General features: G+C 48.1%; 7 protein-coding genes, 1 long non-coding RNA gene and 1 other non-coding gene across 26 annotated transcripts; 5 read left to right on the top strand and 4 right to left on the bottom strand.

Moving 5' to 3' along the window:
* Positions 1-7,233: 7,233 nt before the first annotated feature.
* Positions 7,234-46,010, bottom strand: MORC2 (MORC family CW-type zinc finger 2). Of its 6 annotated transcripts, XM_005612429.4 has the most exons (28): positions 44,445-46,010; positions 37,301-37,354; positions 35,406-35,440; positions 30,148-30,216; positions 29,544-29,634; positions 26,127-26,235; positions 22,438-22,597; positions 22,213-22,324; positions 21,556-21,681; positions 20,862-20,941; positions 20,070-20,152; positions 19,414-19,499; positions 18,118-18,258; positions 17,869-18,023; positions 17,625-17,753; positions 16,996-17,101; positions 16,549-16,681; positions 15,307-15,381; positions 14,842-15,222; positions 14,119-14,250; positions 13,582-13,636; positions 13,027-13,168; positions 12,671-12,898; positions 12,488-12,581; positions 8,771-8,959; positions 8,585-8,678; positions 7,953-8,018; positions 7,234-7,486 (listed from the first exon to the last, which is right to left on the bottom strand). In XM_005612429.4, exons 1-27 carry the CDS (start codon positions 44,510-44,512, stop codon positions 7,993-7,995), a joined length of 3,153 nt encoding a protein of 1,050 aa, XP_005612486.2. In that variant the 5' UTR covers positions 44,513-46,010; the 3' UTR covers positions 7,234-7,486; positions 7,953-7,992. The 6 variants fall into 6 exon arrangements, with proteins under 6 accessions (XP_005612486.2, XP_023502607.1, XP_005612484.2 ...); XM_023646839.2 differs by lacking the exon at positions 7,953-8,018; XM_005612427.4 differs by lacking the exon at positions 8,585-8,678.
* TUG1 (taurine up-regulated 1) lies at positions 46,009-55,833 on the top strand (the record flags this gene model as incomplete). The annotated part of the gene is made up of 3 exons (XM_070275940.1): positions 46,009-48,374; positions 49,737-50,465; positions 52,143-55,833. A coding segment is annotated over one exon (474 nt), but the record flags the coding sequence as incomplete, so codon positions are not given.
* An 18,079-nt stretch (positions 55,834-73,912) lies between these two features.
* Positions 73,913-129,965, bottom strand: LOC111774600 (uncharacterized). Its single transcript, XR_002809625.2, has 3 exons — positions 129,860-129,965; positions 106,086-106,318; positions 73,913-74,830 (listed from the first exon to the last, which is right to left on the bottom strand). It is a non-coding gene; the product is annotated as an uncharacterized lncRNA (long non-coding RNA).
* SMTN (smoothelin) lies at positions 129,798-152,303 on the top strand. 9 transcript variants are annotated; one of them, XM_014742055.3, is made up of 21 exons: positions 129,798-130,263; positions 132,003-132,133; positions 136,771-136,919; positions 137,309-137,402; positions 137,495-137,573; positions 137,654-137,751; positions 138,632-138,952; positions 139,041-139,113; positions 139,709-139,780; positions 139,861-140,379; positions 140,573-140,745; positions 143,809-143,961; positions 144,049-144,124; positions 145,244-145,408; positions 145,502-145,564; positions 145,780-145,846; positions 146,751-146,924; positions 147,123-147,240; positions 147,838-147,989; positions 148,947-149,111; positions 152,001-152,303. In XM_014742055.3, the coding sequence occupies exons 2-20, from the start codon at positions 132,083-132,085 to the stop codon at positions 149,089-149,091; spliced, it is 2,742 nt and encodes a 913-aa protein (XP_014597541.2). In that variant the 5' UTR covers positions 129,798-130,263; positions 132,003-132,082; the 3' UTR covers positions 149,092-149,111; positions 152,001-152,303. The 9 variants fall into 9 exon arrangements, with proteins under 9 accessions (XP_014597541.2, XP_070132300.1, XP_014597539.2 ...); XM_070276199.1 differs by having other exon boundaries at positions 129,849-130,263; positions 147,126-147,240; XM_014742053.3 differs by lacking the exon at positions 148,947-149,111 and having other exon boundaries at positions 129,849-130,263; positions 147,126-147,240.
* Positions 152,304-152,472: 169 nt separating this feature from the next.
* Positions 152,473-155,047, bottom strand: SELENOM (selenoprotein M). The gene is made up of 5 exons (NM_001168402.1): positions 154,820-155,047; positions 153,561-153,596; positions 153,323-153,357; positions 152,889-152,967; positions 152,473-152,809 (listed from the first exon to the last, which is right to left on the bottom strand). The coding sequence occupies exons 1-5, from the start codon at positions 154,937-154,939 to the stop codon at positions 152,651-152,653; spliced, it is 429 nt and encodes a 142-aa protein (NP_001161874.1). The 5' UTR covers positions 154,940-155,047; the 3' UTR covers positions 152,473-152,650.
* Positions 155,048-162,052: 7,005 nt separating this feature from the next.
* On the top strand, positions 162,053-172,202 carry INPP5J (inositol polyphosphate-5-phosphatase J). Of its 4 annotated transcripts, XM_005612425.4 has the most exons (14): positions 162,053-162,085; positions 162,600-162,798; positions 164,416-165,566; positions 165,935-166,051; positions 166,170-166,278; positions 166,482-166,598; positions 166,883-167,058; positions 167,496-167,607; positions 167,747-167,856; positions 167,998-168,181; positions 170,634-170,771; positions 170,932-171,009; positions 171,137-171,241; positions 171,438-172,202. In XM_005612425.4, the coding sequence occupies exons 2-14, from the start codon at positions 162,616-162,618 to the stop codon at positions 171,942-171,944; spliced, it is 3,087 nt and encodes a 1,028-aa protein (XP_005612482.2). In that variant the 5' UTR covers positions 162,053-162,085; positions 162,600-162,615; the 3' UTR covers positions 171,945-172,202. The 4 variants fall into 4 exon arrangements, with proteins under 4 accessions (XP_005612482.2, XP_070132297.1, XP_070132298.1 ...); XM_070276196.1 differs by lacking the exons at positions 162,053-162,085; positions 166,482-166,598 and adding an exon at positions 166,366-166,481 and having other exon boundaries at positions 162,546-162,798; positions 166,780-167,058; XM_070276197.1 differs by lacking the exons at positions 162,053-162,085; positions 166,482-166,598 and adding an exon at positions 166,366-166,481 and having other exon boundaries at positions 162,618-162,798.
* A 110-nt stretch (positions 172,203-172,312) lies between these two features.
* PLA2G3 (phospholipase A2 group III) lies at positions 172,313-178,199 on the bottom strand. The gene is made up of 7 exons (XM_001497343.4): positions 177,178-178,199; positions 176,066-176,198; positions 175,673-175,807; positions 175,085-175,383; positions 174,281-174,410; positions 174,056-174,172; positions 172,313-173,455 (listed from the first exon to the last, which is right to left on the bottom strand). Exons 1-7 carry the CDS (start codon positions 177,689-177,691, stop codon positions 173,242-173,244), a joined length of 1,542 nt encoding a protein of 513 aa, XP_001497393.2. The 5' UTR covers positions 177,692-178,199; the 3' UTR covers positions 172,313-173,241.
* Positions 178,200-186,964: 8,765 nt separating this feature from the next.
* Positions 186,965-187,103, top strand: MIR9014-1 (microRNA mir-9014-1). The gene has a single exon (NR_128026.1). It is a non-coding gene; the product is annotated as a microRNA mir-9014-1 (primary transcript).
* A 17,312-nt stretch (positions 187,104-204,415) lies between these two features.
* Positions 204,416-234,555, top strand: RNF185 (ring finger protein 185). Of its 2 annotated transcripts, none has more exons than XM_001497319.7 (7): positions 204,416-204,586; positions 219,090-219,313; positions 221,925-221,943; positions 223,906-224,018; positions 225,466-225,520; positions 230,038-230,155; positions 232,076-234,555. In XM_001497319.7, exons 2-7 carry the CDS (start codon positions 219,138-219,140, stop codon positions 232,171-232,173), a joined length of 579 nt encoding a protein of 192 aa, XP_001497369.1. In that variant the 5' UTR covers positions 204,416-204,586; positions 219,090-219,137; the 3' UTR covers positions 232,174-234,555. The 2 variants fall into 2 exon arrangements, with proteins under 2 accessions (XP_001497369.1, XP_005612481.1); XM_005612424.4 differs by having other exon boundaries at positions 204,420-204,582.
* The last annotated feature ends 1,284 nt before the right edge of the window (positions 234,556-235,839 follow it).

Here is a 235,839-nt window from a genome sequence, read left to right as displayed (position 1 = left end):
CACTCATATGAGGAATTTAAAATTATGGACTAAGAACAGTTTAGTGGATACCAGGGGAAAGGTGGGGTGGGGGGTGGGCACAAAGGGTGAAGTGGTGCACCTAAAACATGACTGACAAACATTAATGTACAATTGAAATTTCACAAGATTGTAACCTATCAATAACTCAATTAAAAAAAAAATGTCCACAGATATGCTGTAATAGCAAAAAACTAGAAACAAGCCAAACGCCAGTCACAGAGACATCAACAAAAAATTGCGATATGTTCCATTGTAGGTGTACTTCTATGCTGAATACTATTCAGGAATGAAGATGGATAAATTACAGCTACATCCAACAACATGGATAAATTTCTGGAACATAATATTGAAAAAGCAAACTGGCTGACATTAAATCAATTAAAAATTAAATAATTTAATTAACATTACACACAATGTTCTGCTTACATAAGTTCAAAAACACACAAAACAAAACAATTATTTAGGAATACAAACCAAGGTGGTAAAGTACAAAAAGAACATGAGGCCGAACCTGTGGCTGAGTGGTTAAAGTTCCAACTGTGCTTTGAGCAGCCCCAGGTGTGTGGATTCAGATCCCTGGCAAGGACCTGCTCCACTCATCAGCCGTGCTGGGGAGGCACCCCACATACGAAGTGGAGGAAGACTGGCACAGATGTTAGCTCAGAGCTAATCTTCCTCAAGCAAAGAAAAAAAGAGGAAGGTTGGCAATGGATGTCAGCTCAAGGCGAATCTTCCTCACCAAACAAACAAAAAGTATGAAAAGATGAACACAGAATTCAGGATGATGCTACCACTGAGCAAAGAGGAAAGGGGAGAGGACCCAGGAGGTGCACACAGGGATTCATGAAATAATCATGCTTTTTCTTAAACCAGGTGATAGACGTACATGGCATATTCTTACCTTATAAATATTTTATCAATGCCGTATTCTTTTGCAGCTACCCAATGTCTAATAAAAATAATTGTTAAACACCAGGAGAAAACCCCTATATGGTTTTATCAATAGATGCTGAAAAGGCATTTGACAGTGGGAGTCCCGGCTCAGAACACACATTTCATTCTGAGCAGCTGGCGCCCCCCGGTGCTCAACTTAGACAAGACCGGCAGCCACAGGTCCGTCTCAGGAGCCCCAAGTTTAAAAAAAAACAAAAACAAAAACAGAAGGAAACGCCACACTGTAAAGGACACTCACCAAAACCAAAGTCAATACCCCACTCCACTCTAACCTGTGGGTTTCCATCAGAAACAAGACCCAAATAATTATTCAACATTGTTTCAGAGGTTTTGGCGAAAGCAAAAGGACAAATTAAATTGGAATAACTGGCAAATTTACACATTATATCTATAAAAGGTTTATTTTTAAAACTACCAAAGTTCACATATAGAAAATTAATTTTATTAAATAATTTGCTTTTCTCTATATTAATAATCAGGAATATAGATGGGAAAAAATCCCATTCACAATAGTGACAAAACCCATAAAACACTTAGGAATAAATTAAACGAGAAAGTTATAGAACCCGTATGAAGAAACTGTAAAATCTTGAGGATCTGAAAGAAGTCGAGCAAATGGAAAACCATTTCGCGTCGTCTGGGGAGATTTAAGATTATAAAAATGTCAACCCTCTCATAGCTTACATCTAAATTTAATGAAATTACAATTTAAATCCCAATGGAAGTGGGTTTTTTTGGCAGGAATGGGAGAGAACTGGATAACATGATTTTAAATTTCACGGGAGAGAATAAATTCTAATAGCCTGAAAAAATATTTTAAAAAGAAAACAGGGAGACTGATATACCTAGATGCAGATGAGGCCCAAAATTCGGAGAGGAATCGCCCGCCCAACCTGTAACAGGATGCCTCCGTGTCTAAACGGCATCTCAAACCGAGCAGGTCCAAAACCAAACAGACGGGAATATAAATGACGGGTGGTTCATTTAATAAACGGGGCCGCATCAGAGAATTTCCATCTGGAAAAAAACCCAAAGCTTGACTCCTGCCTTACCGCTTATACTAAAATATATTTCACAGGGAGTGGAGCTTGACACAAAAAATTAAAAAACATTTTAACAAAATGGGGGGGGGGGCTCCTAAGCATGATAGGAAACCCAAAAACCTAAAAATGTTTACATTTCAAGAAACACCATAAACCAAGCCAAGGACAAACCGGAAGACAATGGGCTAAGGTTGTGAAACTCAAGAGGCCCCAGGTCCCGAGAGAGACCGACAGGCTGGACCTTCAAGGAAAACGACCTGGACATGGCTGTTTTAAAACGTAAAATACGCAGCTTCCTTTCCAGGTCCGCTAATCTTGCAGATATAAATCATCAGACCACAAAATCATCTATACAAAAAGTTTTCTGTAGCAACCCAAAAAAGCTGGAAAACAACTGGGGGAAAAGCCTTTATCCTCGTTCAGGCTGTTAACACGCAGCCGCCAAGAAAAAAAAAATTCCCTACTTTTCCGCTTGGGGCGTGGGCAGGCCGGCGGAGCCCCAGGGCCTCTCGCTGGCCCTAGGATGCCAGACCTCCGAGCCCGCTGCCCCCGCCGGCCCTCGCTGGCCGTCTGCACTGGAGCCGCTGGGACCCGACACGCGACCCCCCAGCCCGCCTCGCACACGCACGGCGGCTCCCCGCGCTGCCCCCACCCCGGCGCGGGGCGCGGAGCCCGCAGCCGGGGCACGTCGGCCGGCTCAGGGTGCTCCCAGGGCGCATGTGCAGGGCGCAGCACGTGCCGGGCCCCGCACAGCGCAGGCGCAGTTGGGCGCTCGCCTCCAGGGTCTGGAGAAGCGAGGCTGAGAGAGGAGGGAGATGGCCGAGTGCGGGCTCCTGGCCGCGTCCTCTGGGCCGGGTGAGAATTCGCAGCGGCCCTGGGACTCGTGTTGTACTGTGGTAGCTGATTTAGCGTGACGAGCTCAAAACTCGGTCCCCTCTGACAAGTAGGGGTACTCCTCCCACCGCAGCGCCCCACACCCTGCTGCTGAGAGATTGGTGTAAACGGTGGGGCGCTGGGGAGGGGAGAGCCCAGAGCTTCAAGAGAGGAAAAGAAGTGGGGAAGGAAGGATCGTGAGTTCAAAATGGTGGGTTCCAGGAAACCTGCAGTTGCTTGGGCAGGAAGTGGCCCTGGAGAATCCCCTGCACCTCGGCAGAGTCCGGAGGAGACAAGGAAGGAGGGGGGATGTGTCTGCCAGATCCTCCCCTCACTGGTCCAGGTCGGCCTCAGTGGTCCAGGTCGGCCTCAGTGGTGCGAGCTCCCCTGCCTTCCAGGCCTTGGCTGGCAGCTGCTGAGAACGCCAGAGTCCCAGGAAGCACCGTAGGCAGCGTGCGCTGCGGGCCCAGGAGGCTGGAGGAAGCCCCTCCTGACCCTGAGGGGATCCTGAAACTGGCCAAAGGGTTAGAGGGCCTTGAGGGAGGCGTAAGTAGCACCCCACGAGGGCCACTGAGGAAGCAGCCGAAGGCCTACAGGCAGCAGGTGGGGACCAGTGAGTCTTGGAAGCAAGGATGGGGGCCAGGGCAGCAAGGGCTCTCGGCCCCCATTCCAACTGCAGTCAGACCAGCGCCAGGTTACTGGCTGGCTGTATGGGCCTCCGGATAAATTTCAGGTGAACTAATCCTGAGGCTAACTAAGCCAGAGAACCTCTACCGTCATCCAACTCCTTTATTTTAGAGGAGGAATGGGCCCCCAGGACGGTCAGTGATTGGTCTGAGGCCTTGTCAACGGGGAGGAGGAAGGAAATTTCTGCGGGACCCCCCAGGAGCCCTAGTTGGGCCTGGCACATTCCAAGTTACCACATGGAAACTGCCAGACTGAAAAACAGGCCTGGCAACATTCGGGCTCCTTGCTGAGTGGCGTGTCTTGCTCACTATGGAGAGGGTGCCCCCAGCAGTGCTAAGGGCAGTCTGAGGCCTCAGACGTGGCAGCAGAGAAAGTTCGGTCCTTGGGAGCACTGCCTCCCCCGGCCAAGCGGGCTGTTCACCTGCTCAGGGAACTGAGCAGGGCTCCAAAGGAAGCCTCAGAGGGTCCGTCTCCAAGAGGTTAAAGCCTCCAGTGGAATTCTGAAGGTGTTTCAGGCACCTTGGAGACTGCCAGCGGGTCCCTTACTTCTTGGCCCAGCTGCAGAATGACCTGCCAACAGAGACAGGCAGCCCACTCAAGCCCTGTGTGCTATTTAAATGAAGTTGGAGCTTTATCAGTCTTCACATTTACTGGTCCTTAGAGCTGTGAACTCTCAGCCAACACTGCTTGAACTACACGTCTGAACGACAGTCGCGTCTCTCAGGGAACTGGAGCCAAAAAGCAGTGTAACTAAGACAGATATAAAGGAGGAATCAGAAAAGTTTTTCTCGGCCTGTTATTACCCCATGCCTTCCTTTGGTAAACAAAAATGTCAAACCCTTGTCCTGATCTGGTAATAAAGACAGTATTGACCCTAAAGTGGGGCTTTTAATCCTAAATCCATGAAACACTTAGGAGCTGAGGGGGTTGTATAAGGTGGACATTTTTCTGAGGACTTTGCCCCATGTTTTTCATCTGATTTACAAGAGTTCCTAACCCTAGAATCAGAACTGTAGCCTTGTACCAGAAGAGAAACTGGCCCATGAAGATGCTCAATCTCACTTAAATTAGTTCAAACCAACTGAAAAATCCATCACTTTCACCTTTCAGATTGGTAAACAGGTAAGAAGGAAGAGACCGTATACTGGCCAAGTGTGCAGGGGAAATCCACTGTTGATAGGAGGTGAAATTGGAAGTCTTTTCTGGAATGTATCTTAGGATTTTTAAGACATCTACCATCTGACACAGCCATTTCTCTCTTTGGAATTTATCCCATATACATACGGATCTGAGCTAATGAATAAGGACACACACACACACAGAGATACTTATCACAGCATTTTTCATAAAATGTTAAAAACAACCCGTGTTTATAAATAGGAGACTGTTAAATGACAGTACATCCAAGACAAGGAAATGCTATGTGGTTGTTCAGAAGAATAAAGTAGACCCATATGGGCTATTCTGAAACAGGTGCCAAAATACACTAAGTGGGAAACAGGCAGGAACAGAACAGAGTGGATGTGTATTTGTGCGCTCAGGATGGAGAATCTCTCCAGGGAGAAAACGAGGATCAGGGGTGGGAGGAGGGAGCTTTGCTTTTCGTGGTCCAAACTTTCATACTGCTTGAATTTTTTCCGCGTGCACGTCACCAAACAAAACCTAAAGAAAGTCCCCCTCCCTCTGAGTCCTTAAAAGCAAGGGTTGCTGCCTTCATTCACCTTCTTCCTGCCTTGAACTAAGGACCTCCCTGCCACAGAGCAGCCAGACCATCTCCTTCCTCCCCGGCCGCTGGACAGTTCTAAGCAGGTCAGCTATCCAGTGACTGCCAAAGGGGAGAGACCCCTGCATTTTACCTTCCCACCCAGGATGGCAGCTCTACCTGGCAAACGCTGCATTCAGCACAACTGTGGTTGGATTTAAACAGCATAGTGGGCACATCCAGAAGCCGAAGCTAAAACTGAAATTCAGTGTTTCGGTTTCTGTGGATGTCAAGGAGGGTGAAGACAGGAAACAGTGAAGAGGGTGGAGAATTTGAAGACAGTTTAAGCTAAAGTGGTGGAAAGAATGAAGAGGAGAAAGGGGCTGGATTTTACTAAGAGAAGAAAACAGACTGAGTTCAGGAGTCTCACCAGTAAGTTTATGGTATTGCATTTTGATTACAAGTGTGTAAATAAAAAGCTTGAGTATTACCCTCTGGTAAAAATACAGAACCAACTTCCGTTGAGATTAAAACAGTAGGTTTAGGGACAAAAATGGACCACGTGCTGCCTGGAATGAAGAGAGCGAGCTGAACAGGAGAGTAATCACCAGCTCAAGAAACCCCAAGACTCCTAGAGAATCTTCCGGAGGAAGAGGTCAGGGTCTCTCTGAGTGGTAGTTCCCCAAACAGCCCTCAGAGGGATGTGGTTTGAGGAAGCCCCAAACCCACAAGTCACGGGCACTTCTGGCCACGTGCACTGGTGGGTGGCGGCCTCCCTCACCAGTGCTTCCCAGTCTCCTGCAGACTCACAGGGCGGCGTGGAGGCCACTGCTGACCTGGGGTAGGCAGATGCCAGAAACACACTGAGGTCTGAATCGAAGCCCAATGGTACAAGGTCATAGTTGTTGTGCCTTCAGAAAACCCAAAGTCCCCAAATAAAGAGAGAGAAGAGAGTTGGGGGAACTCAAACCAGAATTTTTTCCAATGGTCGTTAAAGAGAAAACTCAGCAACTCTTGCCTTTGTCTTTGACCCTGAGAAGTTGCCTGACGGACACAGCCATGGGAGGCTGTGACCGGACAAGAGGGAAGGCCTGGTGTGCTTCCCGCAGAGCTGTTTCTAGAGTCCCTGCTGCCCACATCCCACACCTGTGGGCCAGGGAGGCTCAGTGACCCCCTCCTGTCTGCCCCAGAGCAGGGACCTTGACTGGGCACAGGGGGCCAGACAGGGGAAGCAGTAAAGGAAAAAGCAGCAGCAGCGGTAGCAGGTTCTCCAAGTCAGCCAGCAGCATCCAAGGCAGCCGCGCTCCCTCAGGACTCTGCCACATGCACAGGTGGAAGCTGCCACCATAGCAGCACCAGGGGCTCTTTCACACACAAGGTCCTCTCCTCAAAGGAATCCTTTGGAATTCAAACATTCAGTGTGCTAACCAGGTCAGCAGTCTGACCAGAGTCGGATCTGTCTACTCCTCAAGCTGGACTCAAGTTTCTGAGGCGGGAAGCCTCACTGTCCATGCTTAACGGAGGAAATCGCTCCAGCGGGGAGAACTTGGGTGGTGGGCAGGGAGGGTGAACAGGAGGATCCCTCCTTCCCCAAGCCATGAAGACTGACAGCTGCTCAGGCTGCCACTCACATCCCTGACCTGAGATGGGAGCCACAAGAGGGAGAGCAGCTCAGCACTGAGCCGCTTCCGGACCCCATGGCCCCACTTGGGGGTCCCCTGGATCGGAGCACTCTCTCCCTCCCCCATCCCTCAGATCCCCACACACTTCCTCCTCCGGGAGAGAAACCAGCCCCACCCCTGGATCCTCTCCAACTTCCAGATGGCAATGGATTCACCACAGCTTGAGGAGCCAGGAGCCAAGAGAAGCGCTCAGGCTTGGCATCCTGCTTCTCTGTCCTCTGCCCAAGAGTCACAAAAAAATGCATGGTCTCACAGCAGGCACAGCATCTTGTTTCTTTTAAAAAATAAATATTTATAAACTTAGGGAGGAAGATTCAAAGAATCAGAGTATCTTTCCCTCCAAAAGCACAAATGTCCCACGTGCATCGAACCAAGGTAAGTCCACGACCGCATAAATGAAACCCCAGGATCTCTGCCTTGAGGGGCAGGGGAACCGATCTCTGGCTCCAAGCCCCTTAGTCCCCCTTGGTGATGAGGTCCTCGATGTAGGCATCCAGCTCATCATCTGTGTTGATGTCAATGTCCTGGAATAAAGCAGGGCAGGGTCAGCCAGGGGTAAGGCAGCGGGGGCCCACCTCTCCGCCCTTCTCACAGCCCACGGGGCCTGAGCCCAGAATCCCCTCCCCTCTCCTCCCCCCTCCCCCCCTGGCTGTCACGCCTGTCCTGTCTTGGTCATTCCCCCCTCCCACACTGTGCACAGGTGATGCCTGGATTTCTTGCTCCTGCCCAGCCTCTCCCTCAAGTTCCCGGTTGCCTTAGATGTGTTGCAGGCTTCTCAGGCTCAATACATCCAAAACAGCTCAACTGCACCACCCCACCCACAATGCTCCCATCTCCACAGAGGCCACCACCTTCCCTCCACCCAGGGGCTCAAGACAAACCAGAAGAGTCACCCTTGCTTCCTCCCTTTCCCTCAGATAGTACACATCTGCCCACTTCTCTCCCTCCTCACTGTCACCATCCAAGGTTCAGGCCACCAGAATCTCTCACCCAGACAACTGTGGGAACCTCCTCACTGGAGTCCCGGATTCTAACCTTCGCCCCCTCCAGGCCCTCCTACAACCAACCAGAGTAAATGTCTTAGATTGCAAACTGGATAGTGCCACACCCCTCCAGTGACTTCCCACCTCGTACAGGCCCCACCTCTCCTGTTGCCCACAGCTCCCTGCCTTGGGCCTTGGGTCCGCTCTTCCCTCTGTCCAAAGCTCTCGCATCCCACTCTGGTATGACAGGTGCCACTCTCAGCTCAAACACCTCCTCAGAGAGGCCACCCTAATCAAGTGGCCGCCCCATTTTCCATCTCCCTTGTTATATTTACTTCATAACACTTCCTGCCATCAATAATTCTGTCTCCTCCAGTGGACTGTCAGGCTGTGACAGCAGAGACCTTATCTCGCCTGTCTGGTTCACCCGGTATCCACAGGACGGGCACAGTGCAGGCCCTCAGGGTCTACTGCCTGGATGAAGGACTGAGACTCTAGAGGGCACTCCCCGCTTCTGGGCCACCCAATCCCATCTGGGCGCCATCTGGAAAAGCGAAAACTTCTTTCTGTGTTACGGCTGGAGGGTTCTCAAACTAGGTTGTACGTGAGAATGTCTAAACAAGGGCAACAGTCTGGTACCATGGGTCCGGCTGGGAAGAGGCCCAGGCAGCCTGCACCACCTGCAGCCCTCCTGGTCAGGATGCTGTGCCGCCAGGGATGGAACCACAGATTCCTGTGAGTGGGAGAAGGGAGCAGGAGATACCCAGGCCCCCCTCCCTGAGGCACCAGGTAGACCAGCTGCAACGAGAGGGCTGCCTGGCTCACCTCCTGCACCTTTTGCAGGAGTGCCACGATGTTGGTCCTCAGCTTCTGCAGCTTCTCCTCTGTCTCGCGGAGCTTTCTCTCGGAGGTGCGCAGGCTCTCCTCGGAGGCCTTGGCCCGTGAGTCTGCACGGCTCTGGTAGGAATGGCACAGATTCTGGAGCCCCACTTCATACTGCTTGAAGTACTCTTTCTGTCAGGAGGGAAGCCAGAGGGTGAAGGTATGAGCCCACGGGCGTCCCCAGGGTCCTTCTAGATGGGCACTGGTGTCCCCAACTGGCTCAGCACAAAGATGGTCACCCTGAAGGGCTGTCAGGCACAAGGGTTAAGTGGTCTCTCTAGCTCCAGAGCAGAAAGTGCTCAGAGCCCACCTCGTGGCACTGCCCAGAGGACGAAGACGGGATCACACGTGTGAAGCACGAAGCAAAGTGCTTCGGCAGACAGAGAGCCCCGAGTAAATGTGAGGGCTGGTTCTTAGCATTCCAGGTGGCACGAAAAGGACAACAGACTCAGTCTCCCAGCCCAATCATACCTTCCTAACTTCACAATAGCCCTTTCGGCATTTCCAAGTCACACTCAATAATGTCAGACCAAAAGTTCTCTTCTACAAATATTTATCAAACATCTACCAACAGGAGAAACCTCCAGGTTTGTGTAGTATATTTATACAGCATCAGAACTTTTTACTATCTCCCCTGAGTATCTGAAACTTCCAAGGGATGGGGTAGTAATATTAACTAGCGGTTTTTCTAGACAGGAGGCTTTTCAAACTTTCAGAAGCTGGCACAACACTTGTTTCAAATGAAATGTCACATGGAATCTCAGTGTAAAAAACAATTTAGGAAGTATCTCTTTATGTTTAATTTATTTTCAAAGTTCACATTTATAACATTATTGATTTACTCATAAATCACTGGTGAGACTGATGAGGCCATTCTGATGAACACAAACCCACAACCAGCAGGCCCTGGCTGACCACTGCAGTCTGACCAACTCCAGCATTTCTTTACTTCTCTAGACATGTGTGAACTACCTAGCACTGAGCGGCTCCTGACTACTGTTTCTAAAAAGCTTTGCAAGTATTTAACTGTGTCATTCACCTTACAACTAGAATATCATCCTATGAAACCAAGATGGCAAGAAAAACTTCAAGTGCTCACAAAAAATAATTCACAAAAAATAATTACCTTGGCAGCACAAAATAAATGTTTGAGCAGGCTCCAAAAGTATTAAAATTCAGTATACATCATCTTCAGCTGACTGTGATTTGTATTAGTTTTTTTTAACTTTTTATTTTGAGGTAATTATAAATTCACATGCAGTTCTGATATTACTTTAAAAATATATATGTATCTGAATCTAATATCTGCAGGACCCCTGAGGGCTTTATGGAACTCCTAGGCCAGCACCATGGGAAAAAGGACGGTTGTTTACAGAACGACAAGGACATAATGCACATTAAACATTAGACTCGGTGCTGTGTCCCTGATGTTAAAAAAATTAAAGTTTGCACTCTTTTGACATCACAACTGGGAGGCTATAAAGTTGATGCATTGAGTACACGTCCTTTTACAAGCACAAACTAACAGACTATTTTAGGCTCAGATGCTCCTGCTGACTGTTTTGGTCTAAGCAGTCAACCCTGCTGCAGGGATCCCACTGTACCCAGGCTCTGCTCTGAATCTGGCAACAAGTGTAAGCCAAAAGCAACAAATCTGACTGACAAGAGGATGCCATGCCGACCTGGCCGGCTCATCAGCCCTTTGTTCCTGGGATCTGCAGAGAGCACCTGCAGCCTGAACAAGGGCAAGAGTTGAGGCATGGAGCTTTCTGTGAGGCCACCACGACTCTGCCATCTTTTAGCTTCATTAGCGTGCAGTGACCTCCCGCCCCCAATCTGGCAGGTATACTGTGCGAGGAGGAACCATGCTAAAAGCAAGCCCTTGTCAGAAAAAGAAGTAGCTGGTTCAAATCTGGGCTCCATCACAACAGACTCTTCGCCTCTCTGAGCCTTAGTTTCTTCAACTCCTAGCCTCACTTCCTTTTTTTAAAGTAGAATGGAGATAAACGCCATGTTTTTCTCTCTGGCAAACTCTATCAAGCACACAGCTGCTGCACAGGGGCCCGACACCTTGAACATACCAGTCTTGCAGTTTCAACTCCAGCTCTCTTCTCAAGAAATGCCTCCCTGGAAAACTTAACTATTCCTGCCGTAGAAACATCCCACTTAATGGGGATGCAGCTCCAGCCCTGGCCTTCCCATCCCCCCAAGTGCCAGTCCCCAACTGGATGTCCCCAGAAATGTCCTGCCAGCACTTCCAGCCCAACATGATCAAATCACAACTCGCCCTCCTAACCCTCACCCTCTCTTCTCTCTCCCAGTTAACTGCTTTGTCATCAACCTCCAATTCCCACAGGTCTGAGACACAGGGAAGCATGTGGCCTCTGCCTCCTCCCCCATCACTTGTCTTCAATCACCTCTGACACGGCCCTTTCACCCACGAGTCCCCTCCCACCACTCTGGCGCTCATTCCCGTTCCCTCAACCTCTGACCTTCTACAACCAGAGCAGCCGCCTTGCCCCTGTATCGTCCATCCACTCTCCCTACCTAAACACGCTGCCTGCCAGGAGAGTTACCCGCGTAGGGGCAGGGTCAGCAGGCTACAGCCCATGGGCCAAATCAGCCTGCTGCCTATTTTTGTAAATAAAGCTTTACTAGAGCACAGCCACATCCACTCCTTTACATACGTCTACGGGGGCTTTCACGCTATAATGGCAGAGTTGAACAGTTACCACAGGGACCGTACAGCCCATAAACCTGAAAATATTTGCTAACTGGCCCTCTACAGAAGAAGTTTGTTGACCCCTGCCCTAGACATAGTTCAGACTGACAATTCCATCAGCGCAAACCTTTCCCTGGCCCTCCATTTCATACAGAGGTTAAGCCACTGTGCCTAAGATGGGGCATTCAAGACACATCATGCCCTGGCTCTCAGGCCCCTTCTTCCCTAAATGCTCACCACGCAGTCTGCTGCCTTGACCCCCAACTGCCCTTTGATCCCTCTGAGCCTTTGCTCACAAAAGTCCCCCTGCCTCAAACACTCTGTCACTTACATAGGCACTTGCTAAAACCCATGTTTTCTTCAGACTGAATCACTCTCTCCCCTTCCCCCAGGCTGCCACGGCCCTCCTGCCCACTTCCACAGCACCTGCTGCTCTCGGCCTCATGTCTAGCTTCCTGCTAAAAATCCAGTCTCTACTGAATTCTTAAGCCACTTGGAGGCAGGACTCTCTTTTGCTGCTCCAGCACTGAGGCGCCACATCAGCATTTGCCAGGTGCTTATCTCCACACGTCACGAGCTCCTCTATACCTCCCTCCGAGAGTGACATTTTAGGCACTTTGAGCCTAAGGTCTTCACAGTTTCCTGGGACAGGTTTACTCCCTCTGCCAGTGCAGAGTTAAAGGGATGTAGGTACTCATTGTAAAATGTCAAACCAGGCCTGCTGTCCCTAGGACTCCGTCCCCGCATGTCACCAGCTGCACACCAGAGTCATGTCCAGCTAAGCCACTTCTTTCTCACAACGTAAAGTCTCCCTTTCCCTTCCCTCAGCAGAAGAAAAGGAAGCTGGCTGAGGGGGAAGGGGCACAGAGCTGAGAGGTCGCAATCACAAGCACAAAGGGGCACACAGAGTACAGAACCAAAGGTCAGGCCAGACTCACCAGAGGAAAGGAGATTAGCTCATCTGAATTCATAGCACTCAGCTCCTTCTTGGAGATGGGGAAACTTGGAGGCAGGAAGTACCGCAAACAATTCCTAAACAAGAAAGAAGGGGAACAGGAGTTCAGAATGGCATGGAGGGGGTGGAGAGCCACTGATGGCCCTGGAAGGGATGACACACGCACCGAAGGATCTGGACGAGCAGGTCAATGGTCTCGTGGTTGGTGCTCGGGGCGGTGGTGTCAGGCTCAATGCGAATGCAGTCTGAAGTGGAGGGCTCTGCCAGAGCTACAGCCTGCTGGGCCACTGCCGCCGCCTCCTCCTCCTCCCCGCCCTCCTGCTGCGTGTCGGGGCTCTGATACTCCGGGGAAGGGGGCTTCATCAACCGCACGTCCTCGCTACCTTTCTCCACCCTAGGAAGGACACAGTGCTTGTGTCACGTGTCCCAGGCTCCCAGGATAGCCTACCTGCAGTGGGTCAGGATACCACCTCCCTCTGCCCTGCCCAGCTCTGTCAACCCAGCCCCTCTTAAGCACGTTACCAGCGGTCTCTTGGTGTCGTGTCTGTGGGCACGTAGTCAAACTTCACCTTCCACCGCACCACATTCTTGCCCACTTCTACAGCTGTGACACGGCCTGTGTACCACTCCCTGTTCACACGCACCTCCACATGCAGCCCTTTATCTGAGAATGGGGACAGGGTGCGACTCAGAAAAGTAGAGTCCCCCACTCAGCCAGCGTACCTCGAGAAAAGTCATCCCAGGGTTCACAGGGACAAGAACCCCAAGGTGCTTGACCCCACTATGACAGGGACATGGATCCCAGCCACCTTGGTCTCCTTCCCCATCTGTCACGAGGGTGTCAAAGAGCAGCAAGATGAGTGACTTTCAGAGGTGAATGCCAAGGAATTAATGCTAAAAATAAACACGAGGGCATGCTATCTTCAGAATTCTTCTTAGAATTAGATTTGGAACCACTGTTGCATGAGAGCCCAGAGCCAGGAAAGCCTCCCTAAGCCTTCCGGATAAGCTGCTGCTGGCCGAGAGGCCCCACTTCCCACTTCCCCCACAGGCTGCCAGCTACCTCCCTGAACTCACCTTTCTGAGCCCTCTTGAGCTCAGCTGAGTCCTCCTCTCCAGCACTGTCTGAGAGCTGCAAGGAGAACAGAGTCTGTCAGGGGCATCGCCAGTGCCCATGAAGAGCAGACTTTTGCATGACTGGCCACCCAGGGTCATCAGCCATCACCTCACATCATCATATGTGGCCATTTAAACACCATGCCTCACCGAGAGCCACTCTCTAAACCATTATCTTAGGTATCTACACTTCTGCCCCCTTTACAAATGAGATAACAGGCAAGGGGCAGGATGTCACAGAGAAGGGAAAGCAAAGGGTTTTCAAGCCTCCCTGATCTCCAGCAGCGTGACCTCAGGCCTGTGATTAGAGCCAGAAGCCAGTCTTGCTCAGGATCCTACCTGACACCACGTTTCTAGTCATCTGTGTGACTGAGAGTCCTTCAGAGATGAACTGGGCTTCTGGAAGGCTCAGGTCACAGAAGATAAACAGAGCAGACTGTAGGTGGTGGGTGGAGACCCTGGCAGGGAGGCTGTGACCACCTCACCTTGCCCACCTACCTCGTTCAAGTCCTTCTTTTCCTCCTTCACTGCAAACTTGCCCCGCTTGGACCTCTCCTTCCTCCTTTCAGCCTCTTCCTCAGCTTCTTCCTCGTCAGAGACCCCAAGAGTCCGCTTCCGAGCAGGAGTGGCCTACAGTAAGAGGAGCGGGAACATGATGGACCCTGTCAGCCCTTGAGCTACAGGAAGATTCCAACTGGCCTTAAAGGAGCTGTTCAGAGAGGGGCTTGTACATCTCTCAGTCCCCACCAGGGCTGAGCAGCCCTGACATTACTCAGCACACAGCAACCTCCTAGGCCCTGGGTCCATGCGGACATTTGCTCAAAGCTTTTGTCATTTGTCATAAGGGAAGCCTCTCAGTTCACTCCCTGCTTAGCCTGCCTGGCTTCCCTAAGACACACCGACCACCGCTGCAGCCCACCAAGGCTGTCTGTCACCAGGCCGCCAAACTATGCCCACAGTGTGAGAAGCTGATAGAGGGGACTCCAAGTTCGTGGCAGACCAAAACTCAGAGGGAGCAGTGAGGAGCTCCCTGGACAAGGAACCAACCAGCTCTGTGCCTCTGACCAAGTGCCTTCAGCCACCTAGACGCCTCCTCAGGGGCAGCGGGGCAGCTTTAGTCACTCATCTCCACCGAGGCTCCCCCAAGACAGCCCTGACACTCACAGATTCCGTTCCTAGACCACGAACGGGGGCTGGGGTGGAGAAGGAAAAGCATCTCACCGGGGAGAGTTTACTGGGTGGCTCTGGCTTCTTGACCACTGGAGTCTTGACGACTCTGGGGGCAGGGACCTCCTGAGGGCTCTTGGAGTTGGGCAGCAGAGATGGTGACGGCGGCTGCACGAGAGGGGCAGGCCGGGGCGCAGTCTTAACTGGAGTGTTAGCGGGCTTTCGGGGTGCCTCGGGTGGCTGGAGCAGCCTGGATGTACTGGCCTCCTCGCGGGCTGTCAGGGCAGGAGGCTTTGGGGCGCTGCTGAGGACAGGAGCCTTTCGGGGCTGGCTAGCTGGCCTGGGAGCTTGCAGGGAAGGAGGTCTGCTCGGGGCATTCTTGATCACTGCAGGTAAAGGAGGTGACCGAGGACGCTGAGGTCTACGCGCAGGTTCCTAAGAGAGGCCGAGAGAGAGTGAGAACACTGATCCTAGCATGAGACACCTGAGGAAAAGCCCCTCCCCTGGCCCTGGGTCTACCTCACTGGAAGGTCTGGTGGTCACTTCTAAGGGCAATTTCTTCAGGTCAGCTTGGGAGCGGATGGGTGTGGTTTTCTGCAGGACAAACATGCTGATGAGGTTGTTTGCATAACTTGGTACATTTAAGCAAACTTTCTGGATCTCCACTATGTCTGGGACAGTGGGCAAATTTAAAAAAGAAAACCTGGGCCAAAGTCCTACTATAACAAGCCTCCCATTCTCATGGGGACAACAAAAAATACACAGACACTAAACCATCAGCAAATTACAGGATTCTATGTGATTAATCCAGCAACTGAGACCAGGAGAAAGTATCAATGGATGAAATTCCTATTAAAGAAGCCAAAAAAGGTGGGAAAGGCCTGTGGACAGGGCCAGAAAAGACAGGTGGGATTCAGCAGAGAGGGAGGCACAAAGAAGACGTCCAGGTTAGTGAGAGCCTCTGTGCAGACACAGAAGCCAGAAAGGGAAAAACTTTTACAATAAATATGATAAAGGGTTGACACCCATAAATATACCCCCAAAAACCCGATAAATCAATTAAGAAAAAGAAGAGAAGAATAAGCAATTCTAAAAGAAACGTAAATAGACACATAAAAAAATTGTCCAATTTTAGAAATATGAAAGAAATTCAAATTATAAAACACATATCTTTGCCTATCAAATATGCAAAAACATTTAAAAATAAATGTACTGCTGGTAAACAAAAATTAACAGATCTTCTGGAGGGTAATTAGGAAATAGATATAAAAAGCCATAGAATATTACAAACCCCTTCACCATTTCAAATTTACCTCTAAAAAATTATCCCAAGAAAATAATTATACACTAAAAAAAAAATGTGTGTCACGTGACATCCGTCATGATCTCATTTCTATTTAAAAATATATATATGTATTTATATGTATGTAAGCAGTCATAAAAAGTTTGAAGGATATGTGGTTAATGGTGGGTGCCTCTAAGGTAGCATGTTCATTTCGTGGAGTTTTAAAATATTCTAAATGAATTGGGCCACTTTGTAATATATGAACAAAATAGTTTGTTTTTTTAAAGGAATAATCAAGATGTATTTGAGAACGAGCACGCCTGGAGGTTGGGCTTGGAAAGCTTTGGCAGCACTTGTGGATGAGTGAAGGGTGAAACTGAGCCTGAGGGAAGAAGGGAGCTACTGAGGGTTCCTGTTCCATCCAGGACAGACCCCTGACGTAAGCTGGCTCTGCCCACTGCCCATGACCCACGCACCTGCAGGGCCTCCAGCTTCTCCTGCTGCTGGCGAATTTTCTCTGTCAGCTGCTTCTGCTTCTCTTCCTGTGTCTTCAGGTCCTTTCTCAATGTCCCCAGGGGAACCTTCTGCTTCTGTTCAGAAGCCTCACACCTGTAGAGAGAAGGTGCTAGGGAGACTGTGCCAAACAGGGCTCCAGCTAGGGCAGGGTCCTTCCTCCTTAGCCAACCCATGCTGTCTCTCGCCAGAGCAACCACCTCAGACTTCCCAAGTGCACAGAATTAATACTCACTGCAGGACACACGTCTATTCTTATTTCTGGGGCACTTATTGCACGCAGCAAGACAGAGATGTAAGGATATAAGCACTGACCTCAAGAAGCATAGTGAGTTATTTACCCAAAGAGTAGAAAGAACACAGGGGAGCGGGGAGATACCCACAATCTCGCTGTTAGAGAAAGTGCTCACCGGTCCTGCTCAGGATCAGGGTTCATGGAGCAAACCCAGGTATCAGGGTAATCTTTTTCCACAGAACTCAGCTGGAAGGGGAGGGTCCGCCACTTCAGACACAAATCTGTGACACAAAACACACCCCCCCAAACGTCAGCCATGCCCACCAACAATATTTGTGATCAGGTTCTTACCAGCCGGGCCCAAAGCAAAGATGCCCCTGACTTTCCATGCAAAGATCTTCACTCTGGCTCCAACTCTGCCTTCCTTACAGAATAGTAATTCTTCTCAGGAACAATGATTCCCGCAAGGATGGAAACTTTACATCATGGACTCTCAGTGCCCCCAGCCCCTCTCCCTCCTCCAGCAGAATCCTGGCTCAGTCATCACTCACACTATTAACAATCTGGCACCATACCAAGTGAGGCCTGGCGGGTTAGATGACCTTCTGCCTCATTCGAGAGGAACAGGTGGAACTCAGCACAACCCCAAGACTGAGCTCCCAGGGCCATCGTCAGACAGACTCACATCCCTAGTGGGACCATAAGTCCATGAATGTCAGTCCAGTCAGGAGGCCAGCACAGAGAGAAGAGGGCCACGGACTGTGACGGAAAGGAGCCAGGAGGAGGTCAGGACCACGGACTCACCACACTGAATGGTGGTTGGGATTTCCATAGCTCTCCGGCGTTTGTAACGCAGCTCACTGGATGGGGGCTGGTTCCAGTTGGCAGAGAGGTAGCCAAATTCATCCCAGAACTTGATAATTCCCCTCTGAGCTGGAAGGCAAACACCCACACACCACATTAGAAGCCAGCCTCTCACACTTCCTAAAGTCACCCCCTCAGGCAGTGAGAGTATCCTAAGGCTGCAGGTGAAGAGAATGGGCATTACCAATGGCAATGTCCTTCCAGTACTGTGCCAGGTGCTCCCCCATGGCCCGCAGCAAGTGCCGGTATTCTTTGGCATCGGCAAAGTCCTGCTTGTTGTGCGTAGGCTCCAGGACCAGGTAGGGCACATCAACGACCCCAACAACCCCACCACATGCCCTGTAGGAAAGAAGACACAGCTCTGTCACCCCACTGGCCCAAATCCTCCCACCATTAGCCTTGGGCTGGAAAGCCTTCCTTGGGCAGTACTCACATGCCGCCTTCCAGCTGTGGACCCACTTTCTCATACATCTTGATCAGGCGGCTACAGTTATAGATGAACATGCCATCTAGGTCACGGTGTTCAATGTTGACCCCAAAAACAAAATTCAGTTCCTTAGGTTCTTTAAGTGCTCTGAGAAGATAAAAGATAAACTCAAGCAGATCAACCCACTAACACACAAACAAGCATAGTGTTCAAGATGTGTTAATCTTAAGCTTAAACTTGAGATGTATTAAGCAAAAAGTTTTGCATTTCTGTTCAGCATGTAACCTGTTAGACTTGGTAGCGATATGCACTGTGTAGGGACTCTAAGCATCCCTAATTAAAAGCATGTAACTTTGGCTTTTGGTAACAAAACAGAGACGGATTTAGGTATGAATGGGATACTGGGAAGCTGCTGCAAATCTCTGCAAAGATAGTTACATGGTGGAATAAACACAAGGTTATCTGCATACTTACTCCACTAATGTGACTGTAATTCATTTTAAAAAGGCAAAAATTGACAAAAAACAATGGACACACATGTGAGGGAAGAGACCATCATGTGATAATTGTCAACAAAATCGTGGAAGCTGAAAAGCAGATGGATGAGCAGTGGACTGACTCTGACGAAAGAAACCTGAAACCTACGCCTGTGGCAAGGAGGCCAACAAGAAGCAAGCCAGGAATTCAAGGCCCAGAGCCTGGAGAGGCTCCAGACATGGAGGTGGGACACAGAGAAAATTTAATAAGCCAGGACAAATGCCCATTCAAGATGAAAGAGGTACAAAACTCAATCTATAGCATTATTTCACATTTGTAACCATAAATAAAAAATTAAGAGTGGGTATCACCAGGTGGCAGAAGTATAAGGAGTTTTAAAATTATATTTCCTAAATGTTCTATATTTTACAAGTTTTATACAATGAACACTTTATATATCCTTTAAATAAAAAGAAATAAGGAAAGGAAGAGGGAAAGGAAAGGGGCAGGGAGAGAAAAGGGGAAGGGAAGAAAGAAAAGATGAGAGTTGCCAGTGAGGAAGGTCTGGTGTTCAATTCAAGCTGCTGGGCCTGCCCTGCCTTTTCCCAGCTCAAGAAAAAAGTGAGCTAGGAAGAAAGCTCTCTCCTGCAGTGGGCATTTGACAAGCATTTTCGTTCACAACAGTAATGGCTTTCTCAAAGGGATCTTTGTGACAGACCGGCAACCTCATGGGGTGGACAGGGATTCCTCAAGCACTTTAATTGTCAATAATCAGTACAAAAGCTACATAATTTTAACAGACCAAAGGCCAGCCCTGGCACTCACCGCTGCTTGGCCTCCTTGATCCGCTTCTTGACATCGGCTTCTCTGCGCAGGGTAATGGCTGTGTTCTGGACCTGCCGCAACATCACCTGGAAACGTACATTGGCAACAAGTGACGGGAGGAGGTGCTTTGGGCCACAGCAAGTAATATGATAACAACTATCTAACACTTCTCAATTTAAATCACACAGATGCAAAAACAAACCTGGAGATTTACTTCTTTTCTCCAGAAAATCATCCTTGCTGGGGACAAAGTCATAAGCTGTGTTTCAAATGGCCAGGCCTACTGACTAGGAAGGAGGAAACATCTCCAACTGAAACAATAGTCTATGGAGGTGTGTGTCAGACCTGGAGGGGTAGAGAACCGCTCTACCCTCACTACTGAGTATCACCTAGGGCAAGCGACCCTCTTCACTTCAATTTCTCTTTCTATAGATTGAGGATACTAATAGTGTCCACCTCATAAGATAGTTGGGAATGCTGAAATGATTAGCCAAGATTTTGCCATACAATGTGTTCAACAGTGACTATAAAAACATCATAACATCCCATTTTCAGCTTTACGGTGAGCAATCTACGGCCTAGGCCTGAGCCAGGCCAGCTCTGGGATCCTAATGCCAGAAATACTGGAGAACAGCTGCACGGGCCTGGGGCCTTACCCTGGAGTCTCGCGTGAGGTCTCCACCTAGGCGTAGCTCCAATGTCCGAGCTTTGCTCTCCGCTTCCCGTGCCTTCTCTTCAGCTGAAACCCGGAAGAAACCATGATAAGGAATTCAAAGATTCAAAACTCTTAGTCATGCCTTCTGGATCCCACAGTGCAGTCCCCGCTGGACAAGACATGTGTACTGTCAAGGAACAGAGAGCTCTGAGAGCAACCTCCCTGCCTGGACCGCAGAATTGACTCGAAAAGGACAATCAAGGAGGCCCCAAGGAAAACAGGCACTATTTATACCAGAGTCCTGCTTTTAAACTTTACAAACGAATCAGAACAGGTCAAAAAGTGCCCAAGGCAACCAGAGTTAAACTCTCAGCAGGGGGTGGAAGTTATCAAAATCCTCAGCAAAACACTTTCCATCAAGCAGCCAAGAAGCCCTTTCAGCATGAGAGACTGAGATTTTTGCCCTGGAGTCAGGAAAACCAATTTCACAAGTATTCAGGCCAGAGAACAGCATTCGGGATTCTTTACTCTGGGCAAACCAAGGAGGAGTTGACACTGTTTTAGTCAAGTCCCTATAAATGGCTGAAGAAGAGAACGTAGAGCCTGGGGAGAAAAACTCCTGAGGAGACTGGCACGTTGAGGGGAGAGGCACAAAAAGAATTGGACCGGTGGTTCAGGAGGACAGCCTGTCCCCGGGTGTTGGACAGAGCTTTTTCCTGGATCCTGCTTTGGCCATAAGCAGTGTCCCCCAGATGACCCCCACCCAACCCCTCCTGCACAGGGGGAGGATTACCAATCCGCGCTACGTGCTCAGCTTTCTTCACCTCCTGCTCCGCACGTGTCTTGAAACGGCTTGACGTGTACTTGTACATCCTTAACAGGGGAGAAAGTAACCTGAAGGCCAGAGCAGCAGCGGGCAGGGCAGCAACCTAGCAGCTGAGAAAGTACCCTGCCTTCCTGCCTCCTACCAAGCTGCAGTGTCCTGGCCCCTTGCAATGAGTCAAAGCCAAGTTTATTTTAGCAAAAAGACTCAATTCCTTATTCCACTTGCCCCTTGTGTCCCGCTCCATCTTTGATAAGCACCCCGACTACTCACCAGGTCTGTCATTAATCCCACAGCAGAAACAAACCTCAGTAATCGGCCAGGGCCTTTGCTTTCCTCTACAGTGTGTAAAGGCCCCTCGGCCCTGAAGTGAGAGGCTCAGACAGCTCACTATGCCAGGCAGGGCATCATCCCCATCACAGAAGGCACTCACACTCAATGAGCTTCACCAGCCAACCTCCACAGCCCGTCGGCCACCTCTGTGCCCCCCTCAGGACCCAGTTGTTTTTCCACGGTAAATTACAGGCAGCTTAAAGGCCCAAACGCAGTCAACACTGTCAGAGTCTCTCATCTGGCATCACTCCAACAATGCTCCCAGAGAAATTCGGCCAGGCCCTGTCCCTGGCCCAAGAGAAACAGCAGGCCAGGGTGGGCAGGCCCCTACCTGGGCTTGTACAGGCAGCAGGAGAGCCTCTTGGTCTGCACTTTGTGCCCGTGGATGAAGATCCTCATCCGGGGATCGATATAGAGCACGGCAGCGTAGGCGCGGAAGGAGCGCCGCTCTGGCTTCCTGGAGGCAGCAGGAAGGAGGAATGCTGTCACCTCCCCCACAACCAGCCTGAACAAGAGTACAGCAGGAGAGCCTCTCTGCAGGCCCTCCGCCTTCTCACCTCACATCTCAGCTTCTCTTGCTGCCCTGGAGGGGTGCTCCCTCAGTGTGGGCACCACATCCTGCCTCCTCTCACATCCCCAGCACAGGCACCAGACAGACACCTGCCCTGGCCCTACCAGTGCCCCACCATGGACACAGCAAGTCCTCTCCCCTCCCTAGGCCTCAGTTTCTTCTTCTGTCAAATCAAAGAGCTGGAGCAAGGGAGCAATAATCTTTTCTTTTGGCTTGGCTTAAGATCTGCTGTCCTTCTATTCATCCCTCCTGCCTTGTGGCAAGACGACGTGGCGTTCTCAGCTCCATCAACTTTAATACTGGGAAATCCAGGGAATGAGCTCTGCCCTCTCTCCCTGAAGTTACCTTCTGAGCTCTTCCTCCCTGAGAGAATGAACACCAGTTCCAGGACTGCTCTCCCTTCCCAGCCACACTCACGTGCCCTCTGGGGAAGTCTCTGCCATCTGGATGTCTCTTGGATTTGACATTATATCTAGCTCAGGCTCTCCGTTATCCATGAGTTTGAGATTGAAGATGATCACCAGTGTTCCTGGGAACAGAAATCCTCCTTTCATTCTGCCAGGTGCCCCTGGCCCGTCCCCAAACCACTCGTGGCTCTGGAGCTCCCGGATTCTAAGGGCTGCAGGCTCAAAGCCTACTTACCGCTGTCCCCAGGGATCTTCATGAACTGAGTCATTACATCTTCCTCATTGCGGAAGGGAGAATACTTATAGATGAGTTCTGTCTCGATGGCAAACTTCTCCACATTGTCTGTGACAGGTTCCCGGGTCCGAGCATTCCAGGTGGGCAATGGGACTATCACCTTTGAAGTAAGCACAGGCAGACTCTTTGAGAGAGGCCCCAGAACAGCATTCTCCCAAAATGGGCATCCTTCTTCTCCCTCCCCACAGTGGCTCCACACTGCCCTGAAGCTTCACAGCCTGGCGCCACAGGCTCTGTGGCTTCTGACCCTTCCCAAGACTCAGCTTCACATCCTTAGGTTCTCTGGGTTATGCTGGTTTATGCCCTGGGGGTCTCTGCATGGGCAGTTCCCTGCTTGGGATGCCCCTGGCCATTTTCCTAATTTGGTAATAACTCTACTGTTTCCACTAGGGAAAATATATTTGCAATTATCTAGTGAATCTGAAGATATACATAAACATAACCTATAACTCAGCAATTCCACTCCCAGATACGTATCCTAGGAGAAACTTTGCACATGTGTACCAGCAAACATATAAGAATAACACAAATATCCACTACAGAGTAGATAAACTGTAGTATATTTATACAATGGAACACTGAGCAGTAATGAAAATGAACCAACCAATAGCTACTAGCATCAACATGGATGAATCTCACTGTTTACATGAGAGAAACAAAACACAAAGAAAACTCTCTACAGTATGAGTCTGTTTATATAAAACTCATAAATAGGCAAAACTAAACTATTATTCAAGAATGCATGTGCAGGTGACAAAACTGTAAAAGAAAAACAGGGGAATGATCATCACAAAAGTCACCTGAAAGCAATTCCTTCAGATGTGCGACAAGGAGTACGATTGGTGAGGGGCACACTGGGGACTTCTAGCATCAGTCTCCGATGGTGGCTACATGAGTGTTCACTTGATGATTATTCTCTCAACTGTACATATATTTTAATACACTCTTCCATATGTATGGAATTTAATCTTATGCCTAACTAATGTTTTAAAAAATCCTACTTTTGTCAATTATACTTCAATAAGGCTGGAAAAAAAAATCTTACTCTTTCTTCAAAAATTCTTCTTCAAACGCCACTTCCCCAGAAGCCTCAACGTGCTCCTTCCCCTCCCCCAGCCAGCTGCCCCAGGAGCCCTGCGGACTACTGACTGCTGGGATTCCCTATCACAGCAAACCAGTCCAGGCACCTCAGAGGTTCAAATCAGATGGCCCAGCCTGAGGCAAAAGAAACTCTGTATTTTAAAAAGTGCCAAACTGATACACTATTAAGAGTTCTGAGACATTTTACTGGTTTCTAAGAAGATTCGTGCCTGTAGTATTCAACCCTAGGGCTGGTTTGGACACATTCCTACCCAGCCGAAAATGATCTTATTTTGAAATCTTGGCTGAGTTCGCACTGGAGTACAATCCAAAACAGTGACCTTCTAGCACCAAGTAAGGAAAAAAGTTTCAACCTAGCTTTTTCACCAGGGGAATTGAGTTCCATTTGTGTTCTGTAAATTTGTACCTCACTCTGTACCTCCCACTCTTCACAGCAGTCCCAGGTGACAATGGCATTACTTTAAACCATGGGCATTCACTTCCACTGGCACCCAGCCCTGCCACTGAAATCCTTATCCTTTAGTTTCAATATCAACACTCTCTTGGTTTTCCTTCTACCCTCTGGCCACTACTGTCTCCTCTGCTCTCTCCTCTCCGTGGCTTTTAAATGTCGGCATGTGCGAGATCCGAAGTCCTCTTCCCACTCTACACACTCCATTAGGTGAACTCATTTGCTACCAAGAATCTTGAAGCCCAGGCCTCCCCCGAGCTCCAGAACCAGACTTAACTTCGTATGTCCAGGACAAAACTTACACTCTTCCCCTCCAAACTGCCCCTCTTCCATTCTTCCCCAGCTCCTGTCAGCTCACCACACCCCAAATGCCACATCAGCGCCTGAGTCATCTATGACCCCTCACTCCCCTTTCCCCTCTCCACTGATCAAACACCAACCTGTGGGTCCCACATGCTAAAGAGATGACTCCTCCTTTCTCTTACTTCCCTGCTGCGAGTCCTGCCAGGCTATACACCAGCCAGGGCTCCTCAACTGGTCCATTCCAACGCCCCAATCTTTCCAATCCAGTCACCACACAATAACCAAACTAATCTTTTAAAAAAAGGAACTGATACGGCCACACTCTCGCTTAAATTCCCTTTAACGGTTGCTTTTAATGAAGTCCCAAATGCTCACCATGGCCCTGAGGTCAAGCCTGACCTGGGCCTCCCTGCCTTCTAAAAGCACCCGTTTCTTCAGGTGGCCCCTCTGCCAAGTCCCTTCCCACAGCCCTCACCAGCTCTCAGGGCCTTGAACAGACTGCTTCTATCGACTTGAACACCCTCCTCCCGCCACCCTCAGTCCATCAGGAAACACTCCTGAAAACTCTAGCCAAGACTAAGCTCTCCCGTCCTACCTCCTCCCAGCAGCTCACTCTTTTCAGCTGCAGCCCTTTCTCACTCCAAGTATGCCGAGAACTGACACACTGCACCAAAAAGGCCAACAAATCCACTAGCTTGCCAAGCAAAGATGGTAGAAAAAGATAGCCTTTCATTCCCAACATGAACTAATTTGCTATGATTTAGCAAATTAAACAGGGCCATTACAAATTTAGTCACAGCTAACTAACACAGCTGACTTAGACAGAAGTTTTGTCCGAATTCACCTATCTGTTTACGTGACAGCCGTGGATCTCTCTGCAGACCCTCTCGGCCCCTCTCTCAAGCTCTGGCCTCCATTTCTCAAACACAAAGGGAGCTAAGAGTCCAGCCTGAGGCTGGGCAGACCAAGGCCTTCCCTGATCCCCCCATGACAGGCACACACCTCACCAGACCACCTCTGCAGATATCTGAGCCACCAGGCCACAAAGAGAATCAGATGAGCATGTGTTTAGCTTATATAATTAACTAATTACCAAAATGTTTTAAAATCATAATATTCTAGATTCATTAGGCCTTCCTTCCAGCATAGCAATAATCAGCTGGGGCTGAGTGTCAGCTATCATTTATCGAAGAATTTAGGTTCATGTTTTCCATATGCTTACCTGCTTCACTACCTGCCTAGGCCCTGCAGGTCTCTGACTTGTAGCCTCTGACACAGATGGTTAGAGCAACACATCTCCTCAAAAGGAAAATGCGCTCATAGTACATTCCACAAAATCACCATTATATGGGATAGACAGTGCTGTTCCTATTATTACTGCCAGCTGTGCTCTCCACCCAGTCACGGAAGCCCAGAATACACCCCTGATAAAACAACTCTCCACAGTGATCCCCGCCCCCTGCCCCGTCAAACTGAATCCAAGCTGCACATCTAGCAGAGTCTCAAATCTAAGTCTTGGTTCCTGCCACCTGATGGCCTCATTCTCAGAAACAGGACAACTGTTCCTCTGAAGCTTTGAGACTACTTCCTCTCACATTAAGACTTCTACCTTAACCCCTCAACCAATTCATCCAACCAGCTAATCTCATAACAGGGGCCATGGCTGCAATCCTGTAACCCCAATGAGCCCAGCATTGCAAACGACCTACAAAAACAGCCTGGGAAGACCCAGAAAATGTGGAATGGTGACTGGGACCATAAGGATGGGACCTACTTCATCAATGCCTTCCTCCTCGTGAAAGGTACGAGACAGGAAGAGGCAGGTCATGGTGTCTTCCTTCTTGGTGAAGAGAATAAAATCCTTCCCAATGCGCATTGAGCCCCTGAAAGGGAAGCAGAAATGGGTTATTCTCCTAGGGATTCAAAAGCTCATCTGAAAAAGGAACAAACCCCCGCTTTGGATGTGACTGAAACTGCCTCTGGAGGGCTCTCCTAAAGGCCCCCTTAGGTCCCAGGACCCTGAGCTGAGTTCCACAGCCCTCATTCCCTCTCCTCCCATCTGACACTCCTCCCTCGGCTCTTTCCATTGGTCTTAGTCTTTCCCTATAACCTTCTTGACCACATTTACCCACTGCACAGGGGTTTCTCACCACCCTGCTAGGGCACGTTCACTGCCGATCACCAGCCCCAGGTTAGTCTCACCCCTAACCTGTTGCCACAATGGTAACAAGTAACCCTACCACCCATGCTCTGGGTTCATCCCAGCTACACAAGGGCTGCTGTACCCTTTGACTGTGCCACCATCAGCTTTCACTCCAGTAGCTGATACCTTCAACACATCTTCCATGCTGACCACATCCAGTTCCCATACTGTCCTTCCTTTGCTGACACAAACTCCCCTCCTGTCCACTCATCAAATGGCAGCACCATCAAGGGAACAGCCTACTGTCTATGCTCACAAGTCCTCAAAAAAAAACCAGTACAACCCCAAGACTCAGCCAAATGCAGGGGCTAACCATACAAAATGTAGTTCTTGACCACAGTTTCTGAAGAGGCCTATAATTAACTCATGTTCTATAATTACAGTCATCTTCTCAGAGTTGTTTTGTCACCTCAAGTTCATTATGATACACGCAGGTCCCTGCTTTTGGATGCAACAGGTTTCTGGGAAATGTGCCTTGAGGCTGACTTCCACAAGGCAAAAGTCTGAATGGAATCAATTGCTTCCTTCCTCTGTTTGGCCACATTAAACCCTCCTTGCGGAGCAGGCAAGGACAGGCCTTTCCAGGCAGCATGGAACAGGGCAGAAGCATGAAGCACCAGTGGGAGGACTGCTCACCAAACAATTGGGCTGTTTAGCTCCTTCCTTCTAAGCAGCTTCTGGGACTTTATGGCTATTATCTCATTTAGTCCTCATAATACCCCAGGGAGATGATGGCAATGGGAAGTCTTATTACTCTCTTCTATATACAAATACAAACCAGGCTGACATGCCAAGCACACAAATGAATGCCATGTCCCAGTTCTCCAAATGCTTAGGAAAACTCCCAGGACACTATCCAGAGACACCCTGGGGGCTGCCAAGTTCTGTTTCTCCTCCAGTTCCCAAGGCGCTGGCAGTGCTCCTTCCCCGGACAATTTCACAGTCCTCTTCCTTCCTTCCTGAAGCTTACCGGTGGCAAAATGAGGCACATTATCTTGCCTTCTGTCAAAGCTTACTCTTGCCCTAATTCGGCAAAAACTCTCTTTGTGTCTTTTTCTTCCCTCTCTCTTTGATTCTGACCTGGAAGGCTGAATAGCAACAACCGCAAAATGCCACCTGTCTGCTGGCTTCCCTGCTTCTCAGCCCTATTCTCATCACAAATCACTTCCTCCTGAAACTTTTTCAATTTCTGAATAGGTTTCCAAATTAATACACTCTGAACACTAGATGGCTCCATCTCAATGGGTCCTTTACAAAAGCCCGTCTACTAAAATATGCTAACAACACTCTCAATTTCGGCACACTCTCCTTCCTGACCTTCTAAGCACTTTCAGAGTCACATTTCATTTGCTCCTGCAACTTGACCTGTGAGGGAGATGGTCAAAGATTAGAACCCCATTTTCTAGATCAGGAAAGATATTCAGAAAGGTTCAAACGGCTTGCCTGAGGCCACAGAATTGGTAAGATTAGGCAGGAAGAGGCTGTCCGACATTCCAGATAGAAAGTCAGGGTTTCTCACATCACACTGACACTAGGCGACCTCAGTTACTGGGGACTTAGATCACCCACACCAGAATCACCTGGGGAACCTATGAAAAACACAGATTCCTAGGCCCTACCTCAGACCCACAGAATCAGGCCAGGAGTCTGCCACGGAAAGACCAAAGGAGAAGAAATAAAATAAGAAGCCAGAAAGCAGGCTGGGGCTCTCAGAGCAATGATAGCATTTAACCTTATCCTGCTTGGTATATATTATAATCCCAATTTATAAAGGAGGAAGCTGAGGTTCAGAGAAGTAATTAAGGGTCTGAGATGAGATTCAAACTTTGTCTAATTGAAGTGAGATGGACAGCAGCTCCGATTTTGAAGTCAGAAAGACCTGGTTCACATCTCAGCTCCACACTTGGGCATTTTTACACCTTTGGGCAAGTCACTTCACCCCCATAAACCTCAATTTCCTCAGCTGAAAATGAGAATAATGGTAACTACACCACATGGGGCTATAGTTGAGGATTAAACGAGATCTTCCAACTAAAGTTTTTAGCACAGTGCCTGGCACATGGTAAGTGCTTCTTATTATCATTTGGTTCCTACCTTGAGAGACAAATGGCAAAGTCGAGGTACCAGGTCCCTGATGTCTTTGAAAGCACTTTCTTTCTTCCCCACACACCCAAAGCACACTGCACATGAGGGACAACTGATGCTGCTGACTGAGCAAACCAATGCCCTATTTCCAACAAAACAACACATTTCCACAGCAAGACTAGAAACGTGACTCAGAATTCCATTTGTATAAACTCCAGTTCCACTAAATCTTATTTCTTCCAAAGGTATGTACAGCTGGAAGTGAGCATTTCAGAAATAGAAACCTTTCTCTTGGGGCTTCACTCAAAAACAGAACAACACATTCCAATCATCCAACAAGTGGGAACCAAGGACTGAGAAAGAAGTCCTAAGGGATTTGAAGACATTAGGTAGGCCCCTGCTACAGGGCCTAGCAGGACATGTCAGTCGAGACCATGTCCTCTGGGTGGGAGGATTCAGGGGTCTCTCTTACTCACCCTGGATCCCCAGTGCTTGGCACAAAGCGTGACATGTGGCATGTGCTCAGGGAACACTGCTGTGCTGTGAAGTGATCCCCTCACCATCTCAAATACATCTCAACCCCACATAACAACCACTCGCGTCCTCAACCATAGGTGAAAATAAGAATTTTCAACAGGAGAGGTACAATTCCAGAGCACAGTGCCAAGAGAAACCTACCGCTTCTCTCACTCCGACGGGTTTTGGATGTTCATACTTTTCAATCTGTAAAGTAAACTAGGCTGGACAACAGTTGGTAAGTCCTCAAACCACCACTCCTTTCTGACTTTCCTTCTGTTTCAGAGTTACAACGATGGAAGCAGAAGAAAGTTTTCACAGGACAGAAGCATGAGAGCAATGCTTGATTTTGTTTTGAGTCCTGTGACAAGTTTCTAGTATACTTACGATTTTAACCCATTCCCATACTGCCCAATCTGGGTGGACTCAGGTGTTCGCTTGGCTGACTTCCCAAACTGGATAACACTGGCAGCATCACCTGAAGCGGCAGGCAAAAGAGAAAGTGAGAAGTTTGCATTTCCTTCCCAGGGTCCTAAAAATTCAAAGGTCTGAGCCTTAATAAATCTAAGCAGTGTTGTGTGTCTACTGAAAACCTCTGTCCAAGGAAATTCACAACCATGAGGCAAATGGAGGCAACCTCTGACTGGCCTGTCAGTACCACCACCTCTATGACCTTGTTCTGTTACCAGAACATGGTAATAAGGCTAGGGGAGGCCGCTGTAGTACCAGCTCCAGGATGTTGACAAATACATCATCAAGAGACAGGTAATCTGATTGACTACAGGTTGCCATTTAGATCCTATCTCCCATGCCAGGACAAGACCCAGCAAATCCATTAGTGGAATTAAGCCTGAGATGGTGCAACAGACTTCTCTCCCCAGGTGGATCTTCTGATCACAATAGTGAGGCAACAGAAAAACAAGTTAACACAGTAAGTATCTGTAAAAATGGTCACATCCTCCTCAAAAGCAGCAATCATCTCATCGCTTACTTGGATCCATTCCTGCTCCATCATCCAAAAAGCAAAGCATAAATCCTCCCCGAAGGTCCTCTCGCCTTTCTGTGAAAAAAAGCAGATGCCATTACTGGGTGGTAACTCATAGTGGGAAACAACATGGATATGATCAGCAGGTGAATCAATGTGAAGCTTGGTCCAAAAAGGTCAAGTCAAACCCAGTTTCTCCTTCTAACAGTCCTAGCAAGGGCAAGTTAAACATCAGGGCCCTGGGGGTGGGAATTCCCATCAAAGGTTCTCTAATGCTTTCTAGTTCCTGACAAAGTTTGAGAGAATCTATAAGAAGGGCAGGAATAACTGGTTCAGCATCTAACCACACCCAGGACCACTGAATACGCACGTTTTCACACATATCTCAATCATCCTTCTGCCTCTCTCCACCTGGATTATTCTACCTCTGCCCTCTGCTGTGGACCCCAAGCCACTAAAGCCACTCCAAGTACTACAAGCTCTACCTTATCAACATTGCTCAAATTCAACAGAACACCTCGTTTGTGGTTAAGTCTGGGGTAGCTTCCACACAAACTGATCAAGCTAGACATGCTATGGGCACAGTGGTGGCAGCTGCTATCTAGAAAATGAAGTATTACATCTCTACGTGACTATCCCCAGGCAAACTGCAGTTTCTGAGCTATCTGTATTCATCATCATATCGCCTGCTTGCTATGGGTCCTTGAAATGGCTCCCCAACCCAGGAGTGAGAAGGCATAGGGTGCAGTGAGAGCTGCCGGGTTCCCAGCTGGCCCTGCTAGGAACTGGAAGGAGGAACAGTCCTTTGACAATAAGACACAGAGAAGCCACGACAGCCCTTCCTGGCCAATAGGAAGAGAACACAACAGGCTGTGGCTGCCATTCCAGTGGAAGAACCTCTGAGTCCAAGCATGTCACAGGTACTGGAGAAGATTCACAAATAGGGAAGGGGCCCAGAGTAGTTTCCAAGGTGCCTTTTGACCCAATGATCAGGATTAGGTGGACAAAAGAGCAATAGCATGGGCCTAGGAATTAGGAAACCACTTCTACTAAAAGGAGGAAGGTCTGTGTAAGGTACTACAAGGACAAGCCCAAGGCTGCTTTGGAACCCAGCTCCTAATTGAGGACTTTTTTGGTCTCCCCCAAGATGCAATTCACCAACTTTATACAACTATCTAAGCTGGGGAATCTCAGTTTAAAAAGCTCTCTGTCCTCCCCTCAGGCTAAAGATTCAAGTGAGTCATGACCGCCTTCTGTTAAATGGACTAGTTAATATAATTTAAAATGCTATTTCAGAAGTACTATAAACCACAGAGATTTTCAAGTATCACTCAGTGTTCAGGAAGCTGAACTTTGTGAAACATTGGTAACAAATGCTTTTTGAAAGTTCAAGGGCAAGGTCCTTCTTGGAAGTACTACTGGTAGATAGGAAAATTTCTCCCTGTGGCAGTGCCTCTTATCTGAGTCTAAAGAATCCAAAGGAGATCCAGCAAGCAAGAGCAAGTGCACGAAAAGTGCAAAAAAGCACTTTCTTCAAAGTTTCCTCCTAGGGGAAGCGACGTGTCATAAGGAGACTCCAACTGGGTCAGGTATAGAGCATGGTAAAAGAAGTGTTCTAAATCTAGCCCAGAGCCATTTGCTGTACAATGTACACTTCAGCCATAAACTGTACATGAAGACTCTGCTTTGGAATCTAGAAACTAGTTCAAGCCAATTACATTTGTAAAGTCCCCAAGGATTACTGGCATTTCTTGAACACTACCTAGGAAGTTACTTCTAGGCCCTTGTGTTTGTTAGAACAGAATTCAGCAGGCTGTTTTAACACACAATCATCACTTAACAGTGGATCTGAGATTCCTTTCTTGCTTAAGGCCTTCACTTCAAAGCTTTTTCCTGTGGTTTATGAGGGTAAGAGACCCACCTGTGGAGGATGTGAAACTGACCTCAGGGGCAAGAAAGACTAGCTAACACAGCAGAAACTTCAACTTCGTAACAGGCAGTGCTGAGTCTTCACCTGACACAATGTTGATCCCAATCACTCATGTAATCAATGAATATTTACTAAGCACTTCCTGTGTGCCTGGCTCTGTGATGAGGATAACAGCAGTGAACAATGCAGATGTGCACTGCCTTCGTGGAGCTTACAGTCCAATGGATGCTACTCTCTCTAACAGATTAGGTAAGCATGTGGGTTTAAGCAGAAGAGACTAAGAAGAGTACCAGCTAGAGCAAAATGTAGCGTGCCTAAGAATCACCTAAAGAGCTTGTTAAAATACAGATTCTGGGCTCTACCCTGGAGAGACCCCTGGAGAGTGGGTCTGAGGTAGTACCTGAGAATTTGCGTCTCTAACACACTTCTGAGTGATTCCAATACTGTCCATCAGTAGACCACTCTTTGAGAAGCACTGAGCTAGAGAGAGCAAGACCTAGAAGGTTTCCCTGCTCAAAAGTATCTCCCCAAACAGTCTACCTGTTAGAGAGGCTTTCCTCATACCTGATATTTACTTTAATCAGTCAACTGAGTGAGATCTGAAACCTCCAAGGACAGGATTTTGATGAAGGAGAGGGAGTTCTGGACAGAGGAGAGTCTAAGCAGCTGGGGGTTGTCTGCTCCCCCTCCCATCAGATATCTTGGAAGCAAGACGGAGGGCAAAGCCAAACTACCTTCTTTGCAGTTGGGCTTCAGATCCTGGTAGCAACTATGTAAGATTATCAGAACCAGTTTGCAAGGCTGCACATCTAAGCTTCCCCCAACATAGCTAAGTCTCACTTCTTCAAATGAGCCGGACATCCCTCCATCCAACTCCCAGTGAGGATAAGACAGGAAAAAAAAGGAGTGGGAGAAGAGATGTAAAAATGGAGCTCTATGTCAAAAGTCAGAGGTGATAAAATACTGCCCTTAGCAGAAGCTGTAATAAAATTACATCCAAGTTCTTCATGGTACTTTGCAACCTGTCTGAGCAGTATTCACTTCAGTTACATTTGCTCTAATTTTCCATTTACTAACCACTGAATCGGCAACACAAAAGTCATCTTTCTTTGAGGATTGGCACTCCCTATCTAAGCAAGTCTACAAGTCAATAAAAAAACAGTCTACTTCTGATAGGCAAGTTACGGTCTCGCCCCGTCTAAGAATGCTTTGGGTGAGTGAACACCTCGGTTTTTTGAGAGTCTGATTCCTTTCTTACCCTTCTCAGGTTTAAATACAATCTTTTAAAATGTGACACTGTGGTGAATTCAAGCTACATCTGATATTTGGGGAGATTTCCAAGTTCAGTATCAATTTAGTTTCAGAAGGGGAGACAGGAAAATACTTTCCCCCCACGTACTAACAACAAGAACTTTACAGTATTAACATATTACTAATTCTATTATTTCACTTGTAAGATGAGGTTGCTTTTTTCCCTCCTGTTGAATATGTTAATAAGGCACTGAGGTAGAAAGGTGCGAAATTAAGGACATCTCAGCCAAGACTCCCAATCTTGAGAGTAAATCAAGTCTTTTCCAAAATGCTATAGTGCTTAGAGCTTCTACTGCACCATTTAATCCTTAACAGCCTTGATAGTTCCCTCAGGATCAAGCTATTGTTCTCTTGTCATCTGTAGAATGTTAACTGTCTCTCCAATTAGAGACTAAGCTCTCTAATGAGAACTTAGCAAAGGCCCCACCCTCATCCTCTCTTAGCTCCTCCCAAAGCACAGGAGGAGTAACACTGAGCACAGAATAAATGCATACGGGGCCTTTGTCATTTACATTGAAATCCGACTGTTCTGAGGCATTCTCAGTGTAAAGGACTAAATTTCCTTACTGAACTTCACCCACCAAAGGTGGCAGGAGGCAGAGATGATGTTTTTCAGAAAGCTTCTTCCAAATAGACTCAGCCATGATGATTTGTCCCTTCGACGTAACTTGGAGGCCCCCACTCTCTACTTTGCCATTGGTACAACGATTAAAACAGGTGCCATTTCTTTCAGAGGTAACGGTTACTATTACTCACTAAAGAACAATGAGATGTAAGATACGCACTGTAGCTTGGGAATGGCCCCTCCACCTGGCCTGAGAGTTTAGTAACCATCTTTTAACATTCTTCTGCTATGCCCCTTTTTCCTGTTACTTTCTTCTAAAAATAAAAGGAGTCTTATTTTCACCACTTTGGCAGAACCTTTTGAACAAAAGGCTTTGAGAATTTAAGCAGTATAGCTGACTTTAAGCTCTTCAGCATATTTTCTCTGCTCCAAAGTATATCAGGCAGGAGAAATTCATCAAATCTTGAAGATTTTTCATAATTATAACATTGGAGGTTCTGAGAATTACTTCTTAGTTGTGTGCTTGTTCTCATTTATCAAATGGATCCATTAAGAAGAGGGGTTATTTGATAAGTGTATATTCCTATAAAACATTCAAGTCTTCTCAGAAGCTAAGACAACGTTATTCAAAATATTACCTCAAATCTTTCAGAAGACTTCAGAAAAGTCTGTCAGAAAAATAGATCATGCTAGCCAAACTGGATTTAAAAACCATCTTCCTCTATTCCACTTTCAAATTTTTAGCATTCAAATGACCAAAAAACATGCTGGTACATACATTGAACAGGTAGAAAGCAAACTATTTAAATTTTTTTTAAAAAGGCCAGTGATAATGACTAAGAATTCTTCCACTGTTGTACCCACTCTAGGAAAAAAAGAAAGGATCTTACTGCCCAACAGCAGAGCCAATTAAATAAGCAAAACAGGAGACGCCGACAATATCTTTAAATCTCAAGCAAAGCAGTGCTCCTTCCTACCTGACACCTCTGTCTGAGAACATCGCCTCTGCAAACCTGATTATCAACCCAGGAACTCAGCTGTTTTATGCAACTGACACCAGCAACTCTCCAGGCTGGGTCTGGTCCTGACCAAGGTTGCAAAGAGAGAAAAAGTCCTCCAACAAGATCTCTCTTTGGTTGTAGGTACTACAAACCTGGTCACCTGCTAACTCCAACCAGTAAAATCACTGGTACTTAATCATTTCACTCCCTATGACTCTACTCCATCATCCCCATAAATCTCCTGGTGGCACCCCATGGTAGTTTCTTTACACCAACATTCTTGGTTTCTATTACACACCTGACCGGGGCTGCCCTGTTTCTACCGAAGACCTGGAGTAATCCTGCCATCTCCCCGGGCACCAAAAACCAGTTGTTTCCCACTCATTTCTTCTTAGGCACACAACAAATGCATTAAAAGGAACCAGACATTAAAAGAAAGGACTGACATCTGTCTTACCTGCATAAATATCTATTCTGGTGGCATCAGCATCTCTGCAAAATTAAAAGAAAAAAATCAAGATCCAAATGAGAACATGAAATACCAATCATCAAAATACATAGTATTTTAAGTGGGATGCTTACTATTTTGACTCTATTTTCAGGAAATCATACAGAAACTTGGTATACATTAAAGCTATACTTTCAAACTTGCCAACACAATTTTCCTTATATGTCTATGAGACACTTCTAGAGCTCCGAATTATTCAAAATAATCACATGACACGTAGGACCTGGATACATTTTTTAAATACAAATTACATAGTTGAAACATCTAGAGGATAAGAACATTTCCCTTTACACACTAAGAAATGACTAAAATATGTTTCACTCATTTGATGGCAATCACAAAAAATGTTCCAATAACTTGTCCATTTTTCCTTCTCACCAAAATATTGAGAAAAAAGGAAAACAACAGTCTGCCACAAAGCCTATGAAAAATCAGGTCTCATGGTATATGTACTACAGTCAGCAGACTGATTCATGAGCCTATCTTATCCTCTCTAACCTTGAAAGAAAGTAGGGGCACTCCATTAGACTGCAGCCATCAGCTAAAATACAAATTCAGCCATCAGTGAAGGCTTCCATAAAGGCTTGGACGCAATCTAGTCCAATTCTGCCAACTGCAGGCAAGAAAAATGAGGCACAGAGAGTTTCACTGGTTTTAAATGCAAAAAAATCCACTGAAACGCATAGAGCTTGACATGTACCTATTCTGAAACATGTAAAAATATTTGCAAATATGAGAGAGATTGGTAAAATGTGTGCATGAGCAGGAACACATACTCCCAGAAAATCTCCAGTTCACCATATACTACAAAGCAGTCTGCCACAGCACACCATGGTCTCACTAAGTTAACAAGTGGCAAATTCAAACATAGTTCCATTAACCGACAACATTTTTAAGTTAAATAAAAAAATTATGAGCCAATCAAGATTGAAACAAAATGGGAATTTTCTGGTTAAACAACTTGTTAAACAACACACTTCCATGAGCAGTCCAGTAAATAAGAACAATAAAAGTAATAATAGTGCAGGTTTACGGTCTAGACACAGGCAGACAAAGAAAACTATCAGTAAGCTCATTAACTGGAGATCTGTTTAGAAAATAATTCTACTGTTAACGCATCCTTTTCTTCCTTCATTAGTCATCAATACCTGGTCAATAAACAATGTGTCCGAATTATGTTTGCATTCAGAAACAAGACTGAGACACTATTTTCATAATATAATTATAAACAGAATCTTGATTTGGGCTTTGCTATTTGTTTATTTCTGAACTAACCCAAACTTCTTTTCAGTCTTGTGCAACATTTCTAGGCTTCCATCACTCAAAACTCACAATAAGACAGTGCTAAAGAATGATTTCTTCCAAGCACAGCTGCTAACAATGGAAGATGCTTTGATCAACTAGAGTTATCTAACAATCAAACATACATTTTGGGAAGACACAATATCTTTGGTATAATTTCAAAGACATTAGATGCTGTACTATCCTGGTAGCACAAATTAAATCAGAGCTTGTCTTGCTCATTAATTTGATTCCTAAGTTTCTATCTTAATTCCCTGAGTGTCACTACAATTATCTTGCTCTAATACACAAGGGAAGGTAGCTTTGGAGGTCATAAGTTCATTATTTTTAGGCTAGAACATAGAGTAATGCATAAATTAAAGTTAATCAAGTAAAGTGCAAGTATCAACTAATGTGCTATTAAAAATACTTTTTGGATAAGAAGCCTCTTAGGAGTGAGTTGCAGCTGCTACAGAATTGCCTTTCTCCCAAGTCTTCAGAGAGCAAAGGTCAGAATGACCCAAAAACTTTTCAAGCCAAGAATGTGCCTGAAGACTACATACCTGGCATTATCAACCAGTTCAGCAAGAGCACCAAACAAGAATTCATGAGTGGTTCTGAAATGATAAATACTAACAGTTAGCAAAAGAATTACGAAATTGAACTATGACTCCTAATACAAAGTCAAGGTTATAAAATATTTTTAAGTTTTTAGACAATCTAAAATCGCCATTTGTATTGTCGAATTACACTACTGAAATTTAAACTTCCCCACAATTTAAGTGTTTCCAGAGCTTGCTAATCCCCCTCAAGTGTTAATCAAGTTCTGCTATCTACTCAGAAATGTTTATTCTTACTATATTGAGTAGAGACATCCATTCTGAAGCATTAAACGATTCCTATGTGTACTAGTGCTGAAAGCAGTTTTTTTCACTATTCATATTCTGCCTAGAAAAATGCCTGTATTTTATTTTTCAATGTCTTAACTAAGCTGCCAGTTTCTGCATATCTCTAAGCATGCTCAATGGATAACTTGTTAGCATTTTGCTTTATCAATACTAGCGTGTGATCTACTGGTGAAAAAAGAAAACCCATCCACTTTTGCGCAGTTTATAAGCAAAAATATTCCACTTGAAAGTGAGAAGACTTTCTCTAATTCTGGTTCAAAACAGAACATTCTCCACATTAAAGAAAGGAACCCAAGACCCTCTTGAACAACTCCTTCGAGGACAATAGATGTGTGTGGTCTCCTAGGACCCATTAAAGTTAACCTCTTCAAGGAAGGTAGCCAATGGTCATCTCCTCCTCGAGGAGGCTGCTCAAAGTTTCGGTTGGGTAAACACACAATTACCATGTTATTCAGAACTCAATAAAGATGATATTTATGCGTAAGATGTATCCTTACAATTCTTCCTCCATTTACACTCTCTTTAATTTGTGCTATTTCCTATAAGTCTTATTAGATATAAAAGTAGGACGTGTCCACTAAAAACCTCGACTTTATTTTTATTTTCTGGGTGAGGAATATTGGCCCTGAGCTAACATCTGTTGCCAATCTTCCTCTTTTTCGCTTGAGGAAGATTGTCACTGGGCTAACATCTGTGTCAATCTTCCTCTACTTTATGTGGGATGTCACCACAATGTGGCTTGACAAGTGGTGTTAGGTCCATGCCCGGGATCCAAACCTGCAAACCCCAAGCTGCCAAAGCAGAATGTGTGAATTTTACCACTACGCCAACGGGCCAGCCCCCATAGAAACCCTGACTGTGGATTAAAGAAATATAAGATCATTAATCCACATAATATATTACCATCAGCAATTTTTCAAAAGTAACCAAATTATTCCAGCTGATTTTTTTGAATACAAAGTTTCAGCCAGCAGATAAAGTGAAAATTCCTCAAAATTTAGAATGAAATATACCAATATTAAAAAGCCAGTATCTAGAATCTGATCACTCACTATATTAAAATAAATTGTAAACATATTTTTATAAAATAAATACCCAAAACTGAACTGTCCAGGAACACTGGTTTTTCCTCAAGTAAGTTTTGAAATTTTTACAAATGCAAATTTTGAATTAAAACTACCAGTTCTTGGAATTTTAGGAGGAACTTTGACCCATGAGATCAGTGAATATATCTGTTGCTAATCCAAAAGCAGCATCAACAAATATTTTTTAACCAAAAGCAGCAATTTTATACCTAATTCACCTAGAAAATAAAGTTCAAATTCTTCTGACCAAAATTCAATTCTTAATTATTTTACATGAAAAAACACAATTTTTTTTCTTTTTCTTTTTTTTGGGGGGGAGGGGGTGAGGAAGATTGGCCCTGAACACCTGTGCCAATCTTCCTCTATTTTGCATGTGGGACACCACCACAACATGGCTTGATGATCCACGTGTAGGTCCACACCCGGGATCTGAATCTGCGAACACCAGGCTGCCAAAGCAGAGGGCATGAACTTAACTAGTACACATCTCCACACCAGCCCTGAAAAAAACAATTGCTAAGAGAAAAACCTGCATAACACATCCATATATTTAATTATTAAAAATATCTAAGTCTCTAGAATCATCATCTTAAATTCCCCAATTATCAATTGAAGGAACCAAAAAGTACTCTGTAGATTACTCCACTAAAGAAATACGGAGAAACAAACTGGAAAATTAAGGTAATTTGCTGACAGTAACATAAGGTAAAAGTAAATGTGACATTTGCTCTCAAGATTTCAACCAGTCATATTCATCTGACTTAGAAGTGACTGAGAAACTTACAAAGTAAATTAGTTTTCTATACTCTGAATTTTTTTAATTTTGAAGGTTGTTATATAAAAACATAAAATAAATTCTATTGCAATACTTCTCATTTCAATAAGAATCAGTACTTTTACTTAAGGAATCTCAGAAACACAGCTCCTGGGGAAAAAACAAGAACACAATCATAATAAGAATGAGACTACAACTTGTATGCAGAAATATTTGGAATAAATAAGTTAAATAATGAAGTATCTGACCTTTAGTAGTGAGAATGGTGAATATGAATAATCTGGAAAATCAATTCTGATACCCTCTGCCATCAGGGCAAAGAAATCAAAACAGAAACAGCAACTGCTTCTCAGCAATACATATTTCTGATTGCTTCACACGAAAATGAGAAACATTTAGAATTCAGTAAGAAGTTCTCAAAAAGGCAAGCACAAAGAAACTCTGGCCAAGTTTCCACTACTTTCCACATAATGTTTAGAAATGTGCCTTGTATGTTTAGAATCTAAAGAAAACATTCCAAATGGTCTTTGTTGTTCCATACAGTATTGATGCTGTTCCGCACATACATATTTCAGATAAGTTAAATATTTTTTTTTTGACAGACATCCTTGAAATGTAGCTAAGGGGTACTTTTGTGATGTATACTAACACATCATAAAAGGGGCCTTTTGTGACAAGTGTTGGTAATGTCAGTGACAACAGTCAATCTTCTCTAGACCGCCAACTGATTAATTGATCCTACTAACGAATGCTAACACCAGGGTTCTAGTATCTCTTAAACTCATAAAAACCAAAACATACCAACTCATAAGTTCTCCCTTTCTTTCAAATAATGTTGAAAGAGGTGTATCATTGCTAGCTAGCATTTGAGATAGAGATATTTGAATATCAAAAGAAATTTTTTTCTTCACAGACCTAAAAACTCTTTGCATGTGATTCAAGAAGGATTAACCATCTCGAAAAAGGCAAAAATTTTCAAACTCTTTCAACTTTTCCTGGCTTTTATACAATTTGTACCATGAACGAAACAGTTTTGCAGCTCAGCATTTCCAGTAATAGATTCACATGTAAATCTACTCATTATGTAAAGAAAATGGTCTCCCTATTTATATTCAGCCTGAATTTAAACCAAGAGACTTAAACCAATAAGCCCACTCACAGTGATAGCTTGGCTGAGTTCGTCGATATGCTGACAATAGTTAACTGCCCTAATTGCTAGAAAATAAAGCAGAAAAATTCTAGAGCAACCAGTTTACATTTGAGTGGCTTTAATACATTTAGAGTGTGAACCTACATTTCAATAGGATTATAAGTGATAAGAAACACTGCCTCTAGAATTGACAAGTTCCTCCACCTTAACTTCACATACGGATAAAACAACCCAAAAATATCACATGGCCAAGATGATAAGTTAGTAAATGTGCCAACAGGAATAGACATAGAAAGCAGGCATCCTGGCTGAAGCATCCTGCTGTATCAGAACACTTAGCAGGTCTGTGGAGTGCCTTAAGATATACATCTTAAGCCAAAGGAACATTACTACCACCACTACATCTGGAATCTAGCACCTAGATTTCTCATCAACTTCTTACTCGCAGTCACTGAAGCCACCACCAAAGAGCAGTAACAGCGTAAAGCTCCTTTTATTAAAAAACACTAATTTTTATCATCTCCTACTAGCAACATCCAGTATTAAAAGAAATTAGCCTAAGACTCATGTTACAATGAGAATTTCCCAGGTTTCCTTTAAACCTTAACTTTGTTGTAACCAAGAGAATAACCATCAATAGTTATCGTAGTTAATAGCCAAAAAAACTCAAGACAGATGTTTATCATCTCCAACAAATGTTCCAGAATTCACTAAGAATTTATCTAATGACTAGCACCAAACAGCAGGTTTGGTACACACACTGATCAACTTTTGGTTTCTTTAAGCTAATATTACGAACAGAACAAATAATACTCGCCATCTAGTAAATGTTTACTACGTACCAGGTATGAGCTAATTATTTTATAAACACTATTTTACAAAATCCTCATAATCACTCTCAGATTAGCCCCATCTTATAGATAAAGAAACTGAGGCTCAGAGAAGTTGACCTGCCCAAGGACACAACCAGGAAGCAGTCAAATCCAAGCCTGGCTGGCTCTCAAGCCCATGCTCCTTCCACTGCACCACACTGATTTCCACCCTTGTAGCCTGGCTCTGTTTGCAAGTCTACATGAAATGGCAGGTAGGCAAAGTGTCATTTCTTTCATAATTCACAATGTGGCAATACTGTAAATGTCAGACACCCTAACATGGTCTTGTTTTTAAAATTAGAACAAAGGAGAAGGTACTGTAAGACAAATCTTCCCTTCTCTGAAGGTGACATTGTACCACTTGACAAGATGAGATACATCTACCATCGTTAGGAGTAACAAGTCATATCTAACGAAAATTTAAAAATTTGTTTCCTCTAGAAATGAACTTCCCGTCAGGTTACCACAATAAAAAAAAAATCTCTTGAGACTGGCTACAAACCAAAAACTTTTCTTGGTGTTCTAGGGTGTGCATTTTCTTCTGGCAGGACCGTACACATTCAAAAGTAGACAACTTCAAAGGTGTGATCCAGCTAAAAAATTCCAGAGCTTCCAAAATGATACATCCAACCCTCAAATGTTCGTACAAGGAGGTGATTCCAGTTCAACATGGTAAGTCAAATTCACAGAAAATTCTCCACTTTCACTTTAAACAAGTGACTTCACTGAGGTTCGATTCTTTGCCTTGGCTCTGTCCACCTACTCCTAATAAAGTAGCAGAAGAAATAAGCAAAGAAATATCTGAAAATCCTCAAATTACAGGCTCAACAAGATAAACTAAAATTGAAGACTTTTAATGTTGGAAGTAAACGCTTGCTTTACAGACAAGGAGACAAGCTTTTAAAGGTAAAACTAACTAGAGTCAGTACTGCCTAATCGTTAAAAGTACTAACCATTGTGACCAGATCTTATTGCCTTAAATCTGCCACTTAACAGCTGTGTAACCTTTGGCATATAACTTAATCTCTCCGAGCCTCAGTTTCCTCAAATGCAAAATAGAAGTAAGCCTTCTTGCAGCAGGATTACTATAAAGAATACTTTCAACCATGTTTAAAACAGTGACTAACATGAAGCAGTTAACTGCTGTTACTATTACAAGCCTACCTCAGGGATATTGCAGGTTTGGTTCCAGACCACTGCAATGAAGCAAATATCGCAATAAAGCGAGTCACACAAACTTTTTGGTTTCCCAGTGTACATAAAAGTTATGTTTAAAATATACTGTAGTCTATTAAGTGTGCAACAGCATTACGTCCACAAAAATAACGTACGTACTTTAACTAAAAAATATTTTATTGCTCACAAGTGCTAACCATCATGAGCCTTCGGTGAGTCATATCTTTTTATTCGTGGAGGTTCTTGTAAAAAACATAGTTATCTGTGAAGTGCAATAAAGCAAAGCACAGTAAAACGAGGTATGCTTGTATTTCACCATCAAAGACAGTCTTTGGGGAAGCTGGAACAAGAACCCAGTTTCTGAAGTCTCGGTTCACGGTCTTCCAAAATTATCATATAGTCTGTCTTTCCAAATTTGGCCCTTCATTCCAAAATTCAGAACTGAGATAACCATTTATCAAACACAATCATCTGTGAACATCTAAGTGGACTTCAACTGCTTGTTCTTAATGTAGCGGTCCAAACATAAAAAAGGATACTGAAGGCTCTGCCTAAGACTATGTGATCAACTAGATGAGTAACCTTTGACCAGCGACCTTATCTAACTGAATTTCAGATTCACCATCCATAGCATGAGAATTCACCTAGGTGACCTCTACAGTAAAACGCTCTTGTTCAGTTAAGAAGTGTCCTAAACAAAACAAAATAAAACCAGGTTCCGATTCTTTGGCAATTCACTTCACTACTCAGAAATTCTTTATTTCCTTCATAGGAAAAATAGCAAACAAAAAATTACAGACTATCACAAGTAACATGTTGGCCTTTCCCATAAAAGGCTAAAACTTACTGCACTATTACTGGCTAACTAAAATCTATAGTCTAAACCCTGAAGGTGGTTCTTCAGATCTCTGGGCCATTCATTAAGTTGCTCATCACTTCTAAAGGTACTAAAACGGTAGAAAACTTACTCTCATCTCAAAAGCAACAAAGGAATGTATAAAAACACTAAGTAGTTGTGACCCCACTGGATTACTTCCAAGAGAGTGGAACTAGGGATTAACCCTGAAACATTCCAGATCAAGGCGGAGAGATGGTCATTCTCTCCATGAACTGAAAAACCATGAACACAGCATACGTTCTATAACTTGCACACATTTTGGGAAAAAGCTATTTAAGTCATGGGTTAAACAAGTTGCCATTTCCTGTTTAGCATATACAAACTATATAGGACGTTAGGGACTAATTTCCCAGGAAGATAAAGCCAACTGTTGCTGAAATTAAAAAAAAAAAAAAATCACTAATTTCTTCTCACAAGTTGTCAATTAAATGTCTTCATTCTTTTTTTTTTCTTGTTATAAAGAAAAGACTTGCTATAACCCAACCGTTTGGGCTGTTGTCACTAAAAATGAGAAAGAGTTGATGCTAGAACTGTCCAACTCTGGCAATCCAAAGAACAGTACGTGTTGGATTCCTATCAAACACCTGAATGAAACTCAATATATTGACTTCGAATACCTAGTTTGTGTTTGATCAAATAAATTTTGAGCCAGTAAGTGAAGATCATATTCTTCAGGATTAGCAACAAATATTTCACTGATCTCAGTTCTTCAACACAAGAGCTCGAGACTCATGCAGGGATATATCCCAAAAAGTAAAAAAAGCAAAATTTTCTGGGGAAAGGATTTCCATATTCATCGAAATCCATTATCAGTGACCTCAGTAGCACCTATCAGATACTTACGAATTTGTGTGCAGATATTCAAAGGTTAGCTGAGCTCGATTCAGACTGCTGTAATTTGTGAAAGCCATGAGTGCAGGGAGGTCTCCAAGTCCTTTACCCACTAACTGGGAAATGAAACCTTACAATGGAATAGATTTTCCAGGATTCCTTCCAGTAAAGGTTTGGTAAGTCTGTGCTCCCTAGAGTTAAACAAGGTTACCTAGCACCTATCCAAAATATATTCAAAGAGCTGTCTAAACCTACAACTGATTTCTCCTTTGAATATTTTATCTTCTCAATGACTATGATGTAGTATTTCGGAAAGAACTACGTCCTAAGCCTGTAGTCTTACGGAGCTTTAGCGTTTAAATTGCGATAGTTCAAGGAGTCGAATGTGGATGGTCTTGGAGTAGATGGTTCTGGAGTTGGCCGTTTTATTACTGCTCCATCTTCAAGATCTTCGCGTCTTTTCCTGTTGTTGTTCCTTTAAATTTCCGTGAGGAAATTTACCAATCTGGAAATTTATCAACTTCTGTCACAAAACTGGACAATCACCCATTTCTTCGCCACCAATGATCGCAGGATCCTTAAAAGGGCCCCAGACTGGTGACAACGATGTCGACGCAGCGCATATGGCGTTTAGTTCCGGATTCACCACCTCCCAACCGAGAGATCTCCTAAACACTGAGGCCGATTTCTGTGTTCAAAACGCAGGCAAAACCTAGCTTGCCGTCCCGCCCCAGCCTCCTCACAGGAGGGGGTCAAATTACCTCACAATGACCCGCTAAAATGCCTCAGAACCGACCCGCCCAAATCGCCTCGGGCGGGCCGCGCCCCTCCCCCACCTCCCTCAGACGGCGGACTCAGCCTCTCAGGCCCTTCCCCGGCCTCGGTCCGTGGCCGCCACCTCACACACAGGAGAAAGTCCCAGCTTTCAAGGCCAGGATCCAAGGCAGTGGCGAGCTCACCACCCGACCGGGCGTTGCCCGGCGCTCGCAACTGCCTTTGTCCCTCCCCACGGAATTGGAACCCAACAACCGCAGCGCGCTCTTGGAACCATGTGCTGCCGCCGCCGCTGCCGCCGCCGCAGACGCCGCCGCCGCGAAACCAGCCGCCCGCGCGCCGCGCTGGATCAGAGGATGACGGGACTCTGCACCACGAAATTCGGCGTTTAGGACTGCTCCGCCGCCGCTGCCGCTGCCGCAGCCGCTGCCGCCACCTCAGCCACCGCTTTGTCTCCGCTGGTGCACACAACCCGGGCCGCCTCGCGCACTCCCCGACGCCCCAAGCCCCCGAGGCCTCCGCGGCGCCTTCGACCAATCACAGAGCCGCAGCTCCTCCCGCCCCCGCCCTAATGCGACGCCTCTTGATTGGTGAGTAGCGTGTCTCCACGTGACCGGATCTTGTTAGCCGGGCCCGCCCCTGTCACGTGAGCGCGCGCGCGCCTCTCTTCCTGCTTTCCTGACCCTCTCCGCCATTTAAAGAAACAGTACCGGGGGCGGGCCGAGCGACGCAGCCGGGACGGTAGCTGCGGCGCAGACCGGAGGAGCCATCTTGTCTCGTCGCCGGGGAGTCAGGCCCCTAACTCGAAGAAGCCCTGGCGCGCCCTCCCCCCCTTCCCGGTCTGGTAGGGCGAAGGAGCGGGCGCGCGGTCGATCGAGCGATCGGTTGGCGGCTCTTTCTCCTGCTCTGGCATCCAGCTCTTGGGGCGCAGGCCCGGCCGCCGCGGCGCGCGCCCGGTGGCCGTTGGCGCTCGCGCCGCGTCTTTCTTCTCGTACGCAGAACTCGGGCGGCGGCCTATGCGTTTGCGATTCGACGAGGAGTCGTCCGGGTGGTCGGCGGCGGCGGGCAGCTGCTCCGCCCCGCTCCCGGGGAGGCGGCGGCGGCGGCGGCGGCGGGATTTGGCGCGGCCGGGGAGGCGGGGGTGGCCGGGGCCGGCCTGGAGGCCTGGCGCCACCCTTCGGGGCCTGCAAGGACCCAGTTGGGGGGGCAAGAGGGGGCTGGGGGATGGTTGGTGGTGGGCTTTCTACTTTGCCTTTTTCTCCTCATGCCGCCTTAGTGAGGGGCAGGAGCTTTGGCGGCAGCTCCGGGGTAGGGAGACAAGCCCCGGAGTCGGAAGAGCTGGGTTTGCTTCCGGGCCTAGCCACCAGCTGGCCGAGTGACCTTAGGCAAGTCACTCTAATTTTCTGCGCCTCAGTTTCCTCCTATGCCTGTCCATGTTTGTGGGATTGAAAGCGCTTTGTAAACTATAAAGCATCCGTGTTCGTAAGGGATGATTATTGTTTGTAATGGTTGTTGTTAGTTACGAGAAAACTTAGCAATTGCCCAGTCCTTGGATTTTGAACCTGGGAACCTTGGATTGGAGTTGGGATCCCCAAACTCCCCGAAATTGTATGCAGAAATTAGTGGGAATGTGTGTTTTAGGGGAATAAGGATCCATCGCTTCTGTGACCCAGAAGAGTTAAGAACCACAATTCCTTTATGCTACAGGGAGGAAACTGAGGCCTAGATGTCATTTGGGACCCTTCACAACCAATTTGAAGCCCCTGTTTGAATCCCTGGGATATGTGAGCTGTTTCTATGCATAATGGATATTCGGGGTAATGACACTCCGCTGTTTGGCTTCTATTCTGAGTCTTGTCTTTTCACCATGGGGTGCCTGAAGGGTGGCTGATACATGTGGTACAATGGCACCCAATATAAAGCAGCTAAAACCAGGAGTGGATGTGTTTTCGGGTATCAAGAAGCCTATTTAATCTGGCCCGACAACTCTGTGTTTTCTGCTGCTTTTACTGGTGCCTGACTACCTTTCTGACTTTCATTGACCATTTTCCACGAGTATAGTTGCTATCCGTTACTTGCTCCTATTTTCTATCCCTAATCTGTGGTTGGTAGTGAGCAGGCTTATTTTTAAATGGTGCTGCCCAGTCCACGTAATTAATGGTGCAGGTGGATTTTTAGCAGGCTGGCTCCCTGGAACAGACTGAACCAGGCGTGGAATTACTGAAGATGTTTGGGGGTTTTTCTTTATTAAGTGAAAGTTAACATTCTCTGAAAAGTTTTGTTAGAACCTCTGAACCTCAAAATCAGTAGATTTGGGAATATTTCAAAGCTTAACTTTTTCCTGGCCTGCTTTCTCTTCTATTTGCTTGCAAGTGTGTTACTAAGATGGCCAAAATGCCAGTTTTTGCTTCTTTGTTAATTATCAGCTGCTTTTATCAAATTCCAGGCCATTATCCAGCAAACACTATAGAAATGTTTGAACAGTTGGATTTCAAACATTTTCGTGTTGTGGAGTGGTGCTTACCAGTGGTACAGCTCTAAGCAAGTGAACACAAACACATTTCAGTGTATTTTGTCTGGTTAGGTGTTACCAGTTCTGCTGTTTCATACAGATGTCTGAAAAAATCGATTGACTATTCCCTTTGTCTAAAGGGCAGAGACAGATGATCTCACTTCCAGAGAAATGACTGTTTTGGAGAAAAATGTGTTGTTCTTTTAGTTCTTTTGTAATTCTGGAGGTACCTCAAAAGAATCTTAAAGACTGTGGTGATAAGATGCTTTCCTCAGGAGAGAGAGAGGAGGAAAAAAACAACTGGAACTTAAGCTTGAAATTCTGTGACAGAACGTGAGATGTCCAGGATAGGAGGTTGAAAGGATTTCACTACAGTGTTCTGCACTAGCTGGAGCAGATGTCTTTCAGTGTAGCCACGGCGTGGATTCTGGATTTTCAAGAACTGGACCTGAGACCTGGAAGAGCTTATCAGGATGTGGCAGGAACTCTGGAACTGGATAGTTTTATTTTTGAATTTTGAGACTGTTGACCTTGCTTTGAGAAGAGATGACTGAGCAAGCACTGCCACCAGCGCTGTTTCTGGGAATTCGAACACCTGAGTTGCTGCCAGACCCTTGGTGCAAACTCTGGCAGCACTCCATCCAAAGTGAGCTACGGTATTTGCCATTTTCCAAAATGCCGCCTTCTTTACCATCTCTGCCCTTTTGTTCTTGCTCTCTTCTCTACCCTGAAATACTGTCCTCTGGTTGTTCTCCTGTCAAAACTCTGCCATTTCCTTAATATCCAACTCAGATGCTGTCTTCTCCGTGATTCTCTTAGCTTTAGTTAGAAATAATCTTTTTTAAATTTTATAACACGTTATATATCTTTTTATCTGTCTTCGCGATATCTTGTAAAGTACAGTCATGCTTTGCTTAACAACAGGGATACATTCTCAGAAAGGCATTGTGGGACGATTTGGTTGTTGTGTGAACATCATAGAGTGTACTCTCACAAACCTAGATGGTATAGCCTGCTGTATACCTGTGCTACGTGATAGTAATCTTAGGGACCACCATTGTATATATGGTTCATCATTGATGGAAAGGTCATGCAGCGCATGACTGGAGTTATTTGCATGCATTTCCTCTCTTTCCAGATAGCGAGCCCCATGAAAGCAAGGGCCTTGTCTTGCAAATCTTTGCCCACATGTACTGCCACATACAATGGAGCATTTAATAGAAAAGAGGAATTTAGAGAACAGACCAACTCAGAATAAGTACTCAGTAATTGTGTAATTGCTGTGTGATAACCTAATTAACTCGATTAGGAGAAAAGTCACTAGTTAGCGGCCATGTTTCTTCCTTTAGTTCATGTTTTTATTATTTTTTAATTCTAAATTTTAAAAGATGAAGGGTGCTCTCAAACATAAAGAGAAGCTGAAATGTTGCATATGGTACTACAGAAGAGTGCAAGGACCAGGGCCTTATTCCCTGTGTACCTTGTTCTCCCCCACTCAAGATGGAATCTTGTTAAAATGAAAGTTCAGGGCAGCTTTTTTAAAAGTACAAGGTCATACGACAGTTTGACGAAGGCATTGGAAAAGGAAGAAGGGAAATAGCTGCTTTGCTTTTGTGTTGATATATACACTTAAATTCAGTTCTTCTTGTGGCCACATGTGGAGCCACTTCTTTCTCCCCCACCAGCCACTGTCCTGCAGCCTGAATGCAATCAAATTACTCCCCCAAAGTATGAGACCCAGGACCGTTCCTTTTTGCTGCTTGCCTGAGACAGTTTGTTCTCAAGAGTCAGGAAACAGTCTTTGCCAGTGAACTCTTTCTGTTCTTATCACTAATTGTTAATCATAAGGCGCTTTTTTCCCCCCCATTTATCATCTGTCAGCTTCTAAGCCAGGCTTGTAAAGAATTAGTATCCATCAGGTAGCTGATGTGCTAACAGCAGATGGACCCCAGTGTTAGTCTTGTGTTTGTAATTCCATGCATTTGTTATCTTATCTGTTTTGTCCCTGTCCCTTTCAGTCCTGTGCCTCCTGATTGCTGAGTGTTCACCTGGATCTTCTGACCACCTTCCTTGTGCTCTTCCGTCAGCCTACAGATGTGGTACCTGGATTTTTGCCCATGGTGATTGCTACCACCTTACTACTGAAGAAGACATCATTCCAGTGGACACTGTGACCCAAGAGGCATTCAGCCATCATGATGTGGCCTTTACCTCCACTCCTGTCCTGTTCTACCCAGATTCAGCACAGCCCTTTATAGTAAAGTCAAACTCTTCAAGCCAAATAGCTGAAGTTGTTTTATCACGACAAAGGCCCAGTTTGTTCCATGAGTGTGCATTTCGTTTCTTCGGTTCGAGCCTTCAGAGACACATGATAAATTTGGACCAGGGGACTTTTAGTTATCAACACTGTCTGAAGCATGGCAACATCTTTTTGAGAACAACATTGGACCACACCCCATAATCTCAAATGATTGAAGTTCATGAAGTGTCTAGGATCCCATTGAGATCACTGGACTCTGTCCCTTTTGCTTCAAATCTGTAGTAGCCTACTGAATGAGAAAGCAGATATTATGACCCATTGGGATTAAAACGGGCACAATGAACTCCTCATAGCATCTTCTTTGGGATTACTCAGGAACCAGAACTTTTCACACAAATGTAAGAAATTCTACCAAGGAATCCCTTTGCCTAACAGCATCTCACACAGCTCCAATCAGATGCCAGAAAAGGCCTCTTGATACATCCAGGTAGAACCTATGTGGCAATCCCTTATGTTTATTGAGCACTTTACAGTTTCAAAGCACTTTTACATGCATTAATCTTAATTATCAAAATAACATAAATTATAATCCCTTTTTGCAAATGAGGAAACGGAAATTTAAAAGGTTATCAGAGGTGACACAGCTACAGAGTGATAGAGGCCAGGCCTTCTGACTCCTAGTCCAGTTCTCTCCTTGGAATTAACTTAGCCTCTACTTTACCTGCAGTGTTGAAATGACTGGAGGTTGGGAACCTGAGAAGAGTTTCTAACTTCCTGGTCTGGTGCCCTCACTCAGTCAGGATGTCATAAATGTAATGCGATAGCTGCTCCTAGACCAGAATCCCATGACAATACCCCTGTTTAGAAGCAGACTGTCTCCTTGGTGGTAGACGGTCCAGTCAACGAGGCACATGATCATCTGACAAAAGACTACCCAGCATGAAACACAAAGCTGCTTTTAGACCTTTCATCCATCTTCATGGTCTTCCCAAAGATGGCCTAACTGATTGGGGATCCCCGTTCGTATGTTGTCCCTTTTTGTTTTCTTTTTAGTCTTATTAATATTCTTGAACACCAAGATCTTATCTGTGATCCTCTGTGCCCAAACTAGTATTTACAAAAAATGAGCCATCGATTTTTTAGAGCAGTACTGTTCATATATATGTGTGTGTGTGCATATGACACATATATATCATAGAGAGAGAGCTTTTTTAGTCAGTTAAGGTGGTAAAATACTGTAAAACATATCCTGTTCCCTGATTCATAGTGCAGTGTAGTATATTAAAGGATCCCAGAAGGCTTGCAGCAAAGAGCCTCATTTTCGCTGTTTAGCCCAGTGTGTCCTAAGTTTAGTCAAGCACAGAATGTTATCTTTACAGCATTCCTTTGAATGGAATGGGGAAACTGCTCTAGAGCATATGGCTAGTTCTTTGACTGCCGACAGATTGCCCTGGAGACCCAGGAATAAACAGGATCTTTGAAACCCCCTTTTTCTTACTTTGTCAATAACTATTTGAATTGGTGTATCTCCATCATCTGAGAGTCCTGCTTCTTGACCATTACATTTATTTTCTGACAGAGGAACCTGTAGAAGATTTGTGGGGATACATGGGAGGGAAATGGGGGAGAGTTCATTCTGTCCCCAAATTGAATTCCATGACATTTAGTGATATATTTCTCTGTCACTAGAATTGTGCTGTAAGCCTAGTTCAAGGGCATTGCATCTCAGGTGGGTGAGGAGATTGGGAAGGGAAGGGAGGAGGAAAAGGATGGAGAAAAGGGGGAGGAGGGGTGAGAAGCAGATACTTTTTCTTAGAATTTGAGTTGTGGCCCATTGAGATCTTATCAGTGCTTGAAGAGAAGTCATCCAGCTATGCTATGGACTTCTTGGAATAATATTTACAAAGAAATGAAGGCATTTTGCAGCTGTATGCTGACTAAAAACCCCAGTGCTATTGTCACTTAAGACCAATAGTCTTGTTCTATGATAGTCACTTACAAGCTCAATTTCAGGCAATCAGAATTTATAGCAGACCTGAATGTTAACTTCATCATTCTGTAATGTGGCCCACATAAGGGAAAGAATGAATAGGAAAACACCTTGGCTTACCACGGCTTTGCTCACACAGTTTCTGGTTTCTGTGACCTATTTTTTGTATTTCAGCATTTTGTGAACACCTTATTCTTAGATCATTGGTTTTCCAAAGGCTTTGTGGCCGTGAAGCCCTTTGAATGAAAACTGTGTGGAAGCCCAGAGTAAGAGTGAAGCTGCTCTGGATGAAGCAGGAGTAGGGGGCCTGAAACCTGCCACAAGCATCTTCTTTTACCACCATGGTGACACCTAAGGAGACTTCTTTACAACAGCTAGAATTCTGCAGAACACAGTTTGAAAACCACTGCCCTAGACAGCAATATGTTCGACCTGAATGACATTTTCATCTATACCTCTGCCGAAACAGTCCAAGTTCAGTTGTTGCCGAACATTCTAAGGGATACTAACTATGAGCCAACTCAGAAAAGGCCAAGAAGATGGGCGTGTCTTTGCCCCCCAGAGTCATATGGGCTGAAAGTGGTATCAGATGGACCTAGATTAACAGCCCTCTGCCCTAGATGGACTTCCACTCATTCCTGGAATTGGATAGAACCAGAGAACAATTCATATGTACTCTACACTGACAAACCCCTTTACCCAACTTCTTTCACACACACCAGATGTTCTAGTGGTACTTGAAATACATGACTTGGAAGTCTTGATCCTCCTTAGATACCTGAATTGCCAGGTATTGAAGCTGATATTGAAGTTGATGCCTCATTGAGGCCATATTAGACCAACTTGTACGTTGAACCTCCCGTCATCGGCCATGGTACTGTACTTCGTGTGCAAGGGATAACCATTAACTATGAAAGCAAAATTCAGATACTGGCAACGTTACCTAAAAGGGTACCTGGTTATCATTCATCTTAAACTACAAGTCACTGTGACTCAACCAGTGGCAGTTACACTGCTCCTTGGTTTTTATTCAGTTTAACTGCTGTTTCCAAGATAAATGAGCTAATAACCTTAAAAAAAAAAGTTAAAACAATTTCTCCATCACTGGCATTTCTGCCTGTTCTGTTCCAAAAATTATGAATACTCAGCTCTAACTGCATGTAACCCCGATCCACAAGAGACAATCTTTGAATATCCTTACTTGGGTGTAATTTAAAATGTGGCTGTTTGGAAAATTTTCTTCTAGCCCACAAGGGATGTTCTTTTAAGATAGATCTTTTGATGTCTGGTACTATCAAGTATAGATGTTAGGGATATTTGGAGGTAGGCCTGTTGGCCAGGCCATGATGACTGACTTGCTTGGCATCTCAAATTGCATATCATCTACCTTTTTGGTGGAAATGTAGAATGACTTGAAAAAAAGTCTACAAAGCTTGCAGCTAAGTATTATCAGTAGACTCAAGAGCTTCCTGCTGCTGCTGCTTAATGTCACAAGACCACAGTCCCTCGTCCTTGTGGATGTTTTAATGGAATTTCATCTGTCTCAGTGCTGTTGTTTCACACTTATTCACAGTGGCTGACTTCATTCCTTGCCGTGAGATATTCTCAGGCTTTAAGACAATTTATCTGTTTCTGCAGGAAGGATTCCATTTATGAACTCCCAGACCAAATCACATCAAACAAGTAGACTTCGATTTGTGTCATGAAAGAAATCTCATTCCTTTACTACACAGTCAACGTAAGGGCCAGCTGTCCTCAACTACTTTAACAAATGCACTGGTTAAATGTTGGGAAAGGTTTCTTTATGTCTTTGTCTCTTATCCTTATGGTGGTTACATGACTGGGTCTACAAATCATCAAACAAGGCCTAAGTCTGTTTACTCTAGACTGTTCACCCTCAACAAATAAAAAATCTGATGACTAGCCTGCTTGTATATACAACTATTATTTGTAAAGAAGAAATCATCTACAAACTAAGTTTTTCTACTACCTTCAAAACGTCAGCTCAATTTTCTCTTTCTCTGTACTTTACAGAAAAAGATATTCATCTACACTGCCAGTCATTCCCTTTAATCCTGTCAAAATGAGGGGCTTAAGAATGAGGATGATCGTCTGTTCTAGAGTCTAATGAACACTGTATAAGAGTTGATGGTTGAAAAACCAAAACGCCTGAAACTCAAACCTAGTATCTTGCCTACTATCTCCATGCCTCAGATCTCATCAGTCAACCAATCTGAGGCCTTGACTTATATATAAGGTGATTCTCACAGATAGGCTGAGTTACAGAGGATGGAGACTTGATTACCAAAGAAAGTAGGGCCAATCTTGATAAACCTGGCTCTCCCAACCTTATCAATCCCAGATGTAGCATAGGTTCCTAAACAGAACCTCAAGTCTGAATTGAGGATAAAGCCGTCTCCTGAGCTGAAAGCTCTGGGGAAATGAACAGGAAAATGAAAGCTGCTGTGCCTGACTGGCCCTTTAAGATCAGAAAAATGTATCCAGAGTAAAGCCTGTGGATTAACCCTGGAGTACTCAGGATAAGAACTGATTTACAGAGCTTCAATAGTCATCATCCTGTTCTTCCAGATCACGTCTGGCTAATAGTATGGCTGGCCCTGCTGATGGTACCCTACTTGCCTGGTTACCTGATTCAGCCCTTGCCTGCCTTTTTGGACATGTTGCTGCAAACAGACTGACTGTGCTTGAGAAGACTACCAGTGATCTTGGCCTAACTTATACCCAGGCCCACCAAGGAATTTTGAACAGAAGCAACCTGCACCTCAGCCTACCAGGACTTAATGTTCACAACAGGAAGGACCATTCTGTGTAATCCTTGACCAACAGCTTTTTCTTGTTGTTAAGTGCAGAGTAAGCCTCTACACCTGTATTTGATTGTTTTCAGCACCTGGGACCCCTTTGATCAGATCTGCAGGAGTACAGCAGATTGAAATCATTGTCCATTCCTCTCTCGTGCACTAATACAGAGATGAGTCTGATTCATCAGCACTCACAGAAATGTACCAGTTCAACTTGGCAAAAGACTTAACACAAGAAAACTCTTCCACTGAACTTAAAATTTACCACTGACTTGAATAGCCTCACAGAACTGTTCACTGGTGGGAGGCTAGTTATCCTGCTTTATGTCAGCAAGACAGTTGGGCCTTCAGACTCATGACCACTGAGTTTACTTATATTGAAACTCTGTTGTATCATCCAGAGTATGCTATTGAACATGATTGTTTCATTCAAATGGATTACAAACTTCCTGTGAACAGGACAAACTTACTCCTCATGATGTTCTTCCAGAGTATTATCGAGGAAGTAACAATGTTAGCATCAACTTTATGACCAGAGATTAAACTTTTGCGTTATCTGGTCTTATCATTGGCAGGAGTTGTTTTTGATTGACCAGCATCCATTCCATCTCTTTGTAACAACTCCCTGATGTTTCTTGGAACCATATTTACCTGTTTTCAGTCCACATGGTTCAGACCTGATCCATCAGCATAGTCCATCTCCTTGACTGTAGTGATTGGTTCAGGAATGTTCATGTGATTCAAGTTGGTCTAGTGATACTGAAGCCCAGGAATTTTACTGAACTGTGGAGGAGGAGAAGCTCAGAAGCTCTCTTTATTGAAGTCGCTTAGCTTTGTAAGATGAAAAACTCAAACCACCAGGGCCCACCATATCAAATGAGCCAGTCAGAAAGTGCCAGTGCAGAAGAAAGCAGAGCCAAATGATGGAGAGACTTGAGTCCTGATAACAAAGTTTGTGCCCCTGGATCCAACCGTGCCTGAAGCTAGTATATCCCCTGGACTTTTCAGTTATGTGAACCAATAAATACCCTGTTTTGCTTAAGTTACTTTGAGTTGGGTTTCTCTTGCTTGAAATTGAGTCCTACCTGATACAGTATCTACCAATATCGAAACTTGACAGATCCAAGTATTTATTAAATTAGAGCTTATGGCCATACTGAAATTATCTTCCAAATCGGAACGCAAAATGAGACAGGAACTGACAATATTCAAGTTACTACAGAAGTATGAAAATTACATGGTAGAAAAATGTAGAAGAAAACTTAAAAGTTTATCAAAAGGATTGGTTAAATAACACATGGTTCAGCCATAAAAGAAAATCTAGGTGTCTGTTAAAATGGATGAAGTAAATTTATTGTGTGTAGACATGGAAAAATGGCCATAATATATTAAGTGAAACAAACTATTGACAGGAAAATGTATGAACTCATTTAAAAATGTGCATATTTATGTTTATAATGCATAGAAAAGTCTATTAATGGCTTTCTTTGAACAGTGTAGATTACATGAGATTTTCAACTTTATACATTTCTGTATTTGAATATTTTACACTACTCACATTACTTTTAAACTTTATTTAAAAATAAAGAATTTTAAAAATTAAATTTAGTCCTTACTGTTTGACCTTGGCAAGTTACTTGACACTGAGCCTGTTTTGTGAAATAATTTAAAATACTTGTCTTTATATTAGTGAATATTTTGATAAACATGTTCATCATCCTTTACTCAAACTGACAGATTGTTGCACCTTTATTTGTTTGAGGAACTCAAAGCTCAGTAATTTTCTTAATTTTTCAAACATCTCTCTTTAAATGTCGTGAGTGTCTTTGAATTATCAGGACTTCATAGTTTCAATGTTCATCGATTATTATTCCAGTTCTCAACTGATGTTAATCTATTCAGACCTCTATTGGAGTGTTCACAGTAGACAGAAGGAAAAAGTTAAATCCTTGAGTGTTCTGATCTCACTTCAAGCAGGGTCGATAATGACCTTTTCATTGCTAAGTCCATTACATCTTATCTGAACTTTAAGCAGTGCAGACAACTCCAGCCAGCATCTTGCCGTTCTCTTCTCTTAGATGCTGTGACACTTCCAATTTTCTTCCTGGCTATTGCTGCGTTATAGGTTCTTTTCTTCTCCCCATCATTTTAGTATTGGTTTAGTGGACATTCATCGATCTTGCCTCTCCCAAATCATTTCCCCTTTCCTTTCATGATAGATCCCCACTTTTCCTGTGGAATGCAACTCTTTCCCATTCTGTGGTTTTAGTAGAATGGTAAATTACAATATTCTGGCCTCTTACGCCCTTGGCTGAGGTTTGATCATGTGATCCAAGCTTGTCCAATCAAAAATCCCCTCCCACCAGAGCTTCGAGTCTTAACAGAGGTAGCAAAATTGTAGGAGCTGAGTCAATGTGATGGTAGTGTCCCAAGGAAACCATATAAGAGTTGGTGCAAGGACGTCCCCAGAGGTGCTCTGGTTCCTCTTGTCAAGGCTTGGTCATCCAGATTTTCTTTTGATTCTGTAGACTACCATATATCCTCCTTATAATAATGTTCCCTTTTAATTTGTCAGCCAAATAAAAAGTTCCGTTGCTTGCAACCAAATGACAATGATTACAGAAATCTTTAACAGTTAAATAGTAGGCTTTGGACCCTCAGTAACATGGAGGATCTGGAATTGATTCTTGCACTGAGAGTGAATTACAGGCAGCAACAACTCTTGCTCTATGTCCTAGGGTAGGGAATTGAGCAATTTATAGTGGCAAAACAGCTAGTAAAGATACTCTCCCTTGTCATTTAGAATCACATGCCTATTGAGGGCAAAATTTGGATAACCAGGTAGCTTTTGAAATTAGGTAGTTGGAAGTGGATAAAGAAGGCCAAGATCATTAAATTAGGATGATCACTTGGATTACATTGGATAATTTATGAGAGAACGAAGCTCAAATCCAGGAACTTAATCTGTAGGCATGAAATACAATCCAGGACCTTTCTGTGTCCAGGATGAATGAATCTCTTTGTGCTTAATTCCAAACTAGAACTTGAAGATTGATTCCACAAATTAGAAAATTACAATGCTGGTTGAATTTGCAGCATTACTAAGATCTCTTGTGAGAGTTAAGGCATTAATCAGAAAAGAGACTGACAACAGAGTATTTATATCTGGGAGGATTCAAAAGACTTGGAAAATCCTGACCCCCATGTCTCAGGAATGAAAGTTTGGGTCTTCCCTTAGTCAAAAGCCCTTAAGTGAAGAAAAAATAGAGAGTGTATAGTGAAGGAGGAAAAGATAAGTACCAGCTACAGCCCTGTGACTTGTAGAAATAAAATCTATAGCCTCCACCCGTAGCTCCTAGCTTGCCTTTTTGTCTTATCCCCCTCTCCTTTTTTCTCCATTTCACTTTTCTCCTCATGCCTCCTGGCTGAAGTTTGAGCATGATCCAAGTTAGTCCAATCAGACCTCTCCTTGATTGGAACTGAGCCATTCTGCTGGCAGTGTCCTCTCACTAATGTATATGGGTGCATTGGTGATGGTTAAATATACCAGTAAATCATAAGTTGTAGATGATCAAGATAGCATTAAGAACTACAGGAGGATGAATATCACCCAGAAATCTTAGACTTGACACTGTGATAACTGGAAGATATTTTAGGTTATCTTCCTTGGGGAAAAGATGAATCCATTTTCTACAGTATGTTTAATGGAGGAGGCATTTATAAAATTGTTCATGTTGAAGAATGCATCTACTGGGCAGCCAAGGGGTAGAACATAGTAGACAGCTGCAATTGCCTACCCAGTGTCTTTTTTCCTCTTCCTTTGAGAACAGCACCTCACGTTTGCTTTGGGAAGCCAACCCTCTCCCAAGCTACCAGAAGATGATGTGTAAGAGGCATATGAGTTCCTGTTACTGAGATTTCCTCAGTTGCCCAAGTTCCTGATTTTCTTGAATGTTAAGCTGCTCTAATTTTTGTGAACTGCTTCATGTTTTTCCAATAAATTATATTGGCTGGTGTTAGATACGGCTGCAAGGTATCCCCTGTAGAACCACATGCAGAGGCCCTGTAGCCAGGGTTCATTTTTGTTGCTAACAGTCAGAGAATCCCAACTGAATCAGTGTCCCTCCTGTGTTTTAGGCCTTCTTGCCCTAGAGACTTGGAAAAATCTCATCCATTCCTATGGCTTTGGTTTCCAAGTTTATGTTGATGATTTCCAGACTCCTATCTTCAGCCCAGATATATTTCCCAAGTTCCAGATCTGAATGTCCACCTGTCCTCTGGATATCCCCATTTGATTAACACGCAGATGCCTACTGACCCTATCGTTTTACCCTCAAAATCCACTCTTCTTCCATTGTTCCCTTTTCTTGATAAATGGCACCAGCCTCTACCCTGTTTCTCAAACCAGAGCATCTTCTTGACAATTCCCTCTCTTCTCTCTCACCCAAGACATCCCTATTAGTCATTAACTTCTCTTGCTGTATCATGTAAATATACCTGAAAACCATCTCCACTTCTGTCACTCTTGTCCAAGGAAACTATCTGTTGCTAGGACTGTTGTGATGCTCTTCTAATGGTGTCATTGCCTCTGCTGTTGTCCTACTGTGGTCCAGTCTTTGCAGAGCAGCTAGATCTGATTGTGTCACTTCCCTACCTAAAACCTTTTAATAGTTCCCCTATTATATCAGAATGAAACCTAAATTTTTATTCTGAAACCTTATCCTTGTTTACAAGGCTCTGCGTTATCTTACTCCTCAAACCTCACCTTGCATCACTTCACACAGGAACAGCTCAATTTTGTCTATTGGAGTTTCCTGTAATATTTCATTTGTAAAAAGGGTTCCACTTTTTTAAAAAGAGAGAAGGGGAAGGTTCCATTAAAAGAAAAGAAATTGAAGCCCATTGATAATTCAGAACTACTCAATTACCTATTGCTGTGAATACTATAATTTATTTTCTTTCAATTTTCTCTTCCCATGAAGTTTCTAAATTAAATCTGCTATGTGTGACTACTATACAAATAGAACTATAGTGAGGTGCCTAGAGAGCAGCCAAATCCCCACCTCACAACATACACAGAAATAAATACCTGGAGGATACAAATTTAAATGTTAAAGTGAAATATTGGAAGAATTTTTAGGAGACCATTTTTATAATCTTAGGAGATCATAAGCAAAATGGGAAGCCCAGAAGGCATAAAAAAATTACAGACATATTTGACTACATAAAACAAATTTTGGGGAAATAAATCTTGGTTCTGTAAAAGACTGGATAGACTAGGGAAATATTTACAATGTAAGTGACAGATTCAGGATTAATATCCCTAATATACAAAGAGCTCCTACAAATTGATAACTACAAAATAGTCACCCCAATAGATAACTGAAAAGAAATCTAAAAGATCAACAGTAATAATCACTAACTATTTAGTGCTTCTTCTGTGCTAGACATTATTTCAGGCGCTTTACAAGTATTATTTAATCCTTACAACCTACCCTATGAGATAGGTAATATTCCTGTCTTATAGCTAAGGAAACAGGCTCAGAGAAATAAAGTAACTTGCCCAAGTCACACAATAGAGGGTCACACATCTTGAGCTATGACTCAAACTCAGGTATTCTGACTCCAGAGTCTGCTCTGAAGCATTGTGCTCTTCTACATTTTAATAAGCATATGAAAGAGGATCAAGTGTACATGTGATCAGTGAGATGTAAATCGAAGCAACAACAAGGTACCATTGGTCACTTAATGGCAAAATTAGAAGAGCAGTGACCTCCAGCATTGGCAGGAATTAGGGTAAATGAAAACTTGAATACGTTATTGTTGGTGGGAATGTGGGTTGTTCCAATCTTTGTAGAAGGTAATCTGGCCATACTGATTAAAATTTTTAGATGGACCTTTTAACCTAGCAGTCCTACTTCAAAGACTGTCTCAAAGAACTGAAAGCACTGAGATATAAGAATATCAGTATAAGAAGTTTACTGCAACATGGCCTGTGGTTGCAGAAAAATGGAAACAACTTGAAAGTCCATCAAAGGGGAATGGTTGAGTCATTTATAGAGCAGCTATACCCTGGAGTATTATGCAACTGTTAAAAAGAATGAGTCAGATCTCTAGCTCTTAACCTGTGGCATGTCCGTGATATATTTTTTAAGCAAAAATACAAAGTTACAGAGTAATGGATATCATCAGAACACATTTTTGTGAAAGCAGAACCTACAAATGTGTCTAAATGAATGATCATGAAAGAAAGGTAGAAAGACACACAACAGGCTATCATGGTTTAAATTAAGGTGTTTGGAGAAACTTACTACTTTAATACATATTGGCAGTGTTTCGTTAGTTGTGGGAAGCACATGCCTTTTTTTTTAAGAGCTTACTCATTTCTAAGAGAAAATTGCTTTAAAAAGAAGCCATTAGGGGCTGACCAGGTGACATAGTGGTTAAGTGTGCACGTTCCACTTTGGCGGCCCAGGGTTCGCAGGTTCAGATCCCAGGTGTGGACATGACACTGCTTAGCAAGCCGTGCTGTGGTAGGCGTCCTACATATAAAGTAGAGGAAGATGGGCACGGATGTTAGCTCAGGGCTAGTCTTCCTCAGCAAAAAGAGGATTGGCTGCAGACGTTAGCTCAGGGCTAATCTTCCTCAAAAAGATAAGATAAAATAGAAAGAAGCAATTAAATTGTAGTTGGACCTTTTTGAATTAGAATTTGCTTATAGAAGAGTGATGATCAAAAAAGAGGGCAGGAAGGAATAACACGTCTTACATATTTAGGGTTGCCTTTTGAAGGTGCTTGGTTTCCAGGTGACTGGTCCTCAGCCTTTGGTTAGGCCACTCTCTACAGCAAAGAAGGGGCTGTCCGTTAGGGTGCCACATTCTGACCGAGACTGGTTGTCTCCCTGTATCGGTTCTTCCCAGAAGAAACAGCACAATTCCAAGCCTCCCATGCAGATAGGTATAACCCACTGACTGAATTTTAGCCAATGGGACATGAGCAACCTCTGGGATTTGTCCTTAAAAGAGTGTGCACCCATCTCCTCCTTCCATTCTGTGGCTGGAATGTGGCTTGATCGCTGAAACTTGAGCATGTCACTTGGACCGTGAAGGAGAAGGAGCTGTGTGTCACTGGTGATGGAGCGACAAGTGAGGAGGAGCCCAGGTTTGTGGTGAATGTGGAACCACCATAGCAGGCCTGAGCTGTTTATCTCTGAACCTTGTTTACAGGATGAACTTCCATCCTCTTCACATAATTAGTGTTTGAGGTTTTCTCTCCCCACAGCAGAACCTGAGTTGCCCACAAATAGTTTGATGGAAATATTAAATAGGAACATCTCATTCCATTTGTTCTAATTTTACACTACTGAAGCATCCTGCCCCTAGCCGGACTTGCTGACAAGAGGGTGGTGCCCTAGGTGGGTGACTGGTTGGGTCATGAGCCAGGCATATCATAAATTAATAAATCACAAATTAATAAATTGGCCCCTTTCTTTATTAGCTACGTGCCCCTCCTTTATGGTCCCAGAACCACCACTGCTATTGACATCTGTTGCTTTGGTCTTCCCAGTATCCATCCTCACTTCTTTTGATAATTGCACATCAATTGTCCTCTGGGTTTCCAGCCCTCCTCCACTTTCTGCCCGTATGCTTACTACCCCTGGTTCAAGGATGACCACATAACCCAGACAGATCTACCAGAGCCCTGCAGCCCCTTGATCAGGATAGTTGGGATAGAGTATATGGTCTAAGCCAAACCAATCTTATACAAACAGCCAGTTCTGGAAGGTTGGAGGATGGGGGTGGGGGTGGAGGTGTTTAAACAACTGAGAAAAGCATTTCCTTTCGTTATTAATCCACTGAATTTAGAACTGTAAGGTTGCAAACCTGACACTACTGGAAACCACCTTATCAACACAAGATTGCCTATTTGAGAATGGAACCAGCACAGGGGACGAAGAAAGAGAATGCTAAAGACATTGTTGTCCCCTGGATCCAGCCATGCCTGAAGCTAAACTAATCCTGGACATATTTTGCAAGCCAATAAATCCAATTGTTGCCTATTCAGTTTGAGTTGTCTTCTCTTTTCATAAAATGGACAGAATCCTGACTAAACCATTCCATTTCTACTTATTACCAGCACCTGACACATAATAAGTGTTTAGAAAATAGTATGAGATCATTTTGTAAGAGGCAGAATCTTAGACCCTGTTAACTCCAGTAGACTGAGCCACGGAAGTTTCTGCATTGGCAAAGCTGAGGATGCCAGCAAGCTACTAAAAAGAGGAGTGGTGATTGTCCCTACCTCAAAGTGTGTGAGGATTAGGAGAGGTGATGAACACACGGTGCTGATCACAGTGCCTGGCACCTAGTAAGCCCTCAGTAAATGACAGTTGTTAGTAATAATCTTACTAGGGTGACAATACCCTGGAAGCCTCTCAGCTCGGCCTGTCAGCCATTCTCTTTCATCTTTGTAACCTCAATTTGCCAGTGTCAGTGACACACACACTATCATTTAATTTCTTTTTTCTAGGGAAAATCAATTCCTTATTTGCCCCATCATCCTGGAGTGCTGGTGGCAGCAAAACATGTCGCATTCCATTTTTCTCATGAGCTGAGGTACTTGGATGCCACCTGTGCCAGCTGGCCTGTTAGCAAATGTAGTAAGAGGGCTGAATTAAGGATGTCCAGTCCCACTGATAGAAAAATGTCCTTCCTCATCTGTACCAGAGCAGGCAGCCAGTCGGGAGCCTGGGCATGCTCCAGCAGGATGAGCAACTCACCGCTTCCCTGCATCCGATGGAGGCCCAGCACCCCAACCGTTCCTTGTTTTAAAAAACTACAGGGCCAGCCCCGGTGGCCTAGAGGTTAAGTTTGGTGCACTCTGCTTTGGTGGCTGGGGTTCACTTCCTCAGTGTGGATCTACACCATTCGTCTGTCAGTGGCCATGCTGTGACGGTGGCTCACATACAAAATAGAGGTAGATTGGCAACCGGTGTTAGGTCAGGGTGAATCTTCCTCAGGAAAAAAAAGTACAGGTTTAAACTACAGAATTAAGAATCCTGGTCCTTCACACCAGTAAGAATAAAAGATCTTTTTCTGTTCAGGTATAATTCTGAATATCCCAGAAAACCTTGTGACTTTATCCCAGGGTGCCATCCTGAACTGCCAGGCCTTGGAGTGTTAGAGAAAGTAGCTGAAATCAGACCTAGTTGTTAGGTCAGGGAAATGCACGAAAGCCACATTTCATCAAGGGCCTTGGGGAGCCCTGGGCTCATCCTTGTCATTCTCCTGAGGCAGCAGCAGCAGAACAGAAACATCCCATTCACATTTGCCTGACTCAGCACCTGGCCTTGGGCCACCCCTGTGGCCTGGTGGTTAAATTCAGCATGCTTCACTTCGGTGGCCTGGGTTCAGTTCCCAGGCACGGACCTACACCACTCGTAGTGGCTCTGCTGTGGCAGCAGCTCATATACAAAAAGGAGGATTGGCAACAGATGTTGGCTCGGAGCAAATCTTCCTCAGCAAAAAAAAAAAAAACAAAAGGAGAAAAATCACCTGGCCTCTTTGGACAGGAGCTCTGATTCTTCAAGTTCAGAAGATGGCTGGGACTGTTTGGAGCTGGGGAGAAGACGGTTTGCCCAAAGAAAGTATTCAAGCCGAGATGCTGTTTTGGGTGGCCCAGGACTTGGGAGACATACACAGACCAGGACTTCAAAGCCTTCAGAGTTGGGATTGGGGATAGGATAGGGGGTAGGGATGGGGGGACAGGAGGACCAACAAGCCTAGACTTCACTCTGGTCACAAAGATTTGCTGATACTCAAAAGACGATGACAGTCAGGGGGCCAGCCAACTGGCATAGCAGTTAAGTTGGTGCACTCTGCTTCAGCACCCGGGGTTCACTGGTTCAGATCCCAAGTACAGACCTATGTACCACTTATCAAGCCACGCTGTGGCAGGTGTCCCACATAGAAAGTAGAGGAAGATGGGCACAGATGTTAGATCAGGGCCAATCTTCTTCAGCAAAAAAAGAGGAGGGTTGGCAGCAGATGTTAGCTCAGGGCTAATGTTCCTCAAAAAAAAAAAAAGAAGTCCTCAAAGTGGCATTCAACTTATGTCCCATCTTCAGAACACATCATTTACAGTGCTCTATGAATTAACATTTTTAAATAAATACTATGGTTCTCTTGTGACCAGCACAATTATACTGCAGTATATTTTGTGTGTTTTTTACAGTGTTAATTTTCCAATGTAATTATTTAAGTTATTCCACAAATTTTGGAGAGTATATGACAAAGCAAGCATGAAATCAGAGTCCAGGGCTGCACACAAACACACACACACACCTGTCACTACCACTGCTGAGCTGAGACAGTCAGGAAGCCAGCCCCACAGGCAGGACCAGGCTGGGATCTCCATGAAAGGCAGCCTGTGGCAGAAGAGGATCAAACTTCCTCGAGGGTGCTACAGAGGGACTGAGTGGTTAGACAGCTTCTTCCCATCGCTTCCAGGCCCAAAGCAAGCCCCCCAACCACTTTGAGATTGTTCATTACCTCTAACGATGGGAAACCTTGCAGTAATCCAAAACTAATGTGGAGACGTTTCAAGAAAACTCGTCTGTAATGGCAGGCATCCTTGGCTTTAGCAGAAAAGCGGATTGATACCAAGTTGTTCTTAGCACTTCGCCAAATGGATTGCTGTTTCCTCATGCCTGGGACATCCAAAAAGGGAATGAGGGCTCGGGCTGTGTTTATGTCTCTTTGCCTGGATGCCTCTCCCAGTTCCCTTTTTTAAGGCAAAGAGCACCACTATAATAGCATTCTGTGCCCCAGAGCCCGGCCTCGCCTATGGGGACCTTTGTTTATGATAACCAGATACTCTTGGCTTGACTTTCTTTACTTGTCCTTGGGCCTAGCAGCCTAAGAAGGAGAGGCGGAACATGCTTGCTCCCCTCCCTCCTTGTTCCTCTCCTCCCTGGTCTTTCTTCCACTTAAAAAACTTTGGGGCCGGCTTGGTGGTGCAGCGGTTAAGTTTGCACGTTCCACTTCGGTGGCCCAGGGTTCGCTGGTTTGGATCCCGGGTGTGGACATGGCACCGCTTGGCACGCCATGCTGTGGTAGGCGTCCCATGTATAAAGTAGTGGAAGATGGGCATGGATGTTAGCTCAGGGCCAGTCTTCCTCAGCAAAAAGAGGAGGATTGGCAGTAGTTAGCTCAGGGCTAATCTCCCTCAGAAAAAAAAAAAACTTGAGTCAAGCTTCCACGTACCTCACACATGGGCCGTAGGGGAAACCACTTCCTTTTACACATCTGTAGGTACCAGATCTCTATGGAGGGGATCCTCACACACTCTCCCCAGCTCTGGCTCCTTCCCCTTTTTCTAATCCTGTCATGTCCACCTTCTCCTACCCCTGCCTTGTGAAATTTCACATGGAGGAAGGCGCTCAAGATATATCAAGACCCATACAAAATAAAAGGCTGTAAGAAATTTGGAAACTTCACATGCAGATTGCTACTAAGAATTTGAGTCAAGATGTGGCATTACAGGACCAGCTACATAATTTGGGGCCCTGTGCAAAATGAACTGCCGGGGCCTTGTTCAAAAATTTATTAAGAATTTCAAGATGGCGACACCAGAACATTAAACCCAATGTGAGTCTCTCCTGAGCATGGGGCCCATGTAAGTGTGGGGCCTTGTGTGAGTGTACAGGTCACAAGCCCGGGAATCTGGCCCTGGTGGTATATTTCGCTCAAATACCCTTTGATTAACAGTCTGAAACATGTCCATGCCACCCCGTCTCCCAGTTCTGGCCAGCATTCGCATGATTATTACAATACGGGGTAATAACAATCATTTACTAGGGGTAGAAACAGAGCCAAGCCCTCTGCCTTTATTGACTCAGTTAATACGCATAACATTCCAGTCATTACAGAGGAGGAAAATCAGAGTTCCTCAGCTTATAAGCGGCCTTCTCCTCAGGTTTCTAACCAAAGCCCCATCCTCCAAACCATGGCTCTCTTTCTGCCTGGAAAGCAAGGGGACCCACGAGGGCAGATAAATAAAACCAGGGGCATTACAGACACTCAAACCAGGAGATTTTGACATCATGGAATAATAACTTTCATTTTTCAGACCCTTAGTCTGTGCCTGTGCTGTGCAGTTTACATGCATCATCTCGTGTGGCGCATTTCTGGTAGGAATTTTATTTCACAGCCCTAGTACAGAAGTTCCCCATACTTCATAGGTCATTTAATACTGCCCTGTGTCAACTTGCCCCCACACAGCCCCACTCCCAGCCGTGGCCTCTCTATGATGCCAGAAAACTGAAGCACCTCCGTGGCAGCCACCACACGGAAGCTGCTCGACCTGCTCATGGACACCGTGGCCAAGGACTGCTCTCCCTTTGGTGTCCAGGGACACTGGGCATTATCTCAGTCCCCCAGCTGAGCTCAGATCTACACCTGGACCCTCATGTTCTCCAGCCCCCAGTGGTGTATTTCTGCATCTTGCAAAAGGACCCATAAGTTTCAGCAAGACCCAGGTCACCTCCATGTTTGAACATCCCTCAAACCCTGTCCCCCTTCTGAGTTCAAACTTTTCCATGGCCTTGAGACACCAAACAGTAAGGGCATGGGCAATGGGGAAATGTGGCAGTAATTCCAGCCTCCTTTTGCCAGGGCTGGGCTGCACAGAGAAGTTGCTAACACCAGAGGGTGTTTTTTATTTTCTTTTAATAGCTTGCCATGTTATATCAAATGAAGAAATTTTGGCTGGAAGGAGGAGTCACTGATCTAAGGTCCCATATCTAGGAAGTAGCAGGGCTGGAATTTGATGCTGTTGGGCTCTAACCCTCAAATGTGGGCCACCTGCTTCAACATTGGAATCACCTTGGGAGAGCTCACTGAAACTTCCCAGGGCCCACACTGGCCTACAGAATGAAAATCTCTGGAGAGAATCTGCATTTTTTGATATTCCACATGTTACCTAGAAGCTTTGAGATTTCTCTGTGGAATTTCTGTTTGTAGTTCCAGCCAACCTTACAATATTAAGTGGGGCAGACAGACTCTAAGGTGCCCCCACCGTGCTTAGTGCCTCCTGGCGTTCACACCTGTCTTAGTCAGCTCAGGCTGCCATAACAGAATACCACAGACTGGATGGCTCAAACAACAAACATTTATTCTCTCACAGTTTTGGAGGCTGGAAGTCTGAGATCAGGGTGATCAGCCAATTTGGTTTCTAGTGAGGGCTCTCCTCTTGGCTTGCAGACGGCTACCCTCACTCTGTCCTCACATGGCCTTTCCTCAGTGTGTGCGTGAGGTGGGGAGAGAGAGCTCTCTGGTATCTCTTCTTATGAGGACACTAATTCTATCAGATCAGGGCCCCACCTTTATGACCTCATTTAACCTTAATTACTTCCTTAGAGGCCACATCTCCAAATACAGCCACAGTGGAGGTCGGGGCTTCAACATGAATTCTGAGGGGCACAAACATTCAGTCCATAACAATATCTTTGTGTGATCCCTTCCCCTTGAGTCAGATTTCCCTTTAGGTGGGACTTGTGATTTGCTTCTAACCAGCAGCATCTGGCAAAGGTGATGGGATGTCACTCTGTGATTATGTTACGTTACGGTCATGCACTGCAGAATGACATTTCAGTCAATGACGGACCACATATACGATGGTGGTCCCATAAGATTAGTGCCAGATAGTCTAGATATATAGTAGGCTATACCATCTAGGTTTGTGTAAGTACACTCTATGATGTTTGCACAATGACAAAACTGCCTAAGGATGCTTTTCTCAGAACACATCCCCATTGTTAAACGATGCATGACTGTACATATATAAGACCCCATCTTGCTGGGAAAGCTTGCTCTAGAGGGTTTTCTTGCTGGTTTGTTGAAGTAAGTAGCCATACTGGGGAAGCCCACATGGCAAGAAACTGCTGGTGGCCTCTAGGAACCGAGAGTGACTTCCAACCAAAAGACAGCAAGAAGCTGGGGCCCTCAGTCCTACAACCACAAGGAATTGAATTCTGCCAACAACCTGAGTGACCTTGGAAACAGGCTCCTCCCCATTCATGCCTCCAGATGAGAATGCAGCCTAGCCAACACCTTGATTGTAGCCTTGTGTGTCCCTGAGAAGGGGACTCAACTAAGCCATGCCTAGACTCCCAACCCACAGAAACTGAGATAATAAACATGTGCTGCTCTAAGCTACTAAATCGTGGTCATCTGTTACACAACAATGGAAAACGAATATATTAGAAACCCCACAAGTTCCACGAACAAGCCTGCATGGTTGATTCTTCTCCTCTTTTAATTATACCTAGAAGCAGGTTGTGTACTTACCGAGCATAACAAAGGGCATGTGCTAAACTGCTTGCTTTAAAAAACACTTTTTTTTAATTTCTAGATTATGAGAAGTAATAGATGTCCATTGTAGAAAATTTGGAGGCACACCAAAAGTAAAAATTACCAGGAATCATTTCCTCCCACTCCCTCAGATAATCACAGATAGTGTGTTGGCAGACAGCCTTCCCCAACTTGGTTCTATGCAGAAAGGCTGGATAAAGTTACAAACAGAGAATGCTCTGTACGCACTGTTTTGGAACTTGCCCTTTCCACAGTATCAGCCCACATTTTCTAAAGAATTTGAAGCATCAGGAGGGTGAATTTGTTCCTGGCATTCTGGGACATTGCCACACACCACTTTTAAGGATCTCAGGTTTTTCCCAGGCTGGGCTTTAGCAAAGGAGATTCATAAAGAAGAAAATGAGGCCAGAGAGGGGAGGACATACCCACGGCCAGATAGCCTCTGGTCACCCAGAAATTTCTCCCCCTCCAAACTCCTCATAACATTCTAGTTGAGCTGCCATATCCCCAAAGCCGCTACCCTTGGGATTATTGTCTGAGTTGAGTTTGTATAAGCCAAAGCCTCACCCCTAAACAACAGGGGTGCTCAGTGGGATGTGGAATAGGGCGAAGGCAGCACCCCTCTGCCTAAGGCCTGGCCAGCCCCCCATCCGGGAGGCCTGATTCTCCCCTGGCCCCCAGAGCAGCTGAAACTCGACTCCTGGAGCACCGTTTCAGAACTGCTACGGTTTGACCTTTTAAATGTGAGCAGGAAGGTAGTAAGGAAGGAGATGAGAAAAAAAAGGCAGGAATCATTCATTCAGTAAACTTTATCAAGCCTCTGGAAGTCCAGGCCCTGTGCCAGCTAAGGACTATGGAGATAAGTACGACAAGGTCCCAACCCTAAACAATACTTCTGTGTTTGAATGTGATAAAACAAACAGATGTTACTTCTACAATGAAAATATGATGTTTAGTAAAGATTTTTCTTAAAGAATGCCTGAGTTAGTTTAACATAAACTATGTGATTGTTTCAGTTGTTTATTGCTGCATAACCAACCACCCCAAAACTACGTAGCATAAAACCACAATCATTTTCTATAGTCATGATTCTCTGGGTTGGAATTGGCCAGAGCACAATACGGATGGTTCATCTCTGTGCTTAGATATCCGGGACACCAGCTGGAGTGCCTAGGATGGCTGGACAGAACTGGAACATCTGGGACTACATCTGGGGTTTCAGTTCTTCTCCATAATGTGATTTGTGGGACAGGAATGTCCAAGATGGCTCCTTCACTTCCATCTCTGGCACCTGGTCTGGGAACAGCTGGAGAGCTGGAGGTAGGTTGGGCATCATTCTGTGACGCTGCCTTTCCACACGGCTAGTTTGGACTTCCTCTCAGTATGGCAGTCTCAGGATAAACTTCCACATAGCAGCTGGCTTCGCCCAGAGCAAGCATTCCAAGAAAGAGGAAGTGGAAACTGTCAGTCCTCTTAAAGGCAGTCAAGACGGAAGCCACAGTGCCTTTTTATGACCTAGTCTCCAAAATCACACACCATTACTTCTGCTTGATTCTGTTCATTAAAAGCAGGTCACTAAGTCTAGCCCACACTTAAGGGAAGGAGAATTAAGTTCTCTCTCTTGAAGAGAGGAATATCAAAGAATTTGTCGATATATTTTTTCAAAAACACCATAACAGCACATATTCCGCTTCACATCGGACATTAGACACCCCCACCCCCACCCCCACCTCCCGCCCAGTTCTCTGCTCTCTCAGAGCCAGTACGGGCTCCCCTTCTTGTCTCATAACGAGCAGTGTAACTGATTTCCTTTTTCTCCTGGTCATCCAAACACTCCTGCCCTACTCTTCTATCCCTGAGAGCTTATCAATGTATTTACCCTTTAGACAGTCCCCTCCTTTAAATGACTTCTGGTGCCAGTTGTTAAAATAATGAAATTTCCTTCATGAAAGAAGCTTTGTATAGGGAAGATTATTCTGAAGGAAAAGTTCCCATCCAGACATACTGTGAAGCAAATGTGATATTTGAAAGCAAGCAATCCAACAAGCTGATAAAGGAGTCCAGGACAAAGACTCGGGAAACAAGAAACAGTGGACAGAAGGTTTGAAAGAATCCCAATCTGACAGCTTTGCAGCAGACCTACAATAAATCTGTCAAAAGTACAACTGGAAGTTAGAGATCTCTGGGACAAAAACTTCAAGAATGAAATAGATGTCATTGCACAAATTGATTAAGTGAAAATCTGGAAGTTCTTAAAGACGAAGTGAAGACAAAAGGCTCTTTGACAAGGGCAGTGCAGTTAGAAACTCGGCGGGGGGGAGTGGGGCATAAGCTGTGCTTGAAAATCATACTCAAGCTAAAATGCACATGATTTGAGACAACTGACAATGATTTAAACAGAGGGAAACAATGGCCACCACATAGCAGTCAGAAACAAAACTGAGGGGCCAGCCCCATGGCCGAGTGGTTAAGTTCGCGTGCTCCGCTTCGGTGGCCGAGGGTTTCCCGGGTTCAGATGCTGGGCGCGGACATGGCACCACTCGTCAGGCCATGCTGAGGTGGCATCCCACATAGCAGAACCAGAAGGACCTACAACTAAAATACACAACTGTGTACTGGAGGGCTTCGGGGAAAAGAAGAAGAAGAAGAAGGAAAAAAAAAGATTGGAAACAGATGTTAGCTCAGGTGCCAATCTTTAAAAAAAAAAGAAACAAAACTGAATGTATTGCCTTCTGGCATGGGAGAGCCATGTCACTCAAGAGCAAGTTCCACAGGTCTCTCTGTGCAAAAATCAAAGTAAATAGATAAAGAGGGGAGAAAAAGAAAGTGCACCAAATAAGGCAAGATTCTGAATTATGGTCTCTAGTTGGCTTACAAAGCAGATTGTCAAGTTATCCTTGAAGGGGTCACCTTTAAGTTCTCTGTCACTGACACTAGGAAGCTGATTTCAAGCAAGTCCAAGACACGTTATAAAAGATTCCCCTGGGCCTCCAGGCATTGAGCAGAGGGGCATGAATGTGCATGTTCAAAGCTTAGCAAGGTGGCTTTTGATTTTTTAACAAGCATGAAACAGTGCCCAACCCCTATTAGACAAAAAAATTGAGGGATGAGTAAGATTAATATTCTGAATCATGATTAATTTTGTTGACTTTATAATAGATAGCAGGTGTAAGCATTTTCCCAGGATGTCTTTTTTTTTTCTTTTCCTACAAGCAATTTGTCACTTTTAATGGATATTTTCCTGAAGATCAGCCTTTCTCAATTACTTTCTTCTAGTGGGTTCAGGCTTTAAACTTTGTTCCTTTCAATAAATTTTTAAATGTGTGTGTGTTTATTGTCTATTTAGCCATCACAGTTGTCCTCTGATTTTCATTTACCAGGTAACGAAGTTTTATTACATGGAAATTTAAAGTTATATCTATTAAGAAAAACAAAGTTTAACCAAAAACACAATGTTCCCATTCTCTTACTATTTCATAACCTCTTTTTAAATATAGAAGAATTTTTGGAGGTGAAGGGAGAATTTGGTTTCACTTCAATTCTTTTTCTTCTATTAAATTCCTGTAAAATAAATATTTTATTTTGGGGGCCAGCCCCATAGCTGAGTGGTTAAGTTGGCCCTCTCCACTTTGGTGGCCCAGGGTTTCGCCATTTTGGATGCTGGGTGCTGACATGGCACTGCTCATTAGGCAATGTTGAGGCGGCATCCCACATGCCACAACTAGAGGGACCCACAACTAAAATATACAACTATGTCCTGGGGGAATTTGGGGAGAAAAAGCCAAAAAAAAAAAAAGGGAAGATTGGCAACAGTTGTTAGCTAAGGTGCCAATCTGTTTTTTTTTTTTTTTTAGGAAGATTAGCCCTGAGCTAAAATCTGCTGCCAATCTTCCTCTTTTTGCTGAGGAAGACTGGCCCTGAGCTAACATCTGTGCCCATCTTCCTCTACTTTATATGCGGGACACCTACCACAGCATGACTTGCCAAGCGGTGCCATGTCTCCACCCGGCATCCGAACCAGTGAACACCCTGGGCTGCTGAAGCCAAACTGCGCACTCAACTGCTGCGCCACCGGCCGGCCCCTTAGATGCCAATCTTTAAGAAAAAAAAAATTTTATTTTGAAAAACTGAGACTCAATATGTCATGATGATGGAATTAAGGGTGATTTTTAATTTTCATCTTTATGCGTTATGCTTTTCTGTGATTTTCTTTAAAAATTTAACCACAAATATGCATTATTTTGAAACCATGAAAAGTTATTTTGTAAAAGAAAACCAATTATATATGTAAAAGAATATTAATGGCAATATTGCTCACAAAAACAAAAAATGGCTAACAACTGAAATGTCCGTCAACAAGCAAATGGAGTAGTCGAATTATGGTACCCCGTAAACAACAATGGAGCTATTGAAAGGACTAAGGTCGTCTTACGTGAAGGGACTTGGAAAAATATTGAGGAAAGCAAATTTCAGAAAAATACGTTCTCGAATTTTTGTGGGGGAAAAAAGAGTTCAATTTAAATTACCCAAATACAACTCAAAGGGATTGCGGATAAAAGAGAGAGAGAGATACATAGATACAGAGATAAAGATATATGTGTATGTATGTATATTTCAACTTGGCCCCTAAATGCAAACGGATACACACCTGGAAAAAGGGATCTGTTTCCTGATGTAGGAAAACTAGGTGGACTTACTAAAGAAAGTATAGTATACCTTATGACCACTGTTGACTTAAATAAACAGCCAGTTATTTTACCAGCAGAATGGGTTTATTAGAGAACAGCAAAGAGTTGCAATTGGGGACATGTGGTCTATGGTGAACCACAAGCAAGTCCAGAGAAACAGAGCAGAGGAAGTTCATTTATGAAGCTGGGAAGGGCTGTCTTAAAGGAAAAGTACTGGAAGAGACTAGGAGTTCAAGTATGCTGGCTTTTCATTGGCTGAGTTATGGCCGTCTCTCATTGGCTGAGCTGTTGCTGGGCGAGGTTGACTTTCTTCCTTCCTTCTCCTGGGGCAGTAAGCAGTATCACTTCCTCTCACAGATGCGAGGTGCCACTCTTCATGTTGGAGTCTGTAGTGTAGTTGAGTGGCATGTGCGTGAGAGTTCTCTCTTCTCACCTCCTGACTTTATTTTAAATGAGGTTTCTGTTTATCAATTTTCACACTACATCTATTGAACTGTACAAAATGTGAAATATTTTAAGGACAATTTTGACAATAATAAAACTTTGCATTATGAGCTGACTTTAGAAACCATCACCTCACACTGCATAAGACATTGCTTCACTCTTTATATGTGGACCAGAAATTCTGGGAGGATGATAGCTCATGAGTTAATACATGCTGCAGGACAGACTGTTACTTTTAATGCTTACCCACATATCGTTCTATATTGTTTGGATTCGTTAAATTTACACATAATTTATCATTTCTAAAACTTAGAGGGCTGGCCCAGTGGCACAGCAGTTAAGTTTGCACATTTCACTTCTCTGCGGCCCGGGGTTCGCCGGTTCAGATCCTGGTTGCAGACATGGCACCACTTGGCAAAAGTCATGCTGTGGTAGGCGTCCCACGTATAAAGTAGAGGAAGATGGGTATGGATGTTAGCTCAGGGCCAGTCTTCCTCAGCAAAAAGAGGAGAACTGGCAGTAGTTAGCTCAGGGCTAATCTTCCTCAAAAAAAAAAGAAAGAAAGATTCATAAGTCCTTTTATGATGCATATTATCCTTCAGTATTAATATGTATTCATATAACACCATTTTTAACAGCTGCATATAATTGGACACTTAACTCTTTTCTAATTTTTTATAATGATAAACATTCTGTTACTGAACCTAAAGTGAGTTTGCTCACCCGTTGCGCAGCAAGCCAATCTCTGACACCGGGTGTGGTGGAAGAAAGTAGGGATTTTATTTTTGCACAGCGCTGAGCAAGGAGAAAGGGCAGCTAACGCTCAAATCCCAAACTCCCCGAAAAGCTAAAAGGAAGGGTTTTTATTTGGGGTTTTAGGTAGGGGAGGGGGAGCATATGGCCTTGCTGGTTGGAGCTTTCCCACCAGCCTGTCTTTGGCCTTGAGACACTTGCAGAGAGAAGGGAGCCCGTGACCTTGCTGGTCAGCAGCTTTCCCACCAGCCCATATCTCTTTGCGGGAGGAGATAGTCCAGGTGCTTGTCCTTGACGGGTGTCTGTCTCCATGGAGGATAGTGGATTCTGGAGCCAGGAAGCCAGAGAGTAAGCAGGGAATGAGTGTTTTGGTTTTAACCCCACATATGCTGGGTTTAATGTGGGGAAACTGATATCAGGGTCGATATCAATTCTTGTACATAAGCCCTTGTTCGTTTTTCCATTTGATTCATCTGTTAATTCATCCTAAGGGAGAAAAAGGGATTATGTATCGTTTAACAGTATCTTTGTGAGGATATTGTTCTAATATTTGAGAAGAACCTCACTTCTATAATTCCTCTCCTTGCCACTGGGCTCAGACCTGGGTCTGAAGAACACTGAGGGTTAAACAACATCCAGGCTCCATTTTAGTTGCCATAGCCTGGGCTGAGCCATGAGTGGAGCGTGGACCCTCACCCTGACCTCAGGGAACTCACAGTCTTGAGGCGAAAACAGACACAAATAATTACAAAACAATGCAATTCATCTCACAATGGAAGGGCAGTGTCAGCAGTGGCCTAGAACCTTCTGGAACTTTATGGTGCACACGAATCACCTGGGGATCTTTTAAAATGCAGATCCTGATTCACTCAGTCTGGGATAAACCTGAGATTCTGCATGTCTACCAGTTCCCAAGGGACGCCAAAAGTATAGTCATTTGCAGACCATCCTTTGAGTAGCAAGAGTATAAATAGAAGATAAAAAGAGCTTTCCAGATGCCTGAGTTTTGAAAGATGAATAGGAATTTCCCAGAGAGTTAATGAGGGGAAGGGCATACCCTGGTAGAGGGGACGGCTTAGGCAAAGGTGCAGAGGCATGAAATGATATGGTTTGTCTGAAGTACCACGTTCAAAGGGTGGGGAGAAGATTTGAAAGATCTCTCCTAGGGAGCACTGGTGGCGATGGAACAGAGGAGGAAGAGACCTCAGGGTGAATCCACAGGCTGGATAAGTGACCAGATGTGAGGGGAAGTGGAGGAGGGCATGAGTGCCAGGGGAGAGGAGCCCCCACCAAAAGAGTGAGTAAGGAACCTAGTGCAGGTCTGAGGGAGAAGGTGATGAGTTCAGTTTGAGATTCATAGAGGTGGTAGTGGAGGACTAGGGAGCGGTGGGACATTAGTGGAGCAGTCTAGGGAAAGGCTGGAGCAGGAAACAGCAAGTTGTCAGTGTGTTGGGCGGTCAAAGCCATGGGCTGGGAATGGAGGATTCTCTAAGCCAGAGGGATAGTCTCTCTGTGAACCCCTGAGCCACCACTATAAAGCTGCAAACCCGTGAATGATGTTTCTCGTATTACATCTGAGAACGTGGATCATCAGGGGTCAAAACCAGGATCCCAAGGCCCCCCAAAATGATCAACGACGTCTCACAGAAAAACCTGCATGGAAATGTTTATAGCAATTTTATTTATAATTGCCCAAAACTGGAAGCAATCAAGATGTCTTTCAACTGAGGAATCGATAAACAAATTATGGTACATCCATACAATAGGCTATTATTCAGCAATATAAAGAAGTGAGCTATCAAGCCGTGAAAAGACATAGAAGAATCTTAAATGCATATTATTGAGTGAAAGAAACCAGTGTGAAAAGGCTATATATTGTATGATCCCAACTGGAAAACACAAAACTATAGAAACAGTCAAATTATCAATGGATGACAGGTGTCATATTGTGATTTATAATAAGAAATATATCTTTGGTCTTCCTCACTCTTCCTGGCACAGAGCCTAAAACCCTTGGATGGAATTTCCTAAGTGATGAGATAGATGAAAGTATCTTTTCTTATGTCAATGAGTTGGGTTTTGGAAATTCCTTAGGCAATCAAAGGATAGGGGCTTGTTGCCAGGGGAGCCAACCATGTGATCAGAGGGTTGGAACTTTCAGTCCCACCCCTGCAGCCCTTCACCGCCCCCCCCCCCCCCCCCCACCGTATCCCCTACCTGCAACCTCTGAGGAGGGGAGAAGAGCTGGAGATTGAGTTTAATCACCAATGGCCAATGATTTAATCAGTCATCTATATAATGAAGCCTCCACAAAAACCCAAAAGGATGGAGTTCAGAGAGCTTCTAGATTGGTGAACACATGGAGATTCAGGGGGACTGGCAAGCCCAGAGGGCATGGAAGATCCATGGCTCTTCCCACATACCTTGTCCTGTACATCTTTTCCATCTGGCTGTTCCTGAATTATATCTTATTATAATAAACCAGTAATCTAGTAAGTAAAATGTCCTGAGTTTTGTGAGCTGCTATACGAAACTGAACCCTAGGAGGGGATCATGGGAACCTTCGATCTACAGCTGGTAGATCGGAAGCACCGCTGTCAACCTGGATATGCGACTGGCATCTGAAGTGTTGGGGCTGGGGATGGGCAGTCTTGCAGGACTGAGCCCTCAACCCGTGGGATCTGACCCTATCTCCAGGTTAATTGCTTGGTGAGTGTTGGGAAAAACACACACATTGGCTCAGGGGTTCAGGGAGAGGGATGAACAGAGAAGTACAGGGAAATTTTAGGGCAATAAAATTATTCTGGGGGCTGGCCCCGTGGCCGAGTGGTTAAGTTCATGCACTCTGCCTCAGCCTGGGGTTCACCGGTTTGGATCCTGGGCACGGACCTGGTACCGCTCATCAAGCCATGCTGTGGTGGCATCCCACATGGAAGATCTAGGAGGACCTACAACTAGGATATACAACTATGTACTGGGGGGCTTTGGGAAGTAAAAAAAACAAAAAAGAGGAAGATTGGCAACAGATGTTAGCTCAGGGCCAATCTTCCCAAAAAAATCCAAAACACTGATGAGCTTAAACTACTTAAAAAAAATCATTCTGGGAGTCCGGCCCTGGGACCAAGTGATTAAGTTTGTGCGCTCTGCTTCGGTGGCCCACGGTTTCGCAGGTTCGAATCCTGGGTGCAGACATGGCACTGCTCATCAAGCCATGCTGAGGTGGCGTCCCACATGCCACAACTAGAAGGACCCACAACTAAAAATATACACCTATGTACTGGGGGCCTTTGGGGAGAAAAAGGAAAACTAAAATCTTTTTTAAAAAAATTATTCTGTATGATACTGTAATGATGGATACGATTCTTTATTGCATTTGTCAAAGCTTGTAGACTATATAGCAAAAAGTGTGAACCTTAATTTACACAAATTTTTAAAAATCATTTAGGTAGTTGGTGGATCCTAGGAAGGAATACAGACTGTGACAAGATAATTTAACTGTATGAACGTATGAATATATGAAACCACTTCACTGAAGGAATGAGGGTGCTATCTACGGAAATCTTTGGAATAAGTGGAGTCTGTAAGACTGAAGGGGAAAGGAACTGCACATAAGCACTGTACTCTAACTGATAATGTTGTTTCCTATGAGGGTGCAGGTTAACAATTCTAATTCTGTTATACACATATACTGGAATGGAACAATTTAGTAAATGGATGTCAGATAGCGGAAGCCAGGAACATTCTCACTGTGGGAATAAGAGTTTACAGATAAGCAAGGGGAGGAGGCTAGAGTGATCCATGTGATAATGGATTAGAGTTGGATACATCATTATGAACTCATGCTCTGCTTAATATAGATATAGATGGTTACATATACAAAAATTTATAGATATGTATATATACGTGAGTTAATAAAAGCGCTTTTTTTTTTTTGCTGTGTCAGCTGAGAGGGCCTAAAAGAAACGACACCCCAATAGCCAGGAGAATGCCTAATGGCCAGATCTTGGTTTCTAATACCATTCTCCAATAAAAGGAACCAGAGATCCTTGGAGAAAGGGCTGATTCTAGGACTGGAGCAGAAAATATACAAGATGAGCCTGGAGCATCTTCCAGTGCCAGAGAGTAAGGAAATGCTTTAAAAGAAAATTAATGAGGATATGTCACAGAAGCCAACTGAAGGAGCTCCTAATGGTTGAAGCTGAAACAATTGAAACAAAAGAATAAATTAGTATTGGATTATGACCCAAAGTAAAAAATAAATATCTGTTAGTCCATAACAATATAAATGATTGAATAAATTAATAAAGGGGAGAAAAGAGGCAAATTTCCTATGCAGAATAGAGTGGGCTGATTAATGTTCCCCCAAAACTCATGTCCACTGGCACCTCAGAATGTGACTTTATTTGAAAATAGGGTCTTTACAAATGTAATTAGTTAAGCAAGGAAGGATTCTTCCCTTGACCCTTCAGAGGGAGCAAGACCTGCTGACACCTTGACTCAGACTTCTGGCCTCCAGAACTCTGAGAGAATAAATTTCTGTTGTTTAAAGCCACCGAGTCTGCAGTAATTTGTTACGGAAGCTCTAGGAAACTAATGCACAAAAGAATTCCAAATAATTTATGTAGATACTTCACTCTCAAGGAGGGGGAGCGAACTCTCCACCCATTAGGCATAGGCTGTGCGTATTGACTTCCTTCTGAAGTGTACAATATGGAACAAGGGAACAAAGAGTAACTTGACAGTGGAGAAACCTGACAAACGCTACCTCAGCCAGGTGATCAAGGTCAACAACAACAGTCATAAATCATATGGATAGCATGTATGCTTGATAGGATATAATGAAAATGGAGGTCTCACTGGTGTCCCTCCCAAGAACCCAGTCTTATGAGAAAAACATCAGACAAATCCAATAGTGGGGCGCTCTACAGAATACTTGACCAGTATTTCTGAAAACTGTCAAGGTCATCAACAAGAAACATGAGAAACTGTTACAGCCAAGAGGAGCCTAAGGAAAGATGACAACTAAATGTTGTGTGGTCTGCTGGATGGAATCCTGGAACAGAAAAAGGACATTAGGTGAAAACTAAGAAAATCTAAATAAACTATAGATTTTAGTTAATAAAAATTTATCAATATGGTTCATTAACTGTAAACAAATGTATCATACTAACGGAAGGTGTTAATAATAAAGAAATTGGATGTGGGGTATGTAGAAATTCTCTGTACTATCTTCTCAATTTTTCTATAAATCTAAAAGGTTCTAAAAAATGAAGTGTATTAAAAAGAAAAACATTTTAAACAACACAAAGGTGTAGAAAGTGAAGATCTTTCTCTTCTGTCCTGAAGTCCTAATCCCCACAGGTGGCCATTCATAAATTTGGTGCATATCCAAAAAAGAAAATTATTAACAGCATCTCCCGGTGATGTTCCCCAGTGGGCCGTGGCTGTCATCTCTGGCATCACCTGAAATACCAGGTACATATCAGCCTCTTTTGTCTGGATGCATGAGCAGGATGGCCCTGTCAGCCACTGGTGACCCATGCTCCTGATTCTCAGAGAGTCAGTGCTCAAGAGCCCCCTGCTAAGATGACCACCCCCCCAGACCACAGCTGATTGGGCCAGGAGTGGACATCAAATTCCAGCTGAGCCAATCAGATTCTGTCCTGGGACTTGTTTATTCCCTCAAAAGTCAGCCCTACAGCATTGAACTGGAAGGAAAACAAAAACCCCAGTGGCTGTCTGCTGCCATGTGCTGGGCAGGCAGGAAGAAACATTCAAAAGACCAGGACTCTGTGGACAGGCAGTTCCTGCCCCAGCATGTGGTGGAGGGGAGAGAATGCTGTCCCTGGCAACAAGTGCTCCCCAGCAAGGACAGCAACACGGCATTTTACAGAGCCCGTGGGCCATTTGTACACATGACAAACAATGGTTATAACTCATTTGCTTTAAAAGAAAACCAAAAGATTTCTTCACAGGGGGATTTTTCTAGAAAGTTTGATGTTGGTTGGGTTTTTATAATCAGTAATTTTAAACATGCTGGGGGAAGTTACAGTTAAAGAAACAAATCCTTGCAGCTGGCAGTGGTATTTTAAAAAAACAATAATGATTGCTTGCATCTCCTAGTTCCTAGTTGCATCTACGGGAACCAGGCTGAGCATTTGACATACACTGTCTCATTTAATCCTTCAATTGCCCCGTGAATTAAGCACCGATATTCTCATTTTACATATGAGGAAACTGAGGCTTGGAGAGTTTGTATCTTGCCCATGGTCATATAGTGTTTAACTTGAGAGCTGAGCCTTGAATCCAGGTCCATCTGATTCCAGGGTCCATTCTTTTGACCAGTTGATATCTGTCAAGTTTCGAAACAACTCTTAGGTCATGGTAGAATAGAGAACATATGCAAACATGCCTCAGTTTCCTCATGTGTAAAAAAATTCTTATGAATAATACCTACCTCATGATGATTAAGTGAAATACAGTTTGGAAGTTGCCTTCATAGTGTTTGACACATAATAGGCACTTAAGAAACCATATTCCCAGTGTTAATTAAGGATCAGATACAAGCAGCAGAAATCTCAGTTGGCCCAAACAGGAGCTGTGTGTGTTAGTGGGTATGTGTGGAGGGTGTTCTTTTGTTATCCTACTCGTTCTTATTTTTATGAGGGGATTAAAAGCATTAGGGGCTGGCCCAGTGGCGCAGCGGTTAAGTGCCCATGTTCTGCTTTGGCAGCCTGGGGTTCGCCGGTTCGGATCCCGGGTGCGGACACGGCATGGCTTGGCAAGCCATGCTGTGGCAGGCATCCCACATATAAAGTAGAGGAAGATGGGCATGGTTGTTAGCTCAGGGCCAGTCTTCCTCAGCAAAAAGAGGAAGATTGGCAGCAGATGTTAGCTCAGGGCTGATCTTCCTCAAAAAAAAAAAATTGTCAGCAGGGCCATGCTCCCTCTGAAGACTCTAAGAAAAAAACCTTCCTTACTTCTTCCTAGCATCTGGTAATTCCCAGCAATCCTTGGTGTTCCTTAGCTAGTGGCAGCATAACTCCAATATCTGCCTCCGTCTTCACATGACATATTCTCCTTGAGCATCTCTGTGGGTCCAAATCTCCCTCTCCTTGTAAGGGCATCAGTCATTGGATTTAGGGTTCTCTCTAATCCAGTAGGACTTCATTTTAACTTGATTACATCTGCAAAGCCCTATTTCCAAATAAGGTCACAGTCACAAGTAGTCAAGGTTAGGACTTTAACATATCTTTTCAGGGGACACAGTGGATCCCACCACACATCCCCATTATCCATCATCCACCTGCAATAATTATCTCTATATTGTCAAACTTGTTTAATCCATGCCTCCCACCGCCTACCCTTGGCCAGTTGTTTTATTCCCCAGCTTAATTGAGGTATTTATATCTAGAATTCACCGCAGATAAGCATACGATTCAATGATTTTTTAGTAACTTTATAGAGTTATGCAAGCATCACCACAGTCAGTTTAGAATATCGTCATCATCCTAACAGGTAACCCTGTGACCATTCGTGGTCATCTCCACTCCCAACCTTAGCCCCGGGCAAACATTGACTTGCTTTCTGTCTCTATAAATATGCCTTTTCTGGGCATTTCATATAACCAGAATCATACAATATGTGACCATTTGTGTCTGGCTACTTTCACTCAGCATAACATTTTTTATGTTGTAGCTTGTATCAGGACTTCATTACTTTTTATTGCTGAATAATATTCCATTGTTAGCATATCTTGTTTACACATTCACCAATTGGTGGACATTTAGATTTTTTCCAATTTGGAGCTATTGTGTATAATGCTGCTATGAACACTCATGTGCAAATTTTTGCATAGACATATGTTTTCATTTCTGTTGTGTATGTACCTGGGAGTGAAATTGCTGGGCCACGTGGTAATTCTACATTGAATGATCACTGTTTTCCAAAGGGGTGCATTCTTTACATTCCCATCAGCAGTGTATGAGGGTTCTGATTTCTTCACATCCTCACCAACACTTGTTATTATTTGACTTTTTAATTATAGCCATTCTAGTGAGAGTGAAGCAATATCCCATGGTTTTGATTTGCATTTCCCTGATGACTAATGAATTTGAGCATCTTTTCATGTGCTTATTGACTATTTATATATCTTCTTCTTCTTCTTCTTCTTTTAATAAACAACAGACATTTATTTCTCACAGTTCTGGAGGATGGGAAGTTGAAGATCAAGGCAATGGCGTATTTGGTGTCTGGTGAGAGCCCACTTCCTGGGTCGTAGATGGCTGTCTTCTCACTGTGTCCTCACATGGCAGAAGGAGTAGACGAGCTCTCTGGTGTCTCTTTTATAAGCACGTTAGCTCCGCTCATAGCTAATGAGGGCCCCACCTTCATGACCTAAAAACCTCCCAAAGGCCCCACCTCTAAATACCATCAGATTGGAGATTAGGCTTCACTAGATGAATTTTGGAGAAACACAAAATTTTAGTCTATAGAATTCTGCCCCTGTACCCCCAAAATTCATATCTTTCTTGCATACAAAATGCATTCATTCCATCTTAGTAGCCCTTAAAGTCTTCATTCATTCCAGCAACAATTTAAAAGTCTAAAGACCAAAGTCTCATCTAATTACCATCTAAATCAGAAATGAGAGACTCAAGGTATGATTCATCCTGAAGCAAATTCCTCTCCAGTGCGAATCTGTGAAACCAGACAAGTTTTGTGCTTCCAAGATACGACAGTGGGACAGGCATAGGATAGACATTCCCATTCCTGTGGATAAATAGGGAAGAAGAAAAGGATGTCAGGTCCAAGCAAGTCCAAAACCTAGCAGGGCAACCAACATTAAATCCTAAGGCTCCAGGATAATCCTCTTTGGCTCAATGCTCTGCCTTCCAGGCCCACTGGGGTGACATCACGACCCCATGGCTCAGTGGGACATCCTTGCAGTGGCTCTCTGCTGGGGCTCCATCCCCGCCTGCACCACAGTTCTCTGCTAGGGTCCAGTGACTCTCACAGGTGGCCCTGTTTAGGCCATGGTTCCACTGGGTGCAGCCCAAGCCGGGGGCAGCGCAGCAGGGGTCCTCACCCCTGAAGCACTGGGCAGGAGCATGCTGCCTCACCTGAACCAGAGAGGTGGCCCCACCTTTTGAAAATATTCTGCCCTCCAGGCCCTCGCACTCTGGACCTGTGATAGGAGTAGTATCCCCAATGGCCTCTGAATTGCCTGAGGGTCATCCTTCCATTGTCTTGAAGAGCAGCACCTGGCTTCTGTTGAGATGGCTGATCCAAACTAATCTCTTTATCAAACGGTCACCTGGCCACACGGTTAGTGTTCTCATTTTTTGCAATGTGGATAAGCTGAGAATTTTCTGAATCTTTAACTTCAGCTTCATTTTTGCTTAACAATTCCATCTTTAAGTCTTTTCTCTCTTCTCGGATTTTACCGTAAGCAGTCAGGGGAAGCCAAGCTGCATCTTCAACACTTAGCTTAGAAATAGCTTAAACTAAATATCCAATTTCATCCCTCCCTAGAACTACCTTCCACAAAACACTGTAACACAAACACAGTTCAGCCAAGGTCTTTGCCAATTTATAACAAGGATGACCTTTCTCCAGTTTCCAATAGCACGTTCCTCATTTCCGCCTGAGACTCCAACAGAAGGACCCTTCCTATCCATATTTCTAACAACATTCTATTCATGATTACTTAGGTATTGTCTAAGAACACTGAGGCTTTCTCTGTTGCTCCTCTCTTTTCTTTCTGAGCTCTCACCAGAATTGCCCTTAACAGTCCATTCATAGCAATGTAGGCTTTTTCTAGCATGCACCTTAAAACTCTTCCAGTCTCTACCCATTACCCAGTTCCAAAGCAGCTTCCAGATTTTTCGGTATTTGTTACAGTAGCACCCCACTTCTTGGTAGCAACAAACATTTATTTCTCACAGTCCTGGAGTGTGGAAAGTCCAAGATCAAGGTATCAGTAGATTTGGTGTCTCGTGAGTTCATAGACAGCCATCTTCTCCGTGTTCTCACATGGTGTAAGGGTTGTCTATCTTTGGAGAAATGGCTAATCAAGTTCTTTGCTCATTTTTTAACTGGGTTATTAGTCTTTTCATTATTGAATTATAAAAGTTCTTTATACGTTCTACATACCAATCCCTTATCAGATACATGATTTGCAAATATTTTCTCCCATTCTGTAGGTTGTCATTTCACTTTCTTGACAGTGTCCTTCAAAGCACAAGTTTTTAATTTTAATGAAGTCCAATTTATTTATCTATATTTCTTTTGTCCCTCATGCTTTTGGTGTCATATCTAAGAGCCCATTGCCAAATCTGAGGTCATGAAGATTTAACCCTACATTTTCTTCTAAGAGTTTTATAATTTTAGCTCTTACATTTGGGTCTTTGGTCTATTTTTTCACTAATTTTTACATATGCTGTGAGGTAAGGTTCCAACTTCATTCTTTTGCATATGGCTATCCAGTTGTCCCAGCACTATTTATTGAAGGCCATTATTTTCCCATGGAATGACCTTGGCACCCTAATCAAAAATCAGTTGACCATAAACACATGGGTTTACTTCTGGATTCCCAATTCTAGTTCATTGATTTATGTGTTCTTCCTCACGCCAGTAACACACTGTCTTGATTATTATTGCTTTGTGGTAAGTTTTGAAATTGGGAAGTGTGAGTCCTCTAACTTTGTTCTTTCTTAGGATTGTTTTGGTTATTTTGCATCCTTTGCAATTCTACATGAAATCTAGAATCAGCTTGCCAGTTTCTACAAAAAAGGCAGCTGAGATTCTGATAGAGATTGTGTTGACTCTGTAAGTCAATTTGGAGCCTCTTGACACTTAACAATATTGTCTTCCAATCCATGAACATGACATCTTTTTCCACATATTTAGATCTTCCTTCATTTCTTTCAACAATGATTTGTAGTTTTCAGAGTATGTTTTACGTGTCTTTCGTTACGTGATTCCTAAGTATTTTATTCCTTCTGAAACTATTGTAAATAGAATTGTTCTCTTAATTTCATTTTAAGATTGTTCATTGTAAATGTATAGAAGTACAATCAATAATTTTGCATATTGATCTTGTATCCTGCAACCTTGCTGAAATCGTTTATTAGTACTATTAGCTTTTTTAGTGTATTCCTTTGGATTTTCTATCTACAAATGCTGTCATCTGCAAGCACAGTTTTGCTTTTCCCTTTCCAATTCAGTTCTTTTTCTTGCTTAATTTTTCTGGTTAGAACCTCTAATATAATGTTGAATAGAAGCGACAAGAGTGGACATATTGTCTTGTTGCTGATCTTAGGGGGAAAGCATTGTAGGTTTTTCATAGATATTTTTTATCAGATTGAGGAAGTTCCCTTCTGTTCCTACTTTGTGGAGTCTTTTTATCATGAAAAGGTGTTGGATTTTGTCAAATGCTTTTTCTGCATCTATTGAGATGATCATGTAGTTTTTGTTCTTTATTGTATTGATATTGTGTATTACATTAATTAAATTTTGGATGCTAAACCAATCTTGCATTCCTGGGATGAATTCCACTTGGTCTTGGTGTATAATTCTTATCATATGTTATGGGATTCTCGTCCGTTTTTTAAAATTATGCTGTCTTATTATTGAGTTGTAAGAGTTATTTCTATATTATGGATACAAGTTCTTTATCAAATATATGGTTTGAAAATATTTCTTTCCAGTCTGTAATTTGTATTTTCATCTTCTTATGTGTCTTTTACAGAACAAAAGCTTTTTGTTTGTTGAAGCCTAATTTATCATTTTTTCTTTTGTGGATCATCATTTTAGTGTCATATCTAAGAACTCTGCCTAACTCAAGATTACAAAATTTTTCTCCTGTGTTTTCTTTCAGAGGTTTTATAGTAGCACTTCTTAAATTTATGTCTGATCCATTTTCAGTTCATTTTTCTGTGCAGTGTGAGGAAGGGTATAAATTCATCCTTTTGCATACAGATATCCAGTTGTACCAGAACCATCTATTGAACCTTTTCCTTATCAATTTACCTTGACACTTTGTCAAAAATCAGTTGACCATAAATGTAAGGCTTTATTTCAGGACTCTTGATTCTGTTTCATTGATCTGTATCTAGCCTTTTGCAAGTTGGGTTTGAACTTGGGTATTGTAAGTCACCCAACTGTTCTTCATTTTCCAAATTCTTTCGTCTATTTTAGGCCCTTCCATTTCCATATGAATTTTAGGATTAGTTTGACAATTTCTACAAAAATCTTGCCAAGATTTTTACAGGGATTGTATTGAATCTATAGATCAGTTGGGGGAGAATTGCCATCTTAACAATAATAAGTCCATGAACTGAATCTCTCTCCAAATAATTAAATATTCTTAAATTTCTCTCAGCAATGTTTTATAATTTTCAGTGTACAAGTCTTGCACTCCTTTCGATAAATTTATTCCCAAGTATTTTGCGTTCTTTTAAATTTTTTCTGCTTTTTCTCCCCAAATCCCCCCAGGACATAGTTGTATATTTTAGCCATGGGTCCCTCCAGTTGTGGCATGTGGGATGCTGCCTCAACATGGCCTAATGAGTGGTGCCATGTCCACACCCAGGATCCGAACCGGTGAAACCCTGGGCCACCAAAGCAGAGCACGTGAACCCAACCACTCGGCCATGGGGCCAGCCCCTATTTTGTTCTTTTTGTTGCTACTGTGAATAGAATTATTTTCCTAATTCCATTTTTTAAATTATTTGTTGCTAGTGTAGAAAAATGCAATTGATTTTTTTCTTAATATTGACCTTGTATCCTGTGATTTCATTGCTTATTTATTAGTTCTAGCAGTCTGTGTGTGTGATGAGAGGGAGATTTCTTAGGATTTTCTGTATGCATGACCATGTTGTCTGTGAATAAAGACAGTTTTACTTCTTTATTCCCAAATAGGTGCCTTTTTTAAAAAATTGGGATTTTTTTTTTTAAAGATTGGCACCTGAGCTAACATCTGTTGCCAATCTTTTTTTCTTCTTCTTCTTCTTCTTCTCCCCAAAGCCTCCCAGTACATAGCTGTATATTCTAGTTGTAGGTCCTTCTGGTTGTGCCTAAATAGGTGCCTTTAATTTCTTTCATTTTTTGCCTTCTTGCCTCTCTCGAACCTCCAGTACAATGTGAATACAAGTGGCAAAAATGGACAACTTTGCTTTGTTTCTGATCTTAGCAGAAAGGCATTTCATTCTTTTACCATTAAGCATGATGTTAGCTATAGGTTTTCATCAAATTGAGGAAGTAACCTTCTATTCCAAGTTTACTGAGAATTTCTATCATGACTGGGTGTTGGATTTTGTCAGAAGCTTTTTCTGTGTCTACTGAGATGATCATGTGGGTTTTGCCCTTTATTTCACTGGTTTTTATTTATTTATTTATTTTTAAGCCAATGGGCTTCTCTCATTTATGTTAGCATCTTGGCGCCTGTAGGTATTTGCATCACGCATCAACCTGTCAAGGATCAGCCTTGTGCTCACTTAAGGAAAGAAGGTGACCACTCTTCACTAGCCCTAGGATGCGAATTTCACTTCATTATGTTGTCTCCCAGCGCCTCCTGGTGAGTTCGTTGTGGGTGCAGAAGGCTGCTGCTTTTGCTGGTAAACTGTTCCTCTGGGGCCTGTGACCTGGCCCTCAGCATTGAGCAGGTTCTGGATGAAGCACTCTGGTCCTGCCTGTCAAGGCGGGAGGTCTGCAACCTTCTCAGATTTCAGAGCCCTTCTCCACTGAGTAAGAAGAGCCTGCTGTCCTTCTGTAGGTCCTTCTGGTTGTGCCCAAATAGGTGCCTTTAATTTCTTTCATTTTTTTGCCTTCTTGCCTCTCTCGAACCTCCAGTACAACGTGAATACAAGTGGCAAAAATGGACAACTTTGCTTTGTTTCTGATCTTAGCAGAAAGGCATTTCAGTCTGCCAGCCCTTGCTGCCCTTTCCTCCCTCCCGTGGCTTGCTGGAGATAGGAAGGCAGAAGGCAAGGCCAGCCTGTGGGCTCAACAGTTTCCTAAAACATAGGAAAGGGTCATTGGTTATTGGCTGGGGTGGGACAGCTGGTCCTTTTATCTGACCCGGGCCTACTCTGGCATAGTCATTCTCAGTTACCTCAGACTGGTCTGAGGAGATGCTGGGCCCAGGGACAGAAGAGTCACGCTCTTCTTTCTCTCTCAGGCTACCCCATGCCCAACCTTGACCACCTGGAATACCTTCCACTTGCCTCAGGTGACTCAAAGCCAGCTCCCTCACTGGAGCTGAACAAACCTAGGGGCCTGCCCTACATATGGGTGAGGCGGGGAGTTCCACCTGAGATGATGGTTCCTGCCCCTTCACCCTCAAACCTGCTATTTCAGAATACCCCCTCACCTCTGAGCCTCATACAATCCCCTCAAGTGGGCATAATTCTCCCCACTTCACAGATAAGAAAACTGCGGCAAAGACTGACCCAAAGTCACACAGCTCTTAAGTGACAGAGACGGGATTTGAACCCAGGATCCCAAGCCCTGTGCCCTTTCCATCAGTACAATGTGTTCCAAATGAAAGTCATTTGCATTACTGCCTTTATGATTTTTGCCATGTCTATGTCTCTTATTGTTTACTTAATATTTTTCTTTAAATCAACTCACTTTTTTTTTTTTTAAGTTTTTTTTTTTTTAAAGACTTTATTTTTTCCTTTTTCTCCCCAAAGCCCCCCCGGTACATAGTTGTGTATTCTTCGTTGTGGGTTCCTCCAGTTGTGGCATGTGGGACGCTGCCTCAGCGTGGTCTGATGAGCAGTGCCATGTCCGCACCCAGGATTCGAACCAACAAAACACTGGGCCGCCTACAGCGGAGCACGCGAACTTAACCACTCGGCCACGGGGCCAGCCCCAATCAACTCGCTTTTTTAACAAAACATTTTATTCTGAAATAATTATAGATTCACTGGAAGGTACCAAAAAAATGTACAGGGAGGACCCATGCACTCTTCCCCCAGCCTTCCCTGATGGCAACATCTTGCATAACTGTAGCACAGTATCAAAACCAGGACATTGATGTGGGTGCAATTCACAGAGCTCATTTCGATTTTTACAGGGATATATATGCACTGGTGTGTGTGTGTGTGTGTGTGTGTGTGTGTGTGCTAGTTTGTGTAGCTCTATGCAATTTTATTGCATGTGGAGCTGAACCATCACAGAACTCCCTCCTGATTTCCTTTGTAGCCACACCCACTGTATTCCCCATCCTTAACCCCTGGCAACCACTAATCTAGTCTCCATCTCTATAATTGTTATTTCATGAATGTCATATAAATAGAATCATGCAGTACATGCAGTACAAAAAGCCTTTTGAGGCTTTTTGCACTCAGCATATTTTCCTTGAGATTCACCCAAATGATTACATGTATCAATAGTTTCTTTTCTTGCTGACTAGTATTACATGGTATGGATCAGCACAGTTCGTGTAACCATTCACCCACTAAAGGACATCTGGGTAGTTTCCAGTTTGGAGCTATTATGAATAAAGCTACTATGAATATTTGTGTACATGTTTCTGCAAGAAAATAAGTTTTAACTGTTGGGTCATATGGTAAGTCCATTTTTAGTTTTAAAATAAACTGTTTTCCGGAGACGCTGTACCATTTTATATTCCCACCAGCAATATGAGCAATCCAGTTTCTCCACATCCTCACCAGCATTTAGTGCTATAACTACTGTTTTAGTCAATACGTGTGCGGTGATATCTCATTGTGGCTTTTATTTGCATTTCTTTAATGGCTAATGATGTTGAACATCTGTTCATGTGTTTATTTGCCATCCGTGTGTATCTTCTTCAGGGAAATGTCTGTGCATGTCTTTTGCCCATTTTCTAATTGGATTATTTGGTTTTCTTTTCTTTCCTTTCCTTTTCTTTCTTTTCTTTTTTTTTTTTTGAGGAAGATTAGCCCTGAGCTAACATCTGCTGCCAATCTTCCTCTTTTTGCTGAGGAAGACTGGCCGTGAACTAACATCCATGCCCATCTTCCCCTACTTTATATTTGGGATGCCTGCCACAGCATAGCTTGCCAAGCGGTGCCATGTCCGCAGCCAGGATCCGAATTGGCGAACCCCAGGCCGCTGAAGCAGAACATGCGAACTTAACCGCTGCACCACTGGGCTGGCCCCTGTTTGGTTTTCTTAATGTTCAGTTTTGAGAGTTCTTTATGTATTCTAGATACTATTCCTTTGTCAAATGCGTGGTTTGTAAATATTTTCTCCCAACCTGTAATTTGTCTTTTCATCCTCTTATCCGTCTTCCACAGAGCAAAAGTTTTTATTTTGCTAAAGTCCAATTTCTCAATTTTTCCTTTTATGGACCATGCTTTTTAAAATAAAAATTATATATATTTAAGTGTCCAACATGATGATTTGATGTACATATATGTAGTGAAATGAATACAACAGTGAAGCTAATTAATGTATCATCTCATATGGTTACCGTTTTGTGTGTGTGTGATAAGAGCACCTGACATCTACTCTCTTAGCAAATTTTTAGTATACAGTAAAGTATTATTAAGTATAGTCATCCTGCTGTACATTAGATCTCTAGACTTCTTCATCCTACATAACTGCAACTTTGTACTCTGACCTACAACTCCCCATTTCCCCCACCACCACCCTGGTAACCTCTGCTTCTATTACCCGTGGTAACTTCTGCCTCTCTACTTCTATGAGTTTGACGTTTTTAGCTTCCACATATAGGTGAAATGTGGTAAGTCTTTCTGTGTCTGGTTTATTTCACTTAGCATAATGGATGGACCACGCTTTTAGTATTACGTCTAAGAACTCTTTGCCTAGCCCTAGGTTCCAAAGATTTTCCCCCGTTTTCTTTTTCTCAGAGGTTTTATAGTTTTATATTTTACACTTCAGTCCATGATCCATTTTGGGTTAATTTTTATAAGCTGTGTGAGGTTTTCCTTTTTTTCTTTTTTTGCCATTTCTGCACCATTTATTCAAAAGATTATCCCTCTTCCATTGGATTGCTCTTGCTCCTTTCTCAAAAATTAATTGGGCATATTTGTGGGATCTATTTCTGGGTTCTCTATTCTGTTCCATTGATCTGTGTGTCTATCCCTCTATCAGTTCCTATAGTTATACCTTAACATTGGGAAAAGCGATTCCTCCTACTTTATTCTTTTTTAAAATTGTTTGGCTATTCTATTTTTTGGGAAAAAAAATTTCCCATATAAATTTTACAATAAGCTTGTCTCTGTCTACAAAAAAACTTGCTGAGGTTCTGATAGGAATTTTGGTAAACCTGTAGATGAATTTAGGGAGAACTGACATCTTTACTATGTTGAATCTTCCAATCCATGAATGTGGTATGTTTATCCAGGTATTTAGGGCTTCTTTGATTTCTTTCCTCAGAGTGTTGTAACTTTCATCAGATTCTGCTCATGCTTTGTTAGACTTATACCTAAGCATATCGCTTTTAAATGTAATAGTGGATTACATTAATTGACTTTCAAATAATAAACCAGTTTTGCATAACTTGAATAAATTCCACTTGGTCATGGTATATTATTATTTTTATACATTGTTGGATTTGATTTGATAAAATTTTTTGAGAATTTTTGTGTCTGAGTTTACAAGAGAGATTCGTCTGGAGTTTTCTTTGTTCTGAGCTGTCTTTGTCTGTGTTTGATATCAGGATAATACTAGCCTCACAAAACGAGTTAGGAAGTGATCCTTCTTCTATATGCTGGAAGAGATTGTGTAAAATTGGTGTTAATTTTTCTTTGAAAGTTTGGTCAAGTTCTCCAGTGAGATCATCAGGGCCTGGAGATTTTTTTTAGAGTTTTTAAATTACAAATTCAATTTCTTTAATAGTTACAAGATTATTAAGATTATCTATTTAATGTTGACTGAGTATTGGTAGTTTGTGGTTTTCAGAAAACTGATCCATTTTTTCTAAGTACAATAGTATAAAGTTGTTTGCAGTATTCCCTTATTATCCTTTTAATAGCTGCACAGTCTGTTGTAATATCCCCTATTTCATCTTGATATTTATTATTTCTCTCTCTTTTGTCAGTCTTTATAGAGGTTTGTAAATTCTATTGATTTTTCCCAAAGAAAGCTTTTTGTTTCATTAATTTTCTCTATTGTTTTTCTGTTATCTTTAGTATTTCCTTTTTCATTTGCTTTGGGTTTATTTTTCTCTTCTTTTTCTAGTTTCTTGAGGTGTGAACTTAGATTATTGATTTGAAATCTTTAATTTTTTCTAATGCAAACATTTAGTGCTATAAATTTTCCTCTCAGCACTACTTTAGCTGCATCCCACAATTTTGGTATGCTGTACTTTCATTTTCATTTAGTTATATATATATATATATATATATATATATATGTTTTAAATTTCCTTTGCTATTTCTTCTTTAACCCATGGATTATTTAAAAGTGTGTTGTTTAATTTCCAAGAGATTGGAGATTTTCCTGTTGCCTTTCTGTTATTGGTTTGTAGTTTGATTCTATTATGGTCAGAGCACATATGCTATAAGATCTCAATTTTTAAAAAATTTGCTAAGGTTTGTTTTATGACCCAAGATATGATTTATCTTCCTGAATGTTCCTAGGCACTTGAAAAATATATATATTCTGTTGTTGTTAGGAGGAGTGTTCTATATATGTCCATTAGATTCTGCTGGCTGATGGTGTTGTTCAATTCTTCTATATCTCTTCTGATTTTCTGCCTAGTAGTTCTATCAATTGCTGAGAATTATATGTTAAAATTCCCAACTATATCTGTGGATTTGTCTGTTTCTCCTTTCACTTCCATCAGTTTTACTTACATATTTTGAAGCTCTGTTGTTTGGTGCACACACATTTAGGATTGCTATATCTTCTTGGTGGATTCATCCTTTTATCATTATGTGTTGTCCTTCTTTGTCACTAGCAATTTTCTGTTCTCTGAAGTCTACTTTGTCTACTATTAATACAGCGATTCTTACTTTATTTTTTTTGAGGAAGATTAGCCCTGAGCTAACTACTGCCAATCCTCCTCTTTTTGCTGAGGAAGACTGGCCCTGAGCTAACATCCATGCCCATCTTCCTCTACTTTAACGTGGGACACCTACCACAGTATAGCTTGACAAATGGTGCCATGTCCACACCTGGGATCCAAACTGGCGAACCCTGGGCCGCAGAGAAGTGGAACGTGTGAACTTAACTGCTGTGCCACCGGGCCAGCCCCAGTTGAAGCATTTTTATGACGGCTGCTTTAAAATCCTTGTCAGTTAATTCTAATATGTACCTTAGCTTAATGTTAGCATCAGTTAATTTTCTTTTCTCATTCAAGTTGTAATTTTCCAGGTATAATAGGTGATTTTTTTATTACATCCTGGAGATTTTGTTTATTATGTTAGGAGACTCTTAATCCTATGGAAATCTTATATTTTAGCAATCACCCTGTTTAGGTGTAGGCTCTAGCCTACTTCTGTGGGCTTTAGTTCCAATGACAGCTTAATTTTCTGAGCCCTTGCAGTGCTATTATGATCTGCTTCATTCTTCTGGTGATGCTAAGGATCCTGCTCAATCCCTGTTGGTGCCATTTGTGAGGGAAGAGGTGCTATTCTGGGTCACCTTCTGTCACTGAGGAGCTTCTGGCAGAGGTGGGGCCTGGTAGAAGCCTCTGGGCCTAGGTCTCCCTGTGCCACTGGGTAGAGAGCGTGGAAACAGGATTTTGCTTCTGCAGCCAGTATGGACGAATGAGACCACCCACCAGTGCCCTGGTTGTGGAATGGAAGCTATGATGGCCCAGGGCTTTGCTGCTGCCACTGTTACTGGCAAATCAGGCTGTCCGTAGGGGACCCAGCTGTGGAGTGGGGTCAATTCAATTTTTCAAAACTCACATACATGTATTCCCAATTTTAATTCAACCTAAGAAACAAAGGCCATGATGAAATCGTAAGTTTGGAAGGCCAGTTTTAAATTTTCCTCTAAGACGCAGGTTAAGATTGATAGAAAAATGCGTTTATCCTTGTACCACCTGAAATCACTTCATGGTCACCTAAGACCACTCTGGGGATGCAGCCCTCCAGCACACCGGATCAAAGCTTTATATGCCCCACCTGACAGCATGATGGCTAGAAATAATCTCCCAAACGACCTAAGACCATCTTGTGCTGAGAACACTCTAGAATGGGACTTAGATGTTGTCACTTAACCATATTACAGGCCAAAACCATGATCAGGTTGAAATGCTGCAAACAGCCTTGGTACACATCAGTGCTGTGTGTAGAAGCTGCACGTCTCACCTTGAGCAGCAGGCCAAGTGCTCACGTGCTTGCACATGTGGCCACTTGCATGCTGACCTATTTATATGATTGCCTGCTTACATGTTTACTTATTTACAAGCTTCCTGCCCACACAATTATGTGTCTACTCCCTGACCTACTCAATTACACGCTTACACTCTTACCTGCTTATCTGTCTACCTCCTTACATGCTATATGCTTACCTCCTTGCACATGTACCTCTTACATGCTTACACTCTCACATGCTAACACAGTTATACACTTACTGCTCATCTGCTTACCCTCCTCCACGCTTACTCTTTTAGGCAAAAGCTTAGTCACTTACACAATTACACACTTACCACTTACACAAGCTGACACAATTACAGTTATATGATTACAAGCTTACACAATTACATGTTTATGACCCACTGATACAGCTACAGCTCCAGATCTGGTGCGGTCCCAGCTGCAAAGGCACCCAGTTTAACAAGGAAAGGGGGTTGGGTTTCAGGGAAGGCAGGCTCTTAGTCATGCTCCCGGCAGTCAGGCCCACTCTCGTCCCTGGCGCCTGCCTCATACCAGCCTGTTCTTGCAAGAGCCCCTGTCCACACCTCCGACAGTTGCCAACATATTTCCTGTGGTCTGAACATTTTTGTGGGATTTTTTTCCTTCATCTCCATGTGTGTCAAGTTGGAAGGAAAACAACCAGCTTTTGGGGCACTTACGCATTCATTGCCTTATGTGTGGTGCTTTGTGTATATTCTCCTCCCCAGGCTTTTGGTGGCTCGCCCGCTTGACTTCATGCAGCTCACTCTGGTGTGAGTCAGAGCTGCTTTTCAAATCGGTGGACACTGGCTTCATGGATGGCGTGTGCAGAGATCTCCTCCAGGGAAGGCTATCTTGAGTGTGGCTGCTGGAGGGAAAAGAGCACTGGACTGGGGGTCCATAGGCCTGAATTCAGTGTCTGGATGGGCCTCTTCTGAGCTGCGTGACCTTCAAGGAGTCATTCATCCCCTCTGAGTCTCTGGGAGTGTAGAGAGGCAGAGGCTGAGGGGTTCTGATTTTCTCTTCTGTCTCTGGGTCCTGGTACTCAATAGACCATTGAATGCTTTCCAACTGGAATAAGACTTGTCAAGAGCACTACACAAGTGGCATAAAAGCTACAGAGCACCATTCTCAAAGTGCAGCCCCCCCCCCCCCCACCGACCTGCATCAGAATCACTATAATGCTGGTTAAATACAGATTCCTGGGCCCCAGCACCTCTGGGGACAGAACCCAGGAGTCAGCAATTTAACAACTTGCATGGAGAGAATCACTTGAGTAGGGCACAGGAAGCAATTTCCACTGCCCCTTTTTTATCACATGATGGATTCTTGTTCGTTCTTCCAAGTGAGCTCCAATGTTACCTCCACCATGAAGCCTTCCTAGACTCACCCCAGATAGAATTAATTGCCTCATCCTCTCTGAGCTCACAAGTACACCGTCTTATTCACATTTGTGTCCCCAGCATCTAGCCCAGGAGCACGTAGCAGATGCTCATATTTAAAAATAAAATCCAACCTCCCTCCCCTGGCCTATGAGGCCCTCAATGATCTGATCCTCCCCATTTCTGTGCCTTCGGCACCCTCCTCAGCTCACCTCTCCCTCCTCTGCCCCTCATCCTTAATGCTCCTACCACACTTGAGAAGGCCTTCAGTCTGTCCTTAAACAAGCCAAGTTTCATCCAGCCTCTCAGCCTTTGCTCTCCCTGGTTCCTCTGAGCAAAGCTCTCTTCCTTCAGATCGTCACGACTGGCTCCTCCCCGCTGGACATTCTGGTTCCAGATCGAATATCACCTTCTCAGAGACACCTTCTCTGCCCTCCCAACCTGAAGAAGCCCCACAGTAACACTTATCTCACCACCTCAATTTAGTTTTGTCATACATTTTTCGTTCTCTGATCATTTCTTTTCTTAAAGATTGGCTCCTGAGCTAACATCTGTTGCCAATCATCATCTTTTTTCTTCTTCTTCTTCTTCTCCCCAAAGCCCCCCAGAACGTAGTTGTATATTCTAGCTGTGAGTGCCTCTGGTTGTGGCATGTGGGATGCCACCTCAGCACGGCCCGATGAGCAGTGCCATGTCCGCGCCCAGGATCCAAACCATCGAGACCCTGGGCCGCTGAAGCAGAGCGCGCGAATTTAACCACTCGGCCACAGGGCCAGCCTCTCTTTTCTTTTTTTTCTAATGTGTTTGTCTGTCTCTCCCCAGGGATCATAAGCTCATGAGATGAGAGATCTTTATCAGTTTAGCTCAGAAATTCTTCCCCAGGGTTGATTTTTACCCCAAGAGGACATTTGACAATGTCTGGAGACATTCTAGGCTGTCACAAACGGGCAGGTGCTACTGGCAGCTAGTGAGTAGATGCCAGGAATGCTGCTAAACATCCTACGATGCACAGGACAAAACAAAGAATTATCTAGCACCAAGTGACAAAAGTGCGACCGTGGAGAAAGCCCCGTCTAGCTCATCCAATGCCCCGGTGCCTAGACCCACGCCTGGCAAATCTTATGCAGCTCAAACATTTTTGCAGCATGAACAAATGAAATGTTCGAATTAAATGTTGGATTCAATTTTAAAATCCAAAAGGTCCTTGGAGAGCAATTAAACTCCAAGTTTGCACATTCTGCTTCTGGAAGCCTCAGGCTATGGGGCAGAGTTTCAGGAATTCTGTACGCCGTGCAGAATTTTCAGCTAAACGCTGAAGATGTAAATTTTGTGACTATGGTCTGTTTTATGTATTTGGGTTCCAATTGTCTGACAAGTTCTACTGCTTAAAAAATTGGGGGAAACCATTGCTCCAGACCAGCCCCTTCATTTCACCAAGCTAGAAGCCAGGACCCAGAGAAGCTGGGGACCCTTCAATAATTCAGGCCTGGGTCTCCGGAGTGCCCAGCTGGGCTTGGTCACAGACTGGCCACAGCTGTGTGATTCGCCAAAGATACATTTAGGCGCAAGACCATGTGATGTAATATTGGGTGGGTTTTCATCCTGGCTCTGCCTCCAACCAGCTGTGTGACCTTGGAAAAGCCACTTAACCTCTCTGAGCTTTAGTTTCCCCTGAGGATCTGTAAAATGGAGATAATACCAGTGCCTACCTTACAGGGTTGTGATGCAGATTAAAAGAGTTAATATGTGAAAAATGTTTGCAACAGTGTCTGGCACATAGTAACTGCTGTATGTAGAGGGAGTGACCAACTCATCGCCCGGGGTTTTCCTGGGTTTAGCGCTGAAAGTCCTGTGTCCCCAAAAACCCCTCAGTCTGAGCAAAGTGGAACAGTGGGTTATCCTAGCTGTACGTGTATGTCTGATTTTTGAAAACCCGTCTATATTAATGTTCAATTTGACTTGATTACCAAGTACTTACCAAGTTCACATACTGAGCGTGAGGAAAGGGTTACTGAGGAATTAGTTACACAGATGGGCTAGCACGGAACATCTTTAGCCTACTCTCTTTCTTTTTTTTTTTCTAGAGCATTCCCCACGCCAGATATGGTCATGCATTAGTGACTTTTCTGCATTGATTTGTGGGAGTGGTATTTCTTGCGTAGTAATTTTTTTTTACATTTTAATGTTACTCCTGTCTCTTTCCAGGTTTATTGAGCTATAACTGACACACAGCAGTGGATAAGTTTAAAGTGTCCCGCCTCATGATTTGACCTAACCTGCTTTCTAGCAATGAAGTAAATGATGCTGTTGGTCATGTTCTATCGACTCACGCAAGGAGGCCCACAGCACCGCTACTTGGAAAACACTTTTACAGCCGCTGGTTGGTTCCTGGATCTCCTCAAACAAGAGAACTCTGTTTCTGTTTTCAAAAAGTCTACATTTCCAACCATTCCCCACGTCAGACTGAATTTTCCCTGGTAAACAGAATCTTAGAACCGGAAAAAAGTTTAGGAAATATGCAGTCCAACGACGCCATCTCCCAGACAGGAAAACCGAGTCCAGAGAATCCTGCTCGCTTTTCTGAGGTCACAGAGTAGAAAAGGATGACGCTGGGGCTCAGGCCCAGGGTTCCGGCTCCTGGGCCAGGGGACTCTCAGGGCTACTCAGATCGGGTTCCACACACAGTGGCAGGTTCCACAGAGAAGCGCGTGTCGAGGGAAGCTGTGTCACTGGGCAACCCCACCCCTCCCCGTTCTGTCACTGAAGCTCCACTTTTACTGTTTGTACATTGAGCTCCAGCTTAAGCAGCGTCTGCAAAAGGGTTCATGTGCTGAAAAAATATCTTTTGAAAGCCACTCAATTATAGGATTGACATATTTTCTTCCCCGGAAAATTTGCTCCCATGGAGAAAACTTAACTGTTTCTTCGAACCACCTTTTTCCCTTTTCTGCTGGGAAAAACAGAGGCAGGGGCCCTTTAAAAGCCAGCCGTTAAAAGGAAAGGCTCGTTCACTCGCAGGAATGAGCTGGGTGAGTCAGGGCGTTGCTAACAGCTGGCCCAGATGTATAATCTCATGTCCATCACTCAGAAAAATGTCACTTAGGAAAATGCCGCTGTTTGGCATCACTTGATAGAAGCTTAAAGAATGAGGGCCCAGCAGGGCCCCAAGATGGACAGTCCCCAGGAAGCAGGATGGAGGGCGACAGATTGCAGGGAGACCCTCTAGAACCCAGGCCCAAGGTGTTGGACAGGGTAGGGGGAGCCGCTGGTGAGTTATGCCTCCCCCTACCCCACCCCCCCAATATGATTTTAAGCTGAAACAGACAAGATCCAAAGCCAGGGAAACATCCTGGGTTGACCCCCACAGTGGGAGAAAGACAGGAAGAAATGGCAAAGCAAAGTACGCAGCCTTGTGCCTGGCGATTCTAGGCTCTTCCTCAAGTGGGTCAAGGCTTAAAGGAAGGACAAGGAGGCGTGAGCCGATTCCCCAGAACAGAGAGGTGAAAACTCAGACTTGGTACTCAACAGGCCTGGCTTTGAACCCTGGCTCAGCCACTCACCAGCTGTGCGACCTTGGGAGAGTTACCTCACCTCTCTGAGTGCCCTTTCCTCGTTGGTAAAATGTAGATTATAACGGTACCTACCTTATAGGGCCAGTAGGATTAGGAAAGAGGAAGGCTCTGCTCCTTACAATGCTCCCATGCCAAGGAACTAGTTGCAGCTGCTGTTTATTAAGCGCCTACTAAGCGCCCGTCTGTGGCTGTCAGAGCCTGAGCTCCCCACCACCAGGCTGTTTGGCCTCTGTCTACCGGGGATTCTACTCGGTGCTGAGGGAGTTCAGAGAAGGGCTGTCACCATCGTAATTTGGAGCCCAAATAGATTTGGGTCAGAGGACATCTCAGGAGACTCAGGGTTCACCAGTCTTTGCCATGGGTGACTGTGTTTGGCCAGCTTTCAGCACACAGTAGGGGCTCAAGAAATATTTGTTGAATGAGTGACTCAATGATGGAAGAAATTAATGAAAGCCTGAATGTTGACGAACATCTCCTTCTGGAAGGAAGGAGATCAAAAAAAAATAACAAAAAGCTCAGGAATCCATGAACATAATGTTGAATGAAATAAGCCAGATACAAGAGAAGGTTCTGTGTGACGACATTTGTATAAAGTTCTAGAACAGGCAAGATAAATCTATGGTGACAGGAATCAGAATAGTGGTTACCTGGGGTCTGGAAGGAACGGACAGAGCTGTTCCCTGTCTACTCAATATCTGTTCCCCTCTCCCCTGCAGCTAGTGTAGCCACTTGATAAAGTTCTGGTCAATGAGACGTAAGTGGAACTGTCAGGTGACAGTTGGGGAAACCTTCTTATGAGGACTGGTTCATACTCTTTGCCCTCTTGTCCCCTCCTCTTCCATCCTGCTCTCTGAATACAGATGTGATGGCTGGATCTCTGGCTGTCCTACTGGATCATGAGGACTAGGACCACACTCAGAGGTTAGAAGAGCTGGGAACTAGATTTCTAACTACTCCATGGAGCTGTCACACCAGCCCTGGATCGCTTACCTGCTCACCTCTAGACTTCTTTTATGTGAGAGAAAGAAACGGCTCTCTTGGGTTAGCCACTGTTATTTTGCCATTTTCTGTCACATGAAATTTAACCTCGCTGCCCCACAACCCTCTGAAGTTGGTATTATTACTGTTGTGCAGATGAGGACATGGAGCCACAGATTAAATCCTTGCCCGAGGTCACGTGGCTGGAAATAGGGAGAGCCTGGATGTGAGTCCCATGCTGTGAGGGTTGTGGAGGCCATTCCTTCTCTGGAAGCCACTGGGCACACCTCACTGTTCTCTCATGCCCATTTCCTGGGGTCCCCAGACAGCACAGCCCGCGATCACAGGATTTAGGGAGTCATAATCATAGGCCTGACAGTTGAGCCCCACCCACATGATGTCATTGGCCTGCCCCCACCAGAGACTACGAGAGGTAGAGTCACCTTCTCCTTTTACAGCTGCGAGAATTGAGGCTGCGATTGCTGAATTTACTCTTCCAGCGTCACAGAGCTAGGAAATGGCAGAGTCGAGGTTTGAACGAGGGGCCCCTGCCAGCGAAGCCCACATTCTTAACTCCTCGGCCACACTGCTACCTCAGAAGCCATGTGTTTCGGTTTCTCATCAGATTCCGAGAGCTCCTTTACAGCCCCTGCCAAATGGCTGGCTAGCCTCCACTTACACACCTCCAGTGACAGAGAGCTCATTATCTTACAGGCCTGCAAAAGAGAAGCTTGAGAGGAAGGGTTCTAGTCCCCATCCCAGCCTCTTCTTTCTCCTGCCTGGTCTCAGCCATCCTGTGACTGCCCAGTCTGCACCCTGGAGACTTTTCCCCCGAAGCAGCCTTTCTCCTCCTTGTTTAGTCCCTCAGGCTCAATGGACCAGTATGGGGGTGATATCTTCACAGTGGCTTTTGTTTCTCTTCCTGTTCCTTTGAAGAGGACGCAAGACTGTCATGTTGTCACTTGGCAACAATTCAACAAATGTGAAATGTCCCTACCCTGTGACCCAGCCGTCTCTCTCCTTGTACACACGCCCAAAGAGGGAGAAAGCTCAGAGCAGCACGGTTGGTGACAGCAAAACTTCGGAAACACGAAGTATCCATTGAAAGGTTAGGACATCAGAGTGCGTCCTTCGGGTGGAAGATGCCACAGCAGTTTAAAAGGTTAGGATTGAGGTATTCACCCAAGAGACAGGCGAACACAAGCCCAAATAAAGACTTGTCTGTGAATGTTTACGGCAATGCTATTTGTAATAGCCCCAAACTGAAAACATTCAAATGTCCGTCAACTGGTAAACAGATAAGCAAAATGGAACGCATCTGTGCAATGGAATATTAGCCATATAAAGGATGACGTGAAGCCTACAGCATGGATGAAACTCCAAACAGTTATGCTCATAAAAGAAGTCAGATGCAAAAGACCAAGTATTGTACGATTCCATTTACGAAATGTTCAGAAAAGGCAAACCTATAGAGACAGAAAGTTCCGTGGTTGCCTGGGGCTGAGGGTGAGGGCAGGGACTGACTTGCTAACGGGCAAAAGGACATTGTTGCAGGGGCGGAAATGTTCTAAAACTAGATGGCGGTGATGGTCGCAAAGCTCTATAAATCTATTTAAAATCATTGAACTATATATTCACGGTGGGTGAATTTTATAGTATGTAAATTATACCTCAAACTTTCTTTAAAAAGATGAGGGAGAAATGGGAAAAGGGATAAAACATTAAGTAGAAAAAATAAGATGTCAAACAAAACATACAATTCCCATTTAGGTAAAAAAAAAATAAGTGAAATAAAACCCTCCCGTAGGAACATGAACGTTTATAAACAAACGCAGAGACTCCTGTCTTGAAAGCGCCACCCCACGCCTTTGACAACAGATCCTTCTGGGGAGGAGAGCAGGAATGGAGGGCTGGAGAGGCGGACTTTTACTTTTTAATTTAAAAAAATCAAGCGGGGGGGAAAAAAGAAAGAGAGAAAAGAAGCAATGCAGAGGAGAGAGGCTGGAGGTTGCAATCCATCCTCTGGGACCTTCTTTTACAATCCCGGGCTGACGGAGTGAGGGAGGCGGAGTCGTGGGCAGTAAATTGACGTGTGTAAACTCTGGAAGGACTTAGGAATGATCAGTTCCTTTGCTCTGAAGGTGGAGAAACTGAGGCCCAGGGAGAGACTGAGGCCTGTGCAACCCCACAGCTCCCTGGGCTCAGGCTCAGGCCCAGGCTGAAGTCCAGGCCTCGGACGAAGCTCCCAGCTCTGCCCCCGCACTGCGCTCTGCACAAATTGTTTCGTGTCTCCGGGAAGAGGGAGTTTATAAATTTGGCCACATTTTGGAACAACAGAGCCATAAATGGACATGCCCACAGGAGGCTGGGAGGTACCTGACCTTTGAGGCTGGGGATGGGGAGGGGAAGGGAGGACAGGGCGGCCAGATCCAGCCATGGCTCAGATTCTTGTATTCAGGGCAAAATAAAATTGGAGAAAGGAGCTAGTCCAGAGGGCAGCTGCAGATGAAGCTGGTAAACATGGAGGGCCAGATGGGCCTGGCTCAAATGCCCCCTTTGCCACTGTCTGGCTGGGTAACCTTGGGCAAATACCTTCACCTCTCTGAGCCTTAGTGCTCACCAAACCTGGTGAATGATGGGAACATGTGGAAAGGTTGTGAAAATGCAGATGACCATGCTCCAATTACATCTTACAGAGAATCAAACTCTTCCAGGATGGGGTCTAAGCAACTGTATTCCAGAAGCATCCTGCATCACTAGAGAACTAGAATTCAGGAGTCAATGACATCTAGGTTCTTAAAATAGACTTCTCAACGTCATTATTTTTCTTAGACTCTGTTGCCTCTAGATGAAAATCCAGACTGCTTAGCATGGCATTCAAGGCCTCCATGGCAACAGAGCAGCTTCACCCCCTCCCTTCAGCCCTTCACATCCATCCCTCCATCACTTCAGCAAACAAAGTGGAGTGTCTCCCCTGCAGCCCCACAGAAAACCAGTTCTCTGCCTTCCCTGGAGGTCCGAAGAGGGGATAAATTAAATTCCATGCTCCACAGCTCTCCTTCTCCAAACACATTCACATTCGCATTTCCAAACCTCAGCTCCGGCAGCTCCCTCATGCTGAACCGTTCTCCCCCACCCCACCTGGCTTCTCTTTTGATGGAAAACCCACCTCAAATCCCCTCCTCCATGAAGCTTTCTTGGGTCTCTGCCCCCCAACCCCTACCCTGCAGACTGAATCACTATCTACTTAGGGCTCTATCTTCCAAATGAATGAAGGAATGAATGAGTGGAATTCCTGACTGCTTTGCTTCCTGGCCCTGGCACACACTTTGTAGCCAGTAATACTTGTTGAAATACAATGAAACATAGATTCTCTGAGCCAACTCTAATTTGAATGCAACAACCACTGAAAAACATTCAGTCAGTCAACAAACATCCACTGAGTACCTACTATGCGCCAGGTATGTGTAAACAAACCAGATCATTCCAGATGGGGTGAAATGCAATGAGTGCTATGAGAGGGAACGATTGAGAGGTGCTGTTTCATAGAGAGTGGTCAGGACGCCCCTTGGAGGAGGTGGCCTTTGAGCTGAGACCTGAAGAATGAGAAAGAGCTGGCCTGCAGAGCCCTAACAGGGGTGACCCGATCTGGGTTTGAGAAGAGCTCTCCATCTGCTAGGTGGTGAGTGGAGGTGGGGTGAGGACAGTGGCTTAGAGCCAAGGGACATGATTAGCAGCAGTATGGAGAGGTGGGGCTCAGCCACATGAAGACAGACGCCACAGGGGGGCCTGCTGCTTGGGTGGGACAGCTGACATCCAAACCATAGATTCTTTGATTCTCTGAGCCTTATCTATGTTTGAAACACAAACACACACACATAAATAAAGAAAACAAAACCTCTCAGAGCCTCAGAAGTTAGCTAAAGCCCAAAGGATTGTTTGTTTGTTTTTTAAAAATATATTTTTCCACTAAAGCTTCAGTTTTGTGTTTCAAGTAGCTGGCATCCACCCAAGGGGACATGTTAGCTGGGACCAACAGGCTTCCGTCCCTCTGTCATTGTCCTCTGGATCACAGCTCGTGGCAGCTAAGAGGGTCATTTCCTGTGGCCTCAACAGGGCCGGGAGGGCGGGCGAGGTGTGGGGGCCAGGCCTTCCCACGGATGCAGCTGGGTCAGCCGCACTTCCCGAGAGGACACTGCTGTGGGGGAGGGGGTGGGGCAGGCAAAAGGCAGTCCCCCAGGTCAGGCAAGCAGCTCTGGCCAACAGTTCATTATTAAGTCAGTTATTTGAGGTTTAACAAAACAGTATGGTGAGTTCCCAGGCTATCCCACAAGAAGAGTCTATAGTACTGATACTGGAGAGTCATATGTCTAGGATGAGAGGAACCCAGCCCAAGAGAGGGTCTGGGCTATCTGATTTCACGACTCACCAAATTTGGGTCAGGTGACCTGGGAATGATCCCTTGAGGCAAGGCTGGGCTGTGACTGGAAGACAGAAACCCCCTCCCCCACCGCAGACAAGGGCAGGAGGCCCTGACTCTGGAACAGGGGACTCCAGGCATGGGGCCCACTGAACTCCACGACTATCCAAGCCACACCCCCACCCCCCCAAATTCTGAGTTTCTAGGTTCACCCCCTCCTGGTTACAATCTGGTTTCTTAAATTGATGCTCTGCCCCTAGGGAGAGGGGGGAGGGTGCCAAGGCAGTGTCCAGTCCCTATCCATCAAATTCCTGCCACAAACCCATGCATCTTGCATCAAGATCATGCTCCTTCCTCTCATGCCACTCTACCTTGCTCATTACCTCCAGTCATGCTGGTTTGCTTTGGGTTCCTCCTTCCTGCTTCAGGGCCCTTGTCCATGCTCTTACCTTCACCTGGATCACCAGGCAAAGTGTTCAAGGCACCTTAACCTTTTCCTTTTTAGAGCCAACCCCAACTAACAATAGTGATTTGTGTAGTAATTTGCATGACGTCGTCTTCCTCCAAAGCATCACTGAAGATGTTGCACCACTTGCAATGAGGCCTCCAAGGTCACCTTAGAAAGAGAAGGAGAGAAAAAGGGTAGTGCGTGGGAGGTTTCTTCTGATCCAAGCCTGGTAGAGGCAAACGCCCCTTCTGCTCATATTTCATTGGCTGGAATTAATCATATGATGCCTCCTAACTGCAAGGGAGGCTGGGAAATGTAGTCTAGCTGAGTGTCAAAGAGGAAGACATGGCTGTTTGCGCATACTAGCTGACTCTACCAACAGTGTGGCAACGTGATTTCTCAGCATGAGGAGATGGGAGCCTGGACAGGAAAAGCCCCCACTATTACACTGCCTACGCCCTCCACATCCTCACCCAGGGACGGGGAGACATGTCTCCTGGGCCTGTGTCTGCCTTTTCCTGTGAATGTAAAATCAATTAGTGGTCAGCCCCTAGAGCAGACTCCGCCCATATCCCCGCTGAGAATCGCCTCTACCCACCAAAGCCTGCTTACTGTGAATGGTGTTGTTCTGGCCTCAGGAGCAACTTGGGCCTGCAGGCGGCCGAGCCAGAAGTGCCCCGAGTTGGTGCCCCCAGAAACAGCCCTCAACCAACAAAGGACAGAGATTTGGTGGATAGACACCCCAGCTCCCTCACCCCTTTGTTGGGATGACTAAGGCATGCTCTACACTGTCTCTGAGAGTCCCCTAGCGCGGTTGCACTCTGGGTTCCCACCAAGGTAGCCACCTTGATAATGCTTCCCTCATTGGCCACCTTCCCGTCCCTGTTTCACTTCCCGGTTCCCCTGCAGAGATTCCCCAAATTGCCTCCCAGATACATTATTTGCACTTAAATACTTATCTTAGGGTCTGCTTCTGGGAAGAGTCAAACCAAGGCAGTCCTAAAGAGCAGGGACAATGACCCGTGCTCTTCTCCTCTACCACATCCAGCCTTGTGCTTCTTGGGTGCACGGTCATCCTTTTTGATTACTTTTAGAAACACACGTCACCGTTGGTCATCTTGGCCAGGGCTGCTGCAGACTCACCAAACAGAAGGCCTCACACACTTGAAAATAAGCCTCGGGGGATTTATCTGCTCATCCTGTTTCTTTCCCACACGCAGGAAATGCTGTGCAGGCAGAGCTTCCTGACCCGGGGGGAGGTCGCAGCACTGGGTCAAGGCTCTCCTCCTCACGAGAGGAAACGTTCGAGTGGTTTGAGGGAATAGGGTGCCTTCCTCACTGCCTGGAGAAAGGGAAAGTTCAGAGTTCTGGGTTCTTGTCCTCACTCTGCCACTCGTTTATTTACTTGACACTCTGGGCTGTTCCTTCCCCTCCGCTGGGCCTTAGCTTCCCTCTATGAAGTATAGAGACGGACCAGTTGTGCTTCAGGATATCTTAGAATTGCTGCATCCTGCATGCCCTCAGAACTCAGGTCCAGGCCTGGCACACCGCTTCACTCGTGAAAACTTTTAAGGGACTCGGGAAGTCAAAGCAGACAAATATTTGGGGTATTTTGGAAACCAGTATTAGCAACAATTAAGAAGAGTTAGAGTGGTTTGTCTTATAGATGAAATTTTCCATGGAAAATAATTTTAAATATATATTTCTCAATAAATTGGCACTCACTAGGAAATGTTCTCTTTTCTTTTTCCAGGCTTGCTCCAGTCTCTACACTGCAGCCCAGGCTACCTGGCCAATTGGATCACGTGGCTCTCCTGCTTAAAACTCCTCTGTGCATACCTGGTGCCCAGAAGGGCCTCCCACTGTGCTTTGCACACAGCAAGTGATTGCTTATTGAATTGAATTTGATTTCCAAGCTACAGTCTGGGAAGATCCCCTCAAAAAGCTTGCTAGGATTGTATCTAAAGGACAAGTAAAAAGGCTATGAGTGAAGGCCAGGAAAGTTTACCTTACAGTAAGGTGCTTGGTATGGATATTGTGGTGTTGGTTTTGGTCCTCAGTTGCCCTTTTAGCCTCGTTTCAGATTCTAGATAAGTGAAGTCATTGCATAAGTTACTTCAGTTAAGTGAGACGCTAATGTGCATGCTGATTATATCTGTTAGGGATGCATTAAGCTGCAAGTTGCAGGATACAGTGGCTTAAACCATAGGACGTTTATTGTTTCTATGTCTACAAATATGGATGCAGGCTGTCACAAAGTTGTTCCACAGCTTAGTGATGTTATAAAAGACACAAGTTTTTCCTACTTTTCACTCCTCTATCCTTTTATTTCAGTGCCTCATGGTCCCAAGATGACTGTCACTTCTGTAAGCATCATCCTTGTTCAAAGAGGGTGATACCCCTGAGCTCTCCTCTCATTTCTGATCCTTTTATCAGGAAAGCTTCTAGAAATACCTCAGCCTGCTTTCCTTTATCTCTCATTAGCCAGAACTAGGTCACGTGACCATCTGTATTATCCATTGCTGTGAAACAAATTATCCAAAACTTAGTTGCTGCAATAAGTATTTACTATCTCCCAAGGTTTCTGTGAGTCATGTATCCAGGAATGGCTTAGGTGGTTTTGGATCAGGATCTCTCAGGGGTGATCTAGCCTGAGTCTTAATTTATAAAGGTGACTGTGTGATGACATGGAGGGGTCAATGCCTTTGAAAGAAGTTTAATGTTCCTCTAGAAACAGGAGGCACAGTGTGCCATGTAGGGCCACAGGGGAAAGCACCAGTGTTAGTCAGAGGCAGAAAGGAGCGAGAGAAGGCCAAGGCCATGACCTTTATTGGGGTTTCTGTGGGAAAGGCAAGTCAGGGCAGGGTAAACGCTTAGGACTGGCTAGTTTGAATAATTCCAGTTAGCTCTGGGGTATAGAGGCTATCCCTAGTTGTCCGGTACCTGGCCCTGGGTTGATTATGGCAGAGGAAATATTGGCTTAGTGTGTGAGAGTTAAATATGGAGGTGGTCGGGGGTATGGACTCAGGATTGTTTGGTTTGTATATAAAAGGTAGGCTCACCAACAAGCTGTTTACTGTCTCTAGTATTTGGCTAACCCCGGGAAGGGCAGTCTCTTCCCAGCCACCAAGGCTCCCCAAAGATGTCAAAACATCATAAAATGTAGAAAATAAAAAATATGATTAATACAAGGATCTCTCTGGTTCACGCTACAGTCAAAATGTTGGCCCACACTGCAGCCATCCGAAGGCTTGATTGGGGCTGGAGCCACTTCCAAGGTGGCCCACCCACATCCCTGGCATGTTGGTGCTGCCTATTGGTGAGAAAACTTAGTTCCTCCCACGTGGGCCCCTCCACAGGGCTGTTGAGTGTCCCCACAACATGGCAGCTAATTTCCCCCAGAATGAGTAATGTAAGAGAATAAGGCAGAAGCAACAATGGTTTTTATGACCTAGCCTGGGAAGTCACTCTTTGAAATGAGTCAGTAAGTCCAGCCTACATTCACGGGGAAGGGATGAATTTCCACCTTCTGAAAAGGAGGGTGTTGAAAAATGTGCAGACATATTTTAAAGTCACCAGATCATCCCTGACCGCAAGGGAGTCTGGGAAAGCAAAGGAGGACAGGATTGTCATGACTAGCTTAGACTAATCATGACTCATCCCCTGGGACACAATGCCACCCCAGACAAAAAGCAGAGTGCGGTTAATGAGGAAGGAGAAGGAAGGTTGAGGAGATAGTTGAGAGTGTCCGCCACAAGGATGATGATAAAGATGAAGAACAGCGCTGCCAGATAACTCCATGTCCCCGTATTGCGTGGGACATATTTATACTAAAACATTATTTATTGTTTATCTGAATGTCAGATTTAACTGGGTGTCTTCTATCTTCATTTGCTAAAAATCTAGCCCCTCTCAGTGGGAAATCAGTCTTCAATAATCATGGAAGGAGGCCAGTGAGGGTGTGGGACTTCTTGAGAAGGGGGAGGTAAAGGACCCCTGGGGTTGTCTGGGGGAGGAACAGATGTTTCAAAGCCTATGGTAGGTTCTTTTTGGTGGGGGACAGTGAGGTTGAGGTCTCCTGTGGTCCCAATCACTCTTCTCTGTTCCCACCCCAACTCCACACCCACCACCACCACCACCACCATTGCCATCACCTCCACTCTGATCTCAAAACACAGCCAGGAAGCTCTGGTCAGAAGCATCTCTCTTTCTAACACCCTGAAAAACCAACTCACAAAGCAGAAGTGAGCACTGAGGACAATGCTGCCAAATGCAAGTGAGGGGTGTGGAACTCAGAGCCTCGCTGTGTGACCTCAGGCAAGGCTCTCCCCTCTCTGGGCCTCCCTTTCCTTGGCTGTATAATGAAGGGTTGGTCTAAATCGTCTCTAAGGGCCCTCTTACTTGGCCTACGTGTCTCCTCCCAAAAGGAAAAACTAGAGGGAACAAAAAGACATGGGTGGTTTCTCTCATCCCATCTCCAAGCCAAATTCAGACGAAAATGTCCAGTGTGACATAGATTTCATATAAACAGTTGTACATTAATACTCACAAATACCCCAAAAGGAGTCCCAGATGAGCTATTTTTATCCCTTAAAACACACATACACACACACACTCCAACCCCCATCACCCCCACCCATAAGAGTTTCTCCAGTTGGTTTTTACAAGAAGACAAGTGTTCCAGTTAAGGGTGCTAATTAAACAGCTTTGACTGTGGGCAGGAGGGAGGCTGGCGAAAACCTCCTCTCTGGGCATGATGTCACCGCAATTGTGCATTTCTCATGACCCAAGAATGTGAGTGTGTTTGCACTGCACGTCGAAGCCGGTGATGCAAGCGCAGCCTGGTAAACAGGCCCCAGACAGGCAGGCCCGGCAAGGAGCCGTGGTGCAGAGGCCTGGCGGAGGCCCAGCTTGAGCTTAACTCCTTCCTGGCGGAACTGGCTGGTGGGCCGCTGAGGTTTGGCCAAGGAACCTTCTCCACTCAGCCTGTGCTTCTCTCCCAGGCGGGATCCCTGGTGGTGACAAGCTCTGAATCTGGAGTCACCGAGACCTGTGTTCCCACCCACCTGCAGCATTTGCTTGCTCCAGGGCCTTGGGTAGGTGACTCCCCTGCCCTGAGTCTCAGTTTTCTCATCTGTACAATGGGCAGAGGAATCAGCTCCTCAATCCTTTATCTTCAGTTCCACAGCCCAGAAAGCCCAGACAACCAAGGGCTTTTCCGTATATTGGAAGAAAACTCATTTTGGGGAAAATCTGACCTGAAAGGACTGAGGCTGTGCAGAATCTTTGTCTACCCCACTTAAAGTCAATACTCACGCTTCTCGATAGAGCAATAGTCACATGTTTGATTGGAGATGGGGCCGGGGGGGGGGGGCCCAGACCCCAACAGATTACCTTTTAAAACTCCCCAAAATCCCGAATTCTGAAACCTGCCAAGCTACAAGAGTGTTGATTAGGGGTTGTGGGCCTGGGGTGCTTGCCTCTAACTCATCAGAGTTGCTGAGAGACTGCCTCCTGCTGGGAAGTCGGCCCCCGATGACACACTCTGTCCCAAGCAGCCAGCTAGTGCCTGGTACACAGGCACTTAACCAATAGTTGTTGAATCAATAACTGATGTTATTCTTACCCCATGAAGGCCATGGTGGTGATTATAGGGAAACTGAGGCCCGAGCCTCTGAGCTGGCCTGCCCTGGATCCTTTCCCATGGAACGAGTTCTGACTTTCCCCAAAAAAGGGAGCTGCTCACATTTCTCTGCTGGCCTGCTCACAAACAGCTTGGTGACCCCCCTCTGACATTCCAGGGCAGCCTCCTCCCCAGCTGGCTGGTTCGCGGGCATCAACGAGTTTTCTTTGGCAGAAGGTTCCACTGATTTCTTTAAAAGGTGGGGGGCCCATGCAGAAAGCTGTGGGTGGGGAAGGAGTGGTCACAGGGTGGAGTGGGGGCTGAGGAGTGTCTGGGGAAGATGGGATCTGCTGGCCAGCTTGAGACCGTAGACCAGATTTCGGGACCTTTCCAAGGACTGTGAATGTGTCCATCAGGCCCTGCTTTAATCCTAGGGCTGGAGAATTACCCGGACCCATGCGGAGCTGCTAGGATGGAAAAGGCCTCCCCAACGTGGTCTGCTATGGGGCCCCACAGAACTTCCTTTCCCTCTCTGGGCCTTAGCGTGATGGGGTTAGAGAATCCAGCCCAGTGGAGCAGAGCTGAGGTTATGGACACAGACCTTTGAGTCCAAGCCCAGAATCTTCCTCCTTCTGGACAGAGAGTTAGGACAAGTCACTTTCTCTCTCTGAGCCCCAGTGACCTCATCTGTAAAATGGCACTGAATTATAGATATGTTGCCCTGATGAACATGCCTGGCACATTGCAGTGATAAAGGAATGTTATATACCATTACCCTTGGCCGGGATAACTCTCTGGATCTGATGTTCTAGCTTAATAATAACCTCATTGTCTGAGCACCCACTGTGTTCCAGGCACTGTGCTAAGTGCTTCACAAGCATTATTTCATTTCATCCGCCTAACATCTCTCAAATCGATATTAGCACTGTCCCCATTTTTCAGAGAACACTCAGGTTCAGAGAGGTGACCTGACTCCCCCAAGGCTGCACAGCTGGTGAATGGCAGAACTGGGATCTGTCGGACTCTAAGCACCTCATACCATGGCTTCAGGAAAGATTTAGCAGCCAATTCCATGCTCAGTTCCTTAAAGCAAGAGATTCCAGGCCTAGCTGGGCACTCCTTGATGTGGCTTATAACTGATGCTGGGGCCTCAGTTCCCCTATCTAAACCGTGGGGAAGACTCTCCCTGCCCTGCCTCCCCCAAAGAGCTGAGGTGAGGATGCCAGTGACCTTGAAAAGGACTTTGTAGGCTCTGAGATGGGACAGGCACTCTCAAAGCCCAGTCAGGGGAGGCAAGGGGAAGAATTCATCCTCTTCCAGCCAGCCTGGCAAGTGTCAGACCAGCTCTGACTGCGGAGGGGCTGGAGTAGGGAAGGGAGTGAGGGACAGCTGCCTTAGAACTCAAAAGGCTGTGGGTTAAGGGGACTACATGGGAACCAAGGACTGAAAGAGAAGTGGTCCCAGCCTTGCCCCAGAACCTGACCCTCACCATGGTCCCTCACTCCATTAGGAGCTGGGCAGTACTGACCAGTGGTTAAGAACTTGGCCTCCAGAGCCTGATAGATCAGGGGTCAAGTCTTGGCTTCACTCATCTCTGCTGTGTGTCCTTTAGACTTCTCCTCTCTGAGTGTCAGTCTTCCCAACTGTGAAATGGGGGTGTTAATGATAAGAGCCTGTAGTGAAGGCAAGCCTTCGCCCATGGATATTGGTTGAACAGTTATCTTCTGGCACCTGGTTTGCAATCCTCAAGGGGCTTCTAGCCTGGAAGGAGAGACTGTATGTAAAGTGCCTGGCACATGTAGGTGCCCACTGGATGGATGGATGAATGATGGATGATGGATGGAAGGAAGGAAAGGAGGAATGGAGGAAGGAAGGGAGGGAGGGAGACACAAAGGGAGGGAGGGAGGAAGGAAGGGAGAACGCAAGGAAGAGAGGGAGGGAGGGAGGAAGCAAGGAAGGACGGATGAGATGAGTGACTTACTCCAAGTCACCCAGTCAGGAAGTAATTTTTCCTGATACCTCACACTGGGCACTGAAGGATGCATAAGAGCTGGTTATTGTGACATGGATGAGACACTGATCTCACATGTTCTCTTTCAGTAACTTGCTCAACAAGCTCCTATTAGGAGAGGGGTCTGAATGGAGGCTCTCCCAGCATCCTCCAGGGCAGAGCCAGGAGGTTACACAGTGGGGAGGGCCCCACAGCACAGATGAGCAGGCAGAAGCAAGCCCAGCTCAGGGGTCAGCTTGGAGGGCCTGGTCTGGCCATATTTGGTTTCCAAGAAACGGGGAGCCTTCTCGCTGGCTCTCCTGCCTACGCACAGAAGCGAGGCCACCCACAGTTGCTGAGTCAGGCAGGCAGCCGAGGTCTGGAGCAGAGGCCCCATAACGGGGTGACTGTACGGTTGTTCAGAGCCTGGCCTCTTCAGAGCCTGGCCTCTAGAGTCAAGATGTGGGTTCAAATCCTACTCCATCTCTGATAGCTATGTGACTGGGCCAGCCACATCACCTCTCAGAGGCTCCGTTTTCTTTATCTGTAAAATAAAACAACGGCTGAAAGGACAAGGACCATTACTGAGTTTGCCACGTGCCAGTCTGTGCTAAGTGCTCTATCCGCATTATCTCGCTTAATTCTCATCATGATAGAGAAGTATTACTATTGTCGCCATGAAACAAAACATGTGAGACCAGTGTTTCTCATCCACGCCGCAATAATTCCTAACTCCAAGCCTTTGCTCATGCCGTCCCCTCCACCTGGATGGCCTCTCCTTCTCTAACCAGTTCTATGTGTACTTCGGTGCCCCGTGTGAGGTATCAGGAGGACCTGTGGGACCTGGATTTCAAGATGAGGAAATTGAGGCACAGACAGGTGAGGCCACTTTCAAGTAATAGAGCTAGAAACAGCTAGGAAGTGCTTAACAACTTCCCTACACTCCCCTGCCTTCCCATTTCTATTACTTAATCATTTCCCCCTCAAATATCTCCTAACACTGCCTGTAACACCTGGCACCTGTCTCCCCTCTTCCAGTTTCCAAATTGCTGCCAAAGCCTTATTCAGCCCCTCATAACAGCCCTGTGCTAGGTAGCATCTCCATTTCATAGACAGGGAAACTGAGGCTCAGAGCAATAAAGTCAGTAGCCTGAGACCTTGGAACCAGTCAGAGGAGAAACCAGTGCTGTCTGACTCCCATTCCAGTGCTCTTTCCCCACCACAGTGAGCTGACCATGTTCTGAGAGCAGAGCCTTCACCCTTCCTCCTAGCCAAGCCATTCCTAGACAGATGTGAGGATAAAAGAGAAAATTAATCTGAGGTCCACTTGAAAGTGGATCCAGGCAGGACTAGTGGGACATTTTGCAAATAAAGAAATTAGGCTTCCTTTGAAAATCATAAAAGAATAAAGTGAATGAACAAGCTGTAACAGCTCAAAATCAGATCATCTCCGCGTGACAGGCAGGAGACCAGAACAGATCTAAACCCATTAGCTCATCTCACTCATTTCAGCGGCACCTGCCCTGCCATGTGCCAGGAGCTGTGCAGGGAACCAGATGAGGGCCCTGTCCCAGAGGAATCATTACCTGGACAGCGCATCCCAGACTCTGGGATTTCACTTCCCAGTAAAACATTCTCCCCAAATGGGGCACACCATTGCCAACATTTGGTTATTTGTCAAAGAGCATTAAAGAAGTCACCATAAAATTTAATAAGTACTAATCTCAGAATTCAGCAATTTAAAAAAATTACCTTTCTAAGTAACTCACCACATTGTCCTAGTTTTCTCACTAGTCACAGGCCAGTGAGAATTGTATCTAAAATGGGCATTTGGCAATTGCCAGATGAATGGGAGAGATAAAGCATTTATGCAAATAACTCAGAGTAGTTGTATTCTTTGTCTTTGGGTTGAAAGCCACATAAAACTATTCTGGCTACCTTAATAAAGATTTATTGCAAGGGGATTTTATTGGGAGATTGGATTCTGGGGGTTACGTATTTGACAGTGGGGTCAACCAACTAACCACTTCTGGCAAGGACAAAAAACTTCAAAAACAAATGGAATCAGCTCTCTCTTTCTGCTTCTCTCTGTATCAGCTGACTTCTCTCTCTAGTTGCAGACAGGGTTCCTCCATGGGGCAGAAAACATGATGGCTAACAGCTCCCATGTTTCACATCTCTAGGGGCCAGCAACCAGAGACAGCCAATTAACTTCTCAGTTCCAGTGTGAGGGAAAAAAACCTGGGAAGGCGTCTGATTGGCCCAGCTGAGTCAGAGCTCTACCCCTGGACCAATCAACTGTGGCTTAGGGTGGGTCTGTAAGAACATGGCAGCTCCTGAGAGAATGTCCTGGTGGTCCTCAGAAGGGGGAAAAAGAGCTGGAGAGGAGGGCTGGGTGGACCATACCATAGATGTCCACTAAGCAGATGATAAATCCCTAATAGAGGTGCAGAAAAAGTGTCATGGTAGTTCAGGGGAGGAAGTCACGACTCCTGGCTGTAGACATCAAGTAGAGCTTCTTGGAAGACATGGCATTTGAGCTAAGACTATCTGGAACATCCAGAGCTTCTAAATGCCACCTCAAATCCGAAGAGAAAAATGAGCACTGGTAGAGGAGAAGGTCCCATGTGAAGAAGCTCTATATTAATGCCTTACTTTGTCAAGATTTTTATAATTTTTAACAATTGAGATATAATTCACATATTCTCCAATTGATTTGATAGTTTAAAAAATGTTTTATTATGAACTAATTTTAGACTTATAGAACAGTTGCAAAAATAGTTCAGAGAGTTCTCCTAAATTCTTCACCTCCTATACTCTCACCTGGCTTTCTGTAACGTTAACATCTTACCTAACAATTATCGGAACCAGGAAATTAACACGAATACAACACTATTAACTAACCTATAGACCTTATTTGAGTTTTTCCTTTTGATCTAATCCAGAATCCCACATTGCATTTAGTTGTTATGTCTTCTTAGTCTCCTCCAATCTATGACAATTCCTCAGTCTCTCTTATCTCTTATAACCTTGACACTGAAGAGTACTGATCAGTCATTTCATAGAAATCTCTCAGTTTGGATGTCTGATGTTTTCTCATGGTAAGTTCAAGATTATGCATTTTTGGCAAGAATCCCACAGAAGTGATGTTGTACCCTTCTTAGTGCATCATACAGGGGCTACATTCTGTCAACATGACTTTTTTTTTTTTTTTTTTGAGGAAGATTAGCCCTGAGCTAACTACTGCCAGTCCTCCTCTTTTTGCTGGGGAAGACTGGCTCTGAGCTAACATCCGTGCCCATCTTCCTCTACTTTATATGTGGGACACCTACCACAGCATGGTGTGCCAAGTGGCGCCATGTCCACACCTGGGATCCGAACCGACGAACCCCGGGCCGCCGAGAAGCCGAACATGCGCACTTAACCGCTGCGCCACCAGGCTGGCGTCTGTCAACGTGATTTATTACTGGTGATGTTAACACTGATCAATTGGTTAAGGAGGTGTCAGCTCAGTTTCTATGTTGTAAAGCACCCCTTTGTAATTAGTAAGTGTCTTGTGGAGAGACACTTAAGACTACGCAATAATGTAAATTTCTCATCATTTACAGTTCTTTTAAAAAGTGCTATCAAATGCACACTTTCTACTTTTATTCCATAAATGTCAACTGCTCACTCACTAAGCACCAGTCTAAGCTGCGTGGCTTGGTTATGTGTAGCTCCATGACCTTTCTGGACCTTAGGATCCTTATCTACAAAATGAGTATAATTATATCTCACCAGTCAGGGGTTCTGAGGATAAAAGAGGACCACACTTGTGAAAAGTGTTCTCTAATGTTAACTAGTATTGTTCATTCTCCTTCCGAGGTGCTCAGCTCTGTCCTCACCTCCACCTATTGGCAGTCTCAATCTCCATCCTTCCTGCATCCATGCCCTCAGGCTCCTGTCTGCCCTCACTGGCCGGACTCCCACATCCTATTTGCCAAGCCTTACTTGTGATGTCATTTAATAAGTTTTGGAGACACAAGGCAAGCCCTATAGAGACTGACAGTTTCCTTCTACAGCTTCTGTCTGCAATTTTGGGAGCTGCCTCAAGGTGCCGAGTGATGCCTGGGACCTGTGGTGACAGGCGGGAGATCCTTTCTCCCATGGCAGAAATAAGTGAGAGCAGTAGGAATTGCCCACCTCCAGTAATGCTTTGGCCCTAAAAAGGAAACTCTCGAACCCCATAGAGTATTGAACAGCCCAGATGGATACTTGTGTCTTACAGAGAGATCTAACATGGGCACACTTCAAATTAACAACTTCATAATGTGAATGAATGAGCTCACCTTTGACCCAACCTCCGAACCCAACAGCACTTTTAATTTGAGAACAGGAGTTTAATGAACCAAGAGGGAGGTACGAGTTAAGTAGCAGTTCTCACTAAACTTAGCGGTTACAGTTGTTCCTGGGGTTAAATTCAACCCTTTTTAGAGGCAGGAGCCCTCCTTGCTTGGCTGTTTCTCTTTGGTCCTTTGTACGAAATCATTGTTAAGATCAAATATGACATTGGAACTCCTACAGACACAAGTCAATATTGCAGTTCCCATCCTGTGCCCCAAGGGCAGCTTTTTAGGAACTGCTTCCCAGAGCACAGCAGCCACTCCCTTTAAAGTGAACCCTCTAAGGGGCTCTGTTGGAAGCCCCCGGGGAAGGGGGGAGGGTGTTTCTGTGGAGTCTGGGACCTTGAAGAAAGAGCCCCGGGTTACCACCAAAGACCAATCAGGATCCTGGAATCTGACCAATTAGATGGATAATTCCTCCTTCTGGGGGCGGAGCCAGGAGGAGTAAACCCCGCCCCCAGTCTCTGCCAACAGGGCAGGGAGGGGTGTTTGCTCCGTTCTCAACCAGCTCCGGCCTGATGGCTGACTCCTGAATCCCTGGGGCTGAGTGGATGCAGTGAGTGCTGCTCAGACAGGCCACGCTGGTCCCTCCCACCTGACCTCTGCCCTGGCCTGTGCTCTCTCCCTGGACCGTGCTTCCTCCTCATCTTCACTCTGGTTGTCTCCTAATTACCATTCAGGTCTCAACTCAAATGTCACCTCCGTAGAAAGCCTTCCCGCCACCCATATGTGAAGCTCCTGGCAGTCTATACTGTGTTATCCTTTTAAATTTTTTTTTTTAAGATTTAATTTTTTTCCTTTTTCTCCCCAAAGCCCCCCAGTACATAGTTGTATATTCTTCGATGTGGGTCCTTCTAGTTGTGGCATGTGGGACGCTGCCTCAGTGTGGCTTGATGAGCAGTGCCACGTCCGCGCCCAGGATTCGAACCAACGAAACACTGGGCCCCCTGCATCGGAGCGCATGAACTTAACCACTTGGCCACGGGGCCAGCCCCTAATTTTTTTTTTATCATAGCAGTTATTATCGGACATGATTTATCTGTTGCTATTTGGCTCCCGCTAGACTGAGCTCTTTGAAGGCAGGACAATCTGTCTGTCTTGCTCACCACTGAGTCCCCAGGCCCTGGAACAAGAGCTGCCACTAAAGAAAAGGTTCAACCCACATTTGTGGAACAAGTGAACCACCGGGACTCACAAAAGACCTTTCCCTGGAAGATGCCCATGGACCCGTGTCCCTGGTGTGGGTGCGTCAGTCATTTTGCAATTAGGGAGCAATTAGTCACCAGCTAATTGATGCACAAGACAGCTGAGGGGCTGGGAGGAGAACAAGGGATGGCGCTCTGAAAGGAGCCTCAGCTCTCTTTCTGGGAAAATATTGAGAGAGGGCAAAGAAGAATTCCCAGGGTAATGTTTGAACACCACTCCTGTGTTGTTGAAGGAGATTTAAATGATCAGAAGTCTCCCAAAAGGGACTTTGTCCCTTTAAGAAGCAGGTGGGTCTAACCAGGCTGTGATGGTTGGGGCTGGAAGAACTGGTCCAAAGGTAAGGGGTAGGACTGAGGAAGAGTAACCCTTCTCTACTTTTGGAGGCAAAATTCTTTTGGGTATTAGGAGTGGTCGTTTTCAAATACTAGAAACCTCCCTGGATTACCCTGAGCAAAAGGGGACTTTGTTGGAAGGTGATCAGAAGTGGTATCAAGATTATAAAAATTTCCAGGTAGAAAGAGAGAAACCCTCAAACTCGTTGTTTTAGTTCGCTCAAAATTGTTTCCTAGGGGCTGGCCTGGTGGCGCAGCAGTTCAGTGCACATGTTCTGCTTCGGCGTCTGGGTTCACTCGTTCGGATCCCGGGTGTGGACACGGCACCGCTTGGCAAGCCATGCTGTGGCAGGCGTCCCACATATAAAGTAGAGGAAGATGGGCATGGATGTTAGCTCAGGGCCAGTCTTCCTCAGCAAAAAGAGGAGGATTGGCGGCAGATGTTAGCTCAGGGCTGATCTTCCTCAAAAAAGTTAGTACTATACCACACTAACCCAAGGACACAGAGCAATTGCAGGAGGGCAAGTCAGGACTGGAGCCCGGGTCTCTTGTAGTTGGCCCACCCCTGCCCTGGAGGAGGGTGCAGCCTCACAGTGTACTTTGTATCCCCAACCTAGCCCAGAGCCTTGCACACAGTAGGTGCTCAATGTGTGCCTGTGGTAGTGAGTTCCACCTAGGGCACATCTCTGCCAGGGCAAGGGTGTTCCAGAATCCAGGATGCAGTTAGGTCCTTCCTGACTCGTCTTCATCACGCTCACCTCTAGGCGCTCACCAAGCCCAATCGCACCCCGGGGCTGCCTGGTAGGCCAGGTCCTGCCCATGGACATGTGTGTCTGGCCTGCACAGCTTCTTAATAGCTTTTTGAATTCATCGTTAACATTTAAAAATCAGGAAATTTCACATGGCAATCTGCATTTTTGGTTCTCTGCAGTCTCAAGCCTGGGTCTGGATTCATCATCTGTGGCATGCAGCACACAGCCTATGTTGACATCAGGTTAACTAAATCAGGTGAGGGGAAATTATGAAGGGCCTTGAGTGTGTAGGTAGGGAGTTTGGACTAGATCTGATTAGGAGGTGGGAGCCACTGCAGGTTCTTGAGCAGGGGAGTGACATTCTGAGTAAAATATTTTAGGAAAATGAATCAGACCACATGTGCAGAGAGGAGAAAGTCAAATACCATCCAGGTGTGGTGTAGTAAGACAGCAACTATGGCTTATGCAAATCAGATCTTATCACCCCAGCTCTAAAGCCTTCCATGGCTCCCTACGGCCCTCACAGCGAAGTCTTCCTTCTTACTATGGTCCATGGGCAGAGCCAACTTGATGGGTGTACGACCTGTGCAGTTGCACAGGGCCCCATGCTTGCTTTAATGCTTTACTGTAACCATCTTGAAATTCGTAATAATTCTTGAACAAGGGGCCTCATGTTCTCATTTTGCACCAGGCCCCACAAATTATGTAGCCAGTCCTGCCCACGGGGAGCCTGGCCCCTGCTCCCCTCTCCCTTCCCATTCACACCCCACTCCTTCCTTTACCCTTCAAGCTCCAGTCATATGGTCCTCCATGAAATCCTAGAGGTTGTTCTTCCCTCAGGGCATTTGCACAGCCTGTTCCTCCTGCCTGGAACACCACCCTCACCCCAAGACCAACTCAGTCCTTTGTTTAGCAAATTTCCAGATCTGAGCATAATTATTTCATGAGAGACCAGAGATTCTCTGACCTCCCAGGATTATCTAGTCAAGACAAAACTTTAAAAATAATTTAGGGGGGCTGGCCCTGTGGCCAAGTGGTTAAAGTTCCATGTGCTCTGCTTCCGGGGCCCAGGGTGTGCAGGTTCACATCATGGGTGTGGACCTACACTACTCATTAGCCATGCTGTGGAGGCGTCACACATACAAAATAGAGGAAGACTGGCACAGATGTTAGCTCAGGGCGAATCTTCCTCACAAAGAAAAAAAAAATTAAAGTAGACCCCCAGTACATGCTCCCACAGCGCCACGTGGCTCCTCCTTCACAGAGCTCACCTAATCTGTAATGGTAACTTTACCTGGGGTGCTGTTTGCTGAGTCTGTCTTGCCCTCCAGACTGTGAGCTCCATGAGCCCTACCAAGTGTCAGCGGATGCTCACGAACCTCTGGCTGGTTGCAAGGGGAGACTCAGAGGTGGGTTAAGAGGGGGAGAAAGGAGGGGAACCCACCCCTCATCCATCTTGGACCTTTCCTTCTGGGTGGGCAGAAATTTTCAGACTGCACAGACGACACACCCAGCAGGATCTGTTCTGGACCTGGCCCTTCCCCAGCCGGAGCCCATTAGCTCCAGACCCTCTGGCCCTGTCCCCTTCCCAGCTATGGGACAACGCTAGAGGTGAGTTGGGCAGGGGATGCACCTCACAGAGCCAAGCTTCAGTCTAAAGGAAGCAGGCATGGAGGCATTTCAGACCTCTGTCAGCAGAACAGTCATCGCTGTTGGGGGCTTTTTGCCTGTAAAGGTTTGTTGACTGACTAGTATCCAACCAGGGAAAAATTTTCTTCTCTTAACCAAGCAAATAAAACCATTCACACCACAAGAGGTAGGAGGAAGGGACAGGATTTGTACAAAACATAATAAATTTGCTGACCCTGGCAAGGGAAGATCAGAAATAGCATCATGTCTGCCTGGGTGACTCATGTTTATTAAGCAGGTCCCAGGTCCCAGGATCTAAGCTAAGCTCTTGACACACACAAGCTCCTCAGTGCTCACCCCAACCCTATGAGGTGGGAACTATTCCTCTCTCCCCATTTTGTGGATAAGGAAACTGAAGCCCAGAGAAATTGGGTAACTTGCCTAATGTCACACAGTGAGAAAGTGACAGAGTTGGGATTTGCAGCTAGACTTGTCCAATCTCAGATCTATCCTGAGCCCTTCACTACCACAAACAGCTGCTCAGTTGGCTCGCTGTGTGATTTGGGGCAAATTCCTCAACCTCTCTGAGCCTCAGATTCTTCACCTACAAATTGCCCCTTATTTAAACCACCTTGTTCTAGATGCTGGAGTCAGTTTGCTATAGATGTTAATTCCCTGCCTGACCCCTCATGGCAGCTTGGTGAGGGAAGGAATGTGGCAGAAGTGATGCTCTGTGGTCTCCAACCTGTTTCCTCATCCTGGGCACACAGGAAGGGCACATTCTCATCCTCCCCTGCAGTTAGTGGGTTCTGTGACTACCTTCTGGCCAAGGAAATCACACGTCACCCCTGGCCCAAGGCAATTAAGAGATGGTGAGCCTTTTTTGATTTTTAGGCTTCCTTTCCACATGCAGAGGGTTCAGGAATGAATCTCAGGGAGGGCCTGGGGGAGTCACTGCTTGAAAGAGAGCTGCCTTCCAAGGAAGATGGGTTAGGAGAGTCCTGGCCTATATAAGACTGTGCGTGAGTGAGAAAGAAACTCTGACTGGGTTAAGGCATTGAGATTTTCGGTTTGTCACAGCAGTTACCATCAATAACACTGAATAAAACTGCGTATTACCCAACAATGCTGCATAACGAATCACCCCAAAACTTAATGCCTTAAAACAGCAACCATTTATTTAGCTCGTGATTTCACTGGATTGGCAGTTTGGGCTGGGCTCAGCTAGGGGTTCTTCTGGTCTCAGTGGGGCTTACTCACTCATCTGTGGTCAGCTGTTGGATCAGCCAGGGACGGACTGGCATGGCCTCAGCTACGACAACTCAACAGCCCGTTCCTGCTCCAGTGGTCTGTCATCCTTCAGCAGGATGTTCACATGACAGCCGGGAGGGTCCCAAGAGAATGAGCGTAAGCTACAAGACCTCTTAAGGTCCAGGCTCGGAACTGGCAATGTCACCTTTGCTGCATTCTACTGGCCAAAAGAAGTCACATGACTGAGCCCAGATTCAAGGGGAGAGGAAGTACTCTCTCTCCTGATGGGAAGGGTTCCAAAGTCACATTGCAAAGGGGCTTGCATACAGGGAGGCAAAGCATTCAAGTCATTTTTGCATACAATCTACTACAGGAGACATTAGTGCCCCCATTTGACAGATGAAGAAACTGAGGCTCAGGGAGAGGAAGTGGCTAGTGAATGGAAGAATGAGGATTTAAGCAAAACTTGAAGACTGCAAGCCCTAAGCTTCCCTCATGACTCCACCACTAGTCCTCTTTTTTTTTTAAAGATTTTATTTTTTCCTTTTTCTCCCCAAAGCCCCCCCGGTACACAGTTGTATATTCTTTGTTGTGGGTCCTTCTAGTTGTGGTATGTGGGACGCCGCCTCAGCGTGGTTTGATGAGCAGTGTCATGTCCGCGCCCAGGATTCGAACCAACGAAACACTGGGCCGCCTGCAGCGGAGCGCGCGAACTTAACCACTCGGCCACGGGGCCAGCCCCCCACTAGTCCTCTTTGGCCAGAAGAGACCTCCCCACCTCTGCCAGCCGAACCTGCAATCCAGCACCCTGGCATCCCAGAGAAGGGTCCCAAAAATCTAGATCTTGCTCTAGGCTTTGGAAGAACAGGGCATCTCTTCAGAAATTTGAGGCTAGAGAACATCTTGCTCCAAGCCCGGAGAAGCTGTGACTGCAGTGAGCTGAGTGGGGCTGGCCTTCACACAGCAGATGGCCCTAGAGACGTACCTCGCTGTGTGAGCCAGGCACAGCCCACACCCCATCTGTGCCTCAGCATCAGGATGCAAAGTGTCAAGAAAGAGACAAGAGCTCAGCCTCTGGAAACACGGCACTGGGCTCAAGTCCTGACTCACTTGTAGTTGGTCCTGGACAAATCCTCTCCCTCTCTGAGCCTCACATGTCTCTTCTATAAAACAGGTGTGGGAGAAGAGGAATCCCCACCTTGAGGGCTGTTGTGATAACTGAAGGAGGGAATGCACAATGTAAATGCACGACGTCAATGACCTGCTGTCCCCAAGGTGGGCTTAATAGCTGGCAGGTGATAGTATCATCTCAACCAAACGCCCATTTCACAGAGGAGAAAACAGAGGCACAGGCAGGTGACGTGACTTGCCAAGGCCACACAGCTAAGGAGCAGCGATGTCCCCAGCATACTCGGGTTTGTCTGATTCCAGAAGCCAAGGTCTTAACCTCTCTAGAGTTAGAGTCCTGGGTTTGAGTCTTGACTCTGCTCCTCGTAGCCACGTGACCTTAGGCAAGTCCCTTTTCCTTCTGGGTCCCATTTTTCCCTCATCTAAATAAATGATGAGCTGCCTATAATGCCTCCTGTATTTTTCTCAGATAGGAAAATACACAGAAAGTGCTTAGCACAGTGCTCAGGATGGACATGTGTGTGCTTAGCAATTGGAGGCTGCCATAATCATCACGGGCAAGTTGCTTAACTCTCTGTGCCTCAGTTTCTCTATCCATCAAATGGGGCTAATAACAGTTTTATCTCATTGGGGTGGTCGTGAGGAATACATGAGTTACTGTGGGCTAAGCCTTAGCACAATGCCTGGCACGCGTATGCATTTCATAAGCACCTGCTATTATTTTAAAAGTTCTGAAACCTGTACCAGGCCAGCACGAGATGATGAGGGACCCCAGCCCCCCTCTGGCTGTGGCTCCAGGCATTGCCTTTGCTGCCATTCAGCTATTATTAGGCCCAGCGTCTTCATCTCAAATCCAGATGGCGAGCTAGAAGGGCGGGCAGGGCCGGGCCTGGCTGGCGGATGGCTGGGAATACTGCTGGGAGGCCAGTTCGGGCTTGGGCCCCACCCGCCTGCCCTCCCTCGCCTGCAGCGGGTCCAGCCGCCACGTCTACACTTGGCTCTGAGGTCTGCACCGAGCGCTCCCTCCCACCGTGGCCGCCTCCTCTGGGAAGGTTCAGAGCGTTTCCCAGTCTCAGCACTTTTCTGCCTGCCCCAGGGAGGCCAGGCCCGCCTGGAAACTATGAACTGGACACTGCTCGCCTCCGAAGCCTGCAAAGGTGCCATCCGCCCTCCTGTCTAGAGGTCTTCATGCCTCCGATGAAGCCTACCGGGTCCACCAAGGGAAAAAGGCCCACACATCTAGGTTCAGATCTCAGCCCTACCACCAAAATGCTGTGTCAACTTGGACAAGTGACTTCCCCTCTCTGGCCTCAGTTTCTTTATCCGTAAAATGGATATAATTTTAGTACCTACCTCATGGGGGTGTGATGATGATTAAATGAGTGAGTGGCACACAGTAGGCACTCAAAAGGTGTCAGTTATTGTTATTTCATGCTTGGGTGTGCCACGCTCTGAGGGGGAAAAAGGAATTTGGGAGGCTGGGGATCTGGGGCACAGAATGGCTCTACCGTCAACGTGCTGTGTGACCTGAAGCCTGTCCCTTGCCCTCTCTGGGACTCAGATTACCTATTTGGACCACAGGATGGGCATCTAGGACTCTGTGATGCCAAGATTCAGCTGCTGTGCTCACAACTAGTTAAGAAATATGACAAGGCCCCCCATGGGCAGAGATCTCAAATGGCAGATGGTAGGGTACCATAGTTAAGAACAGGGTTCTGGAGGGGCTGGCCTGGTGGCGTTGTGGTTAAGTTAGTACACTCCACTTCGGCGGCCCAGGGTTCACAGGTTCAGATCCCGGGCGTGGACCTACACACCATTCATCAAGCCATGCTTTGGCGGCATCCCACATACAAAATAGAAGAAGATTGGCATAGATGTTAGCTCAGGGCCACTCTTCCTCACCAAAAAAAAAAAAGAACAGGGTTCTGGGTTCAAATCCTGTGTGAGGTGCTGGCATGGCTTGGCCTCGCTAAGCCTGTCTGCTCATCTGTATAATGATGGTCCTACCTCACAGGGCTCAAGCTGTGAGGGTCATGGTAATAATAAAATCACCACCCATGTATTAAAAAGTTGATCTGGAGCCAGGCTCCCAACCCACTGGGCAGCAATTACACAGGACCCCTGTCATGAGCCTAGACGATGTCAGGCATCAGAGAACCCTAGAAGTCACAAGTAGTCCAGGCTGGCCCATCCAGAACCCTCTCCTTTGCCCAGGAGGCTGGTCTCCTGGGGCTGATAACAGCCTGGTAGGCATCTCACACCGCCTTCTCCTCCCCAGGGCCCACTTGCCTCCAACTTTCCTACATTGAAAGGTCACTCCTTTCCCATCCCTCAGCACCTGGGGCCAGGCCCCCTTCTTCTCCAAGGCCGGAAGTCTATCTGGCACTGTCATTTAGAGAACACAGCAGCTTGATGACATCATAGAGGAGACAGCCTTGCCAAACTGGTTTGCTAAACAGGTCCCCAGCTCCACTCCTGGGGCTGCTGGCCATGACCTTGAGGGGCCTCCAGTTCTGCCCATGAGGAGGAGGGTCACAGCCCTTAGATCCAGCCAACCCAGCAAGAACCTGTTCTCCTCCTCTAGGGACCCCATGCTCCAGCCTCGCCTGCCTGACTTTTCCCCAACCAAGTGCTCACAGTCCTACCTCCCTTCCTTTGCTCATGCTGTTCCCTTCTCCAGGTTGCCTTTCCCCATCCCCTCAGCATGCCAAACAGCAAGTGAGAGCTTTGTTCTCTACAACTTTTAGAGTCCAGATACATCTCTCCCCCTACTCCCACTAGGCTATGAGACCCCAACAGAAGGCCCAACCCTGACCCATCTCTAACCCCTCCATCCCTCCCATGGTCCAGCGGCCCCCGGACTCTCTCAGAGGCCCAAGGTCTTGGCCTTGGCTGGCCTCACAGCCACTTGTAAGCATATCCCAAGGAGGGGTGTCTCTGCAAATCCTGGAATTTTATGTTGTTTTAGTCTGGGGGCCAGGGCTTAAGAGCTCAGGCCACAACTCCCCCATGTGCACATGAGGAAACTGAGCCTCTCAGAGAACCAAAACTTTGCCCGGGACAGAGCCAGGGCAAAGACCATCACCCCTCTTGCCTCCTGACCCCAGGCCTGGGCTTTCCCTGCAGGACCCTGGCTGGGGGGGAGGGGAAGCCAGGGTGATTCAGGGATCTGGCGCTGCCAGCTTGGTAAAATATTTATTCTCAGACTCCGGCACTGGAGCACAATATTACCCTTGGCCCCTGAGCTGCTCCAACTGCTCTCCACTCTCCCAGTCCACAGTGGGACCTGGAGGAATCCAGACCCTTCCTGTTAGTCCCTTACCGTGGTCAGGCCTGAAGGGGGCCAGTCCAATCCCCTCATTTCACAGATGCAGAAACTGAGGCCCAGGCCTCCCCAGTGCCCACACGGTATGTTCACCCTGCTTGTCTGGCATTCAGGGCCCTTCACAGATGGGACCACCTCCATCTCCATCTCCTGCTATCCACAGCCCATCTCTCCTCTTTACAAATCTCCCAGCCTTTACTCATTCTGTCCCCCTGCCAGGAACGCATTTTCATGCTTTTCCCCCCTCTCTGTGAGATGGATTTCTTTGCACCCTTCCTCAAGGATCAGTTTGCACATCACCTCCTCTGAGAATGGGGCAGAATTCCACTCAAGTTTGAATGCAATTACCAGCCCAAGGTGCTTTCACCTCCCTGTGCTTCAGCTTCCTCCTGATCCTGATAATACTTATCTGGCACAGTGCTCAACCTGCAATAGGGTAAATCCCGTGTCTGACATACAACAGGCAGTAAATACTACGACCCCCCCCCCCCCGGGGATGTTTACTCCTTCCTGGGCTGTGGCTGCAAGCTTCCCCAGGACCACCCGGCTGCCCTTTGATCTTTGTTTCACCACCACCACCATCCTGCCTCGCCCCTTGCAGGGAGGAAGGGAAAGAGGCAGACAGGCAGCTCTGGAGGAGCACCCCAGCCCCAAAGGTTTGACGGCGGGGAGAGACCCATACATCTCTTCCGGGGCCGCTAAGAACTCCTAGCGCGTGCGCGTTACAGTAAGTCCGCACGCACAGATTCACCTGTGCGGTTCCTCCCAGCCTGCGAGGGCGGAGATAGCACGAAGCAAGCCATTCATTGGAGCCGACAGCCGCCACTCAGGCAGGCCCTGAGAATCGCAGGAAGCCCAGGTGTGCCCCACCCCAAGGGGCCGTTCCAAGAGACGCGCGAGGTTTGAAGTAGGACCGACTCGGCCTTGAAGGGTGCCGACCCTCGTTCTGGAGAATGAGATAGTGCCTAGGTGAAGTAGAGAGGACCTAGATGGGGTCTGCCCAGCAGAAAGGGACCTTGAACTATTATCTGCAAACTAGGTTCTGTTCGTTCCTCCTCCTGTGTGCCCTTAAGAAGTCTCTTCTCTCTCTGCGCCTTGGTTTTCCCACGTGTAAAATGGGACCATCTCTCAGGGATGTAGGAATGAAATGACACCTTTAAGAGTCTTGGAGTGGATGGGGCTCTCTCTCCAAATGGCGGTGAGGTGGGGTGAGTGGGCGGTCACAGAGGATCTGGACTGAAGGACTGAGAGGCTCTGCTGGGGCAACAGGCTGAAACCACTTCCCCACCACCTCACATCATAGCGGCCAAAAGCACAGATTCTGGACTTAAAAGGTGCTGGTATGAGTCACAGTTCCAGTACTTATCAGCTCTTGTCCTTATCTATAAAGTGAGACAGTAATCCTCGGCTCAAACGGTTGTTATAGAGATTATATGCCTGGTACATGGCAAGTATAAAATAAACGAGTTGATAGTATTATTGTTTTTATTTGACAGACAGGGCTCCAGACCCCACCTCCCAGGCTCCAACTCCCTTTGGTCTCCATGGAGACCTGTGGGGGGCTCCCTGACCTCCAGCGCGGGAGGTGGAGCGGCTTTCCCTAGTGAGTCTGAGCTCTTGGGTCCCGTGGCTGACTCCTTGTGTTGTCTTGGGCATGTTGGCTCTCTCTGGGCCTCAATTTCCTCCATTTGTTGAGTGAAAGTCCGGACTCTACTCCCTATTTAGGACTCTGGTGCTCCTAAATGCTGACCCTGAAGGGCTTGGAAGGGAGAAGCATGACGGATGAGCCAATGTCTGTGCAAAGGTGTGTCAGCTGGAGATGTGTTACATGATTGATCCTGCTTTATCTGAGATGGGCCCTGAGATTCTCCAACATAGGGTCAAGGTGCTGCCAGTCACTTAGTCCCTGCTCTGAGGTAGGTGGCCCAGACCAGGTGTCCCGAAAGCAGCCTGGGGGCGCCGGCCAAACCCAGGCACTGACGTGAGGAGGGGGCGGAGTCGGGGGAGGGGACACGGTCTTACGAACAAAGAGGGAGGCGGAGAGGGACTGTCCTGAAAGCTCTGCGACTCGGACGACCCCGGGCCACTTACCCCAGCTTTGGCGCAAAGCTACGTCCTCCTGCCGATGCCCTCCGGACCACCAAAGGCCCAGGCGGCAGTGGCCCCCAGCCTACAATCCCCTACAACCCCGGCCCACAAGGGGCGTAGCCTCCCGCGGGGGCGTGGCCACCAAATTGAATTTCCCCAATGGGGCACAAGGGTGGGCGGGACCCTCCCGAAGACTGGCTGGCACGGCGGCGCGGGGTGGGGCCGGCGGGGCCGGCGAGTCTGCTGGCGCCGCTGGACGGGCGGCGCTAGCAGAATCCGGAGGACGGTTGCTGAGCCGGCCTGGGATCCTGGTCGCGGCGCCTTCCGCCTGACCGTTCCTACTCCATCTGTCGGACCCCAAGTGACCTAACTTGAGCCCCCGCCGGACGGGCGAGCCAGACTGAGAGGTGGGTGTGCGGGCCTCTAGGCAGCGCCAGGACCCCCGACGGGTCCCGCGGTGGAACTCAGCTATCTGGACGTGGGTTCTGGGACTCCCAAACCTAGGATCCCCCACCCAGGCACAGGCGCTCTAAGCCATGGGACAAGGTTCTGAGACCGCGGGAGAGGACGCCCACGGACCTCCAGGAGGCTTCACGATCCCCAGGGTCGCTAGTCTATGGGGGCAGACACCCTGGGGAAGCTCCCACATTCCTCTGAGGCCTCTCACAATCTCTGGGGACTCCAGACTGTGTGACAGGGAGCCATGGACTGGAATGGGGCAGCAGCGGGAATCCCTGAGGAGAAAGAGGCTTCCCACAGCCCCCTGGACATCCTAGCTTGCGCATTAGGGACCCCTGCCCCTCAGAACACATGGGGGAATATGAGTGTCCACAGAACCTAAGTCTGATGATTGCTGGATGACACTCTTAGGGCTGGGGGGGGGGGGGGGGGCGGGTATCTCAAAGTAGGTAGATAAGAGCCAAGGAGCCCAACAGAGGTAGGTCGGGAGGTTGACACCTGCCCCAGCCTAGTGGGATGGGAAAAGCAAGCAGCGACTTGAACAGACAGGGTCTGACAAACCCCAACTGTGTGGATTAGGATCCCCCCAGACCCATTCACCGGATGAGGTGATGCGACAAGTGACCGTTCTGGGGAAGGGGAAGGGATGACTGAGGGATGAATCAATAGGAGAGAGGGCAATCCTGGGGCCATTTCAGTCACCATACATTAACTAAGCACCTATGGTGTGTCAGGCAGTGGGCCCTCAAATTCCAGAAAGACATTAGGGCTGCAGAGGAAGGGAAGAGCTGCACTAGGAGGCTGGGCCAGGATTTAGGGGGCCATGTTTATGGTCAGTGATGAGGCAAGAGGGAGTGATGGGGCAAGGGGGCTTCAGAAGCCAGAGGCAGCCAAAAGTTTGATTAAATCTATCCCTGCCCTCTGGGTCTTTGGGATCCTTCTTCCCTCTGTGACAAATCCCTCTCCAATCCTCAGTGTGCTTAAGTCCAGAGCTTGGACGAGTCAGCTTCTGAAGGCCCTACCAGCTAGGGAATTGAATTCTAAGTGTGTGAAGTGGCACACTTAGGTGCCTGGACACCTGGCTTCATGAGGTCAGGGCAGTTGGCATCAGGGGGAGGGCAGGAAAGAGAGGAGTGGAGAGGGATGTGTACAAAGTGCTCTTCTCAAGAACTGGAAGACAGTTACCTCCGATGGCTTAAGTCACCTGGGAAAACGAGAGAGGCAGTGGCAGCTCAGCTCACAGCCAGAGGCTGAACTTTTGGGGTGGGTGGGAGCTGGACAGGCCCTGGGGATGGGTGGGTGGGGCAGGAAACTGTGGAGTCTGGCGGGCACCCCCTGGTGGTGAGCACAGCTTGGGGGAGCCTTGCTGGGCTCAGGCTTCTCAATCTAGGTCCTGACCCTCCCTGTTTGATGCTTAAACAGGGTGAGGGCCCAGTTTAGGCCACACAGCGGGCTGGCAGTCGGGTTGGCTGGGCTGGAACCAGGCACTCCTACTTTGGTTTGTTTAATTTTCCAGCACACTACCCTAGGGCAGAGGGCAACTCCCAGCCAGGAGCCACATCACAGGTAGCAAGGACGGGACACCAATGGATGACCATGGGTTAGAGGGGGAAACTGAGACACGGAGCCCAAGTGCCCAGAGTTTCTAGAGGTCCCAGCAGGCCTGATTCATGTCTATCCCCTGCAGAATTCCCTGAGCTGGTATCAGGTGCTACGGGCACTGGGAATCTCACCAAGAGGGGACTGACGGAGCTAGGGGCCAGCGAGATGGCAGACGAGGCCTTAGCTGGGCTGGATGAGGGAGCCCTGCGGAAGCTGGTAAGTGGCCCTATCATCCCTACTGTGACAACAGGCAAGCCAGAGAGGCAGGGCCTGTCCAGGCTACCTCTCAGCTGACAAGAGGAGGTGATGGCGGAGGGGGCAGGAGGAAGGCTCAGAGGAACAGGGTTAGGTCTGTTCCCAGTGGCTGATGCAGGGGCACGGGTGGCATGTGCTTGTCCATGGCAGGTGCTGAGGCCTAGTCCCTCCCAGCCCCCCAGTGCCACCACCTGTTTAAACAGTAACTGCTGAGGACTCGCCCATGTGCAGCCACAGGTGTGGGGAGGCTGGATTTGCCTCTCCCAAGCAACAGCCTGGGCAGCACCCACCCCTGGAGGCTGGCCCAATGATAATAGTAGCAGCAATGATTAACAATGCTAGGGCACAGCAGGGGGCAGGCTTGGTGCTGGACACACCATCTCATAGAATGGTCACAGCAGTTCCAAGAGCCAGGAGGACACTGTGGCTCAGAGAGATGAAATCCTCTGCCCAAGGGCACCGAGCTAGGAAGAGGGTGTGCCAGGATCCAAACAATCCCAAAGGGGGACATGGGGGACCAAGAGTCCTGGGAAAGTCAAGGTCGGAAGAGCCCATAGAGAGAGACAGGCCTTGGGGGCCCTTATGAGCTCTGTGACTTCCGTCTGTCGTCTTTCCACTCTGAGCCTCAGTTTCTTTACCTATAAAATGGGAGGGGGGATTTGTGGTCCTAGAGTTGGCATGGGGACGAAACAAGGCATGGGCCCAGATCTTCAGGGGAAAGAAGGATGGGGCCACTCTATCCCCTTTCTTCAGCTGCTTCTTGAGCGTCCTATCTAATGCCCCCCCCCCCCCCATCACCACCACGCGCAGAGAGGCAATGAAGCAACACAACAAGGGCAGGCACTTGCCCACCAGCAAGGACACGGAGTAGCTGAACTGGAGGAGGGGCCAGAGCCCCAAACACCAGCCCCTGACCCTTGTCCAAGGGGGAAATTAAAGATTTACCTTCCCTAGGAGAAGGCAAGTGACCCACCCCACCCCCATACCATTCCTCTGGAGGCAGGAGCTGGAGCCAGCCAGCCCAGCCCAGTCACCAGGCGGCCTACCCAAGGCACTCAGCCTGTGTGCCCTCCGACCAGCACCTGAGACTCTGTCTGCCACCGCCACAGCCGGCTGTGTGCAGCCTGGAGGGGATGCGTTTCCAAGAGTTCCCACCACGTCAGCGCGACCTCCCTTGAGGAGGTCAGAATCCTAATGCGGGTAACAGCGGCAGAACGTTCTAGAGAGAAAGCCAGGTCTCTGCGCATCCCCATCTCTAGGGGTTCATTCTGAGGCTCAGGGTTCTCCAGCTGCCATCCCCCACCCTCATATGGGGTTTGGGCGCTGGAAAAAGGATTCAAAGAAGCCAGACTAGAGAGTCAGCCTGCCCCTGCCCTCCTCTTTGGGAAAAGACTAACGAGACCACGAAGCCACCCAAGGTCTTTCCCACCCAGGGACTGGTTCCTCCGCCACCGGGCGCCCGCCATTACTGCGCCCGGGCGCTGCCGAAGCTCCCGGCCCGCGCCGTCCCGGCCCCCGCCGGCCTCGTGGCAGGAACGGGGGCGCCCTGAGCCGGGCTCCTCCCCGCGGGGCCGGACCTTATAAGGGAAAGCTGGCCCGCGCCCCAGCGTCGGGCAGATTCGGGGACCCGGTAGCCGCTTCCTGCCTCGGCTCCCGCACATTCCTGAGGACGGGGCGGGGGGCTGCGCGGGACGGGGGCACCTGGGGACGTGCACGCCGCGCGCCCCTCCGCCACATCGGGGACGCCCCCTGCCTCGGGCCCAGGTTCGAGTTCCGGCTGCGACACTCACTAGCTGGGTGACCCGGGGTAGCTTCTTAAGTGCTGTGAACCTCGCTTTGCGCTCTGTAGCCGAGGACCTTAAGGAAGGCGGCGGCGGCGGCTTTCCCGTCTGGCACCCACTCTGCGCCCAGCGCGCGCGGCGTGGGCGGGGCCGCGGGAGGGGGCCTGCGGGCCTTCAGCGCCCCCTGGCGAGGCCTCGCTCCACTGCCGGCCGGTCCCCCATCTGGAGGAGCTGGGACAGAGCGAAGGCCTGGGAAGTCTCCTCCATTGTGCCGGTGGGGAGACGCCAGGGCCTGTTAGACGCCCCCGGCAGCGAGGGCTGGAAGTACCCGGAGGCCCGGCCCCCCAGGAGGAGGAAGCGCCCTCTTTCCTCCCGGGAGAATTTCACTGGGCAGTTTCGGAAACCGCCCCATCCCCTTCCCTTTCCCCCTGGTGGACAATGGTGCTTTGTACTTCCTTCCCTCCCTCCTACAGCCTCCTCCACACACAGCGGTGGGGCCTGAGAGGGCTGGGAACACAGGACACACAGCAGGGACACTGTGGGTGGACCTTTGCCTCTAGGCCCAAAGGGAAGGGTCATGCGGGAGGGTGACCAGTGGAATGAGGTTGTCCATTCTCCAGCGCTGCCCCACCTACAGTTGGGGAGCGGGGGAGGCGGTGATCAGACAGAAGCTCCCATTTTCCAGATGGGGACACTGAGGCTCCCAGGGGTTGTAAAGGTGGCCAAGTTCCCACATCACGCTTTTTTCAGGGACGAGGACCCCATCTCAGGAGCCCAGGGCTTTGGAAAGAGGGGCCCAGGAGACAAAGGGCTAGTCTCTGAGCCTCTTTACCATCTGTACAGTAGGGGCTGGACCAGCTGTCCCCTCAGGCCCCCAATCTCCAAGTGTACCAGAGGGCTCTGGGCCTGAGGCAAGGCCAGGACTGGGGGGTGGGAAGGTGAGCTTCATTCTCCCTCCCTCTGCTATAACAGGTCCCCTTGGGCCCCATGGCATCTCCAGTCTGGGCTAGAGGGGTCCCCAATACAGTATCGGGGTCTTCAGGTTACCCACCATGACACACAGACCCCAGTAACAGAGCTATCCTCAGCCCAGGGCAGGCCCCAGAGTCAGACCTGGGTTCCAATGCTGGCTCAGGTCATTTGATGGTAAGCAAATCACTTCTCCTCCCTGAGCCTCACTTTCCTCATCCATCAAAGGGAGTAATAAAGTGCCTAAGGTTTCTGTGAGGTTAGGACAAGTGGGGTGCTCAGCATAGGATCTGGCATACAGATTCTCAATAAATGTTACTGATGCCTCTGGGTATCTTGTCCTCATTTGCCGTCACTTCTCTCCCCCTCCTCCTGACTGGCTGGAACCAAGCGGGGGAGGGGGGGGTGCTGCTTCTTGCATCCTCAGCTATTCAGGGGGACCCCAAGTCACTGACCCCATCCCCACCCACTGCCTTGAGGTGTGGCCATTGTCCCACCTGGCAAATGAGAAAACCGAGACACAGAGAGGTTAAGGACATGCTTCTAACCACCCAGCAAGCCCTGGACTGGGGCTGGAGCCAGCTAGGGGTTCTGGCCTCAGCCTCAGGGGACCCTCCCATAGCTCCTCAGGAAGGCAGAGCTGAAGGGACCCTGGAGAGCTCTGTCCCCCAGGGCTCTCCCTACTTTTTTCAGACTGGGACAAGTGAGCTCATGGCTGAGTTGGGCCAGCCTATAATCCCTGCTGAAAACTATCCCTCCCACCGCCAACATGGGTCCCCCATGGAGCAGGAAGGAATGATCGGGGAGGAGGCTAAAAAGGAAAAGGGTAGAGGGTTCCTGGGCCCTAACCCCCACCCCCGAATGATTTGGGGGGTGAGGCAGAGGAAATCACCTTGCCTATACTTGCTCCCATCTGACTCAGACCCACACTGGAGGTTTATCTCTGCCATTATCTTCCTGAGGGCCCTGGGCCAGTCCTCTCTCCCTTGAGCCACAGAGGCTCCATGGCAGGTGGAGCTGTGGGGGAGGCAACAGGATTGGCTGACTCTGCCGAGAGAAGGTGCCCTTTCCTGGACCTGTTTAGACCAGCCACCCCCAATTTCCTAAGGACTGAGGGGCTAAGAAGCTGGTGGGAGCACTTATCCCCTTGGATGCTCCTCTCTAGGGCCCTGGGTGGCCCCGAATGCCAGCTGCCTTGTCTGTTTGGGGGAATTGGCCCTTCCACTCTGGGCTCCAGCCACTTCACTGGTGGCTAGAGCTGGGCCAGCGCAGGGGAAAAAATAGCCCCTAGCTAAGCAGGAGCTAGACTCCTGCACCCCTGCCTATGCCTCAGTTTCCCCATCTGTCTAATGTGGGTAAGGCTGCCACCCTCCCAGCGGGGCTGGGGTGCTTTGGGACTAGAGCATGGGAGTCTCCCTTGCCCACAGGGTGGGCTCCAGCTGTCCAAATCACCCTTCCCTCCCCTGGGACACTGTTAGGGGCCCATAGCGTATTCTCCCTTCTCCTCCTGCCATGACTCCCTGGTTCTCAGGGGTTTGATGAAGGGCTCTGAGGGGCAAGAGTCAAGTCGCAAGAAGGAGTGCCTGGATTGGCACCTGGCACAGGTGGGCAGTTGCTGGTACCCACTCTATGAACCATACTGCACAGTGGGCTGTCCAGGAGCCCTGGCGCCATGAGCTGGGTCTCCCCTGAGGCCCTTGGTGGGCGGCACGCACATGACGGACTTGGAGCAGAGGGAGTGGAGACAGACCACTCATTGTGCCCCAGGATGAGCCGTAGGCAGCTGGTGCCCGCCCTCCGCCCATGGCAGCCAAAATGACCTGCCCCTCGCCCCCGCCTGCCCTGCAGTTGGAGGTCACAGTGGATCTGGCAGAGCGGCGGCGCATCCGCTCGGCCATCCGGGAGTTGCAGCGGCAGGAGCTGGAGCGTGAGGAGGAGGCCCTAGCATCCAAGCGCTTCCGTGCAGAGCGGCAGGACAACAAGGAGAACTGGCTGCAGTGAGTGGCAGGGGGTTGGACATACAGGTGGGGTAGTTATGTGCCAGGGCTCAGCTCGTGTTGCAGGCAGGCATGAGCACGGGTGTGGCTGCTGCCCATCTTGGTGTACAAATGGCAATACAGGCATGCGTCGGGAATACACAGGGATGTTTGTGGGCAGGGACAACATGCCAGTCATGGTGTCCTGGCCACACCTGTGTGGACAGCATGTCTGAGCATGTGGTATTAGTGCTCATGTCCATGGGCATGCATGGGCCCACGTGCAACCAGAGGGTGTGCACAGCAACATGCCCCCCTGCCAAGGTTCTGGGTACCCTGTCCTGGCTCCTACGCTTAGCCCATGTCCTCCATGATCTGACCATGGGGTGACAGTCATGATGTTCCTGCAGCTCTCAGCAGCGGGAGGCCGAGCAGCGGGCTGCTCTGGCACAGCTGGCGGGGCAGCTGGAGTCCATGAGTGATGTGGAGGAGCTGACAGCACTGGTGAGGCCCAGGCCCGGGCAGGGGATGGGGACAGGGCAGGTGAAGACCTGGACTCCACAGCCCAACACCCGTGACCTGCCTCTCACCCACAGCTGCGAGGTGCTGGTGAGTATGAGGAACGCAAGCTGATCCGAGCTGCCATCCGCCGTGTCCGGGCCCAGGAGATTGAGGGTATGTGCCCTGCCCTGCCCTGGTGCATGCTGCTCACAGCACCCAGGCCACTTACCTGACACTTTTCCCTTCCCTTCCAGCTGCCACCTTGGCTGGGAGGTTGTACAGCGGGCGTTCCAACAGCAGCTCAAGAGAGGACAGCAAGGGGCGAGCAACACACAGGCTGGAACGGTGTGAGGTAAGGGGTGTGGGCGTGGAGGAGGGCGGACCAGTGTCCTCTGCCCACAGATGCCAGCAGCACAGAATGCGTGTATCTTTGCTAGACTGGTACTTGACTGACAGGGGCCCCCCAGCTTGTGTTTGGGGGACACCAGGGCTCTATTTCAGGCCTCTAGCCATATGTCCCCCACTCCAGACTTTGTCTCTACCCAGGCCTTCCCCTCAAAGCCAGCCTGTCTACACTGCTCCCAAGTTCATGTCCGTCTCCCATTGCCACCCTTGTTGACCTCCCTGCTGGCCTCTCTGCCTCCACACCTAACTTCCACCCCCATGCTGGTCATCCAGCCTCCACTCAGCAGCCAATGGAATCTCCCTGAAATGCAAATCTGACCCTGGTACCTCCCCAGCAGACAGCCTGCATCCTTACCTTCGCTTACCAGGGCCTGCGTGTCAGACCCCAGCTGATTGTGGAGCGCTGTTCACAGAGCCATCTCTCTTCTTCAGGGGGTGTGGGCAGCAGGTCAGGCTTTGCAGGTTCCCTAAGTGGCCAGCAGAGGCCGCTAGGTCCCCAGTTCTGGCAGGACTCCTCCGCTGCCCCAAGGTTGATGCCAGGGGTCAGGGGTCTCCCTCCCGGGATCTATTAAGGCTGGAAGGCCCCAGCAAGTCTCTTGTCATCCCCAACCCTGGATTTAGGATCTGGTCCTCTCTGAACTGCCCTTGATTAGGCAGTGCCAAGAGGGTGGGAAGTGAAGATCCGAGACCACTTGTGGTGTGCTGGTGCCCATGCTGATGCAGGTGTGCTGGCAGGGAGCCATGCCCAGCCCCTCTGCTTTGCATGCCCTGCCCTGGGCACCTGCCAGCCTGGGGAGCCTTGGCTGCATCCTCTGGGTCCCCCATAGGCACCGGAGCGAGAGGAACAGGAACAGCAGGCAGAGGTCCCAGAGCCAACCCCAACTCCTGAAGGCACCAGCCGGGATGTGACCACAGTGACACTCCTGCTGAGGGTCCCACCTGGGGACACACCCAGTCCACCTGCCTCACCCGACAGCTCACCCACCACTACCTCTCCTGAACCTCCACTGGAGCCTGCTGAGGCCCAGTGCCCTGTCGCTGAGGCTCTGGACAGCCCTGAGCCACCCTCCAGCCCACCCAGGGCCACCAGCTCTGAGCCCCAGGAGCCACCAGTGGCCCCCAGCACTGAGGGGCAGGTAGTCAACAAGGTGAGTCTGGCCGAGGGGCAGGGATGCCAGACAGGTGAGCCCCTCGGTCTGGGAATCAGGCCCTGCCCATGCCATGTCTCCCCTGCAGCTCCTGCCTGGCCCCACAGAGCCCCCTGCTGCCCAAGGCCCCACCAAAGGTCCCTCCGACACAAAGAGAGCAGGTGAGGGTCCCAGCAGGGGTAGCTACAGGCATCTGCCTTCCCCTCCCCCAGCCTCTCTTTCCCTGCCTGGAAAATGGGCTCTGGTGCTTAGATAGCTCCAGCCTCCTCAGGTCTAGGCAGTCCCTAACACTCCTCCCATTGCCCCTGAGGTGTCCCCACCCCCCACCCATGGCCAGAGGCCTCCTGCAGCCTTGAAAGGCAACGGGCCTCAGGCACATTCTTTTCCCCAATAAGGGAGTGCACCCATCTCCCAGCTGGAGCCATGGGCAGTGCTGGCCACGGGGGTGTCCACCATCCCCATCAGCAGGGAGGATCCAGGCACCCTTCCTCCAGCCCAAGCCTAGCCCCAGCCCCCAGGAGTGTCCAAGTCATCCTGGGGTCAGTGCGGGAGGGGAAGGAGGGGCCTATAAGAGAGAGGCAGCTGAGGGGAGGCTAGGAGCTGTGGGAGGTGCAGGACGGAATGGGGAGACCGGGGTGCAAGAAGGGGTTGGGAGGCTGAGGAGGTGTGGCGGAGAGGACTATGAGGAGTGGAGCCCCCCATCCACTCTCCTTTCTCTTCTTCCACATGGCCATCATCGCCTCCTCATATTGCCAGACCTGGCTGGACCCCGTCCCTGCCAACGCTCCCTGTCCGTGCTTAGCCCCCGCCAGCCAGCCCAGAACCGAGGTACTGCCTATTCCCACTACCCCAGGCTCTGGGCAGTCCTTGTCCCACTCAGCCACTGACAGCCCTCCTATCCCTTCTAGAACCCACCCCCCTTGCCAGCGGACCTTCCCCGTTCCAGCGGGCTGGCTCCGTGCGGGATCGCGTACGCAAATTCACATCTGATTCTCCTATGGCTGCTGGGCTCCAGGATGGCCCACCCCGGGCGGCCTTAAGTTCTTCGACCCCCGCAAGGCTCCTGGGCCCCTCCCTCATCAGCACCACCCCTGCCTCCTCCTCCAGCAGCTCCTCACGGGGCCCAAGTGACACCTCCTCCCGGTTCAGCAAGGAACAGCGAGGAACAGCCCAGCCCCTGGCCCAGCTTCAGAGCTGCCGACGGGAGGAGGGCCCCGGGGGGCGGGGCTTGGCTGCCAGGCCCCTTGAAAACAGAGCAGGGGGGCCCGTGGCCCGCTCAGAGGAGCCCAGTGCCCCACTGCCCGTGGCCGTCGGCACTGCCGAACCAGGGGCCAGTATGAAGACCACATTTACCATCGAGATCAAGGATGGCCGAGGCCAGGCCTCCACGGGCCGGGTGCTGCTGCCCACAGGCAACCAGAGGGCAGGTAGGCCTCCCCGCTAGCCTCCCCACTGCTGGGGATGAGTGTCTGTAGCCGCCCAGCTCTGCACATAGGACAGGTGCTGCGGCCAGGGCTCAGGGCATCTCCAAAGGGTGCCCTGGGAGCAAGGGGTGCCATCAACTTTGGCCGGCACTGCCCAGACCCCCTGATCCTCACAGCAGCTCTTCTTCCTCTCCAGAACTGACGCTGGGGCTGCGGGCGCCCCCCACCCTCCTCAGCACCAGCAGTGGGGGCAAGAGCACCATCACCCATATCAGCAGCCCTGGGACCCTGGCCCAGCTGGGCGGTGTCACTCACGTCACCAGCTTCAGCCATGCCTCCCCTGGTAGCCGGGGAGGCTACAGCATTAAGGTGAGCCCGTCCTCACCCCACCAGCCTCACCATCCATCATCTTCATGTAGACTGCATCAGGGTGTCGGGCTGGCAGGATTCCTCTATTCCATTCCTCCCCCACAGCACACACGGGGAAACTGAGGCCCAGAGAGAAGGTGGCTGTCCACAGTCCTCAGCCAGTGGTGGCAGAGCTAAGGCCAGACCCTAGCGTATCAGTCACTAGACGCATCAGAAACTCACTCTGTTTGGCCTTAAGCTTCCCACATGCTGATCTCTGATCCTTACTCCAAAATTGGTTGGTTCATTCCTAATGAGGAGACGGGAAAACTGAGGCTCAGAGAGGGTGGTAAGGGCTTGCTGCCCTCTTCCTGTGCCAGCCCCCGTGCTCTACTCCTACCCCACACTGGACCTACCCCCCGAGGTGCAGAGCTGCTCATCTGCTCATCCAAGATCAGCCTGGCCCATTAGGAGATTGGAGATTAGTGATTAGCATCTGCGTCAACATCTCTGGGGGGGCGTTGATGGGGACAGACAGGCAGAGGGGCACCAGTCAGGTGAGGCAGCAGCCCAGCAGGTGCCACGGGAACCGAATACGCTGCACCCTTCCATTATTCATTCCCGAGCCTGGGATCGGCGGGTTGGGAGCTCAGTCGGGGATCCCCAGCAGGCCACCAGCTGCCCAGGTAATGCCCTCTGTGCTGCACCAGGGACTGAATGGGACTTTGGCCAAGGTGAGATGGCTAGAGCCACCTTTGGGCCTTCTCAGGGATGACAGGGAGAGGGTGGAGGCCAGAAAGCACGCTTCTCCACACACAGCAGGACTAACTACGCTCTGCCAAGGGAGCAAGGAAGGGGGGTGTTTGAGGCCCTTGGGGTGGGTGGGAGGTGCCAGAGTGAGCCCTAGGTCTGATACTGCCAACGTGCCTCAGTTTCCCCACCTAGAAGCAAGGGGAAGCAGATAATGTGCCTATAATGCACTTGCTCAGAGTCTGTGGTTGGATCTGAGCACCTTAGATGGGCCAGAAGACATTTATCTCAGGGACAAGACACTTGGACAGCCGATTGCTCAAAGTCCCACCTTCCTGTGCCTCCATTTCCCCCATCTGTTCAGGGCTCTCTAAAACAGCATGGCGTGAGGGCAAAGGAGTGGATCCAGACTAGATCCTCACAGCTAATGCACATTATGGCCCAGCAGGCCCATTCCTTGCTCCCCACCTCAGTTTCCCCACCTGTGGGGCCTGGGGCCCTGGCCTTGGTAATCCCTCAGAACGGGTGCAGCCTTGCTGTACTGTGGGTATGTGATCTCTGCAGGGCCAGGGCCAGGCCTGGCAGTCTGCCTGCTTGGGCAAGCCACCCCTCCCCCGCTGCCCCTCCACAGGGAGCCCAGAATAGGTTTCTATTTGGGCTGCAGCCCCAGCTGGCGGGTGATGGACTGGGAGGCCAGCAGGGGCGGGGCAGGCCCACTGCCCTTGCCTTCGCCCTCAGGCCAGCTGCAAAGACTCTGACACTGCCAGCCAGAGGCAGCAGTCCCTACCACTGTTCCCATCATCACCCCGCCATAGACCCCCCGCCATCATCATGCCGGGGGTCCCAGGGCCCGGGTCTGAGCTGGCCGCAGCCCTCGAGGAGCGATTGGGCCTGGCGTTGGAGGAGCTGCGGGCAGTGGCTGAGGCAGGCCGGGCAGCAGTGACCCAGGCAGCCGAGGCAGCTGCCTCAGCCGTGGAGCCAGTGGCCAGGGCAGCTGAAGAGCTGCGGGTGGAGACAGCAGCACTGAGCCGGCGGCTGGATGCACTGGGCAGGCAGGTGGAGGTGCTGAGCCTGCGGCTGGGGGTCCCACTTGTGCCCGACCTTGAGCCTGAGCTGGAGCCCAGCGAGCTGCTCCTGGCCGCTGCAGACCCTGAGGCCCTCTTCCAGGCGGCCGAGGATGCTGGGACCCCCGTGGCCCACCCACCTGCCTTCAGCACCCGCCGCCGCTCCTCTGCCGGCCCTGCCCGCAGCAGCAGTCTTGTAAGTCCCTATGGGCTTGGGGGAGGGGGTGGTTCTGAGCCAGGCTCTGCCTCTGCTGAGTGACCTTAGGTGTGCTCCCACCTTCTCTGAGCCTCAGTTTATTTATCTGTACAGGGGACTGGGGCGCTAATGCTCCAAGACTGAGGCGAGAGTGCGCCAGGCTCCTGGCCCTGAGGCACGCGTGGTGGCTGCCCTGGCAGCCCCTGGCCAGGGCCCAGCCCCTAGCCCTACCCCCATCCCCTGCCCCAGCCAGGCTGAGCCTCCCTGAACAGCTGCCACCTCAGCTCTCCTTACCCTTACAGAAGACAGAAAGGCCTTGCCAGGAGGGGCGGGGCTGTGATAGTTGGGCTGGGGGCTTGTCTATAAGTGGCTTGTCTATATGTGGCTGGGGAAATGCCCTAGGAGGGGTCAGGGGCTAGGTTGGGGCTGGAGGCCCTTTAGGGGGTGGTTCCCAGTTGGGGGCAGGGAGCAGGGATGAGCTTCAGAGAGGACTTGGCTCTGGACAGCCCCAGTCAGACACCTGGTCAGGAGCCTATAGGCCCTGGTCCAGCCCCCTTGAGGGGGGAGGGCGGGCATGTGCTGCCTGGGCACTGGCCCAGGAGGACCCAGGCCTTGGGAACTGGCAGGACAGAGCACAGCCTGCCTGGGAGGGGGCTGGGAATGGAGCAGCAGAAATAACTCAAGTTCAGGAGTTAGATACCTTCAGCTCAGACCCCAAGCTGCATCACACTTATGGAAGGACTGTGGGCATGTTATTCAGCTGCCCTGAACCTCAATTTTCCCTTCTGGTAAATAGGGATAGTAAAATCCTTAATGCTCACTACTGAATGGCAATCACTATTATTACCCCTGTTTATTGTATTAACACAATTCTGGGTACATGGGAAGCCCTACAAGGCTCTCAGTTCCTCTGCCCTGAGCCTGACACCAACATAGCCATCCTTGGACAGGCAGTCTGGCTGGCTAGTGGTTATTTCCAAGGCTGTGCCAGCAGCCCCAGGTCCTGTCCATGGGGGCATGGTTGGATTCATGTATACCCTTGCTTAAAGTCCATGACCTCTCCCCACCCCACAGATGGAGCCAGAGCCAGCAGAGCCCCCATCTGCAGCAGTGGAAGTAGCCAATGGCACCAAGCAGACCCAAGTGGACAAAGCACCAGAGAGGCGGAGCCCACTGCGTGCTGAGGAGTTGATGACCATCGAGGATGAGAGTGTCCTGGACAAGATGGTATGGCCAGGTCTGGTGGGCTAGGGGCTGGCAGGGGACGGGGACCAGCAGGCACCAGGTGGGCAATGACGGGGGCTCTATCTGCAGCTGGATCAAACTACAGACTTTGAGGAGCGGAAGCTCATCCGGGCTGCACTACGTGAGCTCCGACAAAGGAAGAGAGGTAGAGAGCCAGTTGCCCCGCCCTGGATCCAGCTACTCCATTCCTCAGCTGCTCCCCCCACTCTGGGGTCCCTTTGTGGACACTCCAGCTCTGTAACTGCCCTCCCTAGCTTCTCCTTCTAGACCCAGCTGTTTCCTTGGCCCCTTCCCCCTGGATCCAGCTGCTTCCCACCCTAGCTGCTTCTCTCCCCCTGGCCACCCCAGCTACCATCCCCAATCAGCTTCTTTTCTTCCTAGACCCAGTTACTCTCTCTCTCTCTCAGCTGCTCCTCCTTGGATCAAATTGCTTCTCAGGTTCTGTCAATTACTCCTTCCCTGAATCCAGATACGCCTTCTCCCAGCTGCTTCTCTCCCCTTGAGGTCCACTGATGACCACCTTGGCCTCTGCCCCGACCCAGCTTCCCCTGCCCTGGGCACAGCTACTTCCTCCTCCAGCTACTTCCTCCCTGAACTCAGCTATTCTTTCCCTCAGATTCTAGATTCATTTGCTTCTCCAGATACTCTCAGTTACTCCCTCTCTGAATCCAGCTGCTTCCTCCAGGGCCCACTGATGGCCACCCAGCCTCTATCCCCACCCACATACTTCTTTAGGCTCAGTTACCCCCTTTGCCAGCTTCTCAACTACTCTTCCCTGGATCGAATTCCTTCTCAGATACCTCCAATTATTCCCTGCTTGGACCTGGATATTTCTTCCTCTAGCTGCTCTTCTCCCCAGTGAAACCCATTTGAAGGCCCATTCAACTACTGCCCTCACCCAGCTTCTCCTTCCCTGGACTCTGCTACTCCCTCCCTAGATCTAGATCCTCCCACCAGACTCAGCTACTCATTCCCATAGAATCTCCCTTCTTGGATCTAAATACTCCCCCTTTGAGTTCAGCTATTCCATATTCCCCCATTTCTGCCGAGTCCATTACCACACATCACACACGCCTACTCCCTGCCAAGCTATGGCTATCCCCTCACCCCCAGCTACTCCTAGAGAGACCCTTGTCCCTGTGTCTTTGGTATTTCTAACAAGTTGCCCTCCACCCCATCTTGTGTACCCCGTGTGCCCATGCATATGTGCTGTGTGGGTGATGGGTGTCCCTTCTGGGCATGCATGGGGCACCCCCTGCCCCAGACCAGCGGGACAAGGAACGAGAACGGCGGCTACAAGAGGCACGGGCCCGGCCAGGGGAGGGCCGTGGCAACACAGCCACTGAAACCACCACGCGGCACAGCCAGCGGGCAGCCGACGGCTCAGCTGTCAGCACTGTCACCAAGACTGAGCGGGTCGTCCACTCCAGTAAGGGGCCAAGCAGGGCTCAGGGTGGGAACACGTCCATTCCACTGGCCCCCATGCCTCTCACACCCTTCCTCTCATCCCCTGCCCCTCCAGATGATGGCAAACAGACGGCCCGCACCACCACCGTGGAGTCCAGTTTCGTGAGGCGCTCGGAGAGTAAGGCCGCCCGGCGTCGCCCTGTGCCTGCCTGCCTGCCTCCTCAGGCTCTTCCTCAAGCTCTCTCTCCGTACTTTCATCTGTGTATCTCTCTGTCCAGCAGTCACTTTCTCTTCTCTGCCTGTGGCTACCACCATCCTGCCCCATAGCTCCCCACCCCATCTCCTGACGTCCAGCCCAGGCCCTCACCCTGCTCCTCTTCCCCTTTCTTGCAGATGGTGGCGGCAGCACCATGGTGCAAACCAAGACCTTCTCCTCCTCATCATCCAAGAAGATGGGCAGGTGAGCCCAGGCCACAGGGGACGTCAGTGCACATTCCTTCTACCGAGGGGTAGACCGAGGTGCTGGGATGTGATATGCATACAGCCAGGGAGGGGCAGGTGGGAGTCAGACCACTCCTGCTCCCTTCATGATCTCACCTAATCCCGGGGGAGGCCAGCGATTTGCTCTGGGTCTCACAGCTCTGAGTGGCAGTGATAGCACTGAACCCTTAGAGAGGCCTACCTGCCACACTGAGCTGCCTGGTGGCACTGCCACTTCCCAGTGTCTGCAGACCACGTCCCACGTCACAGAGCACGGGGCTACTCCTTCACCCCATGAGGGAGGGACACACCCCTGTGTTACAGAGGACGTGGGGCTGGTAGGATCAGCACTCAGGCTGGAAACCAGAGGGGACTCTAGGTCAGAGAGGCCTGCGTTCAGGTTCTTACACTGCCCCCCATGGCTTCTGAAATCTGAAGCCAGAGGCCTCAGTTTCCTCTTCTTTAGTGGAAATGATAAGAGTCCCTCCCTCCCTCCTCTTGTGAAGTTTAAAGTGGCACAAAGGAAAGGCTCAATAGACATGAGCTATTATTATTATTACCATTACTATTATTACACTCGTCGTCCTTATTGGTTGACAGTGCCCAGATCTGAACTCACCTGTAACCTGATGATACAGTGAGCCTTCTCAGAGAACTCCCCAGGGGCCAAGTCTGTTGAAAGAGCTTGGCTCCCATCTTCCTGTCCTTTGAGCCTCAGTCCACTCCTCTGTAAAATGGGTGTGATGACGCCTCCTTTGCTGGCCCAAGTTGCGGGTCGTGGAGATGCCGCAGGGTATAGGGTGTCGAGCGCGACAAGACCTCTCCCTTGGCGATTGGGGGTCGAGGCTCAGGAGCGGCCTAACACTCGCACCCCCAACCCCCAGTATCTTCGACCGCGAGGATGAGGCCAGCCCGCGGCCCGGCAGCCTGGCGGCGCTCGAGAAGCGCCAGGCGGAAAAGAAGAAAGAGCTGATGAAGGCGCAGAGCCTGCCCAAGACCTCGGCCTCCCAGGCGCGCAAGGCCATGATTGAGAAGCTGGAGAAGGAAGGCGCCGCGGGGTAAGTGTCAGCGGGGGCTCGAGGGGCGGAGCGCGCTGGGCAGTGGTGGGCGGGGCCAGAAACGGGAAGGGCGCGGCTGGAGCTGTGGTGGGTGGAGCCTGAAGGTCAGGGAAGGCGGGGCCTGGGACCCGCTCTGTGGGCGGACAGAGGTGGCTCCCCCTTGCCCTTGTGACCCCGCTCCCGACACCGTCCCCTCAGCAGCCCTGGCGGACCCCGCGCAGCCGTGCAGCGCTCCACCAGCTTCGGGGTCCCCAACGCCAACAGCATCAAGCAGATGTTGCTGGACTGGTGCCGAGCCAAGACGCGTGGCTATGAGGTGAGCTCTATGAGGCCAGGCTGCCTGGCGGACCCCGCAGACCACAGCTCAGCACCTCCCTCGTGGCTGAACTCCTTCTCAGCCGCCCACCCCCAACCCCCGTCCCGCCTCCGCACCCTTCACAGCCACCATGCCTGGCAGGGCAATTGGGAAGCCCTCGTCTGGGATGAGCTAACAGGCTCAAAGAGGACACATAACGTGCCCTAGATTACAGAATAAGTGATTAAGTGGCAAAGCCTGAGGGCCCCTTGCATGGTGGGCACGGTTCAGGGCCAGACCCCACCCTTGGGATCCCCTTCTCATTGCTCCTTGGGGGGCACTGGTAAATTTCTATATATAAGGGAAGGAGTGATGGAGGCATGACCATGGCTTTAGCTGGGTGGTGCTGGGCCTCTTGGTTGCTCTGTTGCAGTAAGTAGCAGACATGGCAGTTGACAAACTGAGTTGAAGGAGGCTCGTGTTCTCACTACTCACCCACTGTGCAGCCTTGGGCAAGCTACAGGGCCTCTCTGAGCCCACTTGCCCTAGGTCTGGAATGCTAAAACGGTGGCTGGTAGAAGGTATGGGGGAGCTGACCAGTCCTCCCACCACCCATAGCACGTGGACATCCAGAACTTCTCCTCGAGTTGGAGTGACGGGATGGCTTTCTGTGCCCTGGTGCACAACTTCTTCCCTGAGGCCTTTGACTACGGGCAGCTCAGCCCGCAGAACCGGCGCCAGAACTTCGAGGTGGCCTTCTCATCCGCCGAGTAAGTGTGGGCCCCAGCCTTGCTGGTGTCGGCTGGGCATCTGGGGCTGGGCATCTGGGCTAGGCCCAGGTGCCCTGAGGCCCCCTGGAGCTGGCCAGCCGCACTGTCAGGCTGCGGCTGAGACCCCCTTCCCCAGAAAGCCCCTGTCCTCTTCCACCCCACCCACTCGTTGCTGAGTATGCCAGGTGCCCGCCGGAACGAAGGAGCCGCAGGCCCGCCTACCAGCCCGGGCCAAGGCCCACCAGGTGGCCCTGTCCATATCCCCTCCATCCTCCCTCTGCCCCCTTCTCCCTCTCTTTCTCCCTTCCTCTGTCCTGTTCTCCTCCCACTATCACCAGAGCTTCCTGCTCCCACGGGATCCCGGCTGGAGATTCCAAAAGGAGGCTCCTGGCCCGGGCACCGTGCCCGCCCAGCCTATATAGGTGTTGCCAGAGGCTTATATAGGACATCAGCAAGCCCTCCACTTTGGAATCGTTGCCCCGTCTGCTCACCTCACCCTCAGCACCTTCCTCTATCTGTCTTTCCTTCTCTCCGTTTCTCTTTTTGGTTCCCTTCAGATTTCTTCCTCCTCCTCCCTCCACTTCCTCTCACGCCTCCCTCACCCCCCCTCCCTGGGGCACAGCCCTCCTCTCCAACCTTGGCGCCAACGCCATTGCCCCCCACCCAGCATTCCCGCTTGCCCAAAGAGTTCTCTGCACCTGTGACTGGTCTGGCCCCCCCACCCCTGTCTGCATCGCACACCATTAGTGATGGGTAGTGAGCGGCACGTCCACGATGGGGAGGGGGCATGCGGGAGGCTGGCAGACTGCGGCACTGAGAACGTAACTGAACTCATGTCTCTGTGTGTGTGTGTATGTGTGTGTGTCTCTGTTCTCCTCCCCTCTCTCTTCTCTGCCTCTTCCCCCTCTTCCCTGCCCGGGCCCCGCCTCCCTGCCCCTTCCCGGCCCCCCCCGCCAGGACCCATGCGGACTGCCCGCAGCTCCTGGACACAGAGGACATGGTGCGGCTTCGAGAGCCTGACTGGAAGTGCGTGTACACGTACATCCAGGAGTTCTACCGCTGTCTGGTCCAGAAGGGGCTGGTAAAAACCAAAAAGCCCTAACCCCTGCTCGGGGCCCCACGGTGAGAAACGCCGCCTGGCCTGCCTGCCCTGCTTTGCTGGAATCTGCTCAGCGGGGCAGAAAGAGAGGCCCCGGAGGTGGGTGGGGGAAGCAGGGGACCCTGAGAAGAGCCAGAGGGAGCCAGACATGGCCCTGTCTTCTGGCAGTTCAGGGCCTAACAGGTGAGACCATTCTCCAGAATGGGCATTGATAACCCAGGTGAGCAGGATTAAGACAGAGGGAGCCCAGGGGAGGCACCTGACCCAGCCTGCTGCTCCAGGACAGCTATCTGAAGAAAGGGCAGACTACACTGGGATCTGAACAAGTTCAGGCTAAAGGAGGGAGAGGGTGTCCCAGGCAGAGGGATGAGCCTCTGCACAGGGCTGTGGGCGAGAGAGATGGAGAGCATGACACACCCAGGAAGGAAAGGAAGTTTTGTCTGGGTATGAGGGGGAGGAAGGGACCAGTCAGGAGTCTGAACTTCCTCTTAAGGACAAGGGTCATAAAAGGTTTTCAAACAGGCAGATGTATGTGGTCTGGTTAGCATTCTAGAACAACCTTTGGATGAGGGATGGGGAGGGGGTGGACTAGACAGCTGGAGCAGCTTAAGGAGAGGGACAGGCTTCCTGATGGATCCGGTTTGGGGAGAGAGAAGACGGGTCAAGAAAGCCTCCCAGGCCTCCAGTTTGGGCACTGGGGATTTGGTGATGCCATGCTCCAAGTTGGGGAGCTCAGGAGCAAGGCCACTTTAACAACATGTTTCTGGTTGGGGTCCTGGATCCCCAAGCCAGCTGTAGTATTTCCTGTGTGGTTACCTCAGGGCTACAGTAGAGAATTCAGATCCTGAGCTAACTGCCCATTACAGATAAGGAGCTCAGAGAAGGACAGAGGTGGCTCAGAGTGTCCCAAGAGGTTTAGGTCAGAGCTGGGGCCAGAAACTAGAACTCCAGATTCCCCATGTAGTGGCTCTTTTCCTTGCCCCATCACTTTTCCCACCCATTTCATAGACAAAAAAAAAAAAAAAAAAAAAGACAGAGGCCCAGAGGGAGCAAGGGGATTGCCTGAAGTAATGAGTCAGGGACAGAGCTCATGAGGGGTACACTCAGATGTCCCTCAGGGCCTGGAGCCATTGTGAGGGGCAGCCCACACATGCACACATACACTCAGAGAAGCCATGCAGGTGAGGGGAGGTTGGACTTGGTGCTGTCTCCAGGTCATATATGGACTTAGGCTCTGCTGCCCAGCAAGCTGGCCTGAAGGGAGAGGGGCCCAGCCCGGCCCTGATCCAGTTGGAAAGTGTGACTCAGCCGTGCTGTTGCTTGAATTGCTTGGTGTTTGGCCTGTCACTGGAGCCCCGAGCCGTGAGCCCCAGTGTAAACAATGGCTTTATAAGGTCTCCAGGGAAGACACCAGGGGTGGGAGGGAGCTCCACATTGGGGGAGGGAAGCTGGGATCCCTGGAGAGATAGCCACAGCTGGAAGAAGCTGCAGAGACAGGCTGCCTCCCCACCACAGTATAGCTGGGGAAACAAGCCCCGTCTGGGGCAGAGACGACCCCAAGGGGACGTAGTACATCAGCAACAGAGTCAGGAACCCCTCACTCATCCTAAGTATTTCCAAGGTCTCAAATGAGGCAGAGAATGACTATATTGTCGCAATAAAACTGAGTCACAGAGCAAGTCGGGTACAGCCTGGACTGAAACAGGCTTCCTCCCTGGAGTCCAGGTGAGCTGGGAGTAGGCCATGGTCCCAGGTTTGACCTTGAAGGCACAAGATGGGAGGTAGTCATGGGCCTTTGGGTGTCTTGGGAACAGGAGCAATTCCTCCCCTTATGCCTTTCCTGCCAATGGAGACTCACTTCACAACATTGACTGCATGCTTACTATATGCCAGGCATGGCAGATGGGAGGGGGTAGAAGTAGAAGTAGGTCTTGCCCTGGGAGAGGAGGGGAAATGGAGCCAGGGAGCACACTCTAGCTTTAGAGCTCTAGGGCTGTCAGTTGCTTAGTAGCTGCAGCCCACTCACCCCAGAGTGGGGAGAGAGCTCCTGCAGTGGGGAATAGGGGGCTCCAGGTAGGTGCCAACACCCAGGGCTGGAGGCCTGGGTCTCATGAAGCCCAGCCTTGCACCTACTAAGCTGTGGAGCTTGAAACAAACAACTCCTCTGCTCTGTGACTCAGTTTCCCCATCTGTAAAGTGCAGCTAGCATTCTGGAGGATGGACAGAAGGGTGGTCCCACCCCCTAAGCATGTTGTAGAGGGCCCTGTCTGTATTGGTCCTATCATCTGCTTCCATTGCTCTACCTGAGGTGGGTGGTAAGGGTTAAAGAACTGCCGCTACCCACCTCCTCCGCCCTCCCCCCTCACTCCCTGGCCTCCATCACTAGCAGCAAGATTGTCCCCTGGAGCAAGGACAGGGTTTCCTGGGCCTCTCTGCAGGAGGTACCAGGCCAGGCAGCTGGTAGATAATCCCAGGCCCAGAGGGTCACTGGGCGGGTCCTGGCTTCAGAGAAAGATTTAACGGCCCCGCCCCCTCCGGATGCAACGGCCCAATTGAGAGGCTTGTGCCATTGAGGGTGGCCAGAACACGGGCGAGGTCGGGAGTCAGGACCTCCCCAGGGCTGGGGGTAGAGACACGGACCCTGCCCAGACCGGGATGGGGCACGGCGCTCCTCTCCTCCATCCCACCTCCACCTGCTTGGCTTCGGTCCCCACAGGGGTGCCTCCAGGCTTGAGTGAGTGGGGCCTGGGGTTTCCTGCTTCCCTGGAAGGCTTTTACCCCATTCAGTCAATCAAGAATCTGGAGTTTATGAAAGACCATCAAGCTGCGGCAGTGAAAAGACCTCCAGGTGGAGGGTCGCCACAAGAGGCAGGGCCAGCGCTGACAAGCACCACCGTGCCCCCTCCCCGCAGGATGCTGGTGGACTGCGTGCCCCTGGTGGAGGTGGATGACATGATGATCATGGGCAAGAAGCCCGACCCCAAGTGCGTCTTCACCTATGTGCAGTCGCTCTACAACCACCTGCGGCGCCACGAGCTGCGCCTGCGCGGCAAGAATGTCTAGCCTCCCCGCCCCCACCGCCCGCCTGCGGCAAGCTGCCCCACCATCCAGGCACTATCCCCTCCCTGTGCGCCTGCCCATCGCTGCCTTGTCTGTCGCGACACCGTGCCCCGCATACACACGCAGCGTTTTGATAAATTATTGGTTTTCAACGACCCTGACTCTTCTCTGCCTCTCTTGGGTGGTTAAATGGACTGCAGCCCCGCAAGTCGTGCCCCCGTCCCCACTCCGGCAACCAGGCATTTGGGTATGGGGCTCTTCTGGGGGTATTCGGGAGGCTCCTATTCTCCACCCGCCCGCAGCAAGGAAGGAGTCAAGTCTCAATTTAAGGTGGAAGGGGATTTAGTTGAGCTGGGGAGGGAAGGGGGGTTAGGAACCCCCAACTCCATCCCTGCCGGCTCCGGGACCGAGCGTCGGCCCTCAGCGAGGGAGGTGCTCCCGGGACGCTGAACGCTTCATTCTGTCCCCAGGGCTCAGGCAGGGGGGTGCTGGGGCTCCGGACCTACAGGTCAGCGCGGGCCGGAGACCCTTTGGCGGGCCTAGCGGGCGCCCGCAGGAACTCGGGGGGCACAGGATCGTCGGGTGCCGCCTTGCGGTAGAAGCCCAGCTCCTGCACCAGCGCGTTGATCTCTTCGCGGGTCATTTCGCTGAGTGGGATTCGCTGAAGCGGAGGAGGGGTGGGGTCAGCGCGCTGGGCCCCGCCTCTCGCCCCGCCCTCTGTCCCCCTCCCAAGGTCTCACCTCCAGTTCCTCGTAGCGGTGACCCAGCAGCACCAGCTCTGGGTCGGCCCCTGGGAGGTGTTTCATTACCAGGTTGTGGCTGGAGATGGTGTTAAGGTGGGTAGCCGTGGACCGAGGCAGGTGGGGTCTCCCGGGGCCTTGCTAATGTGAACAGCACTGCCTCGTTTGCCCAGGTAAGGCAGGGATCCCCATTTACATGTGAGGAAATTAGGGTTCAAAGAAGTAAAGGGCCCTCCTCTCTTTCCTGTGTCTGTCATCACTAGTCAATTTCTCTTGCCTACCCAAGACTACCTCAGAATTCTCTGGGCAGCCACTACCAATCAATTCCACTTGTCAGATGAAAACCATGTCATCCCTATGTTCGAAGTTAAGTGGAAGGAGATTTTCCCAGATCCTCTCCCCATTCTCCCTCCCCTGGCACACAAGAAGGATACTAGAATGGGATGTCCTCGGTGACAAAGGCCTTCACCTAGGGAGGAACCAGAGCATCAGACCCCAACCCCTCCAGGTACTGATGGGAAACTGAAGCCCAGTGAGGTCACACACCGAGGTGGGTGCAGGCTCCTGACTCCCAGCCCAGGGATCCTTCCCCACCCAATCCATTGAGACTATGTTGCCCACCCCCAAAAGGCTTGGGGAAACAGAGCTGGAGACCCCTTCTTTCAAACTCACCTCCTTTAGGCGATTCAGCTGTCATCCCCCACAGGTCTGGAGGGGGACAAAATGGGATAGTTCAGGAGTCCCTCACATCTGTCCCAACCACACCCTCAAGGCCATTTCACGCTGATCCCCAAGTTGGGTGGGGCTGTGGATTAACCCTGGAACAGAAGTTCCCAAGGTGTGGAGATGGGAGGCCCCTTGTGGGCAGACGGGGGAACTCTGTACAGATGGGGAAACTGAGGCCTAGGGACACCAGGGGAAAAGAAGAGCAAGGCCAGAGACCCGAAGGGCACTTACCAGCCTTGGGGCTCTTGCCTGCACACCTTACTGACTGTTGACTCACTCCCAACGCCCAAGAGAAATGATCACCCTAATCCTCTCAGGCAGTAGAGACCTGGGCCAGGCCTTTGGCCCCTAGAACCTCAGGGCGGAGGCAGACCAGACGGAAAGAGCTCACAACTGCCCTGAGGGCCCCATTAGAGACACCTGCCATCTGGTCCTTGCCCCATCCCATGCAGAGCTGGCCCTCCCTGCCACCTGCGGCCCAGACCTACAGACCATCAGGTTGCTTCCTCATCATGGGAGGATGGGAGGGCCCCTCCCTGGACTCCCTGAGGGGGAGCCACCTCCCAGCAGGAGTCCAGACCCCAGGACCCCCCATTCTAGTCCCCCCTCCTCCTCCCTCTCCTCTGTCAGACAGAAAACTAAGGCCCACAGAGGATCTGCGACGCTCCAAGTCACACAACAAGACAGGACTCTGGCGGGTAATTTCCTCGCGGGGGAGCGTGGGGGGCTGCTGAGAAGTTTGGGTGATGCAGTTCCCAGCCCCGTTCCCTGGCTTTCACATGGGGGGGGGGGGGGGTTGGCGCCCAGGTCTTCCCTGCCACAGGCAATGGGAGAGAGACCAACCGGAACTGGGGTGGGGGAGGAATTCCAGGAAAAAGTGGAGTGCTGGGGGGGATGGGAAGTTGGGCTCCAGAAAGCAGGTTTGGGAGAGTCATAGGCAGGGTGAAGAGTCAGGGGACAGGGCCAACATGTCTGGGGGCCTGCTGTCCGACAGGATGGGGAACTGGGGGATGGGTTCAGATTTCCAGGCCGCAAGATCGCACGGTGGGTGCTGGGCATCCTGAGGCTGGGGAGCGGGAGGGTTGGTCCCGGCGCCTATATGGGAGTCGACAGGGTCCTGGGGCCACAGCGGGCGGTGGTTCCAAGGCTAAGGGGCCACAAGGGTGAGGGGTGGTGGTCCTCAGGCTGGGGGCAGGCTCACTTACCTCTACCCTCGCTCGGGCCAGGCGGTGCAGACGGTTCCAGTCGGGCCGGAAGGTGGTGGCGGCAGCCGCAACTGCCGCGACAAGCAGCAGTAGGGGCGGCGGAGGCAGCGGGAGGTGCATGGGTACCGGGCCGAGGATGATCCGTGAGCTAGAGGTGAATCGCCCGGCCACTGCGCCACGTCTGGGCCCGCGGCTGGCCCGCCCCGCTCGAGGCCCCGCCCCACTCGGGCCCACGCCCCCAGCGCTCGGTCTCCGCCCCGGGGCCTGCGTGGGGGCCTCCCGCTTGCTCCTGGCGCGTTCGGGCTCCCGTCTGGCCCTCAGGCCTTTTCTTTCGCAGTCGCGGGGGTGTCCACGCTCCCTCTGCCGACCGAGAGCGTGGACCCTCCGGCAAGATGCGGCCAGACAGTGCCCCCTCACGGCGGCAGGGGGCGCGGGCCGACTGCGGACGGATACGGGAGCTTCTAGGGCAGACGCTCGGCTTGAAGATGGGGAAACTGAGGCCTGGGGAATCTTTGTGTTTTTTATTTCTCTGGATGAAATTCTCATCTGGGTTTCAATGCCCTGGAGCACACATTGTGGCAACAGAAATATGAGTACTCTGTAGGGGCTGAGAGGATAAAAAGGTTAATACACGTAAAGCTCTTTAGAACAGTACCTGGCACAGTGTCAGCTTTCATTATTTCATTTCTTACCTCATAAAGGCCCCAGGACTCCGTTTTGTAGGTTAGGAAACAGGTTCAGAAAGGTAAACCGATTAAGTTGTGGATTTGGGATTTGAACCAGAAACGTCTCTGTGCTCATCTCAGCAAACGAAAGATGACTAGATCAGGATGCAACTTCCGCATCTTCAAGCCTAAGGCAGACACAGCAAATTGATGGCAGTTCTCTTTCCCACTGAATCTAGACTGGGACTCAGAATCCTTCTCAACATCAAACCAAGGCTGCATTACGACTTTCATGGACCCTAGGCATTTTTGCCTTTCTGGGCCCCTTCCTCCATTAAAAAAATATATTAAAAATGGGATCTTACAACTGCTTTAATAAAAAGATGAATACAATCCTGACTGGATTCATTACTATTAGATATTCATTCTTTTCCCCCAATTTTATAAGAAATTAAAATTAAAACATTTTCGTGGACCCCTAGAAGTATCGTAGGCCCTTGATACTGAGCCTAATGGTTAAGTCAGGTCTGCACTGAGCCCTTTGCGGGTATCCTGCTAGTTCACATTTGCTGACTTTAGTGTAAAGATTTATAGACTTAGAGCTCTTACTTATTATTTAATTAAATTGTTAATTATTTAATATTCCATATAAATACATTCTCTGAAATATTGTAAATATAATTGGTTCTCTCTAAATTATTGACATCATAGGCTCTGTGTAAAACTCTGTTTATTGCTGTGGAAGTGTGAATTCATCCAAGCTTTCTGAAGGGCAATTTGACTCAATAAATCAAAACCCTAAAAACCTTTCTTTGACCCAGTCATTCCACTTCTCAGAACTTGAACCAAAGTAATCATCAAAGAGGGGACCAATTGTTAGGTCAAGATTGTTTATCAAAATACTGTTTAGTGGGGCTGGCTCCGTGGCCAAATGGTTAAGTTCGCGCACTCTGCTTCAACGGCCCAGGGTTTCGCCAGTTCGAATCCTAGGCGCGGACATGGCACTGCTCATCAGGCCACGCTGAGGCGGCGTCCCACATGCCACAACTAGAAGGACACACAACTAAAAATATACAACTATGTACTGGGGGGATTTGGGAGAAAAAGGAAAAATAAAATCTAACACAAAACAAAACACTGTTTATCATGGTGAAAAACTGGACACACAACCTAAGCATGTCGCAGCAGATGATGCGTGAATAAATGATGGTACCTCCATAGGATAGGAAACCATGCAGTTGTTTAAAGTGATGTAGCATAGTGTTGAATGACATGGAGAATGTTCATAGTTATGGCATTAAATATCAAAAAAATAAAAGCTATGAGACAGTAATATCAGTTGGGAGTTGCAATGCTCTGGGCTGCAAGTCACAGAAACCCCAAGTTCAACTGGCTTAAACAATGAAGGGAATCTGTTCACTCAAATAACAAAAAGTCCAATGACAGCAAGGGCTTCAGGTGAGGTTTCATCCAGTTAATAAAGTCACCAAGACCTGATCTGTCTCCATTCTGGTTTCCACAGAATCAGCTTATCATTAGGCTAGCTACCTACTTGATGTCAAGATGGCTGCCAGCAGTAACCAGGGCCACAGACTTCTTTATTCATATCTAATTGTAGGGAAAATCTTTTTTGGTGACTTCCTCAGGAGAGAAAATAAACTTTCTCTCCCGAAAGCTCTCAGCAAAAGTCTCCTTTTATCTCACTGGTCCATCCATGATCCAAACATGTGGCTAGGGAAATGGGAATTGCTCACTGACTTAACCAATTGGGACCCATTCCTGAAGCCTGCCTAGAAGGATATGGGCTGCAACAGATGTTGTGGAGGCAACAGCCAACCAATTTTATAAAATATATATATATAGGGCCGGCCCAGTGGCATAGTGGTTAAGTTCGCGGGCCCCACTAGGGTTTGCAGGCCTGGATCCTAGGTGTGGACCTACAAACTGCTCATCAAGCCGTGCTGCAGCGGCATCCCACATACAAAATAGAGGAAGACTGGAACAGATGTTAGCTCAGGGACAATCTTCCTTACCAAAATATATATATATGTATATACACACACACACACATATGTATATGTAAATATATATGCCTAGACCAAAAACCAAAATCTAGAAGGAAACAACCCAAGAAGTCAAAATGGGCATCTCTTGGTAGATGACATTATTGGTGAATTTTTTTTCTCCTTTACACTTTTTTCTGTATTTTCTATAATAAACATGTATTACCTAAACTCAAACAATAAACTTTGTTTACAAAAATAATGGAATATATGCCACAGGTTCCCTCTACCCCACGCCACACCCCAACAGGGGCCTGAGAATGGCTGAAGCCAGAGGACCCCACGGAGGCTGTGGTTTTCCTGCTGCCAGAGCCAAACCTCAGTACCCCATGAGCCCACATTATTCTCTGGACAGATGCCACCAAACCACTCTCATTGCATTAACCTGGACTCTGCAGCCTCGAGGGGCCACAGCCTAGGCTGCTGAGGGCTGACTAGTCATCCAGTGGAACTGGTGGTAGAGACAGTGGCCACAACAGTACCGGGAACATTCTGGCATCAGTAGCCATGGGAGGCCCAGGATCTCCCAGTACAGATCTCTGCTCGTAATCCATGCCCTTATGTGGCAGTTTATAATCTAGGCCAGCAGCCTTCCTCAGGTAGGGCTGGGTTTGAGGTTTAGTCTGTGATGGGGTCAGGCTCAGACAGGGTCAAGGTCAGCACTTAGCCTAAGACCAGATTTAGAACTGAGTCTAGGGCTGAAGTCAGGGCTCAGTCAGTGATCGGGATTGGGTCTCAGCCTGTGACCAGGATCAAGGATCAGTCTGGGATGAGATTCAGTGCATAGTCTGAGATCAGAGCTCAGTGTCTGACCAGAGTTTTGTGTGACCCAGAGTCAGAGCTCAGTATGATCGGGTTCAGTATCAGAGTTCAGTCAATGATCAGGCTCAGGGTTTAGTCTCTGACCAAGATCAGGGCTCAGTCTGCCAGCAGGTTCAGGGTTCAGTTAATGACTAGACTTGGAGCTCAGTCTAACCCTGGGCTCAGGGCTCAGTCTAAAATCAAGAGTTAGTCTGGACTAGGGTTTGAGTTCAGTCTGTGACTATGGCTCAGTCTTAGGCTAGGATCAGGGCTCAGTCTGGGTCCAGAATCAAGGTCTCAAGTTGATCAGCCTTAGTCAGGCTTGGATCAGGCTCAGTTCATGACTAGAGTTGGGGCTTAATGGTCAATAGATAGAGCTGGGATAGAGGCTCAGTCTTGGCATGGGATCAGGGCTCAGTTAACACCAAGATTAGGGCTTAATTTGGATCCAGGATCAGGGCCCAGGTTTAGTCTGGCTCAATGCTCTGTTCTGAGCTCCAGTAAAGAAGTTTCTGGAGACATGGGAGCCCAGGGCATGTTGGCCTGCGAATGAGAGCCCCCAGGCAAGCTTACATCCTTGCAGTAAGCCTCCCCTTGCCTGCTAAAGCTGGTTGTCCTAGAGTCTTCTAACCTACATGGCTCTGCTGCCCGAGATCCCCTCGCACCAGAATAAAAATAGCCACTCACTTCAGAGCAGCTGACAGCGGGTGCCAGGCAGCCTGGGGGGAGGAGGAGCTGAGGACAGGGAGGAGGGATGCCTGAGCTCAGCCCCAACAGTGTGACCTTGGGAAAGTCACTCCTCCTTCATGAGCCCATTTCCTCAGGGGCAGAATGGGAGGTAAGGATGACACCCGCCCCAGAGGGTGAGAACGAGGGGACAGTGCCATAACATATGGCACTTGGTACCAATAAGGAACCCTGGAGTGAAGTCTTAGAAGGAGAAATGCTCCTCCAGGGCCTATACACTTTCTCTTCCAGAAGCCCTCCCTAAAGCTTACCTCTTCCACCTTCCCACAATACCCTGTAGCACCCTCTACATCTTGAGACATTTCTCAGCTAGTGCCCACAGTGTGACCTCCCTCATGATGGGCATGGGTCAGAGTGACTGGGGAGCGAAAGGAAGGAGGACAGACCCTTCTGTACCATTGCCATCCACAGATGCCTCTGGGAGGTGAATCAACGGAAAGGAGGAGGAAAGAGGAAGGAGAAAGTCTCTCTCTCTTTCCTGCTCATGGTGGATTTACTCTGAGCCAAAGGGCCACGAGGGCACGTGTCCAAACTTTGCATCCTTTCACAGCTGGAACCTTCCACACACCATACCTTTGCACCTACTGCCCTCTCTGCTTCCCAGGGCAGTTTTCCTTATTTCAATGTGGCTACACAGACTCTCCGCCAAAGAAGGGGTTCAACAGTCACCTCTGTGGGGGAATATTATCCACTATCTCCCTGGGAACCCTCTGCACTGTCTCCTACCAGCTGTGTAATCTCTAGGCCTTAGTTTCTTCCTCTGTCAATGGGAATCTTATTACCAACCTCACAGGGTTACTGAGATAATCCATCAACCACTAGCCCCCTCCTTTCCTCTTCCTGGCCCAAACAGCCTGAAGGGTACACCAAGAGTTTCCAGGAGGAGGCTGGACAGACTGTACCCTCTGCCTCAGTACACCCCCTCACCCCCTGGAGCGAGGGAACGGAGGGAGCCAGGAGGGGCCTCCGGAGACAGCCGTCTCCAGGGGGGCGGTTCTCCCTGGCAGCTGCCCCCGGCCTGCAGCCCCACAGCCTGTTATCAGCCTCCTTAGTCATCACACTAGGAGCTCAAATATAGCTCTTAACACGCTCCCTTCTCAGCCCAGGTCCGCCCCCTGCTCCCTTCCCTTGGCAAGGCCATGTCTGGGTCTCAGAGCCCCTTCCCCTTCCCCCAAGGAATGTACCTACACCGGGCCTCGGTTTCCACATCCACCAAATGGGAAGGTTGGAGTAGATGATGATTGATGATGATGGTGATGATGATGATGATGATGATGATGATGATGACAACAACGATGATGACGACCAGAGCAGCTGCCCTTACCGAAAGCTTGCTTGTGCCAGGCTGTGTGCTAAACACTTCATATGTCTTATCTTATTGAATCCTCACAGTGATCTTAGGAGGTATCTACTGTTTTTATCTCCTTTACACAATTCAGAAATCTGAGTGACCTCCCAAGTAAATCAGTGGCAACTCCAGAACAAAGGACTCTGCGCGTCTGAGCTGATGGAGGGGAGATGACGGGAAATCCTGGGCTGCCCTGGTGGGGCAGAGGAGCCCTCCATACACTCACTTGCATGACATTTGCCTGGCTTCCAAAGGGCACTGATGCCCTGTCCCAGCCTCAGATAGCTGAGCCCTAGGACTGGTCCTGGAGGCCTGGATCTGCTCCCAACTCCTTCCGGGATTGTATCAGAAGCCGGGTACTGTTGGAGGTCTCATTTTCTCAGCTGTAAAATAGAAGTCAGAGGGCTGCGCAAGTTCAAATTTTCCCTCACTCTCTGGTGGCCAGAGCACCACCCTCATGTCCACTCTACACCACCACCCCACCTTCACCTCCAACTCCTCTACCACCTCTTCTTCCAGCAACATAACACCCCCACCACCTCTTCTGCCTTCATTGCTCCTCCACTTTTACTGTCACCCTCATCACCATTACCACCACCCCTTCATTCTACTATCTCCACCATCACCATCTGTACCTCTGTTAGCACCTCCACCATTGCAATCATCATCACCTCCACTACCTCTACCATCTCCATTTATCAGAACCATCACTATCACCTCCACCTTTGCCAGCACCATCACCTCCACCATCACTCTCAGTCCTTCACTTCCATCATAATTACATACATTATCATCTCCACCTCTACAATCACTTCCTCATCACCACCATCATAACCTCCACAATCACTGTCCAAAATCCTTTCTACTCCAGGGCTCTAATATGGTCTGGGTCTTCACCCCTGCAAATTCCAGCCTCACAGAAATGCTGGCCCAGAAACACTGACTAGACCCTGAGACAGTCAAGCAGAGGTGGGAAGCCCATCCAGGAGAGAGGACTGAGGCATCATCCACATGACTTTCATGTAGGGGACCACGCAGGCCCAAGAGGATACAGAGGTGACTGTTGGCCAACAGGGAGCTCTGAACATAAAACTCTAAACATTTTCTGCCTAAATGGAGCAGGGTCAATCCTCTCTAAGCAATCCAGCAATTCTGGAGGGATTGGCATTTCAGGGACTGCTTAGCAGATAAGAATGAGAGTGGAGAAGAGGCAGAAGCAGGGGGCCCACAGCCCTCCCTGGCCATATCTGAACTTGTCACTCATTCACTCTTCTCATTTATTCATTCGTTCATTCATTGAATAAACACTTCCCTAGGCCTGTTGCAGACCAGACCTTGTGTTGGGTCCTGGCCAAAGGACCTCCCAGGCCTTTTTTGACCCTCCTGCCAATCTGTTCCCCTACTGTTGGGCCCTTCTCCACCCCAGTTCCCTTCCTCCAGATACCCCAATTGGCTCGTGCTGGTCTTGGGTCACTGAGGGAGGTCCCTTTCCTCATTGAAACTCAGGAGACCTCCCCAGCTCACCAGGTGACCTTGAGAAAGTCCCTCTCCCAAACCACACCCAGTAAGTACGGAGAGAGGAAAGCTGAGAGGAGCTGGGCAGGGAAGGGCCTGGTTGCGGACATCTGAGGGCAGGCGGCAGGTATCTGCAGAAGAGGAGGGGCCAGTGCTGTGGCTGAGATGGGAAAAGACTCCAGTTGCTGGAGCCTGAGTGTCTGGCTCTGAGATGGGAAGGATACAGCCAGGCGGGAAGCGGGCACCAAGGCCTGAAAATGGGGCAAGGGTGGGGGCCATGGCAAGCTCTGAGCTGGCAGGGCATCAGGAAGGTCATGGATCAGGGCAGGGACTCAGGTGTCTCTGAGGCCCTGAAGAGGGTTATGACCTCTGAGCTACTTACCTTTAGCTTACCCTCAGGTATGTCAATGCCCCTCCCTTGGGCAAGGGCTGGCCAGGCCTACAGGTAGGAGGGTGCAGACAGACAGACAGCCTCCTCCATGCTGCCAGTTGGGACCTGGCCAGGCTAACAGGCACATTCCTCCCCGCCCCATGGCCCTTCCAGCCTCAGCAGCCACCTTGAAGGGTTCCCAGGGGGTAGGCCACCTGGCCCTGGCCATCTCTAGGTTGGGAAGTGGGCGTCTGTGCCTTTAAATTCTCAGCAGGTTGAAACGGCTGATGACATCACTGGTTCCCGGGAGCGGAGAGGCTGGAGCCAGAGCCCTGGGAGCCCGGGAGCTGCCGGGGGCTGCAGACATGGAGGGCCAGAGCAGCAGTAGCCGCAGGAGGCCAGGGACCCGGGCTGGCCTGGGCCCCTTGCCCATGCCCCATGGGGTTTCCCAAACTGGGGCACCCTCCAAGGTAAGACTCCGAAAACCCAGCCCCCACATTCCTGATCCTTGGTCCCACACCCCCACACACACCGAAGGCACCCTGGTGCCCCTATCTGAGGGGCTGGCACTCTCCTCTGCCCACAAAGCAGGGCTGGCAAACAGGGCACCTTGGGGGCTGAGGGGGCAGTGACAGGACACCCAGAGAGTGATGGAGTTAGCCATCTCCAGAAGCCCCCAGGCTGGGTGGACTGGGTGTCAGGGGACCCAGCTGTGCTCCAGCTTTGCTGTGTGACCTTGGGCAAGTTGCTTGTCCTCTCTGAGCCAATGCAAAATGAGGAGGCTTGTCCCTGAAGACTAAAACTGTGACATCTGGGATGTCTAAGTTGTTAGTGCTGGAGGCGGTGTGGTGGTTAATGGGGGGAGTGCCGTGTGGGACACCTGGAGCCAAGGAAGATGCCCAAAATGCTGCCTCAAACAGCTGAGTTTCAGGTTCTCTGAACTGAGAAGGACAGAGGATGCAGACAGAACTGCACCTCTGGAGGCAGGGATGGGGCCACCCAGAGTGAGTGTAAACCTTCTGCCCTCCCTGGCAAAAGACACTCTATCCTGTCTTCTGGAGGCAGGGGCATCAGAAACAGGGGAGGAATGGAAAAGGGAGAGGAGGTCCCTGCAGGGCACCGTGACCCCCACTCCACCTGCTGGACCAAAAGGAGATCCCTGCTTGCCTGTCCTCACAGGTCGGGGAGAGGGTGAAGAGGGTCAGAGGGTACCACCTGGGCACAGAGAGGTGCGATGTTGGGATCAACAGAACCCTGGAATTCCTCTGAATGTTAGAATCACACTTGGTGAGAAGGGACTATTCCACAGGGCTCAAGCAAAATCCGAGCAAACGTGGGGCTCATAAATGCAGAGAATATGAGACCAAGTCTTCCCAGGGACCAGGCATGGCCAGCGACCTTTTGCAGTTTCCTTCATTTTAAAGACAGGGAAACTGAGGCCCTGGGCAGAGAGGTGCCTGCCTAAGGTCACACAGAACTGGGCTTGGAATCCACATGGCCAGGCTCAGCCCCGGACTCTTGCTCCAGCTTGGAGCTCTAGGAATGAGTGAGGAGGTCAGGGAGGGCTGTGGCCAAGGAGTTTGGGATGTTTGGAAGGGGGAGGAGCAACCTGAGGGGTCCTGGGCATGGTGGAGGAAGGGAAGGGTATTCAACAGGCTGGACCCAGGGTGGGCAGATCTCGGGTGTCAGGTCAGTTGCCCTTGGCCAGGGGAGAAGCGGGGACGGCAGGGAGGGTTGCCCAGGGAAACTGGCTCCAGGGTGGCCAGGGAGTGAGTGCCAGCCAGGAAGAAAAGGACAGCCCATGGGGTCAGGTTCACACTCTGCCTCATTTGAGTCGGGGGGGGTCTTAGTTTCCCCATCTGTGAAAGAGGCATCAGACTTGAGGGAGAGAATAGGGGCCTGTGTCCTGTTTCCTCCAAAAGAGAAGATGATTGGAAGCAGAATGGATTGAGGGGAGAAATTAGGAAGAACTTCCTTGGGAAGATGTTCCCTTTTTAGCTAGATGGAGTCTGCTGGGGTCTATTTGGAAGTCAAGACCTGACCCCCTCGTTCGGGTTACCCTGATTCTTTGACTTGTCCTCTACAAGGTGGATTCAAGTTTTCAGCGCCCAGCAAAGAAGAATGCAGCCCCAGTGCCCTCGGAACCAAGGCTGGCTCTGGTACCTGTGAGGCCACCAGCAGCGATGCCACCTTCCTCAGAGGGCCCAAGGCTGGCTCTGGCATCTCCCCGACCCATCCTGGCTCCACTGTCTACCCCTGGAGGACAGAAAACAGCTCCTGCCCGCCGCAGCTCCAGCCTAGCTCCAACATCTGTGGGCCAGTTGGTGATGTCTGCCTCGGCTGGGCCGAAGCCTCCTCCAACGACCTCAGGCTCGGTCCTGGCTCCGACATCCCTGGGGCAGCTGGTGATGTCTGCCTCAGCTGGGCCGAGGCCTCCCCTAGTCACCATGGGGCCCAGGGACCAGAAGCAGGCGCCACCTGCCTCTGTGGGACCCAAGCCAGCACTGGCCGCTTCGGGCCTGTGCCTGGCCCTGGCATCTGAGGAAAAGCCCCCACAGCCCCCCTCCAGTTCTTCCCCAGCACCCAGTCCAGTTCTGTTGCCCTCTCAGGAGCAGGCCCTGGCTCCAGCATCCAAAACATCAGCCCCAGCCTCCGTGGGATGGACACCAGATAAACAGAGGGCTGCCCCAGCGCCTAGAACTCTCCCCTCTTCTGAAGGGCATCTCCAGCCTCCCGCTCAGGAAGCTGGTCCTGTGGGCTCCCGATCCTTGATCCAAGCCCCCCCGGATCCCCGGATCTCCCCCTCCTTCAGAGCCCGGCCTGAGGCCCCCCGCAGCAGCCCTGAGGATCCCGTCCTGCCCCGGCCACCCCAGACCCTGCCCCTGGATGTGGGCCAGGGCCCTCCAGAGCCTGGCACTCGCTCCCCAGGACTTCTGTCCCCCACCTTCCGGCCAGGGGCCCCCTCAACCCAAACCATTCCTCCAACTCTGCCCAAGCCGCCCCGTTCTCCCAGCCGTTCCCCCAGCCGCTCCCCCAACCGCTCCCCCGGTGTCCCCTCAGCCCCTGAGATGGCCCTCCCCAGGGCTGGCACCCAGGGTGCAGGGCCTGGAAGGCACCTGAGCCCCAGCCTTCAGCCTCAAGAAACCCCAACCCTGATCACCACCTCCCCTTCTACATCCACCTCGTCATCCTCCTCTTGGTCAGCTCAGCCCACCTGCAAGAGCGACCCCGGCTTCCGGTAAGGGGGCCCTCTCCTAAGAAAGACTGCTGGGGCTTGAGCTCTAAGATGAGCCATCCTTTCAGGGTGGCTTGCCCTACTCTGCCCCAGTTTACCTCTCTGAGGAAGTACCTTTGGAGGTGCTGGGACCACCAGTCTGGGACCCTCAGAAGACAGCATCCCCTCCTAAGGGACTTACCCACCCTTACCTCAATTGATCTCCCCAGGGAGAGCCTAGGAGGAGGAATACTGGGCCCACTGTGGGTCCTTCTGAGGGTTTACACCCACAGCTGCCTGAGTTTTTGTCCCCGGAAAGAGCCCTGTGGGAGGGAGGTTGAGGACGACAGAGTAGTACCCAGCAATAACCCCTCCTATACCCCTACCCCCAGGATCACTGTGGTCACGTGGAATGTGGGCACTGCCATGCCCCCCGACGATGTCACCTCCCTCCTCCACCTGGGCAGCAGCAGCGATGACAGTGACGGGGCAGACATGATTGCCATAGGGTAAGGAGGCAGGGCGCGTGAACCCCGCCCTGAGCCCCTCGTGCCTCCTAGACCCTTACTCACGGGAGGGGCTTCTAGGGCGCCCCCCAACTCCCCTCCTCCCCCCCCCCCCCACCAGGTTGCAGGAAGTGAATTCCATGATCAACAAGCGGCTCAAGGACGCGCTCTTCACAGACCAGTGGAGCGAGCTCTTCATGGACGCACTGGGGCCCTTCAACTTCGTGCTGGTAACGCCTCTCTCAGTCCCTGGACGGACGGAGACCCCCTGGATTCCTGGCCCTAGCTCTGCCTTGACTCACTGTGGGGCCCGCTAGGCTTCTGTTGCCGGGTGCGTGAAATGGGAGGATGGAGGAGCAGACCTTAAGGACCGGAAAAGTCGGGGGCGGGGGAGTTGTGTCCTGTCCCTCAGCCACATCGCCTCCTGCCGCAGGTGAGTACTGTGCGGATGCAGGGCGTCATCCTGCTGCTGTTCGCCAAGTACTACCACCTGCCCTTCCTGAGGAACGTGCAGACCGATTGCACGCGCACTGGCCTGGGTGGCTATTGGGTGAGCACCGGAGGGGTCCGTAGGTTAGTCCCCCGGACTCGGACCCACGCACTGGCAAAGTCCCCTCCCAACGCTCCACCCCTTACTCTGACGCCCGCCTCTCCCCAACCCCATCCAGTACCCCGCCCCTTTCCTGTCGGTCCGTGTTCTTTCCCTTTTCGTAGAACCCACCCCTCTCCAGGCTTCTCCTCTGGCTGGCTGGCCCCGCACCTCTCCACGCCCCGCCCAGTGTCTCACCGCCTCACCTAGGCCACGCCCATGACCCGCCCACACTGCTTCCCAAGGGCAACAAAGGTGGAGTGAGCGTGCGACTGGCAGCCTTCGGGCACATGCTCTGCTTCCTGAACTGCCACCTGCCAGCGCACATGGACAAGGCCGAGCAGCGCAAGGACAACTTCCAGACCATCCTCAGCCTCCAGCAGTTCCAGGGGCCCGGCGCGCAAGGCATCCTGGATCACGAGTAGGGGCAGGGGCGGGGCCGAATGGAGCTGGGGCGGGGCTAGTGAAGGAGAGGTGGGTCTCAGAGGCTATAGTCTCTGAAAACTTGCCGCAAAGAGCTGTGTATCCGCCTGGGCGAGCCTTGTAGGGAGGGGCCTATAGAGGTGGGTGAGCCCCAAAACTACATCTAGGAACAAGAATGCTAGTTAATTTGATGGTGCAGGAGGAAGCCTGCAAGGTGGAGCTTTGTTGAGAGGCAGGGCCTTGCTAAGGGTCGGAACCTAAATTTGCTTTAGATTGGCCCTCGCCTCCCCTGCTGCTTCTTGGAGGGCTGACGGCTCTGCCACCACCACCCTCCCACTGCATCATCCCTAGGGCAGCCAGTAGGGTTGGGTCGGATAAGGGTGGAGAAGGATCTGGTTGGGCTCTTCCACCCTGCTGATCCCCTCCCCCAAACAGCCTTGTGTTCTGGTTCGGAGACCTGAACTTCCGCATCGAGAGCTACGACCTGCACTTTGTCAAGTTTGCCATCGACAGTGACCAACTCCATCAGCTCTGGGAGAAGGACCAGGTGCGGAATCCCAATCTGCACCCCAAAACCCCAAGCACACAGAGCATGCCCCAGGAACACCTGCTCCTAGACTATGGTCCCTGCCCTCACCTGGCCTGCCCAAGCTATTGTCCAATTCTACCCTCCTGGACTCTCACAGCTCAACATGGCCAAGAACACCTGGCCCATCCTGAAGGGCTTCCAGGAAGGGCCCCTCAACTTTGCACCTACCTTCAAGTTTGATGTGGGTACTAACAAATATGATACCAGGTGAGCTCAGGGCTGGATGAGGTGGGGACATGGGTTGGGGTCTTTGGATAAAGGAGACTGGGAAGAGGGGCAGAAGCCAAGGCTGGGGGCTGTGCCTTGAGCCCCAGCCCCTGAAACTGGGGCTACCCCTGCCCACTGCAGTGCCAAGAAGCGGAAGCCAGCTTGGACAGACCGTATCCTATGGAAGGTCAAGCCTCCAGGTGGGGGTCCCAGCCCCTCAGGACGGGAGAGCCACCGGCTTCAGGTGACCCAGCACAGCTACCGCAGCCACATGGAATACACAGTCAGTGACCACAAGCCCGTGGCTGCCCAGTTCATTCTGCAAGTGAGTCCTGGCCTCATCTCCCCTCATGACATCCCCATGTAAGCCCAGCTCAGCATCCCACTCTCCACCAGAAACCTTTGCACGTGCCTTCAGCAGCGTCCATTCATCATAGCAGAGTGGGAGTGGGTTATGATCTCCATTTTCAGATGAGGAAACTGAGGCTCAGAGACACAGCATCACTTGCCAGGGTCACACAGCTAGTAAAGGGAAAAATTAGGAGTTGAACTCAGGCTAGTCTAACTTCAGAGCCCATGCCTTTTCCGCTAATCTCTAACTCCCTTCTTCTGAGAAAGGTTTAGGGCAATTTATGTTAAAATTCACATAGATAGAGGGCTGGCCCGGTGGTGCAGCAGTTAAGTTTGCACATTACACTTCGGCAGTCCTGGGTTTGCTGGTTCAGATCCCGGGTTCAGACCTACGCACTGCTTGTCAAGCCAGGTGGTAGGCGTCCCACATATAAAGTAGAGGAAGATGGGCACATGGATGTTAGCTAAGGGCCAGTCTTCCTCAGCAAAAAAGAGGAGGATTGGCAGCAGATGTTAGCTCAGGGCTAATCTTCCTCAAAAAAAAAAATTCACATAGATAATAAGACCAACAAAATCAAAACATTTACTCAAACCTCAGGTAGCATTCATTCATATCCATTCATTATTTATTTACCATCTCACCATGTGCCAGGCACTATTAGAGAGGGTAGTAATGGGGGGGGGGGGCACAGAGTACATAAATAAAAAATACAAAGCTTAACTCTAAATAGGTACTATAATTTAGCATTGTGTTAGATTGAGGTCCCTGGTTGACAAAGTAAAAAGGAGAAATCCCAGAATGTCAGAACCGGACCTGAGAGACCATGTAGTCCAACTCTCTGTTTTTCTATGGGGAAACTGAGGCCCCTAATGGGGTAGGCACATGCCCCAAGTCATACACAGGCTCAGGGGCAGGCCTGGGTAGGTCCCATCTTTTCAACTCTGAAACCCAACCCTGGGCTCTCCGATTCTCTTGATCTGAGAAGAGGGAGCCCTGCAGGCCAGAGAGTGTTTTCCTTGGTAACTTTGTCACACGGTCAGTCGGTGGGGCGTTGGCCAATATCCTCAGCCGGGGATGGAAATCTCCCATGTCTGGCCTCCTGTGAGCTTTGGTAAAAGGCTTGGGTGAGACATTTAGCCCTCAGTCAGAGACCTCACCTGGAGAACCACTCCTTTTGGGCGACCTACCCTGAACTTTGTCCCTCACAAAACGTGACCTCTGGAGCACCTGCTACGTGCCAGGTCCTGTGCGGGGCACTTCACATGTCATCCCTCTGAGTGCTTTAGCAGGCCCTGAGATGTCCAAATTCTCCTCCCAGTTTTACTGGTGAGGGAAACTGAGGCTCAGAGAACTTAAGTCTCTCACCCAAGGCAACACAGTCAGAAGGGGGCTCACTGAAACTTTTGACCCCGCAAGGCCCTGAAGGGTATTTCCAAGAGCACACCCTGTCCAGACCCACTGTTAGGAAGCCAGGGGCGGGAGGGGATGTGCTGGTTTCTTCTGGAGAAGCTTGGCTTAGAAGCTGAGGACAGAGGGAAACCTGAAACCAGATGAAAGGGGAGCAGACAAAAGCCTGAGGCTGGCACCACCCTTGTCCTTCCCTGAGGGACAGAGGTGGAACCAATACCCTGGCCACCTGCCACCCCAGCCACCGCAGCAACACCACCCACATGGCTGACCCCTTTATCGGCCTGGGGTGACCCTGGGAAGAGGATACTCATGGTTATAACTGTCTTCGTGGACCGATGACAAACAAGGTAATAGTGGCCCCTTAGTATAGGTGGGGAAACTGGGTCTTGGCTTGGCTAGGGGCTTACCTGAGGTCATGCAGCACGTTAGTAGCAAAACCTGGAAATGAACTGAGGTCTCTAGCCTTCTACCAGGGCTCTTCTTGTCAGCTCAGGGGCTGTTCAGCTTACACCAGAAAATCCAGTGCATCATGGGACTTTACCTGTGTCCCTTGCAAGCATATAGGCGAATCATTCACTGAGTATGTACTGTGTACTGGGAAGTTTATGGGATGCTTTACAAATGGTGTCTCATTGAATCTGCTGAATAATCCCAAGAATTAAATAAGATCATCTGAGTTTATAGATAAGAGCTCTGGCGTTCAGAGAGGTCGAGAAATTCACCCAGGGTCACACAGCCTGTTAATGGCAGAGGCAGGGCCAAACCCATGGTCTGCTAGCTTCAAACCTTGTGTTCTCACTTACTCCTTCAGGAGGCTATGGACAGAAAAAGCCCTGGGCTGGGAGGCAGGAAGCCTGGCTTTTATCCTAGACCTGTTCTGCCTCAGTTTCCCAGTCTGTACAGTGGCTTCAAAGGCCCTTCATCTCAGCCAGTTTGTGCTGACTCAGGCCCAAGGGCTCTAGGGCCAAGGGATGCTAGAGGGCCTCCCCTGATGTTGCCCCCTGCCCCTGGGCAGTTCGCCTTCAGGGATGACATGCCACTGGTGCGGCTGGAGGTGGCAGACGAGTGGGTGCGGCCAGAGCAGGCTGTGGTGAGGTACCGCATGGAAACAGTGTTCGCCCGCAGCTCTTGGGACTGGATCGGCTTGTACCGGGTAAGAAGGGCAGGGGTGGGCAGTGACTTGGGGAAGGAAGGGCCTGGAGGAGCAGCCGGGCACCCAGGTGGGATCACTGGCTTCTGCAGAGTTTGATTCCACACCAAAAGGCTCCTCAGGGTAGCGGTTAGGGGTCACAACCCTGATTCCTCTTCCCCAGGTGGGTTTCCGTCACTGCAAGGACTATGTGGCTTATGTCTGGGCCAAACACGAGGATGTGGACGGGAACATCTTCCAGGTACTTAACAGGAGGAGGAGAGTGGGAAGAAGTCCCCGTTGGCCTTAGGGACTCAGGACTCGGTTTGAGTGGTCCTGAAGCTGCCTCCCTTACTCCAACCTGGGCCTGTACCCCCGGGGCCCACCAGGTGACATTCAGTGAAGAGTCGCTACCCAAGGGCCATGGAGACTTCATCCTGGGCTATTACAGCCACACCCACAGCATCCTCATTGGGGTCACTGAGCCCTTCCAGGTGAGTAGGCCAGACTGCACGGTCGGGGGTGCCATAAGACCCTGTTCACATGCTACATCCTCTACATTCTACTCTGTGACCTCCTACAAGTAGCCTGGCCTTCCTGGGTCTGCCGGTGGGGAGGGTTGGAGTAGTTCCAAGAGGCCTCCATGGCCGGTTGGGGAGCAAGGCACCTCAGTGACCAGTCTTCCCCCAGATCTCGCTGCCTACCTCAGAGTCGGCCAGCAGTAGCACAGACAGCTCAGGTGCCAGCTCGGAGGATGAGGATGACAGCACCCTGGAGCTGCTTGCACCCAAGTCCCGCAGCCCCAGCCCTGGCAAGTCTAAACGGCACCGCAGCCGCAGCCCGGGCCTGGCCCGCTTTCCTGGCCTCGCCCTGCGACCCTCATCCCGCGAACGCCGTGGCACCAGCCGCAGCCCCTCGCCGCAGAGCCGCTGTGTGCCCAGGGTGGCCTCTGACACGGGCAGTGATGGCAGCAGCTGGGGCAGTAGTGAGGAGGGGCCCTCTGGGCTGCCTGGCACCTGGGCTTTCCCGTCATCTGTGCCTCGAAGCCTGGGCTTGCTGCCTGCCTTGCGCCTGGAGACTGTAGACCCTGGGGGTGGCGGCCCCTGGGGACCTGATCGGGAGGCTTCAGCCCCCGACAGCCTGTCTCCCAGCCCCCAGGGCCGGCAGGGGTTAGAGGAAGGGGGCCTGGGGCCCTGAGGGTGGGGTGGACAGGAGGGCCCAGGTGGCCCCCACTCTGCCCCAATCTTCTGTAAATCCACCTGCCTTCCTCCTGCTGCTACTCCAGCTTAATTCGCACCTGCCACTCTGTCCTGGCCAGGGGTGGCCAACTGGGGTCCTCCAAACTCGGTCCTGGCACCTCAACTGTGACAATCAGCAAAGCCCTATATGAGCCCCCATCTGGGATGGGGGCGCGACCTGGAGGTCATCGATTAGGAATTAAATTCTCCAGCCTCACTCCTGACTCCTTCCTAACTTGTTAGCAGTCTGGGGGTGGGAATAGTCAGAGGAAGGGACTAAAGAGGCGAGAGGATGACAGATGTGACAATTACCAGGCACTAGCTGTATACATTACACACGCAATCTCCTTTAATTTGTACCGTGACCCTGAGTTGTGGTGTTGAGGTCAGTGCCATTCTTAGACCCATTTCACAGGTGAGCAAACTGAGGCCTCCAAGAGGTTATGTGAGCCTCTCAAAATCAGATGCCTAGCACAGTTTAGCTGTGTGTTGGAGGGAGGAAACGTTTATTGGGTGCTAAGCGTTATCCGTGTGTTGGTTCACGTAATCCTCAAGAACCCTATGAGGTAGATCCTGTTTACACGCTCATTTTTCAGAGCAGGAAACTAGGGCTCAGAGTGGGAGAGGGAGGTCCCCTGCTCAAAGGCACGGGAGAGATTAGAATTTAGGTTTAGAGCAGAAAAAAATGGGCCAGGAAGGGCACAGCAGCTGTTAAGAGAAGGAATCCCCCAGGAGGAGGGGAGTGGGGAGCCCCTCTAGCGCCCCTCCATCCTAGATCCAGACATCGGCACTTCTGTGACATCCTCATTCCCCACCTGCTGCCCCAAGCCTCAGCAGGCAGGCGCTGGGACTCCCCTGGGCAGGTCCTTGAGACATGTATTAATTTTGCAACATGGAGATACGTGTACCTCCTTCTGGTACTTCTGCTGGGCTGCTGCAGTAAGCTACCCCCTCCCCGCTCCCATCTGGATGTGAAGTTCCTTGGCAAGGCCTAAGCCCAGGGGATCAGAATGAGCCTGCTGGACACCACATCCAAGCACAGAGGGGGTTGTGTCACCAGCCCAAGATCAACCAGCGCAGCAGGAGACATGGTCCAGCATTGGGTCTTGCTCCCCTGCCTTCCCCATCCAGTGTCCTGGCTGTCCACAGAGCCTGTGCCAAGCTTCAGTCTAACACACTGAAAAGAGGCCAACCTGAGGGCCTGGCAAAGCCAAGGGCAAGGTCCAGTCTGCTGCCCAGGAGAGCTGGAACTGAGGTCACTGGTTCCAAGATTTCTGCTGCCCCCCAGGTCCTCGGGCTGCCTGCATCAGCTGCAGGCATCGGTCATAGAATGATGTGGGGGCCCTTGGGTGCTCTGAAAGCCATGCCGGTGCCTCTTCTGTGCCTGCACCCTGGAGCTGGAGTCGCCTCTGCTGAAGTCGCCGCAAGTGCCGAGCTGAGACCTTGATGGCCTTAGGGTCTCTAGAACAGCTGTGGGAAGAGAAAAGTAGGGCAGGCAGTTGTCGCTGCCAAGGATCCCACCCTAGTCTGCAGACAGCGGGGTCAAGGCCCAGAGAGGAGCAGGGCTGGGGCTGGGGAGGGGTGGGATACACCTAGAAGGGGGAAGAATAAACCACTAGCTGGCTACGGAAACTTGAGTCAGTCTGGGCCTCAGTTTCCTCACCTGTGAAATAGGAAAAGTAACAAGGGGCTGACTTTGAGAATCGGAATGGAAGTGAGATTGTGGATTAGGAGGAGTTAAGCAACTGCCACTTGCCCGGCAGGCCTTGGGCTACATGCATCACACACACCATTTCCTGGGCTTCTACAACCATTTCACAGATGGGGAAATGGTGTTGTGGCGAGGTGACTCAACTTGCAACGTCACCTCGGAAGTAAATGACAGAGTCAATATGCTACTCACATGGGCCAATTGCAGAGCTGAACCCAGGGCACCAGAGGGTAGGGGATGATGACAGTGGAGCTCAGAGGTCCCCAACCCTTTCCCCCACTCCTTGGGCCAGGCGCACAAAGAGGGTATAGGCAACCCACCCCTTGGGAAAATCCCCCACCCCTCCTGGCTCTGCTTACCCTTTGCCCTCAGCGCAGTCCAGTGGAGGGACCAGCTTGAAGCAGGTCATGCCCAGCAACTCCCAAAGCATGTGGGTGCCAACAAGTGGGCTGTGGAGTCTCAGGAAGCGTGCCAGACTGAGGGTAGAGGTAGGCTCAGGCTAGGGCAGGGCCTTGCCAGCCAAGTGGCCCTCCCCAGTGCCTGGCAACAGGCAGCCCACCCCTGAGGGTACAAATGGGCCTCACCGGCGTGTGCAATTGCAGTGGAAGAGGGGCTCGTGGGCACTATTGAGCAGCTGGAACTTGGTCTCTTGAGGCCTGATCTGGTGTTCACACTGTTCTAGGCGGCGGAAGCTGCGGCAGGCCCAGCGGGCACCTGGGGGCAGGTGTGGTGGTGAAGGGAGCCCAGTCCCCCAGGGAGGCCCCACTGATGTGCCCACTGCCATTCAGAAGAAACGCTGGCATCCGTGCTCACTCACACATGCAAAGTCTCCCTCCAACTCGTGCTATTCATGCCCTCAGTATGTACACGTGGGAGTCACACTGACACACACACACACACATGGCTGTACTGCCATGGGGGATGCCCAGAGTGTGGAGAGTGGTCAGGAAAGGCTTCCTGGAGGCAGTTGTTGCTAAGCGGAGGCTGGGAGAGAGGAAGAGGAGGGGAGAGTGCTCCAGGCAGAAGGAACAGCATGTGTAAAGGCCCAGAAGTGGGAGAGAACAAGCTGCTTTTGAGGAACCAAATGAAGTTTGTGAAACTGGGGAGTAGGGCCTTTGGGACCAGCACCTGAGGCTCCCTGGGTGTTGGGGCAATGTCTGCTGAGGTAAGAGGAGCCATAGTGGGGGCTCAGTGGGGAGTGACATAGTCAAATTTGGGGCTTATGAAAATCCTTTGAACTGTAGCACGATTTGATGAGAGAAGTTGGGAAGCTCCAGGAGGAGTTCAGAGCAAGAAGGGAAGGAATGCACGCCCCCCACCCTCACCCCTCACAGAGGCAGGGACGCCTCCTCACATCAGGGACCGCTAAGGTTAGGTTCTGAGCTCACCCTGAGGTTTTAGGCCACCCCATGGCCCCTGGAGGCCTGGATGGGGGCCCCCAGTGGGGGCCATATCAGGCCTAGGGGAGGTCATGGGGCCCTGGAGGGCTGTGGTGTTGGCTTTGCTGGGGTTTTTGGACTCTTTCCACTGTGGTGGCCGCTTCCGAGGGTGCTGCTTCCATGGACGCTTGCTGGGAGCTGGGTTCTGGGGGCTGGGAGTCAGCTGGGTGGCTGGGGAGCTCCAGGAGGCATTGTAGAGGGTCCTGGGCTGGAGGCGGGCGACGGGTAGGGAGCCATATGTTCTACACCTGGGAGGTGGCAATGGGTGGCAACTGGTAACCCAGAATCCCTGGTCCCAGAAGCCCCTGAGTTCTTCTTCATGGAGACCAAGGCTCTGCCACTCCCATCCCTCATCCCGCTGATTCGTGCAGGGCACCCAGGGAGGACACGCATCCTGGTCCTTGCCCTGAGGAGAGGACGCAGAGGACGAGGCAACATTCCCTGGAGGACAGACATACAGACAGGTCTCCCTCCCCAGGCTTGGAACACAGGCTTCCCCTCTGGTGGGGAAGGGTCTTGAAGGGGGCAGCCACTTACCCACCCCACCAGTACCATGCCACACACGCCTCCTGCTCCTCCAGAACGAAGCAGGGCGTTTCCAGCACGTTAAAGAAGGCCACGCCCACAACGTCAGAGATGGAGTCTCGCTGATTCTGAAGGCATTGCTGGAACCTGCCCGAGAGCCAGCACTCAGGTCCCCGGACCACAGAAGGCCACCCAGCTCCTCCCCCAGTCCACCCAGTCACTACCAGCCAGGTGGTTTGGGGTCCAAGAGTCCCTTCTCCTCTCAAGCCTCAGCTTTCCCACCTGCAGAGTGGGATCCAGGCTGGCTGGTCCTTTAGAATTCTCTGGAATTCCCGCCTCTGCACCCAGGAACTGGGTAACTCTGCCTCATGCCTAAACCCCCAGCACCCCCTGCCCACCGCCAACCTGGCATCACAGTCGCAGTGGGAGATGGTGTGGAATCGGTAGTTTCGGATGCCATAGTTGTACTGAAAGGGCGAGACAGTCTGTGGGCAGCCGTCGTGTTCCCGGCAGCAGAGATCAAGGCCCTGGAAGACCCCTGCAGGGAGCAGAGGGGGCACAACTCAGCAGGGTCCTGGGCACCACCCGCCAGCTATGCCCACCTGGTATCGGGATCAGAGACCTGGTTCTCGCCCCAGCCCTGACACAAATGCCCTGGGTGACCTCAGGCCAGTCATTCTTCTCTGTGGGAGTTTCACAGCTTGAAGAGAGCACCCAGGCGCAGCCTCTGCTAGACAACTCCAAGTGCCAGGCACCCCCTCCTCCAGAAGCCCTTGCCCATGGAAAGGTCTTCCTTGGGGGAACCGGAGTCTGCCTCCAGTATTCCCAAGCTCACGCGCCAAATAAGACTGCAAAGCGATGAATGTATGTGAAATGGAATGGCAGACAGACAAGGTGCAACCTTTCTTGCCAACACAATAAGGCATTGCCACGGTGCCAACCTGCTGCCACTTAGGTGCCAAGTCCTCCCCCAACCCTCCAAGCATATACACAGACAGCTGTACTAAGAGTGCAAAAAAGCCATCCGTGTTTCTCACCACTGAGCAGTAGTGCCCTTTTACTGAGCATTTCCCAAGTGCCCAGCACTTCCCACACCCAAGTTCAGAGCAGCGCTGTGAGGGAGGTGTCACTTCCATTGTATAGGTGATGAAAGGAGGTTCAGAGAGCTTGGACGTGCTGAAGTGGAATTTGAACCCAGCCCTTTGGGTCTCAGTGTTCCCTCCACTGGGCATGCTGTGCCCATAAAGCCTAGTGGGTAGCGAGTTTTTGGCTCTGCCAACCTTGAACACACCCCAGCCTGTCCCCTCCCTCGGTTTGAGTAGGGCCTTTCCCATCTATGACCTCATTTAAGCATCCCATAATGAGACTTATGCCCACCCCCATTGTACAAATAAGGAAATTGAGGTTCAGAGTGGTTGTCACTCCCTCAAGGACACACAACCTGGGAGGGTGCGTGCCAGGGCAAAAGTCTGCACTCCCACCAGCTCAGCCCCCCAGCCCACACTCCCATGGCTCACCCAGCTCCGAGGAGTTCCTGGCAGAGGCCCCAACTCCACACCACAGCGTGCCAGGCATGGTCCAGCCTCTCTTCACCCGCTGGTGCCCCACGACAGGCGCTCCACTCTGCCCTGCTGCTCGCTTCTGCCTGGCCCCTGGTGGACTCTCCTCAGACCCCTGGCAGGTCTCCCACTGACTCTGAAGGGTGGCCAGGGCTCTCTGCAGCTCAGGTCCAGGGGTGTGGATGAAGGAGCCCCGGGTGATCTCACCAGCACAGAGGGCACTGAAGGCTGCCGTGAGCGCCGGCTCATCCTGCCGGCTACACTCCTGCAGCCTCCCCTGCTCATCCCAGTGGGCGTGGAACAGGGCCAGTCCATGCGCATCCTTGCCCAGGAAGCTCAGGGACCCCAAGAAGCTGCCGGGGATGGGCCTGGCCAAGTGGCAGGAGGTGCTGTCCCAATGGAGGGCAGGGGAGCCCCTCAGAGCCACCTCCTGGATGCTCAGCATCCCCAACAGCACCACCAGAACCCCCATTCCACCCTGCCCAGCCCAGTCAGACAAAGGCCCCAGGATCCCTACCCAAGGCAGCAGTTCAGCAGCTGAGAGGAAGTAGTGCCCAGCAGACCCAGTGCGGCAGGGCCAATGAATGGAGCTTTGGGAGGAGTGATTAAGAGGCTGGAGTATGGGGTGATCTCGGGCTTGTAACTGAATCCACCGGCTGGGCTGCCCGCTGATTGGCCAAGGAGGAGTGCACTTGCCAAGGCCCACGCCCCTACTCACCCTGTCTTACTCAAAGCCATCCAGTCACCTTCTGCCACCCCGCCTGGACAGGGCCTGTGGGAGCCAAAGCCCTGGGCTCTAGGAGTGGGAGCTGGGGGGATATCTGTGTCTCCCAGGGGAGGGAAGAGGGTCCAGGGGCTCAGAGGAGGCTCCCAGAACTCATCCTCATCCCCCTACCCCAGCAGTGGCTGCCACACCCACCTCCTTGAAGCCAGCAGCGGGCCATGGGCGTCTACCTGAGCTGGGTAAAAGAGGTGAGAACAGGGCTGGGGCTGTGTGGCCACACCCCTGGGAGCTCCTGAGGCTTCTGGCCACCTCGGGTGCTCCCCTGAGTCCTGCCTCTTTTTTTTTTTTTAAAGGAAGATTAGCCCTGAGCTAACATCTCTGCCAATCCTCCTCTTTTTGCTGAGGAATACTGGCCCTGAGCTAACATCCGTGCCCATCTTCCTCTACTTTCTATGTGGGATGCTGCCACAGCATCCGCACCCGGGATCTGAACCAGTGAATCCTGGGCCGCCAAAGCGGAACGTGTGAACTTAGCCGCTGCACCACTGGGCTGGCCCCTGAGTCCTGCTTCTTAAAAAGGCTTTCAGCATATGCAGGGGACAGTGCTGCAGGGCGCTCCACTTCCTGGGACTCCAAGCATAGCAGCAACCCTCCTGGTGTGATAGATGGTGGAGACACAGCCAGAGCAGGCCACCTCCATCCCTGGACTATAGACACCTGGGGGGCACAGCAGGCATCATGTGTTCCTCCAAGAGACAGGGGTGGTCTCTCCATCAGGGAGGGGCTGCACTCAGCACATTTCTGTGTGTCAAAGTCGATGTATCGTTCAGCTTCCAGCCATCCTGGGAAGCCGCCCATGGTGCAGATGAAGAAATCAAGGGTCAGCGAGCGTGAGAAACCTCCGGTGACACTCATGCCTCAGCTGGGGAGATGTTAGAGGCTGGGAGTGCAGCTCTTGGGGGACTTTGCTAGGAGGTCAGAGCTGGCCAGAACAGTGACTCTGTCTGTCTGTCCATCTGCCCGCCAGCCTACCGCTCCCTCACGACCCTCCGAAATCTCCATCCGAGTCTCTTCCAGGAGGATGAGCCCCCGTGAGGCAAAGCTGGAGAAGGGGGGCCCACTCTGCAGAGGAGGGAGAAGGGCGCTGCAGCGTGTGCAGGCCCATCTCTGTGGCTTCAGAATCAGCCTGGGCCTGTGGCCCAAGAGGTCGCAGCTGGGGATAACGAAGAGAAGAGAAAGAGAGGGTGGGGTAACCTGGGAGCCGAACTCTTTCTCTCTAGAGGTTGGGAAAGTGGGTGTGGAGTAGAGCAAGTAGGGGCAGGAAGAGTAGGGAGACCTGGGATCCCCAAAGGCAGGGACGCAACTGAACACAAATGGGTCTCTCTCAGAAGAATTCTGATATTTGGAGACCATCATTCTGATAACTTTCCCCAGTTGTAGGAAAGACCACTAACCTCTGCCCCTCCCTCTTCCATAGTACAGAGCCCTTCCCTGCCCAGAATGCGGGGAGGTGGGAGATGCCACGGCAGGAACCCAACTTTCAAGGTCAGACAGACCTATCTTGGGTCCCAGTACTGTGTGACCTCATGCTTAGACGTCTTAACTTCTCTGAGCCTCAGTTTTCTCATCTGTATAATGGGCATAATCATGGCAGTCATGTCACAGGATGTTGGTGTCAATGTAAAATAACCAATAACTATTCTATAGAGAAGAGAAATAAGGTGAGTCTTACTTGAGCCAGAGTGAGAATTATAACCCGGGAAGACCTTAGAAAGTGTTCTGGAGAAGCATAGTTTTTGGTACAGTCTTACATCTTTTTGGAACAAAGAACATACGTTAAACACACCCAGGATACATTTTCTTCAAAGTATCTAAGAAATATTTAGTTGCAAATTAGCAGGTCAACATGACCTTGATGTCAAGAAAGGGACTAATCCAGCTTGCCAATATGGCGTATGAGGGGAAGTATGCATTCTTATTTTAAGAGAGTGCATTCTTCACTGTAATGGTTAAAGCAGATGTACAATGTATGTTTGACAGGCCATAAATTAGGCCTTTTAGTTCAAGCCAAATCAGTTCTGAACCTGAAAAGTTACTCCATATAGCTCACTGTTAAAATCTCTTGTCATTGGGCAAGACTCTTGGCACAGTGTCTGGCGTCCAAAACATTGTCACTAAAGGTTCAAGACATCCCTGGGCAGGAAGCAGTTTACCCAGGAGAAAGCAAGTCCCAAAGTCTTCAGACTGCAGCATCTGCGATAGCTCGTCCTGGCTAGACCATTGCCTGACAGTGTGACCTGCCCCTTTCTGGGCTGGTACAGTGAGAGGTACAGTGCAGTTGACCTTTGAGCTCTTGTCCTGTCTGGGCCACAAAGGAAGGCAGGCTGGGGCCTGTGCAGGCCTCTAAAGAGAGTGTCACTGAGTTCCTTTCAGATTTCACCCAGTGGCCACGTCAGCCAGCCTATAAGGCAGACTCTGGAGCCCTGCCTCCCACCGGGTGGCCCTCAGAGGTCTTGGAGGGAGGATGGCAGGAGCCAAACCAGTAGGACAGGACAGGACCATCTGGGCCCTGCAGACAGAAGAGGGGCTGAGGCTCTCCTCTGGTCCCCACCCGTCTGGGGCTGGGCAGGGTGCACAGTGGGTGCCAGTGGGGAGGAAGGGTGGAGGTCCCTGGGAGAAAGCATTCCCTCTCCCACCCTGTCTAATTGTCTATCTGTGTCTCCCTCCATCAGCCCCATCACTCTTGCCTCCTTTTGGCTTCTGTCTCTTCCCTCTGTCTCCTGGTCTCTTTCCCTCTCTGACTCTGATTCTCATAATTTCTTCCTGTCTCTTCTGATGCAGGCTTGGTGAGTTGAGGAGTTGAAAGAAAGATTTCTTGGACTCTCAAGGTCTGGTAGCAGTGCTCCTTTATTCAGAGAATAGCATGGGGACGGGACCCACGGGCAGTGAAGAGCTGCAATGGGTTGAGGGTTAGGGCTAAACTTATGAGGCATAGGTATGCGAGTTATTTCTTTATAAGACAAAGGAAAGATCATGTAAAAAAGTCATTAAAATGGTATCAGTGCAGGTGGGGGTCTGGTTATTGGGTGGTCCTATAACTTTGGATATGAATCAGGTCGAATCAGGTCAGGACGTCTTATGCTTCCCAGAGGATGATATAGATCGGTATGTTGGGCAGGACGCCTTGGGCTTCTCTCCCTGGGGCAGTCTTGATCCACATCATAAAATCCCCCCAGAACCCATTTGGCCTCGAAATCTTTTGGGGATATGGATGATGGTCAATCTTCTATAACTACTTCTGGCTGTACAAGGTCATAGAGCTGTCCCTAAATGGGGCCAAAGGGGCCAGCCCAGTGGCACAGTCATTAAGTTCGCACGTTCTGCTTCAGCGGCCTGGGGTTCACCAGTTCAGATCCCTGGTGCGGACATGGCACTGCTTGTCAAACCATGCTGTGGTAGGCGTCCCACATGTAAAGTAGAGGAAGAGGGGCACGGATGTTAGCTCAGGGCCAGTCTTCCTCAGCAAAAAAAAGGGAAAAAAGGGAGGATTGGCAGTAGATGTTAGTTCAGGGCTAATCTTCCTCAAAAAAATAATAAATTAAATTAAATTAATAAATTAAAAATAAAATAAAGTAAAATAAATAAAATAAAATAAATGAGGCCATAAGGGTACAGGCAGGAAGTTCAGCGGACCAGAAGTTTGCACCCTCGGAGTCCTAGGCTGACAAGGTGTACAGATCCTCTGGAGATGAGAGAATCATTCGATGAGAAGTGGTCCAGGAGGCAAAATTTTGTTGACATGTGGAAGACAAACAACGAAACAGACAACAAATTATAATAAGAAATACTAGCAATATGATTAAACCAATGAATAAAGCTTTGATAGTAGTCCAGAGACCTGTACCTGACCAGGAGTCCAACCAATCATTTAGGGATAAGGTAGGGTCAGACATAGATTTAATTTGGTAACTCATCAGATAGGAAATTAGTTTAGGGCTTCCATGTGCCAGATTACACTTTTGATTCCTAATTGGGGAAGGGAAATTGAGGCAAGGTGATCGTACTAGTAGAAGACAGAACAGGTCCAGCATTGTTATATGTTGGGTAGGTTAGCAGGAGGAGATATAGTAAATGTAGTTCTACCTTGCATCCAGATGAAGCCTAGGGTGCATCGTCCAATCCATCCAGGTGGCAGCCAAGGCCATAAGTTGGAGCCACATAGCCACTGAGTGCCGTTAGGGGCTAACCAACATATGCTGGGCCGTCTAGCCCAGTCAGTCCCAAGCAAATTGGGTTTCTTTTTCCTTTTTCTCCCCAAAGGCCCCCGGTACATAGTTGTGTATTTTTAGTTGTGGGTCCCTCTAGTTGTGGCATGTGGGATGCCGCCTCAGCATGGCCTGATGAGCGGTGCCATATCCATGCCCAGGATTCGAACCAGTGAAACCCTGGGCCACTGAACTGGAGCGCTCGAACTTAACTACTTGGCCATGGCACTGGCCCCTCAATAATATTTCAAACAAAAGTCATAAAAATTAGGGGCTGGCCCCGTGGCCGAGTGGTTAAGTTCACGCGCTCCCCTGCAGGCGGCCCAGTGTTTCGTTGGTTCGAATCCTGGGCGTGGACACGGCACTGCTCATCAAACCACGCTGAGGCAGCGTCCCACATGCCACAACTAGAAGGACCCACAACGAAGAATATACAACTATGTACTGGGGGCTTTGGGGAGAAAAAAACAAATAAAATCTTTAAAAAAAAAGTCATAAAAATTATGACCATCCTCATCGGTTCATACAGACCTGTATAATAGATTCTTGATCTTAATCTTCTGTTAGCAGTTTTATGAGGTCATCAGTTTCTCTGTAGATTTCTGTAATTTCTTACCCAGTTCAGTTTTACAATCTGAAAGTTTATCAGAAACCTGTATTCTGGAATCCTGTGTTAGAATCCTTTCCAGGGATTTCTCTGAAGACGAAACATATGCGAAAGCAAAAAGCATCAGAGTAAAACAGCAACTATCTGCAAATGACACAAGACTCAAAAGGGCAATTAACAAATAAAGTTGGCTACTTTTGCAACATCAAGATAATAACTAGAATTATGGCAGACAACAGGACAGATCAGAATTTTAGGAATGCTATATAATTTTAAAACATTTATATCAATGACATTCACCCATGTAATACCACCTAAGAAAGTTTATCATCACTTATTTGACAATGCTTCCCATGTAATTTAACAGACCAAATAAGTCTAATAAGTTTAGTATCTTCTTCTTAGAGGAAGAGAGAGCAAATTTCTTTGAGAAGTCTCAGGGGATCTCTGAAAAAATCCTCATAGATATTTTCTTCCTTCTACCAGGTCAAAAGAAAGCCTTCATTCAGGATTTGAATTTTTTTTCCCTCTCTCCAAAGCCCCCCAGTACATAGTTGTATGTTCTAGTTGTGAGTGCCTCTGGTTGTGCTATGTGGGATGCCACCTCAGCACGGCCTGATGAGCGGTGCCATGTCTGCACCCGGGATCTGAACCAACAAAATCCCGGGCTGCTGAAGCGGAGCACGTGAACTTAATCACTCAGCCACGGGGCCGACCCCAGGATTTGAATTTTTTTTTGACTGAGAAGCTTGTCAAAAATATCAAAAGATTTTAAAACACTTCTTCATATAGGAAACAATGCTCACTGCAAAACAATGCTCGGGTATCTATTCAAAGTGACAACAGAAACAGTCAAAAAAATCTTCAGAGACCTCAGTCCTTCTGAACACAGGAAGTTATTTTAGCAAAACATAGATTGTCTGTCTTTTAGCTAGACTTAGAGCAGGCCAAAAGTTCAAGAAAATTATCCTTTGAGAGAAAACCCAATTTTAATTTTTGCACCAGCTTATTTTAACATTAAAACTCATTTACTTAATTGGACTTACTTTAATCTTAGTCTAATTGACCAGCATAAAACTCCTTTTTGAATTTCTTTCACAAACCTTCTGGGGCCAGCCCCATGGCTGAGTGGTTAAGTTCGTGTGCTCCGCTGCAGAGGCCCAGGGTTTTGCCGGTTCTGATCCTGGGTGCTGACATGGCACCACTCATCAAGCCATGCTGAGGCGGCATCCCACATGCCACAACTAGAAGGACCCACAACTGAAAATACGCAACTCTGTACCAGGGAGTTTGGGGAGAAAAAGGAAAAATAAAATCTTTTTTTAAAAAAAACCTTCTACAACTTTCTTTTTACATTCAGAATTTGTCCCATGCTTGCTCTATCCCCTTCTAGTACTTTAGGACAGATTTATCTTTCTTAACCCAACAAACAAGAACACTTCCATTCTTTATACCTTCTTTACTGAAAACATACATTTTAATTTCCTTGTATACAGAGCTGTTTTCCTTATTAATTTCCAATAGCTTTAACTACATATATTAATTTAAAAAAAATTTTTTTTGAGGAAGATTAGCCCTGAGCTAACATCTACTGTCAATCCTCCTCTTTTTGCTGAGGAAGACTGGCCCTGAGCTAACATCCGTGCCCATCTTCCTCTACTTTCTATGTGGGACGCCTTCCACAGCATGGTGTGCCAAGCGGTGCCTTGTCCGCACCTGGGATCCAAACCGGCGAACCCCGGGCCGCCGAAGCGGAACGCGCAAACTTAACCACTGTGCCACCAGGCTGGCCCCTAAAATTTTTGACCCTTAACAGACCTATTAAAAACTGAAAAACTAAGCAATTATGAACTGTCTTTTATATCAGCATCCTAAACACTTTTCATAATTTCTAGAAACATGCTACTTCACAGTAGTAAAACACAGTTATGTTTACTAATAGACTCAAACATCCTTTAGCCTCTCTGCAATAAGAAGCCAAAAGCAGATAACCTAGACGTGTTCAGCAATAATGTTTTGGTGTTCCATTCTATCCAAAAATGGCCCAGATACTCAACAGATTTTTATCATTTAACTTAACTTGGCAAAATTCAAGATTGTTACCAAAAAGAATTTGGAAGCTATTTTTTTCCCCCAAGTATACAGACCATAAAACAGTTATTGTACCCACAGACTCTTACCCATTTTCATCTATCTAAATTATTTGTTTCCAACAATTATGTTCATATTACCCACGAAAACTTCATGAGACGTTAGACAAAATTAGCCATCATTTAAAGTTATTATTTTGCTGATGAATTTCTGACAACGTGAGCTTATTTGACTAGTCAACCCAAGTTGCATGCCTGCATCATATCCAAATACCGACAACTCTGACAACATGCCTATTTCAATCAAACCAACAAACTTAAAACAAGCTTTCATTTACCAAGGGTTAACTGATTATCATGTTAACTTGAAAGACATTGGGTTAATTTCTACTACATTTAGAATTTATGTAAGCGCTTACTTTAAGGCAATTAAACAGAGCGCTTAGTTTTGGTCATACCATTCAGAGGCAAAATACCACACACATATAACATACATGAACACACATACACAGAATCTCCACTACTGTTGTTTTAAAATTACTGCCATGAATCAGGTACAGTAATATAAAGCTCCCTAATTATGAATACAAATTTTGTTTTAAGCCTTTTTACCAATACTTGTGGAGAAGACACTCAAGATGCTAGATTTTTTGGCAAGGGCACAATTATGGCCATTTTTTCCTTTTTCCCTTTTTTTCCCTCGGTCTTAGAAATCAGTGATGGGCTAGATAGTCCCCAGAGGATTTGCATGCTCTTTGAGATAAGGGAAGTGGGTGGAACCTGAACTGCCTCTACAGCTGCTTTTCCAGTCTTACAAGGATTTTCCAAGGACAGTTGCTCTTGGTTTCTCAGGAACTAGGTTTTAACTCAAATGACATTATGGGTTGATCTGCCTGTTTAACTATATCACAAAGGCACAGAGAAACCCCTCAAGTTTTCTCCCAGATGGAGTTTCTGGGGCATAACCCATCCAATTGAAAGTGTTTCCAATTAATTAAAATGCACCCAAGAGGTGAGTCTCTGGGGATGCTTGGGGCATTCCCCACGGTGGTAAAGCCAGTGTCTAACTGACTGTGGCTGGAGAAAGGGTGCAGAGCCCGACTGCAGGTGTCAACATAGTTATAAGATTTAGTCAAGTCCCACCCCGCCTGGGCATCTAGTCCCTGAGCCAGCACAAGGCAAGCCAGGGATGCAGGAGGCAAAGGCCTGGAGCTGGCTGGGGACTGGGTCTCCCAGTGCCAGGGTTGAGAGTTAAGTCCCTGGCCAAAGCTTTTCAAGTTTTCAAACTTACAGAAAGTCCAGGTTCTGCTCAGGTCCAGCCTGAACTTAACCTTGACTTGGTGACAACAGAGGAGGTGATGAATGAAACAGACAAAGAAAGGAAGAGATCAGGCCTTGCCCTCATGGCCTCTCCCCAATGGTTATCAAGGTAAGAGTTACACAACAGTTCCATGCTGGGACACACAACCCCAGCAGGACTGTTCACAGAATGAATCACAGGTCTCCTATCCTCATAACCGACTCAGTAGGTGACTAAAATACTCAACAACTCAACCGCCAAGAGAGGGCACCCCACTTGAGGTCACTGGAGTGATCAGGCCCAGAAACCAAAGTGGGGGCTCCAAGGGGTGGAGCCTTTGACTCTTTAAAGATTTCTTTGTTTCTCAGTGGAAAAGCTCAAAAGGAGACCAAAATGGCCTCTGTAACTCTAAGAGAGATGAAAGAAAAGGGTCCATTACCTTGAAAATCGCTCCTGAACCTAGGGCAGCATCCTACCCGTTGTTCCTCCTGTGGGGTTCCTGTAGGAAGGGGTGATGGGGGCTTCCCCCTGCATTGCATCCCTTGTATATCTTCCCTACTATGCCTGGCAGTAATAGGTGCCTGGTGAATGATCCCAGAGAGAAAAGAATAGAGATAAACAGAGAAGAATTTTCCACCGGTCCAGGGGACTTCTATCCAATTGTGTCCTGGAGCGGTTCTCCCAAGAATGTGTTCCCATACTAAACCAAAGGTTAGAGTTTGGTACTTTCCTTGAACCAGAGGCCCACTTGGGATTTTCCCGTGGTTTGGAGTGTGGTCAGGAGCCATAGGGAGGGATACCAATCCAGCCTTAGGAAAAGAAACCTGCCACAGGAGTCTTGGAGATTGGTGACCGTCCTAATGACTTAAGTGGTCAACCACTGCCCATGTAAAATTTATATATTAGAGATAGGATTAGGAAGGAATGGATTAATTCATTCTTCATCACCCTCAGGCTTAAGGTACTGATTCTTTTCAGGCTGAATGCCATGATTTGCCCCATAGAGTAGCCATGGGCAGCAAACCTGGATTCATACAGCTGTCCGAGAAGGTTCCAGAAAGAGAAGTGAATTTAGATCCATCCTTGAAAAAGAGGAAGGCACAAGGAAGAAAAGTGCACTTACCAGAACTTAAGCTCACAAGCCAATGAAGCAAGATCCCCATATGGGCCACCAGAAGAAATGATGAGGACCTGGTGAGTCGAGGAGTCGAAAGAAAGATTTCTTGGACTCTCAAGGTCTGGCAGTGGTGCTCCTTTATTCAGAGAATAGCGTGGAATAGCATGAGTACAGGACTCTTGGGCAGTGAAGAGCTGCAATGGGTTGAGGGTTAGGGTTAAACTTATAAGGCATAGGTATGTGAGTTATTTCTTTATAAGACAAAGGAAAGATTATGTAAAAAAAGTCATTAAAGTGGTATCAGTGCAGGTGGGGGTCTGGTTATTGGGTGGTCCTATAACTTTGGATACGAGTCAGGTCAGGATGTCCTAAGCTTCCAGGAGGATGACACAGATGGATACGTAGGGCAGGACACCTTGGCCTTCTCGCCCTGGGGCAGCCTTGATCCTCATCGTCTTCCATCCCTCCCTCTCTCTCTCTGACTCTAACTCTTCATTTTATTTTCTTGCCCCATTTCTTTCTCTGTCTCTCTCTACAGTTTTTCACTGCCCTTCCCTGTTTTACTCTCTCTCTCTCAATCTCTCTCTGCCTACCTCCCTCCCTATTTCTCTGTCTCGTTTTTTCTGCCTTTCCATCTCTATGGGTTTCTCTCTGTGCTCTCTTCCCACTCTCTCCTTCCCTCTTTTTCCCATTTCTCTCTTAATTTCTCTTCCTTTTCTCTCCCTCTCTCTCAGTTTTCCTCTGTCTTTCTGTCTCTTTGTGTTTTTTGGTTTCTCTCCTCCTTTCCTCTTCTCCCTCTCATTCATTCCCTCTTTCTCTATCTCTCATTCTTTTTTCTTTGTTCCTCTCCTCATGCGTTTCTCTTCCTACCTCTTTGCTCTCCTCCACACCCTGACCCCAGGCCCAAGACCTGTGTACCTCGCCCTTTCCTGTTCACATTTTCCCAGCCATGACCTCATTTCATGCTTACAACCCCTGCCCCTCCCTAAGGAGACAGGCAGGGTAGGGCTGCTCATCCCATTGAGGCCCCAAAAGAGAAGTGACTTGTGGGGAGTCATACAACAGAACAGGGAAGAAGCCAGGTCAGACTTCCCCTGGCATGTAGGTGAGACAGGAAGAGACAGGGCCATCTGCAAGGCCCCTGGCCTAACAAGATAAGGCCCCTAACCAATTGGCAAGCTAGGAGAATCAGATAGAGCCCACCAAGATCCACATTCTGCAGCCTCCAGACCTCCCTGGGTTTACCCATGTGCCCTAGCACCCAGACGTCCACTGCAGGTGACCCTAGCCCCATTAGCATAGTAAGCATCACACCCAGGGGTGGAAATCTAGCATGCTAATGACACATGCATCACATGCAGTAGCATGCTACATGACAACACAGGCACAAGCACAACCCCACCGCTACAGGCCATGACAAGTCACTCCTCCCCAGCTTTTGCCTAATAAAAGCCCCACAATCCTCTTACCTAACGAGCTGGTCACCTGACCCTTTCCTTTCCACACCAACTCCCTTGTGCCTCTCCTGTGCACAAGCTAATCAACTTTTACTTTTCTACTCCCGTTTGTTGTCTCTCTTGATTTCCATCCCGGGGAACGATAAGAACCTAATGTGCCGGCAACGTGGAGAGTGCCTCCTCTGGCCCTGGGAGACTCTTGGCTCCCCCAAAGCCTCCCTCACGGCCTTCCTCCCACTGCCCAGAGGGTCCCCTCCCTCTGCTCTTTGGGGATAGCCTTCCTGGTCCCACCCAGAGGGCTCTCTGAAGCTCTCTGTGCCAGGAGAATGGTGCAGGCAGTGCCTAGCTCCAGAACATTCTGTGTTCATTCAAAAACAGTTACTGAGTGTCTACTATGTGCCAGGCACTGTGTAAGGCCCTGGACAGAGGGAGGAGAGGAGAGAGCATGCACAAGATGGGGGATGGAGAGGGAACTCATCCCCAGGGGTAAGGGATCTGGCAGCCGGAGGAACCAGGGCCTGCGTATCAGTTGGGTCCCCTAGAAAGCCGCCACCACCAAGATGGAGTTAGAAGTGCAAGAGATTTATTGGAGGAAATGCCTGTGAAAGATAAAAGGAGAGGAAGCAGGATTGGGCAGGGAAAGCCTTTGGATTCCATTGCAGATCTGACATGTATGGGGACAGAGGAGAAGGGAAGGAGGGCTGGGTGAGAAAAGCCTCACATCGCAGTGCTGCTCTGTGAAAGTCTCAGTCAGCCAACAGGGAGCTCAGGTGCAGACTGCCCATAGAAGAGCCCCAGCTGGGCAGAAATGGCCAGGCTCTAGTGCCCCAGCTGTGCCCAGTCATTAGCTGGAGGCTGCCCAGAAAGACAGTGGCATCCACTCCAGTGCTGCAGAGGCTGAAGGTGCTGCAACTGATGGCTGCCACACCTGGGAATTTACTCCCCCCCCCCCCCCCATTTGACTGGGACAGCCCCCACTGCAGACTGGGACAGGAAACCCAATGGGGCAGATGGAACCTGGGACCTGGAGAGGAAGCCCAGGAGGCAGTCTTCATCCAAGAGATCCCAGGGCTAAGGAATAGGAATCTGTGGGTGCAAGACCATCCTCATAAGATTTCTAGGTAGGAGTTCAGCCCTAGCACACCTAGCATAAACTAAGCTCAGCCGCAGGTCTAAGGGAGTAAACAACGAGACCCAAATGTGTCTAAAACTAGACGTATCAGTAGATAGGAAGAGACCCATTAGATTCAATTCGATAGCTTATTAAACTAGGAATAGAAGAGAGACGGAGAGATGGGGAGTCAGGGAGACTACAGAAACCATTCTACCTAATTGAGCAACATTAGAAGCTGTGGTGGGGGCCAGTCCTGTGGCCGAGTGGTTAAGTTTGCACGCTCTGCTTCGGCGGCCCAAGGTTTCACCGGTTCGAATCCTGGGCACGGACATGGCACTGCTCATCAAGACATGCTGAGGCGGCATCCCACATGCCACAACCAGAAGGATCCACAACTGAAAATACACAACTATGGGGCCAGCCCAGTGGCACAGCGGTTAAGTGCGCACGTTCTGCTTCTCAGCGGCCCGGGATTCGCCGGTTCGGATCTGGGGTGCGGACATAGCAAGGCTTGGTAAAAAGCCACGCTGTGGTAGGCATCCCATGTATAAAGCAGAGGAAGACGGGCACAGATGTTAGCTCAGGGCCAGTCTTCCTCAGCAAAAAGAGAAGGATTGGCAGTAGTTAGCTCAGGGCAATTTTCCTCAAAAAAAAAAAAAAAAATACACAACTATGTACTGGGGGGACTTTGGGAGGAAAAGGAAAAATAAAATCTCTCTTTAAAAAAAAAGAAGCTGTGGTGGTCTAAAGATATGCACAAAGTCTTGGGTTCTCCTCCCTTCCAATGATGGCGCCTACTCCCCCTCCCCTTCAGTACGAGTCACTTAGACTCGTGCTTAGTCACTTGTTTCCAACAAATAAAATATGGTGGAAGTGACATAACTTCTGAGACTAAGTCCTGAAAGGCATTGTGGCTTCCTCCTTGCTCTGTCTCTGATCATTTGGTCTGGGGAAGCCAGTTGACACGGCATGAGGACACTTAGTCAGCCCTGTGAAGAGGCCCATGTGGTGAGGAACTGAGGCCTCCTGTCAACAGCCCTATGAGTGAGCCACTTGGAAGCAGAGCCTTAAGCCGCAATCAAGCCTACAGACAAGTACAGCACCACCTGACCTTTTTTCTTTTGTGACAGCTTTATTGAGATATAATTTCACATACCATACAATTCATCCATTTAAAGTGTACAATTTAATGGTTTTTAAGTATGTTCACAGTTGTGTAACCATCACCACTGCCTAATTCCAGAACATTTTCATCATTCCAAAAAGATTCCAAAATCCTACAACCAGTAACAGTCATTCTGCCTTCCTCCCTCCCCCAGCCCTCAGTAGCCACTAATCTACTTTATGTGTCTACAGGGTTCCCTATTCTGTACATTTCATATAAAGGGAATCATGCAATATATGGTCTATTGTGACTCGCTTCTTTCAGTTAATGTTTTCAAGGTTCATCTGTATTGTAGCAGATATCAGTACATCATTCCTTTTTTATGACTGGATAATATTCCATCGTATGGATGTACCACATTTTGTTTATCCATTCCTCAGCTGGTGGACATTTGGATTGTTTCCACTTTTTGGCTATTATGAATAATATGTCTATGAACAGTCATGTAAAAATTTTTATGTGGACATATGTTTTCATTTCTCTAGGGCACTTACCTAAGAGTGGAGCTGCTGGGTCATGTGGTAACTCTATCTTTAATCATTTGAGGAACTGCCAGACCATTTCCAAAGTGGCTGCACCATTTTACATTCTCACCAGCAGTGTATGAGAATTCTGATTTCTCCACATCCTTGCCAACATTTGTTATTGTCTGTCTTAATGCCATCCTACTGGGTGTGAAGTGGTTTCTCATTGTGGATTTTTTTGCATTTCCCCGATGGCTAACGATATTAAGCATCTTTTCATGTACCTTTCGGCTATTTGCATATTTTCTCTGAAAAAAATCTAGCAGACATCTTTACTGTAACCTCACGAGGCCCTGAGCCAGAACCACTCCACGAAGCTACTCTTGAATTCCTAACCTTCAGAAATTATGTGAGATAACAAATTTTTGTTGTTTTGAGACACTAAGTTTTGAGATATTTATTAAACAGCAATACGTAATGAACGCAGAAGGATTCAGGAATGCATTATGGGTGCCTACTATTAATGCTTCTGAAAGTCCTGGCCAATGCAATAACACCAGAAAAAGAAATACAAATTGTCAAGTTTGGAAAGGAAGAAACAAAAGTGTCATTTTTGTAAACTGGTTTTCCTACCCAGAAACTCCAGATGTATCCCACACCTGAGTGGAGAAAGCAGGGCAGTGGAACAGAATAAGCCTGAGACAGATCCAGATTTGAGTTCTAGCTTTTCCCTTACTTTCTGTGTGATCTTGGGCAAGTCCTTTCACCCCTTGGGGCCTCACTGGTAAAATGGAGATAAGAATAATAATCCTGGGGCAGGCCCCGTGGGCGAGTGGTTAAGTTTGCGCGATGTGCTTTGGCGGCCCAGGGTTTCGCCGGTTCGAATCCTGGGCGCAGACATGGCACTGTTCATCAAGCCATGCTGAGGCGGCATCCCACATGCCACAACTAGAAGGACTCACAACTAAAAATACACAACTATGTACTGGGGGGCTTTGGGAGAAAAAGGAAAAATTAAAAATAATAATAAAAAAATAAAGAATAATAATCCTATGCCATGAGGATTAATGTGAGAATATAAAAAGTGCCTCAGTGCCGACATACAGTAGCCTTTGACAAGTGGGGTCTCCATTTAGGAGGGGATTTGAAGGCAGCAGCCAGGCAGGATCACATTGTGACTGATCTGATGCCCAATTCCCAGGATGCGTTCCATTTCCCCAACTGACTCCAGCCTGCTAGAGGGGTCCTAAGAGGCTCAGCACATCCTTATCCACACCCTGGGTTCACCCCTGGCTCCGCTTCCCCTCACTCGGCAGCCTTAGGCAAGTTACTTACCTTGGCTGAATCCCCATGATGTAATCTGCTGATTGGGATGCTCATGCCTTCCTTTCTTACTTCCCAGGGGATTCGGTGAGAATCAGAGGATGCAAGAGTTGCTCACTGAAGGGAAAACTTCACATTAGGCCAAGAAAAGCCCTCATGAGTCCTTCATGCGGCATGAGACCCCACCCCCAGAACTGTAGGGAAACCCAACAGAAACAAGGGGGCAGAATGGGCCCTGAGAGCTCTTTCTAGCTGGACACGGAGGCCACAAAGGGTCTTGGGGTATAAGACAGAATGATGCTGAGTGCAAGATTCACACTCCTCCTGTTCAGATGGCACTTGACATTTTCACCAAGCCCAAGTGGTAGGGTTGCCGGATAAAATATAGATGCCCAGTTAAATATGAATTTCAGAAATCAGTGAATAATTTTTAGTGTAAGTGTATGCCCCCAACATTGTAAATGTCTTTTGGTTATCTGTAATTCTAATTTAACTGAGTGTCTTGTGTTTTTATTTGCTATATATGGTAACTCTCCCCAGCAGTGGATGAGGTGAGGAAAAGCAGGGCAGCAGCTTTTCACCCCACTTCACAGTGGAGGCACAGGGAGGAGATAGGGCTTTCCCAAAGATCTGCTGCTTACCCACCCTTTCATTACACACAGGATTCTTTCTTGAGGTTGAAACCTGGGCTATTTGTTGGCTCTAGCTCAGAGAACTTAGCTCACATCCCCTCCTTCCCTTTTGGGCTTAGCCTGGTTTGTGGGACCCTTGAGAGGCCCTGGGAGTCTAATCCACTCAACAAGATGAAGAGTGTGGGTGGGGAACATAAAAGGAAGATCAAGAGGCTCAGAGGGAGGTTTGACTGCAGACTTTGGCCCCTTGAGGACTAAATAATAAATCTTCCCTTTTTACAGCCAAGGACTCAAGTTCTCAAGCACAGTTTTATTTGGGAATTTGCCCAAGGTCAACAGCAAAGGGCAGTTGGAGCTAGGACCAGACTTTGAGCCTCTTGACACCCATGGCTCTCCTTGCTGCTCTGGGGTCTGGACAAGAAGGCCCAGGGAGCAGCTACCTCATCCCCAGACCAGGGACCTGGTAGCCGGAAGGCCTGTGGGACAGTGTGGTGGGTCCTGCCGGGAGCTCTCAAAGTTTGGTCCAGCCTCTGTTGCCACCTAGTGGGCACCTAAAGCCAGCGCCTCCTAGAGAAACTCCTGAACAAGGAAGGTGATCTTCGCGCCTTTCTGGTCTGTCCTTGCACCTACCTGACCCTTCTCATCTGGGCTCTACCCTCTGATTCTCTGTATGACCCTGACAAGTCCTTTGCCTCTCTGACTCTCAGTTTTCTTTTTTAGAATAATGGTTATCTAAATGGCAGCAGGCTTGATCTTTCTAAAACACAAACCTGGCCAGGTCTGTCCCCTGACACCCCCTGTCTTTCAGGTTGAAGCCTGTCATGCCTTGCAGGATCTGCGTCTGGTTACCTCACCAGCTCCCACTTCTCTGCTTCAGCCACACAGAGCTGCTTTCATTTCCTCAATCATCAGGGCCTCTTAGGGCCTTTGCACATGCTGTTCCCTTTACCTAAAACACTCTTTCCTCTCTTTCACCTGGTTTGTTCCTACTGATCCTTCAAGTGTGGGTTTAATCACCCTCTCCAGAAAGCCCTCCTTCCTGATGCCGCCAACCCAGGATGGGCAAGCATACTTTAGGTCCCCACCGAGGATTGATTGAAGTCTCAATGGGGATATGACACTGGAAGAGGTCAAATGGCAGTCCATTCAGGCCAGAGTGTTGGGAGTGGCCATTGTGGGGAGCCATGGGCTCAGAATTCAAACTGATCTGATTTCCCATCCTACTCTGCCATGATTGGGCAGTATAAACATCAGCCAATGACTCCACCTCTCCGAGTCCCTATTTTACAGGTGAATAAATCAGATTCTGTCTACACTAGCGCTGAACAATAAACTCTAATGCAAGCCACAGATGCAATTTTAAATTTTCTAGCGACAATTTAAAAAGTAAAAGACAGTTGAAATTAATTTTAATAATACATTTTATGTAACCCATGTGTAAAATATTATTTCAACATGTAATCGATATTTTAAAATTATTAACGAGCTATTTTATATTCTTTTTTCATACTAAGTCTTTGAAATCCCATGTGTGCTTTACACTTACCTCGCATCTCAATTCGGATTCCACATTTCAAGTACTCAGTGGCCACATGAGGATATAAAGGCCACTGTATCTATCGGACAGCACAGCTGTGTATCTTGATCTGTGTGGTGGTTACACAGGTGTGCACATATGTAAAACTTCCTGGAGCTGAACACTTAAGACTTTGACCTTTTTTGTATGCAAATTATATCTAGCCTAGAGAAAAAAAAGTAATTTCCAGGTTTCTGGCCTGAACACGGATGGACAAAGAGTGGGGCAATTTCCTAGGATGGACGAAGCTGAAGGTGAACAGACGGGGTGCAGGATGGGGGAAGGCTGAGAGTCTGAGGATCTTTGTCCTTTGGGTCTTTGTTGCCCTCAGACCCTGATAGTCTGCAGAGTCGCCTGACCAGGAGCTGTGCAGACCTCGGCTGCCCCCTGGTGGTCAGGTGACAGGTGGCAGGCAGCAGTTGGCCTTGTGCCTGGGCCTCCCCACAAAGACCTGAGAGAAGGTCACGGTGTCACTCAAACTTCTCTTGTAGACCCTACAGTCTAAAGCTCTTGCTGTTGGAGCCATAAGCAGCCCCTCTATCTAGGACTGTCAGATTAGCAATAAATAAAAGTCACTGAGTTAAATTTGAATTTCAGATAAACAATAAGTAATTTTTTTAGTATAAGTATGTCCCATTTTCGTTTATGTGAAATTCAGATTTAACTGGGCGTCCTGTATTTTATTTGGCAATCAGACTCCTAGCTCATCATCCAGGACTCAGAAGCACAGAATCCGGCTCTGCTTTCTTGCTGTGTAACGTTGGCCATATTTCTTCACCTCTTTGAGCGTCAGTTTCCCCCTCTGTAAAATGGCTAATAATTCTTTTCTCAATGACCTATTAAGAGGACTCACTGGGAAAAACATAAGAAAAGGAACTCCCCATAATGCCTGGCATGCAGTAGGCCCTGAGTAAACATGTGTCCCTTCTTCCTGGGCTCCCGGAAGTGAAGGGCAGAGATGGGCTGCCCAATGAGTACCCTGCCTTCCTTCCCACACTGCCCAGGGATTGGACCCCATGATCTCTTAGAGCCTTCCAGATTTTCCCCTCCTTCGCTAGTTTTTCCCTTGCTTGGTTTCCTGGACTTTTGTCCATGCCTCATTTGTGTTGGGAATATCCCAGAATCCTCTGGGAAGGGCCTAATTCTCAGGAATTGGGTCCTCCTGACCCAGCTCTCAGAGGATTCCAGAATATGGCCATAATACCACCTAATGGCCATGTCCCTAATCAAATAATACTGTCCAGACCCAAACCTAGGAAGTCAGTCTGGTTCACTCTGTCCCTGAGCCAAGTGAGACACTGCCCTCAGCCAGCAAAACCACCATGCAGGCAGGGTCCTAGGCCAGGCCCCAGAGGGAGGCAGAAGAAACAGACCCTGAGCTGTCCTGGGGCAGGAGGCTTGATGGCAGGGGTGCAGTGGGCTTCAACCTAAGCTTAGGGAGCCTGAGGCCCAGGGGTTAGGTGACATGCCTGAAGGCACACAGCAAGGATTTGCACATTTGCCCCAGGTTGCGTCACCAATGAGGCCATGCTCCTAACCGGTCTCCTCCGCTCCGTGGAAGGGTTGCGGTTGAGGAGGATTAGGGGGTGATTTCTCTGGCTTATTCTCCCTTCTGTCTGCACACGTAGTCTTCCTCTCTGAGCCTCCTGTACCCACGAGGGGAGACCAACCTCAGCCTGGGGTGGAGGGTGGGGACAGGCCAGGCCCAAGGAACCTTCTCCCTGATGTCAAGTGAGGGGACTGTAGGAAAAACTGATGCCAGCTCCTCACCACCTACCAGAGCTGGGCTGGTTCCTGGGATCCTGGAATCTTCTCTCCCTGCATTAAACAGAGAAAACTGAGGTCCAGGAAAGGGTAGAGACCTGTGAGTCTTAACAGACCAAATAGGCCACAAGGTCCCTCAGACCCCTTGCCTCTCCTCTTCTGTCAGATGTACACCTGGAGCCTCAGGGTCTCAGTCGCATCCTTCTCCCACCCAATCACCTGCCCTTTCCCACCATTTGCCCTTGCTGGCCCCCCAAGCCCCTTGACGCAGGTCCCTGCTCCCTTTGATGCTCTGCAGTGGCCTCCTACTTGTCTTGTGCTCCCAATCTCACCCTTCCCCTCCATACTCGGGAGAAGCTCCGAATGCCCCTCCATGGATTCCCAACCCCATCCCCCTGCCCCAGCCTTTTCCTTCCTTTCCAGCCCCACCCTCCCCTCCATCCTTTCACAAACACTCTCTGGCCCAGAGTGGCAAGGCAGCATTTCAACAGGAGCAGGTTTTATAGACAGATTCTAATCTTGAGCCTGACTCTTCCCAGCTATGTGGCCTTGGGGGTGTTATTTAACTTCTCTGGGCCTCCAGCTCCTCATATGTAATAATACTTGTGTCACGATTTAGAGGTGAAAATTAAATTGCATAAAGCCCTTAGCACAATGTGTGGCACATTAATAAACATGCAATAAATATTAGCATTAGTATTAGTATTAAAGGAGTAAGGGAAGAAGTAGGGGCGAAGGTTAGGGCTGTTAAATTGAGAACACTTGGGATGCTCAGAGCAAGCAGAGGAAGAAATCAGAACATTTCTATTGATTTTATTCTTTCTCACTGGAATGAATATTTTTCATTCAGCACAATCTGTTGTAGGCATCAAATAACATTAAATTCATGCTGGGTCCTAGCAGGATAAATGCAGACATCACCAACAGGGCGTCTGGGGTCTATGAGTGCCTTAGTGTGCTAAAGTTGAGAAGATATTACTTGGCATATTTTTGAAACTGAAGTGCTTTCAAGTTTGGTAGTTTCAATTCTGTTATTTCTTGGGAACGTTTTTAATAACAAGAACATGAAGAAATAAACAGTGCTGGTTCCCTAACATTAAAGTTTCAGGAATGTGGTTATTGCTTGCCAGAAGAGACCATGAGAATGACCCCATTTCTGACAAAGGAAAAGTTGAACTCTCACCTTTAGTCTGCCTTGGGAACCCAACAAAAAGAGTGAAGGGGAATATAATCAGCAAGTTTGTCTTCATTGAAGCTGACGGCTTCAAGATCTTTTCATAATGATGGTGCTCTGTGAGTTTTTCTCTTTTTTTCTTGCTGAGGAAGATTTACCCTGAGCTAACATCAGTGCCAATCTTCCTCTATTCTGTATGTGGGTCACTGCCTCAGCATGGCTACTGATGAGTGGTGTAGGTCTGCACCTGGGAAGTGAACCTGAGCCGCCAAAGTGGAGCACACCAAACTTAACCACTAGGCCATGGGGCCAGCCCCTCTGACTTTTTCAAAGGAGGTAGGAGCTCAAGCAGGAATTTTTTAAAGTATACTGAGAGCTTACTCAGTGCTAAACCTCTTCTATATCCTCACAGCAACCTTCTGAGATGATAATAAATCTCTCCATTTTAACAGATGAGGAAACGGAGACTTCTGTAAGTGAAACTGCTGTCTAAAGTCACAGAGCTTGGGGAGCCAGCCTGGTGGCACAGTGGTTAAGTTCACATGTTCCCCTTCTTGGCGGCCCGGGGTTCGCCAGTTCAGATTCCAGGTGCAGCCATGGCACCACTTGTCAAGCCATGCTGTGGTAGGCGTCCCACATATAAAGTAGAGGAAGATAGGCACGGATGTTAGCTCAGGGCCAGTCTTCCTCAGCAAAAAGAGGAGGATTGGCAGTAGTTAGCTCAGGGCTAATCTTCCTCAAAAAAAATTAAAAAGCAAAGAAAAGAAATAAAGTCACAGAGCTAGTGAGTGTGGGAGCTTTCAATACCCTCCAGTCAGAAATCCAGGAGGGGCCAGCCTGGTGGTGCAGCGGTTAAGTTCCCACGTTCCACTTTGGCGGCCCAGGGTTCGCTGGTTTGGATCCCGGTGCAGACCTACGTACCACTTATCAAGCCATGCTGTGGCAGGCATCCTACATATAAAATAGGGAAGATGGGCACAGATGTTAGCTCAGGGCCAATCTTCCTCAGCAAAAAGAGGAGGATTGGCAGTGGATGTTAGCTCAGGGCTAATCTCCCTCAAAAAAAAAAAAAAAAAAAGAGACCACCAGGAACATATTCACGGTTGAACAAGGTGGGTTTATTACTTATTACTTGTTACAGCGAAGAGGGGATGTGAATCAGGAGGAATGATGAGGTATTCAGTAACAGGGTGTTAGGAAGGGCATTTAAGATTTAGGCTTGTGTTAGGAAATCTGGAGCGGTTAAAGAGGCAGGGTTTTGATCTGGATTGAATGCTATCTATGACTGGATATCTTGGTAAATCTAATCTAGAAGGCAGGAAGACTAGCCTGAGACTAAAGCTGTGATGAGTAAAGAAGCAGCAATCTCTATATAAACCAGGACAGGGAAATGTCTGGTCATTTTTGTGGTTTGGACAATGCTCATGTTTTGTCTTGTTCAAACATGATTACGAAAATCTCTTGCTATTTTCTGGATTCATCACAGTCACAGAGTGGCCTTGTCTGATGTTGATATTCTGTGACATTTTTATGCTCAACAGAACACCAAGGCCTACCTGTGAGTGCCAGGCCAGGTCCTGGATATCAGGGGCTTCTTTCCTTTTTCTCAGAGCCTGGACTCAAATCCAGGCTTGTGTGACTAGAAACATCCCCTCTGTTACTCTCTGTCCACAGGAACCTGAGAAGAAGGCTGGCAGATGAGGAATTTCATCTATGAGTTATTTTGCCTACTACCTTCATCCCCTACTGAGACCCTATGTAAGTGAACATAAGTGAGGCCATCTTGTTACACTGAATAACCCTTTCTTAGTTGAAATCTTTCTAGCATATGATCATTATAAATTGCTGCATGGTTTCATAATTTTCTGGCCCCGATCCTGTGCACGTACCCCTGCTGAGGGACTCTGATAGCTTTGTTCCTAACAATTTTAATGAATTTTCCCAGGGAATAAGAAGGCATCTAAAAAGAAAGAACACTTGTAGAATATACATCATTATCGACAGAAGAAAAGAACAATGAGAGATCCTGGAGTCCATCATGTACATTTCTAAATCCCCTTCTTACTGTCCATTTTCCCTACAAACTGCCTCAAGATTCTGTAATCCTTGAAGATGGGTTTTTGAGACATTAGTCACCCATCTTCTGATTTGCTGGCTAGTTTAATCTAATTAAACTTCCTTTCTCGATCTCTAACTTGTGATTAATTGGCTCAGATCGAGGTGAGCAGAGGGAGCCCATTGCTTGTTATTACCTATACCTTTGAAATGCCTCCCCCAGGGTGGCCAGACTAAGGGAATCTCTGAGGAAGCTCCTCCAGGTGCTACCACATCGTTCACCTTTCATAGTAGGGCTATTTAATTCCCACAGATTTCAGGCTTGACTTTTCTCTGTTGTTGAGGCTAATTTGAACTCATTATTTATATTTTTAAAAAACACAGTCTCTGGTGATGCAGATTAAGGTCGCCCCAGGGAGAGAAGCCCAAGGCGTACTGGCCTACATACCCATCTATATCATCCTCCGGGAAGTATAGGACGTCCTGACCTGATTAGTATCCAAAGTTATAAGACTCCAATAACCAGACGCCACCTGTACTGATACCATTTTAATGACTTTTTAATATAATCTTTCCTTTGTCTTGTAAAGAAATAACTCCATACCTATGCCCTATAATTTAGCCCTAACCCTCAACCCATTGCAGCTCTTCACTGCCCATGGGTCCCGTCCCCATGCTATTCTCTGAATAAAAGAGCACTGCTACCAGACCTTGAGAGTCCAAGAAATCTTTCTTTCGACTCCTTGGCTCGCAAGCCTGCACCGTCTGGGATAATTGTAGGCACTTAATAACAAATGTTTGTTGAATTAATGAAACAATGAAGACAAGTGTCAAGAACTCCAGAGACTGACTGCCTGTATAGTGGTTTCAGACTTAAAAAAAAAAAAAAAACCCTTTTAATTGAATGATAAAATTGTCCAAACTTTTAAAAACTCTCCTTTACTAATGTGTAAAATGGAGACAGTCACCAAAACCATTCATAGGGCTGCTGTGAGGATCAAATGAACCATTGTGTGGAGTATGCTTAGTTTAGCTCAGTAAATGTTAGTGTGGGGGACTGGAATTGGCCACCCCAAGATATGTCTCTTTGGCATGAGGATTATTTGGGGCTGGTTACTTAAACTGCAGACAGGAAAGAAAATCTGAAAAGTAGAATTTACTTACCCTTTGTTAAGAGACATTTACATTGTAAAGGAAATCTCCATCTGTAAAGGTGTCTTCCTCTCTGCACCAGGAAGAAGAGGGGATGACCTTATCTCTAGAGACTCTTAACGCCAAAGGCAAGGACTTAAATCTGCATCTTTTTTACTGTACTTGTCTGGTAACCTCCTGTAACTGACTCCACCCACCTCAAACATCCTCCTTTGTCTTTAGCTGAGGAGGATATTTAAGGTGGTGGATTCAGCCATTTTGGCGAGTTGCTGAGGTTGCCTGAGCCTCTCCCATGTATACATGTTATAAAGCTCTGTTTAATTTTCTCCTGTTATTCTGTCTCCTGTGAATTTAATTTATTCTCTGGCCAGAAGAACCCACAGTGGGTAGAGGAAATGTCTTCCTCCCCCACAGTTGGTATTTTTTTTTTTTTTTAAGGAGGATTAGCCCTGAGCTAACATCAGCCACCAATCCTCCTCTTCTTGCTGAGGAAGACTGGCCCTGAGCTAATATCCGTGCCCATCTTCCTCTAGATAAATAGTCTATTAGATATGTGATTACATGTTTAATATCTTTCCCACCTGACATGAAAGCAAAGGTCTTGCTTTGTCTCTCACTGAACTACCAGCGCCTAGCACATAAATAAATGTGTGATAGATAAATAAGGAAATTCACTAGGACTGAAGCACTCCCCCCTTTTTGGGGGTAAATTTTAATTTTTAGATCATTTAAAACTTAAAGAAAAGTTGCAAAAATTACATAAAGAACTCCATATAACCTTTACCAATGATGGGGTTCAGAGTAGGTCACCCCAAGATACACCACTTTGGTATGCAGATTATTTCAAGCTGAAGACAATAGAGTCTTAGAAGACTCAGGAAGAACATTTGACCTTGCCCCCTAACTGCCTAAAAGAAATTTAAAATAAAGGCCTGTCCCCTACAGGTCATCACCATAGATAACTCTGGGTATCTGTAGACTGGGAGGGTCCTTGCTAAGCTCACTCTTATTGAAGTTCTATTTACCAAACATTTGCTTTTCCATCTCCATGTGAATTGCCTTCCCCGCCTTTGAAGCCCCAAATCACTACCCACAACGTCCTCCTTGTCTGTGGCTAAAGATATTTAAACAGGCAGCCTCTACTGGATGGCTGAGTTACTCAGTTTCTCCTGAGTTTCTCCCTTTTACACATGCTATTAAACTTATTTTCTCCTGCTAACTTGTCTATTAAATTATTTCATCAGCCATAAAAACCTTGAGGAAAACGGGGGGAATTCACCCCCCTCCCTAACACCTAGATTCACAGTTGTTTTCATTTGCCTCATTTGCTTAATCATTCTATTTATATATATATGTGCATTTTTTTCTGAATCATTTGAAATTAAGTTGGAGACATTGTGCCCTTTTACCCCTAAATACTTTCACAAAGATTTCCTAAGAACAAGGACATTTCCTTAACATAACCACAATACGACAATCATATTTAGAAAATTTAACATTGATACAATATGTATTAACAGCTAGCCCACAATCTGTTTTTAAATTTCATCATTTGTCCCAATATTGTCCATTGTACCTATTCTGTCCCCCCTCACCCCAGTCCAGGATCCAATTTAGAATCACACACCAGGGGCCAGCCTGGTGGAGCAGCGGTTAAGTGCGCATGTTCCACTTAGGTGGCCTGGGGTTTGCCAGTTCCGATCCCGGGTGCCGGCATGGCACCGCTTGGCAAGCCATGCTGTGGTAGGTGTCCCACATATAAAATAGAGGAAGATGGGCACAGATGTGAGCTCAGGGCTAGTCTTCCTCAAGAAAAAAAAATCACACACCACAGTCTATTGTCATGCCTCTTTAATCTTCTTTAAAGAGTTCCTAAGCCTTTCTCTGTCTCCCATGACAGAGTTATTTCGTACAGTGTTTCTGGACTTGGATTTATTTCATGCTTCCTCATAAGATTTGGGATATGCATTTTTGACAAATACCACAGAAGAGATGTTGTGTCCTCCTCAGCGCATCTTCCCACCCCCCCACCCCCCCGCTTTTTCTCCCCAAATCTCCCCAGTACACAGTTGTATATTTTTAGTTGTGGGTCTTCTAATTGTGGCATGTGGGATGCTGCCTCAGCTTGGCCCGAACAGCGGTGCCGTGTCCGTGCCCAGGATCCGAACCAGTGAAACCCTGGGCTGCCAAAGCAGAGCAAGTGAACTTAACCACTCGGCCACCTTTTCAGTTGATCTTATTAGGAGGCACATGATCTCTACTTGACCCATAACTGGTGATGTTAACTTTGATCACTTTGATTCACTTGTTCTTCAAGGTTATACCTCTGTAAAATTACTCTTTTCCCTTTGTAATCAATAAGTAATTTATGGGAGACAATTTTACTGTGTAACCATCCTGTTCTCAAGTTTTACCATTCACTATTGATTTTTCTAACTCAATCATATTCGTTGGTTGGCATTCTACCAAAAGGAAGAATATTCCCTTCTCCCTCATTTATTTATTCATTTCTTTATTTATGTCAGTAAAGACTCATGGATTACCATTTTATTCAATTATACTCTGTTACTATCATTATGTATCTTGATGGTCAAATTGCCCTGATTTGGCCAGTGGTATCTCCTTCAAGTTAACCTCTGTGTTGACCCCTTTGACATATTCCCATCATTCTTATTCCTATCATCCTCACATTCTGATGCAACAAGAAGTTCTAAGCTTATCTTGATGTGGATCAAGGCTACCCCAGGTAGAGAAGGCCAAGGTGTCCTGGCCTACATGCCTGCAGCCCTTCATTGCCCATGGTTCCTGTCCCCATGCTATTCTCTGAATAAAGGAGTACTACTACCAGACCTTGAGAGTCCAAGAAATCTTTTTTTTGACTCCTCCGCTCGCCAAGCCCGCATCAATCTGGTACCTTCTCTGCCTCAACCAAGGCTCTTTAGAAGCTGCCAACGTTACCCCAGCTCTGGCTCCATAAGACATTAAGCACAACCTGCTCAGAACAAGCCAAAATGTTATCTTTAGCTCGCGACACCGAAAAGAGGAAGAACTCCAAGAGGAAGGGCAAGAGACCCTTCCTCGGGTGGCTCCCCAGTTGCGGAGAATGTTCAGTTGGTAACACCAAGTAGGCCCTAGGGTCCCCCGCTGCCTGCCCGCAGGCGGAACCTTAGAGCCGGGGACCTGGATCGGAAGACAGTGCAGCGGACCAACCTTTTCCGGTTGTGGCCGGAAGTCCCTCGGGGAGGGGCGGTTCTGTATCAGGTGACCGGAGTCCGCGTAGGAGGGATCAGAGGTCTGGCCTCTACCGACTGACGTGACTGCCGGAGTTGCTGGGCGGCCGACGGACGGGGCTGCGGCGGCCTCGGCGGCGTTACCTGAGCAGAGGCAGGTACATAAGGGGCTGGGTCGGCAGCTCTGGGCTGTCGAGATTGAGGGACGGGGGCAGGGCGCTGCGTTCCTTCCTCACCCGGCCCCCGGGCTGCGACTCCTGAGCCCAGGGGCGCAAAGACAGCAAGCCCAGCTCTGCCCCGGGCCCGCCGCCCCAGAAGAGAGCTCGGGCTGGCGTTGTGGTCTTCCGTCCCGGGATTATAGTTTGGGGAAACTGAGGCCCCGAGAAGGGGAAAGCTCCCACGAGCTCTCCTTTCTAGGCAGGGACTCATTCTCCTTCTGTGCCCCGCTCGAAGCTGCCTCTCTCATGTGGAGGTGCTTTTAACGAGTTTCCCGAATGGTCAGACGAAGCCGGGAACCGTGGTAAACAGAGTTGGGGTTGGGAGTAAGAGAATCGGGTTCGAGACTTCGCTGCCGACAGCCAATTGTGCGTTCTGGGCCAAATTCCTTCCCTGTGCTGGGCCTCAGTTTCGTCATTTGTGAAACAGGGCAGTGTTTCTCAAAGTATGGTGCTCACACCATCTGCTTTGAAATGCTCTGAGATGCATGCTTTACACGACGAGGCTCAAATAAGACCCCTGATTTAGTATCTGGGTCAGAACCTAGGAAACTGCGTTTTGAACTTAGACTTGGGGGTCCTTTGCTTACTGATGTTTGAAACCCACTGATCCTAAGTGCTTTCCTGCTGTGAGTACTAGGTATCCATTCTTCGCTTTCTGGCAGCTGGAGCCAGTTCAGGATCTTTGAAAGAATTGGGATGTTTAGCTCAGAAAAGAGAGCCCTGCAAAGGAAGTGTCGTTAAAAACTGAAAAAGTTGTTATGGTGAAGAGGGCTTCCACTTCATCTTTGGGGTTGAAAGAGGCAGAACTAGGACCAACAGGTGAATTCTACAAGAAGACAAGATTTTGACTTAATTAAGAACTAAATGCTGGGCAGAGGTGACCAGCAATGGAATAGATTGCCTCCACAGGTGGTGAACTCCCTGTTGAAGGAGGTATACAGGTGTCGGATGAAGCTCCTTTCCAGCTTAAGAGTGTCTGATTCTGAGTGGTTATTTTGAATCTTTCTGGTGCTGAGTGCTTTTTTTCTGCCCTCTTTCCTGACACCTCGATCCCCCTAGCCTACATCCTCTAGAAGTAAGGCCGGTGGGTCTGAACTTATGTAATCTCTTCCTGGTTGTCCTGTGCACCATCCTTCCTTTTAAGGACTTTAGCACACCCCATCTGATAAAGGCTCCTTAAAGGTTTATTGAATGAATAGCTAAGCAGGGTCCCCACCCTATGGGTTTGTAGCTTATTTTCTTAGAACAACTTGGAAATGCCTCTGAAGACTTTGTGTTTGATCAGAAGAAGCCAGTGGACTCTTTGGATCGCAGAATGAGGGGTCAGAAGGGCCCCTTGAGATTGTTCAGGCCAGCCTTTCCTCCCTGAGACATAAATCCCTCTTTAATCCTCTCTCCAGCAGTGTGTTGTATAGATGTGTCTACAGAGAGAGTTTTTGAAATCTGTCAGCTAACTTTCCATCCAGCATTTAAAACCAGTCCTTTTAAGGACTTGACTTGCTAGTTAATCCTCACTTACATGTAATCTGCAGATAATACTCTAGCGTGTCTTTAGTTTTCTAATCAAACATCAAAACTCCTTATTTTGTGATTTACAAAATTCTAAGCAGATCACTTTTTCAGAACCTGTTAGAATGCTTACGTTGCCCTGTGGCGCAGAGATTCCATATTATGACCTAATTCTGCTGACACCACCCTCCACTTCTCTTCCCCTCCCCCCCAGAAAAGGTTGGGTTTGAGCCAAGACTTCCTGCCTGTGTTTGTCTTCCTGCCTTGTTTGTGTTTCCTAGGATTAAAAAAAAAAAAGTTGTCAAATGCTTATTCAGATATTATCCAGGTGCTGGGTAAAACTATTTTAATTTGGTGGCGTCTTTAAAGCTTCTCAATCTGAAAATTTCCTTTTAAAAAAGTTCCTAAATCAGCATTTCTGTTGTGTGTCTTCAGGCCACTAGTCTGAAGAGATGCCCCTGAAAAAAGTGTTGTGTGGTAAAAATAAGTTTGGAAAAAGCTACGTATCATTATCCCTTCTAGGAGCTTGTCAGTGTGTAGTACCACATTAAAGGCACTGAGATGTCCTGCAATAAAGGCGTGTACCTAACCTTCTTTGATCTAGTGTTGCCAAACTTAATTGATGCGAAGCAATTTTTTTGCCTTAATTGAAGCACGCATTGGCAAATTCTGACCTAGAGCAGGAGTCTGCTGTCCCTGCCCTGTGGGCCAGATCTGGCCCTAATGCCTGTTTTTGCATGCCTGTGAGCTAGGAATGGCTTTTACTCTTTTTTTTTTTTTTTTTTTAAAGATTGGCCCCTGAGCTAACAACTGTTCCAGTCCTTTTTTTTTTTTTCTTTCTGCTTTTTCTCCCCAAATTCCCTCAGTCCGTAGTTGTATATTTTAACTGTGGGTCCTTTTCTAGTTGTGGTGTGTGGGATGGCATGTGGGATGTGTGGCCTGACAAGCAGTGTCATGTCCGCTCCCAGGGTCTGAACCTGCAAAACCCTGGGCCACCGAAGCAGAGCGCACAAACTTAACCACTCGGCCACCGGGCCGGCCCCTGGCTTCTACATTTTTGAATGATGGAGAATAAATCCAAAGAAGAATAAAATTTTGTGATATTTGAAAATTATAGGAAAGTCAAATTCCAGTGTCCATAAATTAGGTTTTAGTGGAACGCGGCCACACTTGTTAATTTACATATAGTCTTTGGCAGCAGAGTTGAGTAGTTGCCCCAAAGACCATATGGTCCACAAAGTGCAAAGTATTTACTATATGGCACTTGACACAAAAAATTTGTCAACCCCTGACCTGCATCATGTACTTTTTTTTTTTTTTTGAGGAAGGTTAGCCCTGATCTAACTGCTGCCAATCCTTCTTTTGCTGGGGAAGGCTGGCCCTGAGCTAACATCCATGCCCATCTTCCTCTGCTTTATATGTGGGACACCCACCACTTCATGGCGTGCCAAGCAGTGCCATGTCCACACGAGGGATCCGAACCGGCGAACCCTGGGCCGCTGAAGCAGAATGTGCGCACTTAACTGGGGCAGCCTCATGTACATTTTTTTAAACTTTTTGTTTTAAAATAATTTTAGACTTGCAAAAATAATACACAAACTTCCTGTATGCTCTTCGCCCAGTTTTCCCTAATGTTAATGTTTTACATAACCATATTCAAATTATGTAAACAAGAATTTAACGTTAATGTAATACTACTAACTAATCTATGGACTTTATTCAAATTTTGCCATTTGTCCCATTAATGTCCTTTTCCTGTTCAGGATCCAGTCCAATTTCCCACATTGCGTTTAGTTATTAAGTCTCCTTAGTCTGTTTTCTTTTTATTTTATTTCTTTTTTTACTTTTTTTTTGAGGAAGATTAGCCCTGAGCTAACATCCACTGCCAAGCCTCCTCTTTTTGCTGGGGAAGATTGGCCCTGAGCTAACATCTGTGTCCATCTTCCTCTATTTTTTTATATGTGGGATGCCTGCCACAGCATGGCCTGATTAGTGGTGTGTAGGTCCGTGCCCAGATCCAAACTGGCAAACCCCGCGCTGCTGAAGCGGAGCGCATGAATTTAAGTGCTATGCCACCAGGCTGGCCTGCTTAGTCTCTTTTAATCTGAGACAATTCCTCCATCTTTTTTGTCTTTCATGACTGGAAACTTTTGAAGAGGACTGGTCAGACTGGTCAATTATTTTAGAGAATCTCTCTCAAAAAAAATTTTTTTTTGAGGAAGATTAGCCCTGAGCTAACTACTGCCCATCCTCCTCTTTTTGCTGAGGAAGACCGGCTCTGAGCTAACACCCATGCCTATCTTCCTCTACTTTATATGTGGGACACCTACTACAGCATGGTTTTTGCCAAGCAGTGCCATGTCTGCACCTGGGATCTGAACCAGCGAACCCTGGGCCACCGAGAAGTGGAACATGTGAACTTAACCGCTGTGCCACCGGGCCAACCCCCACTCAAATTTTTTTGACTGAGGAAGATTCTCCCTGAGCTAACATCTGTTGCCAATCTTCCTCTTTTTTTTTGTTTTGTTTTTGAGGAAGATCAACCCTGAGCTAATGTGTGCTGCCAATCCTCCTGTTTTTGCTAAGGAAGACTGGCCCTGAGCTAACATCCATGCCCATCTTCCTCTACTTTATATGTGGGATGGCTACCACAGCATGGCGTGCCAAGCAGTGCCATGTCCACACCCGGATCCGAACCGGCAAACCCCAGGCCGCCAAAGCAGAACGTGCGCACTTAACCACTGCACCACCTGGCCAGTTCCAGAGAAATGTAGTTTTTAAAGTAGGGAGGAAGCCACCAAGTGGCCCCTGGCTTAAGATTATCAGAGGTGGCCCAAATTGCTGCATTGTTACCATGGCCCCTACTTCTCTACTCTTCACATCAGCTAGAAATGGCGTGGGTCCATCTCTTCATTTCATTGAGCAGTGGGAGCAAAGCACCGCTAAGTGGTGGTGCCCTTGTCCACCAACTGGCTTAAGGACACACAGAGATCAGAAGCAACAGGCCGTGCCTGCTTCTGGAAGTGGCCTAGGTGACTGGCTGGCCATTTCAACCTGGGACCACTCGTCAGGTTGACTGCCATGGTAGTCTCCACAGCACTTGGCTGTTTACTGTCCACACTCCCCATTGTTCCTCAGAAGTGCCTTGTGATGTAGGCATGGCAGGGGTTTTAAAGATGGACAGCTCTGGGGGCCAGCCCATGGCTGAGTGGTTAAAGTTCCGTGTGCTCGGCTTTGGTGGCCCGGGTTCGTGGGTTCGGATCTCGGGCATGGACTCATCAGCCATGCTGTGGAAGCATCCCATATACGATAGAATAGAGGAAGATTGGCACAGATGTTACCTCAGGGCTAATCTTCCTCAAGCAAAAAAAAGGGGAAGATTGGCAATGGATGTTAGCTCAAGGCGAATCTTCCTTGCCAAAAAAAAAAAAGATGGACAACTCTGAATATGGGAGTGGATTCTGGGCAAAAGCTCAGGAAAATTACTTGTTTTTTACTACTATTTCTACAGAGGCGTTTCTCACTGTGAGGCGCTTTTTAAAAAATAGCAGTTAAATCCTGACTAGATGGTGGATTCCTTGAGAGCAGGAACCAGAACCTTGTCTGATTTATTTTTATCTTTGAGCCTAGTTGTTGGCATTCTTTAAATGTTTCCAAAACCACACCGACAATTAATGTCAGGTAGCTTGGGACACAAGCCTGATTTGTAAAAATCAATATTAATAGATTATTCAAAATGATTTCATTTTGGTTTTATTGTTTTTAACCACAGTTGGTCTATCTTATATATGCTTTCCTGATGGTCCTCCTGGGGACCTCCTATTGAAATGACAAGTGAAATCATTGTTTTGTCAAGTATATACTGGATGTTATTAAACGCTTAGAAATTTTCTTTCTTAATTAAATCTTGTCAACCTTATTCATTTTCTTTTTATACTGTACCTTCAGAGTATTTTATAGGTCTTTAGCTCAATCTCAGGTAAAATCTGAATTGATGAGATTTTGTAGAATCTGAATTAATTAGGATTAACTGCCTATGTGACAACAAAACCAAAACTCTCATTTTGAAAACTTTTCTGATAACAAAGGAAGGGCAGACACAATTCCCCCATTTGCAAGTGAGGACCCTGGCTTGGTGAGTGGCAAAGATGAGCATCAGACTAGGTCCTCTGGCTCCTTTCACTATATTGTACTAGAAATCCGCAGCCCTTAACTGGGAGCTGACCAGTCTGAAGATCTTTTCCTTAACATAATACTCAGTTATGTTGGTTTGAATTGAAATTTGCACGTCCCCATCATTTGTTCACATACTTTTATCGAACATTTACTGTGTGACAGACACTGTGCGTGCAGCTCTAGGAGGTGTCTAACTAGAGTGAGTAATAGACAGTTCAATGAATAATTAATCCTCTGTGTGTGTGTCATTATCCCCAATAGAGGTGGGTACAATTTGAGAAAATCCAAACCTTTTTCTGGTGGCATATCCCTGATCTTTTTTTCTTGTTTAATAGTGTTGGGTAATACTTATTTAAAAAAAAATTACTCTAAAACCATTATGTAACATTCCAGTTCTGAAAACATCACTGAAGAATGTCTTATTCTTTTAGGATATTGATTTTCCACAACTTGAGTTGGCCTAGTTGATTCATATTGAGTTGTCCAGTTCTAAGTACTCCTGGGCATCAGATCCATCAACCCACACACATTTGTGAGGTGTTCTTGAGGTGCCTGGCCCTGGGCTGAGTAAGGCACCTGGAAGCTGAGTGTGGTCTTGAGGAGACAGACACCAAGAGATCACTGAGGTACTGTCTGTTAAGCACATTGACTTGGGAGTTGGGAAGCTTTGCCTTTGACTGGCTCTGTGACCATGAGAAGTGACCTAACCACTCTGAGCTTTAATCTAACATCCCAGGAGATGCTACCAATGATATAATAGTGTTTACTTCAAAGGCAGGCTGTAAAGATTAAATAATATAATTCATTGTAAAGGGCTGGGCAGAGTGTTAGCTGATGTTATTCATAGTGATGATAAATATAACAAGTGCCTCGTGATTTTAACGCTTTATGGGAAAATCTAATTTTGCCTGAATCAAACTGTGTCCCATTCTAGATTTCCTTATAGACGGTTCTGATGCCTCACCTACCATCCCTTCAAGGAATGTTGCTTATTCAGAGAGTGAAGTTGTGATTCATTCGTTCAGCAAATGAACCGAGTACCTGCTGATTGCGTAGCTCTGTGGGGAATATAATGAAGCAGTACACCTTCAGTGTACTCCGTGAGAGACCTTACGGTGGAGAGAGGAACATTTCTTGAGCACTTAACTGTGTGCCAGGCACTGTGCTAGTCCCTTACTGTTTTATCTCTTTACTCCTTACAGCTGTCCTGTGAGGAAGGTAATAGCTCCTTTTTTACATATGAGTAAGACAAAGGTTTAGAGAGGGAAGAATGTCTGAAAGAGTGAGTGGCAGAGCTGAGGTTTGAACCCAAAGCTATCAAATTCCTCTGTGCCATGCTAGTTTTTAAGGACAAAAGTCCATAAAAAGTTAAGGGACATTTTAAGACAGTGATGTAAGGGCTGACAAAAGGCAGCCTCTTGGATGGTCCTTAAGAGCTTGTGCTAGGTGTGCCCAAGTCCTACTTCACCCTTTCTTAGGAAACCTGATAAACTTTTAGAAAAAGCATTGAAGCTTAAAACAAAATAAAAAGCCCTTTTGATTCAGAAATAGTGGAAGAAAATATGAGAAAGTAGAAACAGCTGACCCTAGAATCCCAATTCAAGTATGACGGGCGCAAGGACTCTAAGGCCGTTCTTCCTGCCTCAGTCCCAGCCCTTGCTGCCCTATCATTCTCATATGTGCCCTGGGCTCCAGCCACACTGAACTTGGCACATTGAATTGTCCACTTGTCCCGTGTGCTGCGTCTGTGTCCTCCCCAGCATTCCCTGCCCTCACACACTCTGTACACACCTCTCTCAGCACCCAGCACACTGGGCTGCCTTGTTGGTTTACTTGTCTGTGTGTCACTTTAGACTGAAATCCTTAATCTCTGTATCCTGAATGCATGGCAAACAGGATCTTTAATAAATCTTTGAAGGTAAGAGAGGAGTTGGTTCAACAGAGGGTGGATTAGAGGGTACCAGAATAAAGGACCAGTGCAACCCCGAGGAAAAGAGGCCAGTCTTCTAGCCTCCTCTGTCCTTCTGGACCTGAAAGGCCATTCATGCCCTTAGTCCTGAATTTGAGGGCCAGGCCTCTGTGAGCTAGCCTAGAGACCCAAATTCCATTTAGTCTCCAAAATTTTAGAGCCTGCTTTCTGTGTGTTCCAATCAACCTACTCAGATTTCCTCCCACGCCAACCTTCTGTGAATGTGATGTAGATGTTCTTAGGGTCTGGATCCTGTTTCTGCCTCCATGTGATCCAGCAGCAGCCTAATGAGCAGCGCAGACAGGCTCAGGCACACTGCAGTTCCTGGCAGAAAGCTTCCCTGTGAACAAGTGTGTGCCCACCAGGAGCAAGACCTCTGCTGGATCCCCTCTCTGATCATGCTAGTTATTTATCACGCAGATTTCTAATATTCATAACTAGGATTAAGGTTTCTAGATGTCTGTGTACATCCTGGTTCAGGAATTCTTAAAGGAGCAGAGAAGGCAAGTTATGAATATCTGCAATTGTCTAGAACCTGAGAACTGATCACAAGAATGCTACAAAGAGATTTCTTCATGAGGTTGAGTTCCCTGGTAGTTCCTACAGGGATATGCAACTCTTGTGTTCTTTTCCTTGCTCAGCTCCTGTGAGGTGGTCCTGGCCAGCTCTGGGAAGGTAATAGGAGTGAGGATGCTGGGTCAGTCGACTTCAGCTTCCAGGCTATGCACTCCTCCGGGGATAAGTATTGCACCTCTGCCTTAGTCCCAGCACCATGTGTTACCCTGGACATCTCAAATTTAGGAATGTTTTTCAAAACTAGGTTTGAACTTGTTTCTTAAATGGCCGGCTCTCTCCTGGATAGGCAAGGTGCTAGCTGATCTGAGATCTCAGCACACTTGTCCCCCGCCCCCCAAGTTTATCTGACCTCTTTGTAATCCCTGTGGACTGTAGCTGGGGGTTGTGTGTTCTGAAGGACAGGCCCTGAGGTTACTGTCCCTCCCAAACTCTGTGCTGTGCTGTGTTGCTTTGTGCTTTTGGTAGAGTTCTTCCCTGTTCAAGACCTGGGTTTCCAAAACTCTTCATCAGATGGTCATCTGGATTGGAAGGTCGGGACACATATTTAAAAATATAGAGGGGCTGGCCCTGTGGCCGAGTGGTTAAGTTCAGCATACTCCACTCCAGCAGCCCAGGTTTGCTTCCTGGGCATGGACCTAAACTACTCGTTAGTGGCTATGCTGAGGTGGTGGCCCACATATAAAATAGAGGAAGATTGGCACACATGTTAGCTCAGGGTGAATCTTCCTCAGCAAAAAAAATACATATATATATTTATTTATTTATAGATATTATATATTATTAATATATTAATGTATATGATATATTATTATATATTATTAATGTGTATATATATATGTGTACATGTATATATTCTTGGGCACTATCCAGATCCTATTTAAGTTACTGAAGGGGTCTAAGAACCAGATCTCGGGGAGAGTGCCTTGTTTAGGAAAAACAGACAAGTTTGATGGAGCCCCTTGGTAAGAATTCTTATAGGGGCTGGCCCCGTGGCTGAATGGTTAAGTCCACGTGCTCCAGTTCGGCGGCCCAGGGTTTCGCTGGTACGGATCCTGGGCATGGACCTAGCACCCACATAGCACAACCAGAGGCACTCACGACTAGAATATACAACTACGTACTGGGGGGCTTTGGGGAGAAGAAGAAAAAAAAAGATGATTGGCAACAGATGTTAGCTCAGGTGCCAATCTTTTAAAAAAAAATTTTTTTTAAAGAATTCTTAGAATTATCCATGTGACTTCCTTAGCTCCTGTTCTAGACTCCAGAGCGTCAACTTGGCCTTGCTCTTCTTTGTGAACCCCGTCCCCAGTTTGATAGCCCCATGCCTCCAATGTAGTTTGGTACTGGAGATCTCTTGATTGAATGCATAAATGGATGAGTGGTGAGTTTACTTTACACTCACTTCAGAGAACACAAAAGTTACAGCATTGCACGATAAATTTGAGTGAAAACAAAGACCAAGTATTTAACTTTGTAAAGCTGCATGTTAAAGGGGTAAAATGTAAGAGCGAAAAGATTGCTGATGTTGTGTTGGGAAGTCTGAATTTGGCACTATATGATGCCTGGCCTTGGGCAAGTCCTCTAACTTCCCTGGCCTGATGTCCTCATTTGTAAAATGGAGTGAAGGTCGAAAGTGGTAATACATGTAAATGTGCTTTGAAAACCAGAAAGTGGATTCAGATCAGGAGTAAAGAATTGTCAGGGTAGGAACAGGGGCAGAGAACCAGCCACACAAGGTTGCTCTGTGGTCAGGACCAAGTCCACAGGCCCTACAAGGACTAGGTGAAAATTTTAGTAGGATGGCAACTCAGTCATGCTCAGGACCTTTTATTCTGTCTAGTTCCTGAGCCAACCAGGGCCCTCTGTCCTCTGAATCACTGTCCTGCTCCAGCTGGGCCTGTGATGCTGTGACCACTTCTTTGTTCTACACATGCTCCGTGGACAGGCCCCAGGGAGGGCTGCTCACATCTGCCATGCTGGCCTGGTGTTTATGAGGGTAGGGAGGAGGTGAGGAGGAGAGGCTCCAGGGATGGGTATGTGACTGGGGATATATTGGAAAGGAAGGTTTGTGAGCAGCCCGCCTGGGAGTTGTCCAAAACCAGTCATGCATGCCTGTACCTACTCACTCAGCAAGTATTTGAGTGCCTACCAGGATGAGGCTGTAGAACCCAGGTAGGGACCACATGGTCACTCTGCTAAGAATTAGAATGAGAGTGATGTGGTCTGCCTAGAGTTGGGATGTGCAGGCCTGTTGCAATGCCTGGCCTGCTGCAAGGCTGCTACTCCCTGCACACTCTGAGCTGACCTGTTACTGTCCCCTGACCATTTCCATCCCGACACCTACCTTGAGCCTCACTGTCCCCTTAGGCCTTTGTGTAGGAGTGTGCACCATGCATAGCCTTGTTGGGTCCAGGGAGTCGAGAGGGCAGTGGACTAGGGTAAGCAGCATGTATATGAGTCTCCCCAGCCCCCTGCTACCTTGGCAGGCCCTGCAGGTCACTGTGTTCTCTCATAGGGCCACCTTAGCAGTCTTGTAGGAGGCATGATACTCTCACTTTTTAGGTGAGAAGAGAGATGGAAGCATCGAGGGATCTACCCAGAGCCACATGGCTAGTCAGTGGTGGATCCAGGACTTGAACTCAGAGCTTTTCACGATTAGGGAAAACTGGAACATTGGGGAAATTTTTTTAAAAAGTAGTTACTCTTTTGTCTGATTTCAAAATTAATACATGTAAAAATGTCAGTTTTGTGAATGGGGAGGAGTTAGAAAGTATAAGTCACTACCTCTGAGCCCTACCAGTACAGAGATAATCACTATTAACAGTTTGGTATGTTCTTCAACATTTTTTAAAGACGTTTTCTAATATTTATATTCATTATTGCAACAAATATAATATTATACATATATTTTACAGTTTTTTAAAATGTTATTTTAGAGCCAGACCTGATAGCCTCATGGTTAAAGTTCGATTCTCACCTCTTCGGCGGCCCAGGTTCACTTCCCGGTCACTGAACCACACTGCCTGTTTGTCGGTTGCCATGCTGTGGGGGCGGCACACACAGAAGAACTGGAACAACTCACAACTAGGATATGCAACCATGTACTGGGGCTTTGGGAAGGAGGAAAAAAAAAAAAAGAGGAAGATTAGCAACAGAAGTTAGCTCAGGGCAAATCTTTCCCTGCAAAAAAAAAAAAAAAGTTACTGTAAAAAGTAGTACTTGCTTGTCCTAAAACATTAAAACAGGATAAGAATATGAAATTCAAAGTTCCCCAGCCCTCATAGTCCCAGAAATAACTGTTGATAGTTTAGTGTGTGCTGTCTAGACACTTTCTTTGTGTATGTGTAGATATATATTCATTTATATACTTTGTTTTTACCCAAATAAGTTCCCACCTACTGTTCTGCAACCTGAACTTTTTAAAACATACCTTTTATTATGGAAATTTATGAGCACACACAAAAATAAACTAATACAATGAACCCCTATTCATCATCCAGCTCCAACAACTGTCAACTTTACAGTTCTTATTTCATCTTTTCTCTCCACTTTCACTTTTCCCCTGGAGTATTGTGAAGCAAATCCCAAACATCTTATCATTCCTTCATAAATACTTAAATATGTGTTTCTATCAGATGAGAATTTTTAAGAAATATTACACAATACGATTATTATACTCAACAAAATTAAGAATTTCTTAATAGCAACTAATGTCCAGGCTAACTCTGATTTTTGTCCGTCATCTCACAAATGTCTTTTTCCAGTTGATTTGTTTGAATCTGGTTCTGGTGAGATCCCCACCCTACCGGTGGTTAGTTTGTCTCGTCTCAATCTGTAGCTCCACCCCTCACCTGTGCTGTTCATTTGTTTGGAGAACTTGGGTTATGTGTTCTGCAGGAAGTAACCTCGTTCTGGATTAGCTGGTTGCATCTTCCTGGAGTTAACACCTGCATTTATGCCCCATATTTTCTGTAAACTAGTAATTTATTTTAGAGACTGGATTAAAGTCTATGTTTTAAGGTGAGAGTCCTTCATTGTTGCAGTATATTTCCTGTTGCATCACATAAGGAGACTCTCATTAAGTTTGATCAGTGAACCTGACTTTATGGTTGTCTTTCCACATCTGTACACATAGTCCTTGATTTTAAAAGATTTTTTTTTTTTTTTAAAGAAACACACGTATCAAGTACTTGAGCAGGAACAACAAAGGAAGGCCGTAATGTGGCCCTTATAAGCAGGCTCCATCCTACGAAGAACAGAGCAAATGTGTATGGAAAGAAGGAAGCACTCGGTTGCGGGGAAGGTCTTAGAGCCAAGGCCAGCAAGGCACTGATGCTGTTGGCAGCCAGCTGCCCTTCTGGGACATTATGTAAAATGATGTAACTGAGTGAAAAATTGGCAGTCAGCTGGCCTTCTCTCCCTGCTCAAGTCACTAAGCTGCTGTCATGGTGAGGGATGCTCACGAGTCCAGACTTCTGAGTTCGTGGTGTGTAGGAAGGCTTCTTGGTCTGAGGGGAATGCGGCTTTTTGGTCCTTAACTCCTTGTACTTTGGAAGCTGAAATCAGAGTGGTCGTCTGGTGCTCCCACGGTGAGTTCCAGACTTGTGGCGGGGCGCCTACTTTGGAGAGGATGAGTGAGATGCACAGTCTCACCAGATGCATAGAGACTGGAGTAGCACAGTCTCAGAGCTAGAAGGTGGCACCTAGGAGACCATGTAGTCCAGTGCCTCAGTTTACAGATGAGAAAACTGACCCACAGAGGAGAACGGAGGTTCCCAAAACTACCTAGCAAGCTGGAGGCTCAACTAAGGCCAGCATCCAGCCCTCCAGTTCTCTCACTCTGGTACCAGCCAGCATTTCCTACTTGGAATTTCTTTCTTTCTTTCTTTCTTTTTAAGACTGAGCTAACAACGGTTGCCAATGTTTTTTTTGTTTTTTGTTTTTTGTTTTTCTTTTTCCACTCAAATTCCCCCAGTACATAGTTGTATATTTTAGTTGTGGGTCCTTCTAGTTGTGGCATGTGGGATGCCGCCTCAACATGGCCTGATGAGTAGTGCCATGTCCACGCCCAGGATCCAAACCGCTAAAACCCTGGGCCGCCGAAGTGGAGCGCGCAAACTTAACTACTCGGCCATGGGGTTGGCCCCCTTGGGATTTCTGAGATGATCAGGGTGGCCAGATCAGGATCTTGACAGGTTCTTAATCTGCACCCAGAATTTCTGAGTATCCTTTGGTGTTGGTCTTGTCCTCCTTGTTCAATTCCTGGCAAGTTCTTTGATTTGGAGGTGGTAACAAATAATGGTCCATTTCTTCCAGCATTTGGTGGCCAGCTTGGACTGTGGTGGTACCGTGGTTTGAATACAAACCAGGTGTCGTGAGTCCCAGTCTCAGCTATACATCAATCAGCTGACTGAGATGTCTTGGTCCGCAGTTTCCTAAAGAGATTAGACCGGGTCACTTTTGTGCAGAGCATGGTATGTGTGCCAGATGGTTTCAGGTGGTATAAGGGTAAAAGATTTTCCTTCATTACGTTTATATGTATCTTTCGCTTATGGTAAGTAATGCTGGTTTTCCACTTTCAGCAGTGACATAAGCCTCCTCTTTAAATGTATTGACACTAAAAAGTTGATAGATTTAGACAAAATAAAGTGGGTGGTATTCTAACCTGGCAGAAGGAGGAATGCAGAAGATTGTAGCACGGAAGACATTGCACCAGATGATCTTTCTGGTCCTTCTTAGCTTCTTAACCTTTCACAGTTACAGGATTTTCTTTATATTCTGGCATATACCAGTCACAGCCTTCTGGCCTGAGCAGATTCACCTGCCAACGTAGAGGCTGTCCAGAGTTAGACAGCCTGTGAACGTTCAGTTCGGTTGAGCGTATATTTATCACCTGGCGTGGATACCCTGGGAGAATGTAAAGACAGTGAGACAGGCTCCCAGTTCCTATGGAGAGCCATCTGGAGGCTGTTCGGTATTTGCGCAGTTTGTGTGTTTTTGTGGTACGTTTGGGCCGTGTTCGTGGGAAGTTTCTGAGTCATTGCTCTCCAGGCAGTGGCCCACAACTATCAGCCTCTGCAGCCTCTGGGGAGTCTACTCAGGGGTGCAGTCATAATCTGAACTTCTGGAGCTGAGAGAAGGTGGGCGTATTGACATGGAGGCTGGAGGGAGTGTGCTGCAGAAACGGGCAATCAAGGGCTCTCTGCCTTTCAGGATTTTCCTGGGGAGAATCTTTACTCAAGAGTTTGCTGACAGCCAAGGATGGCGAGCAAGGGGCCCTCGGCCTCTGCGTCCCCTGAGAACTCCAGTGCAGGGGGCCCCAGCGGCAGCAGCAATGGCACTGGTGAGAGCGGAGGGCAGGACAGCACCTTCGAGTGCAACATCTGCCTGGACACAGCCAAGGACGCCGTCATCAGCCTGTGCGGCCACCTCTTCTGGTCAGTACCCCTGCCACTGCCCCAGAGGACACACTGCCAAGTTTAGAAAGTTCATGGCCCTGGACAGCTTTGGAGCAGAAGGTTTCCCACCCACTTTGGGTCCTGATACACTCAGGTCCAAGGCAGGAGACTTGGGTTCTCATCCCAGCTCTGCTGCTGATGAGCTGAGTGACCTCAGGCAAATCCTGTCCCCACCTGGGCTCCATCTCCGCATCTCTAAAGTAATAGCACGCACCATTTAGTGAGCACTTACTACACACCACCTGCGTGCTGAGCCAACAGGCAGTATAGCAGAGTGGTTATGAGCAAGGACTGTGGAGCCAGACTTCTCCGCTCTGAATCCTGACTCTGCCACTTCCCTTACACACAGTCTGCCACATTTTATAGGCTTGTTTGTGGGCATAAAATGACTTGAAATATGTAAAAGGCTTAGAAGAGCACTTAGCATATAGTAAATATTGTGTGTTAACTATGATCCTATTAATTGTTACTATATTTTATGTATATCAAAGTAAAGTGGCAGAGTCAGTGTCTGTTCCAGCCTCAGCTACAGAAGCTCCTCCTGGCTCTGAGGATCTGAGTGAAGGTTGAGATTTTATTTTTTTTCTCTTGGTAGTGAGCTGGACCTAAGGGGTGAGTTAGGGTAACTAGAGGGGTCAGAATGCCAGGAAAGGCAGAGTGTGTGCCATCCCAAGGCAGGCAATTTCTAGGGACAGGCATATGCACTGTTGGGTTTGTCTGAGACCCTGAGGCTACTGTTGACCTGGAATAGCACCTTGGATGGGCACTCTGGTCTGGGGAGTGTTAGGAAACAAGAATGGTTAAGGGAGGGTTGGGCCAAGTTATCAAACCCAGATCTGACTGAGTAGGACATTAAGTTATTAAATATTTTTGAGCAGGGAAGTGGTGTGAAGAAAGGGTCATTTAAGCAATATTTAAGGGAGTTTAAGTTGGCACCATTGAAAAAGAGAAATTTGTTGGTGAATGAATAGAATGGGGCGGAAATGTTTGTTTTGGAGGTTCTTGCCCTAATCATTAAGTTTTATGCAGAAACTGTTGTCATCAGCCCTCTCCTAGAAATTGGAGATACTCCAATTTTGTGATTCAGGTATCAGAAAACCAGGACTTGAAATGAGTGACAAAATTAAGAATTAAGTCAGGGTACCGTTGGAAAGAACACAGACTCTAACAGATGCTTCCAACTAGAGTAGTTTTTCCCTAGGCAAATCTACTAGCCTCTCTGTACCTCAGTTTCCTCATCTGTAAAATGGAGATAGTGGCACTCTCTTGTAGGTTACTGTGACCATCCAGTGACATTAACAAATGAAAAGCTGTTCAGCCACAGCCTAGCACAGAGTAGTTGCTTAATAAATGGGAGTAATCACCATCTTTGTTATAATTCTGAACTTTCCCCTGAGGGAAAGTCACTTCCACTTCTCCCCCACAGCCTCTGTGGGAAATGGCCAGTGGCCATCTGCCATGATTTGGGGTGCCCTTCACTCAGTTTGGAATGGCATTTCAAGGTTAATGTTGGAATCAGATGTCAGGTGTCTGTTATGTCCGAGGAGGTTGTGTACCTGGGTTGTGAGGCTAAACTGTGGTTCAGGAATTGAGAAAGGAATTATTCTCTGAGTCCAAATTTTACTCAACTAGAGGAGACAAGTTATGTGAGGGACAGAAACCATGTCCACATTTTCTCCTGTCCTGGCATGTAGTAGGTGTGCAGTAGACGTTTGTTAGTTGAATGAATGAATTGAGAGAGAAAGAAAAGTCAAAAAATCTGGAGTTAGAGTAACTTTTCCTTCAATTCTGTAAATGTCATTATTTGCACCCAGTGCTGGGTGATAGAAGGGACAATAAACTGGACGTCAAGAGACTTATTGTTTAGTCCTGGTGCCGCAAGCAAGTCCTTTCACGTTTCTGAGGTTGGTTTCCTCATTTGAAAAATGAGAGAGTGGGCAGCAACCTCTGTAGTGTCGCTTACTAAGCCAAAGGTAGTCCTTTCTGCCAAGCAGCTTCCCCATCCTTTCCATTACTTAAAGATGTTTTCACAGTAGACTTGAACTTTTAACCTACTTTCTGCCAGCAGAGCTATCAAGGCAGAGGACAGCCTGAGGATTTTGTTAAACTGGATCTGAGTATGAAGAGGCTGTGAACCCACTGAAATTGAGTCTAAAATAGTACACGTATGTGTGTGTGCACATGTGTGCATCTGTGCATAGGAATGCCCCCATGAATTTTTCTGCACAGGGGGTCCTTAGCTTTTATTGGATTCCTTCATATGCCATAACCCCTCAAAGGCTGACTTGTAGAGAAGTTGGGTCTGGGGTGGTCTGGAACCTGGGGTCTTCACAAGCACTGGGATCCCAGGGATGGAGACTAGGGTTTTGTCTCCATTGCCTCATTTTTCCTGTGATTTTAGCCCAGTCTTTTCTAATTTCTGACGCCAGAGATCTCCTCAGACCCTCAGTGGGGTTGTGTTGCTCCACAGTTTGATTCTATTTTCCCATTTTCTACTCCCGCTCTGACCCATTGATGTTTCTGCTAATAAAAGCATCTTTCTCCCTTTCTTTTCCTCTTTGATGATTGGTTGCCCTGGGGACATTGGCAGTTGGCCGTGTTTACATCAGGTAAGATGCATTTCATTTTACTTTGTCTTTCATCAGCTTTGGTTGCACAAGACACCACTGCTCTCAGGAGACTGCTGTCAGAAGCTGCAATCTCCCCTGCTTGTGGGCTCATTTGCTTGCTTTCCCCTCAACCCTCTTTATACATCTGCCCACTGACAGGCACTTAATGAAACAAGGGGTCGGTGTGGTACCCAGGATGGTCCTGACTCTGCTACTGATGGCTTTGTGGCCTTAGCAGGCCACTACCTCTCTGAGTCTCACTTCCTCATGTAAATTGCATTGGATTTGATAATATATTAGGTATTTATTTTTGAGATTGTCCCTCTATAAAATAGTACCTCCTGGGCCGGCCCAGTGGCACAGTGGTTAAGTATGCACATTCCGCTTCGGCGGCCTGGGGTTCGCTGGTTTGGATCCCGGGTGAAGACCTGGCACCGCTTGTCAAGCCATGCTGTGGCAGGCGTCCCACATATAGTAGAGGAAGATGGGCATGAATGTTGGCTTGGGGCCAGTCTTCTTCAGCAAAAAGAGGAGGATTGGTGGCAGAGGTTAGCTCAGGGCTAATCGTCCTCAAAAAAAATTTTTTTTTAAAAGGTACTAAAATAGTACCTCCTGTCATATCACCAATCCCCCTTACCTTTAACGGTCTTAAAAATGTTAAGAAAGGGAAATTTTTTTCTCGAGAGAGCTTTTGTGAGAGGAAAGAAGTCTGTTTTCCCAGCTTTAGATTATTATGAAAACCACTTAGCAGATATTCACGAAGACCCAGGCGCCTGCTTGGTGTGACAGAGCAGGGCCTGGCTTTCACAACCGACTGTGAATAATCGCTGCAAGCTGACTGTCTCCATGGACTGTTGGCAGTAGAGCCCGACACTAGGAGGTGGCTTAGGAATGGAGAGGGAGGACAGAAGTTCCACACCGCGAGAGCCTCAGAATCTGGATGGGAGAGAGAAGCGGGGGAGACGAGAGGGGTTCCCGCTATGTTCAGGGCTATGCATTCTGACCCCAGTGGAACTTGGTGGAACATGTCTGCTGAAAGTTTATAAAGCACACATAACATACAAGTTTTGGAGCCTTTGACAGTAAGATAAAAGAAATAGGATATAAAATCATTAAATGCTGCCTTCTCCTCGGCCCTGAAGTCCTAGATTCACATTTATGTAATAAACTTTATATCATTGGGTCTAAAGATGCAATTTATGTTTTAAGATAAATGTTGAGAAACTATTATTTAATGTCTACAAAGACACTATAGGTAACATGTTTTTATCATTTTTATTTTGTTTTTAAGAAAGTTAAACAAAATGTTTTTAAAATAACCAGTGTAAGAGCCTGGGAAACCCCAAACAGAATTTTGGTGTTTTTAATATTGAAATAATTGAATGCAAAATCAATGAAAGTACGTTAGAAACACTAAGCAAATTTAGATAATGAGCAAAAGCTATCATTTAGCACATAGTAAATCACCAGAAAGTGGTCAGTTTATGCCCAGATCCTGAGGTCTGGGATACAGAGTTGTTGAGGAAGTGCTGTCAAAATGAGAAATCACAGAAAGAAAAACCCGACTGCCGTGGTAATATAGTTGATCTGTCGGGGAAAGTGGGGATTTAGAGTTCCTCTACCTGCACTTGCGGCCTGAACTGAGCTGGGTCTGTCAGAGCTGGTGGACACAGCTCCAGGATTAAAGTGCCTTCCTGCTTTATTGCTGGGAGCCCCTAGAGAGACGAAGCCTGAAGAAGCATGTTTAATTATGATGGTACTTAAAGGCAGTTTTGATTTAACCACTAGTAAATATTTATTGAGTGCCAGGAGCAGGAATTAGTTGGGTTCCTTGAGGTGTTCTCAGCTGGTGCTGGTACTTCCAGTTTGAGGCCTCTGGTCCACGTGGGTCTGGTGGCTTGACTGACTGAGTGCTCTGTGGTAGGCTTGTGCCATTCATGTCTTTTTCTCTCCTGCTTGCAGTGGTTGGAGACCAGACCTAACAGACAAGTGTGTCCAGTTTGCAAAGCTGGCATCAGCCGAGACAAGGTCATCCCGCTCTATGGCAGGGGCAGCACCGGGCAGCAGGACCCCAGGTGAGGCCTTGAGGCATCTCTCACGCCCACTTCTCCCCTTGGACGTGAAGTCATTTCCATTCAGGACCCCCTCACCCCACCCTTTACTTAGTGCTTACAGACCCTCAATTTTGAGGCAGGCAGTTGGGATCCAGATGGGAGTCAGCCAGGAGGAGAGGGGAGCCAAGTTGCCACTTGCTAGACTGTAATACAGATATCCACTGAGCGTCTGCCAACAGGCAAGCAATGTGCCAGGCAGTGCACACATCCTCACAATTCCAAGTGTGCAAAGTGATGTGAAGGAGCAGCCTGGGAAGCAGGATATCCAGCAGGAGAGTCTGCAAGGAGCAGAGTTGTTAGAACAGTGAAGTATAAAGTACAAGGGGAGGAGGGGACAGTGGGCCTAGGAGGCTTTGTGAAGTTTGAGATACAGGAAATGGAGGTGTGGTTGGGTCCAGCATTCTACAAACACAAGTACTGAGAGCCGTTCATGGTCTGGCGTGCACATGTGCACACACATACGTGCGCGCGTACACACACACACACACGACCTCCCTGGCAGCATCTCTTACTTTCTCCCTCTCCACCGCAGCATATCCTGTACCCAGACATATTGGGCTTACCCTTTCACATTCATGGTTGTGTTAGTTTTCCCTCTGCCTCTTCTGCCCTCCCCAATCCTGCTCAGCCCCCTCCTCCTCCTCTAACGTCTGCCCATCTTTAATGAGCAGCCCTAAAGCTACCTCCTCCATGAAGTAGCCCTTCTTCCTCACATTAGTTGCTCTCACCCCTGCTTCTACCCCATTTAGTTGATACCTCTATTAAAGAAGTCCCTTTCCACACTGTGTTGTGATTGGTTGTGGCCCCCTTTAAACCATGGACACTTCAAGAGTAGAGTCGGTCATCAGTCTTAGTATTGGTAGCATCCTGCCTAGTGCCTGATAGGTAACAAGCCCTCAGTCCAATATTTGAGGGAGGAGTGATAGAAGGGGCTAGAACCCAGAGGCAAAAAGAATAGTGTAGAGTACTTGCCCAAGAGTAGTGGGAGGTAAAACTGCAGTTAATAGGGGCAGATCAGAGAGACCCTGAATCTCAGCCCGCTCTGCTGGCAGACCATCTCTGTTTCAGTTTGGATTTGGGATTTTTGACATCATACGTCACATAGGTCCAGCGAAGATATCTGGCTGGCATTCGTAACCAGTCTGGGTCAGGCTCTGAGAGGAGTAGGCTGAGTGCAATATGAGGAACATCTTGTAACAGCCTGAGTGTCTCCCTGGTTTTCTATACAGTAGGGAAAAACGATTGCAGGTAGAACAGAGTTAGTGTTTGGTTTAATTTGACGTAAGTTCATGTGCTGGAAGGAAAGGGCGCTGTGACCCTGCCCCTGTTGATGAAGAGCTCTCAGTCCACTCAGGGAGCAGCGGAAAGCATTTTGTAATAGACTTATTTTACACTGTTTCTGTTTCAGAGAGAAGACCCCTCCCCGTCCTCAAGGACAGAGGCCAGAGCCGGAGAACAGAGGGGTGAGGAGAATTCCAGGAAAAGTCTCTAGAAATAAACCCATGACTTTAGAAGTTTCTCTCTTGGCCTTTTTCTCCTTGATTGTAAAAGTAAAGGAAAATTTGTAAGAGACAGAAAGGAAAAGGGGGGCAGGGAAGCACTTAGAATCACACCATCCAGAGATAACCACTGGAAACATTTTGGTCTGTTTTCTTTTCTATTTTTCTGTAATTACCTATATACGCATGCAAATTTTATACATCTATTTATCTGTGTATTTTATAGATATATGTGCTTGTATACTTATGTGCATACATATGTATATATATATTTTTTTACAATATTTGGCTCCTGTTTTGTAACCCTCTTTTGAAACTTTATTCATTCTATGGTAAGTGCCTTATGTGTGTTGGTCATCATGCTAGGCACTGGTGATATATCAGTGCACATAGCAAAGATCCCTGCCCTACGGAGTTTACATTGTCAGAGGGAGAGAGAGATCTGGAGATTTTACATGTCAGTAATATTTTATTTAATGGCTGTTTAGTGTTCAGATGCACAGACTTAACATAATTAATCCTTTGTTGGACATTTAGCTGCTTCATTTTCTCTTTTGAAAATAATCTGATGAATTTACAGATAAATTTTGAGCAGGTTCACAATTATGAGGATAAATTCTTTTTTTTTTTTTAAAGATTTTATTTTTCCTTTTTTTGTTTTTTTGAGGAAGATTAGCCCTGAGCGAACTGCTGCCAATCCTCCTCTTTTCGCTAAGGAAGACTGGCCCTGAGCTAACATCCATGCTCATCTTCCTCTACTTTATATGTGGGACTCCTACCACAGCATGGCGTGCCAAGCAGTGCCATGTCCGCACCTGGAATCCAAACTGGCGAGCCCCGGGCTGCCGAAGCAGAATGTGCGCACTTAAGCACTGCACCACTGGGCCAGCCGATTTTTCCTTTTTCTCCCCAAAGCCTCCCAGTACATAGTTGTACATTTTTAGTTGTGGATCCTTCTAGTTGTGGCATGTGGGATGCTGCCTCAGCGCAGCTTGATGAGCAGTGCCATATTTGTGCCCAGGATCTGAACCGGTGAAACCCTGGGCCATGGAAGCAGAGCACGCGAACCCAACCACTTGGCCACGGGGCCAGCCCCAGGCTAAATTCTTAGAAGTAGAAATTACTGGCTCAAAAAATTTGCACATTTGAGGCTGGCCCCGTGGCTGAGTGGCTAAGTTCACACGCTTGCTTTGGCGGCCCAGGGTTTCACATGGCTGGACGAGCGGTGCCATGTCTGCACCCAGGATCCAAACCAGCGAAACCCTGGGCTGCCAAAGTGGAGTACGTGAACTTCAACACTAGGCCATGGGGCCGGCCCTCTAAAAATTTTTCTTGTTAAAATATTAAAGAAATTTTAGGGGGCCGGCCCTGTGGCCAAGTGGTTAAAGTGCTATGTGCTCCACTTCAACGGCCTGAGTGCAGACCTACTCCACTCATCAGCCATGCTGTGGAGGCATCTCGCATACAAAGTAGAGGAGGATTAGCCCAGAAATTAGCTCAGGGCTAGTCTTCCTCACAAAAAAATAGATATGTGTTAAAGAAATTTTGAAAGCAAAATATTTACCCACACTACCCGAATTCCAGAACAAATATATTTTCATTTCTCCATCTTCTCTTCATTTGTGTGATGTATTTTTATGTAGCCATCACCATTCTGTTTGTTTCTTTAAAATTTAATTTTGGCAGTATTTTCCATAGTGCTCTGTAGTATTCTCTTTATTATTTTTAAAGGCTGCTATTTATTCCATTGAATTTTGGTGCATTATAATTTGGGTTTGCATTATAATTAGTTGCTTCCAGATTTTGCTGTTGTAAATAATGCTACAGTGACCATCTTTGCACACGTATCTATTTTCTTACTTTAATTTTGGCATTTCCTTAGGATTCCCAGGAGTGGGATTATTGAGTCAGGGATCTTGATAGAAACTGAGAGTCTCTTCTCCATATTACCCTCAATAATAATACCAGTGAACGCTTGTTGAATAATTATTATATGCAAAGAATTATATCTTAAGGGCTTTATATGCACGATCTCATTTAAGCCTCCCATCAACCCATTTAACAAAAGAAGAAACTGAGGCCCAGATAGGTGAAGTAACTTGTCCAGAGCCACACAGACAAGGCTGAAACCCAGATCTGGCTGGTGTGAAGTCCCTGCTCTTGACTACCAGGCAGCGCCACTTAACCTTCCCAAGCTCTGGTTCCCAACAGAGTATTAGCTCCTAACCCAGGAATCAGAGGCCCCAGGAAGTCAGAGGCCCTGGCCTTGATGACTGCAGTCCCACACCTCTAGCATTTACAAGCACCTGCAGCTGCCAGTGATGCTTTTTGCCTTCTCTGCCCCAGGTACATAAACCCACCAAATGTGAGGACCTGTGCTATTTGTATAGGGGTTGCTAAAAGGGATGCTGTGGGGTCAGTCTTCAGGATTGCACTGGGTGAAGTGGTGTTTCCTGATGAAACAGTTGCACCTTCCTGGGTAAGGCAGCTTCGGTCCCAGGAGCCCTCAGACTCAACCATGCTGGGTCTGAGTAGGAGGCATTTCTGCACCGAGGAGATGGAAACCAGTTGTTTCCTTCCCTGTAGGTTTGCCCTCTTATTAAACCGGCTGTTAAGCTTTGTAGGTGGTGCCACCCAACAAGAAGTTTGGAGCTAGATGCCAGACTGCTCAGTATGGGATAGGGAGCAGCCACTTTCATGACTTGCAAAACACTCACAAATGACAGCCAATCAGCTCTTTGTGGAGAGCAGTTGGCCTAATGATTACTTCTTCTTTATTTTTTAATCATTTGTTCTAGAGATCTACCCAGGGATGTGGGAGAGGAAGAGATTTTTTGGTAAGGTGTGCAAAATAAGAGCATGGGTTTTTGGATCATATTGACCTAGTTTTAGGTCTAAACTCTACCCCTTACTAGCTGTGCAAACTTGGTCAAGTTATTTCACCTCTCCGAGCCTCACTTTGGTCATCTGTAAAATGTGGCTGATGCTGATGTAAGAATTAAATGCAATTAGAGTAGCTTGTGCTTAACACAGTGCCAGCACAGAATTAGCACTTATAGAATGGGAGTTCCTTACTCACAACATTAGGATTCCTGCTGAATCTTCTCATGTGAAAGATAATGCAGTGTAGAACATGTATAGGGGCAAAAGCTGAGGATGATATACCAAACTCCCAGCAGTGGGTATTGGTGGGGAGGGGCAGTGAAATGGAGGGTGAGTAAGGAGAACTCTAACTTTCTATGTCAATTATTCTTCTAATATATGAATTTTTTTTTTGAAGATTGCCACGTGAACTAACATCTTGCCAATCTTCTTTTTTTCTCCTTCTTCTCCCCAAAGCCCCCCAGTACATAGTTGTATATTCTAGTTGTAGGTCCCTCTGCTTGTGTTAAGTGGGCTGCCTCCTCAGTTTGGCTTGATGAGCAGTGCCATGTCCATGCCAACAATCCGAACCGGCGAAACCCTGGGCCGCTGAAGCAGAGCGCGTGGACTTAACCACTTGGCCACGGGGCCAGCCCTTGAATTTCTTATAATAAGCATGTATCTTTTTTTTTTTTTTTTTGAGGAAAATTAGCCCTGAGCTCACTGCTGCCAATCCTCCTCTTTTTGCTGAGGAAGACTGGCCCTGAGCTAACATCCATGCCCATCTTCCTCTACTTTATGTGTGGGACGCCTACCACAGCATGGCTTGCTGAGCGGTGCCATGTCCACACCCGGGATCCGAACCAGCAAACCCCGGGCCGCCAAAGCGGAGCGTGCGCACTTAACCTCTGCGCCACCGGGCTGGCCCCAGCATGTATCTTTTTGTAATCAGAAAAAAGTTAAAGTATTTTAAATTTTAAAAATTCTCTGTAACAATATTAAAATTTTAAGGGAAAATACTTATACCTATGTCTTGTCCACATACCTACATATTGTCATATACTTGTGACCATAGTATTCAGTTTTGTCTAGTAACTTGGTCACAAGAGTTTCTCTTGCTGCAGGGTCAGTGTGTAATGGTCCTCAGACAGCATGTATCAAGTTTCTGATCATGACCTCCATTGTTGGTTAATTAGATTTCCACTTATTTGCTATTACCGATAATGTGTAGCTTGTTCTAATATTCCCTTGTAATTGGGCGTAGGAGTTATTGCCAATTTTGCTGTTACAAAGTATGTAGAAAATTTTACTGGCTAGTGTGCCACTCTGGGAAAGAGCCTGGAGCTCTAAGAACCCTGACTTGCGTCAGCAATGTTTTACCTTGGGTCAGAGCCGGTCCTTTCTGGCATTCACAGCTCCTTCGCTGGGACCCCTTGAAGGCTAGAAAGGCAGAGTGGCCACCTGGTTTGAGGCCTTTGCTTTGGGGTCTAAATGGGAGGAAAAGATGTCCCCCCTTGGAAACAGGTGGCAGGAGAGGTGGATGCCACATTTAAGGTGACGTGTTTGATAGGCGTAAGAGAAACCTGCTTCTTGTTCTTATTTGCATTTCTTCCACGCAGGGATTTCAAGGATTTGGATTTGGGGATGGTGGCTTCCAGATGTCTTTTGGAATTGGGGCATTTCCCTTTGGGATTTTTGCCACAGCATTTAACATAAATGATGGGCGGCCTCCTCCAGGTAAGACCCTAATTCTTTGGTAATCCTGCTTGAAGCCTCCTTGGAATTCGGCAGTATAAAGGTTGCAGATAATTGTCACTGCTTGGATAATCAGCCTTTTCAAAATATGCTGAACTCTTTTCAGATTACTGGTAGTTATGCTAATGATATCGCGCACTTACCAAGTATTAGGCATGTTCACAGCACTTGCCATTACAATTTTGGGGGATCCTCACAACAAGCCTTTGAGACAGGTGTGCAGTTAGCTCAGTTACAAATGTTTCCCAAGACGTACCCCATGGCCATAAGATGAAAAAGTATAAATGATACCCACCTGAGGAAAAGCCTAGTCCTGTGCATACCGCCCACTTTGACCATTTGGGGGCAGCGAGGAGCAAGGCGACCCTGCAGGAATCATGGCCTCTCCATTCTCTGTCCAGCTTCCCTCAGGACACACATGGGGCTGGTCCCAAGCCCCAGCCCTTTGGGAACCCTTCTTAGGTGTGCCACTTGCTGCTGCCTTTCTCCGTCCAGCCAGCTTGAAGGTGTCAGCTGCATTCAGTGTAGAGCAGGGTGGTGAGGTTGGTGCCCTGTACTGTATCGCAATCTGACCCCTGGGCCAAGATCCTTCCCATGGAGTCTGCTGAGATGCCAAGGTCAGTTGAGCTCTGTTTGCACTTGTTGGAGCCTCATGTGTACTGGGCACAGTGTGGAGTACAGAAGGGACCAGTGTGTGGTTCCTGGCCAGGAGCTTATGCTCTAGGGATAGAAGCCTACTCCTGCATTCCCACCCTGGTGCTTGGCACATAGTGGGCAATCGGTAAGTCTCTGTTGACTGCCTGCTTGCATGAGTCCATCAGAGCACCTAACTGGGAATAGTACAGCACCCAGAGATCTTGGGAATGCTCCTCCTTACTTCATCTACTGCAAAGGTTTCTCGTGTGTTCACATGTTGTTTTCTCAGAGGAAGGAGACCCCAAAGGGCAGGGGCATGCTGTACTCTGAAGTGGGAATAGAGCCCTGTGGAGGCAGCAGGAATTTGCCTGGTAGCTTGCTTCCCTCCAGCCTGGTCCAGAGCTCACCCTGGGTTCCCCCGGTAAACAGAGTTCCACAGCCAGGCTGGACTCTGAATCATTTTATCTCCCTGCCACAATCACAGACAGTTTTCCCTTGTAATGTTTGGTACAATTTGCCCATCCTGGATCTAGATTCTCTTACTCTCCTTCCCCCAGAGTCAAGACAGAGAGCTCTACATAGTAGCTTTTCTTAAAGCAGAGAGGAGTGGAGAGCCAGCCTCTCAGTCCACTTCTGCCCCTATTGGCTGTGTGATGAGGGAGACAAATCATTTTGACTGTCTGGGCCTTAGTTCTCTCCTCTGGAAAAGAAAGGCATTCTGTGTGGGGCTCTCTGAGACCCCTCCAGGCTCAAAAGTGCCAGAATCTAGAGACTACGTGACTCGAGATGCGGTGTGCAGAGAGGCTGAGCACGCAGCTGCAGAGCTCTGCCACCACCTCCTGAGCCTTGTGATCTCCGGCAGGTCACCTCCTACCTGTGCTTCAGTTTCTTCTTACACAAAGTGAGAGGAATAATACCCACCAAACAATAATGTGTGTACAAAATACTTAGCACACAGAAGATGCTTAACAAACAGTAGCTTTTCTTTTATTATTTCTTCTAAGAGTTTCCTGTTTTATTTGCACCTGCAGGCCAAACCCTCTTAGGATAAATTGGAGACCTTATCCTCATTGTTATATTATTCCATGTCTTTTCGTAATTCCAGTTTTATTTTGCCTAATATTATTTGGGGTTTGGAAAGCTTTTTAGTGTGCAGGATTCTGTTGTAAAGAGATGAACAGTGATGCTCTCCACTTCTGGCCCAAATGGGCAGTGTGCACAGCAGCAGCATTCTGACAGTCTCTCTTCTCCCTCCTGTCTCTGCAGCTGTCCCTGGAACGCCCCAGTATGTGGACGAGCAGTTCCTGTCACGCCTCTTCCTGTTTGTGGCCCTGGTGATCATGTTCTGGCTCCTGATTGCCTAATGCTGGGCTCCTGGCCTACATCCGTGGCAGGGCCTCTGGACTGGTGACACACCACCCCAAGCTCTTGATGTTTGACTTCCTGGCTAATCCTGACCCCTGGAATCAATGGGGTCAGTAATACATCAAGGAGTTTTGCTTCTCCATCAGAGCTTTCGGACTCAAGACCAGCTGTCGAGGACCCTAGAATGTGGCCACTGCTGGGAACACCCTGCTATCCTCAGTCCTTGGCATTGAGTCATCTCTCATGGGTTACACCATGAAATCCTGTTCCAGCCAGCTCAGCACGTCCTGACTCTGCACAGGGAAAAGGCAGGAAGAGCAAAACTGGCAGTACAGTTTCACCTGAGTTTAATACTACAAAAACAAAGGGATGAACCAAATAGTACTTTCTTTTATCTCTTTAAATACCCCTTGATAAATGACCTCTGAAATCCCTAGGGCTCCTCGTACAGAGAGGTTCTCCTTCCAGGTCCCAGTGCTGCTCTGTCCTATTTCCTCCTCCTCCTCAGCAGAAATGCAAGAAATTGCTGTCCTATAAAGATCATAATGGCAGCAGCTGGAGCTGGAGCCACTTCAGGAATTCACCAGAGACCCAAAGATCTTTTTTTGGCTCTAGGGTGTGCTCAGTGTCTTTGGCCCCAGAGATTGGCTTGAATGACCTCCTGGTTTCCTGGATTAGATTGTCCCTGGAGACATGTGGCTTCACTCCCAGATTTCCCATCAGCTTTCCCCCCAAAACTATGTGCATCTGCCTCTTGGCTAGAGGGCACACAGCCTAGACTGCTGCCGAGCCGGGACTGACTGCTGCCTGTGAGGAAAGACCTGCAGTCAGGACTCCAGTGGGATTCCGAGCTCTGATGGAGGAGCAACCGAACAAGGGGCCCTGTCCGCAAGGCTGCAGAAGCTCCGGGTGCATCCTCTCCCAGACCTGCCCAAAGGAAACTGGGGGCTTTGTCAAGTCAGTCCAGCTGCATGTTGAAGACCACCTTCCTCAGAAGCTAAATTGTTTTCAATGAAGAGGCAGGGAAGGGGGAGACCAGCTTGTGACCCTGATTTTGGTGTGGCTTGATGGATTCTCCTGAAAACTCCTTGTGTGTGTTCTAAAACCAGGGAAGCCTGGGACTGCAGAACAGGCAACCCCTGATGATTTGTAAAAGCCAGGCACAGGACCTGGGGAGCCTCAATATGATAATGTGATATGGTCTTCCTGTGGAAGTCTTCCCCTGGAAATTTCCAGGGGCACTCATTCTTCCCAAGCCTTTGATTTGTTTTTCAACTTCACAAGCTTCTTCCTCCGAATCTGATTGAAGGAGTGCGGTGCCAGGCAGGAAGACAGGTCACTTGGTGGAATGGTTCTCACTCTGCCAGTCAGGTCTCTTCCTAGAAATCCATCTTCTTACAGGAGACGTCGAGGGTGGGGGGAGGTGGACTTCCTCTGGGGGCCTCTCTGTCACTTCTCCAGTCCACACTGCTCCTGGCTTACTCCCAGCAGTACCCAACAAGTGGTAGAAAGCCCCACTTAGTGCTCTTTTCCAGATATGGCTCTGCATAGTGTGTGAACCAAGACCTTGAGGAAGAAGATGAAGGAAGCCCTCCTCCCCTCTCCACAGCCCCACCCATTTCCCTTGTACCTGTCAATGCCAGAGTTCAGTGTTTAAACAGACAAAATATAAGTATTGGCTAATAGGTGGTTCGTTTGCTGAATTCATTTGGTAGGAATAAGCCACCAGCTTTACAGTGTGCCTGCTGGATTTTAAACGTCCTTGGGGGCACCCACTTAAGAGTGCTCTTTTTATTACCTTCTGGAGATCCCCAGAGTCAGAGGGTGGCCCCTGGAATTTCTCAGCTGAAGAGGATTGGTGGGATTCCCTCAGTGCAATGGCTCCACCTAGTGGTGGGTGAAGTAGAGGACTTCAGTCAGATGGTCCCAGAAGAAAGGTTAAAGGGTCGTGGATAGAAAGACGAATCCCTTGGACTCCTTACGAAATGGAGTGAGCCCTGGAGAGCACCACCAGCAAAGGCCTCCCAGGAACCTGTTTGCAAAGCCAGGTTGGCCACGTGCCCTTTGATTTTAAACCTTATAGGCCCCCACTCATCCTCCTCCAGGAGCTGGGGCAGGAGAGCTGACTTGGGACTGCTGGCCCAGCCCCGACAGGGAGCCCCCTTCCCACTGCCCCTCTGCCAAGGCAATACTCCCTTCTTTTGTGTGTATTTTCTATGTTCTTTGCCTCCACCCCCCGCCTGCCACCTTTGTGGGTTAGGACCAGGTCCCAGCCACAGTCAGAAAATGACACCATGTACAGTGACACACCTTGACCAGTCACTGATTTTCACTGTTGTGAAAGTGATATGATTTAGAATTAAACAAATGGTTTTACATTACTATGAGCTTTGAACTTCTTGTCTTTGTCATAGGAGGTGGTGAATGGGTTGGGGAGTGGCCACACCAGTCTGGCCTGTGGGAAGCACCTGGAAATGTCACACTGAGGATGAAAGTTCTCAGACAGCCATCCATCATAATTAGAGATGAGAAGCATAGGTTGGAGGCCTGGCTTCATACACAGTCTTGCCCAAGGTGTGACCTGTCTGACAGGCAGCCCTGGCCCTGAAAAGTGCATGGAATTCCTAAGCTTGCAAGCTGCCATGATGGAGCTTAGCTTGTAGTCTGTCAGAGCCTTGAGGACAACCAGGTTATTCAGTGTCTTCATCTCTCCGCATGTTCCTCAACAGGGCAGGTGGGCCCCCACCAACCCCTCTACCTGGAGCAGAGGGTGTGCTGCTTCCTGAGTTTCCTCAGTAGCAGAGTGTGAGATGGAAGATGGTGAGGATACAAACCTGGCCCAGCCTCAGGCTCCCCAGCACACTAGAGCTACGGGTCATCACTCTGAAAGGAGATTTTTTTCTTTTCTCCCTCTTACACTCTGACCTAACAGTTATCAAGTTGAATAGCGCCAAGATATACAGTTGGCCCTCCTTATCCGTGGGTTCTGCATCCGTGGATATGGAGGGTCCACTAAAGGACTTGAGCATCCATGGATTTTGGTACTCGCGGGGGGCTCCTGGAACCCATCCCCCATGGACACCCGGGGACAACTGTAGTAGGAAATGGAAAGATAAGGGAACTTCAGGAACTCATAAGCCCAGCATCTGGTTTGGACCACAGAGGGCAGGAAGAAAGAGAGCAGTGTTCATCTTTGCTTACTCAAGAGTGCTGGGACCAGAGCAGCTGGGTTGAACTTTGTCCTTGGGGGGCATCGTGATCCATTTCCTTGGGCCCTATCCTTGTTCCTTCTTGGTCATTTGGACACTTTTCACATGACCTAAATCTGATCTAGAGAAATGACAGTTGCCAAAGATCCAGCACAAGAGAATCAGATGGGAGGAATCTCAGGGAGCAGATGATGTGGCCAACCCCTCCACACGGAGGACCCCAATCCACTCCCAAACCCAGTGAAGGGAAGTGGTTCTCAAGGCCCCTCAGCCTGCTAGCAGCTGCCAGAAACCAGTCTGGTGTCCCGACTCCTCGTCCAGTGCTCTTTCCTCCACAAAGAGGAGCCCGCAGGGCAAATCTAGTCCACAGGTGTGTTTCCTTTGGCCTACATGGCATTCTTAGAATTTTTTAATGTTTCCAACATTTTAAAAAGTGGGAAATTTCACTTAAAGACC

Source organism: Equus caballus, chromosome 8 (assembly GCF_041296265.1).
Source record: "Equus caballus isolate H_3958 breed thoroughbred chromosome 8, TB-T2T, whole genome shotgun sequence".
NCBI lineage: Eukaryota > Metazoa > Chordata > Mammalia > Perissodactyla > Equidae > Equus > Equus caballus.
This window is presented reverse-complemented; position numbering and strand designations above follow the sequence as displayed.

What these genes read in the sequence shown, in the direction of transcription:
- RNF185 (XM_001497319.7), top strand. Translation starts at nt 219,138, where the DNA reads ATGGCGAGCAAGGGGCCCTCGGCCTCTGCGTCCCCTGAGAACTCCAGT. An exon ending in ACCGGGCAGCAGGACCCCAG is followed by an intron (nt 224,019 to 225,465) that starts GTGAGGCCTTGA and finishes TTTCTGTTTCAG; the next exon opens with AGAGAAGACCCCTCCCCGTC. An exon ending in TGATGGGCGGCCTCCTCCAG is followed by an intron (nt 230,156 to 232,075) that starts GTAAGACCCTAA and finishes CTGTCTCTGCAG; the next exon opens with CTGTCCCTGGAACGCCCCAG.
- INPP5J (XM_070276196.1), top strand. Translation starts at nt 162,616, where the DNA reads ATGACATCACTGGTTCCCGGGAGCGGAGAGGCTGGAGCCAGAGCCCTG. An exon ending in GCAGACATGATTGCCATAGG is followed by an intron (nt 166,052 to 166,169) that starts GTAAGGAGGCAG and finishes CCCCCCCACCAG; the next exon opens with GTTGCAGGAAGTGAATTCCA. An exon ending in TGGACGGGAACATCTTCCAG is followed by an intron (nt 171,010 to 171,136) that starts GTACTTAACAGG and finishes GGGGCCCACCAG; the next exon opens with GTGACATTCAGTGAAGAGTC.
- SMTN (XM_014742057.2), top strand. Translation starts at nt 132,083, where the DNA reads ATGGCAGACGAGGCCTTAGCTGGGCTGGATGAGGGAGCCCTGCGGAAG. An exon ending in CACAGGCAACCAGAGGGCAG is followed by an intron (nt 140,380 to 140,572) that starts GTAGGCCTCCCC and finishes CTTCCTCTCCAG; the next exon opens with AACTGACGCTGGGGCTGCGG. An exon ending in TGAGCGGGTCGTCCACTCCA is followed by an intron (nt 145,409 to 145,501) that starts GTAAGGGGCCAA and finishes CTGCCCCTCCAG; the next exon opens with ATGATGGCAAACAGACGGCC.
- MORC2 (XM_005612427.4), bottom strand. Translation starts at nt 44,512, where the DNA reads ATGGCTTTCACAAATTACAGCAGTCTGAATCGAGCTCAGCTAACCTTT. An exon ending in CCTGATCCTGAGCAGGACCG is followed by an intron (nt 16,682 to 16,995) that starts GTGAGCACTTTC and finishes TTCTCTCTACAG; the next exon opens with GTGTGAGGCTTCTGAACAGA. An exon ending in CACCCAGTAAACTCTCCCCG is followed by an intron (nt 14,251 to 14,841) that starts GTGAGATGCTTT and finishes CTCTTACTGTAG; the next exon opens with GCCACTCCTGCTCGGAAGCG.
- PLA2G3 (XM_001497343.4), bottom strand. Translation starts at nt 177,691, where the DNA reads ATGGGGGTTCTGGTGGTGCTGTTGGGGATGCTGAGCATCCAGGAGGTG. An exon ending in CAGGAACTCCTCGGAGCTGG is followed by an intron (nt 176,199 to 177,177) that starts GTGAGCCATGGG and finishes TGCTCCCTGCAG; the next exon opens with GGGTCTTCCAGGGCCTTGAT. An exon ending in GGGTGGCCTAAAACCTCAGG is followed by an intron (nt 174,411 to 175,084) that starts GTGAGCTCAGAA and finishes ACCTGCCCCCAG; the next exon opens with GTGCCCGCTGGGCCTGCCGC.